This window comes from Erinaceus europaeus, chromosome 7 (genome assembly GCF_950295315.1).
Source record: "Erinaceus europaeus chromosome 7, mEriEur2.1, whole genome shotgun sequence".
In the NCBI taxonomy this organism is placed as follows: domain Eukaryota; kingdom Metazoa; phylum Chordata; class Mammalia; order Eulipotyphla; family Erinaceidae; genus Erinaceus; species Erinaceus europaeus.
Window position 1 is genome coordinate 115,105,930 of NC_080168.1, and position 217,500 is coordinate 115,323,429.

General features: G+C 49.0%; 6 protein-coding genes and 1 long non-coding RNA gene across 22 annotated transcripts; 3 read left to right on the forward strand and 4 right to left on the reverse strand.

Annotated features, from left to right (window-relative positions):
* Positions 1-1,700: 1,700 nt before the first annotated feature.
* On the reverse strand, positions 1,701-19,743 carry TMBIM6 (transmembrane BAX inhibitor motif containing 6). Of its 4 annotated transcripts, none has more exons than XM_007528498.3 (10): positions 19,605-19,743; positions 11,098-11,185; positions 10,643-10,751; positions 8,865-8,985; positions 7,016-7,064; positions 6,833-6,930; positions 6,412-6,491; positions 5,595-5,695; positions 4,677-4,752; positions 1,701-3,644 (listed from the first exon to the last, which is right to left on the reverse strand). In XM_007528498.3, the coding sequence occupies exons 2-10, from the start codon at positions 11,151-11,153 to the stop codon at positions 3,621-3,623; spliced, it is 714 nt and encodes a 237-aa protein (XP_007528560.1). In that variant the 5' UTR covers positions 11,154-11,185; positions 19,605-19,743; the 3' UTR covers positions 1,701-3,620. The 4 variants fall into 4 exon arrangements, with proteins under 4 accessions (XP_007528560.1, XP_060051392.1, XP_016046056.1 ...); XM_060195409.1 differs by lacking the exon at positions 19,605-19,743 and adding an exon at positions 18,916-19,055; XM_016190570.2 differs by lacking the exon at positions 19,605-19,743 and adding an exon at positions 18,538-18,695.
* Positions 19,744-42,854: 23,111 nt separating this feature from the next.
* On the forward strand, positions 42,855-111,509 carry FMNL3 (formin like 3). 5 transcript variants are annotated; one of them, XM_007528501.3, is made up of 27 exons: positions 42,855-43,344; positions 89,375-89,458; positions 91,360-91,440; positions 91,762-91,838; positions 95,174-95,257; positions 98,457-98,609; positions 99,647-99,755; positions 99,957-100,033; positions 100,236-100,329; positions 101,285-101,359; positions 102,624-102,734; positions 103,048-103,197; positions 103,540-103,641; positions 104,490-104,769; positions 105,100-105,168; positions 105,257-105,381; positions 105,511-105,713; positions 106,347-106,581; positions 106,666-106,734; positions 106,826-106,906; positions 107,001-107,130; positions 107,930-108,090; positions 108,328-108,429; positions 108,778-108,870; positions 109,668-109,791; positions 109,923-110,039; positions 110,680-111,509. In XM_007528501.3, the coding sequence occupies exons 1-26, from the start codon at positions 43,219-43,221 to the stop codon at positions 110,012-110,014; spliced, it is 3,087 nt and encodes a 1,028-aa protein (XP_007528563.1). In that variant the 5' UTR covers positions 42,855-43,218; the 3' UTR covers positions 110,015-110,039; positions 110,680-111,509. The 5 variants fall into 5 exon arrangements, with proteins under 5 accessions (XP_007528563.1, XP_060051384.1, XP_060051383.1 ...); XM_060195400.1 differs by having other exon boundaries at positions 43,050-43,344; positions 103,051-103,197; XM_060195401.1 differs by lacking the exon at positions 98,457-98,609 and having other exon boundaries at positions 43,004-43,344.
* A 251-nt stretch (positions 111,510-111,760) lies between these two features.
* On the reverse strand, positions 111,761-137,816 carry PRPF40B (pre-mRNA processing factor 40 homolog B). 6 transcript variants are annotated; one of them, XR_009550862.1, is made up of 25 exons: positions 137,627-137,816; positions 129,033-129,113; positions 128,135-128,278; positions 127,849-127,914; positions 127,152-127,179; positions 126,895-126,920; positions 126,671-126,781; positions 126,312-126,432; positions 126,207-126,231; positions 125,847-126,050; positions 125,493-125,622; positions 125,346-125,410; positions 124,675-124,839; positions 124,471-124,579; positions 123,981-124,131; positions 122,385-122,518; positions 121,686-121,800; positions 121,449-121,540; positions 114,277-114,393; positions 113,921-114,058; positions 113,623-113,718; positions 113,287-113,373; positions 112,945-113,122; positions 112,425-112,744; positions 111,761-112,324 (listed from the first exon to the last, which is right to left on the reverse strand). XR_009550862.1 is itself a non-coding variant. In XM_060195402.1 (24 exons), the coding sequence occupies exons 1-24, from the start codon at positions 137,627-137,629 to the stop codon at positions 112,638-112,640; spliced, it is 2,493 nt and encodes an 830-aa protein (XP_060051385.1). In that variant the 5' UTR covers positions 137,630-137,816; the 3' UTR covers positions 111,761-112,637. The 6 variants fall into 6 exon arrangements, 4 of the variants coding, with proteins under 4 accessions (XP_060051385.1, XP_060051386.1, XP_060051387.1 ...); XM_060195402.1 differs by having other exon boundaries at positions 111,761-112,744; XM_060195403.1 differs by lacking the exon at positions 137,627-137,816 and adding an exon at positions 131,787-132,489 and having other exon boundaries at positions 111,761-112,744.
* Positions 137,817-143,611: 5,795 nt separating this feature from the next.
* FAM186B (family with sequence similarity 186 member B) lies at positions 143,612-168,202 on the forward strand. Of its 2 annotated transcripts, XM_060195451.1 has the most exons (8): positions 143,612-144,014; positions 145,926-146,151; positions 148,576-148,758; positions 151,975-153,646; positions 154,370-154,562; positions 162,439-162,617; positions 163,130-163,333; positions 167,879-168,202. In XM_060195451.1, exons 1-8 carry the CDS (start codon positions 143,919-143,921, stop codon positions 167,973-167,975), a joined length of 2,850 nt encoding a protein of 949 aa, XP_060051434.1. In that variant the 5' UTR covers positions 143,612-143,918; the 3' UTR covers positions 167,976-168,202. The 2 variants fall into 2 exon arrangements, with proteins under 2 accessions (XP_060051434.1, XP_060051435.1); XM_060195452.1 differs by lacking the exons at positions 143,612-144,014; positions 145,926-146,151 and adding an exon at positions 144,097-144,455.
* A 14,860-nt stretch (positions 168,203-183,062) lies between these two features.
* MCRS1 (microspherule protein 1) lies at positions 183,063-192,580 on the forward strand. Of its 3 annotated transcripts, none has more exons than XM_060195458.1 (14): positions 183,063-183,191; positions 185,253-185,391; positions 185,567-185,705; positions 186,292-186,450; positions 186,640-186,749; positions 187,771-187,879; positions 188,152-188,290; positions 190,534-190,609; positions 190,985-191,013; positions 191,126-191,218; positions 191,409-191,491; positions 191,666-191,753; positions 191,917-192,044; positions 192,137-192,580. In XM_060195458.1, the coding sequence occupies exons 2-14, from the start codon at positions 185,282-185,284 to the stop codon at positions 192,221-192,223; spliced, it is 1,350 nt and encodes a 449-aa protein (XP_060051441.1). In that variant the 5' UTR covers positions 183,063-183,191; positions 185,253-185,281; the 3' UTR covers positions 192,224-192,580. The 3 variants fall into 3 exon arrangements, with proteins under 3 accessions (XP_060051441.1, XP_007528566.1, XP_060051442.1); XM_007528504.3 differs by lacking the exon at positions 183,063-183,191 and adding an exon at positions 184,327-184,447; XM_060195459.1 differs by lacking the exons at positions 183,063-183,191; positions 185,253-185,391; positions 185,567-185,705; positions 186,292-186,450; positions 186,640-186,749 and adding an exon at positions 187,486-187,627.
* LOC132539525 (uncharacterized) lies at positions 184,005-185,635 on the reverse strand. Its single transcript, XR_009550868.1, has 2 exons — positions 185,500-185,635; positions 184,005-184,427 (listed from the first exon to the last, which is right to left on the reverse strand). It is a non-coding gene; the product is annotated as an uncharacterized LOC132539525 (long non-coding RNA).
* KCNH3 (potassium voltage-gated channel subfamily H member 3) lies at positions 192,574-213,951 on the reverse strand. Its single transcript, XM_007528505.3, has 15 exons — positions 213,630-213,951; positions 210,421-210,654; positions 209,893-210,027; positions 207,869-208,002; positions 207,118-207,361; positions 206,582-206,739; positions 206,288-206,495; positions 200,689-200,976; positions 199,887-200,086; positions 198,605-198,854; positions 195,637-195,848; positions 194,766-195,097; positions 194,249-194,355; positions 193,638-193,723; positions 192,574-193,539 (listed from the first exon to the last, which is right to left on the reverse strand). Exons 1-15 carry the CDS (start codon positions 213,703-213,705, stop codon positions 192,943-192,945), a joined length of 3,261 nt encoding a protein of 1,086 aa, XP_007528567.2. The 5' UTR covers positions 213,706-213,951; the 3' UTR covers positions 192,574-192,942.
* Positions 213,952-217,500: the final 3,549 nt, after the last annotated feature.

The window sequence follows — 217,500 nt, forward strand, 5'->3', positions numbered from 1 at the left end:
GGCAGACACTCCTGGCGGATCACGGGGCTCAGGCAGGACAACTGGGCTCTTGTTCAGCATGTGGGTCCTGCCTCCCCCACCTGCTTCAGGCTCCCAGACGGGCTGTGGTGGGAGCTGCTGAGGGCTACCTCCCATGTTTAATCTATAACCGGAGGGCTCTGAGGGAAGATTCCGTCTCCCACTCTGGTGACAAGGGGCACGAAGGTTTTGCTCCTTTTCCTTTCCACTCCCCACCTCGTGCAGGCCAAGGCCAAGGCCAAGGCCAAGGCCGGACACCAGCCCAGGAGACACTGCCCTGAGTGACTGTGCAGGGCAGCAGTGAGGAGTAACAGTACACCTGGGCTCTTTGCTGACACAGACCCCCCACTGCCCATGTGGGCACAACCCTGAGGCTCCTGACCATGGGTGGTGAGGGTGCCACCTTCTTAGCTGGTAGGGATATTAAATGACTGCCTGACAGACTGGACTCGCCCCCATAGAAGGCAACACGAAAAATTGGAGATTTATTGGGGGCAAATCAGTGGCACACCAGGTTCAGCACACACAGTACGAAGAGCAAGGAAGGACCTGTGCAAGGATCCTGGTTCGAGCCCCCAGCTCCCCACCTGCAGGGAGTTCGCTTCACAAGTGCTGAAGCAGGTCTGCAGGTGCCTTTCCCTATACTCTATCTTCCCCTCCCCTCTCAATTTCTCTGTCCTATCAAGAAAAAAACTGAAAAAAATGGCCACAGCAGTGGGTTTGTGCCAGCACCCCCAAGTGATAACCTTGGAGGCAAAAAATAAAAAAAGGTTTATTTTGAATACTGACGAGCAAAGAACAGCTCCACCAATCCACGCAGGGTTTTTGTCTTTGTTGCTCTCATGTAACGCCAAACACGGAACTCAGGACCTGGAGGCCGAGGTGGTGCACCCGGCTAAGCAAACAGGTGCAAGGACCAGGGTTCCAGCCCTCACTTCCCACCTGCGGGGGGTCCACTTCACAAGTGGTCTGCAGGTGTCTTTCTCCCTATCTCCCCCTTCTCTCAATTTCTCTGTCCTAGCAAATAAAATGGGGGGAGGGGGAATAATTGCTAGGAGTGGTGGATTCAGTGTTGGCACCAAGCCCGTGACTGGAGGCGAGGAAAAAAAAAAAAAAACACCCAGGACTAAAGGACTAAGTTGGAGAAGTGGCCATATTTAGCTCAGAGTGCAGAGTCCCAGGAAACAAAAGCAGGGTCACCTAGAGATTAGTCAGCTCAGCAAGCAAATGCTAGCAGAAAGCAATGAACCTGAAAACCAGAGGGGCTAACATTAATAGGGACACAGGGACAGGGGAGAGATGTGTGGATAACTTTGTTCTCATCATACATCAACTCTGAGGACAAGGACCTTTGCATTTTTTGCTGATTAACTTCCGAGCACCTAAAACAGAGGCTGGCTTCAGGGGCTGGCCAGCGGACTCACGAGCCTTTGTTCTGCGGTGCACCAAGCCCCAATGGCCTGCAGAGCCGCCTACCATAAACGTTGGGGTGACAGGGTGACAGGGAGGAAGCCATTGGTGGCGCTCTGGGGCTACAGCGCAGAACAGAAACCTTTAAGACAGAGGGAGCCGAGTTGCGTCTATTCAGACCTCAGCAGAAACGTAATCTCATCTCGTGCCCATCCCCAATGCGCTCAAGTCCCATGTTTAGCTCTGGCACTGAATTTCACACAAACACCAGGAAAGGTTAAGGAATTTTTCTTTATTTTTTACAAATTAAGACTATGTAGATTTCATATATTTCTGAATCAAAAACACCTTCCTTCACAGTATGAGTTAGAGAACGCAGCCTGAGCTGAAAACTATGGAGCTAGGAAGAGGAAGTGGTAGTTACAGTGTATGAAAAACCTGTTAGGCTTTTTCTTTAAAAGTTTTTTTAATTTTTATTTTATATCTTGTCATTCTTGGCACTGTTTCTAAAGAAAAACTCCTTTATCCCAAGCAAAAAAGCACAAGAGGTGGAGTTTGGCTCCAAGAGATGTAACTCAAGCTTCTCAGATCAAGCGGAGAAATGAGCATTTTGTGGAGTTGCTACTGGGGCTTCCTGGGAAGGGAGTTCCATCAGTCAAGTTCTCAAGCCAGAGGCTGAAGGCAGCAGCTAAGCTGGAGGGCAGCGTCACTTCCAGAAGTGAGCCTTTCTGTTCTGGGTGGCATGCTGCTCCCGGAATACACACAGCCTGGGAACAAACTGTTTCGTGTGACAACGGGGCAGTGACACAGTGCGCTGGGAGCCAGCAGCCGCTGGGTCAGATAGGAGTGAACAGACACCACAGTGTCCTGCTGCCAGTGTCTTCCACTGGCTCGGCCCCCTTGCACAGAAGCCCTGCGAGTAGCCAGAAGTGGAGCTGCTGCCAAGGCTGCCCAGTGACCTGTGCCCGCTGTCTGTCAGCCCACAGATGGTGATCTACATTCGTCCCGCACTCCTGCACTTGTAACCACAAGGCTGCAGGGAATCGGGGCTGGCAGGATTAGTTACCCAGCCCCGCCTGGAAGGCTGCAGATTCCCGGAAGCAGGTAAACAGACCCCAAGCTAAAGTGCAAGTGTAAAACAAACATTTACCCACTGCCCTGAATCTCTGGCTTGATACAACTTGTAAGAGTCCTGGTGGGGTTCAATCAAAATGCACCAGAGACTGGATGCTGCCTCCAAGTCACCACAATTACTTAGTTCAGAGATTCTGTTTCCCCTCTGCCCCGACAGACCCTTATCTAGGCTCGTCTGGCAGAAGCAGTGACAACCACCCCCAAGAGGCTCAACCAATCCTGACCCTGTCCTTCCTCCGCTCCAGAGCTTCCAACAGTCACCAGCTTGGGGAGACTGAGAAACGAAGGTGAGAACCCATTTTTCATGAAAAGTCAGAGGAAGCCTGGAAATCTGTTATACCACATATAACCAGCCTTCTCATCAGTGCCTGACAAGAACGCCTTTTCCCTTTGCGTTGATATCCTCCCACCCCACGGAAGGAAAGCAGGCAGATTCCTTGATGGCCAGACAAGGGATGGGGAAGGGAAGACATGTGAATCCACACTGCTTTCGTGGAGGAGAGGCAGAAAGACGTTTACCAGACCAGCAGAACTCGGGCAGCGCGGAGGAAGCAGAGCATCCACCAGAAGAGGCTCTTCATTTTCTGCAGAGGGTGGACAGCAGCTCAGAGATGAGCCCGAGTAACACGAGGACCAGCAAAGTTCTCTTCGGTGGGAAGCACACTGCCCAGTCCCGCGGCTGAACACTGCGCACAGACCACAGTGCTGAGGGAGGAGGGCTGAGAGGGCGCTGCCACACAGTTCAGTCCACTCAGTGAAGCCTCTCTGCTCCCTGTGCCCCACCTCCACGTCATGGGGGACTGCTGTCTGAGCAGAGCAAGAGGCTGGGGGCAGGGCTGACAGCAAAAGGGGTGGGGGAGGACCCCAGGAATACGAAGCCAAACTCCAAACTATATTCTGCTAATCAGTTTTTTTGATCAAAAATTCAAAATAGAGAAAACCACAAAGTACAACAGCTTTTCTGATGCTTTTCATTATCACAGAACACGCCACCTGTAATGTGTGCAGAGGAAAGACGGGGCAGAGGGAGAGAGGAAGCCAAACGGGGAGAGGGCCAGTCACTTCTTCTCTTTCTTCTTATCCTACAAATGGAGAGAAACATTTACCAAGTTAAAATTCTCAAGTGAGCCAATACTTGGCTGTCCTTAGTTAGGGACTAGAAAGGATCAGGGAAAAAGGCATGAGAAAAACTCCCTGCTCAGCACAGCAGGACCTGACCTCCCCCGTCGCGGGCAGACTAGACAGGAGTCAGCCTAGCAGCCGCTTCCGCTGTGAGCAGAGGCCTGGCCATCCTGACCACTCGCAGCACAGCGTCTCAGATTCCAGCCAGGGGAGACTAGACAGGCCAGAACCACCACATGCCCATCAGGCCTGCAAAGGAAGCCTAGATCCTGGGCACACGCCAACGTGCGGGAACAATGGATCTAGTTCAGTCGGGGCATTCGGGCTGCGGGGGTCCGAGAAGTAAATGAATGGAAGCAGAGGCATTTTGACTGAAGTTGACCACCTCCCTCCCTGGTGGCTCACCCAAGTTGAGCACACAGTACCATGCACTACGACCCGGGTTCAAGCCCTGCTCTCCACCTGCAGGAAGGAAGCTTCATGAGAGGTCAAGCTGGTCTGTAGGTGTGTCTGTCTGTCTATCTCCACCTCATTTCTCAACTTCTCTCTGCCCTATCAAAATAACTAACTAGTTTTTTGCAGTTACTGAAGCTCTTTTCTTTTCGGTACCAATCTCCAGACTCACTCATTTTTTAAAAACCTATTTCCTTGCTCCATTTTCTCTGTGAGCTAGCCTTCCAGTTTACCCTTCCTCAACAGCCTGCCAAGGAGGCACCCTTGTGTGTGAGCAGGGAACAGGGGCAGACAGCTTAATGGCTCTGCAAAGAGACTCTCTCTCATGCCTGAGGCTCTGAAGTCCCAGGTTTAATCTCCTGCACCAACAGAGCTGAGCAGTGCTCTGGTAAAAATAACAAATTAATTTTTTTAATGAAACAGACCAAAGTGTGTGAGCAGTTTTTAAGTATGAAGTGTCACAGATGCTGGATTCAGGAACCATTATCCCAACTTGACTGGGGGGGGAGAGGGGGGCATAGGAAGGAGGCTGAACTAACCTTCTCATTCATAGCCAGGATCACCATAAGTTTTCTGAAGAGAGTAACAAAATCCAAGAAGAGGTCAACGCAGTGCCTGAAAGAGAAGCAGATTGCAGATTGCACCTCCTACTTTTCATTTATTAATAAGCCTACACAGGCAAAAAAAGAAAAACCTTTACTCTCATGAGAGTTGGTTTTGCCTATACTCCACCAAGTGTAAAGGAAGTAAAATGTTTGTATTTAAGACCCTTTTCAGTTCAATAAAGCCATGCAGCAGAGCAAAGAAAGACTGGACTTTAAGCTGTAGTGGCCCAAGTCTGAATCCTGAACTACTACTCACTGCTCCTAAGACTCAGAGAGGAAAAGGATGTTCTTTAAAAGGAGGAGAAGGTGAAGACTCACTGCACTCCCCTCCCAGAGGTAACCCCTAGTAAGTATGGCTACATGAGTGTTACTTCAACTTTAAAAACCTGAGGTCTTGGGGCCGGGTGGTGGCGCACTCGGTTGAGCACACGGTACAGTGAGCAAGGACCTGGCTTTGAGCGCGGGGTCCCCACCTGCAGGGGGAAAGCTACACGAGTGGTAAAGCAGGCTGCAGGTGTCTCACTCCCTCTCTATCTCCCCCTTCCCTCTCAATTTCTGGCTGTCTCTATCCAATAAATATAAATAAATAAAAAATTTTAAAAAAGAAAAAAAAAAAACCTGAGGTCTTTCAGGAACTCAGGGGGACTATATGTTGTTGGCTGCACAGATACAAAATGACAGGCCTCCTTCTGAAGCCTGCCCACACAGCCACAGTGCTACCAGAATCACCCTCATGCCCATGGAAATGGACAGAAAGGGAATCAGACACAAGATCCTTCTGGAGATTTCCAAGTGTCATGAAGCAGAACATTCTTCACACTCAGTATACGACCAATTTTCTTGCACACTCACCAGATATAATCCTTGTCTCCATTTTCAGCCTTCTCAATAATGAGTTGAGTATCAAAAAGGACAAAGCCACACATTACCACCAGTCCCAAATACAGATTTGCCTAAAAAAAGAATGAGATAATGTATCTATATGACAGACACCAACCAAGGAGGCATATTTATTTTTTTGGCTCTCAGTTATCAGTAAGTACATTAAACGCTAACACAAACAGGCATCATTCTGCACTGATTCTTTTTTCCTTTTTGGCTCCAGGGTTATTGCTGGGGCTCAGTGCCTGCACCATGAATCCACTGCTCCTGGAGGCCATTTTCCCCATGTTGTTATTGTTGCCATTGCTGCTGTTGTTGGATAGGACAGAGAGAAATGGAGAGAGGAGGGGAAGACAGAGAGGGGGAGAGAAAGACAGACACCTGCAGGCCTGCTTCACTGCCTATGAAATGAATCCCCCCTGCAGGTGGGGAGCTGGGTGCTCGAACCAGGATCCTTACACTGGTCCTTGTGCTTCGTGCCACGTGCATTTAACCTGCATTGCTAGCGCCCGGCCCCTCCTGCACTGATCTTTGAGGTCACTGAAAAGTTTTAGTTTTCTTATAACATGGGAGTCATACCTAGAAAAATTATCTTTGAGCAAAATTATATTCTCCTTAGCAATGTCCATCCCCTGGTCCACCTGTACTTTCCCTTGTAACTAAAAGGTCCATCGAAGGAGGGTAAGGAAGTTTCCAGAGAATTTCTCCAAAAGGGCATTCTGAAGGATTCTTGTTCTATCTTGCTTTAAGGTTAACCAAGAGAAGTGAGTTATATATAAAGTCTCACCTGGAATAGCCAAATGGATCCGAAGAAAAGGTTCCCCAAGGAAGACAAAAGCATCAGGCTCATGGCTGACATCAAGATTCCTGTAACACAACAGATGGCAAAAAGCCATTTTCAAAGAGGCCAAAATACCCATTAAAGTCAATTCTTGTTGTCTTCTTATCCCTAAATGAAGGCTTTCCACTTCGAGTCATTAAGAACTTGGGAAGATGCAGGCCTGGGAAGTGGCATAGTGGACAAAGCACTGTATTTATAGGTCTCAGGTCCTGAGTTCAATCCCCAGCATCATATATGCCAGAACAGTGCTTTGGTTCATTGGTTCATGCTCTCTTCTCTCAACAAATAGATCCTTAAAGGGGGGTGGGGGGGGGACTTGGGAGGCCTAGAACAGTTCTAGTGAGAATTATGGCAAGCCCACACTTACCCCCCAGAAAGAGGTAGCTCCGGCGCCTGGCATAGAGTGCACTCAGGGTGAAGCAGGTGAAGATCATTGCTGTGCCCATGAAGGCCGTGGGAAGGATGCTGTCGAAGATAAGGCTGTTAGGGGGGGGGGGGCTAGGTCTGTGTTAAAAGGGAATGTCCAGAAAGACGAAAGACAGACGGTTACCTGGGGTTGATGGCAATGCACAGATCCAGAACAGGGCCCAGGCCAACTCCTGGAAAACACAAGCCACAGAACAGAACACGATCATCAATTCTTTTTTTTTTTTTAAATTTTCTTTCTTCCCCCCTTTTGTTGCCCTTGTTTTATTGCTGTTGTAGTTATTGTTGTTGTTACTGATGTTGTTGTTGTTGGATAGGACAGAGAGAAATGGAAAGAGGAGAGGAAGACTGAGAGGGGGAGAGAAAGACAGACACCTGCAGACCTGCTTCACTGCCTGTGAAGCGACTCCCCTGCAGGTGGGGAGCCGGGGGGCTCGAACTGGGATCCTTACACAGGTTCTTGCGCTTTGCGCAACCTGCGCTTAACCCACTGTGCTACCGCCTGACCCCCACGATCATCAATTCTTACAGAGGACCCTTGTCCTCATTCGTGTCCCCATTCGTGTCATAAGCTGCCCATGCTCTAAAAGGAACAGGTGGACCAAAGAAATCAAACCTTTCCTCCACTTTATTTGTTAGTGAGAAAGATAGGAGGAGAGAGAGAGAACCAGACATCATTCTGGCACATGTGTTGCCAGGGACAGAACTCAGGACCTCATGCTTGAGAGTCCAAAGCTTTATCAACACTGTACCACCGCCCAGACCACCACTTCATTTTCAAGAGGAAGTAAATCTGACTGGTTTATGTATAAAGCTGCAAGACTGTGCCCTTAGCTGAAAACAAGGGGATGACCCCCCCAGCAGAAACAGACATTAGAGAAAATAGAGCAGACACATCGAGTGCACATGACGACCTCTGGAGGGCCCCAAAAAAGCCAAACTGGTCCTGCAGGGAGACAGGTGCCAACAGGAGGGCAGGGCAGCAACCAACGCTAGCCAGTGTTTCCTCTCCTCTGGCCGCTCTCTGTCTCCTGACGATTCCATTTGTCACTGACTTTAATCACTAGCTCTCTCAGCCCTGCAAATTCTGAATCTTTAAATCCCTTCCTTTCTATAATTTCTCCAACCCCAGTCAGATTAGACTCAGAACAAGTGACTACTAACTCAAATATTGCTTTTCAAGTAATTTTTTTAGTCCGAGTCCTGTTTCCTTTCATTATAATTCTAGGTGTGGAAAAAAAAAAAAAAGGTTTTTTTTCCTCCTTGGGAATCAGAAAAGCAGCCCATATATCAGAGCTTGATGGATGGCTCCAGTCTGCTGTCTTCAAGGCTGAGAATGGGTGTGCCCATGACAGTTTTCAATGTGATTCTAAATAAGTCAGATTTGCAGACTGAGCAGAGTTTTACATCTATCATGAACAAGTCACACTACCTAATTCTTGAACCTCATTGTTTAAGCACACAAGTGTCTATTTTGGGATATGAAAAGCAAAAATCACTCACTAGATGGGTAAGCAAGTCACACCTCTACGAAACAAGCAGGGAGTCGGGCGGTGGCGCAGTGGGTTAAGCGCACGTGGCGCGAAGCACAAGGACCGGCATAAGGATCCCGGTTTGAGGCCCCGGCTCCCCACCTGCAGGGGAGTCGCTTCACAGGTGGTGAAGCAGGTCTGCAGGTGTCCATCTTTCTCTCCCCCTCTGTCTTCCCCTCCTCTCTCCATTTCTCTGTCCTAACGACGACAACATAAATAACAACAATAGCTACAACAATAAAAAACAAGGGCAAAAGGGAAAGAAAAAAAAACAAGGCACAAGGCAAAAACAAACAAACAAACCGCTGCGCTCAGATACAAAGCTGGGCCCCACCGCGCATCAGCTGCAGTGAAAGAGCACAGACCGCAGGCTTAGTCTAAGGACACTGCCCATACCTCCTCCTCCCCTTGCAAAACTGCTGCACCTCCCCTTTAACATACCTGTAAGAAAAGCAAATCCAGCGAGAAGCCCCAGTCTTTTTTGTTCCGTTTCACAGCTGTGAGGTGTTGCCATTAGCCAAATCATCAATCCCAGGGAGCCCAAGGCAGACAGCAGGCCAGCCTGTCAAATCCAGAGGCAATTGTTACTGGGACACATGAATAGAATGGCCAAGTAACACTACACAGTGGGTCCCTGCTGCGCACCGCACCGCACCACACCACGGTTTCCAAAACTGAGATATTTTTGTGGCTTAAGCCAACCATTCCTAAGCGGACTGAGCTGAAGGGCAAGTGCCAAAGTGTTAAGTTATCTTTGGGGATGGGACTGTAAGGTTACACATTTGTTTCTTGTCACTAGTTTGTTTTCTAAATTCTCAATGCACTTGTCTTAGAGTTTGTAAGAAGAAAAAACATTTTTTATAAAAATTGGGTAAAACAATAGGCATGAGGAAAAAGACCATCTTAGGAATGAGAGATGCTGAAGCTCTTTCTTCCTCTAAAGGTGCAGTCATGTCTGCTTTCCACAGGACAGTCTATAAAGTCACATAAACAACGCATGAGCAAATAATAAACAACTGTACCCAGAGGAGATAAAAGGTCAAGCCCCTGGGTCATACGTTTCACCTGATCAATCTATGACCTTGTGTTATGTGTGTACCTAGAAGTGTATCAGAGAACAAAACAGGTGGGCAGAAGATACAAGCAGATGGTGCTCCAAAGAGGAGACAGACACGGCCCACAGACACGTGGAAAAGCTCCACTTCACTCACCACCAAAGAAATCCAAACTAAGCCACACTGAGATTCCACCTCACACCTGTGAGGATGGGCTCCGTCAATAAAACAAAAGACGTGCTAGAGAGGATGTGGAGAAAGAGGAGCTGGTACAACCACTACAGAGAACAGTATGGAGAATCCTTAAACAAATACAAGTGGCAATACCATATGGCCCCAAAATTCCATTACGAGGTATATGCCCCAAAGATATAGTCACACTGATTCAAAGGACTATCCGCATCCCCATGTTTATAGCGGCTTTATTCACAATAGCAAAAACCTGGAAACAACCAAAATGCCCTTTGACAGGTGACCGGATAAAAAAGCCACGGAAAATATACTCAACGGAGTATTATGCAGCAATAAAAAAGGATGATGTTGTGTCCTCTGGGAAAGTGAATGGAATGGGAGATGATGCTCAGTGAAGCAAGAAAGGAGGTGAAGGACAACCACAAAACAGTTTCACTCATATGCCAAAGATAGCTGATTATACAAATGTGGATTATACAAATGTGATTACCCATGGAGTGGGAATAGGGCCACAGACCTTTGATGACAGGAGTGGTGCAAAAATAAAAAAATAAATAAATAAAATAAATAAGAAAAGACTGAAACCTCTTCAATGCAGCAGGGGTCGGGTCAAATCTGGGCTGTATACTGGCAAAGCGGCCAAGTGCGCTACTGCACTGGCCCCAACCAGTGTTTTGCATTCAAGCACTCCAGTCAGCCAAAGGCAAGGTGGCGGGAAAGAAGCCTGAGTGTCACACCTCTCCTTCCTCAAAGTCCAGGACTGTCTGTGAGCACAGCACAGTGCCGCAGCTGAGACACCATGCATCTGGACAGGACACAGATGCCCACATGTCCCGACTCAACACTCTTCTGGCTCAGTTCAGATGCCAAGCTACTGAAAAGGGCGAAAGCCTGTACCCCACCCCTCTGCTGAGTTCCTTTCTTCCTAATTCAATCTGTAGCCTGACAACTAGGAGAAGAAACGGCTCTTACCTGAATGAAGTGGGTGACCACATGGACGTAGGCCCCTGCAGCCGCCACGAACATACAGAGGGCAAAGCTGGCATAGACCTTCTTCAGGTGCTGCTGCGTTGAAGGGGTTCTAGGGAAGAAGGTTGTAAATGGCCATTACTTCAGGACCAGTTTCATGTTGAAACTAAAAGTCACTGTCCTCATTTCTCCTTCCCAGGGAATATATGAAACTTAATTAAATATTTTTTAAAAATTGCACTGGACATAGGTTAACAAAGAATCTTCAATCTTTGGGAAGAGTCCGAGACCCCTGTTACAACTGGTTCTCCACACAGCAACCCCTTGAAATTCGGGTGCTCCTGTCATATCCTCTGGGTTGTAGTCAAGTACTATTAGTTTACTCAGAAAGGTGAATAAACTAGGGGAGGAAAAGAAACCAGACATGAATGGAAAAGAAACTGCAGTAAAACACTCACATGTGGGAAAACTTCAGGAGCGCGTCAAAGTTGATCTTGCGATCAAACATGTTCATGATGCCCGAGTTTGTGCAACACCGCTTCTGCTCTGCAGAGACAAGGGTGAAAGGGAGAAAGGTCTCAGTAACAAGTTCAGGTACGTGGGAGAAACCTAACAACATTCTCATGAAAAATAGCAACATACATGTTTGGGGGGGGGGAAGCTTTCTGGAGGCCTGTGACATGGCTCAGCATGGTTCATAGAATAAAGCTTGTTTTCCCATGAGTGAGGCCTTGGGTTTGATCTTTGAAACCACATAGAAACAAACAAACAAACAAACCCCATGAATAGTGAAGTGGTGGCTTTGGTCTCTTCCCCTTTCTCTTGCTAAAAATACTAAATAAAAAAACTAGGCTGAGGAAGTGACTCAGCAGAATACTGCTTGGGTCCTGGGTTTTTCCTGTAGGACCACATTAAAAAGAAAGAGGAGAAAAGAAAGCAAGAAAGCAAGAAAGAAAGAGAGACTGCAAATTGTCTAGGGGTCAAATTATCACATAGGCCTTGGTGGCAATGAGGCCCTGGGCTCAGACTCCACCACCACAAAGGATGACCACAGAGCACCATGGAGCTCCACAGATGACGGAGTGTTGTGTGTCAGGACTCTCCTCTCCCCACTCTCTCTCCAAACAGAAAATGAAAACACAGAAGCAGGCAACCCATGCAGAGGCATTACTGCACACAGACGAGGCGGCCCTGGGTTAATTCCCCAGTATTGCATTGAGAGAGAGAGAGAGACAGAGAGAGAGAGAAGTTATCTGAAGTTGCACTCCCCGTCACAGCCATTTCTACGTATTTGCAACCACACTAACCATTTTAAAGGGGACATGGGTTAGTAATGAACCTATCTTCTCACAAAACTATTTCATGACAGCGAAGCTGCCTATCCTGCCAGCATATGATCTGTCCCTTTGGAAGACAGTCAGCTTATCTGAGAACTTCTCAGTAAGCTAAAGGGACTCTGACACTGGAATATAAAACAACTGTACCATCACTGCTTCGAGATGCCAGAGAGCTACCTTAGCAAAGGCACAAAAAGGCTCAAAAATTACAAAATAAAGAGACAGAAACTGCAAAAGCTGGATCTAGCACCAGAATGTGAGATATATATATATATTTTTTTTTTCCACCAAACTGATATGATTCACAGCTAGAAAAGGAAAGTTCCTATCATTATGAAGAAGGAACTTGATCCCCAGCACCACAAGCCTCAGCTAAGCAATGCTCGGATGATGAAGGAAAACGGGGGGAACTTGCACAAAAAGGTTTTTAATAGAATTTCTGAATCTCTTCTACAGAAGATCTGAAACGGTACAAAGAGTCCCCGTATACCCTTTACCGGAACGGTACTATCTCATTGTGTCGGCTTTATTCTGTTTCTACAGACAGCAATAAATGCAGACATGAAAGGATTTCCTAGTTGTGTGGACACAACTTTATCCAAAGCTTCAGTGCAAAGATTCTGAAAAATAATCAGTATTTAGACAGTAACATTGAAACAGTAACTGTCACGTGGCCTACGGACCACAATCAGATCTTGCCGACAGTCCCTCATGCCAGACAGGGCAGTTTGAAACTGAGCTGCAGACCGACTACAGCACACCAGTAAGTACCATCCAGCCAGGCTCTTACTCTGCTGGCCACCCCCCGCCTGTGCAAACCTAAAACACATTCAACCTACCAAGCTAAACTCTAAGCGAGAGATTTCATTTTTTTGTCCTAAATATAACTTTTCCAGATTCTTATTAGACTCAGAGCCCACTTCAAACCCACCTCCAAAAAGAGGGGGAAGATTTACAGAGAAGCTATTTGAGAGACAAGCCAACAACTACTCATGCCCCACCTAGCCAAGTACTCGTACTCAGCAAAGCTTTCTAGATAACTAAAGTCACAACCCCAAGTTCTTAGGCAAGATGTCACTATCGGCGACCACAAGCATCACTACCTTGTGTTTCCAGAGGCTCAACAAGGAAACAACTGAATGGCAATCGGGCTCCCTCTTGATTTCTCCCTTGCCGGCATATCCCTACTCACCTCAACCCTTTGGTAGCTGTCCTTCAGGATGGGCACAGTGAGGAGCTGCACGACCCACTAACTGATCTGCACTTGCTCTCACTTCGGTCACGGGTTCTGAGCCCTCTTGGTTGAGATGGTGCAATTATTGCAGCCGGTTGCACGTGGCCCCAGCCTTCCATAACCATGATGAATACATCCCCAGAGAGCCCACTTACAGGACAGCAGAATCCAGCACCTGGAAAGTGTCTTTGTTTAAGGCTTCTATTAACACCTCTAATGATATCCCCAGACAGAACTTGCAACAGTACTGAAGCAACCTTCAGAGCCAAGTTTCACAGCATTCACAACAACAATGCTCAGTACCTCTTGCTTCCAATTTCAAGGAGGGGAGAAGGGTGGGGCAAACACTCAAGGGGACAGTGGAACAGGGTGACACATTGTAGCCAGTCCCCCCCCCCCAAATGCTGGATGGGGAGAGCAGCTCTTTTCTGGTTCACTCTTGGACTTTTCCCAGAGGACCATTGCCCCTCTTACAACGGACGATGGGTGAAGCCATACAACCAAGTGGAGGGAGGCGGCCAAGAAATATCTCCATTACTCACGGACGGCTTGTGCTGTAGAACCATCAGCAAAACCAAAAAAGACCGATTTCTAACATCACTGCCTATTCCAAGGTGTGAGACAATGCCCACATTTCCTACATGCAAAGGCCCAGCACTTGTTACGACACTGTAGAAAAGCATACATGGCTTGTATAAGGTGTGGTGTCAGAAATGTTAAAGTGGGGGGTGTCTTGAGACAAGGTCAGAGTTTACTCTAGGTCTGTTTCAAACTTACAGAAACGAACATGCAGACAGAGAACCGTCAAGCTTTGGCAGATAGACTCAACTTCCTAGCTTATATCTTAACTCAACTACTTGTGCTCAGAAGCTGCACAGAAAAAGATATCTACATTTACTGTTCACAATGCAAACTCAGTTGAGCACAAAACAGCACTTCTTTTTTTAAAAAATTTTTTGTATTTTTATTTATTTATTTTTCCCTTTTGTGGGGAGCCGGGAGCTCGAACCGGGATCCTTACCCTGGTCCTTGCATTCGTACCCGCTACACTAACACCCAGCTCCCAAAACAGCACTCAATACGAGCAATTCCCAAACCAAAAGTACTTTCACTTCCAGTCAAAAACTCAACTAACATTCCAGAGGGGCCCCATAGTCAAAGGAAAAGCTTTGCTGAAAATAAAAACAGTCCATTAAGGGGCAGATGACACAGTTCAGTGATACAGCTCACACTTCCCTTGCTGGGAACCTCAGCACCACTGGAATGACTTTTTGTTATGTACACGGATGATGATGGGGGGGGGGGGTGCAAGTCGCTCAAAAATCCCCCTTTCTAGCAATAACTCTAACATACACCCTAAGCCCATTACTCGTCCTAGCCCTGCTGTCCTACCTTGGACTCCAATTCATAGAAAAGTCTAGAAACTGGGCAGGGAATATAATGGTTATGCCAAGAGACTCTCATGTGGCTGCAACGTCCCAGGTTCAGTCCCCTGCACCTCCATAAACCAGAGTTGAGCAGTGCTCTGGTAAAAGAAAAAAGAAAAATCTAGAAACCAGGTCCTCAGATCTCTATGTAACTCTAGAACAGGGTAGGGTTAGGTAGACCACAGGTGGGCAGTGGCTCCTAGATTCATAGGAAATCGGACTGCACTGCAGGTATAGTAAGTCAAAGCTCCGATGTTAAGCATAACCTGATGTTTAGTTTACTTCAGAGCCTCGTTTTACAAACCCTTCGTCCTCAGGAAAGCAGAAATACCAAAACCTGTCAGACTCTGTCGCCATGCGCCACACACACGCAGAGAGATTTGTTGAAGTGGTTCCCTGGGCCAGCTGCTCCTTTGCCAAAATCAACAAGAAAACTGACTATAAAGCTTTACCAGTAGAGAAAAACTGAGGTTAACAAACACCCTACTGTGATGTGGATTTTCCTGTCACCAACTTCTGGGTTTTTTTTTTCCCCCTTCCATTTTTTATTTGTGATTAGTAGTGGGTTACAGTACTTTATTTTGGCTGGCTACTGCTACGGGAGGGAAGGAAGGAGAGCAGAAACAGGTAGGAGGAAAAAGATATTCTGATTATCAGTAAACATCTATGCTTTGTGGCTTGTTAAATTCCTTGTTATGTTCCAGGTATCTCCCTAACCCTTGCCCTAAAAATGAAAGATTATCAAAGCCAAGTCTTAGAAAAATCCTGTATCTTATTCCAGCACCTATTAGTGCAGTGCACAGGAAACATGATCTAGTGGCCCAAAGTTATGCAAAGCACACATTGTGCACAGAAAAAGAAAAAAAAAATCCTTGCCTTGGAGCCAGTGCCGAAGCTGCCTCACTGCTCACTGTACACAACTTACCAACATCAAACCAGTAAGTCAACAACACTGTTTACACACTAACTGTTCAGTCTGTGAATGATATGGTTCCTCATTCTTGATTCAACCATTGGGAACACTGTCCCCACCTATCTAACAGCAACCAAATTGATTCTTGTAAGAGAAGGAATATCTCATGTGGTTAAAAACAAAAAAAAACTAGTGGATCGTTTGCAATTCTGAAACAATTCCATTTTCTGAATAGTTTGGCTGTGAATAAATATATTCCCAATACAATGGCTAAGAACATGGTCTGCTACGTTTGACGCCGGCTATCAACGCAACAAGTTCTTGGCACTAACTTCACTTTGCTCAGTTTACTATTTGTAATATACTAATATATAATATTTTGAGCACTGATGATTGAGCACAAATAAAAGTGCTTAGGACAGTGCTTCATGGGCTGGGTGATGGCATACCTGAGTTGAGTGCACAATTATTATGCATAAGGACCCCGGTTTAAGCCCTCGGTCCTCACCTGCAAGGAGGAAGCTTCATGAGTAGTGAAACAATGCTGCAGGTGTAGGTCTGTGAGTGTGTCTGTGTCTCTATCCAAACAATAACAACTTGTTAAAAAAGAAACAGTGTTTCATAGATAGGACTGGCTCAATATATTACATTACTTTCTAGTCCTCAGTCTATGATCCTCCCTTCTAAAAGCCTAGTTTCAGATGACATTTATCATGGGTCTAATTTACAAACAACCTGTAGGTTTCTCTCTTTCTCCACGTGCTGCAGACTGAACCCAGGGTCTGATGCATGCAAAGTCCATGCTCTACTGCTGAGTCACTACTCCTCCTGGGCTCCATAGATTATGAGCATTATTCAGTAATATTCTCACTGCTGGCTATATCCTGAAGGCTTTAACTTTCCCCAAGTGAAAGGAAGATTAAATGAGGGGAAGGGTCGAATAAAAATCATAAAATAGAATAAACAGGGAGTTGATACACCTTATTACTAGTCAAAATCATTTTTGTTTATGTAGAATGCCAATCCTGTGGCACATTTACACTGCACCTCCCGTCCCATAGGGCCACAGGGGTTGTGAGACAGCTTAATCCCCACTAAGTGATTATCTGATAGGGCAGAGAAAGGATAAAGTGGTCACTAGCAAATGCCTTCCTAAGAGGTGGATCAGTCAGGCTTCAGGAGGTCCATTTTAAGTGGAGCTGGGCTTTGACCGACCCTAGATCAGGATCCCAGATACCACAAGCACCTTCCTTAAATTAGACCAAAATTCCTGGATTAGATAACATTGAATCCTGTCTATGGAGCTGTCTCCAGTTTCCACTAGTCATAAAAAGTCTACAATTTTCAAGAAATTATTTTAGGGTTAAACTGTGACACAACTGAATTTTCTATAACCACAAGTGTCACACAAGAATGAATCAGAAGAGGCTATAATGCTCAAAATACACATCAGTATAAAAGCAATTCCCTCCTCAGTAACGGGACATTCAGCACAAATGAGAACAGGTACAGATTAAGAAGTCTATCCATTCAACCCTCACCTTTCAAACTCTTTCTTTTTTTGAGTATTTTGGGCTCTAGTCAGTTATACCAGAATTTCTCTCTCACATCTGGTTGCAAGCACCTTCGGAGCAGCAATTTCATCTGATTCAGCTTGCAACCACCACTCTTAATCATGCCCAGGAATCTCTTGTGTAAATCTAGATCCCATTATTTGATTAAGAATGTTGCAACCTCAAATTCCCAGCTGTTTCAAAGGGGACCTCACCTTGGGAGTGACCTCTGATCTTTTTAGTTGCTTAGTTAGAACATTATCTTTGGAAAACAAAAATGTGTGGAATGTAAAAGCTGCCCCTTGAAATCTGGTTAGAAACTCTGGAGAAGCAAACCACAGTGGAGTAGAAGACAATTCTACAGATTCTATCATCAAGTCAAAGTAGCCAAAGGAAATTCAGAAGACAGAACATCCCGGGAATATTCAGTGTTTTCCCAGAGGAAATCTATACTCCTGGGTGGTTCATGAAATAAAGTGAAACTCTTCAGGCCAACATAGTACCTTCTACAATATCACTGATGACATTTCTATAAAATTCAGACCTTCAAAGTCCTTTTATATACATTATCCCCTTTGACCTCCACAACAATTTATGAGAAAAGGAGAATTAGTAGCACTTTAAAGATTAAAAGAATGCTCAAACATGCAATGAGCACTGAACTTAAGAGTTACAAGTCACCAGATAACATTTTACCTAGTCTTAAATGCTGTCTTTTCTGCAGGATAAGGAGAACCAACACCTACCTAGCAAGCTGGTTGAATGCCCGTGAGTCTGTATGAAATCATTGTAAAGTACTGAACAAACCGGTGTCAGCACCAGAAAGTTAAGCAGCAGAATAAGCAGATTAAGGTTTCTTCTGGATTCTAAGACCTGGTGTTCTGACGACTGTCACATCCTACAAAGCAAGTTTTCACTAAGAAAAAACCTTTTACTAATTAACATATATGCCGACTTTCAATAAACTTTCCTCAATTTTCCAGTGTATCTGGATTAAATTTACCTTTTTTACTCTTTAGGAGAGTAAGACTCCCATCAGACCTATGGAGGGGGAAGGGAAAAGAGAGGAAATGGAGGGCACTAAGTCATGGTTCCACAACAAGATGAATAATGAAAGGAAACCCTGAATCCAAATTACAGACTGCATATCTCAAGAGTCCAAACATTCTGTCCCCATTAGAGGAAAGTGGGAAGAGTACCTAAATGTCAACATATTCTAGAAGTTTGAACAAAAATTATCAAAGAGTAAACAAGCAAAAAAAAAAAAAAAAGTAAATGGAGTAACAGACAGATTGGCTGCAGAAGCCAGCAAGAACTCTGGTTACACAACTTGAACCACTGTGCATGAACTGAATTCTTGAGCTACACAGTCAACCAGAGTAGAACTAGAAACAAGTATCAATAACTAACTAGCAAAGTCCATCCTCCCCTAACCTTTAACCTTGAGACCTTCGTGTTTCAGGCAGTCAGCTCTTCCACAGGGTCACCCGTTCACAAGTTCACTCTTGCGAGAACAGTCTCAAGTTCAGAGAGAGGTTGTTTTTGTTGTTTGGCCCACAAGGAATTGGAGGGGTTTAGGCAACGCAACCTGGGCTTGGGGCAGGATTAATTCCACACTTCAAAAAAAAAAAAGTAAAATTTCACTCTTGGGGGAAAAATATATATATATATATATATATAGCAGAGCCTGTATATGAGCACAGCTCCAGCAGGGCGGCCCCAGAAATGAGCAACAGCCCATCGACGCCTTTCCCCGGCAGACTCTGCGGCCCAGGCCCCATCTCACCTGGCCACCTCACCTGGCCACCCCACCTGTCCAGGCGGAAGCAAGCAGACCGGAGGGGCTGGCCCTGCGGGCCCGCGGCCAGGCCAAGCCCGTGCGGTCACGGCCCCCGCCCGCGTGTCGCTCCAGGCAACCGGGGGGCGGCGTGTCACAGAGGGCTGACATCAGCCGCCGCCGCGGGCCCGGGGCTCCCCCAGAGCAGCAGAGGCCAAGCAGCCACCGCGGGGGCGGGGAGAGCGCGGCTGGACCTCAAACCCTCGCGGTTTCGCTTTCCTTCACGTCGGAAGCGAGGAAGGAGGGGAGGCGCGGGGGGGAAGCTAGTGCGCAGACGGTCAGCCGGGCCGAGGCGCCCCTGAGTCTACACCCGGTGCAGCGGGGGGAGGAAAGCGGAGTAGGAGGAAGGCAGAGAAGGAGGAAGGCGAGGAGGCCACGGAAGGGGGTTCCGCTTTCGCTCCCGCGGAGAAAGCGCCCCCTCCCCCAACCACACCCCAAAAGACTGCCCGGACCGGCCCCAGCCCCTCCCCCGCGGCGTCATGTGGCGCATGCGCGATGCCTTTCCCTTCCCCGCCCGGGCTTTGGGCCGGGCCCCCACCCCAGCCCCAGGGTGCTGTCGGCCGGAGAACCCAAACCACCCTCACACTGATTAAATCAAACAATCACTGCTCCCCCTATGGCCATGTCTCACGCCCGACCTGCGCAGTCCCGGCTTCACACGCACCTGCTCACTCTGCGGAAGGAGCCCTCAGTTCTCCAATGCCGGATGTGCTCTGACTCTCCCAGGCTCCACTCCGGACTCTTTACGCAGCGTCCGCCCCTCGAGGGAAGCTCCGCCCACACATTCCACTTTTGTCCAGTCCTCATTGGCCGCTCGTCGCACTTCTGCCTTCCTATTGGCTGTGCATACATAAACAACGGCTGCTGATTTCAGACCCATTCGCTAATACTACCGTCGATCAAGACTCTGGCTGCCAACCGACGTCGTCGTAGTGGGTTTCCACCTTTTTCTGAGAGTAAGAAAGGCTCGTTGTTCAAAGCCTCCTCTAGTGGAGAATTGGAGAGGGGCAGGCCCCACACAAGACGCCTGGCTAGTTCAGGGATTTCCCCCCCCTACAAGTGATAGCGCTGCGGAGTCCCCATTTCTGTATTTAGGCTTATTAGAAGAATGCTAACAGGAGAAAGGTGCAGAGAACACAGAAAAGTGCTCTCACAGGAGCCAACTGATTGCGCATTCAGTGGAGTTTAAGCTTCAGAGCACCTTTGAATACTCCGCGAATTCAAGAACACGAGGACAAAATGGCCTCAAAGTAATTTTACACGCCCGAACTCACCCAGAAAGTGACTCACTAAAGCCGGACTGGTGGTCCTGGGGTCACAGTCGCAAATACCCCCTCCCTCCATCTGCCTGCTTGGGTGAAGTGAGTAGATCTTCATGTCAACTCAGCCCTTGAAATTAGACGTGAAGAAGGATGGGAGAGAGACTAGGGCAGCAACCAGGCACACTGTGCCCTATGGTCCCAAAGAAACTAAGCCAAAGAACTGGAGCATCCCAGAACTTGTTTCCTGCAAAAAGCACAACTTGTGCAAGGGGTGTGTGTGTGTGTGTGTTGAAGAATGTATAGCAAGAAGTTGTGAAGCTTATAAAAAATTCTGCACTACCACTTTTAAAATTATTTTTTGCCAATATCATATCTATAACAAATAGTACAGAAGAGCCAATGAAAAGGCAAAGAAAATGTAGCCAAAAATGTGGGAGGGGAAAGGCAAAGAGTCTGCAGTGGCTGTCAGGCAGTTAATAATAGCAATCTTACTTTCCTAGATTGTGTGATGGTTGCCAGTTTATCAGCATTTAAAAACTGTGGGTTTTTTTCTCATTATAAATAAACATTGAAGTGGAAAAATAGCTCATCTAGTCGAACATAAGCTTTCCCAAATGGGATACTAAGTTCAAGTGAAAGGACCTTGGATAGTGCGAGTTGTACTGTCATGTCTCTCCCTTTTCTCCCCTCTGTCTTCTCTGTTTTTCCCTCATTTATTTCCCTCTCACTAAAGTAATGACACAACCAGCCCGGAAATGTCTCTCAGCAGTGGTATATCACGCATGCACAAGGTCCAAAGTTCATTCCCCAATGTAATAAGTAAATAAATACTAGAAATAAGTAAACCTTGACGATTACAGAGTTTTGTGTCTTAAATAAAAGTCTCCCAAGTTGTATAGTGCCGCAGACTGCACAAAGCGTAAGTTCACCCCTCCTAATTTTGCATATGAGGATGTATGTTTATAAACAGAGGAGGCTATGAAGAAGAAAACGATAAATTAAGCCTTTGATCAAGAACAAGAGAAAATAGCAGCTAGATCAAAATTCAGAATTTAACTTTCAAGCTTGAGGCTCTCATCTCCCAGGTACAATCCCCAGCACCACCATAAGCCAGAGCCAAGCAGTGCTCTGGAAAAATAAGTAAATATTACTTTCAAGAAGGACAGAAGACTTCTCTTCAGTGAAGAATACATATGTGCATAAACCAATGTTAAATCACTAATAAAAAAGAATAAAAATGTACAGGTATGATTCTCATTACACACACCTAACTGCAATAAATATGATTTTATTTTCTGTTCTATTAAAAATTTACTTACTTCAGGTGATGGAGGGTTCAGAGCATGCCTCTGATATATACAGTACCAGGGATATAACTCCAGACACTCCCTCTCCTGTACCCCCACCCCCTAAAAATACTCTAGACCCTACACTTTAAAAAAAAATCAATTGGGAGTGGGGTGGTAGCGCAGCGGGTTAAGCGCACATGGCGCAAAGTACAAGGACCAACCGGCATGAGGATCCTGGTTCCAGCCCCCAGCTCCCCAACTGCAGGGGAGTTGCTTCACAGGTGGTAAAGCAGGTCTGCAGGTGTCTGTCTTTCTCTCCTCCTGCCTTCCTCCTCCTCTCTCCATTTCTCTCTGTCCTATCCAACAACAATGACATCAATAATAACTAAAATTATCAAAGAGTAAACAAGCAAAAAAAAAAAAAAGTAAAAAAAAAAGTAAATGGAGTAACAGACAGATTGGCTGCAGAAGCCAGCAAGAACTCTGGTTACACAACTTGAACCACTGTGCATGAACTGAATTCTTGAGCTACACAGTCAACCAGAGTAGAACTAGAAACAAGTATCAATAACTAACTAGCAAAGTCCATCCTCCCCTAACCTTTAACCTTGAGACCTTCGTGTTTCAGGCAGTCAGCTCTTCCACAGGGTCACCCGTTCACAAGTTCACTCTTGCGAGAACAGTCTCAAGTTCAGAGAGAGGTTGTTTTTGTTGTTTGGCCCACAAGGAATTGGAGGGGTTTAGGCAACGCAACCTGGGCTTGGGGCAGGATTAATTCCACACTTCAAAAAAAAAAAAGTAAAATTTCACTCTTGGGGGAAAAAAAATATATATATATATATATATATATATATATATATATATATATATATATATATATATATATATATATATATCAGAGCCTGTATATGAGCACAGCTCCAGCAGGGCGGCCCCAGAAATGAGCAACAGCCCATCGACGCCTTTCCCCGGCAGACTCTGCGGCCCAGGCCCCATCTCACCTGGCCACCTCACCTGGCCACCCCACCTGTCCAGGCGGAAGCAAGCAGACCGGAGGGGCTGGCCCTGCGGGCCCGCGGCCAGGCCAAGCCCGTGCGGTCACGGCCCCCGCCCGCGTGTCGCTCCAGGCAACCGGGGGGCGGCGTGTCACAGAGGGCTGACATCAGCCGCCGCCGCGGGCCCGGGGCTCCCCCAGAGCAGCAGAGGCCAAGCAGCCACCGCGGGGGCGGGGAGAGCGCGGCTGGACCTCAAACCCTCGCGGTTTCGCTTTCCTTCACGTCGGAAGCGAGGAAGGAGGGGAGGCGCGGGGGGGAAGCTAGTGCGCAGACGGTCAGCCGGGCCGAGGCGCCCCTGAGTCTACACCCGGTGCAGCGGGGGGAGGAAAGCGGAGTAGGAGGAAGGCAGAGAAGGAGGAAGGCGAGGAGGCCACGGAAGGGGGTTCCGCTTTCGCTCCCGCGGAGAAAGCGCCCCCTCCCCCAACCACACCCCAAAAGACTGCCCGGACCGGCCCCAGCCCCTCCCCCGCGGCGTCATGTGGCGCATGCGCGATGCCTTTCCCTTCCCCGCCCGGGCTTTGGGCCGGGCCCCCACCCCAGCCCCAGGGTGCTGTCGGCGGGAGAACCCAAACCACCCCAGCTCCTCACCTGCAGAGGGCTCCCTTCACTTGTGATTCTTCTTCTAGCGTTTGCCCTTCTTCCGTAGCCAGTCAACAGCGTCAGGTTGAGCCTGATGTGAAGTTTTGAGACCTCCTTTGAATCTGGAGAGGTGGCAGTCGTTGACTATGTGGGTCATAGTCTGTCTGGAGCCGCAGGGGCAGTTCGGGTCGTCTCTGGCTCCCCAGCGATGGAACATAGCGGCGCACCGGCCATGGCCTGTTCGATAGCGATTGAGGAGGGCCCAATCATAACGTGCTAGGTAAAAGCTGGGTTGACGCTTGCAGGGGTCTGTGATGAGGTGACCGTTCCCCACCTCAGCTGACTGCCAACTCTGTTTCCAAGAGTCTGGAACAGAGAAGTTCAGTGTAGGCATAGGGGACCAGATTGGGTGACGAGACGTCAAGCGTTGAACAGGGTGGGCGAAGATATCCGCGCATATTGGCAGGTCCGGTGGAGTGTAGACGTGGGAAGTGAACTTAGATGATGCCGCACCCCGACGAATATCTGGCGGGGCGATACTGCTAAGAACTGGCAGCCGTGGAACCGGGGTGGAATGGATGGTTCCAGAAATGATCCTCATGGAGGAATATAATTTGGAATCGACCAAGTGGACATGGGGGCTACGGAACCATACTGGGGCACGGTATTCTGCAGTGGAATAGCATAATGCCAGAGATGATGATCGTAGTGTGGAAGCGCTCGCGCCCCATGAGGAGCTGGCCAGTCTTGCAATGATGTTATTCCTCGCGCCCACCTTTGCTGCAGTTTTTATGAGATGTTCGTGAAATGACAGAGTGCGATCGAGAGTAACGCCAAGATAGACTGGCTGGGCTTCATGCCAGATTCTCTTATTGTTAAGTACTCATAGTAAAAAGCTCAAGGGCGGGAGTCGGGAGGTAGCGCAGCAGGTTAAGTGCACGTGGCTCAAAGCACAAGGACCAGCATAAGGATCCTGCTTCAAGCCCCCAGCTCCCCACCCGCAAGGGAGTCGCTTCATAGGCGGTGAAGCAGGTCTGCAGGTGTCTATCTTTCTCTCCTCCTCTCTGCCTTCCCCTCCTCTCTCCATTTCTCTCTATCCTATCCAACAATGACGATAACAAGAATAACTACAACAATGCCAGGCTAGAGTGGGGGTGCCTCTTCTCGGGCGCGGACTCTCTGGGTTGGAGAGAATGCAACCCGAGGCAGCCGGGGCTGCTACTCACTCAGCAACTCGAGAGAGATGACCCAGGAACCAAGCTGCTGGTGGCGAGGCGATTCAAATCTTTATTCAACTGAGCGCCCAAGCTCTTAAAAGTCAGAAAATAGGGAGTCGGGCTGTGGCGCAGAGGGTTAAGCGCACGAGGAGCAAAGCACAAGGACCAGCATGAGGATCCCGCTTGGAGCCCCCAACTCTCCACCTGCAGGGGAGTCGCTTCACAGGCGGTGTAGCAGGTCTGCAGGTGTCTTTCTCTCCCTTTCTCTGTCTTCCCCTCCTCTCTCCATTTCTCTCTGTCCTATCCAACAACAACAACATCAATAACCACAACAAGGGCAGCAAAAGGGAAAATAAATAAATAGTTTAAAAAAATTTTTTTAAAAGTTGGAAAATGAAAGTGGCAAGTCGGAAATGGAAGTGGCTTGACAATACCATACATGGTTAGGAAAGGGGTGGAGAAAGGTAAAAGGGACTGGGAAAGGTAGGAACTTCCTTAGCAACTGTTTCATGGAGTTTAACTGGTAGGCAGGGAGGGTCCTGAGGGTAGAAAAAGAATCTATCAAGTGAGCAGAATGGGTGGGGAAATAGGGAGGAGACCTTAAGTCATTTGTTAGACACAGCAGAACATTGCTATGTAAATAATAAGAGAGCGGCCATTGTATCAAGGAATGCAAGGTGAGGCAGGGGATCTATCTGTATGTTTTAAGGAATGCCAAGCCCCTGGAGGCAGAATCTCTGAGGGTCCAGGTTCAATCCCCAGCACTACCACAAGCCAGAGTTAAGTAATGCTCTGGTAAATAAAATAAAATAAAATAAAATAAAATAAAAAGAGGGCCAGGTAGTGGTGTGCCCCATTGAGAATGCCTGTTATCATGAGCAAGGACTTGGGTTCCAACCCCTACTACCCACCTGCAGGATGGGGGGGCTGTCAGTTCATGAGTAGTGAAACAGGCCTGCAGGTGTCCATCTTTTTCTCTCCCTCTCTAACTTTCCCTACCATCTCAATTTCTCTCTGACCTCAATTTCTCTCTGACCTATGGTAGTGCAGTGGGCTAAGCACAGGTGGCACAAAGCACAGGGACCAGCGTAAGGATCCTGCTTCAAGCCCCCAGCTCCCCACCTGCAGGGGCATCAGCTCACAAGCGGTGAAGCAGGTCTGCAGGTGTCTTATCTTTTCTCCCCCTCTCTGTCTTCCCCTCCTCTCTCCATTTCTGTCTGTCCTATCCAACAGTGACAACCACAATAATAACCACAACAATAAAACAGCCAGGGCAACAAAAAGGAATAAATAAATAAATATTTTAAAAAAGAAAGAAAGTTGGGGGGAACTGGCACCGGGAGCAGTGGGTTTGTGGTAGTGGCACTGAACCTCCACGAAAACCCTGGTAGCAATAAAAATAAATAAATAACCAAAAAATATAAAATAAATAGCTAAATAAATTGTTTTGTTTCCAATTTTTAGAGTAATCTCATTGGCAGAAATACATAACTTACATCTTTCTTCAGTTTCCTTTCCTGATTCCAGCTGATAATGCGACAAAGTTTGAGGGTTTCACAACCGGAACACACCAAGGTGCTACTAGAGTTGACCAAAGAGAGGGAATAAATGACAAGAAAATTCCATGGGAGAAATAGGTACATGAGCTGATTAGTGTTTTCAAACAAGCAGACTGACTGTGTTATGTCAGATAAATTGTCAAAGAACAAGAGTGATGCTTGAGCAAACACTCAAGCTACCAGAATAGAGCCAATAAGAGAGTAAGTGTTTGAGCTGAATGGTAACCACTGGTGAAGAGAGAAGCAAGTGAAGTCTATGGAGGCTTTTATTGCCTGGGTAAGTTTTGTGCTTGTGTACTGGGAACACTGGAGGAAGGAAAAACAATGTGGCTTCTGTCTGAAAGCGCTTTCTCCAGGGCATTAATGCCTTCTAACTGGTAAACCTAAAATCCAATCATCTCTTTTTAATTCTTCCCTTGATTGAAACTACTTTTTCCTTTTGTTTCCCTGGAAACTAGCTAGCTGTCCCTCTCCTTCTAGGACTGTTCCACCTCTTCCTGTCCTCCTAATTCTTTAGTCTCTATCCACAACAGTTCATTATCTATTTTACTGATTTTTTTTTCTTATTTTGAAAGATTTATTGTGGTCCAGGAGGTGGCACAGTGAATAAAGCATTGGATTCTCAAGCATGAGGTCCTGAGTTCATTCCCCAGCAATACATGTACCAGAGTGATGTCTGGTTCTTTCTCTCCTGTCTCTCTCATGAATAAATAAATAAATAATCTTTAAAAAAAGTATTTACTAATGATATATAAAGAGATTGTGGCTAGGGATATAGTATAATGGCTATGCAAACACTTTCATGCTTTAGGCTCTGAGATACCAGGTTTAATCCCAATTTGCACTATAAACCAATAGGATGGGATGCATTGGATCGACCTTCCTGTGGTGCATCCCGTGAGTACCCATTCATTGGGGAAACTGACGATCCTTCCTAGCTGACTGAATCCACATGGATCCCAGTCACTTTCAAAGCCAGCAACAAGCAGCTCCTGACAGCTTTCAAGCTGTTGGTCCTGCTCTTCGCGTCCTCCAACTTAATGTTGAGGGGCTGTCCTTTGCCAAACGCGTTATCTTCGCCCACCCTGTTCAGCGCTTGACGTCTCGTCATCCAATCTGGTCTCCTGCACCTGCACTGAACTTCTCTGTTCCAGACTCTTGGAAACAGAGTTGGCAGTCAGCTGAGGTGGGGAATGGTCACCTCGTCACAGACCCCTGCAAGCGTCAACCCGGCTTTGACCTAGCACGTTATGATTGGGCCCTCCTCAATCGCTATCGAACAGGCCATGGCCGGTGCGCCGCTATGTTCCATCGCTGGGGAGCCAGAGACGACCCAAACTGCCCCTGCGGCTCCAGACAGACTATGACCCACATAGTCAACGACTGCCACCTCTCCAGATTCAAAGGAGGTCTCGAAACTTTACATCAGGCTCAACCTGACGCTGTTGACTGGCTGCGGAAGGAGGGCAAATGCTAGAAGAAGACTATAAACCAGAGATGAGCAGTACTCTGGTTAAAAATAAAAGGGGGGGTCATGCATTAGTGCAGCGGGTTAAGTGCACATGGCGTGAAGCTCAAGGACAGGCATCAGGATCTCAGTTCGAGCCTCTAGCTCCCCACCTGCAGGGGAGTCGCTTCACAGGCAGTGAAGCAGGTCTGCAGGTGTCTCTCTCCCCCTCTCTGTCTTCCTCTCCTCTCTCAATTACTCTCTGTCCTATCCAACAATAACAACAGCAATGGCAACAATAACAACAAGGGCAACAAAATGGGAAAAATGGCCTCCAGGAGCAGTGGGTTTGTAGTGCAGGCACTGAGCCCCAGCAATAACCCTGGAAGCAACATAAATAAATAAATAAATAAATAAATAAATAAATAAATAAATAAATGGGCTAAGTTCAAGTCCCCAGTCCCCACCCACATTAGAGAAACTTCACAAGCAATGAATCAGAGCTGTAGGTGTCTCTCTCTCCCCCTACACTCCCCTTCCCTTTCAGTTTCTGTCTACCAAGTAAAAGTAAAGAAAAGAGAAGGGGGGAGGGAAAAATGAATTCTGGGAACAGTGGATATATAGTACAGGCACCAAGCCCCAGCAATAAAACTTATGGAAATGAAAGAAAGAGAGTGAGAGCGAGAGGATAAAAGAGAGGGAGAGAGAAGGATAGAGGGAGGGGGGAACAGAACACTACTCTGTACAGGTGATGTGACAGAACTCAACACCTCAAACTTGACAGTCCGACTCTGTATCTACTGTGCCACCTCCCGGGCTACTCCACTCAGATTTTATTTTCCTTTCCTCTTCTCTTCTTTCCTTTCCTTTTTTTTTTTATTAAGTTTTTATTTATTTATTTATTTTCCTTTTTGTTGCCCTTGTTGTTTAACATTGTTGTGGTTATTAATGTCATCATTGTTGGATAGGACAGAGAGAAATGGAGAGAGGAGGGGAAGACAGAGAGGGGGAGAGAAAGACAGACACCTGCAGACCTGCTTCACCGCTTGTGAAGCGACTCCCCTGCAGGTGGGGAGCCGGGGGCTTGAACTGGGATCCTTACGCAGGTCCTGGCGATTTGCGCCACGTGCGCTTAAACCACTGCGCCACCGCCCGACTCCCTCTTCTTTCCTTTTCTTTCTTTTCTTTTATTTATTCCCTTTTGTTGCCCTTGTTGTTTGATTGTTGTAGTTATTATTATTGTTGTTATTGATGTCATTATTGTTGGATAGGACAGAGAGAAATGGAGAGAGGAGGGGAAGACAGAGAGGAGAGAAAGAGAGACACCTGCAGACCTGCTTCACTGCTTGTGAAGCAACTCCCCTGCAGGTGGGGAGCCAGGGTTCGAACCAGGATCCTTATGGTTCTTGTGCTTCCCACCACATGCACAACCGCCCGGCCCCCTATTTATTTATTTTAACCAGAGCACTGGTCAGCTCTGGCTTATGGTAGTGCAGTGGATTGAACCTGGGACTGTGGAGCCTCAAACATGACAGTCTGTCTGCATAACCATTATGCTATCTACCCTCACCCAAAGTTCAGTTCTTGTATCTGCGAATTATCCTGTTGTATGAAGTACCATGATTTGTTTATCCCTTCAAGTGGTTTGGCCTTTGAAATTGCTTTCAGGGCTTTTGTTTGTTTGTTTTTAAAGCTATAGACAGAGGCAGGGAGAGAGTGAAAAGACCACAAAGCCAAAGCTTCCTTCCACGTGGTGGGAGCCAGGCTCAAACCTGGGCTATATACAGTAAAACATTGCACAATCCAAGTGATCTATTTCACCAGCCCTAATTTTTTTACTTTTTAAGAAAAATATTAAGCAGTTAGGGGTCTGGGTGGTGGTGCACCTGGTTGAGTGCACACGTTACCATGTGCAAGGACATGGATTTGACACACACACACACACACACACACTCCGCCACAGAGGTGAAATTTCACAAGAAGTAAAGCAGGCCTGTGGGTGCTTCTTTCTCTCTCCCCTCCCCCTCCCCCTCCCCTGCCCTCTCAATTTCTCTCTATCCTATCAAATAAAGCAGAAAGAAAAAAGGTGGGAGCAGGTAGTGGTGCACCTGGTTGAGCACACACATTACAGTGCATATCAGGTTCAAGCCTCTGGTCCCCCACCTGCAGGGAGAAAGCTTTGCAAGTAGCGAAGCAGGGTTGTAGGTGTCTCTCTCCCTGTCTATCTTACCCTACCCTCTCGATTTCTGACTGCTTCTATTGAATAAAGATAATACAAATTAAAAATAAAAAAGGCCAGCAGGAGCAATGGATTCGTAGTACTGGCAATGAGCCCCAGTGATAACGCCAGAAAAAAAATTAAGAATATTTGTGTACGATTTTTTTTTGTGTGTGTAAATGCTTCACATCCTCACCAACATCTGGACCAGATGTTTACATTTCAGATGTGTAGTGGTATTTCACTGTGGCCTTAATTTGCATTTTACCAATGACTTGTGCTGTGGCCTATCCTTTCTTGTGTTTATTTGTCACCCAACTATCTTCTTTGGCTACCAATCAGTTCAAACCTTTGCTCGCTAAAAATAATTGGGTTGTTTGCTTTCTTATTGATCTTGGAGTTAGTTTTATATTCTGAATGCAGGTCATGTTTGTAATCTGCACTGTTTCCTCCCAATTTGTGGTTTCTTTTTAGTTCTCTTAACAATGCCTTGTTAAGACTGGGCGAAGTTCAATATATTTGTGTTTTGTGGACTGTGTTTTTGAAATCATAACTAAGTCTCTTTTTGCCTTAGCCAGAAAGGGCAGACCAGCCTGAAGGAGCAGCCTAGAGAGACCAGGGTCAGTCACAGGGTGGGCTCTGAGCCAGGATGGTGGGGAGGAGAAAGAGATCCAGAGCAGGTGGTATAAATACCAGGTGGATTTTCAGGCCAGTGGAGTGGTGAATTTAATTAGAATTCAGCAAATATTCCCAATGCCTTCTTGTGGGCCTTCCTATACCACAGAGACCGAAAAGCTGAGGGCTCTATTTGTATTGTAGCTAGTCAGATGTATTTGAGTGCTATTTAGAAGGCAAGAGAGAGACAAACATCACTGGCCTGTGAAAGTGGCTATTTCTCTTGGCAAACAAGGAGATGGAGACGGTGATGTGATGTATGTTTCTAGCTGATTCAGTGATGGCTCTAGCGTTGCAAATGTTGAGAGATGGTTGCATCAGAATGTATAAGTGGCAATGCCGCAGTCATAGTTTCCAGATCCATGGATCACAATCGCAGCCACTTGTTATTAAGTCTACTGATCAGTGGAAACCTCCAGGGGCCCCACCCTCCCTGACTGGGCTGGAGATGGCAGGTTCCCTGGCAGAGCACTTACACCATGTCCTGGAGGTCATTCCTCTCCAGACCAGGCTCTCTAGACTGTCCAATTAATTTTGTAAACTCTTGGGTCTTTGTTTCCCTAAACTACTTGAGGGGTGGCGGGTGGGGCAATGTCTGCTACATTGAACCATGAGTGATACAAGTTGGCAGATTGTATCTCAGGGGAATAATAAAGAGTAAGAAGACTCCCCTTGTGTGGGAAGATTGTGACACTCTATGAAGTAACTCATTTGTTCAGAGAACATGTACTGGGCATGAAGTGGGTACAATTGCTGGATATTAGGAAGAGCTAGCTACCTGCCCTGAAGGAACTTATGCAATCTGATGATTTCATGGTGTGACAGAGATGATGTCAGGGTACTTACTATGTGCTCACAGAGAAGTTCTCCATTTAACATGAAAGCCATTAAAGAGGTGTCCTGTAGTGGTCTGGGAGATGGAGCAGTGGATAAAGCATTGGATGAGGTCCTGAGTCCAATTACTGACAGCACGTGGACCAGAGTGATGTCTGGTTCTTTCTCTCTCTCCTCCTATATTTCTCATTAATAAATAAATAAAATATAAACAACAAAAAAAGAAGTGACATGTAGGGTTGGTATTAATGGATGAGCAGAAATTTATCAGCAAAGAAGAAGAGGAGGAGTGTTTCATCTGGTGCTCATGCTTCCCCACCTCCTGCCCATACTCTCCCAGGAAAGAGAAGAGAGGAAGTGTGCAGCTCTCACAATGTAGAGGGGGTTAGGGCTCATGTCAGAGGCTCCTCAGTGAGGAGAGCACAGTTTAGAGACAGGAGTTTGAAAGTGTTTTGAGTAAGGAGAGTTGACCAATGAGGGGCTCTAGGTTTCACTAAAAACCACTGGTAAGGTATATTCACGTTGACTCTGGCTTTTCAGTCTTCTTTACTCTCTCACTTCTCACAGGAGAGTCAGAATAGCATGAGATTTCTGTTCCAAGGCCAGGTTCAGTGTCAAGGACACTGGTTATTTGCTGTATGGCCTTGGACATGTTACTGAACTTCTTGTAGTCTGTTTACTCACCTAAGTAATGAGGATAATGATATCTTCTTTCTACCCTTTGTAAAGGTCAGTCAGATAAAGAATGTGAAGAAATAGTGTAAATTATAAAGCACTGTAGAAATAACAGTCACTGTTATCTAACAGGCAACTAAGTCTTGTTGATTGTATCTCAGGTATATATCTCTGTTATAGACTAAATGATATCTTTTCCAAGTTCAGATCTTAAAGCCCTATCCCCTCATGTGGCTATATTTGGTGATAAGGTTTTATTTTTTTCATTTTTTTTATTTATAAAGAAGAAACACTGACAAAAACCATAGGATAAGAGGGGTACAACTCCACACAATTCCCACCACCAGAACCCCATATCCCACCCCCTCCCCTGATAGCTTTCCTATTCTTTATCCCTCTGGGAGTATGGACCCAGAGTCATTATGGGGTGAGAAGGTAATTTCTTCCCCCTCTAAGCACAGGTGTTTTTAGGTGGATCCATACTCCCAACCTGGACGTTTTTAGGTGAATCCATACTCCCAACCTGTCTCTCTCTTCCCCTAGTGGAGGGAGGCTCTAGGGAAGCGGAGCTCCAGGACACATTGGTGGGGTCATCTGTCCAGGGAAGTCTGGTTGGCATCATGGTAGCATCTGGAGCTTCACAGCTGAAAAAAAGAGTTAACATATAAAGCCAAATAAACTGTTAGCAAATCATGAACCTAAAGGCTGAAATATAGCAGATGAAGATTTGGGGGGTCTCCATTTTGTAGACAGCTAGTAGGCCAATTTTACTTATATTCCAAAGGGCCAGTGACTATACTAGTTTTTGTTTTTGTTTTTCTGAGCCTGACATCTGATATGCAGGTGGACTCAAGTTATTGTCTGGGGAGATGATGTCATGGTTGAAAAAAGGGTTAGGAAGCTCAGCTGGTGATAAGGTTTTTAAGGAGATAGTTAAAGTTAAGCAAGGTTGTATAAGGTGGGTTCCTAATCTGTTAGGTGTTATAAGAAGCCACTTACAGAGACACAAGAACCCTCTTCATCCTGACCATGACTACTAGCTGCCAGGACTAACAAATTGAATATCTTCTTTTTCTTTTTCTTTTCCTTTCTTTTTTCAACCTGAGCACTGTGCAGCTCTGGCTTATGGTGGCGTGAGGGATTGAACCTGGGACTTTGGAGCCTGAGGCATGAGAATTTGTTTGCTATCTACCCTCCACTCCAAAATTCATTTCTGTGTTTAAGACATCAAGTGGTATTTTGCTATGAGAATCTGAGAGACTTATGTTATTTTTCCTCCTAACTTTACTTCTTTTCACGCCCTTTGACTTAAAGTGGTCCGTACAGTTTCCGTGTCTTCTACGCCGTATTCTCAAGTGCTGCTATGTAATTTTCTCAAGGAATACACTTAAAATTGTCTAGGATACAGGAGGCTGGGTGGTGGCACACCTGGTTAAGTGCACATGTTACAGTATACAAGGAACTGGGTTTGAGGCCCGGCGCTCCCCATCTGCAGGGGGAATGCTTCATGAGTAGTGAAGCAGGGCTGCAGATGCCTGTCTTTCTCTCTCCCTATCTCCCACCACCCTTTCAATTTCCCTCTGTCCTATCAAATAAAGAGGAAAAAAAAAAAAAAGGAAAGGAAAAGGAAAAACTCATCATGCAGGCACAGAGCCCCAGCAAGAACCCTGGTGGCAATTAAAAACAAAAAAAGACTGTTTGGGGTACAAGTCCACAGAAGAAAAGCAAAAGCCTTCAGCTGAGCACAGGAGCCCTCATGAAGCTGATCTGAATCTGTTTTTCTCCCTTCCCCTCCTTGCTCCCCACTATACACTCCATGCTTCAGCTTCACAGAAATGCTGCTTGCTTGATTTCTGCCAGTTTCATTGTGATATAATTTACATATCATGTTGTATTTTTTCCTGGTATGTAATATTATTATATATATTCTCTCCCTTTTTTGCAGACTTTTTTCTCTTTCAACTTCAGAGAGAATAGATAACACAACACCACGCTGTTACTCACTATGAGAACAATATTTGAATTATGTACATATTGCAAAATAATCACAATAAGTTTCATCACCATCACATTCCAATCTCATAAAAATATTGTGATGATAACTTTTTTTTATTTCTTTATTGGGGAATTAATGTTTTACATTCAACAGTAAATACAATAGTTTGTACATGCATAACATTCCCCAGTTTCCCATATAACAATACAACCCCCACTAGGTCCTCTGTCATCCTTCTTGGACCTGTATTCTCCCCACCCACCCACCCCCACCCCAGAGTCTTTTACTTTGGTGCGATACGCCAATTCCATTTCAGGTTCTACTTGTGTTTTTTTTTTTTTTCTCTTCTGATCTTGTTTTTCAATTTCTGCCTGAGAGTGAGATCATCCCATATTCATCCTTCTGTTTCTGACTTATTTCATTTAACATGAATTTTTTAAGGTCCATCCAAGATCCGCTCAAAACAGTGAAGTCACCATTTTTTACAGCTGAGCAGTATTCCATTGTGTATATATTGCTCACAACTTGCTCAGCCACTCATCTGTTGTTGGACACCTGGGTTGTTTCCAAGATTTGGCTATTACAAATTGTGTTGCTAAGAATATATGTATACACAGATCTTTTTGGATGAGTGTGCTGGGTTCCTTAGGATATATCCCCAGGAGAGGAATTGCAGGGTCATAGGGTAGGTCCATTTCTAGCCTTCTGAGAGTTCCCCAGACTGTTCTCCACAGAGGGTGGACCAATTTACATTCCCACCAGCAGTGTAGGAGGGTTCCTTTGACCCCACACCCTCTCCAGCATTTGCTGCTGTTACCTTTTCTGATGTATGACATTCTTACAGGAGTGAAGTGGTATCTCACTGTTGTCTTTATTTGCATTTCTCTGACAATCAGAGACTTGGAGCATTTTTTCATGTGTTTCTCAACCTTTTGGATCTCTTCTGTGGTGAATATTCTGTCCATGTCCTCCCCCCATTTTTGGATGGGGTTATTTGTTGTCTTGTTGTTGAGTTTGGCAAGCTCTTTATATATGTTGGTTATTAAACTCTTGTCTGATGTATGGCATGTAAAGATCTTCTCCCATTCTATGAGGGGTCTCTTGGTTTGGGTAGTGGTTTCTTTTGCTGTGGAGAAACTTTTTAATTTGATGTAGTCCCATAGGTTTATACTTGCCTTAGTCTTCTTTGTGATTGGATTTGTTTCATTGAAGATGTCTTTAAAATGTATGCAGAAAAGAGTTCTGCCAATATTTTCCTCTAGTGATGAGAACTTTTATGGTTTATTTTCTTAACTTTCAAATATACAATATTCAATACAATATTAACCACAATCACCAGGTTGTAAAAGACGACTTTCACCTGTTTCATGCACTCCCTACTTTCTTCCTCTGGCAACTATTAATCTCTTCTCTGTGGCTATATGACCAGTTTTGTTTTCTTTTTCAGGTTCCACTATTAAGTGAGATCATACAGTATTAATGTTCCCCTAACTTATTTCACTTAGCATAATGCCTCATAGTTTACTTATGTTTCAAGTGACAGAATGTTTTTTTTTTTTAAAAAAAGAGGAAGTTGGGCAGTAGTGCAGCGGCTTAAGCAGAAGGACTGACAGAAGGATCCCAGTTTGAACCCCCCGGCTCCCCACCTGCAGGGGAGTCGCTTCACAGGTGGTGAAGCAGGTCTGCAGGTGTCTATCTTTCTCTCCTCCTCTCTGTCTTCCCCTCCTCTCTCCATTTCTCTCTGTCCTATCCAACAATGAAGACAGACAACAATAATAATTACAACAGTAAAGCAACAAGGGCAACAAAAGGGAATAAATATTTAAAAAACTTAAAAAAATAATTTATTCATTTATTCATGAGAGAGATAGGAGGAGAACCAGACATCACTCTGGTATATGTGCTGCCAGGGATTGAACTCGTGACCTCATGGTTGAGAATCCAATGCCTTATCCATTCCGCCACCTCCTGGACCACCAGAATGTTCTTTTTTTTTTTTTTTTGGTGTGTGTGTGTGTGTGTGTGTGTGTACTGCTTCTTTATCACTCAGCCATCAATACATATTGGGTTGTTTCCAAGTTTTGGCTCTTGTTAGCAATGCTACAGTGAACATGGGAATGCAGATATCTTTTCAAGATAGCAGTTTTGTTTTCTCTGGATATGTAGCCAGAAGTAGGCTTGCTGGACCATACAATAGTTCTAGTGGTCCCACCCCACCCCCATCACTTATTGGAGAAGTAATGATTTACATGACAGTTACTGTCACATGAGTACAAATTATTATCTCCCTGTGATAGGTATCTGTGCACTATTTTTCCTTTTTACTAGACAAAGCTCAACTCTTGCTTATGGTGGTACCTAGAATTGAACTGGGGATCTCTGCTGCTCCAGGCATTAAGTCTGTTGTGTCACAGATGGCACTATCCCTCTGGTGCTCATGTTTCAAATTTTGCACCTCTCGGCTCTGGCTTAGGTGGTGCAAGGGACCGAAGCTGGGACCTCAGAGCCTCAGGCATGATGGCCTTTTGCATAATCTGTCTCCCCAGCCCACCTATTGTTGTTTAATTTGTGTCTGTTTTGTCTGAACTGTGAGAGTACTTGTTTGCTTATTTAAGACATGCCTATTCAGTATGCCCTTTGTTTCAAGTAGAAAAAGAAAAAAAGACTCAGAAGAATTGATGTCTTTCAGGTGCTTAGGAGCTGGTAGGAAAGGTTCTCAAAATAATGTTTACAAAATAGTGTGATGAGTGTTATAATGGGAGGGTCTGCAAAGTACGGGAAAAGTGAGGGAAGCTATAAAGGCTGACTTCAGGGAGCAGCTGACAGGTGAGCCAGGGCTGAAGGAAGGTTAGCTATGCCAGAGGGAAAAGCAAGGCCAGGGGTGATGTGATGGAAGGAGAGATCAGGAAGGAGGACGGACATTCCAACAGAGGAACAGTATAGATGAAAATGGAGCAATGGCAAAAATAACATTTCAATCAAAAAGAACACAATTATCTATATCTAACTAATTTGAGAGCCTAAATAAAATGAATTTAGAAAATAGTAAGTATCAGCATTCCTGATGGTTGAGTCTTATCTCATTTTGCGTGACTGCCTTGCAAGTATAGAAATGGTCTCAGGGCCGGACAGTGGTGCACCTGGTTGAGTACACCCCTTACAAAGCACAAGAACCTGAATTCAAGCCTCCAGCCCCCACCTGCTGGAGGGGGGAAGTTTTAACAAGTGGTGAAGCAGTACTACAGGTGTTTCTTTTTCTTTCACACTATCTTCCCCTCCCCTCTTGATCTCTGTCTCTATCCAGTGAGTAAATAAATAAAATACTAAAAAGGAGAAAAGAAATAGTCTGTCTCACAGTCATAAACGGAGCTCTTTGATGCCTCATTAAACAATGCAGAACTTTGTCTTCTGATGCCTCCTGCATATGAAATTCCTAGGGAAATGTAATAGCTGGTTATCCCACAGTCTCACCACATGAAACACTTGAGGTGTACTTTCTACCCAGTGTAAAATTAGCTTAACAGGTGGTAAGCTTCTGGACACATCATCTCAACAATGACTTTTTTTTTTAAATTTCAAATCAGCAATAGAGGCAAAAGAAAAAAAAGGAAAGAAAGGAAGAAAGAAAGAAAAAAAAAGAAAGAAAGGAAAAGAAAGAAGAGAAAAAGAAAGCAAAAATAGCAAAGAAGGGTCACATCAATCTAAAAGACTTCTACACATGGAAAAAAAATTTTTTTTCCAGCCTAATCACCACTGCAGTGGAGGAAGTTTTGTTCATGTAATCTCACTCTGTCTCTCTCTCTCTCTCTCTCTCTCTCTCTCTCTCTCCCTTAAAAAGTCAGCTTGGACCAGCAGAATCCAGATGACAATAAAAACAAAATCAAGGGGGCTGGGCGGTAGCGCAGGAGGTTAAGCGCACATGGCACGAAGCGCATGGACTGACAAGGCCCGGCTCCCCACCTGCAGGGGTTGGTCTCTTCACTAGTGGTGAAGCAGGTCTGCAGATGTCTATCTTTCTCTCCCCTTCTCTGTCTTCCCCATCTCTCTCAATATCTCTGTCCTATCCAACAACAACAACAACGGCAATAATAACAATAGCAACAACAAGGGTAACCAAAAAAAAAAAAAAAGGCTAACAAAAATGGGAAAAATGGGGCTGGGGAGACAGCATAATGGGTATTCAAAAGCCTTTCAAGCCTGAGGCTCTGAAGCTCTGAGGTCCCAGGTTCAATCCCCAGCCCCACCATAAGCCAGAACTGAGCAGTGTTCTGGTGTAAAAGAAAAAAAAGAAAAAAGAAAAAAAAAATGGGAAAAATGGCAGTGGGTTCCGGGAGCAGTGGATGCATAGTGCAGGAACTGAGCCCCAATGATAACCCTGGAGGGAAAGAGAAAGTCACCTTACAGAATGTGAGAAAATATTTGTAAATAATTTATCTGATAAGGGCTTATTACTCCAAATTACAAAGAACTATGTAAGACAGAAGAAAGAAAGAAGACAGGAGGAAAGCAAGGAGGCATGACCGTTTAAAAGCTGGTACTTACCAAGACAATGACCCATCCCACATGCTATCTTCAAATTCACTCCAAATTTTTCTTCTTCCTCTCTACCTTGCCACTCCTGGCCCCAGTAAAATTCTTTTGAAATCAGGGCATCTCTTAATGATCTTTGTATCTGCAAGGGTTTGAGCCCTGATGTCACATGAGAGGGACTCTGGCAGTGGGGGAGGCAAGGGTGGTGTGATGTTTCTCTGTTTATTTAAATGAAAATGTCAACTCTGAAGGAATGAAATTACAGGTGCTGAAGCTTCCTGCTCTCTGGGGGGTAAAAAAACAAGCAAGCAAACAAAACCCTGGTCCAAAGTTTCCCTTTTCTACTCTCCTTCACCAAGCCTCCTCTAGTCTTCCTCCATTTCAGTGACTGAAAGTTCCGCCCTTTCAGTGGTTCCAGTCAGCTGCTCTGAAGTTATGTTTTTGTTTTCCCTTCGCATCTAAAGAATGTTTTTCCCCCCAGTGTTGGGGACCTTGTGCCTGACAAAGCTTTACTGGGTGACCTAGCTCCCAACCCCTATTGGTTCTATTTTCTTTCTCTCTCTCTTTTTAAATTCTTAATATTTACTTATTTATTTTGGATAGAGAAAGAGAAATTGAGAAGGGGAGACCGGAGGGGGATGAGAGATCGACATGTAGAGCACTGCTTCACAGCTTATGCAGCTCCCACCCTGAAAGTGGGGACCGGGGGCTTGAACCCAGGTCCTTGCACACTGTAATGTATAAGTTCTACCACATGTGCCACCACCTGGACCAGGTTTTGTTTTCAAACCCATCAATATAGTTTCTCTCTGCCTGGATAGCTAATAACCTCATCCAAATTATCATCTCTCACCTATATTACTGGAGTAGACTCTCCTCTGGTCTTCCTAACAATGCTTCTTTTCAGTTTGTAATAATTTCAAAAGTTTGAAATAACCTTTAAAATATAAATTAGATCATGCCACAGAATACTCCAAAGGCTACCTACCCGAGTTAGAGAAAAAACAAGGTGCTGATGAAAGCTACAGTGTCCAGTGCAATGACTTCTGGCTTTTCTTGTGAGTCATCTTTTTAAAAAATATGTATTTATTCCTTTTTGTTACTCTTGTTGTTTTATTGTTTTAATAATAATTATTATTATTGTTGTCGTTGTTGGATAGGACAGAGAGAAATGGAGAGGGGAGGGGAAGACAGAGAGGGGGAGAGAAAGACAGACACCTGCAGACCTGCTTCACCGCCTGTGAAGCGACTCCCCTGTAGGTGGGGAGTCGGGGGCTTGAACTGGGATCCTTCCGCTGGTCCTTGCACTTTGTGCCATGTGCGCTTAACCCGCTGCGCTACCACCTGACTCCTGACTTTATTGTTACTATTATTATTGTTGCTATTTTGGTAGTACAGGGGCCATGCATGATTCCACTACTTCCATGATGCCCTTTTAAAAAAAAAAAATATATATATATATATATATATATATATATATATATATATATAGTCTTTATTTGTTGGATAGAGACAGTCATAAATTGAGAGGGAAGGAGGTGATAGAGAGGGAGAGAGAGAGAGACACCTGCAGCACTGTTTCACCACTTGTGAAGCTTTCCCCTGCAGGGGGCACCAGAGCTCAAACCTGGGCCCTTGTGCACTGTAATATGTGCACTCGACCAGGTGCACCACCACCTGGCCCTCATAATGAACTTTTCATTCCTTTTTTTTTTTTTTTTTTGCCTCCAGGGTTATTGCTGGGGCTCGGTGCCTGCACTATGAATCCACTGCTCCTGGAGGCTATTTTTCCCCTTTTGTTGCCCTTGTTGTTTTATCATTGTTATTATTGTTGTTATTGCTGTTGTTGTTGTTGGATAGGACAGAGAAATGAAGACAGGAGGGGAAGACAGAGAGGAGGAGAGAAAGATAGACACCTGCAGACCTGCTTCAACACTTGTGAAGCGACCTCCCTGCAGGGGGGAGGGGGAGAGGCTCAAACCGGGATCCTTACAATGGTCCACTGGTTTCGCGCCATGTGCGCTTAACCCACTGCGCTACCACCAGGTCCCTTTTTCATTCTACTTTTTATTTCAAAGAGAAACAGAGGAGAAACAAGAGACAGAGATGAGAGTTGCACTACCATCTGTGGAGCTCCTGCTAGTAGTGGCACACCCAATTGTTGTTAAATGGTGAAGCTTGAAATTGGATTCTTGCACAAGGTAAAGCATGGAGTTTACTGGGTGTAGTATCTCCTGAGCCCTCTCTTTTTTTTTTTTTTTTTTCACCAGGCTTATTGATAGGGCTCCGGCTTGCACGATGAGTCCACCACTCCTGGAGGCCTTTATTTTTTCTTTATCTGATAGTACAGAGAGAAAGTTAAGGGTGGGGGAAATAGAGGGAGAGACAGATAACCGCAGTACATGTTTCACCACTCTTGAAGTTCCCCTCCTACAGTTGGGGGTGGGGGGTTTGAACCTACATCCTTATGCAAGGTAACATGTGTGCTTAACTAGGCGCACCACCACCTGGCCCCCTTTACTTTTTTTTTAATTGCCATCAGAGCTATCGTTGGGGCTTGGTGCCAGCACTATGAATCTACTGCTCTTGATGGCCTTTTAATTTTTTTCTTTCATTTTACTAGACAGAACAGAAAGAAATTGAGGGGGTAGATAGGGAGAGAGAAAAAGAGACACTTGCAGATTTACTTCACTGCTTGTGAAGTGTCCCCCTGTCGGTGGGGATAGAGAGCTCGAACCCTGGTCCTTGTGCTTTGTTGTATGTTCAATTGGGTGTGCCACTACCGGGACCCCTTACCTCATATTTTATTACTCTTTTTATTGGCCTTTGCACTCCAGCCATAATGGTCATGTTTTCTAGCACATCAGGAAAGTATGCAACGTGATATTCCCTCTAGGGGAGATAGCATAGCGCTTATGCAAAAAGGTCTTCAGGTCAGAGTTCCAACGTTCCCTCAAGACCTTTTCCCCAGATAGCTCTATGGCTTACTCCTTCACTTTTTTCAGATTTGTTTTTGGGTTTTTGTTTTGTTTGTTTTTTTGTTTTGTTTATTAGAGCACTTCTCAGCTCTGGTTTATGATGATATGATCATGCAGGGGACTGAACCTGGGACTTTGAAGTTTCAGCCAGGAGAGTTATTTTGCATAACCACAATGCTATCTCCCCGCCCCTTTCTTCAGGTCTTTATCCAAACATTAGATTTGTGAGGCCTTTGCCTACTACCCTATTTAAAGTCCAACCTCTTCTCTATTGCTATACCTTTAGTTTACTTTTCTTAATATCAAACACAAATGTCTACACACTTCATTTTTTTAGCTTATTATCTAACTAGCCCTCAACTCAGAAAATAAATTCCAAGAGGACAAGATGTAAGGTTTTTAACAGATATATCTCTAATGTTTAAAATGATACTCTACATATAATGAACTTGCTGATACTTTTTTTTAAGGTGTGAAGGTAGTAACTTCAGGTATGATTGGGTTCAGGTTCTCAGCATATCAGCAAGCTTAGCCTCCATCTGCACTGGCATCATTTTCGAGCAGGGCCCAGACTTGATGGATAATGGTGAGTGGGCCACCAGCAACTCCAGGATTTACATCTAAATTGGCAGCCCTAATGGAATGAAAGTGCCTCTTCTCTGTTCCAGTGAAAATCCTGGATGAGTCCTAGATCCTGGGCTTGGCACATATCAAGCCGGAGGAAGAAAATGCTGTGTCTGGCCAGGACTAAGTTAATGGACGTGCAGTTGGGCTGAATAGAGGGGGGCCGTGGCTCCCTAAAAATGAAATGTGGCAGTTGGGGAGAGAATACAGTGCTTATGCAAAAGGCTTCCATGCTGGAGGCCCAATGTCCATTCTCTATATCACCTTAAAGCAACAGCTGAGCAGTGCTCTGGTTAAAAATAATAATAAAAAAAATTTTTTTGTTTTTAAGAAATTGGGGCAATCTCACTGATAGAAGAGGGATGGAAACTGAGGGTAGAAATTTCAAATATCGCTTACATCATCAGTGTTGATCCACCAGCAGACCAGCCCAGAACAGAATTCTTCTTCTGTCTCTCCATTCTCACCTGATCGACCTCTGAACGCTGTGAGGCCTTCTCCTAAATGCCTTGCACCTGTCAGTGAAGCTCATCCACATTCCTCAGCGCATCCTGGATGATCTTCATCTCCCTTATCAAGGCTCTCATCACAGGTAGTCTGTCTCCCTCTCCCGAACAGAACACCCGAGCTGTTTTATTTCTTCGGGAGTTTAGCACTGTACACCGAGTGTATATGCCGCTTGTTTGTGTATGTCAAGAGTTCCTGGGGGAAAAGCGCCGGGTCTCTTTCCAGGCACCCAGTTGGCGCCTCACATCCCGCAGCCTCCGCGAGGATTCGGATTCGATGCGCTCGCGGGCCGCCAGGGCGCGCTGGGTGCCAGGCGCGAGGTGGCGAGGGGCGGGAGGCGCTCTGATTGGCGGGTTTGCGCGTCCGTCAGGCGCGGGCAGGGGCGGGGCTGGCCTCCCGGGAGCCTGTGGGCGGGAGGCGGGGCCTACATGAATGGGGCGCGCGGCGCGGTCTGCAGTCGGCGCTCGCGGGGGGAAACCAGACCCGGGCCGGGAGTGGGTGGGAGGAAGCCGAGTGGGGCGGGGGTGAAGGGAAGGAGCGCGGGGGGCGGGGAGGGGCAGCGCCCGGGCGGCGCGCCGAGAGCCGGGAGGCGGGCGTGAGCGGGAGCCGTGTCCGCAGTGCCGCTGTCCGCTGCGCCGCGTCCGCCCGCGCCGAGCCCCGCCGCCTGGTCTGCGGGAGCCCGAGGAGCCCCCGGCGTCCCCCGAGGGGGTCCCGCCGAGCCGGAACGGAACGAACCGGCGTGGAGCAAAGAGCCAGGTCGGAGCGGCCGAGCGAGCCCCAGGCCCCCGGGCGTGGAGGTGGGGGGCTGAGGCCCCCGAGGGGGCCCTGCCGAGATGGGCAACCTGGAGAGTACCGACGGGGGCCCCGGGGAGCCGCCCTCCGTGTCGCTGCTGCCGCCGCCCGGCAAGATGCCGATGCCCGAGCCGTGCGAGCTGGAGGAGAGGTTCGCCCTGGTGCTGGTGAGTGCGGAGCCGGCCCCCTCCCCGCCCCCCGCCCCGACAGACCCCGGCCTGGGCGCCTTCCCGGGAAACTTGGGGCGGTCCCCAGCCTGCCGGATTGCTCCGTCTCGGACCTCAGGACCCACACCACAACTGCTGGACGCTTGGGAGGAGGGGTCTCCAGCCGGGGAGCGCCCCGGGGATCCTGACTTCTCCCTCCTCTCGCTCGTTTTTGCTCCCCTTTCTTCTCCGCCTCCAGGGGTCTCTGCATTTCTCATTCCCGAGCCTCTCGCCGGCGTGGGGGCTGGGGGTCCCCTGCTTGGCCTGGCGAGGACCCTGCCTCTGCTAACATGGACGCTTCGTTGGGAGTGGGTCCTGCTCCCACCCCGGACCAGATGTTTGGAGGGAAGAAAGAGGGAGCGGGGAGGGGGCTGGCAGCCAGTTTGTGTATGGGGGTGTGTGTGATGCCATTCTGCTCACTCTCAGACGGCCTGCAGCTCTGACTCGGCAGAGTCACAGTGGGTTGGTCGGAAAGGGCTGCACATGTGGATAAGCCATTTCACGAGTGGATTTTTCCAATGGAAACCCCCCATCGTCCCACCTCTCTCCACCCCCTTTCTATGTTAGCTCCGGTGGGTGCCTTGGTGGTGCTCTTTGCTCATGCAGTTCTTTCTTTCTTTCTTTCTTTCTTTCTTTCTTTCTTTCTTTCTTTCTTTCTTTCTTTCTTTCTTTCATTTCCCAAAATGGTCTGTGTTAGAGAAGTTTTCAGAGCTGAAATTTGGGATTCCTGGTTGGTGTGGGAATTAGACATTGATGTCAGTAACCGAATACCAGCATCTGAACTGAGATCGCTGGGCTGAAGCAAGAGACTATGTGGGCGCTAAAAATGAAGTTGGGGAGGGAGAAAGATGCTGAAATTAGGTGGTGGGGCACTGGCTACCAGGTCAGTCTTGGCGAGCTTTGAAGAAATAGTCTTCCCAGTTCCTCGAAGAACTTACTAGGTTAATTCCACTCTTATTGTTGGTTTGGTTGTAAGGGCTGGCTTTCCTCAACTAATGAGGAGGGCAGAGTGGACTTAGCAGCCTGACTGGATTTCATCCTACCTGGAATCAGGAGATTGGATCAGTTGGCATCGATGGAGCTGTCTAGAGATCCTGGTCTTTCCAGGGGTGGGGATCCTGTCACTGGCATGGAAGCCAGTGCAGAGAGGCTTTGCCCAGTTCCCAGGGGAAGCAGTGTTACTGGCACCTCTCTGCCCTGCGCTCTGCAGGGGGCCAAAGGCAGCACATCCTGTGGCCCCTGCATTTCCCTAAGGCTCCTCAGGGGGAGGGGGTGAGTCAGTGATTACTAATTTGCCCTGGCCATTTCAGAGGCTGGAGAAAGCCTGGGACTCCGTGCTCTTGAGAACAAGAGATCAACTGTTGGGGAAAAGAGTGGGAAGGAATCTGTACTCCAGTGTGTATGTGTGTGTTCACCCCCACCCCAAATAGCTGGCATGAGGTAGAGAAAGAACTTGGAAAGAAAAGGGATGGTTTGAAGGGGTGGGACTGCCTGAGGTGTAGGAGTTGGCAGGCCATTCACTGGGAGATCTTAGGACCAGAGCTGATCATGTACTCATGGGAATGTGGGTGACAAGTTCATTTAGTTGGAGAGATGGTGCCTTAATATTATCAGAATACACAGGTATCCAGATCGCTAACCCAGAGAACCAGGGATTCCAGGTCGAGCCTGAGACCAGACCACCAACATGCAATCCTTCCTTTCAGTATAAAGTTTTGGTTTCTTCCCTGGTGGCTTTTGTTTTGGTTTTGTTTCTGTGTGTGAGCTGCTGCTGGGGGTTTGGAACAGGGCAGGTCAGGGCTAGTTAGCTATCTTAGGAGAAGAGGGGTTTTTTACCTCACTTTTTCCAACACTGGAAAATTATGCTTTCTTGAGGATTTGAATTCTCTGGAGGATTTTTGTTTGCTTGCTTTGTTTTGGTCTTCAGTGCCAGGACCTAATACACGCATGATTCCACTATTCCCAGACCAATTTACATTTCTTCAGATAAAGAGGGAGCGACACCATAGCACTGGAGTTTCCCTTGGTACTATCGTGTTCCCATGTCCTAGAGGGGCCCAAGTCCTGGTGTGCGCTCTACCAGGTGAACATTCTCTCAGCCCCTTTCTGAGGACTCTTAAAGATCTCCCTTTCCTCTGCTCCTCAGGCATCCCCGTTCTACTATCCTTTGGGGATAGTACTGGCTTTTGGATGTTTGGCCCTGAAGCCAGCTCTAGTGTAGGTCTTGAACAATTAGGAGAAGCACAGCATACTGGGAAAGCAAGGACCTCGTCCTCCCCTTTCTGAGACAGGGTTTCTTCACCTGTCCAAAGGAGCCGATCATTCCTGTGGAGCTGAGATTGTGAGAATGAGGTGAGCTGTGTATATAAGATGCTTGGCACCAGTGGGCACTCGGTATAGATTTGTTTCTTGGGAGTTGGGCGGTTGCACAGCCGGTTAAGCGCACATGACACCAAGCGCAAAGACCTTTGTAAGGATCCTGGTTTGAGCCCCCGGCTCCCTACCTGTAGGGGAGTCGCTTCACAGGCGGTGAAGCAAGTCTGCAGGTGTCTGTCTTTCTCTCCCCATCTCTGTCTTCCCCTCCTCTCTCCATTTCTCTCTGTCCTGTCCAACACAACGAGGACATCAATAACAACAATAACTACAACAATAAAACAACAAAGGCAACAAAAGGGAATAAATAAATAAATAAATAAATAAATAACAAGACTTGTTTCTTTTCTCAGTGCCAGAGACAAGCTTCTCTATTTTCACCTTTCTCTTTCCTAGGTTGTCCGCTATGCTCTGACTTGTTTGGTGTGTGGGGAAAAGCTCTTTGAGAGATTTGTTGAGGTCACTTGGTGTTAAGGTTTGCTCAAATACTGCTTGTTATGCCCTCAAGTTTGAAAATCTTTCACTTCAAGCAAGTGAAGAGCTCTTTGAATATTTGCCTCTCTCCCCCTTCCTCCTTTTCTTCCTCTTCCTTGATGTTTGTTTGCTTGTTTGTTTGTTTGTTTTTCTTGAGGTACTAGGGCCTCACACATGCATGATCCTACCACTTCTGGGCCAGTAAAAAAAAAAAAAGTTAGCCTGTGAGATAGCTCACCAGGAGGACAATGTATTCTCATGCTGGAGGTACTGGAGGGCCTGGGATCCATTCCAGGCAGCAGCATAAGTCAGAGGTGATCAGGGCTCTGGTGAAAAAAATACGTCCCAGGTGTGAGCACTCAGTTTTATGGAACTTAAGAAGCAAAAAGTGAAAATACAGAATGAAATATAGATTAGCTGTGGTCTGCTGCAAAAGAACCAAAGACTCTGAGAGGGGGTTGAGAGAACTTTGCATGATGGTGAAGGAGGGCTTCAGCTGGCTGTGGGGTGGTATGCAGATACTATCACAGGGAGATAAGAATATACTCATGCGACAGCAACTGTCTCACAAATCACTGTTTCCCCCAATAAACTGACCTTTCCCAAGCGACCAAAAAGATTTAGATGGAGAGAAAAAGAAACAAAAAGAAAGAGATAATCACAGCCCTGCTCCATGGGTGGCACTTGCCCCGCTGTAGTGGTTCTCTGGCACATGGCAGTGTTGGGGGTGGAAGCATCCGTGTTCTCTGCTCTAAGGTTGAGCTGTCCACACCCCCCCAGCCCTTCATTCTCCTCTCACAAGGAGAGATAATTATATTTTTTAAATATTTATTTATTATTTATTTTCCCTTTTGTTGCCCTTGTTTTTATTGTTGTTGTAGTTTTGCCGTTATTGATGTTGTCGTTGTTAGATAGGACAGAGAGAAATGGAGAGAGGAGGGGAAGACGGGGAGAGAAAGATAGACACCTGCAGATCTGCTTCAACACCTGTGAAGTGACTCCTCTGCAGGTGGGGAGCTGGGGGCTCAAACCAGGATGCTTACCCCGGTCCTTGTGCTTTGCGCTGTGTGCACTTAACCCACTGTGCTGCGGCCTGACTCCCAATAATTATAGTTTTATCTATTGCCAAATTTGTTGTATGATTTAAAAAAATATTTATTTATTCCATTTTGTTGCCCTTGTTGTTTTTATTGTTGTAGTTATTGATGTTGTCGTTGTTGGACCTATCCAACAACAGAGAGAAATGGAGAGAGGAGGGGAAAACAGAGGGGGAGAGAAAGATAGACACCTGCAGACCTGTTTCACCGCTTGTCAAGTGACTCCCCTGCAGGTGGGGAGTTGGGGTTTGAACCGGGATCCTTAATGCTGATCCTCACACTTTGCACCACATGCGCTTTGCACTACATGCGCTTAACTCACTGCGCTACTGCCCGACTCCCGATTTTTTTTTTTTTTTTAATTCCCAACCAGAACACTGCTCAGCTCTGGTTTATGGTGGTGAGAGGAATTGATTGGGACTTTGGAGCCTCAGGTGTGAAAGTCTCTTTGCATCACTACTGTGGTACTTTCCCTCCCTTTTGCCTGAATTTAATTGAACTGGAAGTCAGGTACTTAGCAAGGTCTGATTATCTACTAAATGCTCAGCAAATGGTAGCTTTCAGATTTGTAGCTCTCTGCAGTGACTCAGATTTGAGATCCTCGGTTTTTCCAGAAAAAGGAGTTTAAGTTTAGAAATTGGATAGAACCCCAGGCCCCACTCGGTGTAGCTGGGCTTAGGATATGCCTGCTGCTTTTGGACGGAAGGCTTTCCCAGCTGGCTTAGTCAATGAAAGCCCCTTCCTGAAAAACACTCAGGCTGGGGAAGTGGTGTCATTGATGAGTCAAGACCACGGGCTCCTTACTCTCTGGTGTAGACACTGGATCTCACTCATCCGTAGCCTGTCAGCTGAGGTTGAAGAGCTTGAGCCCTGAGGTCATGAAGTGATTTGTTCAATGTCCAAATGCAGGGCTTTCCCGTCGTCTGTTGGAGTAGTGAGCCTCAACTCTCTGAGGGCAGTTGAGGTACCCAATTGGCCCCACCTTGCTGGGATCAGTTTCTACCATTTACCCCTTTGTACTGCACACATAGTGTTTTTCTACATGTGCCCTGATGGGAGAAAACTCTCAAAGCTGCTGTGTTCTCTTTCCTTAACCCTGTCAGCTCAGCAGCTCTTCCCACCACCCCGTTCTGCATTCTGGGGGGAAGGGGCAGTTATTGGGGCTTCTCTTTGTTGATGTGAGATAGCTGATCTCTGGTCTGAGAGAGCCCCAGTCTATGATCTGGTCCCAGCCAGATGACTCCCCAATCTTAGCCACTTGTATTCTGGTCAGCACTGGCCTTTGGGAGAGGGAGGTAGGGGAAGACTTGAAGGACTTTGGAAGAAGAGCCTTTGCCATGTCTGCACCCTGATCTTTTTCTTTGCTGACTTACTCCAGACTCCAAGCTGGAGTTCTGACGCCAGAGAAAGCCCTGGCTGTCCCTTCTGAGGAGGCTCAGGGGACAGGGTGGAGCTGTGTGACCTTGCAGTCCCTATAGTGGCCTCTCCTCTCACATTTCCCTGGTGATGACTGATGACTTGGGGTTTTGCTGTAAGTGTGGCATTGATGTGAGAGCTTAGCTGGCCTGGTTGCTAGTTGTCTAGAAGGCTTTGAGGGGCCTTCTTTGACACAGAAAGGGGCTGGGAAAAACTTGCACTAAATATCAAGTTCCAAATCTCCATGATGGAGATGTTTTTCCCAGTCCTGGGGATTGTGGTGAATTAGTTCAGGCTGAGTAGGACTTGGAGGAGGGAAAGGGGTCCCTGAGAACAGCTGGTCAGTGACACCCTTTGTTTCATGTACCCATTAAGAAGACCTAGTCCCTAGACCTTCCCACTTGATCCTGTCTTAGATGGGAGAAGGTGTGTGTGGAGGGAATGGGGTTGATGGAGTGGGCTCCTGGTCATCTGGAATGTTTTTATTGCTCACAAGGAAATTCAACCTTTAAAATTTTTTTTTCTCTTAAAGCAATAATTATTCTATGGGAAAAAAAGTATGGGCAATTTAGGAAGAGGAAAAGAAAAAAAATAAGATTGAAGAGAGACATTTGTATTTTCTCTAATTTCTCTACCAAAGGGAGCCAACATATTTAAAACCCCTTCATATTCTTTTTCTCTGCATAGGACTATACTACATTGTGATGTTGGTGTGTGTGTTAACCATTTTGACCTTTTCTCTTTTATTATTTCATTAATTTTTCCAGGCTAGTTGTAAACATCTATAAAATGCTTGTACAGTGGTCCAGCAAGGGAAATGGCACCATTGTTTACTTAACTGTCCCTGGATATTTAACTGGTTGCTTGTCTGCCATTATAAGCAGTGCTGTGGACATCTTGGTATGCAAAACCTATTCAGTATTCAGAGCTTTTCTTAGAATACAAACCCAAAATTGAGTTTGCTAAGATGTAGGACATGTTTTTAAAGTCCTAAACACTTACTTCCAAATTAATTCTTTTTTTTTTTTTCTTCCAGGGTTATCGATGGGGCTGGGTGCCTACACTACAAATCCACTGCTCCTAGTAGCCATTTTTTACCATTATTATGGTTGCTGTTGCTTCTGTTGTTGGATGGGACAGAGAGAAATTGAGAGAGGAGGGGAAGACAGCAGGAAAGAAAGACATCTGCAGACCTGCTTCATTGCTTGTGAAGCAACCCCTCTGCAGTTGAGGAGCCAGGAGCTCCAACTGGTATCCTTGTGCCGGTCTTTGTGCTTTGCACTGTGTGCGCTTAACTTGGTACGCTACCCTCCAGCCCCCTCCCAAATGAATTCTAATTTATAGAATTTTTTTGTCACTAGGACTGGATGATTCCAGTGATCCTAGTGGAACTCCCCTTCAGCCACAGGTAGAAACAGAAAGGAAGAATAAGAAAGAGAAGGAGGGACACCGCAGTAGCACTTCACCACTCCCAAAGCTCCCTCTGGTGTTGTATATGGTGTTCTAGTCTGATGCTGAAGACTGGACACCATGTCCTTGTGTAGGCAAACTGTGTGTTTTAGGAGATGAGCTATCTTCTGGTCCCCCAAATGTGTTTTTTAAAGACAATAATGGCATGTGAATATCTTTAAAGAAGAGGATTGAGAGTAGCTTTTTTTACCCTCATAAAAATGTCTGTTCATTTAACAAGTTTAGATGGTAAAAATATAAATAGCATAAAGTAGAGAGAAAAGAATTAAGATAACCTGAAATATCACTGCCATCTGTTAGCATTTTGATGTGTGAGTGTTTTGTGTGTGTGTGTGTGTGTGTGTGTGTGTGTATGCATTTTGATGTGTATATGTATTTATTTCTTTGTGCAGCACCAGGGAGCAAACCCAAAGCCATATGCATGGTACCAACATCAAATGATCTTTCTGGTGTAAATTTCCTTTTTCTTTTTTTTTTTTTGAGAGAGGCAGAGAGAGAGGAGACACCACAGCCCTGCTCAACCATTCAGGGAGCTCTCCCAGTGCTGTCCACGGCGCTTCTTTGTAGCCGGGGCTCATCCCAGGCCGCCTGAGCTGCAAGGCATGTGTTCTTGCCCAAGGCAGGCTCTTTCCCAGCCCCTTTGATGTTTTAACAGTATCATGCTGTGCTCTGTGTTTCATAAACAGATTTTTATTTTACTGTTTTAAGATTTTCTCGTGTGTCCAGATATCTTTCAATATCACCATTTCATGTCTGCATAGTACTCTGTAACTCCATATTTTTATGTTTTTAATTTATCATCAAAGAATGAATCCAATGCCTTGTGCTTGACTGATACCACTGTTCAGTGACTGCTTTGAACCAGTGTTTTCATTCTTTTTTTTTAAAATTTTTATTTATAAAATAGAAATACTGACAAGACTAAAGGATAAGAGGGGTACATTTCCACACAGTTCCCACCACCAGAACTCCATACCCAATCCCCTCCCTTGATAGCTTTCCTGTTCTTTATCTCTCTGGGAGTATGGACCCAGGGTCATTATGGGGTGTAGAAGGTGGAAGGTCTGGCTTCTGTAATTGCTTCCCCACTAAACATGGATGTTGGCAGGTGGACCCATACTTCCAGCCTGTCTCTCTCTTTCCCTAGTGGGGCAGGGCTCTGGGGAGACAGGGCTCCAGGACACATTGGTGGGGTCGTCTGCCCAGGGAAGTCTGGCTGGCATCATGGTAGCATCTGGAACCTGGTGCCTGAAAGAAGAGTTAACATACAAAACCAAACAAATTGTTGACTAGTAATGAACCTAAGGGCAGGAACATTGCAGATGAAGATTTGGGGGGTCTCCATTTTGTAGGTAGCTAGTAGGCCTATTTTAGTTATATTCCAAAGGGCCCATGACTGTACTAGTTAGAGAGAGAAAGCAGAGAGGGAGAGACAGACTGGAATGACACCATGGCACGATTCTTGGAGTTCCTTTGGTGCCGTCCGTGGTGCTGCCATGTAGTGCTGGGGCTCAGAGCACAGCAGAGTATGTGCTATGCTGCTGTACTCTATCTCCTGGCCCAAGATAAACTACTTTATAATTGTCTTATATTTCTCTCTCTCCTTTTTTTTTCTTGCTATAAATAATACTCTGCTGGATATACTGTACATAAATTTCTGTGTATTTCTGATTATTTCCTTAGGATAAATTGCTAGAAATTGAATTATTGAGTAAAAGAATATATGCCTCCTAAAAACCTTTGTGAGCTAGGTTTTGAGAAGTTGTACCAGTGGCTTTTACATTGATGTGTCTCCTTTCTGTAAGGTAATCATTATTGGATAGCTTGATTTCTTTTTTATAACCTTTGCCAGTCTCATTTGTAGAAATGACATTTTATTTTACTTTGAATTTCTTTCAACATTTCACCCCAGGTGTTTTGACCACCTTTTCTCTTCTGTCCTGTACCTGCGTAATAAAAGTATGCATTTCTAGATATTTTCACATGTGAAATTGCACACACAGCTATTATGTAAAAGTCAAGTTAATAAAATGAGCACCAACATATTCACTGCAGGGTTGGTGGATTTACTTCCTGTCTCCTAGTTTCTTCTCCCTGTTGTGTTATATGGGATAAAAAAGCCACTTAGCTCAGGACTGGCTGGGTCTGTTTCTGCAGCTGGGACAACCCAGGTGGCAGCCACAGCAGCGCTTCATAGCTCTGTAGGGAAACAGCCTCTGCAGCTGCGAAACAGGAACTGGTGTTGGTGGAAATAGCTAATCTTCAGTGAGGTGAAAAAAGAAGCCAGCGTGGAAAGGAAATGAGACCACAGGGCCTTCCCTGAGGTTGCCTAGGAAAGCTGGTCAGAGCCAGGGCCCTGGTTCTGTCATGAGAACAGGTATCCACCCCTGAGCCGTGTCTGCCTGTGAGGCAGCCGTGAGGACAGCCCACACGCAGCCAGTGTACTTAGCTGGTGTCCCAGCTGGGGCACCTCCCTTCTGGCGAAATGTCTCTCCCGAGTCTGAGCTGAGCTGAGTTGAAGTAGTGCCAGGGCCAGGCTATGGGCTCGCTCCAGTGTTCGGAAGGAACCTTTTCCTTTAAAGATAAGAGAGGGTGCTATCCTCCATGTAGGCCCTCTTCCCATCTCCTGTTCCTTGCTGAGTACTTTCAGGCTCTCAACAGTAGGAGCTGGGAACTTCAGGGCTTTGATTGCAACGTGAAAAGGGAAATAGGTTGAAGAATAGGTGGGAACTGGGCAGCTGGAAATTCTGAGGCACTTTCTTTGGCGAAGCCACATCTCTGTATCTTGTCCCCCCACAGAGGACACCCTCTTTGCTTCTCTTTTCAACTCAACAACTTGTCTTTGCAGGTTCTAGTCCCCTTTCTGTCTTCCAGCCCCTTCTGACACAAGGGAAGGCCTCTGTAGGGATATTGGGGAGTAATTTTCTCCTTGTCCCTGGTTTTATTAACAAGCATATTATTCTTAGTTTATTGTAAACTAGATTCATGAAAGGTATTCTGAGTAATAATAAAGGAAATTAGAATTATTTACTTGGCAAAATTGCCAGTAGAGGAAGGATTTCGACTGTTGTGTGCCTGCCCTAGTCCAGTTCTTATCCTCTTCCTGTCCCCTCCCATTCTCTCTAGTCTCTCTTCCTACCTTCCCACTCTCACTTAGGGTTCTATCTAGGGCTGGAATCAGAGCTGGTGGTACTCCTTCTGGGCTCCTGAAGTTATTAGTAAGGGAGTATGTACCTACTTGTACATTTCTACTCACATTTAGCCTGGAGAGTCACAACCCTCCTCCAGTTGCCCACCCCCTTTCTCATAAGGCTTGGGGGTAAGCCTGATATTTGGTTACTGAGGAGGTAGTTGTCCTGTTTTACAATCTACCTATGGCTTAGAATAGAGATAATTTCTGTTTCAGTTTTTACTAGCTTCCTTGCCAGGGGGTTAGGGAGCTGATTCTTAGATCTTCCAGTGTTTCTATCTGGGCGGGGGAGATGGCAAAGTGGTTATGCAAACAGACTCTCATGCCTGAGGCTCTGAGGTCCCAGATTTAATCTCCCCCACACCACCATAAGCCAGAGCTAAACAGTTTTTTTTATTCCTTTTTGTTGCCATTGTTGTTTTATTGTTGTAGTTATTATTGTTGTTATTGATGTCTTCATTGTTGGATAGGACAGAGAGAAATGGAGAGAGGAGGGGAAGACAGAGGAGAGAGAGAAAGACAGACACCTGCAGCCCTGCTTCACCACTTGTGAAGCAACGTCCCTACAGGTGAGGAGCCAGGGGCTCGAACTGGGATCCTTACGCCGGTCCTTGCACTTTGCGCCACATGCGCTTAACTTGCTGTGCTACCTACCGCCCAACTCCCTAGATAAACAGTTTTATGGGGGGGCAGGTAGAGAACCCACTTCTTGTTTGCTCTGGATGGTTTGAAAGAAAGAGCATTGATTTGGGAATCAGAAGACATGGGTCTATTCTATTCTATTCTATTCTATTTTTTTTTGCCTTGGACAGAATCTGTAACCTTTCTGAGCCAGCGTCACCCTTTTTGAAATGGGTGATGATGGTATGTACCCTACAGGATTTTGAGGATGTTGGAATTAGACACACAGTGAAAACACTTAATCTGTAAAGATTTACAGGTGTGTTGGCATATACGTCACTACTATAACACCAGGTCAAGCAACTTTTCAGCAGAGGGAGAAAGCAGAGGGCAGTATTGGCCCATCAGGGAGTTTTTGGAAGCAGTGTCTTGGTTGGGGTCCCCACCAACATAAGGAACAGTAAGGAACGTCCAGTCCACAGTGCAGGCAGCATCCTACCTACTAAGACTCATCTTCTGATCTGTGCCTGCATTGCCCTGTATCCCGGTTGAGGATGAAGCTTCAAGAGCCGTAAAAGTTGTCATTTAAACTTTTTACAAGGGCAATATTATTATGTGTTAATTATATCATTGAAAGTTAAAAGAGGCATCTTGCACCAAAGTAAAAGACTCTGGGGTGGGTGGGGGGCAGAATACAGGTCCAAAAAGGATGACAGAGGACCTAGTGGGGGCTGTATTGTTATATGAAAACTAGGAAATGTTATACATGTACAAACGTATTTACTGTCAAATGTAAAACATTAATTCCCCAATAAAGAAATTTTTAAAAAGTTTAAAAAAAAATTGTAGCCTCACTAGAAATCAAAGAAATGAACTTTTTTTTTTTTTTAATTGCCACCAGGGTTATCATTGGGGCTCAGTGCTGGCACAATGAATCCACTTCTTCTGGCAACCATTTCCCCTACTTTGTTCTATTTTTACTTGATAGGCTAGAGAGAAATAGAGAAGGAAGAGGAACACAGGGATAGAGAAAGAGAGACACCAGCAGACCTGCTTTACTGCTAATCTGGGGTAGTGACTCAAACCTGGGTCCTTGTGCATGATAATGGGTATACCACTGCCCAGCCCCCATTTATTTATTTTTTCATTAATTTTTAATTATAGTTATGTATTTATTAGAGACAACCAGAAATTGAGAAGGGAAGGTAGAGAGGGAGAGAGAGAGAGAGATGCCTGCAGCACTGCTTCACCACTTGTGAAACTTTCCCCCTGCAGGTGAGGACCAGAGGCTTGAACCCAGATCCTTGTGCATTGTAACATGTGCACTCAGTCAAGTGTGCCAGCACATGAACAGTTTTTTAATGATCTACTTAAAAAATATCTTACTTATTTGGGTAGAGACAGAGAGAAATCGAGAGGGGACTAGGGAGATAGAGAGATAAACAGACACCTGCAACACTGCTTCACTTGTGGAACTTTCCTCCTGCAGGTGGGGGCCAGGGGCTTGAACCCTGGTCCTTGTGCATTGTAACATGTGCACTCAATCGGGCTCTATCACTTGGCCCCATGATCCACTTTTTTTTTTTCATGATCCACTTTTTAATACTATTCATCTGCGTGAAAACTTAAAAGTTGAAATACTGGGACCAGGAGATAGGGTCTTTGGTAAAGTGGATGCCTTACCATGCGTGAGGGTCCTGGGTTTGAGCCAGGGCACCACATGGAAACACTATGAACAGTGCCAGGGGGAGTTCCTGTGGGCAGTATAGAGTGCTGAGGTGTCTTTTCTTCTCTCTCCTCTGTCTTTCCCCCTTTCCATTCTCTATAGAATAAAGAATGAGCAAGTCATCCTGTGGAAGGCCACTCAGCTGTGGCTTCATACATTCATCAGACCTGGTGTTCCCCTGATACTGCAAAAAAGAGAAAAGGGTCTAGGGAGACTGCGTAGTGGTTATGCAAAGACTTTCATGATCCCAATTTCAATCCCCAGCACCACTGGAAGCCAGAGCTGAGCAGTGCTGGGGTGTGTGGGGGAGAAGAAGGAGGAGAAAGAGGATTAATAATGTTCATGGTGGTCATAAATGGCTTATCAATACACTACTAATGGTAGAATAATTTGGTACAGATATTTTACTATTTAAAAATCTTAGGGGCTATAGACACTTAGAAGGCATTTAATAGGGTTTGCCAATTTCAAGTGCAGATTCCCTTTAATCCACCCATGTCGTGTCTAGGAAACTGTCCCAAAGAACTTCTATACATATGTAGTGAATGCAGGTAAAGTTTATCTAGGGTTGTGCTGTTTAATAGTGGAAAACTGGGAGCAACCTGGCTATTTCTTGCCCAAATGGCTTTTTCTTCTATTCGGTAGCTATTCAAGACACATTCTGGGAGTTGTCCTTTACTACTTTTTATTTCTTCTTCTCTCTCTCTCTCTCCCTCTCTCTTTTTTTTTTTTTGCCTCCAGGGTTATTGTTGGGGCTCGGTGCCTACACTATGAGTCCACTGCTCCGGGAGGCTATTTTTTTCCCTTTTGTTACCCTGGCTGTTTTATCGTTGTGGTTATTGTTATCGATGTCATTGTTGGATAGGACAGAGAGAAATGGAGAGAGGAGGAGAAGACGGGGAGAGAAAGACAGACACCTGCAGACCTGCTTCACCGCCTGTGAAGCGACTCCCCTGCAGGTGGGGAGCCAGGGGCTAGAACCGGGATCCTTGCGCTTTGTGCTATGTGCGCTTAATCTGCTGCGCCACCACCCAACCCCCCTCTTTCTTCTTCTCTATACTCAATCTATTAACAACTTGCAAAAATATCTCCAATTTACTCATTCTGTCTGGCTTGTGTTCCCGCTAATCGGCTGGCCTCCCAGGCTCCTCTGCTGCTCCTTCCATTCTCCGTCACACAGCCAGATTGAAAACACATCAAGTAAGCATCATTTCTCTTCTCAAAATCCTTTTGTGACTTCCCCTTGTACTGAAAAAGAGAACAAACTTTTGGTCTTGGTCCTGAAGACTACATTATTTCTCTCCCTGAAATCTGATGCCAGGGATTGAACCCACCGCCTCACATATGTGGTGCATATGCTGCACCACTGACTTACATCCTCAGCCCTCTTGTCTTTTTTTTTTTTTTTTTTTTGCCTCCAGGGTTATTGCTGGGGCTCAGTGCCTGCACCATGAATCCACTGCTCCTGGAGGCCATTTTTCTCCCTTTTGTTGCCCTTGTTGTTGTAGCTTTGTTGTGGTTATTATTGTTGATGATGTTGTTTGTTGTTGGATAGGACAGAGAGAAATGAAGAGAGGAGGGGAAGACAGAGCGGGAGAGAAAGACAGACACCTGCAGACCTGCTTCACCACCTGTGAAGTGACTCCCCAGCAGGTGGGGAGGGGGGGGGGCAGCTCAACCGGGATCCTTCCGCAGGCCCTTGCGCTTTGTGCCACATGCGCTTAACCCGCTGCGCTACCGCCCGACCTCCTATCCTCTTGTCTTTTGTGATATTATAACCCCCAGCCTCTTACCCCCACTTTAGCCTTTCAGTTCAGAACTGTCAGGATAGTTCTGTCCAGGGCCTTTGCACAGAAACCTTCTCCTCCTCTGGAACGCCTTTTCCCTGGGTCTTCAGTGCCTGAGCCTAGCTTCTATCTGTCAGGTCTCCACTACTTATTTTTTACCAGAGCACTACTCAGCTCTGGCTTACGATAGTACTAGAGATTGAACCTGGGACTTTTGGTTCTTCAGGCATGAAAGGCTTTTTGCATAACCACTATGCTATCACCCCAACCCAGTTTTCAAGTTTGAAAGTTCCTGCTTTCAAAGAAGCCCCCCCTTCTCTTTCTAGCATTCTGCTAATTTCTTTTCTGTTATTTTCCTTGTCATGTTACTTGTTTATTATCTGCATCTCCAGACTGTTGACTCCATGAGGGTGGAGGCATTCTGTGTGGTTATCACTGTACAGCCAAATACCTGCCACGGGTTGGCACTCCATGAATGGCTGTGAGCGATGGATGTAGCCTCCAAGATGTGTGTCAGTGTAACTGAAAAATGCAATTAGAAGAAGTGTATGGGTCTGGATGGTGGCTTACCCTGTATACTGCATATGTTACCATGCATGAGGATCCAGGTTCAAGCCCCCTGGTACCCACCTGCAGGGAGGAAGCTTCACAAGCTCCGAGACAGTGCCACATACAGATGTCTCTTTGTCACCCAGTCTCTCTTTCTCTCTCTATTTGTCTCTGTCTCTTACACACTGTCAATAAGAAAAAGTAAAAATAAAGGGCCTCTGGGAATGGTAAAGCCTTGCAGATACCCAGTGCCAGTAATAACCCTGGTGGAAAAAAAAAAGAAAAGAAAAGAAAGGAAAAGGGGCCGGGTGGTGGCACATCTGTTTGAGCTCAAATGTTACAATGTGCAAGGACCTGGGTTCAAACCCCTGGCCCCCCTACAGGGGGAAAGCTTCACGAGTGGTGAAGCAGTGCTGCAGGTGACTCTCTCCCTCTCTACCTCCCCCATCCCTCTCAATTTCTGGCTGTCTCTATCCAATAAATAATGATTTTTAAAAAGATTTTATTTATTTATTCATGAGCAATGATAGGAGAGAGAGCAAGGACCAGATATCACTCTGGTACATGTGCTTCCAGGTATTGAACTCAGGACCTCATGCTTGAGAGTCCAAAGCCTTGTCCACTGCGCCACCTCCCGGACCACAAGATATATATATTTTAATTTAAAAAGACTATATTATTTATAAATTTACATATATTCACATGTAAATGTATAGAAAAAACTGACCAAAAGGATCAGCAACCAACTGCTAACTATGGCGAGCTTTGGCAGAGTGTGGATATTGTCAGCAGTGACTAAGTGACTCACTTTTACACACAACTCACATACTACATGCTCGTATTTGTTCTTCCTTTAAGGGAGAAGGAATAACAAAGAAGTGGGGGAGGATCCAGCCTCTGCTACTGTCTTACTTTCTGCGTTGAGTCAGAAGACGGCAGGAGGGAGCAAGCACAGCAGAGGCCTTGGAGATTGAGGGTGGCCCATTCTCTGCCCCATACAGGGCTTGGTAACAGCTTCCATGCAGCAAAAATCCAAGAGCTGCTCGTCTGCTCCGACTCTTTCCCTTTTCATCTCTTTTTTTTTATTTATTTTTATTTTTTATTATTATTATTATTATTTTTTATTTAAGAAAGGATTAATTAACAAAACCATAGGGTAGGAGGGGTACAACTCCACACAGTTCCCACCGCCCAATCTCCATATCCCACCCCCTCCCCCGATAGCTTTCCCATTCTCTATCCCTCTGGGAGCATGGACCCGGGGTCATTGTGGGTTGCAGAAGGTAGAAGGTCTGGCTTCTGTAATTGCTTCCCCGCTGAACATGGGCGTTGACTGGTCGGTCCATACTCCCAGTCTGCCTCTCTCTTTCCCTAGTAGGATGGGGCTCTGGGGAAGCGGAGCTCCAGGACATATTGGTGGGGTCTTCAATCCAGGGAAGTCTGGCCGGCATCCTGATGACACCTGGAACCTGGTGACTGAAAAGAGAGTTAACATACAAAGCCAAACAAATTGTTGAGCAATCATGGACCCAAAGCTTGGAAAAGTGGAGAGGAAGTATTAGGGAGGTACTCACTGCAAACTCTAGTGTACTTCTGCTTTCTTACTTTGGTGCCATACTCCAAACTCAGTCAATTTCTGCTTTGCGTTTCTACTTCTTTTTTTTTTTTTACATGCATAACATTCCCCAGATTCCCATTTAACAATACAACCCCCACTATTTCATTCATCATTTTTCATGGACCTGTATTCTTCCCACCCACCCACCCACCCCAGAGTCTTTTACTTTGGTGTAATACTCCAATTCCATTTCAGGTTCGACTTGTGTTTTCTTTTCTAATCTTGTTTTTCAACTTCGGCCTGAGAGTGAGATCATCCCGTATTCATCTTTCTGTTTCTGACTTATTTCACTCAACATGATTTTTTCAAGGTCCATCCAAGATCGGCAGAAAACGGTGAAGTCACCATTTTTTACAGCTGAGTAGTATTCCGTTGTGTATATATACCACAACTTGCTCAGCCACTCATCTGTTGTTGGACACCTGGGTTGCTTCCAGGTTTTGGCTATTACAAATTGTGCTGCCAAGAACATATGTGTACACAGATCTTTTTGGATGGGTGTGTTGGGTTCCTTAGGATATATCCCCAGGAGGGGAATTGCAGGGTCATAGGGTAGGTCCATTTCTAGCCTTCTGAGAGTTCTCCAGACTGTTCTCCACAGAGGTTGGACCAATTGACATTCCCACCAGCAGTGCAGGAGGGTTCCTTTGACCCCACACCCTCTCCAGCATTTGCTGCTGTTACCTTTTCTGATGTGTGACATTCTCACAGGAGTGAAGTGATATCTCATTGTTGTCTTGATTTGCATTTCTCTGACAATCAGAGACTTGGAGCATTTTTTCATGTGTTTCTCGGCCTTTTGGATCTCTTCTGTGGTGAATATTCTGTCCAAGTCCTCCCCCCATTTATGGATGGGGTTATTTGTTGTCTTGTTGTTGAGTCTGGTAAGCTCTTTATATATGTTGGTTATTAAACTCTTATCTGATGTATGGCATGTAAAGATCTTCTCCCATTCTGTGAGGGGTCTCTTGATTTGGGTAGTGGTTTCTTTTGCTGTGAAGAAGCTTTTTAATTTGATGTAGTCCCATAGGTTTATACTTGCCTTAGTCTTCCTTGTAATTGGATTCGTTTCATTGAAAATGTCTTTAAAATTTATGCGGAAAAAAGTTCTGCCAATATTTTCCTCTAAGTATCTGATAGTTTCTGGTCTAACATCCAAGTCCTTGATCCACTTGGAATTTACTTTTGTATTTGGTGAAATACAGTGATTCAGTTTCATTCTTCTGCATGTTTCAACCCATTGTTTCCAACACCATTTGTTGAAGAGACTCTGCTTCCCCCATATAATAGTCTGGGCCCCTTTGTCAAAGATTAGATGTCCATACATACGTGTGGGGCCTCATTTCTGGGCTCTCAATTCTATTCCACTGGTCAGTGTGTCTGTTCATGTTCCAGTACCAAGCAGTTTTGATGACAATGGCCCTATAATACAGTTTGAGATCTGGGAGTGTGATGCCTCCGGTTCTGTTCTTTTTTCTCAAGATTGTTTTGGCAATTCTAGGTCTTTTTTGGTTCCAGATAAACATTTGTAGCATTTTTTCTATTCTCCTAAAAAATGTGCTTGGGATCTTGATGGGGATAGCATTAAATTTGTAGATGGCTCTGGGTAATATATTCATTTTGATGATGTTAATTCTTCCAACCCATGAACATGGAATATCTTTCCACTTCTTTGTGTCTTTTTCAATTTCTTTGAGTAGTGACTCATAATTTTCAGTATACAAGTCTTTCACTTCTTTGGTTAGGTTTATTCCTAGATATTTTATTGTTTTTGTTGCTATAGAAAAAGGAACTGATTTCTGGATTTCAATTTCTTCTAACTTAGTGTTTGCATAGAGGAATGCCACTGACTTTTGAATGTTAATTTTATAGCCTGACACCTTACTGTATTGCCTGATGATTTCCAAAAGCTTCTTGCTGGATTCCTTAGGTTTTTCCATGTATACTATCATGTCATCTGCAAATAAGGAGAGTTTGACTTCTTCTCTTCCAATCTGTATGCCTTTAATTCCTTGCTCCTGCCTGATTGCTATGGCAAGAACTTCCAACACTATGTTGAATAGTAATGGTGATAGTGGGCAGCCCTGTCTAGTACCTGATCTGAGGGGAAATGCTTCCAGTTTTTCACCATTGAGTATGATGTTGGCTGTAGGTTTGCTATAGATAGACTCCACTATCTTCAGGAATTTTCCATCTATTCCTATTTTCTGTAGTGTTTTGATCATAAAGGGATGTTGTATTTTGTCAAAGGCTTTCTCTGCATCTATTGATATGACCATGTGGTTTTTGGTCTTGCTTTTGTTGATGTGGTGGATCACATTGATTGATTTACATATATTAAACCAACCTTGCATGCCTGGGATAAACCCCACTTGGTCATGATGAACAATCTTTTTGATATACTGCTGTATCCGGTTGGCTAGAATTTTGTTCAATATTTTCGCATCTATGTTCATCAGAGATATTGGTCTGTAGTTTTCTTTTTTGGTTGTGTCCCTGTCTGCTTTTGGTATCAGGGTGATGTTGGCTTCATAGAAGCTGGCAGGGAATATTCCAGTGTCTTCAGTCTTTTGGAAGACTTTTAAAAGTAGAGGTATTAGTTCTTCTTTGAAAGTTTTGTAGAATTCATTTGTAAAACCATCTGGTCCAGGACTTTTATTTTTGGGAAGATTTTTGATAACTGTTTCAATTTCATTAGCTGTGATGGGCCTGTTCATGTTATCCACTTCCTCTTTACTTAGTTTTGGAAGTTGGTAGGTATCTAGGAAATCATTCATTTCTTCCAGGTTCTCTAGCTTGGTGGCATATAGTTGTTCATAGAAGCCTCGCATGATATGTTGAATTTCTGCAGTGTCTGTTGTGATTTCTCCTTTTTCATTTACTATCCGATTTATTTGGGTCTTCTCCCTTTTTTGTTTTGTGAGTCTGGCTAAAGGTTTGTCGATTTTGTTTACTCTTTCGAAGAACCAACATTTACTTTCACTGATCTTTTGTATGGTTTTCCTATTCTCAATGTTATTTATTTCTGCCCTAAGTTTAGTAATTTCTGTCCTTCTGGTTGCTTTAGGGTTCCTTTGTTGTTCTTCTTCTAGGTCTTTAAGATGTGCAGTCAGGCTGTTTATTTGTGCCTTTTCTTGTTTCCTAATGTGTGCTTGTATAGCTATGAACTTCCCTCTTAGGACTGCTTTAGCTGTGTCCCAAATATTTTGATAGCTTGTGTCTTCATTTTCATTGAACTCTCGAAACATTTTGATTTCTTCCTTGATTTCCTTTTTGACCCAGAAGTTGTTAAGAAGTGTACTGTTGAGCTTCCACATTTTGGCACTGTTACTAATCTTTTGTTGATTGTTAAGTGTTAGTTTAATTCCACTGTGGTCTGAGAAGATGCTTGGGATGATTTCAATGCTCTTGAATAGGCTGATGCTGTCTTTGTGGCCTAACATATGGTCTATCCTTGAGAATGATCCATGTGGATTTGAGTAAAATGTGTATTCCAGTTTCTTGGGATGAATGACTCTGAAAATGTCCAATAGTTCTAGTTTATCTATCTCTTCATTTAGCTCCCTTATGTCTTTACTGATTTTCTTCCTGGATGATCTGTCAAGTTGAGAGAGTGGGGTGTTTAAGTCCCCTACTATGATTGTGTTACTGTTAATATATTGCTGTAGCTCTTTCAGTAGAAGTTTGATGTATTTAGATGGCTTCTCATTGGGTGCATAGATATTAATAATTGTTAAGTCCTCTTGATTGACTGATCCTCTGAGCATTAAGTAGTGTCCATTCCTATCTTTTTAAATCTTAATCTATTTTAAAGTCTATCATGTCAGATATGAGACTAGCTGTTCCTGCCCTTTTTTGTGGGCCATTGGCTTGAATGATAGTTTTCCATCCTTTCACTTTAAGTCTGTGTTTGTCTTGTTGCGTTAGGTGAGTTTCCTGTAGACAACATACTGTTGGGTTGTGTTTTCTGATCCATCTTCCTACTCTGTGTCTTTTAATAGGTGAATTCAGGCCATTGACATTTATTGATATCAAAGATTGAAGATATTTTAACGCCATTCTTGTAGAGTTTTAGAGTGTTTTGATATATGTCCTATTTGTGGTGGTCTGGTTGTGTTCATAGGAGACCTTTCAGAACTTCTTTCAGGGCAGGCTTGGTGATGGTTGCTTCCTTCAACTGTTGCTTGTCTGAGAAGGTTTTGATGCTTCCATCTAGTCTGAATGACAATCTAGCAGGATATAGTATTCTTGGCTGAAAGCCTTTCTCATTGAGCACTCGATAGATATCTTGCCATTCTCTTCTGGCCTGTAGTGTTTGTATGGAGAAGTCTGCTGCTAATCTTATGGGTTTTCCTTTGTAGGTGACTCTTTGTTTTTCTCTTGCAGCCTTGAGGATCCTTTCTTTATCCTTATTCCTTTCCAATCTAAGTATGACATGTCTTGGTGTCTTTAGGTCTGGGTTAATTCTGTTTGGGACCCTCTGGGCTTCTTGAATCTTTATGTCTTTGGTGTTGTCTAGACTAGAGAAATTTTCAGCTATTATGGCCTGGAGAATGCTTTCTTCCTCCCCTTCTCTTTCTTCCTCTGGTAAGCCAATAATGCGTATATTGTTTCTTTTGAAGTCATCCCATAGGACTCTGTTGTTGTTTTCAGCATCTCTTAATCTCTTTTTGAGATCTCTTACTTCTTTTTTAGTTGTCTCTAATTCATCCTCAATCTTGCTAATTCTGTCTTCAGCCTCATTGATTCTATTCTCTCTGCCCTCTACTGCTTTCTGGAGTTCATCTATTTTGTTGCCCTGCTCTGATACTGTTTTAGCTTGTTCAGCTAGTTGCCTTCTTAGCTCAGTGATTTCAGCTTTCAGCTCTCTAATAACCATGAGATAATTAGAATTTTCTTCCATATTCTCATTTGTTGTTCCTGCATTTCTGATTACAATTTTTTCAAATTCTTTACTCACTCCTGTTATTATTTCCTTAGCTAATGTTTGGATGTTGAACTCGTTGTTTTGTGCTTCGCCCTCTGGAGGACTTTTAGCTGGACTCTTGTCCTGGTTCGAGTCTCCAATATTTTTTCTTGTTGTTTTAACCATTTTATATAAGTTAACAGTTTTTTCAATCCCTGAGTTGGAGTTCAGTGGTTTAAAAGCCTTTTTTTTTTTCCCCTGTAGGATATGGGAGCCTGAGGGCTTTTAAACTATCAATAGGCTTCTTAGCTTAATCACTGACTCCTGACCAAGAGATAAAGCAGGGTGTGGCAGAGATAATCCAGTGGTTATGCAAAGAGACTTTCACAGCCCCTCAGCTATGCCACCGAGGTATAGGTCTTCTGAGTTTCCCAGTTAGATCTCTGTACCCTGGTGTCCCTCCCTGTTGCTGCTCCAGATTCTGAGGGTAGTAGCAATGGAGACTCAGAGTTGCACTTGGTGAGTCTCTGGGGAGTCCTTTCCTCCCTTCAGCTGTCCCCTTGTTGGTGGAGCAGACTGGAGGTGGTGTCTCCACTGACAAACTGTCGAACTGTTAGCAGTCACTTAATCTCTCCCTAGGCCCCTCTCTCCTCTCTGTCACCAGCCACGCGTGTTTGTACTCACGGGTGATTTACTGGGTTTCCGTGGTCATTCCAGTCCTGTCTTGTTTCGGTCCAGGTGGTCTCCTTTAGTATTCCTAGTTGATCGGGAGAGGAGGGGAGAGGAGAGAAAGCGATCTGCTGCTCGTAGCTCCGCCTCCGGAAGTCGAATCCCCCCCTTTTCATCTCTTAGTTGTGTTTTTGGCAGCCTTGGAGCCCTGTGCACAGTAGATCGCACCTCTCTTGACCGCTTCTTCCTCCCTCCCTTTCTGCTAGATCTCTGCTCAGTGGTGCTGGGATTGAACCTGAGACCTCAGAGCCTCATATTTTAAATTCTGTTTGCATAACCACTATTCTAGCTCCTCGTTCCAGGTGATTTTTTATAGCTTTGATCATTTCCAGGTCAGTGAAAGCTGCACCTCCAGCCTTAGCACAGTTGTGGCAGGTGAGGTCAGCAAAAAACACATGAGCTCCGAACTTCAGTGAAACAGCTTCTCAAAGTCAGCATGCCAAGCTTTTTATACATGGTACTTCATCCAGTGTTCACAGTGTTGAAGTAGTTACTGTTACTTCCATTCTATAGCTGAAGAAATGGAGGTCCAAGGATAAAGAGCTCACCAGTGATCAGACAGTTAGGTGAGGAAGTCAGGATTTGAATCCAAATAATCTGACCCCAAAGTACACATCTTTGTTGTTGTTGTTAATAGTAGGTTACAAGATTATAAGGTGACAGTGTATAGTTCCTTCCAAAGGTCACCATCATAGTTCTCAAAAAGTCTTAGAAACAGTTTTCTTGCAAAGTCCACATCTTTTTTTTTTCTTGCCTCCAGGGTTATTGCTAGGGCTCAGTGCTGGCACTACGAATCCGCTGCTCCTGGAGGCCATTTTTTTTCCATTTTATTGAATAAGACAGAGAGAAATTGAGAGAGGAGGGGAAGACAAAGATCCTGCTTCACCACTTGTGAAGCTTCCCTTTCTGCAGGTGGGGAGCCGGAGGCTCAAACTGGGATCCTTGTGCTTCATACTATGTGTGCTTAACCCAGTGTGCCTCCGCCCAGCCCCCCAAAAGTCCATATCTTTTAACTGTAGTCTCCTCCTCTTTCCAGGATGAATAGTCTTTGCCCTGAATAGCACTTTTTCCTTCTTTCTTTCTTTCTTCCTTTCTTTCTTTTCTTTCTTTTTCTTGTTAGCATGAGAGAGAGAGAGAGAATAGAAGGGAGAGAGAATCATAGCATCACTCTGACGTATATGATGCCGGGCATCAAACTGGGAACCTTGTTCTTGAGAGCCCACACCTGTTTTCCCCAATTTTTTTTAATTAGGTAGGACAGAGAGAAATTGAGAGAGGAGGGAGAGAAAGACAGACACCTGCAGACCTGCTTCACCACTCATGAAGCACCCCCCTGCAGGTGGGGAGTGGGGTCTCGAACCTGGGTCCTTTGCACTTGGTAATATGTGTGCCACCACCGGTTCCCCAAGATCCCAACACTTTATCCACCACACTATATCAGGACCGCATAGCATGTTGAAGGGGGCATGATTACAGCAGGCTATAGGGGAACTTCCAGAGAGCATCTTTTTTTTTTTTTTTTTGTTCCCTGAGAGGTGTCATGGGAAGATTTGGATTTTGGAGTCATCCAGACTTGGGCCTAAGTTCAAATGATCCATCCCACTAGGATATTTGCTATCCAACAAGTGTTTTTTTTTTTTTGTTGTTGTTGTTTGTTTGTTTTGTTTTTAATTTACTCTCTCAAGTGAAACCAGTAGCTGTATTTGTGAAAAGAAAACAAGTAATCACCTCTGCCTTTGTGGACTTTATATGGAAAGACAGCTATGAAATACATATTTCATTAGGAACTACTGATATGCCCTTGGAAGGCAGAGGACAGGCTGTTAGTGGAGAGCATTGACAAGGTTTCTCTCTAAGTGGAGCTCAGGGACAGCCTTGAAAAGCCTGCAAGAGAATTATTTTTTTCAGTTTTATTTACTAACATGAGAGAGAACCAGAGCATCACTGTGGCACAGGTGATGCTGGGATTGAACTGGTGAAGCAAGACCATTATTGAGGTGAGCTATTTTTCTGGCCCTGGTCTTTCGTTTTGTTTTTAAATAATTATTTATTAAATATTTTTTTATTTTAATTATCTTTATTTATTGGAGAGAGACAGCCAGAAATTGAGAGGGGAGGGGAGATAGAGAGGAAGAGAGACAGAGAGACACCTGCAGCCTTGATTCACCACTCGTGAAGCTTTCCCGCTGCCGGTGGGGACCGGGGACTCGAACCCGAGTCCTGGCGCACTGTAATGTGAGGGCTCAGCCAGGTGTGCCACTGCCCGGCCCCCCTAAATTAAATTAATTAATTGCTAGGACAGAGAGAAATGGTGAGGGGAAAGGAAGCTAGGGAAAGGAAGGAGAGAGTGAGACACCTGCCACACTGTTTGACTGCTAGTGAAGCTTCTTCCCCCCTCCAGGTGCAGACTGGGGGCTTGAACCCAGGTCCTTGTGCTTTGTAACGTGTGCACTCAGCCAAGTGCACCATCACTAGTCCCAAGCCCTGGTATTTTCTTTCATGCTGTTTCGGAGCCAAAGTCAGTGTCCAGACACTTGGAGTCACTGAAGGTTCCTGCTCCTCTCCCCTTCTCTCCGGCTGTACTGCCACTGCCATAGCTGATGCTCACCTCCTGTCTGATGTGCTGTAATAATAGACTCTAGTGGTTTCTCTGCTCATCTTGCAGACCCACCTGCTCTGACCCATCGGTTCAACCATGTATAAAGATCTGGGGGAGGATTTCTAGGCTGAGAGAACAAACAGCGTGCAGACCTTGGGGTGGAGAGGAGCTCCGCACATTGGGGGCACTTTGCAGGAATGCCGGAGTGGTTGACAGAGATGCTGAAGAGAGGTCTGAGAAGGCAGAAGGGAGGTGAGCAGCTCGGTCAGTGTCTCATTTAATTGTTGCACGGAGAGTGACTTGATCTGCTTTCAGTGTTGCATGTTCACTGTCGCTGTAGGGAGCTCTGGGGAGCACAGTGGCCTGAATGGGACCTGGCAAATGAGCGTGCTCTCTGCCCTTTCAGGTTGGACCAGGTCTTATTCCCACCCTTAGGCCAGAAAGGACAGTGCCTCTGCTGGGCTGGCCCCAGTGTTTGGCGTGCCTGCCAGTAGCCTGAGCCTATAATTTGGTGGGTTGGCTGGTTACAAAAATAAAAATTGGGACCTATAACTAAAGCTGAGTGGATTCAGTAAAGAGGGAGCTTTTAATTTGCAGAGATCCGGGTCTGTATTTAACCAGAGAAATGTGTCTCCTCCCCAGACACAGCCCCATCTTCTCTCTTTGCTGCCTACTTTGGGGGCAGATAGGGTTTGTGGGTGTGAGGGAGGATGTGGGGAACTTCCATGTGATATTTGGAAGGAACATTATTGGGCTTCCTGGGAAGTAGGGTCATCACTGGGGCTTGTAGCCAGCACTATGCAGCTGTGCCCCCCCCCATTTTATTGGATAAGACAGAGATAAACTGAGGAGGGGAGATAGAGAGGGAGAGAGAGAGAGAGAGAGGCAGCTGCAGACCTCCTTCACTGCTTGTGGATCTTCCCCCTGCAGGTGGGGAGCTGCGGGCTTGAACTGGGAGCCTTGAGCGGGTCCTTGTGCTTAGTACTATGTGCACTTAACCTGATGCACCACCGCCCAGCCCTGATATTTGCTTTTCATTTAGCCTATTAGGGTGGAAGTTTGTGATTACTCACTTGTTTATTCAACACAGATTTATTGATTGCTTACTCAGTATGTCAAATATTAGGGATACTAGCGAACCAAGGAAACCTAGAGGCCTGACCGATGAGTTCACACTGTTGTTAGAGAGAACAAGCAAATATATGTTATGGTGTCATCTTAGGTGGTGATAGTGGCATGAAAAAAGGAGGCAGAGGGATCAAGAGCAGTGGGGCTGGGCTGGAGAGACAGTAGAATGGTTATGCAGAAAGGCACCAAAGATCCTAGGTTCAATCCTTAGCACCACCATAAGTCAGAGTTGATCAATGCTCTGGTTAAAAAAGCGGGGCTGGTGGTGTGTGAGGGTGGGGGAGTGGAGCAGATGGTACACATTACCAAGCACAAGGACTGGGGTTTGAGCCGGGATGTTTCACCAGCAGTGAAGCAGGTCTGCAGGCTTCATTCTCTTCCCCTCTTTATCTTCTCTTCCTCTCTCAGTCTCTCTCTGTCCTAGCTAATAAAAACTAGGAAAAATGACCACCAGGAGTGGTAGATTTGTAGTGCCAGTGCTGAGCCCCAGCAGCAACCCTGGTGGAAAAAAAAAAAAGTGTGTGTGTGTGTGTGTGTGTGTGTGTGTGTGTGTGTGTGTGAGAGAGAGAGAGAGAGAGAGAGAGAAGGGAAGAAGGAAGAGGAGGAGGAAATGTTTTAAACAAGACAGAAATTTGAGGGAGGGGAAGGGAGGGGTTGAAGTACAAGAATAAAATGAAGCAGTGGTGCCCTGGGCAGTGGTGCCCAGTGGATTGGGTGTTGGGCCCTCAAGCATGAAGTCCTGAATTTGATCCCCAGCTTCACATGTGCCAGAGTGATTCCCTCCTGCTCCTGGTCTCCTCCTCCGGTCCCCTCCTCCTCCAACTCCTCCTCCTCCTCATCACCTCTCTCATAAATAAATACATCTGTTTAAAAAAAGGAAAGAGCTAGTCAAGGGCAGCTTTCTGGCGACTTTGGACTCCAATCCTGGCATGTGCCCCTGAGAAAGGGCTCCCGGTGGCGGAGTGCAAAGTCAGTGCTCATCTGGACCCCCACCCATGCCGGTGGCTGCTTCTTCCCAGCTTCACTTGAAAGAACTGTGTGCAGGATTGGATAGGGTGCTGATTAACTGCAAACAAATACACGTCTTTCCAGGGCCCCTCAAGCCCGACTCTAAAAGTCTTCTCTAGTCACTTAGTTCTTAGCTGGCGGAGGAGGCCGAGGGAGGGCAGCCATCCCTTTTGTTCATGACTGCCTCTTCGGCCAGGCCTTTTGCAAGAGCTGAGACTCAGATTTGAATCCTGGCTTGGCCATTGATTAGCTCTGACCTTGAGACAGTTTCTTAACCCCTTGAGTCTCACTTTCTTTATCTATAGAATCGGAATAATACGATTTAGCATTCAGGAGTTTTCGTAAGGATTAGATAGCATTTATGAAGGATCCCAGCACTGGCGTTGTGAATGCATAGTCCATGCATGTCGAGTTGACGTGCTGCTCAACACTGCTCAGCTGCTGAAGTCAGAGATTCAGTACTGGGAAGCCTATTGAGATTATCCAAAAGCACGAATGGTTGCTGATGGATAGAGACTACTTCTGTGTACCTCAGCGTTACAGAAGTCACTGAACCACACACCACACTTCAGTCACCTTGCTCCCTTGTTGACCATGTCATCATCGAGTCTTGTTTCTCAAATAGCCTAAAGACTTGACAGGCTTTAGGACCTCCAGGATCCAAGCAATTGACTTTAGCAAATTTCATGTCTGGTGTGACACAGAAGAGTCAGACATCTAGAGCCTTCTGGTGTGAGGTATTTACTAAGATTAGAACAGCCCACATTGACCTACCCAGGTCAGACCTGTGCTCTGGAGACTGTATTGAACCCCGGGGTGGTAGGGACCTTTATGTGGGCTCATTTTGCAAATTGAATTTTATGTTCTCTCTTCCTCCTCAGTACCAGCCTTGGAGTAAGGCGCAGACAATGTTTAAGAATGGACGGACAGGAGCTGTCTAACCGGGAAGAGCATCTTTTTTTGTGTCTTCTGTGTCTGGGGTATAGTTGGGGCTCTGAGTTTGGACAGACTTCTTTATGCGGTTGTGGTTGTTTTGTTTTTACTTTCTGCTCAGCAGAATCAGCGTCACACAAGCTCTCATTATCCCTGGGCCCTTGGCAGTTGGGGCACTTGGTGAATCCTGTTCGCCTGTGAAGTGCTCACGTCTGCAGATTATTTTTTGATGCATCTGGCAGGAGTTCCAGATTGATGGTCCAGTAGCAACTATTAATTGCTCCCTTTGGGCTTGGTTAATTATTGCTGGCATTGTGAGTGACTAAGGAATTAAGAATCTCTTGTGGACTTATGGGACAAAACGTCCTGGGGAGCTCCCCAAAGCATGTTATCTATCATTTTCCCAGAATAGTCTTGTTAAAAGTGGTGAGCATCACCTTGGGAATAGAGGGGTAGCCAGTGAGAGGGTGGGAGGCCACTTGGCTTTTCAGATGACTCTGTCCAAGAACGGTGAAGAAGTCACCTAGTGCTCGTTGCCCAGGAGCATGCCGAGGTGATGTAATAACGCTGTAAGAGCACTCCCCACCGACTCCGGCCTCCTCTGCAGCCAGGCAGGTAGAGATTCACATCAGTACTGGAAGGCCTCACAGGCAGAGAGCTGAGAATGGCTAAAGTATCACCTTGCCTGCCGGGAGACAGGGAGAGGGATGTGATACCAACCCTCAGCGACTCACTGAGCACAGCCTGCTTGTTCATTCACTCAGCAAGCACTTAGTGAGCACTTAGGATGGTGTTAGTGCCAAAGACAGAAAGATGACTAAACAGCGTCTGCCCCCAGAAGCTCTCAGTCTGGAGGGGAGACAAGCACATTAAACATATAATTGTGATCTACAGCTTGGGAATGCGATGGTATGGGCGTGCAGGAGCACGGGGAGCACGGAGGAGCGGTGGGACTGGGGAACACTGCTTGTGGGAGGAGACTGCTGACTGGAAGGGTAATTAGGCCCGGGAGAGAAGTGTGGGAGAGAAAGCATTCCAGATAGAGGAGGCGAGCCAGTGTGGCTGCGTTCAGAAACTTCCGTGGCTGCTCCGCCTTGTGGCACGTGAGGTGGGAGGCTGAGGGGTCAGAGGGTCTCAGTGCTGTGTGCTCTCCAGAGGACAGCAGCATGGTCAGACTTTGAGTGGCGGTAGGTCAGTCACAGAGGGGAGATCAGGCTTGGAGGAGGGCAAACAGGTAGAAGCGTAGACAGTGTTGGGGTGACAGTGGGCACCTGAGCCAGAGCCCATCTGAGAGAAGCGACAGTAGCCTAAAGACTGAATCTGGGTAACTCTGACCCATTAGATTTGACAATGATTGGGGAGGCAAGGATGAGGGAAAGGGGAGGATAAGGGAACACCAAAAGGGGCTGGGGAGACAGCTCAGCCTATTAGAACACAGGGCTTACTTACATGCCAGAGGCTGCAGAGGCTGAAGAGTCAACCCACCATATGCCAGGGCTGAGCAGTACTCTGCTCTCCTCATAAAAGTAAATAAACTTTTTTTTTCTTTTTTCTTTTTTGCCTCCAGAGTCATTGCTGGGGCTCGGTGCCTGCACTATGAATCCACTGCTTCTGGAGGCCATTTTTCCCATTTTGTTGCCCTTGTTATTATTGTCATTGTTACCATTGCTGTTGTTGTTGGATAGGGCATAGAGAAATCGAGAGAGGACAGGAAGACTGGGAGAGAAAGATAGACACCTGCAGACCTACTTCACCACCTGTGAAGGGACCCCCCTGCAGGTGGTGAGCCAGGGGCTCGAACCGGGATCCTTATGCCGGTCCTTGCACTTCGTGCCATGTGCGCTTCGTGCTGTGCCACCCACCCAGGCCCCATAAACATTCTTTTAGTATATGTGCTGCTGAAGCGAGCACCCCATAAACATTCTCTTAAGAAAAAAGAGAACACAAAAGAAATATTGCAGAGGGGAAAGTTGATAAGGCCATGTGAGGCTGCAGAGTGGGGAAGTCCATCCAGATGGCTGAATGTTTATGCTTAAAGAGTTATTCGTGGGGTGGGGGTGACAGCATAATGGTTATGCAAGCAGACTCTCATGCCTGAGGCTCCGCAGTCCCAGGTTCAATCCCCCACACCACCACAAGCCAGAGCTGAGCAGTGCTCTGGTGTTTCTATGTGTCTCTCTCTCTGCATCGCTCTCAAAAATTAAAAAAAATTAATAAAATAAAAAAAAATTTTAAAAAAAGAGTTACTCGTGAACAAAGGTGGAGGGAGAGAGATAGAAACCCAGAGCATTACATGGGCATATATGATGATGCCAGGGATTGAACTCAGGGACCACATGCTTGCAAGTCCAGTGGTCTACCCGCTGTGGAGGTGATTGGATCTTTCATGCTAAAATTTAGAGGAAAAGTCTGGAGAGAAAAACAAGAGTCATGAGTGTCTATCGGGCAAATGAAACTTGCAGCTGAAATGCTTCCACGCCTTTCTTTGTATTCGCAAAGGCAGCATACACATAGCGCTTCAGCATCTGGGAGCGGCAGCTCCTGGGGTGTAGGCTGTGGTGGCAGGAGAGGAGAGAAGCAGTTGTGGAGAAGAGCAGTCATTTGATTCGGAGTCAGACCCAGGATTTGCAGACCACAGGTTTAACCTGCGGAAGTGAAGACAATTGGGGAAGTTGAGATTGGAGATAAGGGGCTTAAGATAAATTGGGAACAGCACTGCAGGTAATTTAGCAAAATCCCCCTCTAGAAGATTACAGAAACAGTTCCAGATCCAGCAGAGCGCCTGGACTCAGTTCTGTCTCCCTGAGTCTTAGTCCCAGATTTACTGTGAGTTCTCTGGGTGGCCAGTGGCACCTACGTTTTATCTTTCAAAGTTTGTATAGCTGCTTTAACCTGGAGAATTAGTGGGCCATGTATTTCACCCACCCTTGGCTCTATCTAAAGACTCTGTTATATACTTTCTTATTTTGTTGTTGTTGGGGCTAAGTGCCTGCATAGTGAATAAATACACCTTTCCAGCAGTCATTTTTCTCCTCCCTTTTTTTTTTCTTTTATTTGATCTGACAGAAATTAAGGGGGAAGTAGGGAGAGAGAAAGAGAGACACCTGCAGCTCTGTGTAGCCTCCCCCCTGCAGGTAAAGACTGGAGATTTGAACCATGTGAGCTCAGTCAGGTAATATACCATCCAGCCCCAATCCTTTATTCATTAAAAAAAAAAAAAAAAAAAAATCCATGAAAGGTCAGAAAGCCACTGCAGTGTATGTGGTATCAGGGACCCCACCTGGGAAGTCCTGTTCTGTGCCAGCTGAGCCACCTCCATGGCTGCTCTCATGTATTTTAAAAGCACTGTTTGGCCCATATCCTCAGATGCTAACCTGAGCCAGCTGTGTTCTAGAGACCATCCTTTCAGTCACGATGTACCAGACCCTTCTATTCCCAGCACCATACTGAGCCCTTCTCATACTTTCATCCTTTCATTAAATTTCTCCTATACATGGTAGAGAACATAACCCACATTCCATAGACGAACAAACTGAGGTTCAGAGTTTACTTACTCTCCAGCTGTCTCATTAAAAGCAGCCGTATTGGGGGCTAGGCAGTGGCACACCAGTTAAGTGTACATACCACCATGTGCAAGGACCCGGGCTCCCACTTGTAGGAAGCAAAACAGGTCTGCAGGTGTCTATCTTTCTCTCTTCCTCTTTGTCTCCCTACCCCTCTCGATTTCTCTCTGTCAGATAACATAGGGGGGGAAATGGTTGCCAGGAATTGTGGGTCTGTAGTGCCGGCACCAAGCCCTAGTGATGATAGCCCTTGTGGCAGTAAAATAAATAAATAAACAAAGCATCAGTATTGCAAAACCTGTCCTGTTGCCTACAGCGCTGCGGAAGATTGAAATGCCTTTCAGGTAGAAAGGTCTCGTCACCTTGCGGTGTCTAGGAAGCGGCCTCTGCCCTGCGTGTCATTCTCTTGCCCCTATTCAGGCAGCCAGCACACATACCTTTGTGTCACTCAGGTGGGAAGGGAGCACTGGTTAATGACCAGCCAAAGTCAAGCAGACACATCCAGGTGGGTCTTCCCAAGTTAGAAATAGATTTGTTTCCTTGGTATAAAAAGCCGTGTACAGGGGCTCGGGTGGCAGCACAGCAGGTTAAGTGCACATGGCGCAAAGAGCAAGGACCGGCATAAGGATCCCAGTTTGAGCCCCCAGCTCCCCACCTGCAGGGGGGTCGTTTCACGAGCGGTGAAGCAGATATGCAGGTGTCTTATCTTTCTCCCTCTCTGTCTTCTGTCTTCCCCTCCTCTCTCCATTTCTCTCTGTCCTACCCAACAACAATGACATCAGTAACAACAACAATAATAACCACAACAACGATAAAACAAGGACAACAAAAGGGGAGAAAATCGCTTCCAGTAGCAGTGGATTTGTGGTACAGGCACCAAGCTCCAGCAATAACCCTGGAGGCAAAAAAAAAAAAAAAAAAAGCCATGTACTGGCAAACACTATGCTGGGGGCCACATATCAACAGTTTGAATCTGGTGTCTGCCACTTTCCTTGGGACCTTAACACTATCTGGTCTCAGATTTAAAAAAATATATATTTATTCATTTTCCCTTTTTGTTGCCCTTGTTGTTTTTATTGTTGTAGCTATTATTGTTGTTGTTATTGATGTCACTGTTGTTGGATAGAACAGAAAGAAATGGAGAGAGGAAGGGAAGACAGAGGGGAAGAGAAAGACAGACACCTGCACACCTGCTTCATTGCTTGTGAAGCGACCCCCCTGCAGGTGGGGAGCCGGGGCCTTGAACCGGGATCCTTGTGCCAGTCCTTGTGCTTTGCACCACATGCGCTTAACCCGCTGCGTTATTGCCGGACTCCCCTGGTCTCAGATTTTAATTCCGTGGCCAGTTACACAGGCACAGATCATGTCTTCCTCCAGCGATTCTTGAGAGTGGCAAGTGAAGCGTGTGAGAGAAGCACCTGACCTCTGAAGCACTCAGTGATGTTTTCCTCCCATCCCTGGCCTTGAGTGAACAAGGCACTGAGGGCTCCAGACACTGGGGGAAGCAGAGAAGGTGCAGGTCTCTTTGGGTCTTGGGATGGGGGAAATCTCAGAAGGCAGACCCCAAAGAAGTGTCTTTTTTTCTCCTCGATTTTAAAACATCTATGATTTTTTATTTGTAGTATTTTAAAGGCTTGTTAACACCAGAGAGAGAAGGGAAAGAGAGAGAAGGAGAGAGTCAGGGCATCACTCTGGCACATGTGCTGGGGACTGAACTCCAGACCCCATGCTTTCCAGTCCCTTATTCTAGCCACTGTGACATCTCCTGAGCCACTTTTTTCTTTCTTTATGCTGGGACCTTTAAAGATGAAGCTGAGGAGGCGGCAGCCATGGCCTTTCTGTTAAGCTCTGACACTGAGACACGAAGACACTGAGGATGCATACCCATTTGAAAGTAATTTTAAAAAAGTGGGGTGACTGGGTGGTGATGCACCCAATTGAGCACACACATTACCATGTGCAAGACCTGGGTTCGAGTCTCCACTTCCCACCTGCAGGGGGATGCTTCACAAGTGGTGAAACAGGCCTGTAATTGTCTTTCTCTCTCCCTATCTCCTCTCCTCAATTTCTTTGTCCTATCAAATAAAATAGAGAGAGTGTGTGAGTGTTGGGGGGTGGAATGGCTGCTGGCAATGGTGGGTTCATAGTGCTAGAACCAAGCCATGGCCGTAACTCCAGTGACAATAAAAATAAATAAATAAATAAAAAGCAAAAAGAGGGGATGAGATGTAGCTCTGTGGTGGTGTATGATTTCGATGTATGAGGTTCTGGGTTCAACCCCCAGCACTCCCTCCACAATGAACTAGAAGTAAATATGGGACTTGGGCATCTCCCCAGCTCACATAACTTGTGACAGATCTGGACCCATTCTGGGCCTCAGTCTGTCCTTCCATAAACAGGAGTTAGGCCCCTCCCTCCCAGTGGCATCTAGAAGTAGGAAGACACTCACTAGGTTTATGGTTTAATCATGAGCTGCTGGATTTACAGTGAGGCTCCTGGACAGCCAGGGCAGAGACCCAGCTGTGCACTGGGTGAGGTGGGTGCTGCCCAGCCTGCCTGGCCCACAGTGTCTGTGAAACTGAAACTGCTGCTGTGTGCCAGAAATCCCCCCTTTGTTCTTGTTGCCGAGTCTTCACTGAGGGAAGAAGGGAGGGGAGGAGGGGTGCCACAGCTCTGAAACTTCCCCCAGTGCCATGATACTCCCACGGGGCAAACCAGAGGCTCACCCCTGGGCCATGCACATGGCAAAGCAGGTGCCCTCTCAGCTGAGCCATCCTGCTAAGCTATATCAGATAATTCTTCTCTAGCAGCAAGTATATTCAGGGCAGTGTTCCTGCCCTCACTGTGCTTCCAGGCTACTGTGGGAAACAAAATACGATGTGAAAGGAGAATAAGAATAAGAGAGAGACAAGTACATTGTCCCTGAAATCTCGTCATTAAAGGGTCTGGCACAGAGCCTGGCCCTCAGAGCTGAGTTAAGAAGCCATACTTTCTCTTTTCTTTGCAAATGAATTTACAGGCACCATCACAGAGCAAAGCAGGTGTTCCAGCTGGCGCAGTGCATGATGTACAGAAGATGGTTCTTAACGGGTTATGAGGGCTGCATTGTTCGGGGGAGGTTTCACAAGGAAGGTTAGTAGTGTGGGTCTTGAAGGCTGTACAGGATTCAGAAAAGCCCACAGAAGGGCTAATCGAATTCATCGCCTCAGAACTTGTGAGCAGCCTGAGAGGTGGCTCAGTGGATAGTGTTGGGCTCTCAAGCATGAGGTCCCAAGTTTGATCCCCAGCATTGCATATGCCAGAGTGATGCTCTTGATTCTCATTTTATCTCTCCTCCTCTGTTTTCCTCTCTGTAAATAAATAAACCTTTAAAGAGAAAAATAATTTGGGGGGAGGCGGTAGAAGAGATAGAATAGGTATTATGCAAATAGACTTTCACACCTGAGGGCTCCTAGGCTCCAGGGTCAGCCACTGTCACTACCACCTTAAGCCAGAGCCAAGCCGGGCTCTGGTAAAAATAAGTAAATAAATACATAATTCAAATATGGGGTAGACTACATCAAATTAGGAAGCTTCTGCACAACAAAAGAAACAGAATGGGAGATCTTTACATGCCATATATCAGACAAAAATCTAATAACCAAAATATATAAAGAGCTCCCCAAACTCAACAAGAAAACAAATGACACCATCCAAAAATGGGGAGAGGATATAAACAGAATATTCACCATAGAAGAGATTCAAAAGGCCAACAAACATGAAAAAAGCGCTCCAAGTCATTAATGGTCAGAGAAATGCAAATAAAGACAATAATGAGATACCACTCACTCCTGTGAGAAACCATACATCAGAAAAGATAGTAGCAACAAATGCTGGAGAGGTTGTGGGGACAAAGGAACCCTCCTGTACTGCTGGTGGGAAAGGAAGTTTGTCCAACCCCCGTTGTCTGGAGAACTCTCAGAAGGCTAGAAGTGGACCTACCCTATGACCCTGCAGTTCCTCTTCTGGGGTTGTATCCTAAGGAACCAAATATATCCATCCAAAAAGATTTGTGTATACCTATGTTCATAGCAGCACAATTTGTAATGGCTAAAACCTAGAAGCAACCCAGGTGTCCAACAACAGATGAGTGGCTGAGCAAGTTGTGGTATATATACACAATGGAATACTACTCAGTTATTAAAAATGGTAATTTCACCATTTTCAGCCCATCTTGGATGGAGCTTGAAGAAATCATTTAAGTGAAATAAGTCAGAAACAAAAGGATGAATATGGGATGATCTCATTCACAGGCAGAAGTTGAAAAACAAGACCAGAAGAGACAACACTAAGCAGAACCTGGACTGGAGTTGTTAATTTAAAAAAAAAAAAAAGAAGAAAGAAAGAAAAGGAGAAGGGGGAGGGGGAGGAGGAGAAGGAGGAGGAGGAGGAGGAGGAGATAAAATACATTTTAAAAATGAAAACAGGGAGTTGGGTGGTAGTGCAGCAAGTTAAGTGCACGTGGCACGAAATGCAAGGGCCGGTGTAAGGATCCCAGTTTGAGCACCTGCAGGGGAGTCGCTTCACAGGCGGTGAAGCAGGTCTGCAGGTGTCTCTCTTTCTCTCCTCCTCTCTGTCTTCCCCTCCTCTCCAGTTCTCTGTGTCCTAACAATAACAACAATAATAAAAACAAGGGCAACAAAAGGGAAAATAAATAAATATAAATAATAAATTATTTTTTAAATAAAAATATTTTTTCCAAAGCAAAAGAACTACTTCTCTCTTTTTTAAAAAAAAATGTTTTAATTTGACTTACTTATTTGAGTAGAAATTAAGAGGAGAGTGGGAAGATAGAGAAGGAGAGAGACAGACACCTTCAGCGTTGCTCTACCAGTTACAAAGCTTTTCTCCTACAGTTGGGGGCTAGGGATTGAACCCAGCTCTTTGTGCATTGTAACGTGTGCTCAACTAGGCATTAGGACCACACCTGGTCCTAGAACCTTCTCTGGGAACAATCTAGGAGTGCCATTAGGCTATTCCCACAGCAGAGCTTCCCCTTTTTGTTTCGTCTCCCACCATAATGGCTAACTCTCACCCTACTCATCTAAGCAAACTGCCATGAATAAACTCTGATCATGAAGGCAAAAAAAAGAAAAAAAAAAAAAAATGAATTCACCTTCTTCAGCCCATCTTGGATAGAGCTTGAAGAAATCATGTTAAGTGAGATAAATCAGAAACAGAAGGATGAATATGGGATGACCTCACTCATAGGCAGAAGTTGAAAAACAAGATCAGAAGGGGAAACACTAAGCAGAACCTGGACTGGAGCTGGTGTACTGCACCAAAGTCAAAGACTCTGGGGTGGGGTGGGGGAAGGGTTCAGGTTCTGGAACATGATGGCAGAGGAGGACCTGGGGGTGTTGAATTGTTATGTGTAAAACTGGGAAATGTTATGCATGTATAAACTGTCATATTTTACTGTCAATTATAAATCATTAATCCCCCAGTAAAGGGAAAAAACAACCGGTAGACAGCATAATGGTTATGCAAAAAGACTCTCATGCCTGAAGCTGTAAAGTCCCAGGTTCAATCCACCGAGCCACCATAAACCAGAGCTGAGCAGTGCTCTGGAAAAAATACATCCACACAAATTCTTTGTGTGGGGTTACAAGTTCATATTTTGAGGCCAAGCCTGGGTTCAGATTCCATCCCTGTTACATACTGTGTGATCCTGTGCAAATTCCACAACCTTTGTTTCCTCACCTGTAAAATGAGACTAATAATAATAGTCTTGAATTCCTAAGGATGTTGAAAGAATTAACCAAGATAACTCCTATAACATTCTTTTTTTTTTTTTATTTTTTATTTAAGAAAGGATTAATGAACAAAAACATAAGGTAGGAGAGGTACAACTCCACACAATTCCCACCACCCAATCTCCATAACCCACCCCCTCCCATGATAGCTTTCCCATTCTCTAGCCCTCTGGGAGCATGGACCCAGGGTCGTTGAGGGTTGCAAAAGGTAGAAGGTCTGGCTTCTGTAATTGCTTCCCCGCTGAACATGGGTGTTGACTGGTCGGTCCATACTCCCAGTCTGCCTCTCTCTTTCCCTAGTAAGGTGTGTCTCTGGGGAAGCCGAGCTCCAGGACACATTGGTGGGGTCTTCAATCCAGGGAAGCCTGGCAAGCATCCTGGTGGCATCTGGAACCTGGTGATTGAAAAGAGAGTTAACATACGAAGCCAAACAATTTGTTGAGCACCTATAGCATTCTTATCACAGTTCTGCCAGAAAGTGCTATAGCAGCTTTTGTCCTGTCATCACCTTCTTCATGCCTACCTGCTTGCTTCAGCACCTAAGACCCTCTTCCATCTGGCTGTTCCCTGTCTGTTGTAGCCTTTCATTCAATTATTCAAGTTATTTAGTTTCAATTATTCAATTACATTATTGAATTATTTAAAATCATTTGTAGACTCCTCACTAGGGAAACCTTTTGAAGGAGGTGGGAGTTTATCTCTGTGTTGGAGGAGGGGCATGCCCAGCCTTGGGAAGGAGGTGATCACTCTGGGCTGTGATGAGTAGAGAACTTGGGGACCCAGTTCACCCAGTCTTCCTTGAGTACCCACCACGGTGGCAAACAAGCTGGTGGTGATCCCTGTACTCAGGAGGTGCAAGTCCAGGAGACTGAGACAAGTGTGGTTGGAGAGAAGGGCAGGGAGAATGGCCCAGACTTGGGGCATGAACTGTACAAACGGAAACTCAGAATGAGAAGTGAGAGTCTGCTGAGAGAAAAGCACCGTGTAAAGAATGATTTGAGCTGACTGTCACCTTATAGTCCAGACTAGCTAGTGAAGCTTTAACCATCATCTCTGCATTCTAACCAGTTGGAAACAGAGAGGAGAAGAGTATATTACCTCCCTTGAGTGATGCTTCTCAGAAGCTGTACACATAACCACACCTGAATGGGAGGTCAGGGGAGAGGAGAAATACATTAGTCCTGGGCTTCCAGGTCCTGGACTGAACACTGGAGCATAGTAGCCAAGGAGGGTGAGCAGAAGCTGGAAGAACAAGCAGATCTTTGCAGTGTCCCCCACAGGTGGTTGTATTTGGAGCTCAGAGGAGGGGTGGTTATTTTAGGATGGGTAGGCAGTCAAAGCTGTTGGACTGAGTCAGGAAGCAGTAGGTAGGGATTCAGAAGACCGAGGAAATAGCAGTCACAAGCAAATCCTATAGCAAGAGGTCCAGGGTGAGGTGACCAGTGATTCTGGGACCAACTGGGGAAGAACCTTAGCCCAGAAACTCTTATTCTAAGATGCCAAGGTTTTCTGGTATAAACGAGAAGCTTTCTGAATGGATAAGAAAGACGATTACTTTATGGAATGTTTAGAAATTTCATCTTGTTGTGAATTGAAGGGAGGGCAAGGCCAGAAGTAGGTGATCCCAGAGGCTTAAGAGTAGACAGCATGGGGAGTCGGGCTGTAGTGCAGCAGGCTAAGCGCGGGTGGCGTAAAGCACAAGGACCAGCATAAGGATCCCGGTTTGAACCCCGGCTCCCCACCTGCAGGGGAGTCGCTTCACAGGCGGTGAAGCAGGTCTGCAGGTGTCTATCTTTCTCTCCTCCTCTCTGTCTTCCCCTCCCTCTCTCCATTTCTCTCTGTCCTATGCAACAACGACAACAACAATAATAACTACAACAATAAAACAAGGACAACAAAAGGGAATAAATAAATTAAATAAATATATTTAAAAAACAAAAAATATAAAATAATAATAATAAAAAAGAGTAGACAGCATTTTGGCGGTGGGGATGGGTGATAAAGGGGTGGGGTGGGGTGTGAAACCTTGGGAGGGGTGGCCACTATATCTCAGTGAGTGATACTGTGGTCTTGGGGTGAGAAGGAAAGCGTCCCTTTGTGAGCTAGAAGCCCAGAAATGGGTGTCTTTGGAGTAGAGCTAACCTACCAGCATATCATAAAGAGAAAGGAGGATCTTGGTTGGGGAGAGTATGAGCTGTTCCCCCAAACTCCTTAGCTTTGGAAAGCCAGCTCCCCCAGTAGAATAGTTTCCATTCTGCGCAATTGGGGAGCGTGTGGGTCTGGCTAACCGCTAGGAGAGGCTGAGGAGCCAGCAGACAGATCAAGTTGCTGTTGCGGTGGTAGTGACAGTGGCATTTTAGCCAGGGCCCAGGGGCTTAGCTGGGAAGAACTAAGGAGTTCTCTTAGAGACTATGATTTTTGACTGGGAAGCCCAAAAGGGAGTCTCCTTAGCCAGGGCCTGGGAGTCAGGCTCCTTGCAGAGGTTATCTGATTCCGCTGTGCAGAACCGAGAACCTTGTGACACTGAGTTTTTTAGCCTGCTCAGGATCCAGTGGAAGAATCCTGAGGGGTGAAGAAGCAGCCTGTGGGGGCACAGCTGTATATGAGAAAGAAAACCCCCTCAGATGCTGGCCATAGGACTGCCTGTTTACCCAGCTTCCCTTGGTGTGAGCAGCAGAGCTCAACCTGAGACATCTGGAGATTGCATCTCTTCCCTCTGGGCTGCTGGGGGACTTGGCTAGTGCCTGCTCAGCAAGTCATTTTTGGTTATAGAGTCATCAAGTGACCACAGAAGCACAGTCTCCAGACAGAGCCCTCAGCCTCTGAGAGCCAGCTCTTCTCTGGCAGCTGGTCCCCAGCTCCATGGCTTCAGTAAACCAGAAACCAACGCCACTGTAGTCACTTCAGTCAGGCCACCCACTTTCCAATGCCTTTCTTCCTGTGGTGCCCCAGCAGCTTTTCTCCTGAGTCCGATAGAGCAGCTCAGGCCTTGAAGCTGCGTGCTTGGCTGAAGTTGTGTTGCACCCATGCTCTCATGATGGGGTCATCAAGGGGGGAGCGCATGCGTGCGTGCGTGCGTGCGTGCGTGTGTGTGTGTGTGTGTGTGTGTGTGTGTGTGTAGCTGCACTGTGAGGATTGTGGGACTTGAGAGTACCAGGCCAGTGGCCCCTTCCAGTCCTTGAACTCTGTGGTGCAGGGGGCTGACTGAAACGCTGTCTCCCCCTGTCTCAGAGGAGGCCGCTTCTCCTTCCTGCCTGATGTGGTGGCTGGTTCCTCTGACTTCCTGTCTGCTGCAGGGCACAGCGGCGTTTCTCTCTTGGTTGACTCAGACTTTTTCTGGGCAGTGTCCAGTTATCCTCTCTAAACCTGAGCTCTGAAAAGGATGAGAGGGAGGCAGGCGAGACCCACGGGTTTGGGCCTGCTTACCTCCCAGGTCAGCAGCAAAGCCGAGCCCAGCCTTGGTCTGTGGGGACCTCCATGGGCACCAGGCAGGTCTGCTTCCTCCCCTCCCCTCCTCCTGCAGTCATGGGGCTGTGGAAAGTGTGGGTGTTTGCAGGGACGTCTGTGCTTCCTGTGTCTGGGCTGTCTTAATTTTAGCTCTTGGACCTTTGATCAGACTCTGATTTTTCGGTTTGTAGTTTGGAAGGGAATTAGGAGGAGCTGTGCCCAGGCGAGATAAACAGAGCAGCAGAGGCGGCAGCAGCAGAGGCAGTGGGCTGGGCCTCCAGCCTGCCTGCTGTCTGGGCGGGCTGGGTGGAGAAGAACTCCCGCCCTGCACACTGGCCAGCTGGCTTGCGTTAAAGTGCCTTGCCGGCTGAAAATAACTCTCATTGTCTGGGAGTTGCTACTGCAGCAGGCTCACTGCAGCCGCCAAGGGGGCAGAGGCAGCAAGAGCTGGTACCTCCCACCTCCTTGGGCTCTTGCCCTTTGGGAACTGTGCCCAGCTGGCCACAGCTGTGCCAACTGCCCACCAGTAGAGACACATGAAGGGCAGACTGGGACACTTCTAATGCGCTGGGGATGGACCTTTGTGCCCAGTATTGCCCGCCATGCCATCATGTTGGGGACAGAGTTGGTTTGTGACAGGATCCTGGCAGGACTGACAGTAGTCTTCTAGACTTCTAGACCTTTCTCCTCACCACTGTCCATCTGTAGAGTAGGTCTGGGGGACCCAAGGAAATTTGATTGCACTGTGGCCAGAGTCTCTGCAGCATATGGGGCCTAGGACTGCCTCACTTCAGCTCTGGGGAGTTGTGGACTAGCTTCCCAGGGCTCTTTATTCCTCTGGTTAGGACCAGGCCAGCCATGGGTACTTGGTGGGGGAAGTGGTTCTGAGAGGGAAAAACAGCAATAAAACGGCAATGTACGTTCTATAATTGCTTAAGAAAACAAACACCCCCTGCTACCTTCCCTACAAACAGCAGAATCCCCTTTGCAGGAAAGTTTCAGATATTTATCTCCCAGAAGACTGCTGCCATTTCTCTCTCTGCTCCTAAGATTTCTCATTACTGGCCAGGACCTATAGACATGGTAGGGAATTTTCAGTGGCTCCTACTTCTGTTTGTTGGGTTTTCCCCAGGCCTAGCCCAAGGAGACCTAAAGAGTCTGGGGTGAGTCCCAGAGCAGGGCCCAGAGCTCTCTAAAGGAAACTCCAGCCCCAGCAGCATTTCCCTTTCATTCCCTCCCCTCCCCTCCCCTCCCCTCCCCTCCCCTCCCCTCCCTTCCCCTCCCCTCTCCTCTCTTCCCCTCCCCTCCCCTCTCTCTCTCTCCCCTTCCCTCCCCCCCTTCTCTTCCCCTGCAATGGGAAGGAAGTGAGGAGGGGCTACTGGCTGGGACTGAGAGCAGGAAAGGAAAGGGAACTCTGACCAGAGCCCCCACCCCTTGGCCTTTGCAGGACTGATGGCCGGGTGGGGAGGAAGGAAGCCTTGTGGAACTGGGCCTCTGTTCCCCAAGATCCCAGGAAGGACTTGGCCAGGGTGCAAGGCTGGCTCTCTGCCTGGGCTCAGACTGGCAGTGAACCAGAGAAGCCTTGATGGGGAAGCATCAGGTCCACCCCTTTCTACTTCTTCCCCTTATAGGTTTTTATTATTAGACTTCTGGCTCGTTCCCTCCAATTTAGAAATCAGTCCCAGAGTCACTTTCAATGTGGATTCACCTCATTCTGTCTCCCTGGGGTCTCCCCCTACTTTCCCAAGGATGGTGGTAGATATCCAATAGCTCTCTGGTGTGAGAAGAAATTGGAGCCATCAAAGACTAGCTCAAGGGTTGGTCTGTTCTCAGTGTTGAGAAGCAGTGAGGAAGGAGGCGCAGAAACAAGAGGGAGGTTCTCGGGGTGTCCCAAGACTATACAGAACTTTCCAGGAGCACTGGGAAGGGAGTTGTGCTCGGGATGCAGTGTTCCAGACACACACAGACATAAAATATTTATCAGTGAATCCTCATAAAACCCTGTGAAGTGGTGAGATTAGCTCTGTTTTATGACTGACCCCACAGGTTCCATAACTCTGAAGAGCTCAGAGCTGATCTCAGGCTCTCAGACTCCAGATCCAGTGTCCCCTGCTTCTTCTGTTCAGTGTCTCAGCCAGGAGTGGGCAGAAGACTTTGCTCAGCTTTTGCCTCTCCAGTGTCCACTGTCTGTGGACTCATTCGAGACAATTGCCAAGATACAAATTTCTGACAGAGCCCAGAACCATGTCAGGTTTGCTCCCTGTGTCCAGAATTCAGCACGTTGTCCTTCCTCAAGCAGAGCCGCGCCCTCAGGACACTGGAATCCTGCTGGACTCCCAGACACACAGTATCAGGTGGAGCGAGTGACCCAACACCCTTGTCTGGCAGGGGGAGACCTGGTCCAGTTCCTGTGGCTGTTAGCTCCCACCTCACAGTCACTATGAATTTCTGTGAGCGTGCTGGGGGCTGGGAAATCCCCTCAGCCACTTCCTTCCCCGGCGCTTTCGAGCCTCTGAGAAGCCAAGAAGGCTGGCATCCATGTCCAAAAAGTGCCACTAGACTGGAGGGCACAAGGCCTTTGGGCAGAGCTGATTCATGCTTCCATCACCACTTTCCCTACTCCGGGGTCCCTTTGCCAGGCCCCCAAATTGCCACTTCCATGCCCTCAAGTTAGGGTTCCCAAAGAGCATGACTTTGCTGTCTCTGAAGCTCTGGGATCATCAAACATGTCCTCAGCCAGTTCACCTGGGAAGGTTTGAGACCACAACAGCTGACAGTGGCAGTGAGGGAGGAAGTTGGTGTGGTGTGACAGATGTGATGTCTGTCACCATCCCTTCCCCCTTTTCTCTTGCCCCTGTTTTCTGCTGGGGCAAGACGAAAGGAAACTATGTACTCTTTTCTCACTTTCCTTTTCTCTTAAAGGTTTGTTTCATTTATCGTAATATGAGAGAAAATTTCACATAGAGGAGAGGGGCAAGCTATAGTACCACTCCAGTAGGTACTGGGAATAGAATCAGGAAACTTAGGTCATTAAAGTATGATGATCGAACATTTAGCTATTTCTCAATATTTCCAGCCACTACATTCTTTTTGTAAAAAAAAAAAATGAAAAAAATATTTATTTTTGGAGAGAAAGAGAACACATGCAGTACCGGGGATTGAACTCAGGACCTCATGCTTGAGAGTCTACTGCTTTATTCACTGTACCACCTCCCTGGATAGTAAAAGAAGACTGTTTTTGTGGCATGAAGTTGTGTACAGAGCGAGAGCAGGCCTGAAGTCTGTTTCTGCTTGGCCTTGGCTGGCAGCGCCCTGACCCCAGTGTAGAAGGAAGCTATGTTCCCAGCCCGCCTGTACCTGCGAGTCTTCATTTTGTTGTGACCTCCCTCCCCATCCTGCCAGCTGTGCAGACATGCTGAGATCAGCCCTTAGCAAAGAGGTTCCAGAGAGAACATAGTGCAGCATCCACAGGACATGGGCGGAGGGGAGGAGTCCATTAGCCATTCTCTCCTGTAGAAATGCCGGCCGACTCGGGCAGAAATTCTGGAGAGATGTGTGGTGTAGCGGTCTCTTCTTTCACTTGCCCCACTTCTGTAGCCCAGATTCTCCCATTTCCAAAACTGAGCAGAGACCCCAGTTCTAGTTTCTTTTATGAGCCATAGTGGCCCCCGTGTCCAGTTAGGAGCTGGTCACTTCACACAGAACTAGAACTTAGTCAGTTTCATTGTACTTCCCCTTCCATAGGCGCTGGTCACGGTGTTAAGACATCCTTAGTGTACAGACACAGTCCTCCAGCAGTTAGAGGACTGCGCTGCCAGCTTAAATGTGTGCATGCAGTTAGTACGTAGTGAGCAGATACACAGGGCTGGAAGAAATGGTGTCAAAAACCCCCCCCCCCATTTCTTAGTAAGTAGAAGGCTCCGGCTGAGCGTTTCCTTATTCTTCAGGAGTAGTGCAGGGCCTGTGTGGCTCGTGGGGGCAGACAGGCAGACATGATTCACGCCCCCCAGGATGGTAGTGTCGGGGATGGACAGAGGTAGCAGGGAGTTAGCAGGTGAAGGTGAGAAAGATGAGAGCCAGGCCCTTGGGTGTGGGAAGTAGCTGGGATTGTGGGCTATCAAACAACTGTGATGTTTCAGATAAAAGGAAATATTTGGCTCAGGAATGTGGGGAGGGGCAGGTGTGGCCATCAGACTACATGGGGGGGGCATGTGGATGGGGATCAGGGAGGGGAAGGCAGGGCTGCTGGTCTCCATGGGTCTAGATGGATGCCTGGGCTCCATTCACTACACTTGAACTCAGCAAACAGTGATAAAGTACAATGACTCCTGTTTGTCCTTGGGTGCTCTAGGTTAGATAGTCTCAGCAGGCGGGTGTGACTGGCCTTCTTGGGAGATGTGTCATGAGTAATTCTCTACTGACAAATACTAAAATTTTGTAAATTATCCCCTAAGATATGTAAGCGGTCATCTTTAAGGCATTGTCCTCATTTACTTGTGTTCTTGTGTGGGGGAGAGGGAAGGCTGGTAGCAGCTACATCCTGTGGACCCCAGAGCACGCTTGATGGAACAGAGCTGCTCATCTCTCACACCAGGAGGGACTCGAGGAAAGTTACTACGTTAGCCTGGGGGCAGCTTTCAGTGTTGCTGACCTTTGCTAAGAAACTCATTTTACAGCATGACGTGTGTGTGTGTGTGTGTGTGTGGGGGGGGGGTGAGTTCTCGTATCTTCCAGTTCAAACTGTTCCGTTTCATTTCTCTCTTCTCTCAGCCAGAGATTGAACCTGAGACCTCTGTTGCCTCAGGCATGGAAGTCTTTTTTGCATAACCACTCTACCATCCCCTTAACCCCTTTTCATTTTATTTTTTTATCTTTGTGTAGCAATGGAGAATGAATTTAACCCCCTTTTCATTTTATTTTTATTTTATTTTACTTTATTTTTTTATCTTTGTGTAGCAATGGAGAATGAACTCATGATCTCGCCCATGTGTGATACCACTACTAAGCAGTCCTTTTAAGCCAGTGTTCTTATTTTTCACTTGAGAGAGGAGAGAGAGCACAGTACCTCTCCACCACCCACGGAGCTCCCTTCAACACGTGGTCCCATGTAGAGCTGAGGCTAGAGTCCCAGGTCTTGTGCTTGGTGAGGTGGGCTCTCCAGAGGATGAGCTATCTCCTGTCCCCTCCATTCATTTTTTAAGTATTTATTTCATATGTGGTAGAAAGGTGGTTCTACATTGAAGAAAGAGAAGCTAGAGCACCACTTCAATCCATTCACCACTAGGGATCAAACCAGGAGCCTCAGGCATGCAAGACCTGCACTCTTCCAATCAAGCTATTTCCTTGGCCACTTACTTTTTCTTTAAAATAAAGTTAATATTGACTCTACAACCTATGGGACATCCCTCAAACAAATTGACTTTAATGTGAAGAAGAGACAAGCAACCGTCACACCTCCCTGAGCCTGCTGCCTTATCAGGGGACAGAAAGGGTCTGGGAGGGGGAAGGCTTGTGCACACTGGCCTTTCTGTCAGCCCCATTAATCCAGGCTCTCTCCTCAAGAGCTCCATGAACCTGCCTCCTGACAAGGCCCGGCTTCTGCGGCAGTATGACAACGAGAAGAAGTGGGATCTCATCTGCGACCAGGTACGGGGCTTGGGGGAGGGCTTTGGAGGAGGATTTTGTCTTGAGCCGGACAAGACATCCAGGCCACAGGCTGCAGTCAAAGCAACCCTGGCATCTCTTGAGGGGCCCTGACCTGGATGCAGTTGATGTTCACTTTTTGGTCCAAAAGGACCGTCCTCCAGAGACATGGCTGGTAGGTCCAGTACCCATCCAGCTCCTGAAAGAGCTGTCTTTCTTTCTTCTCAATGGGCTGGGGGCTGGAGGAAGTTTATTTATATCAGCCTGGGGGTATTGTATCTACTGTGGAGGAGTTTGGTAGTTTCCCCAGCAGATCCCATTTCTACCTTTTTTCCAGGGCGAGAGCTCTGCCTGGCAGGAGAACCCAAGGACCATTTGTCTCTTGCTCTGCCCGGGCGTGGCAGATAGAATTCTCATTATCTATAGTCTCAAGGAATGAGAAGCCCCAGGCCCCTAGTCTCTTGCTCCCAAGTCTCAGAACACAAGGATGGGAAGCTCTTCCTGCCGGAGTAGTATGTAGTGCTGGGAGGAAAACAATAGAGATTGCTACTTAGCTCAGAAATGAGAAGGAACAGCTGTGGGCTGGCTCTTTCCCCGTGCATATCAAAGATGACAAGTCGGAAGGCTCTGAACTCAGACCTCGGGCCTGCAGAGCTAGGAGTCACCACTCTCAGGAGGTGTGGAAGCACTGGCCACCGAGCACGGACAGTAACGACACAGCACTGTGCCGCAGAGCTCGGCGAGGAACAAAGCTGCTTGGCCTCCGAGCTCCGTATGCTCCTTGTGCTCCCGAGATCCCAGTCCACTTCTGCAGGGAGGCTCCTTTCCCGGGAGCTCTGCATTATTAAGAGGAGTCGGGGAGCCATTGCCCAGGGTGTGGAGATGAGTAGTCCCTTTCATACTGCATTGCTGAAGTTGGTCACATGTCTTTTCTGACTTATGTAATTTCATCTCTTTTCTCAAAACGTTTTTTTTTCCCCCACCTTGTTTTTAGGTTTTGCTTCCTATCATTTTGTTGTTTTCCTGGTGGCCCCTCCACCTTTAGTTTGCCAGCTCTCTCCACTGTGAAGGCCTTAGCAAAACCACAATGCTTTGGTTTTTTTTCTTTGACTTTCCTCCAGTCCGATGAGCCTGAGCAAGGTGGGCCCAGTGGGGAGGGCATGGCCCTATGCTGTGTGTGTGGAAGGGGTCAAGAGACGACTTCTCTGGAAGAAGGCATCAGCATTGAGGGTGCTTTGGACTGCTGGGGCCTGGGCCTGGGCCTGGGCAAACAGCAGAAGATGCCTTTGTAGCCCTGCGCTGTGTTGATAATGCAAAGGAATCCAGTTTTGAGTCAAGATTCAGGGCTGGAGTGTCAGACTCCTTAGGGGCAGGCTCCACTCTCCCTTGGTCTCCCTAGGCCCTGCCCATCAGCTGGCCAGGCAGTGAGGATTGGGCTCTTCAAATAATTTTCTTGACAGTAAAACCTTTAGGCTCAGGGAACACTAATTGGAAGAAGAAAAGATGGGAGGGGCAGGCAGTGGTGTGCCCATTAGAGCACGAGGGTCTGACTTCAAGCCCTGGGTCTCCGCCTGCAGGGCCAGAAGCTTCGTAAGTAGTGAAGCAGTGCTGCAGCTGTTACTCTTTCTGTGCTCCTCTCTCTTTCTCTCTCTCTTCTTCCCCTCTCAATTCCTCTCTGTCCTAGAAAATTAAATAAGTATTAAAACAGAGGGGAAGACGGCCATAACTATGAACTGCCTGGCGGTCACATAACGAAGGGGACTGCTCTGCTCTTTGGGTGATGCTGGTGTTCAGTGATAACCTTGTGAGGCTGGGTTTGCTTCCCGCAAGCACTGTAAGTGATTCTCCTTTCTCTCCTCGTCACTTGGGGTAGCTGTGTATACATGTATGTGTTTCTCTTCCAGGAACGGTTCCAGGTGAAGAATCCTCCCCACACATATATCCAGAAACTCCAGAGCTTCTTGGACCCCAGTGTAACCCGGAAGGTGATGTGGGAGACAGGGAGGGAGTTCCCGGAGGCTTGGCGGCACATACTCTGATCTAGTGGCACATCTGCTTTTGGGTGGTGGGAGTTGGATCTCTTGGTTCCCAGCCACCGGCCTGAAGTGACTGGCTAGTGCTGGGGCCTGTAGCTGCACTCTTGTGTTCTTCCATGTCCTTTTCCTGGGGCCTGTAGCTGCACTCTTGTGTTCTTCCATGTCCTTTTCCTGCTCTCCCCCTCCCCGCCCGACTTTTATATTAGATAGTTGGACTGGAGAGGGGGGTCTCAGACCTGTCTGTCAGTGACAGAAAATTTCATGTTACAGAAGTTCAGGAGGAGAGTACAGGAGTCAACCAAGGTTCTCCGGGAGCTGGAGATCTCACTGCGCACCAACCACATAGGGTAGGTCTCGGATGGGGTGTCAGAGCCCCTTGACCTGGTCCAGAGCTTTAGTCGACTAGAGGGTCTGGTGGCTACAGGCAGGTTTGCCTGGTGAAGTCCATGCTGTGGGACAGTTCCCCCTTGAATGGTTTTTGATTCCTCAGAACTTCAGGCTTCCAGGCTGCCCCCTCCACTCTCCCAGCTCTGCCAGCTACTGACTGGATGCTGCTGGCAAGCTTGGGGCTTCTCCTGGGGTCCTCAGCCTGTGGCTTTGAGTGGAAGACATTCCTATCGCAGCTGAGACTGGAGTCTGCCTGCGGCCTGGGACGGGGCCAAGGGAGGCCCATAGGAGGCTGGGGACGAGGGAATGTATATTGCACTGGGTAGCTGAGACCTTAGTTCTTGCAGTATTTGGTGTCAAGGAAATTATTTGCTTGATCTTAGTTCATGAGCAGAAGTTTCGTGCAACACCAGGAAATAAGGTCTGAAGCAGTGGGACCAGCAGCTTCTGTACAGTCTTCTGTATTCACAGAACTGGTGCTACCAGTCTGTTGGCAGGGCCCCCGGGAGCTGGGTGAGTCTTTACAGTCGGAGTTAGGGACCAAGACTCGCTGGACAAGCTGAGGGCCATGTGTCCAATGGACACCGTGAAAGGCAGCACAGGTCTTAGTATTATAAGAGTGTACCGCCAGCTAGGGAGTACAGAATGAGAGAGCATGCACACACAGGACAGTGGGACAGTCTGATGGAGCACTGCAGACAGGGTGAAGATTCTGACTGGGGGTCCTGGGATGACTTGAGTGAATGGGGGCCAGGGAGGGGGAGCCAGATCAGGGGCCTGGGCTTCCTGAAATAGAAAAAACCTCATGACTTCACCCTCTTCTGTCTGTACAGCTGCCTGTCTCTCGCTCGCTTACTCATCCAGCCCCATCCTGGGGCTCTTACAGGAGTTACCTAGATGTGGTCAGCTGCTATAGTAGCAGTTATGGGAAATGGCCCAGGAGAGGACAGGAAAGGGACAGATCCTGGCCCCAGTGGCTACACTTGCTCGTGGCTTCCACACCTCCTCTGTGAAGCGGATGTTGAAAGCTGGCCTGCTAGGAAACGTAGCTAAGCCCCCACCTTCACCTGATGAATACTCACGGGAGGAATAAACAGAGGCCTCGGCAACTGTCCTCTGAGGGTGTGCAGAGGTCACAGGTGGCAGCTCCCCACACCACTTCCCACCCACAGTTTTCCACGGGGCCCTCCCCTCCCTCTCTCACCCTCCTGTCTTCCTGGTTAAATCTTGCTGGTCGGGCCAGCAGAATAGCTCACTTGGATAGTGCGCTGCTTTGGCATGTACACCACCCAGGTTCAAGTCTGGCCCCCACTGCATTGAAACGAGCTTCAGTGCTGTTCTCTCTCTCTCTCTCTCTCTCTCTTTCCCTCCCTCCTTCTCTCCCTCTCTCCCTCTCCCTCCCTCCCTGCTTCTCTATCTGAAGAGAAAAAAAAAAATTCATTCTGGAGCAGTGAAACCCCAGCAATGACAAAAAATAAAAGTCCTGCTGGCTTCGGATGGAGAATGTTGCAGAGCACATGGGAGAGTGTACTGTCACCCCTTCTATCTGGTGTTGTCCCCTATGGCCACTGACCAGGAGCTGGGGCCAGAGCAGCATGGTCCCCAGGCCTGGAGCCACTGGCAGTTGTCATATAAGTTAGAGATCTGAATCTGCTCCTTGGTTCCCAGGGAAGGACTCCGTGGCCAGCATTTCAGGAGCTCCTGTCATCCGAACCACGGTTTCTCGGGAGTTACATGGGAGGACCAGGATCCTTCCCGGGTTCCTGGGCAGGAAGAGTTTTGTCAGACTGTCAGGCTGGGGCGTTGGTGCTTTGGGGTGGAGGAGCCCAGGACCAGGTGGGGAGAGGAGGATGTGATCTTGGTTCAGCCACCGCCTGACAGCCCCAGGGCGTGGGTGTGGAGGGACAGTCTGATGGGAACTCCGGGTCCTGGGGCTGGTGGGTTAGGGAAGTGGGATTCCAGAGCCTGCTCCAGCTCCTCCTCCCCTGGCTTATATTGCTTTCTTGGCCTTGCCTAAGTGCCCTTTAACCTCTCCTTAAAGTGTCAAGATCCCGAAAATAGCAGTGTAGACTCAGACAGGAAATGAGAAGGGGGTGGGGAGCTGGAGAGCAGACAGACAGGAAACGGGAGGCTTGTTGGCCCCCAGAGAGGAAGCTAACTTCAGGCAGCTCCGGTGTCAGTCAGCCCCGGGCGCTGCCTGCTGCCCAATCTCAGCCTGGCTTGGTGCTCCGGACCAGCCTGCTCTGGAGCCCAGGGTGTGGCTGGCATAGGAGATGCTGATGTGGGGGGAAATAGCCCTGCAGGTGGCTCCTAAAACCTCCAGGTGTCCATTTCCAGGGCACAGGAGAGTTGGGGCTTCGTCCTCTAGTTTCTGCCTCTCTCTGCCGTAGAATGAACCTGTCCTACTAGCAGCCTTGGGATTCACTTCTTACCTTCCACTAAGAGATATCTCAGCACCAAGGCCTGGAGGCAGAGGGTGGGGACATTGTGGTCCATTGGTTTAGCACCCTTGCTGTCTGCCCTCAGCCTTCCTGACTGGAGAGGCAGAGTCGTCAGTGGGCTTCTGAGTAGACGCAGCCATTCTGGAGTGAACCTGAGCTTCTGGCCTCCCCCTTCTCCCAAACTCACCCTCAGCAAACTACACCCACACATCGCTCGCTCACTACTTCCCAAAATAGTTTCCCTTGAGAAGAGGCCCCTGGACGCTTGTGTAGCTGACTTGGTGCTGGGAAGCCTGGACTTTCCCCACCCCAGCTCCTTGGCCTAGGGAGGGGGGAGGGCGTGACTGGGGTGGGTGATTATAGCTGAGTCCACCATGGCTTTTGATCTTAGAATGTGTCCAGCTTGGTGCTTAGTTCCCAAGGATCCAGGAGGGGTGATGGGTCAGAGGCCTTCGCTCTCCTTACCCTGGGCCTTCTTCTCTAGCATCCTCTGTCCTCTGTGCTGTGTTCTTTTTTTTGTTTTCCTTGTCTTAGTGATTTAGTAATTAATATGATTGTAAGATAGCAGGGGTACAGTTTCACACAGTTCCTGCCACCAGAGTTCTGTGTCTCATCCCCATCCACTGGAAGCTTCCCTATTCTTTATCCCTCTGGGAGTATGGACCAAAACTTTATGGGGTGCAGAAGCTGGAAGGTCTTCTGGCTTCTGTAATTGCTTCTCCAGTGGACGTGGGCGTTGACAGGTCGATCCATACCCCCAGTGTGTGTCTGTCTTTCCCTGGTGGGGTAGGGCTCTGGAGAGGTGCATTTCTGGGACACACTGGAGAGGTATGCTATGTGCCCTTTCTCTGCAGCTGGGTGCGGGAGTTTCTTAATGACGAGAACAAAGGCCTGGATGTGCTGGTGGACTACCTGTCCTTTGCCCAGTGTTCTGTCATGTGAGTACCTGGGGCTGGGCTTGGGGACCAGTTTGGGAGGACACAGCCATTCTGGTTAGATGAGGGCGGGAGAGGCTGCGGCAGGGAGGAGTCCAGAAGTCAGTGTGGGATGTCTGGCGTCAGTAAAGAAAGCCCGGTGCCTGGGGTAGAAGATACCTTGGGGAAGCAAGAAGGGAGCACTATGGAGTAGAAACTCCCAAGTCAGACAAAGCCCAAAGGATTAAAATGCCAAGTATCAAGCAGTCCTAGAAAATGACCCTGGTGGGAGTCGCACAGCGGGATAGGCGCACGTGGTGCAAAGCACAAGGATCCCAGTTCAAGCCCCTGGATCCCCACCTGCAGGGGAGTCGCTTCACAGATGGTGAAGCAGGTCTGCAGGTGTCTTATCTTTCTCTCCTCCTCTCTGTCTTCCCCTCCTCTCTCCATTTCTCTCTGTCCTATCCAACAATAATGACACCAATAACAACAACAATAAAACAAGGGCAACAAATGGGAATAAATAAATAAGTTAAAAAAGAAAATGGCCTGGCTTCTGGGAAATACCCTACTGAGTATTATTTGCCCTTGGGGAGACCTGAGCCTTCAGGAAGCTGCCTTGAGTCTCCTTTTGTGAGAGGATCACCACAGACCACCCCAGGAGCGATAAGCATGACCCTTGACCCAGATGGAAAAGGAAGCACTTGGGAACCTTTCCCAGGCAGGCTGGGGGCTTGGAGGTAGCTAGAGGCCAGTGTGGAAGGAGTAAGGCCGAGTGTGCAGCCTCTCATGGTGGAATTGAAGGACCAGCTATCGATGTGCATAAGGCATTTCGGGCACCTCGTTGTGTTTGGAAGATACTACACGCTGTTTTTACTTTTTTTTTTTTTTGTCGCCATTTTTCTTGGGACTGCTTGCATGACTACACCACTCCTGGTGCCATTTGTGTTTCTGTTTTTATTCTGGGGATTTGTTTGCTTGTTTGTTTTCTTTTAACAGAGGGTGGGGGTTGGCCTCCAGTATTATTCAACTTTCATGGAACTTCCCACCTGCAGGTGGGAACTGTGGCCTTGAACCCCGGTCTTGGTACATGGTAACGTGTGTACTCTACTGGGTGAGCCACCACACAGCCCCATTGTTACTGTTGTTTAAGGCCATATATTCACCACAGTAACCTGGCCCTGTGGAAGGAAGGGTGAGAGTGCTCATTCATGGGGTGACTTAAGGCAGCTCTTGGCTTCCAGCCTTATCCCTGATGGAAGTTTCAAGTCTTGGCAGAACTCAACCCTCACCTAGACTTTTGCTTTTCTTGCTCCTGTCTCTGCCTTGCCGGTCCTTCTCCTTTGTCCAGTAGGCCTTTAGCCCCTTCTCTCTAGAAATTCAAACCCATGCTGTCCTGGGTTTGGCCTCAGTCACTTTTCCCAGGTCCTCCTCTGCTAAACGCAAGAGTGGCGCATGCCCCATTCTCAGCCCGCAGAAGCTCTGCCTCATGATCTGCCTATCCTTTTCAAACCTGCTCTTTTTATAGCAAGCAATGAAAAACATTTGCTGAAGTGAGGTTTTTTTTTTGTTGTTTTTTTTTTATTCAGAGTTTTTATAGTAAAAAGATGTAGATCATTTTCCCAAATAAGCCTATCTCATTTGAAGAGCAAACAGATTCCAGCTGCTCAAAATCAAAATACTCTGGAGCCTCCGCCTTATAGTGTGTGTGCTGTGCCTGGAGTCTGGCTCTGAAAGAAAGACTGGAGGGGGCGGAGAGGGAGAGGGAGAGGGAGAGGGGAACAGTTGAGAGCAAAGGAGTGGAGTCTGTGGAGGCAGCTCTCTGTAAACTGGGTAGGTGTACAGCGCTACAAACTATTACCGATGAAGGGAGCCACGGCAGGCTGTTTCCTGACGGCAGACTGATGTCTACTTGAGTGTCTCGTCAGCCCTCTCCTGACCACGGGGACCTGTTCCTGCTTCCTTTGGAACATCTAGGAATCTGCAGATAGCCCTTCTTATTCAGAAGGCCATGGCCCCTCTGCCTTTGACCCCAGGGCTGAGCATATAGGAATAGGACGCCCACCCCTGAGGTTGGGAGAGCAACTGTGGGGCCCCAGGGCAGGAAAGAGCTGCAGACTTACTTCTCGGTGGTGTATGCATATGTCCCAGTGCGGGCATGTGCAGGAGCAGACACTGTGTGCTTAAAATCTTAAGCTGGTGGGAGTCGGGCGGGCGGTAGCACAGCAGGTTAAGCGCACGTGGCACAAAGCGCAACAACTGGTGTTAAGGATCCCGGTTCAAGCCCTCAGCTCCCCACCTGTAGGGGGAATCACTTCACAGGCGGTGAAGCAGGTCTGCAGGTGTCTATCCTTCTCTCCCCCTCTCTGTCTTCCCCTCCTCTCTCCATTTCTGTCTGCCCTATCCAACAACAAACGGCATCAGTAACAACAATAATAACTACAGCAATAAAAAACAAGGGCAACAAAAAGGAAAAATAAAATATAAAAAAAAAATTTTTTAATCTTAAGCTTGTGTCTTCGTTCCACCCCCCCACCCCCACCATGCTCACACACTGATAGTGAGAGATGTTTGGTCCCAGACAAATGACAAAACGAGGAACTGCCCAGGGGAAACCAGTCCACATCTTCAACCTGAGATCTTTTTTTTTCCCCTGGGAAGACTGGAGTCCAAGGAGTCTCAATGCCAGGAAAAAACCCAGGAAATAACACACACCTGGTTGCTGAAATCCAGCGGCAGGAAGGAGAGTTCTTAGGGCTGTCATGGTATTCCAGCCTGCTCTGGGTTTGCCAGAACCCGCATTCCTTCCGTCCACACCCGTGCTCATAGCCCAGTCCCAAAACAAGCCCCTTGGGTGTCTACCATTTGCCAGCCTGGAAGATTTGCACTGGCCTGCACCCTACCACCCTCTGCAGCCCAGATTCTCCAAGGGGCCCACTCAAGGCTGGGCAAGCAGAGAAGCTGCCAGCTCCCTGTGTCGCTTTGTGCCTATGAAGTGGCTGGTCTCCGTCAGCATTCCTGTTTCAGGCCCCTTCCAGCACCGCCTGTGTCTGCTGTAGCTTGTGCCGTGTTGGTGGCTCTCTGGACCAGAGCTGGTGTCCGCTGCCCAGTTCTGTTTTCTCTTCTTGCTGCCCTTGCTTTTTGTTGACAGAGGAGGCTCCCCCAGGGGGCTTGACACTGAAGTGCTCTCGTGTGTGCGCCTGTGTGTCCTTTCCTGCTCCAGGTTTGACTTTGAGGGTCTGGAGAGTGGTGACGATGGTGCATTTGACAAGCTCCGGTCCTGGAGTAGGTCCATCGAGGACCTGCAGCCACCCAGCGCCCTGTCTGCCCCCTTCACCAACAGCCTCGCTCGCTCCGCGCGCCAGTCTGTGCTCCGGTATGTGTGCTGCGCTCTGCTGCCTGCCCCCACCCGCGCCCCCTCCCAGCTCGGGGCACCGCGGTGAGTGCTCATGCCCATCCTCCACTCTTGCTTCCAGGCTCAGCTCTCTTGCCCTCTGCCTGCCAGTCTGTCTCTGGTCTGTCCTCTCTGTCTCCTTGACTCTGCCCAGCGATCTGTCCTGGGTAAGTATATCACCCTCAGCTGTGCCCACCCCATCTGGGGTTCCAGTTCTGCCCTCTCCTCTGCCCCCTCTGGGGGTCCCTTCATTCCACATTCTCGCTCTTCTGTCTCCGGAGCCTCTCAGGCAGAACAGTGCTCACCTCTCCTGTCTGTTTCCCTCTGGCGGCTCTGCCCTCCGGGACCAGCTCCACCTCATATGCCTGCTGTTCTGCCCTCTTCCTTCGGGCCTTTTCTCTCCAAGGTTGTACTTGTCCAAGTCTTAAGCCCTGTCCTGCCAGGAGGCGGGTAGCCAGACCAGATGACATCTCGGACCCCCTTCCCCCAGGGATACTTTCCTTCAGGGTCCGGGCCCTTTCCGCAGTTTGCCTCTGGTGCCTGTGTTTCCCTCCCAGCCTGCTCTGGGCCTCATTCTCCTCAGTCCTGCATGAGCAGCTACCGTGTGTGCTTGCTCTTTCTTTATGAAGCATCATGGGATGCAGAGAGGGTATGGCACCCAGCCAGAGTGTCCTTCTAAAGCTTGGGGAGGGGGTTCTGTGTTGCCTTTTGGGGGACATACAGGTGGGGTGGAAGATAAGGGGATCTTGCAGATATGTTGAAGATGCAGCCTCCAGGGAAGGAAGAAGTGCCTCCTGGGCCCCTGGAAGGCTGCATGCCGACTGGTCTGCATTTCAAAGGGCCTCAGGGCTTGGGCTAGTTGGGGTCCTGATTATAAAAGCAGATTGCTCCTGTCAAAGGCCCAGTCCAGGGCTGAAACAGCGGGGAATCCTGCTGCCTGCACACCCTCTGGGGGGCAGGCTGCTCCTCCCCTCTGCTGCCCGGCCGGCCCCCGCAGCTCACCGGCCACTCCTGTGCAGGTACAGCACGCTCCCCGGGCGCAGGGCCCTGAAGAACTCCCGCCTCGTAAGCCAGAAAGATGACGTCCACGTCTGCATCCTCTGTCTCCGAGCCATCATGAACTATCAGGTGCGGTGACAGCACCCGCTGTGGGCTCTGCCTCTTGTCTCGGTGCCTAACTAGAAGGGCCAGGAGAGACAGCACTAGCTCGGCAAAGCCCAGTTGGCTGGGGGGAGTGGGGAGGGGCGGGGTGCAGTCAGGCAGACTCAGCTGGGCCCTGCCTTCCTCACCAGCGGGACCCCCATCCTTTGTCCCTTTCCCTGGCTACAGTATGGATTCAACCTGGTCATGTCCCACCCCCATGCCGTCAATGAGATCGCGCTCAGTCTCAACAACAAGAACCCAAGGTGAGTTCCCTGCGGCCCTGCCCTGGGCTCTGAAGATTGGGGGTTCACTTTACTACAGTTCCCTCACTTCTGCTGCAGGAGGGGTGTCCTTGGCCTCCACACCTCACCAAGAGCCTGTCCCTTTTCACCCAGCTGGAGTGGAAGGGAGCTGTGTGGCGGCCTGGTGTGGGGCTAAGGTTTCATCTCCCTTTTCAACCCTTAGGACCAAAGCCCTTGTGTTGGAGCTCTTGGCAGCCGTGTGTTTGGTGCGGGGAGGTCATGAAATCATCCTTGCTGCCTTTGACAATTTCAAAGAGGTCAGTTTCCTGTATTCATGAGAGTGTGTGTGTGTGTGTGTGTGTGTGTGTGTGTGTGTGTGTGTGTGTGTACACACACGTACTTAGCCAAGCAGCCTGCCTTCCCCTTCTTTTTTTTCTCATCAAAGCTTCAGTCTTACTAGACTGCATGCCAGGAAAGTTCCTGACTGGCCATAGGAGGATGCCATTAGCTAGCTGCAAGCTGCAGGCATCAATCTAGTAGTCCTACCTCACCGAGCCTCCAGGGCACCCAGAGAGCTTGTTAAATGTACTGCCCCTGGGAGACCTGAGTGTGTCCTCTAGAGTCCAGGCTCCACCATGGTCCTCAGCAGTCAACACACTAACAGCCCAAGCAGGAGGCAGGCAGGGTCCTCTCTGACAATTGGCTGTTGCTGCGGAGGGGAGAAGGAGCTCCTGCTTGGAATTTCCCCAGCCTCTGACCTGGCGACACCACCTCCATCTGCATGACATGGGATTCCTCGACGTACAGCCACAGCTGCTGCTTCCACCTCTTCCTCTGCTCTGGACCTCTTCCCTAGCAGCCATTGTTCGGGCCAGGAAACAGCTCTTCCTCCTTGAAGCCTGAGGCTCAGAGGAATCTCTGGGCTCGTCTTGTCACAGGGGCCTTCCTGCACCCTCAACTCCCTCCTGCACCCCACTGGGACCTCATAGCCTCCTCCCGCCTCCCTTCAGCAACTTGGCAGTAGCAGACATTTGTGCTTCTTCTTGGCTGGACATGGGCCTCACTGAGCCCCTTCAGCAAGTTGGTGGGGGACGCAGGGCAAACGCCAGGCCCCAGGCCTTCACCAGTAGTGTGCCAGCGGCCCCCTGCAGAGACAGCGGTAGTTAGACTTGGTCTGAACTAGTCCCTTTGCTGTGATGTTCCTGGAGCCAAAGTGTGGGGTCTGGAGCTCTGCCTGGGACCTATCTTTCACTGAGAACATTTACTATTTAGGTGTGCAAGGAGCTGCACCGCTTTGAGAAGTTGATGGAGTATTTCCGGAATGAGGATAGCAACATCGACTTCATGGTGAGGAACTGGGCCTGGATCAGCAGTGTGCCCAGCAAGGCCACGTGCTTCTTGTGAGGAGGGGCCTGGCCAACAGCAGAATCTAGAATGAGCCCCTCTCCTCAGTAGACACACACCCCTGCCCAGACAGGAAACTCCTGAAAACTTGCATTTATCTCCTCCCCGCTTTTTATAGCCTTCTGGTCCCTGAGCTGGAGCCTTTCTGAGCTTCTTTCCCTGCCTCAGGCTCTGGCCCAGCTTCCCTTCCTCAGCCAAAGGTCTCAGCTAAGTAGTGTTGTTTCAGGAAGTAACTGCAGAGGTACTTACACAGAGCGATGTCTCCAAGTACATCCATTGATCATGTTACTCTCTCCCACACACTGAATATTAAGTTTGATCTTTTTGGAGTTAAAATGCTTGTATCGGGCTGGGCAGTAGCACGGCGGGTTAAGCGCAAGGACCGGCTTTAGGATTGCAGTTCGAGCCCCTGGCTCCCCATCTACAGGGGGGTCGCTTCATAAGCAGTGAAGCAGGTCTGCAGGTGTCTGTCTTTCCCTCTCTGTCTTCCCGTCCTCTCTTGAGTTCTGTCTGTCCTATCAAACAACGACAACAATAACAACAACAATAATAAACAAGGGCAACAAAAGGGAAAAAAATAACCTCCAGGAGCAGTGGGTTCGTAGTGCAGGCACCAAGCCCCAGCAGTAACCCTGGAGGCAAGAAATAAATAAATAAATAAATAAATAAATAAATAAATAAATAAAATTGCTTGTGTCAATCCCCAAAAGACTTGACTTTTTATTGTTCACTTCTTCTGATTGTCCACATGAGCATGGGTCTAACAGCTGTCCCCCTCCTGTCTTCTTTTTTTTTTTTTTTTTTTCCTCCAGGGTTATTGCTGGGCTCGGTGCCTGCACCATGAATCCACTGCTCCTGGAGGCCATTTTTCCCCCTTTTTGTTGCCCTAGTTGTTGCAGCCTCGTTGCGGTTATTATTGCCATTGTTGACGTTGCTTTGTTGTTGGATAGGACAGAGAGAAATGGAGAGAGGAAGGGAAGACAGAGGGGAGAGAAAGACAGACACCTGCAGACCTGCTTTACCGCCTGTGAAGCGACTCCCCTGCAGGTGGGGAGCCGGGGGCTCGAACCGGGATCCTTTTGCCGGTCCCTGCGCTTTGCGCCACGTGCGCTTAACCCACTGCGCTACCGCCCGACTTCCCCCTCCTGTCTTCTGTGCCTCTCTCTGCCCTTCCTGCCTCTGCATCTCCGGGCTGCTGCTTCCTCAGGTGGCCTGCATGCAGTTTATCAACATCGTGGTGCACTCAGTGGAGGATATGAACTTCCGGGTCCACCTGCAGTATGAGTTTACCAAGCTGGGGCTGGAGGAGTTCCTGCAGGTGAGCTGGGCTCAAGCCCTCACTGGGTGAGCACTGGGGGTTAGAGGCCCAGCTCGCACACCACCAGGGGCTGTTCCTTTACAAGAGCCTAGTGGCAGACGTCCCTGAAGCCCTTTCTGTCTATGGTGGCCTGGCATGCAGGTCCTCCCCCAGAAGCTCTGCCAGCAGCTCCCCAGGCAGGTGGGCAGGACAGGCCTCAGACCCCCTGAGCCTCACGCTCTAACATCGATCATGGAGGCGATGAGTCTTTTCAGGAGACTCTCCTGCTCACGTGCCGGCTCCCCCAGTTGCCACCCCCTCTGCTCTTTCCTAGAAGTCAAGGCACACAGAGAGCGAGAAGCTGCAGGTGCAGATCCAGGCCTACCTGGACAACGTGTTCGATGTGGGGGGTCTGTTGGAGGATGCTGAGACCAAGAACGTGGCCCTGGAGAAGGTGGAGGAGCTGGAGGAGCACGTGTCCCATGTAGGTGGTCCTGGCAGAATGCTCTAGGGAGCGGGCAGAGGGCGGGGCAGCTGAGTTCCAAGACTCTGGAGCGGACCTGCTTCAGGTTGACTCCCCTCTCTGCCTGGCCAAGGCACATGTATCAGAACACACACTGACGCTCCCAGGCTGGCTGTAAGGTGTCCTGGGCTTGAGAGCCAGGTGTGGCCATTGCTTTGTGTCTGTTTTATGCAGTCAGAAGTCATGGGTCATGTAGCCTTTGGAGCCTGGGTGTAGAATCCAGGCCCTGGCTGGAGTTCAGGCCTGTGCTGAGTGTCCAGACTTTAGGGTCATATTCCCGAACCTCCTCTCCCCACCGTGCAGCTCACAGAGAAGCTTCTGGACCTAGAGAATGAGAACATGATGCGAGTGGCAGAGCTGGAGAAGCAGCTGCTCCAGCGGGAGAAGGAACTGGAGAGCATCAAGGTGCCGTGCGACCCCTGATGACCCCGGTGACGCTGGGCAGCCAGGGCTCAGGGAGCTTGCTTGCCCGTCCTGAGTCATGTCTAGTCCTCTAGACTCAGTTTACCCTTGAAGCACTAAGATGAGGGTGGGCTGGTGATTACTTGGTTGGAGAGGGAAGCTGAAGCCCAGGTAGGCCAGGCAGGCATGGAAAAGGGGGAGCACGTGGGGCTCTGCAGGCCGCCTCCTCTCTTCTCACTTCCACAGAGGGGCGGCTGTCAGGGCGACATGAGGGTTTTCTCTAGGTCTCCTAGATGGGGCCGGCAGGCGCTCTGCAGACTTAGCTTCTTCCTGTCCTCTCATCAGATTTTTTTGTTAGTTATAAAAGCATACCCCAACCTACCCTTTCTTCCAGAGGATACAGTTGTGCTGGCCCAGTCGAGAGTCTGAAGCACTATATTGGGGGTCTGGAGGGCACAGGAGTGATCAGGGCCTCTTGTCCAGAGGGGGCTTCCAGCTGAGCATTATTTGAGGGCAAATGAAGGGAAGGCAGTAAGAGGCGCAGGGGGCCAAGAGAGCAGCCATGACAGGCTGGCCTCGCGTCAGGGCCCGCTCCACATGCCTGGGCCTTGGGCCAGTGAGGCAGAGCAGGGCTTGGGTAGAGAGGACCTTCAGGTGCCTGTCGAGAGAGGCTGACTCTGTCTCTTTGCTCTGCTGTCTTCCAGCTTCCCTGGATCCTGCCTGGGTCGCTGCCTTTCTGCTCTGAGCACCTTCCCTAAGATCTGGCTTAGAGACCTCGGGGTCATAAGTCTCAGTCCAGGGATAACCACCATCAGCCCGCTCTGCCCTCAATGGTGTCATCTGCCCAACAGGAGACCTACGAGAACACAAGCCACCAGGTGCATACCCTGCGGAGGCTCATTAAAGAAAAGGAGGAGGCCTTCCAGCGCCGGTGCCACTTGGAACCCAGTGCCCGGGGCCTAGAGTCAGTGGGCAGCGAGGCCCTGGCCCTGGTAGGCCCTGCAGAGCTGAGTGAGGGCATTTTACCCTCTGACCTGGACCTCCTGGCTCCAGCCCCACCCCCTGAGGAGACCCTACCGCTGCCTCCACCGCCAGCTCCCCCCCTGCCCCCTCCACCCCCCCCATTACCAGGTAAGCAGGACCCAGGACTGAGAGGGGTTTCATGTGCACCCATCCCAGAGCCCCAGACAGCAGTGTCTTGCACAGGGAAGAGCTGGGGACAAGGCTGGAGGGGTAGAACGTGAGGGAGCTTCAGATGAACAGAAAGGTGTGTGTGGGGGGGTTGTCTAAGGAAGTGTGCGGTTTCACGATCAGAAAAAAGTGAGGTCAGATTAGGAGAAAGTGTGTCAGAGTGGTAAGACCTGTCTCTGTCACAGTTAGGAAACCTGGTCTCTCAGGCAGATGTTGGGGCCTCCACAGAGTCCCTGGCAGCTGGACCACTTTGCCATCTTTTTCCTCCAGACAAATGTCCCCCAGCCCCACCCCTCCCTGGCGCTGCTCCTTCTGTGGTGCTGACTGTAGGCCTTTCAGGTGAGTATCTCCAGGATTTGGGTGGGGCTTGTCAGGGCCAAGGGAGAATGTCCTGAACCACTGCTTCACTGAACTTCCTCCAAACTAGCCATCCGCATCAAGAAACCTATCAAAACCAAGTTCCGGCTGCCTGTTTTCAACTGGACAGCGCTGAAACCCAACCAGATCAGCGGCACTGTGTTCAGTGAACTTGATGATGAGAAGATCTTAGAGGTAACAGCATCTGGGACCCAGAGGTGTGGGGGGTAGGGCCAGCTCTTCTGACCTTCAAAAGTCCCTCAGACTTGGCCCTCCACGGATAGGCTGAGCCAGCTCCAAGCCCTTCTAATACACTCCTGCCAGGACCTGGACCTTGACCGGTTTGAAGAGCTGTTTAAGACAAAAGCCCAGGGCCCTGCCCTTGACCTCGTCTGCTCCAAGAACAAGACAGCACAAAAGGCTGCCAGCAAGGTGACCCTCCTGGAAGCCAACCGTGCCAAGAACCTGGCCATCACCCTACGCAAGGCTGGCCGCTCAGCTGAGGAGATCTGCAGGGCCATCCACACGTGAGGACCCACTGCCTGGGCCCCATCCCCGCCTCAAGGCGCCTGCCTCCCCTGGGCTCCAGGGCTTCTGACAGAGCTGCTCACACCTCTTTCACCCACTGGCTCGGCCAGAACTTGCTGCATCTGTGCTACATGCCAGGTGCTGTGTAAGGTGCAGGGAAGCAGGCCCAGACTTTGACTCAAATCGTTCAGTGTAGTGGGGACAGTCCAGGAGCAGCCACCAAAGTAGTGGAGAACTGGGAGGTCATGTGGCTGAGCTAGGGGATCAGGGAAGGCTTCACAGGGGGAGACAATACCTCATCTCTGACCTAACGGAAATCCAGGTGACAGGCTAGAGGGAGAAGCGTGGTACTCTGGGAACCAAAAGTCAAATGCGGCGTTAGTGTGAGGAGGGAAGACGGCTAGAGAGATGGGCAGAAGCCTGGCCCTTTGCCCTCCCAGGTCTTACTCAACTGTTCAGACTTCTCCGTGGAAGCAGAGGGATGTTGGCAAAGGCCTTTCAGCAGCTGTAGACTGTGCTGGCCCCATGTCGGAGAGGCTCACCCTGCTTACCCCCACAGAATTAGAGAAGGAATGCGGTGATTGACCGCATGGCCACCTGCTCAGGCCTGAGGCTGCCCCTCTCCTACACAGGTTTGACCTTCAAACACTCCCTGTGGACTTTGTGGAGTGCCTGATGCGCTTCCTGCCCACAGAGGCTGAGGTGAAGCTGCTACGGCAGTATGAGCGGGAGCGGCAGCCCCTGGAGGAGCTAGCGGCCGAGGACCGGTTCATGCTGCTGTTCAGCAAGGTGGAGCGGCTGACCCAGCGCATGGCTGGCATGGCCTTCCTGGGCAACTTCCATGATAACCTGCAGATGCTCACGCCGGTACGACCCTGCCCGCAGCTGCCCCCTCACCCACTGTGTCACACTGGCCAGCGAGCTTACTCAGTTTTCCATCTTACTTTCCAGCAATTAAACGCCATCATCGCAGCCTCTGCCTCTGTCAAATCCTCACAGAAGCTGAAGCAGATGCTGGAGGTGAGGAGGGGTGGTGGCTAGAGGTGCAAGGAACACCTCCAGAGATGAGGAAAAATCTGACGTGTCCCCCCACCCCCCATCATTTGGACAGATCATCCTTGCACTGGGAAACTACATGAACAGCAGCAAGCGGGGAGCTGTGTATGGCTTCAAGCTCCAGAGTCTGGACCTGGTGAGGCAGTGGAGGCTCTCTGGGGCCAGTTAGCCTGAGGAGCGGTGGGTGGCCAGAGCTGGGTGCTAAGCCCTCTCACAATGTCCCCTCCCAGCTGCTGGATACCAAGTCCACAGACAGGAAAATGACTCTGCTACATTTCATCGCCTTGACGGTGAAGGAGAAGTACCCAGAGCTGGCCAACTTCTGGCAGGAGCTGCACTTCGTGGAGAAGGCTGCAGCAGGTGAGGGAGCCTGGTCAGGCAAGCCCGCCCTCATGCCCAGCCCAGGACAATCCCAGGAAATCACGAGGACAGGGGGCTTGGGTCTCTTTGTTTCTGCTTTGTGTTGTCTTCTTTCTGGTGACATCAAAGCTTTCCGCTGGGGCTACCAGTGGGAACCACCCCAAAGGGAGCCTTCCTGTGGGCACCAGGCCTGCCCGACAGCCCTGCCACCTGGTGTAGCAGAAGGCGGCAGGGAGGCTCGTTAACTCTTTACTTCCAACTCCTTCAGTTCCTCTAAACTGTGGAAAGCACTTGGGGGGGGGGGAAGGAGGGGGGGAACCAGGCAGTGGTGCATCAGTTAAGTGCACACAGTGTGTAAGGGCCTGGGTCCAAGCCCCTGATTCCCACCCGCAGAGGGAAAGCTTCACAAGTGCTGAAGCAGGGTTACAGATGTCTCTCATTTTCCCTTTCCCTCTCTATCTCCCCCACACCTCAGTTTCTCTGTCTCTTATCCAATAATAAATTAATTTTTTAAAAAAATCAAGCCCCCCCCCCCAACATAAAGAAGGCAGCTGTTATTTCTGCCTCATTGGTGGAAACAAGGGCATTTGTGTTTTGTAAATCAGGGATCTTTCTGCCTGGTCTTCCCTTTGGAGTCATGACCTCCCCAGCCCCCTCGCCCTGTGAGAGCAGCCAGCTTGCTGTGCCCACTCTACAGGGCTCAGGAAGCAGGGGCATGAGAATCCAGGCATGCCTGTGCCAGGGCAGGGCAGACTTCTCAGTGTCCGAGTGGGCTCAGCCTCAGCTCTGCTGCCCTCAGTGTCCCTGGAGAACGTGCTGCTGGATGTGAAGGAACTGGGCCGGGGCATGGAGCTGATCCGTCGGGAGTGCAGCATACATGACAACAACGTGCTCCGCAGCTTCCTCAGCTCCAACGAAGGCAAGTTGGACAAGCTCCAGCGTGATGCCAAGACAGCCGAGGTGAGCACTGGGCAGGAGCAGGCAGGGCCCCCAAGGTGATTGGGACCTGGCTCTCAGGTCAAGATCTCTGAACAAGGACTCTACAGGGGCAGGGGCACTGGGAGAGCTGGGCAGCTCAGGGAGATGCTCAGTCACTCTGGAAAGCCCACAGGGACGGGGCTGCTTTCTATGAGCCTGCTGGCCCTGTGGGGAGCTTCTCCTTGGCTGCCAGGCTCAGCCTCTGCCCACCCTCCTCAGGAAGCCTATAGCGCTGTTGTGCGCTACTTTGGTGAGAGTCCCAAGACCACACCTCCTTCTGTATTCTTCCCAGTATTTGTCCGGTTCATTCGTTCTTACAAGGTAAGCGGATGTGAGGCTTTTATAGACAAGTTTTTGCTGAGAGAAAACTGGTGGGGGGGGGGGGAGAGGGCTTGGCTTCCAGTCTGGGCCTTTTCCATCTCTTCTGAGTCCTGGGAGGCAGCAATGGAAGCTGGCTACGAGCCTCTTCTTCACTGTGAACTGGTGGGCAGGGTGGGGGCCCAGGCCCTTCCTGTCATTGTTTGGGGGAGGAAGTGCCCCTCCAGAGGGTGGCCACCTGGGGCTAGCAATCCCACTGCCACCCACTCTCCACCCTATGTCAGTCCCTCCCCTCACAGCCTGTGTGAGCCTCACCCCCCCATCCCAACCCCCACCTTCTATGGCTCTTAGGAAGCAGAACAAGAGAATGAAGCCCGCAAGAAGCAGGAGGAGGTGATGCGGGAGAAGCAGCTGGCTCAGGAAGCTAAGAAACTGGATGCCAAGGTGGGTGGGGCCAGAGCTGGGGCATGGAGAATAGGGAAGAGAACTTAAGAAATGGAAAACTGGAGCCCACAGACCCCCAGAGCCTGAGGCTGGAGTCTAGAGGCACAGGGAGAGAGGTTTAGGGAGGGGGCATATGGACAGTGAGTAGCTAAGCTGTCTCACAGTCAAGTGTAACCTGCAGGCTGCATCGTGAGTCAGGAACCAACCCCATGCCCTCAGGACTCTTATCCCCTTCAAACGCTTGGCTCAGGTGGCGGGTGAGATAGCTCAGTGAGCAGAGTGCAGGACTTAAATACGAAGCCCCTGGTTTGTTCCCCAGTTCTGCCTAGCCACTCACTAAACAATAAATCTTTTGGGGTTCGGTGGTGGCACGCCTGGCCGAGCATACACATGACGGTGCACTAGGACTCTCCGAGCCCTGGTTTCCACCTTCAGGGGGAAGTGTCACAAGTGGTGGATCAGTGCTGCAACTGTCTCTCCCCTGTCTCTCTCTGCATCTGTCTTTCATCCACTATAAAAAAGCATGGGGAGTGGCAGAGTCGTAGAGCAGACATCCAGCTCTTGTTATAACCCTGGTAATAATAAATCTTTAGAGAAGCCGTAAAAATAAAAATGCAGGCTGGGGAGATAGCATAATGGTTACTTTAATGCCTAAAGGCGTGAGGTTCCAAGTTCCACCAGAAGCCAGAGCTGAGCAGTGCTCTGGTATCTGTCTCTCACATTCAAATAAATATTTTTTTTAAGTAAACTAAATAACGTACTTGATGAAAAATTTGAATAAAAATGTTTGGGCCTAGACCCCATCACAGCGGAATAAGTGGCAGCAGCAGGAGCTGATCGCAGAGCTAAGGCGGCGCCAAGCCAAGGAGCACCGGCCTGTGTACGAGGGGAAGGATGGTACCATTGAGGACATCATCACAGGTGGGCCTTCCTGTCCCAGCCCCTCAGGTGTGGCCTCTGGGCCTAGCTCCCACAGCCCAGCCATAGCCCTTTGGGTCCTCTTCCCATCTGCCCCTATGGGGCCTGACTGCCGTCTCTCTCCTGGGCCACAGTGCTGAAGAGTGTCCCTTTCACGGCCCGCACTGCCAAGCGGGGCTCACGCTTCTTCTGTGATGCAGCCCACCATGATGAGTCAAACTGTTAACCCCCAATACTGGGGCCATTGACAGGTACTGGGCACCACAGCTCCCTGCTGCATGCCCACCTCCCAGGACTCCTGCTGGGGCCCAAGGAGCATCCCCCCCCCCAGCATGGCTTGGAACCATTTGGAGCCTTGGGGTGATGGGGGACACATATCCCTCCTCTCCTTGCATGCCCCATGCTGGGAAGCACGGCTTGCCCCTGCATGTGCTCCGTGGAAGTGGTATCCTCTCACTAATGCTCTCCTGGCTTCTACTAAGACCCAAGGGGTAACCTGGGTATTGCCAAAGCTGGGCAGGAGTTGTGGCAGGGCAAGTAGGAAGAGGTCACCACTGCCTCTGAACACTGAGGTTGAGGCCATTCCTGAGCCCTTGCCTCCTGCTCAGAGCCCCAAAAAAGCTCACCGGCAGGAGCTTCTGCCCAGGGGTACCAGAGCCCCCCGATCTCATCCTGCCTGGGATCTCTTCACAGCTTCAGGCTCCTACTGAGTTGGCCCTGTTTCCTTTACCTGCCCCTTCCAGCCTCTCTTTAAGTCTCTTTTTCCCTCCTCAGCCTCATGGCTGCTTCTCCTCTGGCCCTGCTGTGGGGCTGCTCCCGAAGGTATTGTTCCTACAGAAGGTGGCCCTGCCTGGGGTCCCCACTTTTCACAGGCCTCTGTCTTCTCCACAGGTCCCCGCCACCTGCCCACTGTTTGCCACCAAGCCAGGAGTGCCGCACCACCAAGTGCTCGGGCTCCAGGCCCCCACTGAGACTTCTGGAGGCAGAAGCACTCCAACCCTCAAATGCCTGCATGTCCAGCCAGAGGACCTGCCGCCTGTCACCGCCCAGGGCCTGGTGGAGAGCTGTGCTGTTCTTAGCCTAGTGTCTACCCATCCCCTGAGCTCCAGAGTGCCTGCCGCCTTTGAGGCCTAGCACTTCCCTGGTGGCCCCAGTACCGCACTTTGCCCCTGAGGTCTTCATTTCCTGAAAAGTCACCAAGGGTCAGCTTGGGGCCAAAAACTAACATTTCGAGCTTTGATCTAAGCAGGGGCACTTTGAGAGGAAAAAGCAACTGTCCTCTTTCCCCTCCCTTTTTATTGCCCCGTGGTGGAAATGCCCAGGCGTTGAGCCCCAGGACCTTGCCAATCTCAGATCACCCTGTATCAGGAACGGGGGCCCACCTAGTCTGGCCCTGCCCAGCTGTACCAGTGAGGAGGGCAGAGGAGACATGCTATGCCCACTACCCTCTTGCCTTGGCCCTGCACTCAAGACTGACTGTCCTTGCTGAGGTAGGCGAAGGGGTTTTCTCATCCCCAAGATGGCCAGAGATAAGGTGTGCCAACACCTCCCCTCCCCTCAACTAAATATTTTGGGGGCAGAGGGTGTGGTGGTCTTATCTGCCTAGTTTCTCCTCAGCCCCTAGAAGGGGTAGGGGAGCCCACTCTTTTTTGTACATGTATCACCTCCCTTCTCTCTTGTACATAAACCCGACATTCCCTTTCAACAAAGGCTTGAAGCACGAGGCTTTGTCTCTTTCTCTGAGTGTGGGGCTAGAGCTGCCCTTTACCCTGACCTGAGCTACAGTTTGGAAACAGGCTACACAGAGCTTCATCTGCTTGAGGGTGAAGAACTTGGGTGCCTGGGTGGGCTCCAGCCACACAAAGGAAGACCAGCCTACTGTGGGGCACTAGTGCCCTCTGCTGGCCATGCACATGTCACTCAGCCTTCAGCCCACCCCAGCAGTCTACGGAAAGACAAAAGAGTCACTGGCTGTGTTATAAATATTTAAAAAAAAAAAAAAAAATCAGAACAAAAAACAGAACAAAACAAAACACACATACACTGGGTCCTGGGGTTGGAGGAAGTGGCAAAGCCCCAGAGCCCGGGCAGGCAGGAGCAGGCACTGATGCTAGAGGGTTAGGACCCCACCCTCTGCCCCCCCAGGCTATCCACCAGCCTGTCGCGCTTCCCTGGAGACCCCTTCTCACATTTTATCTACTGGCACCACCCACCCCACATGGCATGTGTCACCAATCTCTGGTCTAGGGCTGAGGGCAAGGACTGCACTAGTTGTCCGGGAACTGGGGAACCCTTGAACACCACACGCAACCTCTGGAGGTGTGTGGGGTAGGGTACTTGAACAGTGGAAACAGACCAGACTAAGGAAGGAGTCTGGGGCAGATGGCAAGGTGACCTAGAAGCCACAGCCTCACACAGACCCAAGGCAGAGTGGCTCATCAGATCACTGGTGGTCATCCAGCTGCTGCAGGAGTGTTCGCCGCCGTCTTTCCAGCTCACCCTCGCTCAGCTCACTTTCAGACGTGTCCCAGCCCGTCTGGTGGAGCAAAGGCACAGCTCACCCAAAGCCTCCTCCGAGGGCCGTGGTGGCCTGGACAAAGCGCTGACGGGGCTTGGGCTGGGTGCCCGCCTTTTACCTTCTCCTTCTTGATTCCAAAGCCCGGAGAGCGGTTAGGGAGCTCTGCCCGCTGGAGCTCGCTGGCTTTGTCCTGTTCTGGTTCTTTCTCATCACTCTCCTTGGCTGCTTTCTCCTCAGGGTCTGTCTCACTCTCAGGGCTGTTCTGTAAGAGCCCAGAGCCCACCTCCTCAGTTCCTGTGAAGGACAGCCCAGGAGGCGGGTAGAAGAGCTCTCACAAACTAGCAGGGTCTTGGGTAGCAGCTCCTCCTCTACGCACCGACTTGTGTCTTCTCTTCTTCGTTTTCTTGTTTGGTTTCTTGGCTTTCCGAACACCATGATCTAGAGATGAAAAGGCCCCACTAAGCCTTGTGGGAGAAATGGGAACCCACCCTTTCCTCTACTCCTAGTTCACAGACGGGAGTGTCTCAGGCACTCCAGTAGACCTGCCTGGGCAGGAATGGGCATTTCTCCCCTCACATGGGCAGAGACCACCAGGGACCTCCTCTCAGCCTGGACCAATACTTCTAACAACTGCTTACCTGATCCGAGGAGAAGCCGGGAGGATGGGGAGCCCCGTGCTCCAAGGGCAACACCCCCACTTTCAACAGAGTCAAGTGAGGAAGAGGGATCAGAGCCTGACTCTGAAGGGTTCTGCCTTCTCCGCTTAGGGGGCCGCAGAGATGGTGGGGGCAGCTCCTCCTCTTCTGACTCAGAGCCCTAGGCAAATCACATGCGCGTCAACCCAGGGGTCCTTCTGGCCTTGAGAAGCCCCTAGGTCTGCAACTGGGACACGGGGACCCAGACCCACAGGAATCCTCAGCTCTCTAGGAGAGGCTTTTATTTCCCAAGACAGTTCAGCCTTGCCCCACCCACCAGCTTACCGAGGGGGAGTGGGAACGTTTGCGATGGTGTTTCTTGCCCTTTCTGCCATGTTTTCGGCCTTTGGTGTGGAGGTGTTGGCATTCGGTCTGGCGGGGGCAGTGCAGGGGAAGAAAGGCAGCAGGATAAGTCCCAGTTAAAACCCTACATCCTGGAATCTGACTTTGCCTGTTAGGCTAGGGTCTCCTGCTTATCCCAGGTACCGTAAGCCCTCTCTCTCTTTAGTGGGCCAGGGAAAGGAACGCCCTGAGGATTAATAGTCACTGAGGTCTCTGTTGAGCTGGCCCAGGGTTTCATGAGCCTCAGTCAGAACCAGAAGACCAGAAGCTCTGCCTCACCTCCAGGACCTGCAGGAATTCCCGGAAGAGCCGGATCCGCTCCGACTCCAGGGTGATCTGCTCAAAGGCTGAGTCACACACAAAGCGCTCACGGACCTTGAACGAGGAGAGCACTGCTGATCAGACCAGCCCCGGCACGGCATGGACGCCGCCATGAGCGCAGGGAAGGGCTGGGGCAGAGGATGGAAGGGAGCCGGAGCGGCCCGGAGCTGTGCTATGACTGGGGTGGGCCCCCCGTGTGGAGAGCACCGCTGTCAGGATTGAGGGGTGGTGCTCGGTGCCAGGCTGCAGCCCTGACCTCTTCCCAGGCAGTGCCCAGCTCCAGAGCAGGCACAGCCTGCCTCAGCATGCTTCGAAAGGCAGCTTCCCTGCGCCGCATCCTTCGTGCCTCCTCCTTCTCCCGCTCTTTCTCCCGCGCCTCTGCTTTCTCCAGCAACTGGGGGCACAAAGGGCACAGAGCAGGGTCACCTCTTCTGGGTGGATGCCCAGGTCCCATTCAGCCATCCATCAGGAGGTGGGAAGCTGGGGTCTGGGTCCTACTGTCACCCCCCAGAATGGGGTATATACATTGGGGCTGTGAACAGAAGGAACAGGAGACGGGATGAGTCAGAGAGCAGTGCCCTGGACACAGCCCTCCCCCACGCCGTCCCTCACACTATTGAAGGTCAGCTTGATGTTGCCTGCGTCCAGCGCAGCAGCCCTCTTGTCAAAGCTTATGACGTGGGCGAAGTCCTCAAAAGCTGTGTTCACCTCCACGCAGAAGCCCCGGTCCTGTGGGCACAGCAGCAGATTAAGTGGCGGGTGGGGGTGCCCCCACCTGAAGCCCCAAAGCTGGCCTCCAGGGCAGACGGGTCAGCTTACGGAACGCTCAGGAGACTCCTCAGCCTGCTCCGGCCCCCAGAAGCCACACAGGACTGGGACACACTGGAAACAAACTGTCCAAGTCCCCATCACCTGAGGATTTGGTGCCCCGACGTCTACCCTTGGTTTGGTTGTCAGTGGGGCTCACATGGGGAGTGTGAACAAAGGGGTAGGTGCACGTGTCTCACAATCTGCTTTGTTCCTTTGGCTCAAAGCTTTAGCCCTAGCTGGGCCCCACACAGTGACTTCCAAGCATTCTCCATCAACATCCGCTGGTCCCCACCCTCTATTTTCTGAGTGCTTACTACACACCAGGTATTGTGCTGAGGAGCTCGCACGCACCTCGTTTTCCTCATGAACATAAGCACCGGGCATAGTCACCTAACTTTTTTTTTTTTTAAATTTATTTTCCCTTTTGTTACCCTTGTTTTTCATTGTTATTGTAGTTATTGTTGTTGTTACTGATGTCATCATTGTTGGATAGGACAGAGAGAAATGGAGAGAGGAGGGGAGAAAGGATAGACACCTGCAGACCTGCTTCACCGCCTGTGAAGCGACTCCCCTGCAGGTGGGGAGCCAGGGGCTCAAACCGGGATTCTTCACCAGTCCTTGCACTTTGCACCACATGCACTTAACCCGCTGCGCTACCACCCGACTCCCGTCACCTAACTTTCTACAGGAGAAGCCAAGGTTTAGTGAAACTAAAGCACCGGCCAAAAGTCTCATGCTAAATACACGGCTAAGCAAGAACACTCAGGTCTTCTGAACCCCAAAGTCCATTCTTTTGTTTTTTCCCCTCCAGGGTTACTGCAGGGGCTTGGTGCTGGCACTACAAGTCCACTGCTTGTGGCAGCCATTTTTTTCTATTTTATTGGATAGGACAGAGAGAAATTGAGGGAAAAAAGAGAGATAGATAGGGAGAAAGACACCTGCAGACCTGCTTCACCAATTGTGAAGTGACCACCCTGCAGGTGGGGAGTTGGGGTCTCAAACCTGGATTCTTACACAGGTCCTTGATTTAGTACTATGTGCGCTTAACTGGGTGCACCACTGCCCGGCCCCCCAAAGTCCATTCTCTGAGCACAGATTACCTCCGCCTGATAAAGATCATCAGGCATGCAACTCCCAGACAACACTGAAAGCACCTAGAACAATGTCTCAACTGGTAGAGCGTGGGGCTCGTACACTTGAGGCTCCCAGTTCAGTTCCCAGCACTGCATGTAGCAGAGGGTGTTCTGGCTTTTCCTTCCTGTCACTCATGAAATTCATATGTAACCGGCATAGGGATCCTGGTTCGAGCCCCCGGCTCCCCACCTGCATGGGAGTCACTTCACAGGTGGTGAGACAGGTCTGCAGGTGTCTGTCTTTGTGTCCACCTCTGTCTTCCCCATCTCTCTCCATTTCTCTCTGTTCTATCCGACAACGAAATCAGTAACTACAACAAAGGCAACAAAAGGGAATAGACATTTTTAAAAACTCATGTACTCAATATAAAACATTAACAAGAAAAATACACTCGCTGGGTCCAAAGACCTCTCAGAGCACAGGACTTGTAAGCCTGACGCCCCCAGTTTAGCCCCAGGCACTGCTAGAGCTGAGCGGTGCTCTAAACTCTTACACTGTGGACTCACTAGAATTGTCTCTGTGCTGCTTTTGTGTGTCTCAACATCCCAATCAAGAAAGTCCTAGGAACCTTCTCTCATTTGGCCCAAGGTAACACCACCATGGTAAGCGGAGTGACAAGAGTTTGAAGTTTGGCTCTCAAGTCAGTCAGGGTGAACACGAGCACTACTATGCACAAAGACCCAGGTTCAAGTCCCCATCCCCTCCTGCAGAGGTAAGGCTTCACTAGTGGTGAAGCAATAGATGACTTTCTTTTTTTTTGCCTCCAAGGTTATCAGTGGTGGAGATCGTCTGCACTACAAATCCATGGCACCTGTGCCCCCCCCCCCCAATTTTCTGGGTAAGAGATAAACTGAGGGGGAGAGGAAGATAAGGAGAAAGACACCTGCAGACCTGCTTCTCTGCCTGCAAAGCGACACCCTGCAGGTGGGGAGCTGAGGGCTTGAACCGGGATCCTTGCTCGGGTCCTTGTGCTTTGTACTATGTGCACTTAACCCATTGCACCGCCCCCAACCCCCAGCCGCAGATGTCTTTCTCCACCTCTATCACCACTTCCCTCTCAATTTCTGTCCTATCAGATGTTAAAAATCTTTAACAAAAGATAATGTTTAAATGTGTCGTTGTTATTTGCTGGAACAGAGAAACTGAAGAGGGATGGGACAGAAAGGCGCCTGCAGCACTGCTTCACCGCTTGTGAGGCCGAGGGCTTAACCTGCCGGGTCACACTGCACAGGGCAAAGCAGCACAATCCAAGTGGGCGAGACGACCAGCCCTAAACAGAACCAGAGAGTCGCTCTGGCGCATGGAATGCCAGGGGTCAAACTGAGGACCTCATACTTGACAGTCCACGGCTTTATCCACTGCGCCACCTCCTAGGCCACATTATCTGATTCTTAGTGTCTGTGCTGCACTCACTCTCCCTCTTCAGTCTCTCCTCTCCCTCTTATCCTAACGGTCAACTCAGGCAGCTTCTTGGTGCCTCACTCACTTCTGTTCACCTCCATGCCTGCCCTCTCCAGAGTCCCCTCCTCTCTTGCCTTTAGTACTTGGCCTTCTCTACTACCCAGTCCTAGCAATCTCATCCTCACTCTTCTGGCTCTGACTCATACTACACTGGGTATATCAGAAACTTCAAATTTAGTGTTTTCCAGGGATCCAACACCCCACAGATGTCCTGGGCCTAGATCTTCTATTTTTTACTTTTTACACCAGAACACTGCTCAGTTCTGGCTTAAGGAGGGGCTGGGGATTGAACCTGGGACCTCAGAGCCTCAGGCTTGAAAGGCTTTTGCATAACCATTATGCTGTCTCCCCAGGCCCTGGGCCCAGATCTTCTGTTTTCTGGCTCTTCCAAGTCCAGGCTCTTGACATTATTCTATGGGACAAGAGGCACCATCAGAGTCCACTTGGCTGGTAGATGACCATATGGTGTCCTGAATTTGCCTACCTTCCATTGATAGATGCCCTAGAGGGGGCTATCAACAGAAATTTCTTTTCTTTTTTTTTTTTTTTTTGCCACCAGGGTTATTGCTGAGGCTCAGTGCCGGCACCATGAATCCACTGCTCCTGGAAGCTATTGTTTCCCCTTTTGTTGCCCTTGTTGTGATTATTGTTATTGTTGATGTTGTTCATTTTTGGATAGGACAGAGAGAAATGGAGAGAGGAGGGGAAGACAGAGGGGGAGAAAAGGATAGACACCTGCAGACCTGCTTCACCGCCTGTGAAGCGACCCCCCTGCAGGTGGGGAGCCGGGGGCTCAAACCGGGATCCTTATGCCGGTCCTTGCACTTGGTGCCACGTGCGCTTAACCCGCTGTGCTACTGCCCAACCCCCCAGAAATTTCTTTTTCAGGTATGGAGAGTCAGGACTCTGCAGATACTGTCTGGTTAAAAGTTAAGTGGCAGGGGTAGGGGTGTAGCTGAGTGGCAATGTGCATGCACTGTAAGTGTAATGCCCCGAGTTTCATCCCCATCCATCCCCCAAAATAAAAGTGCACAATATAGGGAGTCGGGCTGTAGTGCAGCGGGTTAAGCGCAGGTGGCGCAAAGCACAAGGACCGGCATAAGGATCCCGGTTCGAACCCCGGCTCCCCACCTGCAGGGGAGTCGCTTCACAGGCGGTGAAGCAGGTCTGCAGGTGTCTATCTTTCTCTCCCCCTCTCTGTCTTCCCCTCCTCTCTCCATTTCTCTCTCTGTCCTATCCAACAACAACAATAAAACAACAAGGGCAACAAAAGGGAATAAATAAATAAAATAAATATTAAAAAAAATTTTTTTAAATGCACAATATAAACTAGCTATATTGGGAGGATTATACTCGGGGGCAAAGCAGTGGTGCACCCAACAGGTTACCATGAGCAAGGACTGGGATTCAAGCCCCTGCTCCCCACCTGTAGGAGGGAAGCTTCACTAGTGGTGAAGCAATGTGCTGCAGGTGTCTTTGTCTCCCTCTATCTCCCCCTCCACTCTCGATTTCTAGCCTATCAATTTTAAAAGGTTTTTAGGGGCTGAGTGGTGGCGCATCTGGTTGAGTGCACATTACAGTGTGAAAGGACTTGAGGCCCTGGTCCCCACCTGCAGGGTTTTTAAGAGATAATTATATTTTATGTGATTACCCTACTTGCTTTATTCTTCTCTGCCCCTAGTTTACTCTAAGAATAACGCCGCCAGATGGAATTACTGCTGTCTCCCCACCCCTGCTAGGTTTAATTCACTCCTTCCTTTTGAGTTCATGCACACACAAAAATCTGTCAACTCTATTTCTGAGTGACTACTCCACTAATTAAAACTTTCATTTTTTTTTTTATCGGGGAGATAGCATAATGATTATGCAAAAAGATTTTCATGCCTAAGGCACAAAAGGTTCCAGGTTCAATCCCCAGTAACACCACAAACCAGAGATAAGCAGTATCTCTGGGGGGATAAAATCATTTTAACAGAAATTTTTTTTAATGAAAATCTTACATAGAATCTCTGTAGAACACAGAAGCAAACTACCATACCTGTAGTAAGGAGAGAGTGGAGAGTGGTACAGGGAGATAGTAGGATGGTTATGCAGACTTCCGTGTCTTAAGACTTAAAGCCTCAAAGCTCACCCTTCCCCATACACACACCATACCACCATAGGCCCGAGGTGAGCAGTGCTCAAGTGAGGTAAGTAAATATCAGGTGCTGTGGCACACAAAGCTAGGTGCACATACTACCACGCCCAAGGACCTGAGTTCAAGGCCCCAAATCCCACCTGCAGCAGGGCCACTTCAGAAGCAGCAAAGCAGGTCTGCGGGTGTCTGTCTTTCTTCCTATCTGGCCTCCTCCCCTCTCAATTGCTCTGTTCTATCAAATAAAATGGCTGTGTGTGGCCTCCAGGAGCAGTGGGTTTGTGGCACCGAGCCCCAACAATAACCCTGGAGGTGCAAATAAACATGAGAATAAAATGTCCCCCTACACTCAGCCCCACTCACCTCCAACTTGCTTGTCCCCAGCTACTTCACAGGAAACCTGGGGCATCTGAGAAACCCAGCTGGGGCACCCCAGCTCCTCACCCACCACTGCCTGGGCTCATCCTCCACCCGCGATATAGGCCGCAAAGGCCTCTGACTGGTCTCCCGGCTCGACACCAGTATTGCTCATTTTACCATCAGCCCCAACAGCAGGGGACATCTAGGCGTGGGTGAGAAGATGACTCAAACTCAAAGTTTATTTGAATTACTTGGCATGATCATTTTCACTATCCAGGGGCTTCAAATACTGTCTACCACCCTACAGATGCTGTTCTACGCTATCATAAGGGCTTTTCTTTGTTTAAAGTAATGAATTAATTTTGGATAGAGACAGAAATTGAGAGGGGAAGGAGAGTAGGGAGAGAGACAAGACACCTGCAACACTGCTTCCTCACTCGTGAAGCTTCCTCCCTGCAGGTGGGGGTCTGGGGGCTTGAACCTGGGTCCTTATGCACTGTAACGTGCACTCAACTAGATGCAACACCACCCAGTCCCACAAGGATTTTTCAAAAACATCACTTGACTGTGTCATTCTCTGGCTCCTCCATTTCTTAGAAGATAAAAATCCACATTTCTGATTTCAGCCTGACAGCGCTTTACACACAGAGCTCTACTTTCAAGGTGTGGCATGTGGCTCCATAGAAATGGGAGTCACAGACAATAAGGTTTGTCCTATCTAATGGTAATTTTTAAACACTGCTTAAACAGAGAAATGATATGGTATTGAAGTACAGTAACTGCATCAGTATGTCTGGCAACACATGGCACTTAAAAAAAAAACCACTGTGTGTGCAGTGGGAATCTGCTCCCTTTATTCCCATTCCATTTTCACCCCAGGCACCGAGTCCTTCCCTTGGTGGTTAGGTGCACTGCAATGGGAAACTCGTTTGTTTGTTTCTTTGTGTTTTGTTTTCAGACAAGGAAACAGAAGCTCAAAAGGTTAAATGGTCTGCCCAAGGTCACACAACTAGCAAGTAGTCCAGCTGGATTTGTGGCCAAGCAGTCAGCCTCCCCTGGCTCTCAAGTGCTCGAGGAGGCCTTTTCAAGTAGTGAGAATGCTCTTCACTTCCAAATAGAAACATCTGTGTGTGTGTGTGTGTGTGTGTGTGTGTCTGTGTGTGTGTGTCTGTGTGTGTGTGTGTCTGTGTGTGTGTGTGTCTGTGTGTATGTGTCTGTGTGTGTGTGTCTGTGTGTTTCTTTGGCCACCCTTGGTAGGAATGGATACTAAAAACGATCTCTCCAATGTACGAAAATCAAGGCACTTCAGGGAGGCGCTGAGTACTGAGAAGGACGGCCCATCCATTTGAGCCCACTGCCTTACAAAGCTGGCCCAGTATTGGTCAGTCAAAATTTCGAGAGGAGCTGCAGATGTGTATGGGCAATCTTCAGATTTTAAAACATTAGTGACAAATTCCAAACCTTTCAAAAACACACACTCAGGTCCAAAGGAACATATTTGTATGTAGCTCTGTAGTCTGTGACTAGCTGTGTGTCCTGCTCTTTAAGCCCACTGTGCTTGTCCCATCCCTTTGCTCCTGATGGACGCAGCCTCCACCCAAACCCTCCATCCTCCTCAACTTTTCTGTTCTTAAAGGTGCAGTTCAAGTGTCAACTCTTCTGATTTCCCTTCCAGTAACAGCACTTGTCTCTGTCTAGTAGTCATATCTCTCTTCCTGTTAAGCCATGAGCTCCTGGTGGGAGGAGACTGCTTACTCGCTTCTGTATCACCAGTGCCCAGTACAGGACCACAGTATGGCAGGCACCTGCAAATGCAGGGAATCCTGGCCAAAGTGTGACTGTACCCAGCTTGCATCCACCAGCCCCAGCCCCTGGCCTCTCTCACCTTAAGGATGTCCTTAATGATCTTCTTCTCATCATGGAATCGTGCCTTCAACTCCTCCACATAGAACTTGAATAAGTCCAGAGGGGTAGAGCCTGCAGGGGAGGGAGGGAGGGGGGCCTGGCAGGCAGCAGCTTCCCAAGGCCTGGGGGTGGGGTCGAGGACAGCACCAGGGTGTAGGGCTGCAGGGAGGCTGGCAGGGCAGGAAGCCAGGCCAGAAGGGGAGCCTGGCTGCCTTACCCGGCTGGCCCAGCATGTTGGCAAAGCGGACATCAGTGCTGACTGCTGGGTACAGCTCCATCCAGGTAGACATAGAATGCAGCTGCCCTGTCTCGTGCAGCTCGTCCAGGAAGGTCTGAGCAGGGAGAGGTCAGTTACAGAGAGAGTAACAATGGGAGGAAGAAAGAGCCAAAGACGGGAGGAGGAGGTGGGTAGAGGTGGGAGGAGAGCAGTCCAGATTGAGGAAAAGCAGGCCAGGGAGGCAAAGGGGAACATACAAATGGAGAAGCAGACAGCAGCAGGAAAGGAGAGAATGCAGATTCAGAAAGGATCTAGGGCCTGACAACCCAACTTGGGAGGCAAAGAAACAAAAGCTTGCCTGCCATACAATGTTCCCCAGATACAGTTTTTAACCACCATTACCCACCCCCACCCCCAAGCTAAAGGGTAAGCTAGTTACTGCTGTCTGGCAAATCAACGTGACCTGGCTGCCAAGCCGTGCTACTAGGGTGCTCTCTGCTGGCTGCTATTGGTGGTGCAACACCTCCTCTCCTTTGAGAAGCTGCACGCTGGAGAGGGAGGACACAGCAGAAGCTGGACTAGAGGCACAAGGTGGCCATGCAGCTGTGACAGAACTAGGCACCAGGAGCCAGGGTGCGGTGGGTGGTAGACTGTGGTCCAGGCAGAGCTGAGCTCTGATCCCAAGAGCGGCAATGATACCTGGAAGGCCTCCCGGTTCTTGCGTTGCTGGCGCCGCTCCCGAAGCCGGGCCCTTTCCCGCTCCTCCTCCTCCTCCCTCTCCAAAGCTCGTATGTGCTCCTCAAAGCAGATAAGTGCATCTTCTTTGTCCATGTCTAGCCACAGGGAGGAGATTCAGTGGACACCAGCAAACCATCGCAGACCTCAGCACCCCACCCACAGAGCTTTGAGGATGCTGCCCCCACAGGTGCCAGGTGGGTCATTGGGACCTGTGGCAGAGGCTACTGGAAAGGCAATTCTTGAGGAGGGCTTGTTAACTGTAGGTGGACAAATCAGTGTGTAGTCAGCTCAAGAATTCAGTTACTGGAAGTCATTGTATGAAACCAGCAGACTTGGGATCTGAGGCATGGGATTTTATGGAACTGGAATCCAAGCAGGTATTGATGCAAAAGGCAAAATTCTGATGTCACAAAAGATTACAGGTGAACAATGGTTTACTGTAACATGTGACCAGTTGATTTAAGGCCACGTTCACATGAGCTATAAAAAAATTTCATCACGGGAGTCGGGCGGTAGCACAGCGGGTTAAGCGCAGGTGGTGCTAAGCACAAGGACCAGTGTAAGTATCCCAGTTCGAGCCCCTGGCTCCCCACCTGCAGGGGAATCGCTTCACAAGTGGTGAAAGAGGACTGCAGGTGTCTATCTTTCTCTCCCCTTGTCTTCCCCTCCTCTCTCCATTTCTCTCTGTCCTATCCAACAACAACGAGATCAACAACAACTACAACAATAAAACAACAAGGGCAACAAAAGGGAATAAATAAATAAATATTAAAAAAAAAATTTCATCACCGGTGGAGGGTAGCTAGCATAATGGTTATGCAAAGAGACTCTCATGCCTGAGGCTCCAAAGTCCCAGGTTCAATCCCCCCACACCACCATAAGCCAGAGCTGAGCTGTGCTCTGGTTAAAAAATAATATTAAAAAATAATTAATAGACCCCACCAATGTGTCCTGGAGCTCCGCTTCCCCAGAGACCCAACCTACTAGGGAAAGAGAGAGGCAGACTGGGAGTATGGACCGACCAGTCAATGTCCATGTTCAGCGGGGAAGCAATTACAGAAGCCAGACCTTCCACCTTCTGCAACCCACAATGGCCCTGGGTCCATGCTCCCAGAGGGATAGAGAATGGGAAAGCTATCAGGGGAGGGGGTGGGATATGGAGATTGGGTGGTGGGAATTGTGTGGAGTTGTACCCCTCCTACCCTATGGTTTTGTTAATTAATCCTTTCTTAAATAAAAAAGAAAAAAAATAATAATAATAAAATAAAAAGATAAACTTTTTTTTTTTTTAATTTCATTCACCTCCAGTCCTTCTGATTCCTATCCCCGTGCCCAACCTCCAAGGGCACATAAATGCTCGGATCAGTGGTAGACTCCAGAAAGGAGGCGTCCCAAATGATACCAAATGTTCTGGAGACCTCTCCAGAACACACAGATGGACACTAGGGACTTCTCAACATCAGAGAGGTCAGGGGGTGCAGGGAAGTGGTGTGAGGCAGGCTCGGGGGGCCCAGATAGGTTAACGAAGGAGGGGCAGGAGTGGAGACCCAGGCTTACTCTGCAGCTGATGGTCCTGAGCAAAGCTGGGGTTATCCATGAGGTACTGCTGGGCCTGGGACCATGTGGTTTGGAAGCTGACGCTGCTCATCCCATCCAGGATGTTCTTCAGGGCCTGGATGTTGCGGCGCCGCAGCTGCTTGGCCTGCTCCTAGGAAGCCACAGGGGAAGGATGAGGTAGGACCGGCAAGAGCTGCTCAGTGGGCCTGGCAGAGGAGGACTTAAGAAAGGGAAGCACCAGGGAACCTGCGGAGGGCCCAACAAGGCAGCCATGTCCCCAGGAAGGGACAGGCGCAGTGAGCAGACTAGCCCCTCCAAGGCCTCTTCTTGCCCTCCCACACCCCAGGGTGTAGACCTAGAGCAGAAATGGGTGTGCGAGTGCCCTACCAGCTGCAAGAGATAAACAGGGCCCTTGGGGCAGTGGCTGGGGTCTGCTCGGAACGCGAGTCTAATGAGCTAGGCCAAGGGGTCTAGGCCAGTGACTGTTTACCTTCTCCTTCTTGGCCAGGAAGAAGAGGACATCATCATAAACTTCTTTTCGATCCCTCTCGGGGACTACAGCCCAGACCTCCAGATCCCCAAAGGTCTGTTCTGCCCGCCTGTGGAGTATGTGGATGTGAATCAGAACCAAAGACAGAGACCCTAGGTCTAAGGGCTTCAGGGTCCCCAGGCCCCACCCCAGCCTGTCCCTGACCGGTAGCGGGTGGTGGAGGTCATGCGTTCGTGCTGCTCCAGAAAATGCTGCAAAGTCTGCTTGGCCTCCTTAGCCCTGAGTCGGGCCTCTGCCTTCTCTTCCTTCTCGCGCTGCGCCTTGTAGGCATTGAATGCCTGCTTCTTCTCACTCAGTTTGGGCAAGGCACTGGGGTGGAGAAGGGGGAGTGGGGTGAGGACAGAGGCCTCAGCCTGACCACTCTGCAGAGACCCTGGGAACAGTTTCTACAGAACTGAGAGAACATAGCAGACACTGAAGGGCCTCTGAGGACACGGGAAGATGGGTCTGGTCCCTAGGATTCGGGGAAAGGGTAGAGGCATCAAGAGGAAGAGCTGGGGCTGCAAGACACTCCCGACACCGGGTCTATGTGAAGAGCACTCAGGGTCACAGGCCTCTTTTCTGCCCATCCCCACCTTGCCCCATTAATTCCATTCAAATCAATTCAACTCAACAAGTATTTGGCAGACACTGTTCCCCTCCTCCTGGAGGCCCTCCAGCTTCTCTTTTCATCACACCCACCTATCTTTCACTGTCCTGACTGGTCCCTGGGGGACTACGTGTTGAGCTGGGGTTTCTCAGGGAGTCCCTGGCACAGCTGCTCTGATGAACAGGCTCTGGAGGGCCTGGATCCGTGTCCCTCTGCCCAGGCCTACCTGTAACGGGGGTCGGTGACTACCATCTTCATGGCCTGTTCCCATGAGGCATTGGAGGGGACAGCCTGGAATGGAGCAGGTGGGGGTCATGGAACCTGCCCCACCTCCAGTCCCCTCCAGGCCTACCTGAGAACCCCACCCCAGCACCTTGTCCCTCAGCAGCTCCTTAAAGGCCTGCTTTGCCTTCTCCCGGTTGCTCCAACTGAGGCCAGACCTCTCTGGTTCTGGCTTTGATTCCTCTTCCTCCTGCTGTGGTTGCTGACGCTGTCCAGCAGAACTGGGGGGCAAAGAGGACTTAGCCACAGCATCCCTGGTCCCTGGTCCCTGTAGCTTTCAGAGTCCTACATGATTGACAGCGCAGCACACCCTCCTAGCTCCCTGGGGCAGCCCTTTTCTGCCCTTCAGAGGTCACACCCTTCCCAGGAGACTTAGCAGAGGTCAGGAGTTGAAGTAGGCAGGAGCCTACGGCCAGCACCTGGACTGCTGCAAGGAAGCCCTCACCTGCTAGGGCCTTCCTCCGCTTGTTGTAGGAACCCCTGCTCCAGGGGCTGGGGAGCCTCTGACACATCGCAATCTTCACTCCCACCTGGCTCAGGTTCTAGAAGGCCTGAGGGCACTGGAACAGGGCCAGGCGGTACAGGTGGGGGGTCAGGCTGGGGCTGAGGAGGTGGTGGCTGTAGTGTCTGGGGCTGAAGCTGCTGTTTCCTGCAGGGGTGTCAAAAAGACCATGTCCAGAATAGAGCAGGGACAGAAGCAGGACAGCTGATCTGTCCTGGGGAGGACCAAGTGGGGATCAGGAGAGTCCATTCCCAGCCCTCAGGTGGCCCCCAGGATAGATGTGTAGGTGGACATATCACTCACCCTGCAGCTTCCTGTTTGACGAGAGCTGCAAGGGGAAAAGACAGCACAGTCACAGAGTAGTCAGGGTCACCCCAGAGTCACTCCCAAGGCCCATGCTGTCCTCACCCTCCAGGTCATCCAGGTCCTTAGGTCGGGTCCAGCGGGACTCCTTACTCTGGTTATTATAGTAGTACAGCTTGCCTGAGTCTGATGTGTACTCTTTCCAGGGACACTGGGACAGCAACAGCTGCAAGAATAAGGGTCAGAGGACGTGAGTGGATTGGAACTTGCCCTCCGGCTGCAACTGGGAGGACTAGAGGGACCCAGTGAGTGGGGGACGCAGGCATTTTCAGCTACTATCTGACCTGGCTCACTATGGGGAAAGGTGGACTTCCTGAAATCACAGGAAGCCAGGGGGAGGGGGTCTGCGGTGAGAGGAAAGGTCAGGGAGGCTGAAAGGAAGGTGGAAAAGCTGGGCTCAGAACCTCTGCCTTGGACTTGAGCACGCTGGGCTTCTCCCACACAGACTGCTTGTCGTCGGCGTTGTAGTAGTAGATGCGCCCATCAGGGGTCACATGCTCACTCCACAGGGCTCGCTGGGGGAGGGGCACAGAAAGGCAGTGCTTGTCCTCCTCACCCCCAAAATGTAATCAACAGCTACCCTCCTTTAGCTTTTCTACCAAGAGACCCCTGAAGTGGAAGAACTCACCGGAGGAACTGTCCCAGGCACAGCAGCTGGAAAAGAAGGCAAAGGAAACACATCAAGTCTTTGCTCCAACCCCCATCTCACCCCACCTATTCCTCCCTCGCTCCATCCCTGATAAACAGCCCCTGGTCCCAGCAACATCCCAAGCTCCCTGGCATCCCAACAGGCATGATCCAGCATGGGCTCGAGTCCATGGTCCCCTCTCCCCTGTGTCCCCCCAACCTCCGAGCCTGGGGGGAGCAGGCCCCCAAAAGACTCACAGCTGGCGGTGTCCGCACCTGGAGCCGTCTGCCGAAGAAAGAGGAGGGGGAAGGGTTGGGGCCAAGCCCGGTGGCCCCCAAGACCCAGGCCGTGGGGGAATGGAGAAGCAGGCCAGGCCAGGATCCATGTGTCCTGTTCCCAAGGATTTCTGCTCCCTAACAGACTTCTCCCACCCCAAGGCCATGGCTCCAGATCCCAGGGGGAGCCATGGAGCTGTTCCTTTGCCCTTTTTCAAGACTATTTTGCTGAGTCAACCTCCGAGGCCCATTTCCTCCACAGTGACTATCAGATTCTACATCCCATACAGAACAGACTCTACAACACTGAACAACAGCACAGGGTTTAGCATGCTCCTCAGACACTACTGCTTTCTCCAGAGACAAAAATGATGTGAAGAGACCATATTCGAGTGTCTGCAGTACTAGCTCTGTTGGGGCAAGGGGGCATCTGGCATGATGATGCTCCGTAAGAAGAAGCTGGGCACAGTGGGAGCTAACGAGACTGTGTCTCTCCTAGGAGATGAGTGAAGTGCCGCTTGTAGGGCTGAAGAGAAGCCTTGGATGTGGGGGGTGCTGCTGGGCACCAGTGTGGACCCAGCGAGAAGCGGGAAAGCACGGAGGCTGTATCTCTGTGCTCCGAGTCAGACCCACAGACCTGCAGGGCAGAGCCTGCTTCCTGCTGTTCCCAAGTGCTTACCGCTGCAGTGACAGGCACTGCTGGCATCAACATTCCTGGCATCATAGGAGGCACCATTCCCGGTATCTGTGGGGACAAAGATGACAAAAGCCAGCTAGTGAGGTGAAGGCAGTCAATGCCCAGGATCTAGGCTCTCAGTTTTTTTTCTCCAGTCACTCAGCAGACAAACCCACAGGGGTCAAAGCTCCCCCACCCACCTCCTGCCCTGAAGTTCAGATGCTCATGCCCAGTCCCCTTGCCCTCCAGCTAAACTGACAGGGTTTTCCAGTGCAAGGGAGAGGACTACCTGTGTGAGCGGTGGGGGTGCCCCCATTGGTGGAAGCATCGGGGGCATGATGCCAGGTGGCATGGGGGGGATGGCTGGAGGTCTCTGACTCAGGGGGGGTAGCCCCATTGGAGGAAAGGGTGGGGGGATTCCTGGAGGGGGCATCTAGAAATGAAGAAAGGGAGAGACACAGAGCTGTGAAGGCTGTCCCAAACCTGTCAGGAAGCATCCACTGGTCCATCCACCCCCTCCAGCCCCCTCTCCCCAGCTTGGAGGCGATTCTGGGGTTTTGACGGAGGAGTACAAAGCATGAAACTGCCTCTTGCCTCCCCTCAAGAAAGACTATTAATTGGGGGGGTCCTCTGTGCCTAACAAGCAAGCACATGGCTTCTTGGGAGGATGGTAAGGGGGATGGAAAAGAAAGAGTAACTGCCGCCAGACTAGGGCCGAAAAGCACCACCTCTTCAGCAACTCTCCCCAGAGTCCGCTCAGAGGCAGGGCCAGCAGGCAGGTGTCCTCAGTCCCCTGCCTCCCATTTCTTTTTTCCTTCAATTCTCTGGCCACCAATTGCTATTGCAGCCTGACTGTGTGACATACTTAAAAAGAATACAGATAAGGAGTAGTGACAGAGAAAGCCAGTCCCACCCTACCCTAACAGGGTCTCTTCCCTTCTACTTCTCCTGTCCCAGCCCCCGAGTGTCCCACAAACAAGAAGACATGGGGTAACTGTCAGCTTTATGGACTGAGAGCTTAACAGCAGCCCCTCCCAGCCCAACGCCCAGGCACAACCATCCCTCTTCCAAGGGCAGCAGAAGGGGCATTACACAGAAACTGTGCTGGCGAGGCAGCCGAGCTAGGGTCTGGGAAGTCGGGGATGCAGGCTGGAAAAGCCAAGCCCAGGGAAAGACATAAAACTTACGAAGGGTGGTGGCATCATGGGGGGCCCCGGTGGGAAGGGGGCAGGCGCTGCTGGGGGCCGGGGACCAGAATCGGGAACCGACTGTTGAGGGAGAGAAAAGTCATAGGACCCAGGATGGGCAAAGAGGTGGGCTTTCGCAGAAGGGAAGCAGAGGGGTGAGAATGAAAAAGGAGCATAAAGTTCAGAGGGTCTCTGAGCCCAGTGTCCTGCCCCTCTCCGGCTCTCAGCCCCAGGCAGGCCTGCTCTGTTCTGCCAGCCCAGAGTCAGTCAGTCAAGGCTCTTCAATGCCATCTTTATTCCAGAAGTCTCCACTTTGCCAAAGCCACAGAGAAGACGGAGGTGGCTCAGTTGCCAGCAAAAGTGGCTCTTCCCAAGGCTTTACATCCATTCTCTTGCCTGTGGGCAAGGTTGTGCCACCTCAGAGCATTTCAGAGGTCTCTCACTTCCAAATTATCCAGGATGGAAGTGACCTCTGTTTTATTCTCTTATTCTAATTCACCCAGTCATGTACAGATGCAATCCTTAACGCTCTAAACACAATTGGCTACTTTTTCCTCCTAAGTCCCAGGCTCCCTCGCCCTGTCTACAACACCAGCATCCTCCCCTAACTGGCCTCTTGGTCAGTAACTCAGTCTGATTTTCCACTCAGCTCCATGGCTCCCCCTGGGATCTGGAGCCATGGCCTTGGGGTGGGAGAAGTCTGTTAGGGAGCAGAAATCCTTGGGAACAGGACACATGGATCCTGGCCTGGCCTGCTTCTCCATTCCCCCATGGCCTGGGTCTTGGGGGCCACCGGGCTTGGCCCCAACCCTTCCCCCTCCTCTTTCTTCGGCAGACGGCTCCAGGTGCGGACACCGCCAGCTGTGAGTCTTCTGGGGGCCTGCTCCCCCCAGGCTCGGAGGTTGGGGGGACACAGGGGAGAGGGGACCATGGCTGTCACAGCTCATCTTTTAAGTCTCAGCTGGAATGTCATTTGCTCTCTGAGGTTTTCCTATTGAAAGCAGGTCCTTTCCATTTATTCTTTTTACGTTTCCTCATGAACATAATTTTGTAATTACTATGTGTGCCTAGATGTATTTCCTTTATTGTGCAGTGTACTACCTTTCCACTGAGGGCAGGGGTCTTTGACTTCCTGAAAGCTAGGTTCCTGGTACCCACCACAGTGTCTGGCACATAGTGGGTGCTCAATATTCATGAATTCATGAACAAATGAAGGAATAAATCTTCTCTATATAGAAACTCCCAATTTTAAAACTCTATCCTATAGAAATAGCCCCACATGGTTAAACAGGCTTGTGTGCAAGACTTCTATTTCAACATTATTTGTGAAAACAAGAGATTAGAATCAGGCTAAATATCCACGGTAAGAAATTTCATATTATACATATATAAAGCAGACATTTGAAAATGGAGAAACTCAATGATATGAAAAAAATCTTTAAGACAAATTAACGAATGAAAAAAGCAAAGTACAGCAAATTCTACCACTTGCATAAAAATCAGAGAGAAGGGAGTCGGGCTGTAGCGCAGCGGGTTAAGCGCAGGTGGCGCAAAGCACAAGGACCGGCATAAGGATCCCGGTTCAAACCCCAGCTCCCCACCTGCAGGGGAGTCGCTTCACAGGCGGTGAAGCAGGTCTGCAGGTGTCTATCTTTCTCTCCTCCTCTCTGTCTTCCCCTCCTCTCTCCATTTCTCTCTGTCCTATCCAACAACGACAACAACAATAATAACTACAATAATAAAACAACAAGGGCAACAAAAGGGAATAAATAAATAAAATAAATATTTTTTTAAAACCAGAGAGAAAAGATGACAGATATGAAATCAGTGGGAGAGAGGGAGACTTCACACTGTATGCTTTTTCTGGGCAACTTGAATATGTGCCCACAGGATTGTATGACCATTCAGAATCTTTTAATGCAGTGCCAGAGCCCCACACATGTGATATCACTGGTCTGTACCCTTCTCTGGGTCAATTTTCTTTTTCTCCTCTCTCTCCCTCCCTCTTTCTCCAGAGCAGTGCCTCAGCTCTGGCTTACACTGGCGCTGAGAATTGAACCTGGGACTTTTGGTGCCTCAGGCATGAAAGCTTTCTTGCATAATCATTATGCTATCTCCCCCATCCCATCCCATCCCATCCCATTTTTTCATCTTAGAGTGGCAAAAGATGAGAAGAGATGGAGAGAGACCACAGCATAGCTCCACCATCCATGGCACTCCCACACAGCACCAGGCTCAGACCCAAGATCTAGCACAACAAAGCACACGCCCTACTGGGTGAACAATCTCCTAGCACTCAAAACATTTTAAGGGAATCAAAACTTGCAGATGCAGGCCACCCTCTGCCCCCCTCCTTTGCTAGGGTGGCGGGGAAAGGGTAGTAAGGAGGGGTTGGAGGGAAAGGTGGCAGCTGACCCAGAGGAACCGACTCGTTGCTGCCCCGTTACCCCTTTCCAGAAAAGGCTCAGCCTTTAAAACTTTCTAATCACCGCTGGGGAGCCAGAGACGACCCGAACTGCCCCTGCGGCTCCAGACAGACTATGACCCACATAGTCAACGACTGCCACCTCTCCAGATTCAAAGGAGGTCTCGAAAGTTTACATCAGGCTCAACCTGACGCTGTTGACTGGCTACGGAAGAAGGGCAAACGCTAGAAGAAGAAGAATCTCTATCTCTAGCAATATCTGTTCTTCTCTTTCTGCTCATCTTGTCTTGAAGGAAAGAGAGAAGCCAAACGACTCCAATTTGAAATACCTTTCGCTTGTATTGCGCTCACTCTTGTTTCCTGAAACTTTCCTCAGCATGGAAAGATCGAAACTAGTCAAAAGAGGAAGAAAACCAGTTCTCAGTGCCACACAATCCTCTAACCACCGAGATATCACATAGTCAGTCAGCCTGGGCCCAACCAGGATGCAGGGAGGCCCATCTCAAGAGACTGGCACCACCACACAGTTGTCCAAGATAGAAACCTATGAGTCACTCCTCACACCTCACTTTCCGTCAATACATCACTGAGAAGTTAATTTAACCTCCTAAAGATTTCTCAGATCTACTTCTTCCCATTTTAGGGGCCCAAGCATGGGTACACCTGGTTATATGTCCACACTACAGTGTGCAAGGACCCAGGTTCAAGCCCCCTTTCGCCACCAGTGTCCCTGCAGATGTTTCCCTCTTTCTCTTATCTCCCCTTCCCCATTCAACTTGTTTCTATCCAAAATAAAAATAAATAAATAAAATTTTAAAAAATTTCCTTCCCACCATAACCATTCTTCACTTCTGCATCTGATATGGTCTCCCCACAGATCCTCCCCTCTGCATCACAGAGCAAGTTCAGCGTAGTGCATCTGACTACGGAACTCCCCTGCTTAGCCCTGAATGGCACCTGCTCTTCCTACAGTAGAGACCAGGACCGCAGTGCAGGTCCTGGGAGGCCATGGCAAGTTTCCACCCTAACTACCTTACTAGGTTTGCACTGAGCTCCGGGATCAGTGCTCCAGCCACACCCTTCTCCTTCTCTCAGTTGCCAGACGCTGGCATCCACCGTTACCTGAGGCAAACTTCCCGTCAACCCCCACACTCCTCCCATCTATCAATCATCACTTCCTCAAGTCTTCCTCCCAACTCAATAGACTGTCAAACCATCCCCTTCAGCAACAATGCACTGGAATTTTAGTGATCTGCACAGTTCTGATTGTACTGTTACGTTATGTGGAATTACTGAAAAACAAATGCTAAAACAACACTCCACAGACTTTATGATGTACCTTTGCCTCAGAAATGTTAAAAAAATGTCTTACATTCAGGAGCCAGGTGGTGGCGCACCTGATTAAGCACTCACATTACAATATGCAAGGAGCCAGGTTCAAGCCCCTGGTCCCCACCTGCAGGGGGAAAGCTTCATGAGTGGGGAAGCAGGGCCCCAGGTGTCTTTCTCCCTCTCTATCTCCCTCCCCTCTCAATTTTTCTGTCTCTACCCAATAATAAAATCAATTAAAAAATCTAAATGTCTTACACTCTATTGTAGCAGAGCCACAAATTCCATTTTATCTCCAGGGTTATTACTCCAGCTTGACGCTTGCATGACTCCATCATTCCTGGCAACCTTTTTTTTTTTATTGCCACCAGGACCAGGGTTATAGCTGGGGCATGTGCTGCTACTCCCCAACCTCACAACCATTTCTGGGTTTTTTTGGTTGTTTTTTTTTTTTTTTTTTACCAGAGCACTGCTTAGCTCTAGCTTATGGTGGTAGTGGTGGGGGATGTTGACCTGGGACATTGAACCCTCAGGCATGAGTCTCTTTGCATAACCATTATCTACCCGTCCCCCACCCGACTCCTTAACCACCCCAAATCCTTAATAGAAAGTGAGAGCTATCAAGAGAGAAAGGAACGCACCCAATTGACCCAAATGAACACACACATTACCATGTGCAAGGACGCAGACTGGAGCCCTTGCTTCCCACCTACAGTAGAAAAGCTTCATGAGTGGAAAAGCAGGTCTACAGGTGTCTCTCTTTCTCTCTCCTCATCTCCCCCTCTCAATTTCTCTCTATCAAAAGAGAGATACCTACAAAATTGCTCTGTCACTGTTGACACTTGCCTCCTGCAGCTGGGGGCTGGGGGTTTGAACCTGGGTAACATGTGTAGGTGAGCTACCACTGACGAGTCAAAGACTCTAAAGGGGGGGAGTGGGAAGGGGACTGAGAGAAAGTGGAGGGCCCAGTGCATGCTGACGGAGGAGGAAGACTTCACTCAGCTTGTGGTGGGAATGGTTCAGATAACTATCACAGGGACAAGAAACTATGCATGTGGCAACTATCTTGTAGATCTTTATTTCCCCAATAAAGTGATATGGGAAAGAAGAAAGTCTTGATCAATGAAATATCTGCAGCTTCCACTGGACAGAGAGTTCTAAAGGACATAGGCTTTGTTTTTCCTAGTCCCATCTTATCCTTACTGCATTTTCCTTGCCCCCAGGGTTATTGCTGGAACACAATAGGTGCTGGCACTTGTTGACTTAATGGTCTTGGCAGGTCCCACAAAACAAGCGGAAAAGTCCAGTACTCACTCAAGGAACAGACAATGTCAGAGCTGGAGGCAACCACCCAAGACAATTACTATTTTTCAGACCAAAAAAAAAAAAAAGCTAAGGGAATTAGTTAAGGTCCCACCTCTAATTGGGAACAGAATGAGGAATGGCTTCAACCTACCCCCTCAGCTCTCATAAACAGCCCCATGCCAGTAAGACAGCTCACCTGGGAAGGTGACTATTTCACCATGTGCCCTTCCTGTGGGAAGCTTGGGTGCTGCGATGTCTTTCCCTCTATCTGTCCCTCTGGAAAAGTCAGCCTGAAACAGTGGAGACCAGCAACAACAAAAACCAACCACCAGTCCCTGTCACAGGAAGATTTATTTCTCCACCACACCTCCTACCTACCTCCTGTATGCTTAAATTAACCAGTCGCATATTTGAGAACCAGTGGTGACTTTCTTCTGCCCACCCTACAGGGTATCTTCTCTAACATTCGAGGTCTTTCAGAAAGGTCTCTCCTATACTCATGGCTCATTCGGACTCAGCAGCTTCTCTCCTACTCTTTGCACAGGAATCCTTTCATTCCACTTTGCCTCTCACTTTGCTCATAAAGATCCAACATTTGAGGAGTCGGGCGGTAGCGCAGCGGGTTAAGGGCACGTGGCACAAAGCGCAGGGACCGGAGTAAGGATCCTGGTTCGAGCCCCCAGATCCCCACCTGCAGGGGAGTCGCTTCACAGGTGGTGAAGCAGGTCTGCAGGTGTCTGTCTTTCTCTCCCCCTCTCTGTCTTCCCCTCTTCTCTCCATTTCTCTCTGTCCTGTCCAACAATGACAACAATAATAGTAACTACAACAATGAAACAAGGGCAACAAAAGGGAATAAATATTAAAAAAAAGAAAAGATCCACATTCAACTCCTTCAGATTACCTTTGACTTCCCTCCACACCTGCACACAGGAAGCTATTTGTGCCCTGCCCCTCCCCGAGGATAAACACTTTGTATACAATGTCAAACTACTCTGGATGTCTGTTGGGTGTTTCACCGACAGGAGTGCTGACCTTCCTACCTGAGTGAAAATCTACATTCAGGGATTTTCTTCTGCTGCTGCTCCTTTTTAAACTGCAATAAATGCAGACTCATCACCTTATTTAATTTTTGCATGCTAGAATTTCCTCAGACAGGAAAGTAGGGTGTGTGTGTGTGTGTGTGTGTATGTATGCACAAGAGCACATGTGCCCAGGTGCACTTGTATAACTTGTGTAAATAATAAGTAAAATAATTTTTAAAAATTCTCAGGGTACTGACTGCTGACACAGGCAGCTTGGTAGGTATTTGTGTGTAGTGGCATGAGAGAACCTAAGTAATAAAATCTAACTGCATATGACTATCTTCAACTTGGAAGGGAAGACCTTGGCTAAGATCCATAAACCGGCCTGGCTTGAATAGTTTCCCACAAAGGCCAAGGCAGCACCAAGTAAATTACTGTGGAACTTATGGAGCCCTCCTTTCCCTGAGCCTTGAATGTGTCGTGTACATACAACCCCCCCCCAAAAAAAAAAACAACCACCTTTACCCCTACCTCACTTTCTTCAATGCCTGTACAACTTGAATCTTACACTTATCTAAATGCGAATCTGACAAGATACTTTGTGACACCCAGAAATATAGAAAAAAGGAAAAAACACATTTGTGTTTTCATTGGGGAAAGGTAAAGAAGAGACAAGTATTATCCAATCTTTACGCGTCCACTTGGGTCAATGAAAAGACCCTGAAAACACAATCAATTCTTCTGATCCTCCAAGCTGAAGAGGTAGCTCAGCCCAAAGATTCAAAAAAAAGCAGAAAAAGACAAGAATGAACAGAGAAGGAAAAGAATGGAAGGAGGAAATAACAACAGCTAATATTTATTGCTTATTAATGAGCAAGATAGCATGACAAACATTTAACCCTTACAACCATCTTAAAAGTTATTGTCCTTTTACAAAGAAACTGAGGTTCGGAGAGATTGAGTACTTTGACCAAGAAAGGTAAATACTAGAGGCAAGTTTGGAATCTAAGCAGTCTGACCCCAAAGTCTATCTTCAAACTACTCCATAAAGCTACCTCCCTAACAGCAGGATGGCTGATGGTCCACGATGTTTCCGATACTCACATTCCATTTCCCTGTCTTCTTTTCACCCCAATCCTCACACCACCCTGAAATCCTAAAGTCGGTGATCACAAGATTGATCTGACTGTTCATGTCTAAATGAAGGGATTTTGTTAGAAAATGAGGCTGCGAACCTCTGAGAAAGACGTAGCCATCATCAAAATGAAAAGTAGTACACCAGAGATAGCGTGGAGTGCACAGGACTTGCAGACAAAAGTCTCAGTCAGAGCTGAGGGGTCTTCTAGTCAAACTTGATAGAGAAAAAGTCTCAATAGCATGGAAGCTGAGAGACGAGCAACTAACCTGTGGTCTCTCTGCCCTTTAACTGTCCCCCAAAGCACCCGCGAGCCCTCCCGAATTTCACGACCATCCTAGGCCCTGTTCCCCCGAATCCGCCTAGTATCCTTCCTGCTCCCTCAAGATCGTGGTCATCTTGGGAGAAACTATCTCGGGATGCTCCTCTCCACTACCATCATCTCACCCCTCTCCCCCTGAAGAACGAATACTAATTCTGGTCTTCATCAACCTCCGCAAGTCAGTTCCTCCATTCCCGCGCCAAGAGGCCTCCGGCGGCCCTCGCTCGCCCCTGGGCATCTCCTGCAGCTGGAGGCCTGGCTGAGACCTCCACCCTCTTTTGCCTTTGCTTCCCGCCTACTAGAGAATCCATTCTTCTGAAACTTCTCCTCAAACACCACTCCATTTGTGGAGCCAGATGAGATGAGGGAAATCTCATTCCTGCGCATCTTATGGTCACCGTTTGGAATGGATGGAAAAACCTCAGGCCCCACAGAGCCAGTGACTCGCCCAAGGTCACACGACAGAGCTGGCGGAGTCTGTGGGCAGCAGAAGCAGGGTTGGGACCAAGGAAACTGCTCTTTCCGTTTCTTGGGCTTCGCAGTAGTGGGCTGGGGAGACAATGAATGACCCCTCCTCGCCTCAGGAGACCAAGCGGGCGATGAGGGAGGGGACCCCCGGGGGCTCGGGACGTCCTGGGCTTCTGACGGCACCGGCACCGTGGCTGGGGGGACTCGCCGCACGCCAAATGCCCCAGGGAGGGGCAACTGTGGCCCCAGCTCCCCCGGGACCGAGGTTACCACACCTCCCGCGCCCTCTTCTTCCCCGCCCCTGCTCCTCGAGACCCCTCTTCGCTCCATCGCTCGCACCCCGTCCAGAAACTCTCCCCTCAGACCTCCACCCCCGCCAGCCTCCATCATGGCCTCCCCCGCCCCTTCTCCTCAAATCCCCGCCCCCACCCCCTTCCCAGGCTCCCGTCCGGAGCGCCTCGTCCCCCTCGGCCTCCCCCGGGGCCCCGAGTCACCCCGTGGCCTTCCCGACCCCCCGGCCCTAGCCCGGGCCGTCGGGGACGCTGTGGGACCGCCCCGGGCCCTTCCACCCCCGCGCGGGGACGTTACCATGCCAGAGCCTCCGAGCAGCTGGGCCGGCTTGGCCCACCCGCCAGTAAAAGCCGCTCTGATTGGCCGGGCCGCAGCCGGGAGGGCGGGGCCAGTGGGGGGTCGCACCCCTTGGTGGCCGGGACTCCCGTAGCTCCCGCCGACGAGCCCGGCTCTGCACCGGCCCGGAGCGCCCTGGCCCGACCCCGCCCCCGGCGCGGAGAGCAGGCCCCGCCCCTCGCGTCCAGCCAGGCCCCGCCCATAAGGGGTGTGGCTCGTGTACTCCGCGCTCTAAGTGGCGGTCGCCAGGCTGCTGTGAGCGGCCAGAGCGTGGGTACCCTGCGGCTCGGCGCCATCCTGCAACTCTCTGACCTTCCCGCCTAGACCTCGACAGCAGCTTCCAGACATCTGCCGCTTGGCTGTCGCGTCTGCTGCAAGGAAGCAGTCGCTCCTAGGACCCGGGGCTACACCAGAGTCTTCACTTCTTGCAAAGGGGATGGTACCTTACTTAAGGGCGATTTTTCAAATTCCATGCTTTCTTTCTTTTAGCACTTTTTTTTTTTTGCCTCCGGCGTTATCGCTGGGGATCGATACGGGCACTACGTATCCACTGCTCTTGTAGCCATTATTTCAATTTTTCTTTTCTTTCTTTTTTTTTTATAGGACAGAGAGAAATTGAGAAGGGAGGGGTAGATAGGGAAAAAGAAAGACACCAGCAGACCTGCTTCACTGGTTGTGAAGCGACCCCCCTGCAGGTGGGAAGCCGTAGGGCTCGACCGCTTTTAGCACTTTCTTAACCCATTCATTCAACAACTATTTATTCAGCACCTGTTATGCACCACAAACTCTTCCAAACTCTGGGCATACAGCTGGGAGAGAGAGAGAGAGAAGGAGGAGGAGGAGGAGAAGAAAGGGAAGTAGAGAGAGCGAGAGAGAGAGAGAGAGAAGGAAAGTAAATAGTTCTGACAGGTGGGATGCTACCTAAAGAAGATTGAGTGCTTGCCTTCGTAAAGCAAAAGTTGGTGCAGAATAACAGAATTATGAAACATTAAGACATGACCTTCTAGATTTCGTTGTTTCTCTTGTGGAAAGTTTAAGTCGAATCTCCTTACTCTTTGTTGTTTCTCTCTTTATTGGGGGACTAATGTTTTACAATCAACAGTAAAATACAATAGTTTATACATGCATAACATTTCCCAATTTTCCACATAACAATTCAATCTCCAGTAAATCCTCCTCTGCCATCATGTTCCAGGACCTGAATCCCCCCCCCCCACCCTAGAGTCTTTTACTTTGGTGCAACACTCCAACTCCAGTCTAAATTCTGCTTAGTATTTTCCCTTCTAATCTTGTTTTTCAACTTCTGTCTATGAATGAGATTATCCCATATGCTTCATTCTCTTTCTGGCTGATCTCACTTAACATGATTTCTTCAAGCTCCATCCAGGATGGGGTGAAGAAGGTGAATTCATAATTTTTAATAGCTGAGTAGCATTCCTCCTTATTCTTTGTAAGTGATTTCTCTCCCCTTTCTGCAGTGATTAATCAGTCATGGTGAGAGTCATATATATACTTTTGTTATTTATGTCATTGCTGTTGGATAAGACAGAGGAACAGAGAAATGGAGCGAGGAGGGGAAGACAGAGAGGGGGAGAGAAAGATGGACACCTGCAGACCTGCTTCACTGCCTGTAAAGCGACTCCCCTGCAGGTGGGGGGAGACCTCAAACCGGGATCTTTTCCCTGGTCCTTGTGCTTTGCCCCACATGCACTTAACCCGCTGTGCTACCGCCCAGCTCCCCAGAGAGAGAGGCTGTTATTCTAAGCACTCAACATCCCTCCCTTCTGGAAATAATCGTAAATGGTGATTTCTTCCCCTCCAGTTTCTCTTTCTTTTTTGGAACTCCTATAATTCAGATGATGAATCTGCTGGACTAGTCCTTCCAGTTTCTTATTATTCTCTCCTATTTTCTATCATTTTCATTTATTTTTGGAGCTGTTCTCAATTTTATCTTTTCATTCTACTGAGTTCTTCAATATTTTTTGAGAAGCAAGAGTCAACATTTTCATTTTTTTCATTTCCTGTATTTAAATTATTCCTTGATAACATCCTTGGCCTAAAATTCTTTGTCAAAGTCCTAAAAAACATCCCATTTCTTAATAACATTTTAAAATTCCACTAAATTGGAAATAGATAGCTTAGTGGTTATGTAAAGAGTCTCTCTTGCCTGAGGCTCCAAAGTCCCAGGTTCAATCCCCCTGCACCATAAGCCACAGCTGATCGTTGCTCTGGTAAATAAAATAAATAAATAATTCCACTAAGTTGATAGCACTTATTTTTGTCTCAGAGTCCAAAAGTGTTTTTTGTTTGTTTGTTTGTTTTTTGCAGTGAACCACCAGCTTCTGGAAAGGACAGGTTTTGAACCTGAAACTTCTGTCTGTCTCAGAGTCCACAGGCAGAGCCACTACTCCAGCCTGGCAGTGTGATAGCACTTATTTTTAAAGTTATTATTATTCCATCACTGGGGCTTCACTGTTCCAAGCTGACTTTCAGATAGATAGTTGGAAACAGAGAAACAGAAGGAAAAGACACCACAACACTGAAGTCCCTTTCAATATGTTGGGGGACTGGGATCCAACCTGGATTGTATGCATGGCCAAGCAAATGTGTGACAACCAGGTTTAAGTCACCCAGTCACCACATGGGAGCACCATGCAAATGGAAACTCAAACAGTAGAATGGTGCTGTGATACCTGTCTCTCTCACCCTCTATTGGAAAAAAAGAGAAAAAAAGTCCACTAGGAGTGATAGAATCACACAGGGATGGGGATGGGGAACCTTTTCTGCCCAGGGTCATTTGAATATTTATAACATCATTTGAGAGCCATACAAAATGATCAACTTAAGAATTAGCAGTTGGGGGCTAGGCAGTATAGCAGTGGGTTAAGCACAGGTGGTGCAAAGACTGGCGTAAGGATTCTAGTTCAAGCCCCCGGCTCCCCACCTGCAGGGGAGTCGCTTCACAGGAGGTAAAGCAGGTCTGCAGGTGTCTGTCTTTCTCTCCCCCACTTTTTTTTAAATTTTGTTAATTGATTTTATTTTTGAGAGAAATGCAGAGAGAAAGATACACACAGAGAGAGAGAAACACCAGAGCACTGCTCAGCTCTGGTTTATGGTAGTGCGGGGGATTGAACCTGGGACTTAGGAGCCTCAGGCATGAGAGTCTGTTTGCATAACCATTATGCTGTCTCCCCCGCCTTCTCTTCCCCCTTTTGTCTTCCCCTCCTCTCTCCATTTCTCTCTGTCCTCTCTAAATACAATGACATCAATAATAACTACAACAAAATAAGGGCAACAAAAGGGAAAATATATAGATGATATAGATATAGATATAGATATAGATATAGATATAGATATAGATATAGATATAGATATAGATATGTGAGTGGTGAAGCTGTACTACAAATGTCTCTCTGTCTCTCGCTGTCTTCCCCTTCCCTCTGAATTTCTGTTTCTATGCCATAAATAATTTTAATTTAATTTTTTTAATTTTTTAAAAGATTTTATTTATTTATTCATGAGAAAGACAGGAAGAGAGAGAGAACCAAACATCACTCTGGTATATGTGCTGCCAGGGATTGAACTCAGGACCTCATGCTTGAGAATCCAATGCTTTATCCATTGCGCCGCCTCCTGGACCACAACTTTTTAAAATTTTAATTAGCACTTATATTGCTATGAAAAATAGCTCCTGGATTTACTGAATTTAAAGTCCTGCTTACAGTTTCCTTGGCAGGACCAGACCAAATGATTACAGCTCATGAGCTAAATGTCTTCCTTTCCTGTGGCAAACATTAAATTGAGCCTTTAGAGGAAAAAAAATTGAGTCTTTGGTTTTCTTTTTTTCTTAATAAAACTTGTGTTTTAATTAGTTTGGGAATTATGTATGATTAGTATGATCATCAGTATGATTAGTTTCAAGAGAAAGAAAAAAGGGAGAGGGGAGCCAGGCAGTGGTGCATACATAGTACTAAGCACAAGAACCCAAGCAAGGATCTAGGTTTGAGCCCCCGGCTCCCCACCAACATGGGATGCTAAACAAGTGGTGAAGAAGGTCTGCAGGTGTCTATCTTTCTTTCTCTCTCTCTATCTCCTCCTCCTTCTCTCTCAATTTCTCTTTGTCCTATCTAGTAAAATGGGGGGGGGGGGAGTGGCCACCAGGAGCAATGGACTTGTAGTGCCAACACTGAGCCCCAGCAATAACCCTAGAGGCAAAAAAAAAAAAAAAAAAAGGAAGGAAGGAAATCAGATTGGAGTCCTGATTCAGTACTTCTCAGCTCTGTAACTTAAACCTCCTCACTTCTCTGAGTCTTAGCTGACTACCATGTGTTAGGGTGAGTAAGCTATTTGTAAACTGCTATATGCTCTGTGGTCAGAAGGAGTTAAAAGACTGTCTGGTGCCAGATATGCATATAGACAGGTACTTATAAGCCAGGGTGTGAACACCTCAAAGACAGAGCAGGTCTCACTCCTCTATGTTTCTAGCACCTAGTCCTAAGTCTGGCTCACAGAATGTGACCAGTCGTTTGCTGAGTGAATGAAGTGATGCAGTAATTAACTTTCAAAGAATGCAGTATATGGAGGAATCACTTCAGGGCCTCAAACATGTAGTCTTCCACTAAACCACCTCTCCAGACTAATTTTATTTGATGGGAGAGAGGGAAGGAGGGAGGGAGGGAGGGAGGGAGGGAGGGAGGGAGGAGGGAGAGACAAAGAGAGAGAGAGATGGAGAGAGAGAGAGACCGAGACCAAAGCACCATTCTACCATCTATGGAGCTGCATTTATTTTGCTCATGGAGCTTTCTCACATGGCGTCAGGGACTGAACCCAGGACTGAACCTGTGCAAAGCACACATTCTCCTGATGAGTCACCTCCCTGATCCCTTCGAGAACTGATTTCACTAGAGGATGGATGGCAAATATGTGCAAGTCAGGTGGTTTTCAGATGAAAAGAATATCAAGTGGTATGGCATTGGTAAGGATGAACTTATGATGTTTTACTCTCTTATTTGTTAGATGGGGGTTCTTTTCAGCAGTATGAAAGTATAATATAAGCATGTTTGTGGGTTTATACTTGCATATTCATTCATGCAAGACTTTTACCACGTATTTACTATGAGCCGAGCACATTCTAGGTCCTGGACATATAATAATATTCAATTTAATATTTTTTAACTCAAAAAAATATAAGAAAGAACCAGGGGGCTGGGTGGGCGGTAGTGCAACGGGTTAAGCACACATGGCGCTAAGCACACGGATCATTGTAAGGATCCAGGTTCGAGCCTCCGGCACCCCACCTGCAGAGAAGTCGCTTCACAAGTGGTGAAGTAGGTCTGCAGGTATCTATCTTTCTCTCCCCATCTTCCCCTCCTTTCTCCATTTCTCTCTGTCCTATCTAGCATCAACAACATCAATAACAATAATAGTAACCACAACAATGATAAAAACAATGGCAACAAAAAAGGAAATAAATAATTTTTTTAAATTTTTTATATTTACTTATTTTCCCTTTTGTTGCCCTTGTTTTTTATTGTTGTTGTAGTTACTGTTGTTGTTATTGATGTCGTCATTGTTGAATAAGACAGAGAGAAATGGAGAGAGGAGGGGAAGACAGAGAAGGGGAAAGAAAGACACCTGCATTCCTGCTTCACCACCTGTGAAGCGACTCCCCTGCAGGTGGGGAGCCAGGGGCTCAAACGGGGATCACATCAATCCTTGCGCTTTGTGCCACGTGCGCTTAACCCTCTGCGCTACCACCCAACTCCCAATAAGATATTTTTTAAAAAAAGAACCCCTTGCCATAATTATCACATTCAGTAAGTGAGAGTGTCGACTGAGCCTCAGTGCAAAAGCAAATGTATTTCCACTGATAATTATTTTAAATTTCTCTTTGGGAAAAGATCATTTCCTAATTGTTTTGTCCTATCTTTAGCCACTAATGCTTATTTTGGGCATGTAACATTTAAGAGTTTTTAGAAGCAATGGGTCAAGTGACTACATAATAGATGATAGGCAGAAAGTCACAAAACAAGCAGATAGATCACAGGGAGTCTGTCTTCAATCATATCGATGATGTCACTGGAGAAAAGAAGGTCCGTTAGAACCCAGAGTCTGGCAGTTACAGGGAGCTGTGCTAGGCAGAGGGTCCTCAGGAGCTACTCTGGATCCTCAGACTCGAGGCAGCCAATCTTATCTGTCCAGGACTGTGTACCAGAAACAGAATATATAGCTGTGAGTGACAGAGTGATCCGACATGGAGAAAGATGAGACCCCGAAGTTACTGACCCCACAGTCAGTGAAAGCCATCCTCTCCAAGATCAAGGCTGCCCAGCTAAATCGGGCTCAGGAGGTAACTCCTGAAATAAGAAATCATCCTTCTGTAGGGCTCAGGAGGAGGTTGGGGACTTAACTCAGGTTTGTTGGGGACTTAACTCAGGTTTGAGCAGGATTCCAGGTCTGGGTCTTTGAGGGTCCTGGGATCGTCAGCTAGATGAGCTGGTGAGACAGGTCAGTGGAAAATGTCCACCTCCTAGTCTTAGCCTCTGCAAGGGGAGTTGGACTCACACTGCCTCCCAGAGGCAGGGCTGGGCCCCTCAAAGTAGCAGATCACAGGGAAGCCTCTGGACACTGCTGAGGCACAGAGAGCAGGCAGAAGGTCTGGAGTTCAAGATTCAGAGTCTGTCCCTGACAGCCGGTCAGAAAAACCCAAGCTGAACCCTAGAAGCTCAGATGGAAATGCCAAAAGGCTGGATTCACTCTGCACATCAGCCCTCTGTATATATTTTTTAAAGTGAGTCTCCAATCATAAGAATTTCTTGGGGTTTCAGGTTTCTATGACTGGTAAGCTGTTGCATCTGGATCCATGTGAGGAGAGATGTCCAAAGGTCCCAGCGATTCTTTTTTTTTTTTTTTTTTGCCTCCAGGGTTATTGCTGGGATCGGGCACCAGCACTACAAATCCACTGCTCCTGGCGGCCATCTTTTTCCCAGTGTTGTTGTTGGTGTTGTTGCTGTTATTATTGTTCTTGTTGCTGCTGCTGTTGTTGGACAGGACAGAGAAAAATTGAGAGAGAAGGGAAAGATAGAGAGGGGGAGAGAAAGACAGACACCTGCAGACCTGCTTCACTGCTTGTGAGGAGACCTCCCTGTACATGGGGGGCCGGGGGCTCGAACTGGGAGCCTTGCGCTGGTCCTTGAGCATCACACTATGTGCCCTTAACCTGGTTGGCCAGCCCCCAACCCCAGCAAATGTTAAAGAAACATTCACCATGGATTTGAAGTATTCTGTCTCTCTAACATGGTCTTAATACAATGACAGTAGTAAAAGCTTACACTTCTTGTGTTAGACATTGTCCTAAGTGCTTTACAAATATGCATTAATTTTTATCTTTGCAAAAACCTTGAGATGTAGTGGGGGTGGGGTTCAGTGGGGAGAGCTCAGGACTGTGTGAGGTCCTGAGTTTAATCCCTGGCACCTCCTATGCCAGAGAGGTACTCTAACCTCTATCACTGTCTCTCGAAAGTAAATAAATAAAATTTTCGTTAATATATATCCTGTGCTAGAGACTGAAAAGAGGGCATCATTGGTAGTGCAACATACTTTGACGCCCAAGGCCCTAGAGGCCCCAGATTCAACCCCTGGCACCACCAGAAACCAGAGTTGAACAATGCTCTCCTAAAAAATAAAAATAAAAAAGTGGAGGACATAGCATAATAGTTATACAGAGACTCAAACCTGAGGCTTCTGGGATCCCAGGTTCAATTCCTGACATCACCATGAACCTGAGCTGAGCAGTGTAGTGGGGCAGGGGATATGTGAAATAAGTTATAATGATGATGATCCTCATATTAACAAATAAGAAAAGCAAGGCCCTGGGAGTCGGGTGGCAGCGCAGTGGGTTAAATGCAGGTGGCGCAAGGACCAGTGTAAGGATCCAGGTTCTAGAGCCCCCCCCCCCCCCGCTCCCCACCTGCAGGGAGTCACTTCACAGGCAGTGAAGCAGGTCTGCAGGTGTCTACCTTTCTCTCCCTCTCTCTGTCTTCCCCTCCTCTCTCTATTTCTCTCTGTCCTATCCAACAACAACAACACCAATAATAACTACAACAATAAAAAGGGGCAACAAAAGGGGATAAATAATTTGAAAAAAAGAAAGAAAAACAAGGCCTTAAGAGACTAACTGACTTGTCTAAGATCACACTGCTAGGACAAGATGTTTAGTGTCCACACCCTTAAACACTGTGATCTATTCCCTCCAATATAGGATATTTCTTCCCAACTCTCAGACATCTTGGACAATGTGAACTGTGTCATCAACCGTTTCCAGAAAGAATTAGGGTATGATTTAAAAGAAAAGGCAAAATTTAACCAGGCAGAGCAAAAAGGCAATAACAGATTCATCTTATTGGAGAAAATTGCCTCCTTCTCCAAAGATGCCAAGACTAAAGAGAAGCATTTGTATGAAATCCTTCACTGGCTGGGCGACTGGGGTGAGTCTGCAGGGGGATACAGTCCTGAGGGTGATGCCTTTCCCCACAAGACACTGGGCCCAGCTCCTCCAGTCTCCTTCCCTCTCCTGAGGTCTGCACTGGCTGTGCAGGGGGAGCAAAAGACACATTGCCTCTCCAGTAAAACATCATTCCAGGGGTCGGGCGGTAGCACAGTGGGTTAAATGTACGTAGCGCAAGGACTGGTGTAAGGATTCCAGTTCAAGCCCCGGCTCCCCACCTGCAGGGAAGTTGTTTCACAGGCGGTGAAGCAGGTCTGCAGGTGTCTGTCTTTCTCTCCCCCCACTCTGTCTTCCCTCTTCTCTCCATTTCTCTCTGTCCTATCCAACAATGACGACATCAATAACAACAATAATAACTACAACAAGGGCAACAAAAGGGGGAAAAAAACTTAAAAAAATTATTCCATTTGTCTCACAACATGTCACCTCTGCTGCTCAGCAGGACAAGCATATTCTAGTCCAAAACTGACTAGACTATGACAGAAACTGCTATTTGATGAAGTCTAAGGTGTATCATGACATCTCATTTTCTTAGCAAACAGAAACTGGATTCAAATCCACATTAGCTATTCAGTACTGCGGCACGTGGAATTGTTTCCTTAAGTAAAAGAAACAATTTCAGAATGGTTCATCATTATTGTGTAGACCTGTAACTGATGTTTTTTATGTTGACTTTTCTATCCTGCAATATTACTAAATCTGTTTATTAGTTCTAACAAGTCTTTAGTAGACCGCATAGTTATTTTACAGAGGAACTAAAAAGTGTTACTCAAACTCCTGAATGGTTTTTAGTGCATGGTCTCTGGGACAAACAGCATCAAGGCCAGCTGTCAACAACTGGTACCACCACTTGGGTTTGAATCAGCTGTCCGCAACCTTGGGGTCAGGTGCTGCCTCTGTTAAAATCAAAGGTATCTCATCACAGGATCTTTGTCTTCTCCAAGGTGTAATGGTTGCTGCAGAGTTGGAGAAAGATGGTTGGTGGTCTGGGAGGTGGCACAATGGATAAAGCACTGGACTCTCAAGCATGAGGCCCTGAGTTAAATCCCCGGCAGTACATGTACCAGAATGATGTCTGGCTCTTTCTCTCCTCCTAAGTCTCTCATGAATAAATAAATAAAATAAAGTTAAAAAAAAGAAATATGGTTGTAGGGATGTAGCCCACCCCCTCACAGCACCCTGTTCCTAGGGCTCTTAGTGTAGTGGTTCAGCTGCCTCCGAGAACTAAGCAAGAGGAGTGAGAGATGGCTCAGCCAGCACAGCGCACACCTTACCATGTGTGAAGCCCTGGGCTTGATCTCCATCACCATGTGGGCGTACTAAGTACAGCACCAGGGAGAACTCCATGAGTGTTAGAATGCAGCTTTGGTGTCTTTTCCTCCAGCTCTTTTTCTAAGTATATAGAATAAAATGGAAATTGGGCCAGGGACTCTGCATGGTGGTTTTGTGCATGTGCTTGGCCCTTAGCCTTTTCCCTGGCATTATTAAAAACAAACAAACAAACAAACAAAGCAGGGCTCAGCGCTTCATTTTCCCTAGTTTCCCTCTGCTGACTCCCAGTTCTGCCCCAGGATCTTCTTTGGAAAGCAGACCAAGGGCTTCTTTCCAGATCCCCAGCTCTCAGCCCAGATGGCAAAATGACTGGGAAACTCAGATCACTATCAAAATCTATTAGTGCTGGCAATCAGAAGAGGTGGAGAGGAGGAAAAGAAAGCTAATTCTATCTTTCATTGCCTATTTTGAAAGATAAAGAATGCTTTGTCTTTCTAACTTCACTGAATAAATGCATTTCTGTATTAAAAAAAAAAAAAGACAAACCAAGCAGGACTGCTAACTCCAGTTAATTCACTTAATCCTCCAGATATTGGACTTGGCAGGCAGTGGAGACAAAGCAATGACCAGTGAGACACATGACTGTTTTTTTTCCCCCTTTTGTTGCCCTTGTGTGTTTTTTTTTATTGTTGTTGTAGTTATTATTGTTGTTGATGCTGTCATTGTTAGATAGGACAGAAAGAAATGGAGATAGGAGGGGAAGACAGAGATGGGGAGAGAAAGATAGACACTTGCAGACCTGCTTCACCACTTGTGAAGCAACTCCCATATAGGTGGGGAGCTGTGGGGGGGGGGCTCAAACCGGGATCTTTATGCCGGTCCTTGCGCTTTGCGCCACCTGCACTTAACCCGCTGCGCTACTGCCCAACTCCCCCCACTCCCAGTCTGTCCTGTCTTCTTACAGAAGCTCTGGGGAATATGTGACCTGCCCAATATACCACAGTATTAAGAGATGAGACCAATCTGATCCCTCAGCTGCCAGTGTAACCTGAGCTGCTACAGGGTTGCTTGGGGCTCCCTAGAGGAAAGACTATTCTCCATCTGCACCCCTCTCCTCCAACTCCTTCTCCAGGTGACAGTCTGGCCTATGAGATCAAGAACAGGAAGAGTGAGGAGGAAGAGGAATCCATGGACGAATGGGTTGAGGTGATGGAGAAAATGCTACCTCTCTCCCTCATTGCCACCAAAGGAGGCATTGAGTCTCTCATTTCCCTCTGCTCCACTCTCATTGAAGAACAAAAGCAAAAAGCAAAAAGTAGGTTCCACAAGGGGCTGGGAGGGTGTGCCAGGTGGCATCCCTGGGGAAGAAGGCACACACTGGGTTCTGCGGCTGTCTGTCTGACTCTTCCATAGCAGCAGCTTTATCTGAGATGGATTGGCAGTGCTGAGGGCCAGGGATGTTGAGCCCAAGCTGAGTACTGAATTATTCTGAGGTGTCTCTCAGGGCTATAGGTAGGGGAGAGGTGGTGACAGGTCTCCTTTGGTGTTCCCTGGAGCCGTGACTTAAACAGGAAGCAAAACTATTTGGCCAGAAAGACTGGAACTTGGAGCCAGAGACCAAAGAACACCCTTCCCTTACTCTAAGCCCAACTGCAGAGCCAAGAAATCTGGTGAGGCTTAGCCAGAGGACCCTTCTAGAGCTTTCTTGGTTGTGGCTAACTCCAGAAATGGGCAGTCAGTAACATGGCTCCACCCTGAAATTTTACTCTTTCAGCAGTGATGGGACCTGACATTATTTAAGTCCTACATTCTGGCAAGCTGGGAACAGGTGCAGCCGGTGAAGCTTTGGGTTAGTGAGCATGAGGTCCTGAGTTCGGTCCCTGGTACTGCATCTGCCAGAATGCTGCTCTGATCTCTCTCTCTCCCTCCCTCCCCTTCCTCCCTCCCTCCCTCCATCTCTCTCTCTCACTCCCCCTCCCTCTCTCTCCCTCCCTCCATCTCTCTCTCTCTCTCTAGCTCATGAAATAAAATCTTTAAAAATAAATTCCTGGGAGTTGGGTGGTAGCGCAGCAGGTTAAGTGCATGTGGCATAAAGTGCAGGGACTGGCATAAGGATCCCAGCTGGAGCCTCCAGCTCCCCACCTGCAGGGAAGTCACTTCACAGGCAGTGAAGCAAGTCTTCAGGTATCTATCTTTCTCTTTCCCCTCTCTGTTTTCCCCTCCTCTCTCAATTTCTCTGTCCTATACAGCAACAACAACAAAAATGGAAAAAATGGCAGCCAGGAGCAGTGGACTTAGTGCTGGCACTAAGCCCCAGTGGTAACCCTGGAGGAAGAAAAACTTATTTAAATGAGAGAGAGTTCTCTGACACGACTGTGCCAAGAACTGAATGCAGCACTTGGCACACAAGGCAGGTGCCACACTGCTGAGACAGGCCTCCCTAGCCCTCGTTTTCTTTTTAGGGACTAGTTCCTGACCTAATACTGAGCTTGGCACTAAAAGTATGCATGACCTAGCCAAGTTCTGTGCTATGATGAGCCCCATTCTTCAAAAACAGAGGTATGGAGAAGTTAGGAAATTTGCCCTAAGTGAGTGGTAAGGATGGGGTTCAAGTTCAGATTATCTGATTTCAGAGTCCAAGCTCAGAATAATTAGGTTATACGGGGGGCCGGGTGATGACACACCTAGTTGAGTGCACGTTACAGTGCACAAGGACCAAGTTTCGAGCCCCCAGTCCCCACCTGCCACCTGCAGGGGGAAAGCTTTGCAAGTGGTAAAGCAGGGCTGCAAGTGTCCTCTCTACCTCCCCCTTTCCTCTCGATTTCTGGCTCTCTCTATACAATAAATAAAGATAATACAAAATTTAAAAAAATAATTAGGCTATATGGTCTCTTTTGACAATATTAGCTAGATGCTAACTTGACTTAAATGTCATCTGATTTCTATACTTTTAAAAACATTTATTTATTTATTTATTTTGATGAGAGAATGATACAGAGAGAGACATACGAGAACTCTGCTCAGCTCTGGCTTATGGGTTCTGGGGATTGAACCTGGAACTTTCGGGCCTCAGGCATCAAAGTCTTTTGCAGAACCATTATGGTATCTCCCCAGCTCTCCATACTTTCTTTAGTCACATATCCAAAGCTAGACTGTTTATTTCTGCTAATGATGTCAGTTGAATGGGAAGTGAATGGATGTACCGAGATAATTACACCACCAGTCCAATACTCATAGTACCTCCAAGGTGATACAATGGTGGTGGTGGGGTCAGGTGGTGGCACACCTGATAAAGTGTCCACATTATCAAGGTAAGACAACGATGAAACAAGTCAGCCCTTGAGAAGCTGAGACCTATGAGTGGGTGAATACAATACACAATCTAAATAAAATATACACACTCTGTATTCAAATGCATTATTCATGCAGGTGGGGAGTCCCTGCTTTCATCAGCATCAGAGTAATTCATGACCCACAAAATATAAAAAAGCATTAGTTACAAAAATAGCATATGATTTCAGAACCATATGATCTAGATATATATGTATTTTATTTTATTTTATTTTACTTTATTTTATTACCAGAGCAGTGCTCAGCTCTGACTTATGATGGATCTTGGGATTGAACCTGGGACCTTGGAGCCTCAGGCATAACCATCATGCTATCTCCCCCACCTCATGTGATACATTTTTCTACAAAATATTCCAGGAATAAAGGAAAAGGGAATTAGAGCTTCCCAGGTGAGCTGGAATCTAAGTGTCAGATAGACTTCTGGAATTTTCGCAACAGGGAGTGAAACACTGATATGAAGGCTGGGAAGTGAGCAGGAATATAGATTGGCTCTAGAGAAGGATGGAGAACTGAACTGAATCGGGTTGAGCAGTTCCAGACCCTATGGACCCTGAAGTAGCTCTGAAGCTGGAAACCCCTGGTGGCTACACTCTGGGTAAACTCTGAGCCCAGTCAAGATCTCTCCTGATGATGTCTCCTGTGGCCTCACCTACTACCCCAGCTCCTTAATCTTGCTGAATCCCTAGTAGAGTTGGATGGGAAGTTGACCAAGCAGAGTACTGAAAATAGGTATAATTGGGGGCAGAGGGCAGAGGGCAGATAGCATAATGATTATGCAAACAGACTCTCATGCCTGAGACTCCAAAGTCCCAGGTTCAATCCCCTGCACCACCATAAGTCAGAGCTGAGCAGTGCTCTGGTAAAAAAAAAAAAAAAAAAAAAGGTATAATCTTTTTCTAATTTTTTTATTATCTTTATTTATTTATTGGATAGAGACATCCAGAAATCAAGAGGGAAGAGGAAGGGATAGAGAGGAAGACAGACAGAGAGACACCTGCAGCACTGCTTCACCACTTGTGAACCTTTCCCCCTGCAGGTGGGGACCGGGGACTCGAACCTGGGTCCTTGCACATTGTAACATGTGTGCTCAACCAGGTACACCACCACCTGGCCCCAGAAATAGGTATAATCTTCAGAACCCATAGGAGCTTTCTACTATTGTTCTCTCTACCTCTCCTAGCCTCCAAACACACCTTCTGGCAGAATTGGCGGGAGAAAAGCCTGCAGATATCTACACCTCCCCCTCAGCCACTGAGCCCAGAGCAGATGCTCCAGGACAAGCAGGTCACCTGTACAAGGGTCTCAGAGGTGAAGTCCATGCTTGAGGAGCTCCTGAACTCCACCATATTCAGCCAGGGAGAGGTCAGGGCAATCAGGTACATGTCCACTACGGTGGAGAACCTCAGAAAAGCCTTGATGCTCCAGCACCAGGAGAACAGGAGCCTGGAGAACAAATACAGATGCCTGAAAATAAAGATGACCAAAGAGCTCAGCAGCCAGAGGCTGCACTTCCAGAAGTCCATCCAAGTCCTCGAGACCAAGAGGAACGCCTTGATGAAGCAGGTCGAGAGTCTAGGAGGGAAGTACCATGACCTTCTGCTGGTAAGGCATACCTTAGAACTCCAGCTGAAGAAGGCACAGTCTGCTAGAGTCCAAACGAAAGAGCTAGACAAGAGCTTGGTGGATTCCCCAGGTTCCTCTGAGAAAGAGCCCCTGCCAAAGGAAAAAACCATCAAGGAGGCAACTCAACAGGAACCCAAGGAGGAGGAGGAACAACAGTTGATTTTGCCACTCTCCCCACGCCCTGTGGTCACAGCCTGGGACAGTGGGGATAGACCTTCTGTAAGTCAGTCGCACTCCATCGGGAACACTCACTTGAGGATTGCAGATGTGTACAGCAGAAAGGACACCCAAACTCTTGAACCTGTGTTGCTGTCCACAGCGGATCAGAAGCTTCCTATGAAATGGGAAAAACCAGAGGCAAAGATGGAAAGCGTAGGTCACAAACATGAAGACCAGGACTTGTTGCAGGAAGTAACCCAGGAGGAGGAAGGAATGAGAATTCAGTTGATTTTGAAGCAGCAGCTCTCCCCGGAGAGCTCCATGGAAGTGGCTGTCCAGAGCCAGCTGGAGGAATTCAGTAGGGAGAGGCAGAGGCAGCAGTGGCTGGAGGAGGAAGAGATGTGGCAGCAGAAGCAGAAGAAGTGGGCACTGCTGGAGCAAGAACATCACGAGAAGCTCCGACAGTGGGAGATGGAGGAGGTGGCCAGGGAGCAGCAGAGATTGGTCCAGCTAGAGAAGGAGCAAGGGAGCCCAAGGAAGGAGCTGGAACAACCACAAGAGGACCCAGAGAAGATGCTCTTTACAACCACCTCTCAATGGAGGGACTTAAGAGAAGAATCATTGCCACCCCCTCCCCTAACTCGATCCCAATCTGCTCAGCAGGTCCGGAGGCCACACTTGCCGAGGTCCCCTGACACCTCGCAGCTCACCCGGAGAAACAAAAGGACCCTGAGTTCAGCCAAGTGTACCCAGAAACCACGAACCTACCAGATCCCCAAGAGGCCCCAGAAATCAGCCTCCTTCCCCACCACTGGGACACTCATCTCCAAAGTGCCCCAGTCTCCTCTGATCATCTCCCAGGTAACTCTGAAGGGCAGGATATACCACATGGACACCAAGACCCTGAGGAAGAACCTTCAGCTCCTGAGTGAGGAGAGCAGCGCAGGGCTGCCCTACTACTTGCGCTGCAAGGTGCTGGAGCTCACTAGCACCGCCTTAGAGCTGAGCACCGTCAGGCTGCAGTACCTGTGCTGCAAGTACATCTGCTACAGACGCTTCCAGAGCCTCCGGTAGGCCCGCCCTGCACCCACTGGCATCCCTTGATGTGTGTGGGCAGAGCCAAATCCAAAGGGAGAGGAAGAGCATGAGGCAAGGGTAACGGGGAGAATCACCCTGCTCCAGCCCCCCAGTCTGAATGTTGGGCAGTCACATGTGGCTCTCCCTGTCCTGGGCTTTCCTTCTAGCTTCTAAGCCTGCTTTTTTCTGTCATCCCACGACCCTGTCCATAACCCACTTAATGTGTTTCTCCACTTGCCTCTGTGTGTGTGTGTGTGTGTGTGTGTGTGTGTGTGTGTGTGTGTGTGTTAGGGCCTTTGGTCATGCACAATTTCACCACGTCTAGTGGTCTTATTTTGCTTTTGATTTCAGGTAGAGAGAAAAGGGAGAAACCACAGCACCACTCCACCATTCATGCAGCTTCCCCTGGTGACATACCTGGTGTTCCTATGTGGTGCTGGGGGCTCAAACCTGAGTCCTTGCACGTGGTAAAGTGTGCATTCTACCAGCTGAGCTATCTCCCAGCCCCCGTTCTGCCTGATCTTCCTTTTCTATTTCCAGCCTAGCCCTGAGGCATCTTACCTAATACCACCACCTCCCACTTCCTTCCATTACCATTACTCTTCTTGCTCCCAAAACTACAAGCAAAAGTCATCTCTGATTAACATGCTTGGGGGGATGGGGGAGGCAGGTGGAACAGGCCCCTTCATGTACTAAATCTATTTTCTTTCTTTTAGACAAGAGATAATGAACCACATCCAAGTCACACAGGAAACTGACACACTCTACAAAGCCCAGCATCTCCGGATTGTCCTGGAAAAAGTGGCCCAACTGCAGAACCTGCAGCTGCAGGCATGGACGGATAGACAAAAGGCCCTGGAAGAACTGCGCCAAGAATGCCTGAGCAGCATGGCGGCCATGTTCCCCAAGGTGGGCTCCTGCCCATTCACCTGCTTGGGGATCAGATCAGCCAGCAGGGATGGGCCCAGGCATAAGCCAGTAGAATAGGGGATGTGAGTGAGATGGGGGGGGGGGGGACAAAAAGCAAAAAAGAGACAAAAAGTCTCTGGGCCAGAAAGGGGCCTGAGCGTATAGGAGAGGAGCAAGAAAGGGAGACTTTCAAAACATTATATAAGCTGACTGGGGAGATAGCGTAGTGGTGACAAAGAAGACTTTCATGCCTGAGGCACTAAAGGGCCTATGTTCAATCCCTAGTATCACCATAAGCCACACCTTAGAAGTGCTCTGGTAAAAAAAATTAAATATATGGGGGTTGGGCGGTAGCACAGCAGGTTAAGCACATATGGCGCAAAGCACAAGGACCAACATAAGGTTCCTGGTTCGAGCCCCTGGCTCCCCACCTGCAGGGGGGTCACTTCATGGGTGGTGAAGCAGGTCTGCAGGTGTCTGTCTTTCTCTCCCCCTCTCTGTCTTCCCCTCCTCTCTCCATTTCTCTCTGTCCTATCCAACAACAGCAATGGCAACAATAACAACAAGGGCAACAAAACGGGAAAGACGGCCTCCAGGAGCAGTGGGTTCCGAGCCCCCAGCAATAACCCTGGAGGGAAAATAAAATAAAATAAAATAAGGACTTCCGGAGGCGGAGCTACGAGCAGCAGATCACTTTCTCTCCTCTCCTCTCCTCTCCCGGATCAACTAGGAATACCAAAGGAGACCACCCGGACCGAAACAAGACAGGACTAGAATGACCACAGAAACCCAGTAAATCACCCGTGAGTACAAACACGCGTGGCTGGTGACAGAGAGGAGAGAGGGGCCTAAGGAGAGATTAAGTGACTGCTGACAGTTCGACAGTTTGTCAGTGGAGACACCACCTCCAGTCTGCTCCACCAACAAGGGGACAGCTGAAGGGAGGAAAGGACTCCCCAGAGACTCACCAAGTACAACTCTGAGTCTCCATTGCTACTACCCTCAGAATCTGGAGCAGCAACAGGGAGGGACACCAGGGCACAGAGATCTAACCGGGAAACTCAGGAGAAGACCTATACCTCGGTGGCATAGCTGAAGGGCTGTGAAAGTCTCTTTGCATAACCACTGGATTATCTCTGCCACACCCTGCTTTATCTCTTGGTCAGGAGTCATTGATTAAGCCAAGAAGCCTATTGATAGTTTAAAAGCCCTCAGGCTACCATAGCCTACAGGGGAAAAAAAAAAAGGCTTTTAAACCACTGAACTCCAACTCAGGGATTGAAAAAACTGTTAACTTATATAAAATGGTTAAAACAACAAGAAAAAATAATGGAGACTCGAACCAGGACAAGAGTCCAGCTAAAAGTCCTCCAGAGGGCGAAGCACAAAACAACGAGTTCAACATCCAAACATTAGCTAAGGAAATAATAACAGGAGTGAGTAAAGAATTTGAAAAAATTGTAATCAGAACTGCAGGAACAACAAATGAGAATATGGAAGAAAATTCTAATAATCTCATGGTTGTTAGAGAGCTGAAAGCTGAAATTGCTGAGCTAAGAAGGCAACTAGCTGAACAAGCTAAAACAGTATCAGAGCAGGGCAACAAAATAGATGAACTCCAGAAAGCAGTAGAGGGCAGAGAGAATAGAATCAATGAGGCTGAAGACAGAATTAGCAAGATTGAGGATGAATTAGAGACAACTAAAAAAGAAGTAAGAGATCTCAAAAAGAGATTAAGAGATGCTGAAAACAACAACAGAGTCCTATGGGATGACTTCAAAAGAAACAATATACGCATTATTGGCTTACCAGAGGAAGAAAGAGAAGGGGAGGAAGAAAGCGTTCTCCAGGCCATAATAGCTGAAAATTTCTCTAGTCTAGACAACACCAAAGACATAAAGATTCAAGAAGCCCAGAGGGTCCCAAACAGAATTAACCCAGACCTAAAGACACCAAGACATGTCATACTTAGATTGGAAAGGAATAAGGATAAAGAAAGGATCCTCAAGGCTGCAAGAGAAAAACAAAGAGTCACCTACAAAGGAAAACCCATAAGATTAGCAGCGGACTTCTCCATACAAACACTACAGGCCAGAAGAGAATGGCAAGATATCTATCGAGTGCTCAATGAGAAAGGCTTTCAGCCAAGAATACTATATCCTGCTAGACTGTCATTCAGACTAGATGGAAGCATCAAAACCTTCTCAGACAAGCAACAGTTGAAGGAAGCAACCATCACCAAGCCTGCCTTGAAAGAAGTTCTGAAAGGTTTCCTATAAACAACCAGACCACCACAAATAGAACATATATCAAAACACTCTAAAACTCTACAAGAATGGCGTTAAAATATCTTCAATCTTTGATATCAATAAATGTGAATGGCCTGAATTCACCTATTAAAAGACACAGAGTAGGAAGATGGATCAGAAAACACAACCCAACAATATGTTGTCTACAGGAAACTCACCTAACGCAACAAGACAAACACAGACTTAAAGTGAAAGGATGGAAAACTATCATTCAAGCCAATGGCCCACAAAAAAGGGCAGGAACAGCTATTCTCATATCTGACATGATAGACTTTAAAATAGATAAGATTAAAAAAGATAGGAATGGACACTACTTAATGCTCAGAGGATCAGTCAATCAAGAGGACTTAAAAATTATTAATATCTATGCACCCAATGAGAAGCCATCTAAATACATCAAACTTCTACTGAAAGAGCTACAGCAATATATTAACAGTAACACAATCATAGTAGGGGACTTCAACACCCCACTCTCTCAACTTGACAGATCATCCAGGCAGAAAATCAGTAAAGACATAAGGGAGCTAAATGAAGAGATAGATAAACTAGAACTATTGGACATTTTCAGAGTCATTCATCCCAAGAAACTGGAATACACATTTTACTCAAATCCACATGGATCATTCTCAAGGATAGACCATATGTTAGGCCACAAAGACAGCATCAGCCTATTCAAGAGCACTGAAATCATCCCAAGCATCTTCTCAGACCACAGTGGAATTAAACTAACACTTAACAATCAACAAAAGATTAGTAACAGTGCCAAAATGTGGAAGCTCAACAGTACACTTCTTAACAACTTCTGGGTCAAAGAGGAAATCAAGGAAGAAATCAAAATGTTTCGAGAGTTCAATGAAAATGAAGACACAAGCTATCAAAATATTTGGGACACAGCTAAAGCAGTCCTAAGAGGGAAGTTCATAGCTATACAAGCACACATTAGGAAACAAGAAAAGGCACAAATAAACAGCCTGATTGCACATCTTAAAGACCTAGAAGAAGAACAACAAAGGAACCCTAAAGCAACCAGAAGGACAGAAATTAATAAAGTTAGGGCAGAAATAAATAACATTGAGAATAGGAAAACCATACAAAAGATCAATGAAAGTAAATGTTGGTTCTTCGAAAGAGTAAACAAAATCGACAAACCTTTAGCCAGACTCACAAAACAAAAAAGGGAGAAGACCCAAATAAATCGGATAGTAAATGAAAGAGGAGATATCACAACAGACACTGCAGAAATTCAACATATCATGCAAGGCTTCTATGAACAACTATATGCCACCAAGTTAGAGAACCTGGAAGAAATGAATGATTTCCTAGATACCTACCAACTTCCAAAACAAAGTAAAGAGGAAGTGGATAACATGAACAGGCCCATCACAGCTAATGAAATTGAAACAGTTATCAAAAATCTTCCCAATAATAAAAGTCCTGGACCAGATGGTTTTACAAATGAATTCTACAAAACCTTCAAAGAAGAACTAATACCTCTACCTTTAAAAGTCTTCCAGAAGATTGAAGACACTGGAATACTCCCTGCCAGCTTCTATGAAGCCAACATCACCCTGATACCAAAAGCAGACAGGGACAAAAAAAATAAATAAATAAATAAAAAAAAAAAGAAAGAAACAGCCAAAAAAAAAAAAAATAAAATAAAATAAAATAAAATGATAAAAGTTATGGAAGCAGCTTGAGAGGCTGTGTGGTGGCTAGAGTGGACTGAAATGCAACAGGTCCCAAGTTTAATTCCTGGCAGCACATGTGCCAGAGTGGTGCCCTGATTCTCTCATTTTCATATTAATAAACAAGTCTTAAAAAAACAAACAAAAAAAATGAAATAAGGATTAGAAGAGAACTCACCCAGTCGAGCACACACTTTGCCATGCTCAAAGACCCAGGTTCTAGGACCTGGTACCAACTTTTCTAACACTGTGCATGACAAGTGCTGTGGTGTTGCTACTTCTGTCTCTGTTTCTCTCTCCCTCTGCCTCTGTCTTAAACTATAGGAGAAAAATTAGTCCATCCAGAGAAGGGACTGAGCCTGCTTCACACACACACAAAAAAAACTCCAAACAATCCCAATTTTTAAAATTATTTCTATTGACACCAGGGCTATCACCTGGGCTCAGTGCCTGCATGATAAATTCGCTGCTCCCAGTGGCTACTTTTTCTTTCTTTCTTTTTTTTTTTTTTTTAATATTTATTCCCTTTTGTTGCCCTGGTTGTCTTTCTTTCTTTTTTGATTTGGTAGGACAGAGAGAAATGGGGGGGGATGTTTGAGAATTTGAGAGAGTGACACCTGCAGACTTGCTTCACTGCTCATGAAGTTTCCCCTGCAGGTGGGGAACTGGAACTTGAACCCAGGTCCTTAGGCATGGTAACATGTGCTCTCAGTCTGGTACATGAGTATGCCGTGAGTATACCTGGTACAAGAGTATGCCACTGCCTGTCCTAAAAAAAAAATACATATATATATATATATATATATATATATATATATATATATATAGAGAGAGAGAGAGAGAGAGAGAGAGGGAGATGGCAGTGGTGAATCTGATTGAGTGTACACATTATGATGCACAAGGACTTGAGTTCAAGCCCCCAGTTACCACCTGCAGGGGAAAGCTTCATGAGCAGTGAAGCAATGCTACAGATCTCTCTCTCTCTCTCTCTCTCTCTCTCTCTCTCTCTCTCCCTTTCTCTCTCTCGGCTCCAGGAATATTGCTGGGGCTCAGTGCCTACACTACAAATGCATTGCTCCTGGAGGCCTTTTTTTTTTTTAATTGGATAGAACAGAGAGAAATTGAGGAGAGGGAGATAGAGAGAGGGAGAGAAAGATAGACATCTGCAGACCTGCTTCACTGCTTGTGAAGTGACCCCTCTCCTTGCTGGTGCTTCCTACTATGTGCACTTAAGCCAATGCACCACGGCCCAACCCCCCCTTTCTCCTTTCTCTCTCTCTCTCCCTATTTCTTCTTTCCCTGTCAATTTCTCTCTGTGTCCTATCAAATGCAAGAAAGCTGTACTTAAAACAAACACACAAACAAAAACCTCTGCAGTAAGCTACTCTTCTAGAGGATGGTGGAATCTTCTGGAGTCCAAGACCTGAACTTCCCGACTCTATGTTGAGGTTTTCTCCTTCCCCAGCTCTGCTCGTTCCAGACTCAGCGCACGACTGTCCTCCTCACCTCCAGGCTGGGAGTCTGCGTTCTCCCTCTGGAGGATGGCCCCCCTGCTTTCCAGATGCCAGGTCTCCCTGTTCTGGTGGAGTATCCCTTCCAGCCACTTTCTGGCCAGGGCCACCTGGCAAGTAAAAGCACCACGACCCTGCTTGACTACAGTAGCCTCAATATCTACCCTTACTTTTAGACATTTGGCAAGTCTAAGTGAGAACTTATTTTCCCTCTGAATTCTGAAGGCGCTGCTCAGTTATTGGTGTTGCCATTGAGACTTTAAGGTCAGACTGATCTCAATCCTTTGAGTTGGACTTGTTCTACACTCTGAGGACTGGCTTCAGTTGCTTTTACTTTGGTCTCTACTGCTTAGAAGAGAGAAGTGCTGAGTGCTGACCTGGTCCACAGGAACTGGTCCAAACTTAAGGGGAGTGGAGAGTCCCAGAATAGTGACTCAGAACTTGCTGAGGCCTCCCCTAGAGTTGGGCTAGGAGATCATGGCCTGAGTCTTGAGCAGCAGTGGCCTAAGTGGAGGAAGCCTTGTGCTCGGGTGTGTGGTGTAACGATGATGTCAAGCAAGTGGCTTTGGCCATGGAGGTCTCTCCCAACTCCATTTAACATCACCTTACACTAGTTTGGATAATTTCCTATAAGTGTGTTTTTGTTTTTTTTAATTGCCACCAAGGTTAACACTGGGGCTCAGCGGGGGCGTTGGGCAGTAGTGCAGCGGGTTAAGCGCATGTGGTGCAAAGTTAAGGACCGGCTCAAGGATCCCAGTTTGAGGCCCAGCTCCTCACCTGCGCGGGAGTTGCTTCACAGGCGGTAAAGCAGGTCTGCAGGTGTCTATCTTTCTCTCCTCCTCTCTGTCTTCCCCTCCTCTCTCCATTTCTCACTGTCCTAGCCAACAACAATGACAACAATAACTACAACAATAAAACAAGGGCAACAAAAGGGAATTAAAAAAAAACATTGGGGCTCAGCACTTGCATGACAAATCCCCTGCTCCTAGCAGCCTTTTCTTTTTCTTTTGTTTTTGCCTCCAAGGTTATTGCTGGGGCTCGGTGCCTGCACTACAAATCCCTGCTCCTGGTGGCCATATTTTCCCATTATTGTTGTTGCTGTTGTTGTTGGATAGGACAGAGAAATGGAGAGAGGAGAGGAAGACAGAGAGGAGGAGAGAGAGACACCTGCAGACCTGCTTCACTGCTTGCCAAGTGACCCCCCCCAGCTGCCATTTTTTTTCTCTTTTTGATAGAGACAAAAAGAAATTGAGAAAGAAGGGGAGATAGAGAAGGAGAGAGACACCTGCAGCCCTGCTCCACCACTAGTGGAGCTTCCCCCACTGTAGGGGGACTAGGGACGTGAACTTAGGCACTTGGACATGGTAACACATGCACTCGCCCTGCTACGCCACTGCTCAGCCCCTCTAAGGATCTCAGCTTGCTAAACCAGTTCTGTGGATGGGAAGGAAAAGCACCACATGACACTGCTTGCAATGAATGTTCCCAAGTGTTCTGCCCTGTGCCACAGTGGTTCTGACTCTGTCCCACGTGAAAGTCTCTCTATCACACGAGATTAACAAAATAAGTCTGAGGGGCCAGGTGGTGGCGTACCTGATTGAGTGCACGTTACAGTGCTGAGGACCCAGGTTCGAGGCCCCAGGTCCCCACCTGCAAGGAGAAAGCTTTGCAAGTGGTGAAGCTGTGCTGCAGGTGTCTCTCTGTCTCTTTCCCTATCATCCCCTTCCCTCTCAACTTCTGGCTGTCTCTATCAAATAAATAAAGGTAATTTTTTGTAAATATTTTTAAAATATTTATTTATTCCCTTTTGTTGCCCTTGTTGTTTTATTGTTGTAGTTGTTGTTGATCTCGTTACTGTTGGATAGGACAGAGAGAAATGGAGAGAGGAGGGGAAGACAAAGAAGGGGAGAGAAAGACAGACACCTGCAGTCCTGTTTCACTGCTTGTGAAGCGATTCCCCTGCAGGTGGGGAGCTGGGGGCTCGAACCTGGATCCTTGCACTGGTCCTTGTGCTTAGCACCACCTGCGCTTAACCCGCTGTGCTACCGCCCGACTCCCGCTAATAATTTTTTTTTAAATGTTACAAAATAAGTCTGAAAGAGATACCCAGAGCATCTTAGGTGCAGTCTGCTCTCATACCATGCATCTCGTCAGACCTCCAGAGTTCCAGCCACTCTGGCTTGCAGCAGCTTTTCCTTGCTATTTTGCCCATTTCCCAAATTCTTCATGACGGGAGAAAAGAGGAACTAACCAGCAAATTAAGAGTCAAGGAATTCCTAATGGAGTGCCTGGGCCTCACCTCTCTGCTCAGCCTGACTAAGGCAAAGCCCACCCACCCCACCCCAACCCTCACCTCTCCTGCCTTCTCTAGCTCAAGCTGGAGTGCAACATTCACCTGCACAGCCCAGTGGTCACATCCCAGAAGTCGAGGAAAAGCAAGCCGTTTCCATCCTTACCCCACGGTGGCCACTCCAGCAGCTCTTCCTGCAGGCGGTCACAGGAACACTTTAAACCCAAGCCGCAGGACTGTGTGTCCGTGCAGATGCCCTGGTAGGTGTGAGGAAGCGGAGGGGCAGCTGGCTGAGAAGGGAGGAGGAGTGGCCAGATTGGGGCGGGAGGGGGGGGGAGCGGGGGGGGGGGGACTGGCAGCCTGGCCAGGACACAGACAGACAAGGCTCGCCCCATGAGTGGTAAGGTACCTGTCTCTCAACACCAGGGCTTTGCTCTCGGTCCACTGAGTAAAAGCCTGCGACACCACCACTAGCATCTCCAACACTCACCTTTAAAAAGAGACACCATCAACCTCTGGGCTGCCACATGCTTTGACCTCAGGGCAAGTCTCTGCACGTACTGGGGACCGTTCCAGAAGCGTCTTCCGGCAGCTCCTTAGCCAGAGAGGCCCCAGGGAGGTGAGACTGAATTTAGGGAAGGGCAACGGGCAGTAACAAGTGTTTGAGACAGGGAAGAAAGCAAGGACAGTGTCCAGACCCTGCTGACCCTAGACAGCAGGTTGCTTCTCAGTCTCTGTGGCTTTACAACTCTGCCTCTCTCTACACTTTCAGCCCCCAACCCCTCCCCAGCAAACAGGAGACTCAGATGAAGGGCATCTGGAAGACTGATGTGGCCTCCTCCAGTCACCCAATAGCAAAGAAGATCCCCACCAGCCTGACCTGGGACCAGCTGGGCGGGCACCCAGATGTCCCCCGGCTGCTGGCACTGGACATACATTCCTTCTACAACAAAAGCCTGATGTCCCTCAAGACCTGGTAAGGTGCTAGGCTAGCTGGCTAATTGGGATTCAGAGACCCCACCAGCGGCAGGGACCATAGTACACTGTCCCTGTCCAGTGGCCCTAGAGGTCTTTTTTTTTTTTAAAACCGTAGTGAATCGGCCCTAGAGGTCTTTCTGAGCATTCATCATGATCACATATATGGCAGCACATCAGAGAGACCTTGTCTCATCCCCTCACTAGCCATCAACCTGGGTCTCCACGCCAGCACTGTTGTCCATCTCTTGGACGACTTTACAGTGTATCTGCGGATCACATAGTCTTTCCTGCCCAGTTATTTCCCAGGATGCACAGGCAATGCTCTCAAACTATATCTTGAGGTCTGGGGGCTGTTCTGAAAGAGAGTTAGGTACATGAAGGGAGAATAAGAATCACATGATGCGGTAGCGCAGCGGGTTAAGTGCACGTGGCGTCAAGCTCAAGGACCAGCATAAGGATCCTGGTTCAAGCCCCTGGCTCCTCACCTGCAGGGGCGTCACTTCACAAGCGGTGAAGCAGGTCTGCAGGTGTCTTTCTCTCCCCTCTCTGTTTTCCCCTCCTCTCTCCATTTCTCTCTGTCCTATGCAACAACAATGACATCATCATCATCAACAACAATAACTACAACAATAAAACAAGGGCAATAAAAAGGAATAAATAAATATTTTTAAAAGAAGAATCACATGATGAACAGAGTGAGGAAGATAGTATAATGTAGCATAGTGATTATGCAAAATCTTTCATGCCTGAGGCTCAAAGTCCAGGTTCAATCCCCTGCACCAGCATGAACTAGAGCTGAACAGTGAATGCTCTAGTAAAAAAGAAAAGGGGGGGACAGTGGCACACCTGATTGAGCATGCATGCTATTATGCTTAAGGACCTATATTTGAGCCCCCACTCCCCACCTGCAGAGGGGACATTTCACAAGCAGTGACTCTTTCCTTTTATATCTCCACCTCCTCTTTCAATTTCTCTCTGTCCTATAAAATAGAAAGAAATAAAAAAATCATATGTTATTTAAAAAAGAGAGAGAGAGAAGAGAATAAGAATCACATAATGAACCAGACACTTGGGCCTGTGTCTGTCTTTACCATTTTTATTTTACTGCCTATGAGAACTGTTCCTGGGAAGAATAGCTAAGGGCAGAGAAGTAGGACTTTGCAGGCCAACAGAGGCTTTTCTAAGAGGAAGATTCAACTCTTGTTTGCCTTCTTGGCCTTAAGATGTCACTATTGACTCAAGTTCTGTCAAGGGGGCTGGCTTTCTAGATTTCAAAGCCCAGCTGCTTCTTGTGGCTGTGGCTCAGTCATCTTGGCAGGGAGAGAATTGGGGAGGTGTAAAATGAGGTTGCTGCTGGTATCCTTCAGAGCCCTGGTCTGTGCTTCTACTCGGAACTGGGCCTGAGAGTACCAGCTAACACAACCCACTTAGCACACAGATTCAAGCAACTTCTCTATTGCTGGAGAATTTTCAAATGGTGTGTGTGTGTGTGTGTGTGTGTGTTCACTGTTGTTAGCTGATTTGAATATAGCAAGATACTTAATTGAATAATGAAATAAAAACAACTCTGACAGGACTCAGTAAGCCAGACTTCAACTGGGGCACTTCCAGGTTGAGATTTAATTACACTTTCTAAAGGACTCATGAGAGAGAGAGAGAAAGAGAGAGAGAGGGAGAGAGGTGTTCTCTCCCCCACCCCTGGCTACAGCTCCTGTCCCTCTACATCCCTGCAAGTGTCTGGGCTCAACTCAGCATCTGTTTGAATCTAAAGCCCAACTTTTTTGTTCTTCCCACATACATAACTATGTGCACGTAACTGCCAAGTGTGCGCCCTTTGCCTGACCACAAACATCTCATGTACTTTTTGCAAATTTAGGGAGGTGATGGGCAAAGGAATTCACAGAGAACGGCACCAAACAGCAGCTCCCTTTCTTCCCTTCTCTCTTTTGTATAACAAGCAAAATTCAAAAACTCCTGTCTTACACAGAGCTGTTCCACCCACACCCAGGCCCCCACTGGGAGCTCAGCTTCAGGCTTAAGCACTTATCAAAATATTGTTCCAAGCAGACAGCTTCCCCTTCTCAGGGGAATCCAGGTGAGTACAATTTTCTAACTCGACAAGTTTCCTCAGCTTCTCTAATTACCAGATGTCACGGCAAAGCCCTATATCTCCTGTCTGCTTTGTCCACACCCCAGTGTGGCTGCCCCTTCCTGCATGTCAGGATGGTGCTCCATGCTGCATGTGGGGGTCCCCTGTGTTATCTCAGTACCCCATTATTGCACACAAGAATCTCCCAATTTTTAATCAGAGTTCTCTTGCCACTACCTAAGCTGCTGCCACCTCAGGAATAAAACTGTGGTTGTATGTCTTTCTCCTTTCCTTCCCTTCTTTAGATTTACTTCTTTGGGTCAGAAAGAGAGCTGACCAGGTAGGGTGCACACTGTGCCATGCACACAGTTCAGGTTCAAGACCCAACATCACATGCAACATGCTACAGCACTAAGAAAACTCCAGGGCTGTGTTGTCTCTTCCTCTCTGTGTATACTGAGTTTAAATATGACCCAGAGGAGTGAAACTGTGCATGTGTGAGGCTCTAGCTTAAAAGGAAAAAAAAAATGTATTTTTTATTTTTAAATGAGAGAGGGAGAGAGAGAACAAACCAGAGCATCACTCTAGTAGATGCAGTGCTTCTTTCTTCTAGCGTTTGCCCTTCTTCCGTAGCCAGTCAACAGCATCAGGTTGAGCCTGATGTAAAGTTTCGAGACCTCCTTTGAATCTGGAGAGGTGGCAGTCGTTGACTATGTGGGTCATAGTCTGTCTGTAGCCGAAGGGGCAGTTCGGGTCGTCTCTGGCTCCCCAGCGATGGGACATAGTGGCGCACCGGCCATGGCCTGTTTGATAGCGATTGAGGAGGGCCCAATCATAACGTGCTAGGTCAAAGCCGGGTTGACGCTTGCAGGGGTCTGTGATGAGGTGTTTGTTCTTTACCTCAGCTGACTGCCAACTCTGCGATTGAGGAGGGCCCAATCATAACGTGCTAGGTCAAAGCCGGGTTGACGCTTGCAGGGGTCTGTGATGAGGTGTTTGTTCTTTACCTCAGCTGACTGCCAACTCTGTTTCCAAGAGACTGGAACAGAGAAGTTCAGTGTAGGCATAGGGGACCAGATTGGGTGACGAGACGTCAAGCGTTGGACAGGGTGGGCGAAGATATCCGCGTATATTGGCAGGACCGGTCGAGCGTAGACGTGGGAAATGAACTTAGATGATGCCGCATCCCGACGGATATCTGGCGGGGCGATGTTGCTAAGAACTGGCAGCCATGGGACCGGGGTGGAACGGATGGTTCCAGAAATTATCCTCATGGAGGAATATAATTTGGAATCGACCAAGTGGACATGAGGGCTACGGAACCATACTGGGGCACAGTATTCTGCAGTGGAATAGCATAATGCCAGAGATGATGATCGTAGTGTGGAAGCGCTCGCGCCCTATGAGGAGCTGGCCAGTCTTGCAATGATGTTATTCCTCGCGCCCACCTTTGCTGCAGTGCTAGGAATGGGAATCAAACACAGGAGCTCACGCTTGCAAGTCATGTGGTCAAACCCTGCACACCTTCCAGCTGCCATCTTACTGCTTTCTTTGTGAGATCACTGTGCACAGGCCTGTCTGGAGATGTGTTCTGCTTCCACTCCCCAAATTGCACCTTCTCTTTGGCTACCTGCCCCCACCCCCCATGAGACCTCACATGTACCTGCTGTGTGGTGCCAGGCCTCTTTACAATCCTGCCAACATCACCCACCCTCTAGCTGGGCTGTCCAGTTCACAGCACTCGCCAATATCACAAACAGGACCAAGCTCATGCTGACAGCACTGACAGTCTATCTTACCAACAGCTACTGGGGTATGCTTTCAGCTTGTGGGAGAGAGCTATTTATCCTCCCTCAGTGACACTAGGAAGACTAGGTCCTTCAAAAGCCAGTCTTCTCTGCTTTGTGGTACAGGCATCCCCACTGAGCTCTCTACGGGACAGGGAACACACCAGTGCTGTCTGCAATCAGAGAAGGACCCTAAGCTCCACTCCGGCTACTCTGCCTGCCTTGCACAGCTGAAGTGCATAGTGGTCCACGTCTGTCCTGAGATGCCACAAGCAGAATCCTTCAGACTGTAGCATGCTACAGCTAGAGGGGACGAATGATAGCTTAGTGTCTCTTAAGGAGACAGGATGGGGGTAGAGAAGACATATGGAGGGATGGTAGGATCAGGGAAGAGGAAGCATTCTGCAAAGTGAGGTGACAGGCAGTTTTGCTGGAAGAGAAGCAGAGTCTGTGGGGCGTAACTTGAGTGAAGCAGTCCCGTACCAGGTAAGGTCCAGGCCTACCCCTGCTCTGGTTCATCCTGCACTGGTCTCTCAGCAACAGCTAGGAGCTTCCAGACGGCAGTTCATGCTTCCCCACACACAGCCGCGAGGACTGGGTGGGCATTTCCACCCAGGGAGCCTTGTCTCAGCTGCCCCTCCACCTGTAACTGTATCAACTCTCTTAGCGCCTCAGCCACCCAAGGAAAGGAAGACCAGGAACCTTCAGATGAGTCAGCTGAGCTTGTTCAGCAAAAGCCAAGTGAGTCCTTCCCTGGAACTTGAAGAAGCCAGAGGAATCAAGATATTCCCAGTGCCCACTCCACCCCTTAGCCTGTGGTTCTCAAGCTTCAGGATGAGTGAGACTCACCCAGGTACTTCTTCCAAATGCAGGTGTCATTAAAAAGATGCAGTGAGTATTGTTTAATCCTCTAACTTGGTGAGATACCACTTTACTCCTTCCTTCTCTGCATTGTTGTGTTTTTAATAAAATAGAAGTGTGTTTACTTTTACATTTTCCTGTCTCATTGCTCAAACCCCCACATGCTAAACATATTTTTGGAACTAAGGTTGAGACCACCTGGCAGCCGGTGTGGACCCGGGTTAGAGAGCATGTCTCGTGTGTTGATTCTGATTCTGAGAGCCAACAAGCCTGGCACAGAAGAGAGCTCAGTGATTCTTCAATTAGCCAAAAATGCACACACATGGATGACTGATCCACTGGTGGTTAAAGTGAAAGTGTAGAAGATGAGAACATGAGGAGAGCTGAGACGACCCAGAGTCCGCAGGCACAGTGTGGGAGGCGCAGGTAAGCATGGCTCTGTGTTGTTCAAAGGTGGAAGAAGTGGACATGGAGCCTCCTGATCTAGGCGATGTGGCCAACCTAAGGCCATCTCTGGTGACTGCCGATCAAGACACTACTATGGAGGGGCTGGGTGGTAGCACACCCTGTTAAGTGCACTTAATACTAGCACAAGGACCTGAGTTTGAGCCCCCACACACACCACTCCCCACCTGCAGCAGGGATGCTTCACGAGCAATGAAGCAAGTCTGTAGGTATCCATCTTTCTCTCCCCCTCTCCTCTCAATTTCTCTCTGTCCTATCTAATAAAATAGGGAAGAAAAAAAGGGGGGAATAGCTGCCAGGAGCCATGGATTCTGAGGTGCTGGTCCCAGCCCCAGCCCCAGCCCCAATGATAACCCTGGAGAAACTGGAGACACTACTTTGGTTCTTTCAAATGGTAATGCACCTCATCCAATCAGACCTCACCCAGGGACTAGGCCTAATAAAACACTAACTAGGAAGTGTGCCCGGGAAGTCCAGTGATTCTGTTTCTTAGCAGCTGCACCCATTCTTGCTCCCAGCCCAAGGCTGAGACTCTGGACAGAAGTGGGACATGAAGAGCTTGCTTTGGGTTGTTTTCAGGGATGGTACCTGGTCACCAGGAAGCTGCGTGGAGGTAGATGTGAGGCAGCCCTGCTGCAGGCATTCGTGATGGAGTCCCAGAGAACAGTAGTGGGTGGCAGTGAAGGATAATTCTAGTCTTTCAGGTCTCAGACTTCTTTTTTGGAGGTCTCACCACAATTATATGCAATGTACTAAAATGTACTCACACTAAATGTGTTGCTTTACATGATCTGAAAGGATTTTTATAACTCCGGTCTGGAATTAACTGCAAGTAAGGTTTTGAATGTGTAGTTGGCTGGGACTTCCCAGCAATCATCATGCACAGAACTGAAATCTAACAAGTTTTGCAAATGCAGTGAAGATATTTTGAATATTAAACTTGAATGTCACAAAAATGACAACACTTCTGTTGTACATACACTTGATTAATATTTTAATTTCTTGGTCTTGTGATGTCAATAACTTTTAAAGGTTTCATGTTTGCACAGGCTCCTGGCACTATGCTTGAGGTGGCTGGTGGCTAAACCTGCCCTGGTGACAGAGGGCTCTGGCTTTCTGGGCATCTTCTAGCAAGCTCTCTGGCAAGCAAGCAGAGTGTCTGACAGATTCTTCTGCTTTACCAACATTTTTAACTCCTTGAAAGCAGAGAAGGCTAAGAAGCCAGGAAGGCTGGAATCAGAGCAAAGTTGGTGTGTCTAGTTAAACAAGATATTGCCTTGCCCTCAAAAAAGAACTCAGGGAAGCCAAAGCATGGCTTGGCATATTTCTTCAAGCTAAATTTGTCCCTAGCTCTACTTGCATCAACTATAGCCTCAGGGGCCTCCAAGATGGGGGAAAAAACAAAAAAACACTAAGATGGTCCTCAGGAGGATGCTTCATCCTGCAGGGGGATGCTTCACAGCGGTGAAGCAAATCTTCAGGTGTCTATATTTATCTCCCCAACCCCTCTCAATATTTCCCTGTCTTATCCAATAAAAAAAAAAAAAAAAAGAGGGAAGGGGAGGGAAAAATGGCCGTCGGGGGCAGTGGATTCATAGTGCTGGCACCAAACCCCAGCAGACCAACACTGGTGAAGTGGAAGGGAAAATGAACTTGAAAAAATTCCAGCCGAAGAGTAAGGGAGAAGTCACACTTAGGTCTGCTGTGTCCCACGTACCAGGGAAACTAATGTGGGAAAAGTCACACAAAAGGTGACCGTGACTTGTGATCTGAGGAGTCTTCTCAAAAAGAAAATACAAGCACCTAAGAAGTAACCATTATGGGAGTCAGGCTGTTGGTTATTATGCCAGGCCTCCTGTATTGCTTAATGCTGTGGTCTATTTACATAATCATTGTTTTGTCTGAGACCCGCCCTGCCTGCAGGGCATTGGTTTAATCCCCACTGGTTAGAACCTTCACAACAGTTGGAGACCCGCCCTACAGGGCATTGGTTTAATCCCCACTGGTTAGATGAAAATATTGCTACCTACACACACTTTTTCCGCTCAGCCCCCTCTCCTAGTCATTTCCTTTTTTCTGACCTGCCACTTCCGACTCAGAAGGTATAAAGGCAGATTATTTTCTGATCAATAAAAGCACTGCATTGCGTTCTGCTCAGCCATGAGAGTTCCTGGTTCCTCTCCCACGTTGCTGAGTAAGCAGCAGCCTAGGTTGGCTTCAGCCAAGTTCTCTCCCCCGCCATGCAACCCAACATCAGGCGGTAGCGTAGCAGGTTCAGCGCATGTAGCGCAAAACCCAAGGACCAGCGTAAGAATCCTGGTTTGCCGGGCTAGCTTTGCGGGCAGGAGAGAGACGACCAGGGACTCATGGCTGAAGTGGGAACGCAGTTCAATCTTTATTGATGAGCGGGGATGCAGTTCAACAATCTAATCTCTATTCATTAGAAAATCCTGTTCTTTTATATCTCCTGAGGTGGAAGTGTCAGGAAGAGGAAGTACGTAGGATGGGGGTGGGGAGAAGGAAAAAGCACGAACCAGTGGGGATTAAAACAGTGATTATGTAAATAGAACATAGCCTTAAGCAATACAAGCGAACCTAATGTGATGATCAAAACAGGTCTTATAAGCAGAATTTAAAAGCATACCAACACTGGTTCGAGCCCCCGGCTCCCCACCTGCAGGGGAGTTGCTTCACAGGTAGTGAAGGTCTGCAGGTATCTATCTTTCTCTCCCCCCTCTCCGTCTTCCCCTCCTCTCTCCATTTCTCTCTGTCATATCTAACAACAACGACATCAATCACTACAACAACAATAAAAAAACAAGGACAACAAAAAAGGAAAATAAATAAATGTCCGGCCTTAAGCCAGCCTCCCCCCCACTTCATCCTCCACTGCTGATATTATGGTCTATTTACATAATCATTGTTTTGCCTGAGACCCGCCCTTCCTTCAGGGTATTAATTAATTCCACCGGTAAAAACCTTCACAACAGTTGCTAAGGGAATTTCTACCATTAGCCCACTCTTTCCTTTCCTCCACCCCCTTTCCTAGCCATTTCCTTTTCCAACATGGCACTTCCAGTTTCTAAGATATAAAAAGCGTTGTCTCTGATTAATAAAGGCATTGCGTTCTGCTCAGCCACGAGTTCCTGGTTCCTCTCTTACATTGTCGCTGAGTAAGCAGCAGCCCAGATTGGCTCCGGTCAAGTTTTCTCCAACCCAGAGAGCACGTGCCCAGGAAGAAACACCCTCACGCTAGCCCGGCAAATAAATATAAAAAAAATTAAAAAAAAAAAAAAAAGGAGTAACCATTAATCAAGGCTCCAAAGTCCCAGGTTCAATCATTGATACCACCATAAGCCAAAGTTGAGCAGTGCTCTGGAGGAAAAAAAAAAGGGGGAAGGGAGGAAGTAAAGAAGGGAGATGTGGAGGGGCAGACAGTGGCACACCAGGTTAAGTGCACACAGTACAAAGCACAAGGACCCGCTCAAGGATCCCAGTTCAAACACCCAGCTCCCCACCTGTAGAGGCATTGCTTCACAATTGGTGAAGCAGGTGTGCAGGTGTCTTATCTTCACTCCCCCTCTCTGTCTTCCTTCCCCTCTCAATTTCTCTGTCTTATCCAAAAGAGAGAGAGAAGAAAGAAGTAACCATCCATTGAGGATCTACTTCTTTACTGGAGGTAGCACTGGTTTACATCATTGTCTGCATTCAGAGTAGATTCACACCTTTTCAAATGAATGTCACCACACTACACTCACTGCCAAAGTACTGCTGTCCCTCCAACAAGCTCATGGGACCCCTCCACCCTAAGCAGCCAACCCTTCTCCACAGCCTTCATTTTGTAGTTGGGATCCAAAAGTTTGTTTTAGCTTAGTGTTGTCAGTTCCTTTGTTTTATCTCTTCAAATTCTGCATGAATAAAAAGGTTGGTATTTATCTTCATCTAATTTACTGCTGTCTGACATAATCCCTTCAAATGCTATTGAAGTTGTCACAAATGGAACGATTTCAACTTTTTAAAAAATATTTGTTTATTCCCCTTTGTTGCCCTTGTTTTTTATTGTATTTATTAATGTTGTTGTTATTAATATCGTTGTTGTTGGATAGGACAGAGAAATGGAGAGAGGAGGGGAAGACAGAGAGGGGGAGAAGAGAGACACCTACAGACCTGCTTCACCTCCTGTGAAGCGACTCCCCTGCAGGTGGGGAGCCAGGGACCCGAACGGGGATCCTTATGCTGGTCCTTGTGCTTCACGCCATGTGTGCTTAACCCGCTGCGCTACTGCCTGACTCCCGATTTCAGCTTTTTTTTTTTTTTAACCTAGCCAAGAAAATATTCTTTTTTCCCCATTGTGTCTATATGCCACAACTCTATCCAGGCTCCTGTCACTGGGCCCTTAGTTTGTTTCCATATCTGGGCTACTATAAGCAGTGCTGTGATGAATATTGGGGATACACAGATATTTCTGAATTGATGTTTTTATATTTTTGAGATACATAGGAGTGGAACTACTGGAAAATGTGGTTGATCTATTCTTATTTTTTGAGGGACCTCCATACAGTAGGTGGCTTGGAGGCCTCACCAGCTCTTATATTCCCACCAACAGTACTCTACACTAATTTCTGTTTGTTTTTGTTGTTTTTGAAGTGGGGGAGGACCATCGCACAAAAGCTTCTTTCCAATTTTCTGGGAGCTGGACTTGGACCTGGGTCAAACATGGCATATGGCTGCTGGAGCTCATGTGGGTTAGCTCTCAGCCAGGAAGGTAAACGACCGGTTCTCCCTCGCTCGTTCAAGAGATGACGCAATATAGGCAAGAGACACCGGGGAGAATTGGGACACTCTCGTTTATCGGCAGATGGACATGGGTTTAAATAGAGAATCAAACAAAGAACATATTTCAAATATGTCAGAAATTACAGGTTTCTTAAAGGTCAGCTTGCCCCTATGGTTGGGGGCTAGTATGACAGGAATTGATGAGATACATAAAGGTCAAGACAATTATTCTCCTTGATGCAAGCAACTTAATTATCCAAAGGTATTTGAGAGAAACATAGGGTTTAAGCCATCAGGGTGAGATAGAAGATAAACAGAGCATGATACATTATCAAAGCTATAAGGAAATAAAGTTTGAAGTTTCACTGACTGATGTCAGGGAGGTGTTTGGAGTATGTTTTCTCTAGTGATCAAAAGTGAGGTGACTGTGTGAACTCTGGGTGACTGTGAACTTTGAATGAACCTTAAGGCAGGCAGCCATGTGGCCTGCAGTTAGTGGGGAGTAGCAGTGAGATCTCTGTGGGCTTGAGTCTGAAAAGGGAGAACTGAGTCTGAGAGACTATTTTTCCCCTTTGCTCATCTCGGTGAGAGAGGCTAACAAGGGGGTGTCTTTCCCAGACCTCCATCCAAGGATGGGGGGAGTTTTCCCTAAGCTCTATCAAGCTTACACATAGTCCCACACATGGCAAAACAACACACTAAGTGCACTATTTCTATGGTCCTGTTTCTGGTCTTTTTGATAACTGTTCTAACACAAATGAGGATTAGACTTACATTTCTTGAACAATACAGGATGATGAACATCTTTTTAAATAAGAAATGGGAGGAGAGGAGAAGCAGAACATCACTCTCATGTGCTGTTGGGGATTGAACTCAGAACCTCATATTTGAGAACCTATACTTATTTTACTTTTTTTTATTTATAAAATGAAAATATTCACAGGACCATAAGATGAGAGGGGTACAATTCCACATAATTCCTACCACCAGAACTCTGTATCCAATCTCCCTTGATAGCTTTCCTATTCTTTATCCCTCTGGGAGTATGGACCCAGGACCATTATGGGGTGCAGAAGGTGGAAGGTCTGGCTTCTGTAATTGCTTCCCCACTGAATATGGGTGTTGGAAGGCCAATCCATACACCCAGCATGTCTCTCTCTTTCCCTAGTGGGGCAGGGCTCTGGGGAGGTGGGGCTCCAAGACACATTGGTGTGGTTGTCTGACAGGGAAGTCAAGTTGGTGTCATGGTAACATCTGGAACCTGGTGGCTGACAAAGAGTTAAGATATAAAGCAGAACAAATTGTTTACTAATCATGAGCCTAAAGGCAAGAGTATTGCAGATGAAGATTTGTGTTCTCCATTTTGGAAAAAGCTAGTGGTCTATTTTAAGGTATATTCCAAGGGGCCCATGATCTTACTAGTTTTTGCCTGAGCCTGACATATAATATGCAGGTGGACCCAAGTTATTGTCTGGGGGGATGGTGTCATAGGACTAGAAAGCTGGATCAGGGAAGAGAGTAGCTCCCAAATATGGGAAAAGTATATAAATATTGTTAACTGTAAATCCCATCGATTTAATCTGGGGCCCATATTCAGCACAGTACCTGTGTAACCTCTGCAAGAACCTGTATTTTAACCACTGTGCCACCTCCTGGACCTCAAACATCTCTCATGTAATTCTTTAAACATTTATAGATCAGGAGTTGGGTTAAGTGCATGTGGTCCGAAGCTCAAGGACCTGCGCAAGGATCCCAGTTCAAGCCCCCGGGGCCCCACCTGCAGAGGAGTTGCTTCACAGAAGGTGAAGCAGGTCTACAGGTGTCTATCTTTCTCTCTCCCTTTGTCTTCCCCTCCTCTCTCCATTTCTCTATGTCCTATCTAAAAACAACATCAATAACAATAACAACTACAAGAATAAAAAGGGCAACAAAAGGGAAAATAAATAAATAAATATAAAATATTAAAAAAATTTATAGATCTTCTTTGAAGAAGTGCCCTTTCTACTCCTTCTTTCTTTCTCCCTCTCTACCTCTCCCTTCCCTCTCAATTAATCTGTCTCTATCCAATAAATAATAAAAATATATATAAAAGTTTATTCATGGGGCATCTAATACCAGGCACTATTCTAGATACTAGAGATATAGTAATGAAGACCACAGAATCTTTTTTAAATCTTCTAAGATTTATTTGATAGAGACAGAGAAATTGGGAGGGGAAGGCAGACAGAGAGGGAGATAGACACGTGTAGCATTACTATCCAACAACAACAACAGTAATAACAATAATAACAAGGGCAACAAAATGGGGGAAATGGCCTCTAGGAGCAGTGGATTCATAGTGCAGGCTCTGAGCCCCAGCGATAACCCTGGAGGCAAGAGAGAGAGAGAGAGAGAGAGAGAGAGAGGGGGGAAGGTAGGTAGGTCATTTCCCCACCACTATGTCAAGGGTATATATTGTCAAACATCTGGATTTATTTTGCTAGTTTCTAAGTGAAAACAAATCTACCTGTACCCAAATTAAAGACATATATATCTAACTGTAGCTTCAGTTTGCTTGTGGGTCAGGTTCTCCATGTCTAAGCACCACCATTTGTCTTTTCTTTAATATGAATCATCCTATTCTGTATTGGATTTTTATTCTTTTTCATATTGATCTGAAGGAGTTTCTGTACATTAAGCATAAAAGTTTCTTTGTCTAAGAGTTAAAATATTTCATCCAGTTTGCCATATGTCTTTATGTTGTTGTTTCGCAGAAATTATAGATTTTTATCTTGACATCTGCTTTACAAATTTTATGCTATTCTGAAAAACACTCTACTATGACATTATAAATTTATGTTTTCACTTGTACATTTATTTAAATACAATTGACTTATATGTATTTCTTTGAGTAAAAGGACTGAATTAGAAATACAATATTATTTTTCTTCAGGTCGTTACTCAGTTGTTCAATGGCACTTATTGCAATAATTCATCTTTATCCTGCTGACAAGACAATGTGATAGCTAAATATCTGGTAGAGCTAATACCTTCATTAACCATTTTCAGGTTGTTTCTATTTCTTTTCATTTCTTTTTATTTTTTATTGCCACCAGGGTTATCACTGAGGCTTGGTGCCAGCACTAAGAATCCACTGTTCTCAGCAGTTGTTTTTCCCTCCAAAACACATGACAAAGCAAGTACTCTTGATTTCTTTTTTTTTTTTAAACAGTTCTTTTTTTAAATATTTATTTATTCCCTTTTGTTGCCCTTGTTGTTTTTTATTGTTGTAGTTATTATTGTTGCTGTCGTTGTTGGATAGGACAGAGAGAAATGGAGAGAGGAGGGGAAGACAGAGAGGGGGAGAGAAAGACAGACACCTGCAGACCTGCTTCACCGCCTGTGAAGCGACTCCCCTGCAGGTGGGGAGCTGGGGTTCGAACCGGGATCCTTATGCCGGTCCTTGTGCTTGGTGCCACCTGCGCTTAACCCGCTGCGCTACAGCCCGACTCCCACTCTTGATTTCTTATGACAGTATAGTTAAGGCAACAGCAGATAGGTCCTGTATCTTTTTTTTTTTTTTTTGCCTCCAGGGTTATTTCTGGGGCTCGGTGCCTGCACCATGAATCCACTGCTTCTGGAGGCTATTTTTTTCCTTTTGTTACCCTGGTTGTTTTACCATTGTTGTGGTTATTATTATCGTTGTTATTGATGTCATTGTTGTTGGATAGGACAGAGAGAAATGGAGAGAGGATGGGAAGACAGAGAGAGGGAGAGAAAGACAGACACCTGCAGACCTGCTTCACTGCCTGTGAAGCGACTCCCCTGCAGGTGGGCAGCCGGGGGATTGAACTGGGATCCTTAACGCCGGCCCTTGCGCTTTACTCCACATACGCTTAACCCGCTGTGCTACCGCCTGACCCCCAGTCCTGTATCTTTTTTACTAGGTCCCTGGAAGGTAGCAGCCTTAGTCTGTGAGAGGGAAACTGGACCTACTCTAGTGGACAGGAGTAGGAGGCGCTGTGCTCTCAAAGTCTGGGTCCTAGACTTTGACCCCCTTGGAGTGGAGACATTGAGGCTCAAACCCAGACAACAGCACAAACAGCTAATAGCTCTTTTAATACTTGTCATGCACTACCCACTTGCTCAGTAACTAATTTACTCTTCAGTACCACGCTAGGAAGTAGATATAGTTATTTCCCCACAGATCATGAAACCGAAGCCCAGAAACCTAAGGTATTCTATGTCACAAACTGGCAGGTGATAGATCTGAGATTTAAGAGCAGGAAGTCTGAACCTGTGGGCTTTTTTTTTTTTTTTTTTGCCTTCAGTCTTTGGTGCTTGGTACAGGCACTACAAATCCATTGCTCCTAGCAGCCATTTTTTTTTTTCCTTTTTCCCCATCATCTTATTTAATAGGACACAGAGAGATTAAGGGCAGGGGGAAGAGAAGATAGAGAGGGAGAGAGAAAGATAGATAGCTGCAACCTGCTTTGCTGCTCATGAAGCATCCCTGTTGCAGGTGGGGAGCTGGGGCTCAAACTCAGGTCCTTGTTCCTTGTGCATATGTGTGCTTAACCAGGTGTGCCACTGCCTGGCCCAAGCCTATGTTCTTTTTAAGATTTATTTATTTGGGGGGGGGGGGGTCGAGTGTTAGTACAGCAGATTAAGCACACATGGCACAAAGTGCAAGGATCCCAATTTGAGCCCCCAGCTGGGGTGGGGGGGACACCAGGTTAAGCTCACATAGTACTAATTAGGCTCAAGAACACAAGCAAGGATCCCAGTTTTGAGCTTGTGGCTCCCCAACTGCAAGGGGGTCACTTCACAAGCAGTGAAGCAGGTCTGCAGGTGTCTATCTTTCTCTCCCCGTCTGCCTTCACCTCTTCTCTTAATTTCTCTGTCCTATCCAACAACAATGACAGCAATAACAACAATAACAATTACAACAACAAGGGCAACAAAAATGGGGAAAATGGCCTCCAGGAGCAGTAGATTCATAGTGCAGGCACTGAGCCCCAGTGATAACCCTGGAGGCAAAAAAAAAAAAAATTACTTAAGAAGAGAACCAGAGTATTACTCTGGTACATGTGATACCAAGGATCATACTCAGGACTTCATGCTTGAGAGTTCAATGCTTTATCCCCTGACCACAGAGAGCCTGTGTTCTTGTTATTAATTTAATTTAATTAATTAATTTTATTTATTTTTACCAGAGCACTATTCATCTCTGACTTATGGTGGTGCTGGGGATTGAACCTGAAACCTTTGGTATCTCAGGCACAAAAGCCTTTTTGTGTTATATCTCCCCAGCCCAAGAAAGCCTGTGTTCATAATTACCATTTTCTGGAACCCCAAAAGGAGCCTCAGGTCCTGAGTAGCTTAGCAAAGATCCAGAAGAAACCACAATTATGCCATCCATTATAAGGAACATCTATGGCAGGGAAAGAGTTGCCAGATTGGGAAGGATTAGAGTTTAGGGAATTTATCTGCAGGTCAGGTTAAGAGTATCACTGCCAGGAGTCGGGTGGTAGCGCAGGGGGTTAAGCGCACATGGCGCAAAGCGCAAGGACCGGAGTAAGGATCCCGGTTCGAGCCCCCGGCTCCCCACCTGCAGGGGAGTCACTTCACAGGCGGTGAAGCAGGTCTGCAGGTGTCTATCTTTCTCTTCCCCCTCTCTGTCTTCCCCATCTCTCTCCATTTCTCTGTCCTATCCAACAACGACGACATCAATAACAATAACAATAACTACAACAATAAAAAACAACAAGGGCAACAAAAGGGAAAATAAATAGATAATAAAAAAAGAGTCCCACTGCCAGCCTCCCTTTCCCCCCACACTCTATTTGTACACCTCTATTGGCTCCTCCTACCTTACCGTAAGTATTGGAGTACCCAAGACTTTGACCTTGGGTTTTCCTCATCTCTTTCTACTCTCTCTACCTAGGTGTCAGCATCTTGATGGGGACAAAAAGGCAGAGAGAGACAAAGTGTCAGAGACCACAGCACTGATGCTTCCCTCAGTGTAACCCAGGCCATGCATATGGCAAAGTAGTGCATTATCCAAGTGAACTATTTTGCCAGCCTAGCACCTCAGTTTTCAGAACTGGTACCCTGATGCAGATTTATAGGCCAGGCCTCTTAACAGAGCTAGTATTCCCCCTTTACTCAACACTCCCACTGGGATACAAGATATCTCAAACATATCTAAATAGAAGTCCCTTCTCAACCACCCAAACCTGCTTTTTCCAGACTTTGCCTTTTCAGTTAATTAATTAATTTATTTGATAGAGACAGCCAGAAATTGAGAGGGAAAGGGGGAAGAGAGGCAGAGAGAGACCTGCAATACTGCTCACCACTTGTGAAGCTTTCCTCCTGTAGGTGGGGACTGAGGGCTTGAACCTGGGTCCTTACGCATTAACATGTGCATTCAACCAGGTGCACCACCACCTGGCCCCTATTTAGCAATATTTATTAAGTACCTACTATAGTAGCAAACACAGAGTTTACATTCCACTGATGGGCACATATAATAAAAAGTATATAGTTTATAGGGTAAGAGAATGTACAGAATGGTGACTGAAATTTTTAAAAGAACAGGTGAGGGCTGGGGAGATAAAATGGCTATGGAAGACGATTTTGTCCCTAATGCACGAAAAGGACCAAGTTCAATCCCCAGCACCACTAAGCCAGAGCTGAGCAGTGCTCTGATAACACACACACACACACACCACACACACACACACACACACACACACACACACACACCACACACACACACACACACACACACACACGAGGGGGGGGAGAGATGGAAGCAGGTGAGGTCTGAGAGATAGCAGTACTAAAGAGAGAGAGAGAGAGAGAGAGAGAGAGAGAGAGATGGAAGCAGGTGAGGTCTAAGATAGCAGTACTAGATAAGACCATGAGCTTCCATTTCTAGGAAGATGGAGGGTTTGAAGGGTGACTAGAGTAGGCTTCCATTTCCATGGGGTTACCTGCAGCTGTGGAGCAACTGGAGGAGGAGGAGTAAAGATGAAAGCCGGGGGAGGTGGGGCAGTGGGTTTAGCAGACATGGTGCAAAGCCAAGCATCCTGGTTTGAGTCCCGGCTCCCCACCTGCGGGGGGTGGAGGGTCACTTCACAAGTAGTGAAGCAGGTCTACACTGTCTATTTCTCTCTCCCCCTTTGTCTCCCCATTTCTCTCGATTTCTCTGCAACAAAATGGGAAAAAATGGCCACTCCTGGGCCACTAAATAAAATTTTAAGTTAGAAAAATATGCATTTCCAATTATTGAGTTCTATTGTTTACTCCCCCCCCCATTTCAGTATGTCTTTACTGAGGAAATGTTTATTTTAAAGGACTGCTGTTGTTACTAGAAACATTTCTCTACTTTCACACGACAGCAATAAATTTAGGAGGGAAGAAATAAAGAACTTTACAGTGGAAAGAAATTTTTTTGCAGGGATTATTTACACATGCAACTCACCTTTCAAGTCCTAGACTGGGTGCTAATCTGTCTTTTATCTCTTAGACTACTTTAGAGATTTATTCCCTGTCTTTAGAAACAGATAATTAAATATTATTATTGGATCACCTGTCTCAATTTCCTTCAATAAAAAATATTCAGCATGTCACTTAGGCACAGCCAGGGGCAGACTCTCTTTGGTTCCAATACCCCATATAATCGCCACAGAGACATCATTTTAGATATCACATCTTGTCACAGAATGAATGCCTTTGTTTGCTATTTTTACTTTGTTCTTGGGACTGAATCTGGGACACTGGAGTCTCAGGCATTAAAGTCTGTTGTGGAAACTGCCATGTATCTTTCCAGCCCATCTGCAATTTTTAAAGAATTTTCCAATGTACTAAGAATAAAGGCCAAAAGCCCAGGAAGAAATACTCACCTGGACAGTGTACCTGCTTTGTAGGTTCCATCCTGGACCACACAGTTCTGGAGCAAGTGTTAGTGCTGGTGCTTCAGCATCTCTCCTCTCTGTTTGTTTGTTTTTATATAACCATACTCTTAGCTCCCCAGCCTTCTCTCTCTTTAAATATTTATTTATTCCCTTTTGTTGCCCTTGTTTTATTGTTGTAGTCGTTGTTGGATAGGACAGAGAAATGGAGAGAGGAGGGGAAGACAGAGAGAACAGAAAGACAGACACCTGGAGACCTGTTTCACCACCTGTGAAGCGACTCTCCTGCAGGTGAGGTGAGGAGTGGAGACTCCAACCGGGATCCTTATGCCGGTCCTTGCGCTTTGTGCCACGTGTGCTTATCCCGCTGCGCTACAGCCCGACTCCCCCCAGCCTTCTCTTTCTACAGAAATCAGCTTAGATCCATGAAGCTTCGGGGTTGACAAGTGCAAAATTCACATTATGAACTACAAGGGTTAATGTGATGTTTCTGGTAACTGTTTTTTGTTCTTGTTGACCTGCCTCTTTTTCTTGATCACTCCCTCCAGCCACACGGGGCTACTCGCTGTTTCTGCTTTGGAGTCCCCTCTGCCTAGCCCATCTTACCAAAGCTCTTAGCAAGACTGACTGGTCCCTTATTTATTTTACCAGAGCACTGGTCACCTCTGGCTTATGGTGGTTGGAGGATTGAACCTGGGACTTTGGAGCCTCAGGCATGAGAATCTCTTTGCATGACCATAGTGCTATGTACCCCCACCTGACCTGTCACATCCTTAGGCGTCTCCCTAATAACTCTTCTAGATGCTAAACCTAGGGGTGGGGGTTGATAGCATAATGATTACACAAAGACTCTCATGCCTGAGGCTCCAAAGTCCTAGGTTCAACACCCCGCACCACCATAAACCAGAGCTGATAAGGGCTCTGGTAAAAATAATATAATAATAATAATAATAGACCTAGTCTCCACCTTGCATGTGAAAACTCAACGTGAATTTAAAAAATCAGAGTAGGTGAATACTCATTTAGCAAGACCAGCAGACAGTAAGTGAAGTGGGACCTCTTTCACACTGTGGGGCGACAGGTCCAGCGCACTTGCGGCCACTGGCTGCGACCAGGTGTTGTGTGCTGGAAGCCTCCACTGCGGGGGCGTCCCTGTTGTCTTCGCTTTGGGCACGTCCTTCTTTTCCTCCGGGGGCGACTACACTTTTTGCGCCCCTCCAAGGAAACGTAAAACGGACAGGAACCCACTTTCAGAGGGCAGGCTCTGGCTCTCCAGGGCCGCTCTCGCAGTCTCCTCTGGGCTTGCTCTCCAGCTCAGGATTCTCTCTTCCGCTCTCTCTTCTGTCGGCGCGGCCGCCAGTTTTCTCGCCGCCCTTCCCGGGCCCACAACTGCTTCGGGGGCCCCGGCGGGGTCGGGATGCCTCCGGGGCGCCGCGTCCAGCCGCGACTTCCAGCAGCCCGCCGGCCCGCACACACCGACCTCCCCGCGCCGCCTGCAGCGCGCTCCTCTGCAGCGTGTCCCCGGCCAGCGCCCAGCACAGGGTCCGACAGATTCCTCCGAAATCGCCGCAGAGAAGCTGTCAAAGCCTCCGCGAACCGGAAGTGTGACGTCACGGTGGGTGCGCGGCGCAGCCCCACCCTCGCTTGGCCGCGCCCCTCAGCCAACCCGCCTGTTTTCACCTGTCCCCATACAGCTCCCTCCAGCCCGGTAGCCTCTCCGGGGCCTGCACACGCTGATGGCTCCCGATATGCTGTCCTAAAGGGAGTCCCTTCCGTCGTGGCTTATTAGCAAAATAACCGATACCTTTGCAGCCGAGGTCACGCCTTCATCTCGCTCCCGTGGCAAACCGGAAGGGGTTGGGCATCCCCCCCCGGAGGTCTGTGGACCCGGAAGTAGACGTACTGCACGGAAGCCGGCTTTGGCCCTGCGGCTGCTGCCGTCGCCGCGGAGAAATTGTTGGAGCTGGCAGCCTAGGAATGGTAAGGCCTCCCGGTTCGCTTATGAGGGTTCTGAGCGGAGTTAGGGGTGAAAAGGGAGTTTCCCCAGAATACCGTCGGAGACGACCCCCCGCCGGGCCTTGGGGCCCCGCCCCGGTAGCGCCCCGAAATTTGCGCATGCGTAGCCCGAACCCGGCCAGCATGGAGCCTGAGGATTTACGCATGCGCAAAGATGGCATGTTGGAGGTGGGGTGAGAATTGACCTGGGAGTCGCCCCCCACGCCTCCTCAGTCTCTAGCCCATGCGGCTTAAATCAAACCTGCGAGAGCATTGGAGCTAGCAATTCAAATTTTGAATTGCACGACTGATTTCATAATTGCTACCCCAAGCCTTTGAACCAGCTGGTGTAGTCCCTTACTTTGGGTGTGCACTCAGAGAGAAAGGGAGGAATGGGGAAAGAAGAGAGCTCACATCCTACTTCTGTGGCCCGCCCCCAGATGGAGAGGGGCCAGGGCCCGAACTCCACCGAGCAGCCCAGAGCGGAAGGGGCGGGGCCCAGCAGCGCCCCGGAGTCCCTAGTACCTGTGTTGGGGGTGGGGTGGGGTAGCCCCAGGGCTGCTAAGAGTCTCCCTAATAGCACTTTTTATTTTTATTTTTTATTTATTTATTTTTTTTTCTAATAGCACTTTTTAAAGAGACTCCACGAGATACCACCCACGAAATTTTCAGCTTAAGATGCCATGGGAAAAAATGAGATGGTCCCGTTGGAGTTCTGGTTCTCTCTCCTTTTCTCTGCCTTGACCTGGGGTGGGAAGGGTAGTGCTGCAGCGCCTAGTACAAAGCTCACAAGAGGAAAATGAGCCAAAAATCTTTTATTTCTTGCCAGTCTATAGTCAATATTCTTAATGTCGGGACTATGAATAGATTCAGGAACATCTGTGAGCCGTCTAAAATTGTGGCTGTGCAGTTTTCTGGAATCCATAGCTTTGAACATATTCTCAAAGATGTCAGTGGCCCTTAAAAGGTTATTGGCTATCAGGATCATATTGGTAGGATATAGCACTCTGTCTTCTATTTCTTCCCTGGTATGTGGAACCCTGGGGGACCTGATCCAGTCTTCAGAGGTGAAGCTGGCCAGTTGAAATTCTCAGCCTCTAAGTGTCATTTCTCCTTTTCAGAATCTTTTCTCAGCCTCTGAGCTTCCCTGGTCAGAATCCTTGGATGAGCCTTTGGGACCCCTCCTCCTAGCCCTGTGGTTTGGAACCGGTGGCTTTGGGACTGTAAGAGGATGGATAAAGGTAGTATGAGGCCTGGCCAGCTCCCCACACAATTGGAAGTCAAACATTCACTGATTCTACTCTGTGCCCTACGTGTGCGTCTTTCAGTCCAAGCTGGGCATTGCCACCTCCCCCTGGGCTAGCACCAGCCATGTACCTCTCAGCAGAGGCCATCGTTGCCTGACATGCTGTTGAGCTGCCAGTCTTTGGTGTGGCTGCGTTTTGATGGCAGAGGGAGCAGTTATGCCCAGTGCCCAGCATGTCGGCATCACCAGTCTGATCTGAGCACCATGTGCTGTATGACATGACACGGGGCACTGGGAGAACAGCCCAGCATGGAAGGTCTGGGCCAGGTCTGAGTCTAGATGGAATCAGAATGGCCAAAAAACTCCCACCTTAGCACCTCAAATGCTCAGGAAGCGGGAGTTGGGCGGTAGCGCAGCGGGTTAAGTGCACGTGGCACAAAGCGCAAGGACCCGGGTTCGAGCCCCCTGCTCCCTACCTGCAGGTGAGTCGCTTCACCAGCGGTGAAGCAGGTCTGCAGGTGTCTGTCTTTCTCTCCTCCTCTCTATCTTCCCCTCCTCTCTCCATTTCTCTCTGTCCTATCCAACAATGACATAAATAACAACAGCAATAATAACTACAACGATAGAAGACAACAAGGGCAACAAAAGGGAAAATAAATATTTTTTAAAATTTTTTTATGCTCAGGAAGCAGGGGCGGGGCCAGGATGCCAGGTGTGGGGGTGCAGGGGGGTGGGATTGAAGACAGTCAGAGCTCTGCTAAACACACAAGAGGCCTGAGTTTACCATTGTCTTTTTCTAGATTCTCAGGGGCTGCTAGATTCATCCCTGATGGCATCAGGCACTGCCAGCCGCTCAGAAGATGAAGAGTCACTGGCAGGACAGAAACGGGCATCTTCCCAGGCCTTGGGCACCATTCCTAAACGGAGAAGCTCCTCCAGGTAGCAAGGGCCCAGAGGGCAGTGACATGAGGTGATATTGCTTCTGATCCTGTGGCACTGAACACGAGAGTGGGAGGTATTAGTTGTGCAGAGTTGATGGTGCCATACCCGTCATCTCAGCCTTAGGGGCAGAACATAACTGTTCTTTGTCCTCACTGGGTTCCACTCCCTGCAGGTTCATCAAGAGGAAGAAGTTCGATGATGAGCTGGTGGAGAGCAGCCTGGCTAAGTCCTCTACCCGGGCAAAGGGGGCCAGTGGGGTGGAACCAGGGCGCTGCTCGGGGAGCGAACCATCCTCCAGTGAGAAGAAGAAGGTGAGGGGTTGGGAGAAGTGGAGTGGGAGCTAGTACCAGATTTCCATGTTTCCCCACAACTTCTCAGCTGGTGAGAGCCATGAGAGGAGGCTTGTGAGAAGACCGAGCTGCCCTAGCCCCAACCTCCCTCCCGGAAACCTTTCTCCGTACTCCCCCCTTCTTACTGCACCCCCACCCTGCCAATGCATCTTGTATCACATTCTGTGTGGGAGGCATGGAGCTTGCGTCTATTCTGGGAGCAGACAGCCTGTTCCCAGCACTGCTGGGTGTAAAAATAACCCCCAGGTGGCATTGCTCTGGCCCCAGACGCTGTATCAGCGAGAGTGTTTTCCTGGTATCCTCTCCACCCACCTTCCACTCTGGGGTGGGGGTGCTTCCAGCAAAGAGAAGACCCCATCTGGTCGCAGACTATGTGGAAGCACTTTGGGGAGGGGGGAGGGCAGGTCTTAGGAAGTTGAGCTGCCGTCTGTACTCTTTGTCTTTAGGTGGGGCTGGGGCTGCCACGCCGTGTGTAAAGCTCTAGACTGGAAGCTCCAGCAGCCCCAACACTGGTTTTCAGCCCATTCTGTTCTTGCCCTTTGTCCAGGTGTCCAAGGCCCCCAGTACTCCCGTGCCTCCTAGCCCTGCCCCAGCCCCTGGGCTCACCAAGCGTGTAAAGAAGAGCAAACAGCCGCTTCAGGTGACCAAGGATCTGGGGCGCTGGAAGCCTGCAGATGACCTCCTGCTCATCAATGCTGTGTTGCAGGTAGCACCGCCCACTGCAGATGTCATGTCCCCATTCTCAGCCTCTAGCTCCTCAGTTCCCATCCCAATACACACACACACGCACACACACGCACGCACGCACGCAAGCTAGTCCAGTAGTTCCCTGCGTGTCATAGGGAGAGAGCTTTCTAGCTCCAAGGCTGGCGCTAACCCCTCTGAAACCTTGCAGACCAATGACCTGACATCTGTCCATCTGGGCGTGAAGTTCAGCTGCCGCTTCACCCTTCGGGAAGTCCAGGAGCGCTGGTACGCTCTGCTGTACGATCCTGTCATCTCCAAGTGAGTGGAATTAGTTCCAGCAGTGGGGAGGTACTAGGGACGCCCAGAATATGGCTCCTGAGCAGAGAGAATTACATGTTATAAAAGGGAGGGTCTGGGAAGTAGGGCGTGTCGGGTCTAACCAGGCTTTGGAGAGAAACCCCGTGAGTTCTGGCTTGATGCCAGAAGCAAGGTGCTCTGGGAGCTGAACAAGGAGCTTGGGAGAAAGTGGCCAAGTGAGTGATAGAAACCCTAGTTTTGCCACTGGATACCTTATGGTTTGGGGCGGGTCACCTCCCAGTCTTTCCACACTCATAATTTGTACCTTCATAAGAACAAATTGTGGCCCAGGAAGTGGCACAGTGGATAAAACATTGAGCTCTCAAGCATGGGTCTCAAGTTCAATTCCTAGCATTGCATATGACACAGGGATGCTCTGGTTCTCCCCCCTAATATATAAATCTTTAACAAAAGAACAAAAGAACTCAGAGCAAAAGAGCACCTAGGCCTCTTAGCTCCAGCAGCCAAAATGCTGTCTGGACTCTTGCACACATCCATCCGGCCATACCTCCCCAGTCACTTCTTTTACTGCCATCAGAGATTGGTTGGATGCTTAACACCCACCTTTTACTCTGCAGCCCCTGGCTCCACTTAAGCTGTAGCCGTGGCCCTGATATAGCAGGAAGTGGGCAGGGCTCAGCTTGGGAGAGAGGAGGTAGGCGGTGGCTAGTGGGTGGCAGCTCTGGTCAAGTAAGGAAGAAGGGCTTGGGGAGGGAGCAGCAGCTGGTCTCAGGAACTCCCTCAGGACTGGCTCTCTGGGCCTTTCAGTCTCTGCATGAGGGTGAACATAGGAACCTGCTTCCTGATTCTTCGATTTATGATTTTGACAAAGCCACAGAGTCAGTAAGTCTCAGATTTTCCTATTGGAAGTCTGGTCTGTAGTTCTGGATGTCAGAGGCCCACGGGTTTCGGAGAAGTAAGAACTCCAGATTGCTTAATGGCCTCCTTTTACCCCTGTTCTAACCTGTTTCCACCCATCCAGACTGGCCTGTCAGGCCATGAGGCAGCTGCACCCAGAGGCCATCGCCGCCATCCAGAGTAAGGCCCTGTTCAGCAAGGCTGAGGAGCAGCTGCTGAGCAAAGTGGGATCGGTAAGACAGAGGGGCCAGACAAGAGTGGGCAAACAACTGGTGTCAGAAGACCCCACTGCCTAGAAACAGACCCATGCAGATGCCCTGATGTGGACAGGGCCCTCGGGGAGCTCCACGCCTGATGCCCTGAGCAGCTGTATCTGCTGCTGCTTTCACCTGGGGGAGCAGGGGAGTGGGTGTGGGGGAACCAAGGCAGGAGCAGTGCAGCGGTGGAGAGGAAAAGGTGAGAGTGGGAAATCCGAGATGCCTAGTGCTTGTTTCTCATCCTCTAGACCAGCCAACCCACCTTGGAGACCTTCCAGGACCTGCTGCACCGACACCCGGATGCCTTCTACCTTGCCCGCACTGCCAAGGCTCTGCAGGCTCACTGGCAGCTCATGAAGCAGTATTATTTGCTGGAGGACCAGACAGGTAACTGACCCAGCACCTGGCAGGGGTGTGTGTGTGTGTGTGTGTGTGTGTGTGTGTGTGTAGTGATCTGGGTATATACAGCTGTTCTTAAGTGCCCTGTAACAGATCTCTGTGACTAGGTATCTTGTTCATTTCTCTGCAACAAAAATCACTTCTGGAAGGAGGGAAAATAGTTGGAATGGTCTTCAGCCTCATGGAGAGGATAGCCAAACTTCCTGGGAATCCTAGACAAAAAGTCTGGATGGCACCACTTCCTTATTTGTTTTTTTTGTTTGTTTGTTACTATGTAACACATGATCATAGTCTTTATTTACTTGCTCCCTTTCCCAGTTTCCCACCTGTTTTTCTAAGTCTATCTACTCTTCCCCTCTCCCCACCCTCTTCTTCACTGTCTGTCTACCCACCAGTGGGTGCTGTCAGGCTGCCCTCGGGCCTTTCAGAAATCCCCACTGGGACTTCACACCCGACCATCTGTCTGCTTCCTCACAAGCCAGAATGCTTTCTGCTTCCTCAACTCTCACTCCCCTTGTGACGAATGTTAACAGAGCAGTTTAGTTCAGTTGAATTGGCGGCTCAGGGTCAGACATTTATAGTTACAGCAACCTCTGCTTTTATTTCCAAATACTACTGTTACTGCTTTATTTTTTTCCTTTTTTTTTTTTTTCCAAAAACACTGGTAAGCTCTGACTTATAGTGCTGGAGGGAAGGGGTTTAAACCTGGGACTTTGGAGTGTCAGGCTTGAGAGTCTCTGTATAACCATTATGCTATCTACCCCCTCCCCTTACTGCTTTCTACACAGTTGTCAACTGTTCTGAAGGTGAAACTTTGGTTATGCCCTCTACCTTGCTCCGTGACAGACCACCAGTTTCTTGTTATTGAAAGGAGAGTTCTAGGAAATCGGCTTGCCAGAGTGGAGCCCTACCTTTCCTTTCTTTCTTTAAAATTACTTTTTTTTTTTTTGCCTCCAAGGTTATTGCCAGGGCTCAGTGCTACACCACAAATCCACTGCTCCTGGAGACCATTTTTTCCCCTTCCGTTGCCCTTGTTGTTTTATCATTGTTGTGGTTATTGTTGTTGTTGTTGTTGGCTAGGACAAAGAGAAATCGAGAGAGGAGGAGAGAAAGACAGACACCTGTAGACTTGCTTCACCGCCTGTGAAGTGACTCCGGTGCAGATGGGGAATGGGGGGGGGCTCGAATTTAACCAGCTGCGCTACCGCCTGACTCCCTAAATTTACTTTTTTATGTATTTATTTGATAGAGACAGAGAGAAATCAAGAGAGAAGGAGGAGATAGAGAAGGAGAAAGACACATGCATTGCTTCACCACTCATGAAGCTTCTTCCTTCTATAGGTGGGAACCAGGGGCTTGAACCCAGGGCCTTGTGCAATGTGTCAGATGTGTCCAACCACCACTCAGCCACTTACCTTTCCTTTCTAAAGATCTCTGGATTAGGTGGAGCCAGGTGGTAGCACACCTGGTTGAGTGCACATGTTACAATGCACAAGGACCCAGGTTCAAGCCCCTGGTCCCCATCTGCAGGGGGAAAGCTTTTCGAGTGGTGAAACAGGGCTGCAAGTGTCTCTGCCTCTCTTCCCCTATCTCCCCTATCACCTCTCAATTTCTGACTATCTCTATCCAACAAATAAAGGTAATTTTAAAAACAAACAAACAAAAAAAAAAGGTCTCTGGATCAGGTGGGCTGCCTAAATAGTTTATTTTTGCTGCTATAGCTAGCTTTTCTGTCACTCTTTTGAAGGGCAGCCCCCTTGTGGCGTGTCCTTTCAGGTGGGGCTTCCCTGGCATGTGCCTCTCTGAATGTGATAGTAGACATTTGTTAGTTTATGATACAGGAGAAGAAACAACCTGGATTTGAAGTCTGGAAATCAGAACTTATACCCCGGTTCTGTTCTAAACCCGCCTCCTCTCTGCTATATCTGCTTCTTCATCTGCAGAGTGAAGCTTAGTCGTGCTCTGCTCTCTCCGCATTAGTCAAGCCTGTGCAAGTGGCAGGCTGTCACACACTGAAAACGCGCTTCCTTTTCTTTCTAGAACCACCTCTGCCTCTCACTAGCTCCACAAACTGCTTGGTGTCAAATCAGTGTGATTCTTTGTCTGACATGTACTCTGTTCCCCGTTTGATTTTGACTGTTGACACAGACTGTGTGTCCCTTTAGTTGTCTGCTCAAAATGACAAGGACCATCATCGCTGACCCTTCCCTTTCCCTCTGTCCTTTATTTAGTGCAGCCTCTGCCCAAGGGGGACCAAGTCCTGAACTTCTCTGATGCAGAGGACCTGATTGATGACAGTAAGCTAAAGTGAGTGACTGAAGGTTCTGGCTTTAATCCCCACACTTCCATAAGCCAAGCTGAGCCGTCCTCTGGTTAAGATAAGTAAGTAAACATGGAGTGGTTGGCGCCACAGGCAAGTGCAGAGTTCATGGCCGGCAGAGCTGCTCCAGCTGTTCGGTTGCAGAGAATGGAGCCCAGCCCAGACTCTCCCCCCTGCCCCTCCAGGCCATGGTGTGCCTTTCCCCCGGCCCCAGCTGAGGAGACTAGGCCAAGGCCAGAAGATTAGCCTGCTGGGCCACTTGGCCACAGAGCCTCAGGGGCCCCCTAAGAAGCCAGGTAGCCCCTCGTGGTGCTGACAGTTGAGCGGGGGGTGGAGCCTGACTCAGTCTTCTCCCCCTGCAGGGACATGCGAGATGAGGTCCTGGAACATGGTGAGTGTGCCGGGTGCAAGCAGTGAGGGGTGGGAGCTCCAGGTGAAGCAGAGAGAGCCAGTGCAAGGTGCTGGTGACCTTTGGATGCCCTCCTTACCACCCCTCACCCCAGAGTTAACAGTTGCTGACCGCCGCCAAAAGCGAGAGATCCGGCAGCTGGAGCAGGAACTGCACAAGTGGCAGGTGCTGGTAGACAGCATCACAGGTGAGGAGGCCGGTGCTGCAGCAGGGTCTGCTTCACCTCCAGCCTGAGACCCCTGCTGTTCCGGGCTGGGTGCACCCTCCTTTTCCGGGCCTCCGACTCCTCTCCCCCAGTACAGTTGGCCTTGGCTCCCTGCCTCCCTAAGGCCCCATCCCTCCTCCTCCTCCTCCTCCTCCTCTCCCCCCACACCCAGGCATGAGCTCTCCGGACTTTGACAACCAGACACTGGCGGTGTTGCGGGGCCGCATGGTGCGCTACCTGATGCGCTCCAGAGAGGTGAGACAGCTCCCCCTGCCCTGCTCCCCCTTGCTAAGTCGCTCTGTTCCACCCTCTTCTCCTCATTGCCCTTTTTGTTTCTGAGCCCTGATTTCCCCTTTTTCCTTGGCTGTGTACACTCCCAACCCTGCCCCATTCCTCAGGTCCCAGCCTTCACTTGCCCCATTTCCCCAGATCACCCTGGGCAGAGCAACTAAGGACAACCAGATTGACGTGGACCTGTCTCTGGAGGGGCCGGCCTGGAAGATCTCCCGGAAGCAAGGTACCGGCAGGAAGCAGTGGGAGGTTGTCCCTCCTCGCCTCCCGTTGCCCTTGGGCCTGGTCTCTGAGGACTGCCCTTCACACACCAGGTGGGGCTGAGTTGCTGGCATTTCCAGGTCTCTAACTTGCCCTATCCCACAATCTCTCTGCCCCTGTTCCCACAGGTGTCATCAAGCTGAAAAATAATGGTGACTTCTTCATTGCCAATGAGGGTCGGAGGCCCATCTACATTGATGGTCGCCCTGTGCTGTGTGGCTCCAAATGGCGCCTCAGCAACAACTCCGTGGTGGAGGTAAGCGGGGAGGGAGGAGGGAAGGCGGAGGTGAGGCCTGGCAGGGCCTGGCCCCTCCTGCCAGTCCTGAGCCATGCTTCTCTCCCGCCCAGATTGCCAGTTTGCGATTCGTCTTCCTCATCAACCAGGACCTCATCGCCCTTATCCGGGCTGAGGCTGCCAAGATCACACCACAGTGAGGAGTAGCGGCGGGACCCAGGGAGTTCTCTCTGGCCTCAGTCTGTCCTGCCATGAGCTGGGAAACCCCAATTCCTGGAAAAAAACGTTGTGGGCCGTGGGAGCCCCAACTGCTGGCCCACTGATCTGAGCCTTTTGTAGGAAAGCAGGGCTGACCCTGGGGGAGCCAGGTAGAAGCTGGGACACCCCCGCCAGCTTCCGCAGGGCCAGAGCCAGAGTCTGCCCTCCTTTCTGCAGGCCTGCAGGCTGTCCTCCGTTGCTCCCCAGATGCCCACTCTCACCTGTCTCCAACTGATTAGCTTCAGACTTTCTTTTATTGTTTTTTTTTCCTTTGTAAATAAAAAGCACTGAGTTCCAAAGCAGTTTCTTTTATTATATAAAATGGGGAGGCCAGGTGGGGCACATGCAGGGGGTGGCAGAAGCCCTCCTTGGCCTCAGGCCTCTGCCCCCAGCCTGCAGAGAGAGACAGGATGGTCAGAGGAGCAGGCTGAGCAGGGACCCCAGTGGAAGGGCCTAAGGGTTCCTAGCCTAGGGCCTGCCCTGAGGCTCCAGCCCACCTTCCACCTCCACATCGGGGGCCAGGCCTGCCATGTACAGGCTCCCTGCCCTGAGCCAGCGGGCAGCAGGGAGTCCTGGAGGCTGCTGCCCTTATTCCACCCTGAGCTTGGGCAGAGCAGCAGATGGCAGCATGTCAGGCAACACTGAGTTCTGGGGCTGGCAGTCAGACCCCTGTGCCTTCCTCCTGGGTCCACTGGACCGTGCCAGAGCCATGGCAACCAATGAGCACCATCTCCAGGCTATGGGGTTCCCAGGGCAGGGCCAGGCCCCCTGGGCCTGGTGGGGGCTCTCCAGTGCTGGCTGCCTCAGCCTGGTCCGTGGGCTCTGGGAGCCCAGTCCTTGCCCCTTCCTCAGCAGGTGGAGAGCCAGGTGTGCAGGGTTCAGGGCCAAGGTCTCCGGAGCCAGGGGGCTCTGAGTCAGAAGTGGAGGTCCAGAAAGTTGTGGCTCGAGGCCAGGGGGAACTCTGAGATGCTGGGGGGCCCCAGGGCCAAGGTGCTACAAGAGGAGGAGGGCCTGGACGAGGGTGGGGCCAAGTCCCACTCAAAACGGAGCCAGTGGGGGGCTGCAGGCTATAGGAGGGTGCCCCCGTGTCAACACACAGAGGCTGCAGCAGCCCAGAGGTGCCAGCTGGGCACGGCCCCTCACCTGAAGCCCTAGGACACCGGCCTTCTCCATGGGGTGCCAGCACCAGCTGCACAGCGTGGCGAAGTGACTGCAGCCCCTCCCGCATCTGCAGCACCTGCTCAGACAGCTCGACCACCTAGGGGTGAGGAGGGGAGGGGAGGGCGGGGCAGAGTTGTCAGCCCCTTACCAGCAGTGCCTACACTTCCCCTCCCCCCACACTTTGTCCACACATACCGCCTGCCGGAGCTTGTCCAATGTGTCCAGTGTGTCTGTGTTCCTCGCCTCACTTGGCCCCAGGGGGACAGTGAGCAGGCTGTTTTCTGTGAACAGTAGGGTGGGGTTACTGCCCTGGGCCTGGGCAAAACCTGTGGTCCTGGCCCTAGAAGCCTCACCCTGCCCCAAATACCAGGAGACCCTCAGGAGCACCAGCCAGGCTTCTTCCCCAGGAAGTCACTCTCTGTGCCTCACTCCTGTTCTGTCCTCTGGGGCCCAGGGTCGCCCTAGGAGCTCGGTATCCAGCCCACTCCCAGGGTCACTTCCCACTCTGCTTGCCCAGCCGTCTATTTCTAGTGAGCCAGGCACTATCTCGTTTCATGGGCAGGAACCAGGGAATTTTTAGGAACAGGGAATCAGGGCAGGAACCAAGGCCACACTGCCAGAGTGCTGACATCAGGGACCCAAGCCCCACTCCAGCCACACCCAAGATCAAACTCCCCACCCAGATGGTACGGGTGGGTGAGGGCAAGACGGTTTCCAGGCAGTGTCATCTGCTCAGGCCAACAGCGCTTGAGGTTCTCAGGGCAAAGCTGCTGCACTGCCATCCCCCCGGGCCCGGGCTCCAGTACCTGGTCCAGGGGAAGGGCTGCTGCTACATTCCAGACCAGACTGTCCCACTCGGAAAGAGAACTTGGGTTGGTCGGAGCCACAGCCGTCCTCAATGCCATCCACTACCCTATGGGGCCAGGCGTCCCGGAACAAGACATCAGTCATGTGCAGCTCGCCTCCACCTCCAGTGTCTACACATATACACAGGCTGCAGGAGCACAGAACTGGACTGAGGGCTGGGGGCCCTGAGAGATAAGAAACACTGTCCCTTCCTCTAAGGATGTGCAGCTTCACTGGGGCCAAGCGTGCATGACATGAAGCAGCAAGAGAGTTCCAAGAGCAGTGTGTGTGTGGAAAGCAAGCAGTAAGGTGGGAAGGTCCAGGAAGTCTTCCTCGAGGAGGAAGGCTTGGGTCAGGCAGGCTGGGAGAAGTTAGGATAAAAGGATGGGCATCCAGGCCAGGGCTGTGTTTTTTGCTGAGGACAGAGCTTTGACCATCATCTACCAAACTGCATTGGTTCAGTGCCTACTCACTCACCTGGGGCTCAGGTCCGGGGGCATGTTCCATGACACGGGGGGCAGCCGCAGTCCCTCTAAGCTCCGTGGGTGAGCAGGGGGCCCAGCCTCAGCCTTCAAGGCCCCTGCCCTGCCAGGCCGCCCTCTGCTACCAAGACGGGGCCGGGGTGCCATGCGCCGTGGGGACAGAAGCTTGGCAGCAGATGAGGAGGAGGTGCAGCCAGGGGACAGCAAGGGGCTAGAGGGCTCGTCGGCTGGGGCTGGTGAGGCTGTGGGGCCCTGCTCCCCGTCTGTCTCCTTCTCCTCCAGTGTGGACATGAGAGTGTTGTCACCACTCAGGGAGCTGGTGTCTGCCTAGGGACAACGAGGGCACCGGCACAGATAGCCCCACCTGCCCACTCACCCCCTGAGGAAGGGCTGCAGCAGGGAAGACATGCTTCTCTGCTGTACCCCAATCAGCAAGCCCCAGAGGCAGAGGCAGCCCTCAAATGCCAGCCAAGTAGGGACAAGCCAACCCTCTAGTTGGGCCTCAGGAAAACATCGTGCTGAAAACTGGCTGGAAAGGAGGAGGGTAGATAGCATAATGGTTATGCAAACAGACTCTCATGCCTGAGGCTCCAAGGCCCAGGTTCAATCCTCTGTACCACCATAAACCAGAGCTGAACAGTGCTCTGGTTAAAAAAAAAAAAGACTGGAAACAAGTGACATAGTCAGGAAAATTCAGGTTCCTCAGAACAGGGGGCTGTTGTGCAGGGGCCACCCGTCATCTGTGGCTCTGAACCTCCTGGCCCCTCGCCCAAGATTCACTGGGATGCCTTTAACGGGCAGCATGTGCGTCAGGCACCCCCACGAACCCCAGCCTCTGCCCACCGGCTCTTACCCAGTGCCCTCACCTCTGCGTGGCCAGCACCCAGGTTGTAGCTGAGCTCCCCTCGGAGGCCCCGGCTGAAGCGAGGGGCAAACTCGGGGTACAGTGCAAGGCTTTCGTGCAGCCCAGCCAGCTGCAGACACTGCAGGACACAGTAGGTCAGCCCCTTCACATCTGCGTTGGCCTTGACCACCTGCTCGCGCCGGGGCAGCTCACAGCCGATCAGGTCGCCCTTCCCTTGGGAGGAGTGGGGAGTCAGTGGGTTGAGGAGAGACAAATGGAGACCTTTCCACAGCCCTCCATAGTAGGGTACTCGAGAAGCAAAAGGACCCAGTGTGCAGACCGGCTCCCCTGCAGGCTGGTGGTGAGCAGAGCTCTGTCACCCAGGCACTTCACACCCATTTGGGGCCCAAGTCATTGTGCTAAAAAAAAAAAATAGGAATTCCAGCTCTGACAAGACTGCACAGTCCAATTCCATGGTTCCCAGCCTGTGGGTCTGAATCCCCTGGGAGAGTGAAAGCAATCAAACCCACAGGCCCCATTCCTGTCTGAATCTGAGCATCTATGAAAGATGGACTGGAGACAGCTCACCTAGTAGGGAACATGCCTTGCCAACATGGTCTGGGTTTGAACTCTGGCACCACATGGGAGCACCATGGCACCAGTGCTATGGTGTGTGTGTCTCTCTCTGAAATAAAAATAATGAAGACGGGTTGGGCGGTAGCGCAGCAGGTTAAGTGCACATGGTGTAAAGGGCAAGGATTGGCACGAGAATCCCAGTTCGAGCCCCCGGCTCTCCACCTGCAGGGGGTTCGCTTCACAAGTGGTGAAGCAGGTCTGCAAGTGTCTATCTTTCTCTCCCCATCTCTGTCTCCCTCCTCTTTCGATTTCTCTCTGTCCTATCCAACAACAATAACAGCAATAAGAACAACAACAATAAACAGGGGCAGCAAAAGGGGAAAAATAGCTTCCAGGAGCACTGGATTTGTAGTGCAGGCACTGAGCCCCAGTGATAACCCTGGAGGCAAATAATAATAATAATAATGAAAACATAGGCCAGCTGCAAGTGCTGCAGGCATGATGAAAGGCCTGGGGGTGGCACACCCAGTTGAGTACACACATACCATGTGCAAGGACCCGAGTTCAAGCCCCCGGCCCCTGTCTGCGGAGGGTGGGGTTGGAGATTTCTCTATTTCTGTCTCTATTAGAAAATGGAAGGGAGGAAGAAAAAAGGTCATGAGGCACTTAGTCCAGCACAGGATAAAAAATAACCCTATAGGAGGCTCCACAATCTTTTTTTTTTTTTTCTTTTTTGGCAGAGCTGGGCCTCACACAAGCATGATTTCACCATGGGCTGCTGTTTGTTTGTTTGTTTGTTTGTTTGTTTTTGCCTCAGGGTTATTGCTGGGGCTTGATGCCTGCACTATGAATACACTGTTCCTGGAGGCTATTTTTTCCTTTTTGTTGCCCTTGTTGTTATTGCTGTCATCATTGTTGGATAGGACAGAGAAACGGAGAGAGGAGGGGAAGACAGAGAGGGGGAGAGAACAATAGACTCCTGCAGACCTGCTTCACCGCTTGTGAAGCGACCCCCTGCAGGTGGGGAGCCGGGGGGCTCGAACCGGGATTCTTCCTTGTACTTTGTGTCACCTGCGCTTAACCTGCTGTGCTACCGCCCAACCCCCTATGGACTGCTTTTTCATTCAGAGACACTGAGAGGGAAATACACCACAGCACCAGACCTTCCTCCAGTGCTACAGCAGCTCCCATGTGGTGTCAGGACTTGAACCTGAGCTGTGCATGGTAAGGCAGGCACCCTACCTGGTGAACATCTCCCCTCCTCCAACCACATTTGACTGAGGATGAGTGTGGAGCCAGCAGGGAGTGCCCTGGTGGTCCAGCACAAAGGCTCAGCAGCCCAGCTCCTTCCTCTCTGCCCCAGGGTCTCTTCTGCTCTGTGGCTCTTCCTTTCCTTCCTTCCCTTTTTTTTTTTTTCCTTCAGGGTTATCACTGGGGCTGGGTGCTAGCACTACAAATCCACTGCTCCTAGAAAGCCATTTTTTCCCCATGTATTGTTATAGGATAGAACAGGACAGAGAGAAATTGAGAAAGGAAGACAGAGAGGGAGAAAGACACCTACAGATCTGCTTCACCACTTACAAAGCGACCTCCCTGCAGGTGGGGAGCTGGGGGTTCAAACAAGGATCTTTGCATGGCTCTTTGCACTTCGTACTATGTGCGCTTAACCCGGTGCACTACTGCCTGTCCCCCTTTTCCTTTCTTTTTTTTTTCTTTTCTTTTTTTTTTTTGCCACCAGGGTTATTACTGGGGTTTAGTGCCTGCTTGAAAAATCCACCACTCCTAGTGGGCATTTTGTTTTCCTTTTTCTTTTCTATGTTTTGTGTTTGATAGAGAGAAACTGAGAAGGGAAATAGGAAGAAAGAGCATTTGTGAAGTGTTCCCCTGCAGGTGTGGAGCTGGGGCTTGAACCCCAGTCCAGTTCGGGGGTGGGGTAGGGGCTCAAACTTAGGTGGGGGGAGTATGGGGAGGATGTGGCATTTTCTTATCTTGCCAGAAGGTGTCATCAAAAGGGTTTCCCCACCCCCGGCTGACACTGCCACCTGTCTGAGATGTTAAATCGTGGGAGGAAAATTGTGTGTGTGTGTGTGTGTGTGTATCTGTTTCTGGACACAGGCTCTGTCCTACTAGGGGCCAGTGAGCACTAAGTGAACTAATGGAGATAGAGATGAGGTACCTGACACCTCAACGCTGATGACCAACTGGGTCCACTTCCTTCCTTCCCTTCCCTCCTTCCAACAGCCCCCTTGGGCTCCCTCCACAAGGGAACTGCATGCCACCCAAGCCTGGCAGAGCACCCTACCCTTGCTGCCATACAGCTGCCCACCCCACGTCCCCCAGTCCAGGCTGCTGCAGGTATCTCAGTGTGCCTGTCTGATGCACGGGCTTTCTCCTTATCCATTACCCTCACCAACCTAGGATGGCGAGTACAGTGCCACCCTTGAGCACCTCCATGGAGCCGGAGCAGACAAAGTAGAGGGCCTGCAACGCGTCACCCTGGTGAATGAGGTACTCGCCGGGCGTGCAGAAGGCAGGCCGCAGGGCCAGGGACAGTGCCCGCAGGCAGCCGCGGCTGGCAGCCTCAAACAGCGGCAGCTGCAGGACCTCCTTGTGCAGGTGCATGGCGATGTCGGCGCGCAGCTCGTCTGGGAGGCTCTGCAGTAGCTGTGGGCAGGAGTGGGGGCAGGGTGGGCCCACGGAAGTGGCCCCTTCCTCCCCTGGGGCCCAAGGAGCACTGGGAGCAAGGCCAGGCATTGGAGAGAAATTGAGGCCTCCTGCACAGCATGGAGCACCACACAGGGTACAATCAGTGAGCAGCTGGCTGGCTCCACCCGTCTCAGTCACTTTAGGTCCCTCCTGTCATCTTCCCAGGAGAGCATAGGCGGGAGGGCGGAACTGTGTTCCTTGCCTCCCTGCTTATTCCTGAGAGTTGCATTTTTTTTTTTTTCATTGCTGGGGTCTTGTGTGTGGGCATTTTAATTTCACTGCTCTTGGCCAACTTTTTTCAGGCAGAAAGAGAAAGGGACTGGGAGATGTCTTACCTGGTTCACACTTTACCTTGAGCAAGGACCCAGTTTTGAGCCCACAGTCACCACAGAGGAGCACTGGCAGAGGGGAAGCTTCATGAATGGCGATGCAGGGTCTCTCCTCCCTCTCATTCTCCCTCTACCTCATTCTATCTTTTTTTTTTTTCCCTGCCACCAGAGTTATTACTGAGGCTTGGTGCCAGCACTATGGATCCATCACTCCTGGGGGCCATTTCTTCCTTTTATTTTTTCTATCTTTTATTTGATAGGACAGAGATAAATTGAGAGGAGAGGAGAGACAGAGTGTGAGAGAAAGACAGATGCTGCAGACCAGCTTCAGTGCTCATGAAGCAGCCCCTGCCCTGCAGGTGTGGTGTGGTGGCTCAAACCCAGGTCCTCCAATTGGGATTGTGTGTGCTCAACTGGGTGCACCACTGCCCCATCCCCTCTCCCTCTATCTTAAAATACAGAGCTACAACAGCACCAATGCTTCCCCTAGTGCCACAGTCCAGTGTGGTGCCAGGAACTCAAATCCAGGTTGCACACGTGACCAAGTGAGTTCCCTCCCAGGTGAGGTATCTCACCGGCTCCCATTGCGGAGAGTTTTAGGCCACACACAGAGTCCTCAACAGAGCAAAGACTTGCAAGGCCAGCCCAGAGCCCCACCCACCTCAGTGGTGTCGATGCCGTTGTTCACGGCCCAGGTGGCCTGGAAGTACTCGAGCATGCGCTGCTTGAGGGGCTTGGGGATGCGGTGAATGCGGACATAGTCCCGCAGGTCGCGGGTGCGGCTGTGGTACAGAAAGCGGCGGGCGTACATGCGCTGGATGATGGCTGTCACATTCCCGAACACCACTGCGTGCATCAGGGCTGCGGAGGGCGAGAGGGATCAGCTCCAGGCCCTGCCCGACCCAGCCGACACCACACTGGCCATGTTGGTCCTTTCCCCACTCTGAATGGGCTGAGCCAGGGCTTAGGGAGACCCGCCGCTGCCCAGTTTCATGGCCTCTGGACCCCCTAAACAGAACCTCTGGGATACTCCCAGGAGGTGGTGCTGTGGATAAAGCACTAGACTCTGAAGCATGAGATCCTGAGTTTGATCCCTGGCATCACATGTGCCAAAATGATGCTCTAGTTCTCTCTTTCTCCCCCTCCTTGTTCACATAAATAAATAAATTTAAGAAAAAGGAGGAGGGGTGCACCTGGTTGAGCACACACGTTACAATGAGCAAGGACCCTGGTTCGAGTCTCCAGCCCCCAGCTACAGGAGGAAAGTTTTGCAAGTGGTGAAGCAGTGTTGCAGGTGTCTTTCTGTCTCTGTCTCTATCACCCCCTTCCCTCTCAATTTCTGGCTGTCTCTATCCAAATATTTAAAAAAAAAAAAAAAAGTAAAGAAAGCTGGTTAAAAAAGAAAGAAAGAGAAAAAGGAGGAGGGAGAGGCTGGAGCCCTGAGCACCGGAGCCAGGCCTCACCTCCTATGAGCATAGTGCAGATGGAGAAGATCTTCTCAGTGTCCGTGTTGGCGGACACATTGCCAAAGCCCACGCTGGTGAGGCTGCTGAGTGCGAAGTACAGCGAGGTAATGTAGGCGCTGCGCAGCGATGGGCCTCCCAGGAGCTCTAGCCCTGTGCTGTTGGTCTCACTGCTGCTGCCGCTGCTGTTGCAGTTATCGCCCTGGCCAGAGCTGTTCCCCACAGCTGGGCTCCGGCCCACCAGGTAGTAGGGGGTCTCCAGCCGGCGGGCCAGCTCCTGCAGCCAGCCTGGGTGTGGGGTGGGACAGCACTGCTGCACTCCACTGCAGGTGTGCACCCCAGGAGCCCCACCACTCTGCTTCTGCCAACCTAACACAGGAGAGTGGGGTCATCCCCCCAGCCAGTTTCTACGGGTCCTGGGAGGAGCCAGCAGCATTGCCCCTCTCCTCCATGCCAGCAGTGGGTCAAGTTACAGGGGAGAAGGGCAGAGGGAAGAGCGGCCCCTTCCTTCCCAGGGGCTTCAGGGGCCCCAGGGAGCAAGGCCAGGCATTGGAGGGGACTTGAGGCCTCCCCTCAAGCTGACAGGTGGGCTCACGGCAGCTGTCACAACCTTGTCCCCAGGATTGGACAGGTGAGGCCACCTCCTCCACCCAGTTCACCCAGACTCCTCTTACTCTTTTCTGAGGTAGCTGGCCCCCATTCAGCTTCATTGCATCCCACAAGCACACAAACCACCCAGCCTCAAGCAGCCTCAGGCACACCCATATGCAAACATGCTCCACACAGTTGAGAACAAGGGCCCAGGAGAGCGTGTACACAGGTACCAGCTGCAGCCACCCACAGAGACAGGCCTGTGCACCTGGGGGAGAGACACAGGCACTCACAGGAGCGTGGACATTAACGCCCAGGTAGGGGAGGGGACGCACCTGCACAAACATGACACACAGCTGGCTTCCCTCAGGCCACAGACAGAGGTAGTTTGGCAGATGGAGTACATTCTTTGCATGCATGAGGCCCCAGGATCGATCCCTGGCACTGCATGTGGTGGAACAACACCCTTATTTCTCACTCATAAAGTAAATCAATAAATCATAAGAAAAAACCCAGGCAGGCACTTGGTGCACATAGAGATTCTTGTGTACAGATGGGCCCAGGCCAGCATGGGTCTCTGGGCAGCAACTGAGGCTCAGCCAGTCTCCCCCTTCACCGGAACTCTCTGGCCTGGCTTGAGCAGGAGGTGGGACTGTACGGGGCCTCTCGGCGTCACAGCTGCCAAAGTCACTCTGCACCTAGCTGGAGGGTTGTAGGTGTTGTAGGGTATTGGATGGAGTTTTCCAGCAGAGGTGGAGGTCACATGAGGAGCAAGAAAGAAGATGTTTAAGGATGGAGATGCTGAGGGCAAGCACAGAAGGTGGGCCCAGAACCAGTGACTGCAGTGGGACCCCGCAGCCCAGCCCCTCCTCCACATTTCTCTCCAACACCTTTCACATGCTGCTGCTGCTGCCTGTGACCTCCAGTCTCCCCCTCTTATCTACTCATTCAGCAACCTCACACGGGCTCTCACTCTGGGTAACACAAAGATCTACACCTCAGAGCAACACAGGCCTGAGAGGCAGTAGGCAGGGCTCACACCAGTGAGCTATAGACCAGGAGTCAGGCCTTCCTAGAAGGGGGCCAGTGGTGCTTGTTCTCAGCAGAGGGACAGAGTTCTGACACAGAAGAAGCCATGAGAGAGTTATTTCTGACCAAGGTAAAGGCAAGAGACGGCTTTCTCTGTCTCCTAGAAACAGAGAAAGACAAGCAGCTTGGCTCAGAATGTGGTTCCTGCTGGGAGCATCCAATTCCAGGCTAAGAAGAGCTGGAGAGGAGTTAGAGGCTGGGGGTGGTGGTGAGTGGTAGCGCAGCGGGTTGAGCATATATGGCACAAAGCACAAGCACTGGAGTGAGGATCCTGGTTTGAGCCTCCAGCTCCCCACCTGCAGGGGGGTCGCTTCACAAGCAGTGAAGCAGGTCTGCAGGTGTCTGTCTTTCTCTGCCTCTCTCTGTCTTCCCTTCCTCTCTTGATTTCTCTCTCTGTCCTATCCAGCAACAATGACAGCAACAGCAACAAAAACAATAACAACAAGGGCAACAAAAGGGAAAAGAATGGCCTCCAGTAGCAGTGGATTTGTAGTGCAGGCACTGAGCCCCAGCAATAACTCTGGAGGCAAAAAAGAAAAAAATAAATAAATAAGAAAAAAAATGGGGGGAGGATAACCTCCAGGAGCAGTGGATTCATAGTGCAGGCACCAAGCCCAGCAATAACCCTAGAGGTGGCATTGTGGGCAGAGTGCTAGTCTCACAGACATGAGGTCCCAAATTCAATCCCTGGTATCTCGTGTACCAGTAACGATGCTCTGGTTCCCCCCCGCCTTTCCCTCCCTCATAAATAAGTAAGTCATAGGATAAAGTCTGGAAAGGTATGTTAAGGCCTGGGCTGAGGTGTGGATGGACTCTCCCATTGCTTGAGTGAGGTCTGCTGTGAAAATGACAGAGAACAGTGGGCATGTCTATCAGCATTTATCTGGACCCCAGAAATGTAGCCAGTTGCTAGGAGAGGCGAGGAGGTGCAGGGTGTCTCCTCTCTGTCCTGGCCATGGGGCGTCAGTGGCACCTGGAGCAGTGGCATGATGGAGCCTCTTTGAGGAGGGTCAGGCCAGCAGATATGATTCTGGAAGTTGATGGCTTTCTGAGAAGAGCTCTGAGCTAGGCAGCAGGAGGGGGCACTCCCCCTGACACACTTGTCCTTTCCAGGGCTGGTTGAGGGCAGGGCCAGATGTGGCTTCAACCCACTGGATGTTAATTTCCTTGCAGAGAGGGAGTGAGGGAGTTAGGATGGAATGACCTGGAAACTCCCTCAATGTGATCTAATACCAGCCCCCAATAGAATGAATGGCTCTGGAACCCTAAGTTCCAGAGTCAAAGAACTATCATGGATCTCTGCAAGAGTCAGCCATGGGTTCCCATGGGTGGGATCTGGGTGTCTCTAGGAACCAGCAGTGTTGTCCCCATTTGTTGAGAAGCCACCTCAGACCTGATTGCCCGGGTCCTGTCAAAGGGGCTGGGGCACTGGAACAGGGTTTGGGGTCTCCAGCATCTGGCTCCTGGCCCTCTGGCTCTGTCTACTGAGGGCCGTCTGACCCCACAGCAGCCTCCACTATAATCTCCCTCTGGGACTGGCAGGCGCCAAGGAATGACACCACCTGGAACATCCGGGTTCTGTGTGCTCAGCAACTGGGGCGCTTGGGGACTTATCCCAGGGGGCCTCTGGGCCTCTGTCTCTACAGGTTTGGCACTGGGTGTGGGGTGAGGGGAGACTATGGGGAAGTCTCCTTGTCTATGGGAGCATATTTTTTATACTTATTTATTTATTATTGGATAGAGATAGAGAGAAATTAGGAGGGGAGGGGAAGCAGAGAGGGAAAGAGCACACCTGCAGCCCTGCTTCACCGCTTGGGAAGCTTTCCCCTTGCAGGTGGGGACCAGGGGCTTGAACCTGAGTCCTTGTGCACTGTAATGTGTGTACTTAACCAGATGAACCACCACCTGGTCCCCAATGGAGAAGATTTCTTTAAAAAAAATTTTTTTTTAATTTATTTCCCCTTTTGTTGCCCTTTTTTTATTGTTGTTATTGATGTTGTAGTTGTTAGACAGGACAGAGAGAAATGGAGAGAGAAGGGGAAAACAGAGGGGGAGAGAAAGACAGACACCTTGCAGACCTGTTTCACCACCTATGAAGCAATTCCCCTGCAGGTGGGCAGCTGGGGGCTTGAGCCGGGATCCTTAACGCCAGTCCTTGCACTTTGCACCATGTACACTTAACCCACTAAGCTACAGCCCAACTCCCAAGGGAGAAGATTTCTTAAGTCTGACCTGAATGCCAGTGACCCCACTAACCAGCAGACAACTAGGAGAGATACTCTGAGCAGCTGGTCTTCCACCCAGACTGAACGTGAGCACGGAGGGCCAGCTCCTGGGACAGTGGCGGGGCTGGGGAGCATGGAAGGAGGGAGGTATGCCTCATTAGGAGCTGTGGGGCATGGGGAGGTGTAGTGGCTGGGCAGGATGCTTGGGTTAGAGAGAAAGAATGGAAGAGGAGGTGTTTGCCCCACAGCACCCATAGAATATTTAGCCATGATGGGGGGGGGGTGAGAAGGGGCAGCTAGGAGTGTGAGGGCCTGGGACAAGGCAGGGCAGGACAGGCTGGGGTGTGGCTGGCTGAGGCAGGTGCTACAGGAATTTCAAGGGGGTAAGGATTTGGTCCCAGCAGGGTGACCTTCAGGGTGACATTCTTTGAGAAGCCGAGAGATGGGGGCGGGAGCCCTCCTGGCAGGAGTTGAAATGTGAGTGGGAGGTTAGCAGAGGGAGGAGCTGTGGAAGTGGAGGGGAAATGAAGGAGACTGGAGACACCAGTGGAAAACAGAGGAAGGCTGTGTTTTAGGCTGGAGGAGCTCCGAGAAGCAGAGGAGTGAGGATGGGGCCTCAGGAGCAAGGTGTCAGAGGCACTCTGAGGTGGGGGATCACAGTGCTGGCTACAGCCTTCTCCTAAGGAGTGGTGGGGCTCTCAGCTGGACAGGGACTTGAAGAATGTGCCTAAAGTATGTTCGAGGGCTGGAGAGACAGCATAATGGTTATACAAAAAGACTTCCATGTCTGAGGCTCCCAGGTCCCAGGTTCAATGCTCAGCACCATCATAAACCAGCTGAGCAGTGCTCTAGTCTCTCTGTGTTTCTATCTGTATCTTTCACTAAAATAAAATATATAAAAATATTTTAAGAGGCCCAGGAGATGGTGCAGTGGATAAAGCACTGGACTCTCAAGCATGAGGTCCTGAGTTTAATCCCTGGCAGAACATGTACCAGAGTGATGTCTGGTTCTTTCTCTCTCTCTCCTCCTATCTTTCTTACTAGTAAATAAAATATTTTTAAAAATTATATTTTTTAAAAAGTATGTTTGAATAGGGCCAGGCAGTGGCACACCTGGTTAAGCGCACACATTACAGTGCTCAAGGACCCAGGTTCGAGCCTCTAGTTCCCAGCTGCAGGGGAAGTTTCACAAATAGTAAAGTAGAGCTACAGGTATCTCTGTCTCTCTCCCGCTATGTTTTCCCCTCCTCTCTCAAATTTCTTTGTCTCTGGATAATAAATGAATAAAATTTAAAAGTATGTTTGAGAGGAGGCCAAGATAGGCGAATAAACCTCCCCCAGAAAGCCCACCAGGCCTTCTCCACAATGTCCAGCTGTGGGGGAATGGTCGGATGCACACACACACACACACACACACACACACTTCCTTCAGTCAACACACCAACTTGCACACATTTCCTTGACACGCACATGAGAACACACACGAGTACAGACACATATCCCTGCTACCTCATGTCTGGTCACAAACATGCTCTTGACAGACACTTGCAATCCCCCCCCCCCCAGCACCAGCACACACGGGGCATGTTCCTCTGGTACTCACGGGACAGCTCACTCCCAGTGTCCCCAGCCCCCCACCTCTGGCAGCTCCCTGTCTCTGCTAAGAGCCACCCCCACACACGGCCCCCCAGTACCAATCTCGGGCAGCTCTGACTCGCTGCTCTCGATCTCCCGCTGGCCGATGTAGAACCAGATGCAGGCCACCCAGTGGGCGAGCAGGGCGAACACGGCCATGAGCAGGGTGAGCACCACGGCGCTGTACTGGGAGTAGCGGTCCAGCCGGGGCAGCAGCCGCAGCAGCCGCAGCAGCCGCACTGTCTTCAGCAGGTGGGCGCCGAAGTACTGCGGCAGGGCAGCCGGAGAGATGGGGATCAACCGCAGCCCCTCCCGGCCCCACCCTAAGGCCCGCCCCTCGCCTCCACACTGACCACGTTAACCTTGAAGGCGTGCAGCAGGTCAAAGGGCAGCGCGGCGATGACATCCAGCAGGAACCAGGTGGTGACATAGTGGAGGCAGATGGACTTGGGGGCAAACACCACTTGCCCCGATTTGGACACGAAAGTGGTGCGGAAATTCAGCACGATGTCTGCAGGGAGTCCGGCCAGGCTGGAGTCAGCATGGGGTGTGGGAGGGCCACACACCCCATGTGCGTCTGACGCTGCCTGGGCTTTCACACACACCTCGTGGCCTCTTGGGGGACGGGGGTGCCTATCTGATACAGGGAGAAGATGAGAGATGCACCAGGCCCTTCCATCTGGCTTCCAAATCAATAGAGGCCTGGGAGGTGGTGCAGCTGGACTTGCAAACACAAGCACGTGCCAGAGCGGTGCTCTCATTCTCTCACTTTCTCACAGATGACAACTATGACAGGGCACAGGGAAATTTCAAGTCCTGAGGACTACCCCCATCAAAGGATGAGGGGCCCATGGCGCAGGGTGAAGTGGGAGGCACAGAGCACACTCACCAAGAATGAAGAGCACCTCCACAGCCAGGTCACAGACGCTGGGGGGGCCTCGGGCGGCGCTGGGCTCCCGGGCCGTGCTCACGCAGACACTGTAGGGCACAGTGACGGCCACATAGAGGGTGGCAAGCAGGATGAAGCCGTCCCAAGTGGCCCTCAGAGCTCCACAGTGCAGCAGGATGAAGGGTGACTTTCGAATGGCAGCGACTTTGTACTCAGGCAAGTTTGGTTTCTCCCCAAACACCCCCTGATGGTGGGAGGGGAGGGCAAGGCAGAGGGAGAGGAAGCCAGCTGAGCTGGGGGAAACAGGGGGCTGGGACAAGTATCACTGCCTTTCCCCTTGCATTCCCAGAACAACATCCAACGCAAGCACTAGAATCCCCGGAGTCCACGTCAGAAAACTGAGGCCCAGGGAGGCCACGTGGCTTCTCTGAGGTCACACAGCCTCTTAAAGGAAGAAACAGGATCCTACCAGAGCCTGTCTGATTCCAGGACCTAGATTCTTCTCTACACCAATGATGGATCAAGGAAATGACATCCCTCCCCTCTTTTCTTCCCCGCAGTGCACAAGCCAGAGTTGTGGGGAATTGAACCTGTGACTCCAGAGTCTCAGGCATGCAAGTCTTTTGCATAAGTATTATGCAACTTCCAGTGTGCTTGGGGTGGGAGGGACTGGAAGCCTCCCCACTTCAGTCCCTCTCCTGTCTTCCCAACTCCCTTGCCTGCCCCGCTTCCAGCACACCGTGCGATGCACCTTATTGAGCTTGTGCTTGCCCTTGGGCTGCTTCTGCAGGTGCCCGGACAGATGATAGAGCACAGCCCGGCTCCGCCGCCGGTTAGCGTTAAAACCTTTGGATCCTGTCCGGCCATATCGGCGCCGGCCACCGCCTGCAAAAGAAGAGTGGCTAACTAGGATGGGGGGTTGCCCTCACTCCGATATCCAGTGTCTGGGGTTGAGGATACAGTTGCTGACCCGTGGACTGGTCAGGCTCACTATTTGCTCCATTTGCTTAGAGTTGGGGGCTCTGGTATTCCTGATTTCCTTTTTTTCTTTTTTTGCCTCCAGGGTTATTGCTGGGGCTCAGTGCCTACACTACAAATCCACTGTTCCTGGTAACCTTTTTTTTTTTTTTTTTAAACTGGTTACAACAAAGACAAATTGAGAGAGGGAGAGATAAAAAGGGGAGAGAACAAGATAGACATGGCAGACCTGCTTTACCACTTGTGAAATGACCCCCCTCCCTGCAGATGGGGAGCTAGGGGCTCGAACCGGGATCTTTGCACATATCCTTGTGCTTTTTTTTTTTTTTTTTTTTAACAGAGCACTGCTCAGCTCTGGCTTATGGGGTGGGGGGGACTGAACCTGGGACTTCAGAGCCTCAGGCATGAGTGTCTCTTTACATAACCACTATGCTATCTACCCCCGCCCCGTTCCTTGCGCTTTGTACTATGTGCGCTTAACCCAGTGCGCCACCACCTGACCCCCTTATTCCTGAATTCCTTAGGTCACTTGCCAACCTCCCAGAGCCATGGGTTCTTACAGACACCACTCCCAGCACCTGCTTTCCAGAGAAGAGCTCCAGAAGAGAGGAGCTAAGGGGGCCCTGGGTGGAGGGCCTTGAAGCTCTGCAACCTTCCCTAGCCTTTGAAGGACGAAGAGGAAAATGACCCCAAGCACTTGAAAGAAGGCTGGAGGGGGCCTGGGAGGAGGTGTGAGTAGCTCACCCACTCACCCAATGTGGCCCATACTTTGCTACGCATGAGGACCTGGGCTAGAGTCCTCAGCCACCGACCACCATGCACACAGGGGAACTTTACAAGTAGTGGAACAGTGCTATAGTGTCTCTCCTTCTACTTCCATCCCCCTGGCCAACCTCTCTCTCTGTGCAGACAGAGTCCCAGAAATAACCCTGGTGGAAAAAAAAACAAAAATACCAAACCAGTGGCTTTGGCCAGGGTTCCCCAGTCAAATTTGCTACAAAGAAAAGGAACCAGGCTGATCTGCCCTCACATCACTGTCTAGTCAGAATATGGTACTTTAAAGGTGCCAGTGGAGTCTGCTTGATTGCTTTCAGTTTCTTAGTGAAGTTGACTTAAAAAAAAAAAAAAACTCCAACTTTTGTGGCATAGGGAGTGGTGTAGTGGATAAAGTGCTGGACTCTGAAGCACTGGGTTCTGGGTTCAAACCAGCACTGCACATTCTAGAACTTTGCTCTGGTTCACTCTCTCCTGCTCTTTTTCCCTTTAATAAATACATTTTAGGGGCTGGGTGGTGGCACACTCAGTTGAGTGCATGTCACCACGCACAAGGACCCAGGTTAAAGCCCTCACTCCCTATCTGCAGGGGGATGCTTCATGAGCAGTGAAACAGGCCTGTAGGTATCTGTCTTTCTCTCTCTCCTCTCTCTCTCCCTCTCCCCTCTCAATTTCTCTCTGTCCTATCAAGTCAAATAGAAAGAAAAGAGGAAAAGAAAAAAAAAAAGGAAAAAAAAAGTCTACTGGGAGTAGTGGATTCATAGTGCCAGCATCAAGCCCCAGTGATAACCCTGATGGCAATAAAAATAATAAATAAGTAAATAAATAAATGCATTTTGAAAACATCCAACTTTTAGTCAGCCTATTTGGAAAATTGTTCCCTTGCCCATCTACATGGAGAGGTGGGCAGCGCACACCTCTCACCCAGCCAGTGTGGGAGACATGGGTGCCGCGGGCCTGAGGTCCCCAGCTCCCCACCATTGTAACTAACTCAGCAAGGTCAGTAGCCCCACAGGCACCTACCTGTCTCCTTCCATTTGTCAGGGCCCCCTCGGGTCTTGGTGTCACTGATGTCTTTGTGCGAGACCAGGAAGAGGGCCACTTCACCCTTCTCATTCTTTATGGGTATCACATCCAGGAGACACCAGAATGGGAGCCCTGGGTACGAAGATAGACACAGCTCAGCTCTCTCTCTGCCCAGAGTGACCCTGCTACCCCCCAGCCAAGACACAAGAAGGACTGGGTCTTTCTGGAGCAAGGGGTCAGCAGCCAGCTTTGATGGAACAGGGTGGGGGAGGCCCAGGAGGAAGACCTACTCTGAGATGTACTATTTCCCAGCTAGGGTGGGAAAGGAAAGTTCAGAAACTGAGTGGAGACTGAGGCTGCAAGAGAAGAGGGGCTAGGGACAGGAAGTGGGGGGGAGTGAAGCAGAGCAGAAGCTGGATGACTGGGAAGATGAGGAGACCGAGCAGGTGGAGATGGGAAGGGAGGACAAAGGTTGGGTCGTTTGAGGCTAAAGAGGCGAGAAAAGCTGGCCTGGGGACACCTCACCACTCTTCCGGTATAGAATCAGCTCGGCCTTGAACTCCTTGTGCTCATCCAGGGCCTTGCGGATCTGCTGCCGGACCAGCTCGCTGGTGTCAGGCCCATAGAGGAAGGAGCAGGCGCAGCCCCGCTGCATGACCTCAGCCCGGGAGAAACCCGTGAGGTCGCAGAAGCCATCAGAGCAGTAGACCACGGGGAAGAGCCCCACCACTTGGGCGTTGCCCAAGACGAAGTTACTGTCTGCAAGAGAGCACCCGCTGGTCTTGGTGTGGGTTGGGGGCAAGAGCACCGATGGCTGTCACACACCCCAGGAATCCTTTGCATGTATACTGAGGTAGGCAGGTGCGGCCTAGGGGTGCAGTGGCAGAGCACTGGACTTGGAAGCAAGAGGTCCTGAGTTTAATCTCCAGCACTGTACATGCTTGACTAGTACCCTGGTCTCTCTCCTCTCTCTCCACCTCACAAAATAAATAGAATAAATGTTTTTATATATTCCTTTTGTAAATTTTACTTATTATTTACTGGATAAAGAAAGAAATTGAGAGGGGAAAAGAGAGACACCTGCAGTATTGCTTCTCCTTTGCTAAACCCTCCCCCCCACACACACAGTAGGGACCAGGGATCTGAATTGGGTCCTTGTGCATTGTAACTGTGCATTCAACCTGGTGTGTTCCATTACCCAGTCCATTTATTTATTTATTCATTTATTGTCGCCAGAGTTATTATCACTGGGGCTTGGTGTCTATACAACAAATGTACCCCCTTTTTTTTCTTTATTTGATAGGACAGAGAGAATTTTGAGAGGGGAGGGGAGATAGAGAGGGAGTGAGGCTGAGTGGTGGTGCACACGTTACAATGCTCAGGGACCCAGTTTTGAGCCCCTGGTCCCCACCTGCAGGGGGAAAGTTTCACAAGTGTTGAAACAGGGCTGCAGGTGTCTCTGACTCTCTTCCTCTTTATCTCCCCCATTCCTCTCAATTTCTGGCTGTTTTATTCAATAAACAAAGAAAATTAAATTTATAAAAAGAGGCAGAGAGACAGAAAGACACCTGTAGTAATTGCTTCATTATTTGTGAAGCTTTACTCCTGCAGATGGGGAGCAGAGGCTCAAATCTGGGTCCTCGGCATAAGGATCCCGGTTCGAACCCCGGCTCCCCACCTGCAGGGGAGTCGCTTCACAGGCGGTGAAGCAGGTCTGCAGGTGTCTATCTTTCTCTCCCCCTCTCTGTCTTCCCCTCCTCTCTCCATTTCTCTCTGTCCTATCCAACAATGACAACAACAATAATAACTACAACAATAAAACAACAAGGGCAACAAAAGGGAATAAATAAATAAAATAAAATATTAAAAAAAAAAAATCTGGGTCCTTACCCATGGTAATGTGTGTGTTTAACTAGGTTCACCACCACTTGGTTTATTATTATTACTACTACTACTACTATTACTACTACTACTACTATTATTTTGCCTCCAGGTTTATTGCTGGGGCTCAGTGCCTGCACTGTGAATCCACTGCTCCTGGAGGCCGTTTTTTCCCATTTTGTTGCCCTTGTTGTTGCCATTATTATTGTTTTTGTTGCCATTGATGTTGTTGGATAGGACAGAGAGAAATCGAGAGAGGAGGGGAAGCCAGAGAGGGGGAGCGAAAGACACCAGCAGACCGGCTTCACCGCTTGTGAAGCGACTTCCCTGCAGGTGGGGAACCAGGGACTTGAACCGGGATCCTTATGCTGGTCCTTGTGCTTTGCGCCACGCGCCCTCAACCGGTGCGCTACCGCCCGACCCCTTCAGTCCCTTATTTTATTTTATTTTTTAAAGAACAGGTTTTTTAAAATTTATTTATTCATGAGAAATTTAGGCAGAGAGAGAAAGAACCAGACATCACTCTGGTACATGTGCTGCCGGGGATTGAACTCGGAACCTCATGGTTGAGAATCCAGTGCTTTATCCACTGCACCACCTCCCGGACCACAGTCCCTTATTTTTTAAAATGAGAGAGAAGAGTGCGATCAGAGCACTGCTCAGCTCTGACTTATGGTGGTGCTGGAGATTGAACCTGAGGCCTCAGAGCCTCAGGCTTGAGACCTTTTTTTTTTTTTTTTTTTTTTTTGTATAACCTTTATGCTTTCTCCCAAGCTCTCTAGAATAAATCTTTAGCAGGTATTTATAAGCAAGAATCATTTATGTATTCGTGGCCCTCAAGGACCTGCCAGCAGCGAGCCTATGAATGCATCCGGAATCAGCACTGCTGAGGTCACTGAGGTTGGTAAAGGCAGCCCCCGGGTACTAAGCCTCTGGAGAGTGTCCAGAGCAGCTTGGGGAGAGGGGAGGAGCTGGGTGTGCCCAATGGAGGACAGGAGTTGAGTTGGCTGTCTCGCTCCTCCCACTAGGGCTCACCTGGCAGTCCAGGTCACCTTCCATTCTGCACTCTTGTGATCCCAGCCACCGGACCCAGCTCAGGAATTAGTGGGTGTGAGAATGGGGGTGTAAGAATGGTAGCTGAACACTGGAGCTGGAGCCAGGAATGTATTGGGGGAGTGGGGGCCACTGAATCAGCAGGCTGCTGCAGCCAAACGCCAAGCGGCTCGGGCAAAGCAGATGGAGAAGCCTGTGTGTGTGCTGAGGGGGTGCTCAGCGATGGGCTCCCCGCCCTGCAGCCTGCCGCGGGGACCTGGGCAGAGAGCTGGGGAGCCCCGCTGGGAGGAGGAGGCAGTGGGGGCTGGGGGGGGGAGGCTTTCGGGAAATCCAGGATGCAGAAGACCCGGTCGCCTTCTCTAAAGTTTAATGGTCTTGGTGGGCATTGCCAAACAGACTTGGGGGGACTGGGCGGGTTCCCTGGGTTTAGGTGAGCCGGGATTAACTGTGCGCTTCTGGGTCCCGCCCACTTACTCCATCGCCCTTTGCAAACCTCTTTTCCGAATGTGTTTCCCCGAGCTCCCCCAGCTGTCCTTGAGCTCTGACGCCCCTCCATGTCGGGCCGAGGGCAGTGGGTGAAACAGCGGCCGACCCGGGATGGGATGGGTGAGCTGCCTAGGTCGGTGTCCCCGCCTCCCCAAACCCGGAGACTTGAGCTCAACGCTGCACCTGCCGGCGCCTGCAAGGCCGCCCGGGCGGCTCCTAGGAGGCTGTGTGGGGCCGGGGTGTCGGGGCAGGACCTGGGGGAGCCCTAACCCGAAGCCGCTCCCGGGGGCCCTGGGCGCGGAGGGTCGACTCACGGGTGCCGTCGAAGCGCGTGGCGATGGTGTCCAGGAAGGTGTTCTGCGGCGCCAGGAGTCCCCGCATGGCCGGCATCTTAGGCGGCTGCGGCCGCCGGCCCCATCCCTCCGGGGCGCGGGGGCTCAGCGCCGGGGGAGGGCGCCCAGCTCGGCCGCCCCCCGCCGGGCCCCGCGCCCCCTAGTGTAGCCGTCGCGGGGCAGCGCCCACCCCGGGCTCGCGCGCCCCGCCGGCCTCCCGCGCGCAAGGGGGCGTCCGCGCCGTCGGGGCCCAGGGCATGGCGCGCGGCCCCCCGCGCCCTCGCGGCCCACCTGCCCTGGCCGCCCGGCTCGGCGCCGCGCTCCCTACACCTTCCGCTCCCGCTCGGCTCGGCGCTGGTCCCCTCAGCTCCCTCGGTCTGTCTGTCGGGGAGAAGTGGCAGCTTTCCTCCCTCCCTCCCGCGCGCGCCGCCTGCACCGGGGTAACCATGGAGACGGGGCACACCCAGGCAGGGCCGCCTCCTTAAAGCGACAGGCCTCCCGCCGAGGGATCCCCCTCCCAGGGGGACCTCGCAGAGGACGGGGTGGGGGCGCGCTCCAGATAGCCGCCCCTCGGAGAACCGTGGGCGAACACCGGTCCCGCTCCCGCGGCCTTAGCCGCAGAGGGAGACGCCATTCTCGGCAACACGGGGGCGCTCCGAGCCGCCCCGCAGCCTCAGCTCCCGGGGAGAGCTCCGGGCGGGGGGTGTGCGTGTCTGGAAGCTGCTTTCCCCCGAGGAAAAGGCGCCGGGAAAGCGAGCCGGGCGGCCAGGCGGGGTGGGGGCGGGTGCACACGGCTCTGCGCCCGCAGGCCTTGCTCAGCCTCCGCTTGCTCGCTGGAAAGCGGGTCGAGCGGTCTCCGGGCTGCTGCAGGCGGGACCTGTCGGGGATCGGGGGTTGGGCAGCCCCGGGAGAATGTGCCTGCGCCGCTCACGGGCCTCCGTGTGTCCTTCCCCACGCGAGCCCAGCCCTGACCCTGCTGAGCCTCACAGGGCAGCTGAGTTCAGGGGTCAGGGGGACAGTCGAGTTCAGGGGGCGCCCTTGATTCTGGGCTGCCCCCTATTTCTAGGTGTTGCCTTCGGCGCTCCCAGGCTGCGCTGGAGGGTGAGTTTGTAACGGGGGATCAGACTTCCTAGCCTCGTCGGTGTGAGTCCCTGCCAGCGGGCGCTGGGGGTGGGAGAAAAGACCAAGAGCCCCAAACAGCACCCAACACGCAGCGCCCAACACACCCACAGCGCCCAACACACTCAGGGCACCTAACACAGCGCCTAACAGCGCTGAATCCGAGCTGCGCGGAACCGCAGCGGGCTGCAGGGGTCGCCCCCGCGGGTGGGCGGGAAGGGGGCGGATCCCGGTCTCGGGCTGTAGGCTCGCGCTCGGCTCCCGCACAGCTCGGGTCCCGCAACCTGGCGCTGCCAGCGCGGCTCCTCCTCCCTCCCACCGTTTGCCTGCGAGCACCGCTACCGCCCGCGCCCAAAGGAGCCACCGGGGCCAAACAGCGATTTGTTCCGAACAAGCGAGCGAAGCGGGAGGCTCAGCAACCCCCCCACCCAGGATCCACATTCTTAGTCACCCGTCGTAGGAAAGAGAGTTCCCTGAGCCTGGGGGCGTGGAGGTGGCAAAGCCCCAAGCACCTGTATTGCAGTGAGCTGGGACTTTTTTTTTGGGGGGGTGAGGGGGGCCAGGGTGAGTGCCTCTACTGAGCCAAGCAGGCTGCGGGCCGGTCCTCTCCAGACTCACCCCGCTTCAGGGATCCTCCCTGCAAAGTAACCCAGAGCCAGCTGCTCAGGCGGCCCTTCTAGCCTCGATGGAGCATTTCGCCAGCTCTTGTGGACACGAGGTCGTGGTTGCAAGAACCCACCAACCTTGCAGACAGGCTATCTGGTTTGGATACAGATGTGCCTGCCATTTGCACTTGCCACAGCACTTTCTTCCTGTGACTCAATGATCTCATCTGTGAAATGGAGATAACAATACCTGCCCCACCCAGGGAGGGTTTTTAGGAGGACTAAAAGAGCAAGGACTTAGGACAATGTTGACACTTGCACTACCGTCTATGTCTATTATCTGGTTTTGAATCGTATAGGAGCCCCAGGAAAGAAGCAGGCCAGATGTGCCATGAACACTCTGCTTCACAAGTGAGGAACAGTGGGTGGCATGGGGGCTGGACTTCCTCAAGGTAAAAAGTTGGTAAATAGCAGCTTGGCAACCTCCCTAGTCCGTTGTCTCTGTCTCCCTCCAGCATAACTGTCTCCCCCCAGCATAACTGTCTCCCCAGGGAAGACAATGTGTTCACCTGGGAGGTCTGGTGGACTGGGTTTATATATTAGATCAAAGAGGTTTGGGATGGGGTGCCATTCATGAAGCCAAAGCAGACACCTAGAGGCAGGGAGCACAGAGATGCAGTGTGTGAAATGCCCACACTTACTGGGCATGAACTTTGTGTCAGATACTGTGTTAAGTGCTTCTGCTTTATTTGAATTATCCCATTAATCTCCATAATTCTGTAAAGTATTATCATTTTATTTTTTTAATTACCACCAGGATTATCACTGGGACTCAGTGCCTGCTCAACCAATCCACTACTCCTAGCAGCCTTTTCCTTTCTTTTCTTCATCCTCCTCTCCTCACTTTTGATAAGACAGAGGATTTGAGAAGGGAGGAGAGATAGGGAGAGAGGAAAAGAGACACTGGGATCAGGCAGTGGCACACCAGGTTAAGTGCATATGGTACAAAGCGCAAAGACCCTTGCAAGGACCAGTGCAAGGATCCGGGTTCAAGCTCCCAGCTCCTCACCTGCAGGGGAGTCACTTCTCAAGCAGTGAAGCAGGTCTGCAGATGTCTTTCTTTCTCTCCCCTCTCTCTATCTTCCCCTCCTCTCTCAATTTCTTTCTGTCCTATTCAATAAAATGGGGGGGGGGTGGCTGCCAGTAGCAGTGGATTCATAGTGCTGGCACTTAGCCCCAGTGATAACCCTGGAGGCAAAAAGAAAGAGAGAAAGAAAGAAAGACACCTTCAGCACTGCTTTATTGCTTTTGAAACTTTTCCCCTGAGAATGGGGGAACTGGGAATTGAACCAGTGTCCTTGTGCATGGTAGCATGTGCATTCTACCAGATACACCACTACCCAGTTCCATTCTTTTAAAGATTTATTTTCTTATATATGAGAATTTCACATGAGAGAGATAGAGAAAAATCAGAACATCACGCGAGTACATCTAGTGCCAGGGCTCAAACCAGGACCCTTAAGCATGCAAATCTGATGCTCTACCAGTTGGGATACTCTCCAGTTACTCTATAACGGGTAACTGCCAATTTACAGATGAGAAGTTTGAGACAGAGAGGTTGAAAATGTACTCGTAGAAGCACTGTCCATGTCACTGCTTCCATGTCCTGATGCTAATTTGAGGAGAAGAGGATATATTAACATCTTTACATTTTTTTCTCAGAACTCAGCTCTTTTTACACACTGCTCAGCTCTGTTTTTTTTACAAGCCCGACTCCCAGTTCTGTTTTATTTTTTATTTATTTTTTAAAATAATTTATTTATTTATTCATGAGAAAGATTGGAGGAAAGAACCAGACATCACTCTGGTACATGTGCTGCCGGGGATTGAACTCAGGACCTCATGGTTGAGAATCCAGTGCTTTATCCACTGTGCCACCTCCCGGACCACTCTGTTTTATTTTTAAAAAATATTTGTTTATTCCCTTTTGTAGCCCTTGTTGTTTTATTGTTGTAGTTATTATTGTTGTTGTTATTGATGTCGTCATTGTTGGATGGGACAGAGAGAAATGGAGAGAGGAGGGGAAGACAGAGAGGGGGAGAGAAAGACAGACACCTGCAGACCTGCTT

Bases quoted from the DNA above. Each gene is read 5' to 3' on its own strand.
- FAM186B (XM_060195451.1), top strand. From the start codon at position 143,919: ATGGAGAAAGATGAGACCCCGAAGTTACTGACCCCACAGTCAGTGAAA. The intron at 153,647-154,369 runs GTAGGCCCGCCC...TCTTTCTTTTAG, and splicing joins AGACGCTTCCAGAGCCTCCG to ACAAGAGATAATGAACCACA. The intron at 154,563-162,438 runs GTGGGCTCCTGC...TGCCTTCTCTAG, and splicing joins TGGCGGCCATGTTCCCCAAG to CTCAAGCTGGAGTGCAACAT.
- PRPF40B (XM_060195402.1), bottom strand. The intron at 125,411-125,492 runs GTGCTGGGGTGG...GCTCCATTCCAG, and splicing joins AGGAGCTGCTGAGGGACAAG to GCTGTCCCCTCCAATGCCTC. The intron at 113,374-113,622 runs GTGAGGCAGAGC...TGCCCCCGCCAG, and splicing joins AATTCCTGCAGGTCCTGGAG to ACCGAATGCCAACACCTCCA.
- MCRS1 (XM_007528504.3), top strand. The intron at 186,750-187,770 runs GTGAGTGGAATT...CCACCCATCCAG, and splicing joins TACGATCCTGTCATCTCCAA to ACTGGCCTGTCAGGCCATGA. The intron at 191,492-191,665 runs GTGAGACAGCTC...CCATTTCCCCAG, and splicing joins ACCTGATGCGCTCCAGAGAG to ATCACCCTGGGCAGAGCAAC.
- KCNH3 (XM_007528505.3), bottom strand. From the start codon at position 213,705: ATGCCGGCCATGCGGGGACTCCTGGCGCCGCAGAACACCTTCCTGGAC. The intron at 195,098-195,636 runs GTGAGGGCACTG...CGTTGTCCCTAG, and splicing joins TGGGTGCTGGCCACGCAGAG to GCAGACACCAGCTCCCTGAG. The intron at 194,356-194,765 runs GTGAGTGAGTAG...CTGGCCCCATAG, and splicing joins CCCCCGGACCTGAGCCCCAG to GGTAGTGGATGGCATTGAGG.
- TMBIM6 (XM_060195409.1), bottom strand. From the start codon at position 19,051: ATGTCAGCCCTCTGTGACACGCCGCCCCCCGGTTGCCTGGAGCGACAC. The intron at 7,065-8,864 runs GTATGTTAAAGG...TGTGTTTTCCAG, and splicing joins TGGATTTGCTTTTCTTACAG to GAGTTGGCCTGGGCCCTGTT. The intron at 4,753-5,594 runs GTGAGTGTGCAA...CTTCTCTTTCAG, and splicing joins GGAGACAAGGATTATATCTG to GCACTGCGTTGACCTCTTCT.
- FMNL3 (XM_007528501.3), top strand. From the start codon at position 43,219: ATGGGCAACCTGGAGAGTACCGACGGGGGCCCCGGGGAGCCGCCCTCC. The intron at 99,756-99,956 runs GTGCGGTGACAG...CCCTGGCTACAG, and splicing joins GAGCCATCATGAACTATCAG to TATGGATTCAACCTGGTCAT. The intron at 103,642-104,489 runs GTGCCGTGCGAC...TCTGCCCAACAG, and splicing joins AGGAACTGGAGAGCATCAAG to GAGACCTACGAGAACACAAG.